The sequence below is a fragment of the Oryza glaberrima genome, chromosome 4 (assembly GCF_000147395.1).
Source record: "Oryza glaberrima chromosome 4, OglaRS2, whole genome shotgun sequence".
In the NCBI taxonomy this organism is placed as follows: Eukaryota; Viridiplantae; Streptophyta; class Magnoliopsida; order Poales; family Poaceae; genus Oryza; species Oryza glaberrima.
Genome location: NC_068329.1, coordinates 26,557,202 through 26,811,011, shown reverse-complemented (window position 1 = coordinate 26,811,011; position 253,810 = coordinate 26,557,202). Strand labels below are relative to the sequence as shown.

Genomic DNA, 253,810 nt, shown 5'->3' with positions numbered 1-253,810 from the left:
AAAAGCTTCTCTAACTTAGCTTTTGGCTTAATAGTGTTAGAGTGGCTTATGGCTTCAGAAAAGCCAAATAAAAAAGCCGCTTATTTGTTTAGGCTTAGACTTTTCGACTTATAAGTTGGCTTATAAGCCTAAACAAAGAGGGTCTTAGCCCATGTCACATCGGATGTTTGGACGCTAATTTAGAGTATTAAACATAGACTAATAAAAAAAACTAATTTCATAAATGAGAGCTAATCCGCGAGACGATTTTTTAAGCCTAATTAATCCATAATTATCAAAAGTTTACTGTAGCATCACATTGTCAAAATCATAGCGTAATTAGACTCGAAAAATTCGTCTCGCGAATTAGTCCAAGCTTATGGAATGGGTTTTGTAATTAGTACATATTTAATACTCCAAATTAGTATCTAAACATTCGATGTGACAGGGACTTAGAATAAGTCCTTGTAAACCAAACAACCCCTAAATCTATACTTTTTCTAAAAAGTTACTGAAAGTGAAAGTGCATACCCTTGCTGTTTGTTGTCCATCTTGCAGGTCAGATAGTTCAATCCCAGCTCAGACAATCCGATTTATGTAGGACTGTTCAATCAGGTATCAGACAATCCGATCTGGTATATTTTTAGCTTCCGTGTTTCGTTTTAAATTGCATATTCACCTCTTCTAGGCTTAAGTAATCCTTTCATTTACGACCCACTCAAAAACTAAAACTTAACTTGCAAGTGTAGTAACTATTAGTTAACATGCAAGCAATGCCACTTCAACCCACTAAACACCAAAAAAGATTATCATGCAAGTATGATAATTTTTAGTACATACTAAAACTTAAATGCAACTACACTACATCGTCTACGAACTATAACATGCGAGCATGTTAAATCATCGTTGCTTATATCATTTTCATTATATTTCAACATAAAATTCATCCACGTTTCCATCCATATATTACGCAACAAAACGCGAGTGTCATCTAGTTTAATTATAAAAGTTGGGTTTGGAGTGAAGTTGTGGAACAATATAAACTTCGCTTAACCTCCCTAGTTCATTGTGTAATATCACTTTAGTCCACTCCACTGCCTTTTTGATAAAGTTGAAACTACTTGATTGGACTCCAGTGAGGTATGGTTGAAGATTAGCTTGCGATTAATGATTTGGCTTTGGAGATTTTCTTTTACACGCACACGTAGGGGAAAACGAGGCGGGTATTTCCCGCCCGCCCGTCCGGTCACATTATTTCAGGATAAATTTGGGTCAAAAATGTGGGTGCTTGGGATTTCTCACGGATATCGGGTCCGAATACGGGTGTTTTTTGGCGGATATGAGATCGGGTTCGGAAACATAGTACCCGACAGATATGGATTATCCGGTAAAAAATCCGGGTATTATCTGGATAATTATATGGATATTACCCGTATTATGTTTTTGTGAGGTATTTTTTTTTACTATGTATTGGTTCTACTATAATGTATTGCACCCTATTTATTTCCTAAGGTCTTAATGGCCTAATATAATCATATTATGGATAATTGTTAAATGGTTTGTCTATGTGATATATAAGATTGTTGCGTCGACTTAATATCCGAATAAATATTTATAACAGATAGTGTACGTATCTATTTTGGTATATATTCATTCCGTATTTTTGCCTAACATTATCTGAGTTTGTATTTGTATTCAGCATTATTCGTGTACGACCCGATTCCGATTATAAAATGTAGGTTAGGATATGAGAAGGGTGATATCCGACCGAACCTGACCTGTTTTCACCCTTACTCACACGCCATTACGTACACATCCCTTACTCGTACCATGGTGAAGTTCCTTTTAACACGAGCTTTAAGAGATAAATGTATTAAGTTCTATTAAAAATGCATCAGCAGGTAAGTGATTATTGTGATTATTTATTTATTTATTTTCAGTATTTCCAATTATAAAAAAATCAATTTTATGATATGATCATTTTAGCTACGGCTATAATTAGTGAACAGGTAATGAATGAAGCAAGAAACCCCTTACAACTTCTCCCTCCGTCCCATAAAAAAGAATCGAATCTAGGTCACATCGGAGAATCTAGACATATATTATGTCACATCCGGTTGATTAGTTTTTTAATGAACGGAGGGAATATTAGTGTTTTCAAAAATGATGCATATGGACTGCTAACCGTACCCGAAACTACAAATTGTAAGTTTCGATTGTATTTTTTTGTTCCAAAAATCTATCCTAATATTTTGAAGGGGATAAACTCATTGCCAAGATTTGTAGTATTATGATATCATATACAATCAATTTTCGTTACATTTTGGGAAGGTTGGAGTATAAAAATCAACCAAGAGGCTAAGAGCAAGTTTAATAGCATAGTCAACTATTAGCTCAAAATCATATATAGTCGATTTAATAGTCAATTCATACCATAGTTATTTATAAACATATACTACACTATTAATATATGGTCTTACCTGTCATACATACATTGTGTCTCGGAGTCCGTACTGCAGCTAGCTATAAATTTATAGCCCGCTGCTATTATCTCTCATTTTTTATCTTCTCGATATGTATTTATAGTTGGTTTATAGTACTCCCTCCGTCCCATTTCAAGTGCAGCCATGAGTTTCCGTGCCCAACTTTGATCGTCCGTCTTATTTTAAAAATTCTTCAAAAATAATAAAAACATAAGTCACGCATAAAATACTATTCATATTTTATCATCTCATAACAACAAAAGTACTAATTACAACAAGTTTTCAAATAAGACAGGTGACTAAAGATAGGCGTGAAAACTTATGGTTGTACTTAATATAGGACGGAGGGAGTATGCCTGTATGTGCTCTGAACGACTGAAACCAACAAAGGAGGTGATTCTGTACCTACAGTCCTACACCGAGTTTAGGCCAGGGGCAAATACCGTGCTAATCATTTCTGCCAGTTTACACGACCGGGCACGTTCCTTCCATTCGTTCCGTTGACCTCATCAAACAGGCTAATAACACCATATAGCTACAGCTGTTAACTCGATAAATGAGAAACGTTCTACACGCAAGCCTGCAATAATATCTGCTGCGACACATTGCCTGTACGCCACCAGTTATGCATGTTGACGGAACACACTGTACAAAAATTTACATGATTTTCATAAGATTTTATTTAATCTCTCTTATAAATCTCTCCGTTCGTTTGGATTAAGTGAACAGAAAACAATTTGGGACGACGACGATTAAAATCGGCAATTAGTGAACGGCGGACGAACAATACAAAGTGGGGTACCCCTAGTAATCATCATTCTCAAGACATCTCCTCGTCATTTCGTGCGGATGCATCTCATCACCTGGACCGTTTCCTGGAACAAGTGCAAAGTGGGGAGGGACAGGCGCGCGCGCGAGAGAGAGCCGGAGTGGTGGGATTCCCCCAGCGGCGCAAGCCATTGACACGTGGGTTCCACGTAACGCCGCGTGGGGCATGGACGCCACGCATCCTCGGTCACGTGACCCCCACGCCCGGCGCATCCAGCCGTCCGCTCCCAACCACGCACGCGCTCCCGGCCGTCCGATCCCTTCGCCGCCCTGACAGCAGATTCTATGGGCCCACATGGAAGCCGGACACATGGGGTGCAGGTGCAGCAGAGCAACGGCGTAGTCAGCTGGGGAAAAAAAATATTTGTTTCGTATTATCACACCATTTATTATTCCATTAACAAGTAATTGAATCTAGAAGTATATCATTTCCTAGTAGTAGGAAAGAGAGGGGGAGGGAGAGAGAAAAGGGTGAGAAATATAGGCGGAGGAAAAACGGAGGAGGAAACGGCGGCGAGAAATCGAGGAAATCGGGGAGGGGATTGGGCTGGGATTTTGATTCGCGTCGCCTCCTTCGTCCCCCCCGAATCCCATCCCAAATCCCTAATTTCGGTGGCGCCACCGCGGAATTCGGAATCCGAGCACCGGAGTCCAAACCGCTCTGTGTTGGTGTTTATCCCCAAATTTTCTCGTTCGTGTAGGCAATAAAACCTATCTGGTCCAGCCATCCATCGGCTGGAATCTGTGCTCCAGTGCGGATTTAGCTGCCTCTCCACCCTCGCGGATTGACCATCGCCGTCGCGCTAAGCCGGGGGATCGGAGCGTCGGGGATGGCCGCCGCCGCCGCCGTATAGGATGGAGCTGGATTCCTCCGGCGGCTGCTCGGCTGCTCCCGCGGATGGTGTGATCGTTGCGACTGGGGTTGGGTTCGGAGTTGCTGGTGGGTGGTGGTCGGCGGGCGGTAGGAGATCTCCCCGAGCAACTGTAAGAGCTGCCGAATAGCTGGCGGACATGGAGGAGAAGGCGGCGGCGGCGCCGCCGTGGGAGCCTAGCGTGGGCACGGTGTTCCGACGTCTCGCTGGTGCTGGGGATTCGGGGCGGTCGCCGGAGGCGTCCCTCCCCTCCCCCTCGTCCTCGGGCAATGGGGTTGCGACCCGTATAAGCAATCTTCACGGCGTCAAGAGGAAACCGGTACGTCTCATTCTCCTCCTTCCTTGCTATGGTAATGATCCGTTCGGATAATGAGGCTACTCAGAAATGTAGGGAATTAGTGCACTGAAGTAGCTGGATACGGTTCTCTGCGCGGATGTCCAACTGAAAGCTCTAGATTCTTTATCGTTAGAATTCTAGTTAAGTCATATTAGTTGCTGTCACCACACATTTTTCCTGCCCTGCCTGTTCATACATCGAGGAGAGAATGCCATTACCGTACTGATCTTCAGTAGTTGTGTTAGTTTGTGTATACTAAGAATGTTCTGTATGACTCGGTATTCACCTTTTGTCTCTTCAGCTCTTCCCCTAACAAGTGTTTTGTTAAGCATACCAACCATTCCAACATTGAATAACACTAACACGTACCACCGTTCTTATTATTATTGATCTGATATTCCATTTAAGACTTATTCTATCATTCATTTGTTACATTTTCTTTTTCGTATGACTATGGTATGCACCTCAAACCCTGTATGTTTTGTCGTACCATGGTAAGCTGAATCCCCTTTGCTATGCAGTTTGTTGCAAGACTAACGGCAGACATCATTCAAACATTTGTACGATGCAACCCTGCGTTTAAGTACTCAGAGTCACTAAACCCAAAGATCTTTCTGACGAATCCTTCAACCCCAGCTCATAATGATGGACTTGATAATGCGAATTGGGACCTCATATTGTATGTCAACTTGGAATTGGTCAACAGGACATCAAATCGGAGGTTTAACTTTTCTCAGAATTGATGCTAATTCGGTTGTGTTTGATTTGCTTCATCTTTTTGTCCAGTTTTGGAGAGCACTATGCACCAGTAAATTATAGGTCGATTGGTCTAGATTATTAATTCAAGTATCAACAATACACAAATTCATGAGTTGAAAACTGTAATAATGATACTGAATAAAATTCCACACATTGAGAAGTCACTATATGAACTGGTAGTGGTTGAATATACCTTAAATGCTCTTCAAGCTTTCATGATATTTTATCCCATTGCCAATCATGCCAATATAGGAGTATCGTGCAGATAGCCATGGTATGCCAGAGTTTTTACTTCATACCACAAGGGAAGAAATCATCTAGGTTCCTAGTACCGAGTGATGAGGAATCTAAATTTTGTCTTTTGCACTTCCTTCAAGCCTCCAAATTTCTACTGTAACCCTTTAAACAAAATTAAAAGCGCTGATAACCTCTCTAGTCTCCACTGCCCTTCTCGTATGGGAGTTAATTCAGCATCATCAGGACTGTATAACAAACAATCAAATTTTGGAGTAGTTAAAGAATCCTGTCCTGTTTGTCTTTCCTTTGACATCCCCTGTTCTAAATCCCAGGAATGTTGAACATTGTTTAGCATCCCATTGAATTATATGTTCGTTTTTTCTTTATTGTGGTGCTCAGGTTCGTAGTCAAGGAAATGCTTGGCCAAGGAACGTTCGGTCAGGTTGTCAAATGCTTGGACACTGAAACCAATGATTATGTTGCTGTGAAGGTTATTAAAAACCAGCCTGCATTTTACCATCAAGCGCTCGTGGAGGTTTCATTATTGAGAGCGGTATGGTAGTACATCGGGAACTTTATTGTGCTTTCTATCTGCAATAAGTTCATTACTCACCGTTACAATTATGGGTGGTCTTGCAGTTGAATCAAACACATGATCCTGATGACCAGTATAACATTGTCCGTATGCTTGACTATCTCCTATTCCAAAATCACCTGTGTATAGCATTTGAAATGCTTGGTCAAAACCTGTAAGTTAACTTTAGAATTTCTTTTGCTACTATGTTCATCCATTATTTTCTCCCCCACCCCCTCAAACTGCATTATAAACTCCAATATTTTAGGTATGAGCTCTTGAAAAGGAACAGCTTCAGAGGACTGAAAATGAAATTTGTTCGCGCCTTCTCAAAACAGGTGAGATGTCTATCTGTATTATTTATTATATATATAATTAATACTTGTTGCCTGATATTTCTGTTTTATGTTTTCAGATATTGGATGCCATGGTTGTGATGAGAGGCGCTAGGATAATTCACTGTGACCTGAAGCCTGAAAATATCCTGTTAACTCCGAGGTAAATTGCATTGGATTCTGCATAAGTTTAGTTTATTTGGACGAAGCAAGCTGTAGCTTGACAGTTGCACCTTGAATTTTTACAGTGTTACAACAGATGCAGCCGTGAAAGTGATTGATTTTGGTTCAGCATGCTTGGAGGGTAAAACAGTATACTCATACATTCAGGTTTTCTTTCTGGAACTTAGCACACTTCATTTCTAAAATGCTTATTTAATAATATCAGTTAATTGAGAGTCTGACTTCAATTCTTTCCTTCCTTTTTGCTAGAGCCGCTATTACAGATCTCCAGAAGTTATCCTTGGCTATCCGTATCCTATATATCTATTCAATTTTGTTTCATTTCATTACCCATTAGCGTCTTAATCAGCATTTCCTGGTATGCTGTTTCATATCTATCGAATGAGTAATGAATTTTCCTTCAGTGAAGTACCATTGCTCTGGTCTTTCCGAGTGACTTGCTAGAACCTTAACTGTTTACAGTTATAATACTGCAATTGACATGTGGTCATTTGGCTGCATAGTTGCTGAACTATTTTTAGGCCTTCCCTTATTTCCCGGAGCATCAGAATATGATGTGCTCCAGCGCATGGTAAAAATTCTCGGGTAAGGGCTTTACCTGTAACTCTCTTCTAGCTCTGCTGTTTGGCATGCAGTCATTTATGCTTCGTAGAGCATATGCATTTTTCTTAGTGCAATGTTGTTGGTCCATGCATTTAGATCTCTTTCTAGAAATACTGTTATATTGGAGTTCATCATATTATAATGCTTTTACTAATGTAATTTTATTTTCCTTAATTCAATTTCTGTAGGGGTCAACCACCAGATTACATGCTAAGGGAAGCTAAGAACTCAGCAAAGTTTTTTAAACATGTTGGAAGTATTTATCGTGGTAACGAAGTGCATGATGGTATTGGCAGTTCTTACAGATTGTTAACTGAAGAGGAGATTGAAGTGGTAAGCTTGTAATTTCATTTATAGAATCATGATCATTTTTCTTAATTCCATCATAAGCACTATCTTACTATCTATGCCAAATACAGAGGGAGTCTGAAAAGCCAAAGGTAGTGAAATGGTACTTCCCACAACTCAGGCTTGACCAACTCATATGCAGTTACCCTTGGAAAAATTCAGAACTGACAGGTTTGTTTTCTTTGTTTTTTGTGATTTCTCTTTGATTTTTCTGACTTGCACCACTATCATGTGCACTCTTTATTTTGATTCTTGCACCTGTAATTACATTGTTTCAATTAGACCATATTATATTCCTGTGTACTTTTTTCTCTCTGAAAAATGATGTGCTGTTGTCTTGAGTTGTGCAATCAAGGATAACTATTACAATAAGGTATTCTCCTAGAAATGAAAAAGAAAGGAAAGTATGTGTTCCTACAGGAATCAAGGAAATAAAACTACTCACTCCAAACCGAGCTAAACCGGATGCCTTTTTGCACAGGTTTAATGATCGATATGGAATATGAAATTGGGCTTAATGTTTTATAAAATACTCATTAGTTATTATTGTATGGCTCTCCTGAATCTGCAAATTAGAGCTGTTAGAATAAAGCTTGGAAGTTTGATATATGTTCTCAGGTCTTGCATTTTGATTCAGAGACAGAAAAGGCAGAGCGGGTGATACTGGTTGATTTCCTAAAGGGGCTTCTGAAATTTGATCCCAATGAGCGATGGTCGCCATTGCAGGTATGTGCGACGTAGTATGGTTATATTGCATTCACATTTCTGTAAAAGTATAAGGAGCATTTTTTCATTTTCATATTTAACTATTTTTATGCTCAGGTTAAGCTGGTGAATCTTTCATCTAACAGTACCAATAAAATTGGATAGCTTGCACCTATGAACACAATTTATTCTGTATTCTTGCATATTTTTCATTCCAAGGAATCCATATGCATGCGGAAGGACTTGATTGTTATTAAATCTTATTTCAGGCTTCATGTCATCCATTTATAACAGGCGGTTCTTTCACTGGTCCATATGAACCCATACCTGAGACTCCCAAAATTGTGAGTATGGTCTCATCTCAAGCTTAGGTCTCATATTTGATCGAAAATATTGATATCTTTAATGATGATATTCTTCTATGTGGGAGTTAAATTATATCTTAGTTAGGAATAACATATGACTGGCATATTTGTTATCATAATCAAATAAGTTTGCATTGCTACTACTTGCTTTCTGTGGCATATTCCTAGTTTAGGATAAAGAGCCACAGACATTACTGTTATAAACTGATATAGAGTGCTGACTATCAACCTAACCAGTTGCTACACTTTCTGATTCGTCTTTACAATAAATATTTTAGATGATGACAGTTTCTTTCGTGCATGCATTTGATGTGGTGCATTACTTGGTGTGATTTACAAGAAAGCTTTCTAGGCTCTGATGAAAAATTGTTATATACTTATGTTAATTGGGGCATTAATTGTGTGTTCACGTGGCTCTTTTTTCTTAAATCTATTCTGTGTTGAATTTGTGGTGTAGCCAATTGGTCGTGCTGCCGCAGTTGAACACAATCCTGGAGGAGGACACTGGCTAGCCGCAGGCCTATCTCCTCAGGTGATAACTGATAACTACTCTCTCGGGCTGCTACTGAGTTATTTTCATGGCATTTTTTTATCCATACTCTAACGGACATGCCTATATTCTAAAATTTTGTAGGTTGGAAGTGTTAATAGGTCTCTACCACCCAATAATCCCTATCCTCCAAAAATACCTTATTCTTATGGGAGTAGTTATGGAAGCTTTGGTAGCCATGGTAGCTATGTTGGTAATGCTGGTCATGCCAGCAGCTATGGAAGCTTTGGTGATGGCAATGCTGTCAACATGTATTACTCACCATTAGGTCCTGGTTTTAAACAAATTGAGTCTAGTCCAGACGTAAGATTGCGACCCCGTTTCTCACATGATAGAGGGATTCGCTTGAGCCCTGGGAGTACGGGGCCTATGTCTCTTGGTGCCAGTCCATCACAATTTACCCCACCTAACTACCAAATGCAAATCCCATCTAATTCCACTGGGATGCATGGTTCTGGTTCACCTGCAAGTGGAGGCATTCATGGATCCCCATTGGGAAAAACTCCATCCAGTTACAGCAAGAGGAGGGGTTTGCCAATGCCACCTCATGAATATCCATCTCAGCATGGACAAGGACGTCATGGAGATGGTTTCGGTTTTAGTCATTCTGATGCCAATGTTCGAGGACATCCTGTCTACTCCCAGAATTCAATACCAAGTTCTGGTTATTCTAGTTGGAGACCGCAAATTGGTTCCGGTAGTTTTTCCTTGGAGGCTTCTTCTAGTCATGGGCCTTCTCAAACATTTCATTCACACTTTGCTCCTCGTCTGCAAACTCTTGATAATTTATCTGATTCATCAGCGGCATCCACACTTGACAATGCTTATTGGGACCCTTATTTTAGGTGAGGAAATGCATATTCAATTGCTTCTTGTAAAGGTAGTATGAAGATCAATGTTTATGCTGTTCTACCTTGCAGTGATGAGTCACTATTGCATGAAGACAATTCACTGTCAGCTGATTTAAGCAGCAGTCTTCACCTCGGGGATTCAGCTAATCCAACAAGTGGATCCGCCAGAACAGCAAATGTCCAAAGCCACATTTTCATGGGCTCGAACCCTTTACCAGCAGGCGAAAGGTATTCAATGTTCTACATCTGTTAAGGCTTAATTTTTTTTTTTCTCAAAGGCTGGAGCCTAACCATAAAATTTATCACCCTTATTTTATTCACAAGACATTATTTTGAGCTTTGCTCCTAAAGAGTCTTTCAAGTTTCAATTATAGTTGCTCCCTCTGTCCCAAAAAAAGTTAATTTTTCACCCATCCCACAGTATATCATTGCAAAACCAAAAAAAAAAAAAAACTAGAACACCCTCAATTTATCAAATCCCAAATCCCAATGCAATCACTCCCCACTTTATCTACCCCTAATACATTTATCCTTTACTTTCACAAATTCTGATGCAATGGTTACTTAAAAAATGAACTTATTTTGGGATAAATGGGAGGAGTCAAAAATTAACTCAGCCATATTCTTTATAAAGGTATTTTGTTTACTAATAAGTAATGACTACCAATTATCCCTTTTTCTTTTTTCAGTTACAGAGCAGACCATTTTTTTCATGCATCTTCTCGTGGGTCGCTTGGAGGGAATACTCATTCTGCTGTTCCTGTTAACTATGGTGGCTATAACCCTGTAAATCATCCCCAACAAAATCCCCAAATTCGGCATGGGCAACCATATATTCAGCATCGATACAACCAGGCAACTTCAACTCATAATCATCCTAGAGGGAGTCACCACAACAGGCAACCTGCATGGCCCATGGCCGATGGAACGCCCTGGGGTAAACGATCTGTTCCTTTTCTACTTATATCGACTAAATTTTGGAGAAGCAAGTTTCTTGACACCCTAACCTGCAGGAGGAACGAGTGGGCATCCATTTACCACAACTGGGCTACCTTCATCTCTTCCAAGAAAGGATTACGGGAGCATCTTCTAGCGGGGAATTGTGGAGCAGTGCGATTCATTGCTGGCGACATGAATTATTTGTAGTTTCAAACTGGGAGTTGCGTTGCGTTGCCTCAGCCCGTCTGAGTATTCTTTTGCAGTGTTGCTGCACTTGCATTCTTCCATTGGGGGTGGTCCTTTGTCGTACTCACAATTATATGAAGGCATAATGCGATCGATAATTACAGCATCTGTTGTGCCCGTTACCCATACTTCTCCAGAAATTTAGTACCCAGCAGTATCAGTTAGTTACCCAGCAGCTAGGACAGCCAGATCTATCCGTTCTTACGCTTCAGCCCCCCATTATCACGCATGCAGCTTATCTGTTCTTACGCTTCAGCCTCATTATCAAACGCCTGCAGCTGGCTGATTATAAAGTCATAATGCTTATTAGAAAAATAAATTTTATAGGGAAAACTTTTACATATGTGTTTTAGCGACTTGAAAAATAAACTATGATCTGGCTTGATCGTTCGCTCTTCAGTCTATAAGACGTAAACAAAATTTTAATTTTAAATCTGACCTTTAGATGTTTTATTATTATTATTTTTCTTCATCGTAACTTATTTTTCTAGGAATATGCAATTATGCAAATATAAGTCTGAACTTAAGTTTGAATATCTAGGATCTCAATGTGATCATGTGCATTTTAGCTATGGACGCCTGAAGAATAACAAAGTACCCCCCTCAAATTTAGTGGGCTGGGCCGGAAAAGACCTCGACAAAGGAGTAGTGGGCTTTTTTCCATGCGGCTCCCAGTCTGCCAACGTCCCCTCGACCTTAGTACCTTGCAACCTCCTTCGCCGGCGCCGCCGCTAATCCTCTCGCCTCACGCGGCCGCGCCAGAAGTCTCCTCCTCCGAATCTGATCGTTGATTTCCTCCTCCTCCGGTGATTCCCGCGCTCTCCGCCGTTCCTCTTGCTCAGTGTCTCCGGCCGCTGCGAGCGACTACGGCGAGCAGAGATGGCGGGCTCCGGGTACACCCGCCCGCCGCCGCCGCCGCCACTCGGCGAGGGCGCCGCTCCCGCTCCCAGCGCGGCCCTGTACGTGGCCAACTGCGGCCCGGCGGTGGGGCTGACCCACGACGACATCCGCGCGGCCTTCGCCGCCTTCGGGGAGGTCGCGGGGGTCCACGGCGCCGACGGCAGCGGCGTCCGCGTCATCGTCCGGTTCCGCGAGCCCGCCGCCGCGGAGGCCGCGATGTCCGCGCTCCATGGGCGCCCTTGCGCCGGCCTCGCTGGCCGCGTGCTGCACATACGATACTCCGTGCCCGCCAAGCCGAAGGCTCCGGTTGGGGGCTCGCTTCCGGTGGCCACCTCGGCGTCGGAGCTGGGCGTCCCGGGGATTTACTTGGTACCAGATTTCGTGACGGCCGCTGAGGAACAAGTGGGTGGTTTCAGATTTAGAAGTCCTCCGAGCTGCTTATCTTTGATCAAGCGAGATGATATGACCTTCTACATTCGTGTTGAGATTTGACAGTGGTGCATCTGTGCTTCTTCTGCAGGAACTTCTTGCCGCTGTGGATAATAGACCGTGGAAAAGTTTGGCGAAAAGACGAGTTCAGCATTACGGTTTCGAGTTTCTGTATGAAGTAAGTTTGATATTGTAAGTATCCCAGACTGCACAGATGCATAGGAATGGTTTGTGTGATCGTGATATAGACAAACTTTAGTACTTTGTAGCTTCTTCAGAACAAGTTTCATTTTATCATCATATCTTGCACTGAAAGATGTCTCTGCTTTCTATTGTAACGACTGCTCCGCAATAAAGGTTTGATTGGCTTGTGCAGACAAGGAATGTTGACTCAAAGCAGTTCTTAGGTGAATTGCCACCTTTTGTTTCAAAGATTATTGATAAGATCATGTCATTTTCTGGTGCAAATAAATGTACTAGCAAGCTGGTTGATCAATTGACAGTAAGTTTGTAAAAATTGTTTCTGTTTTGGTTTCCATTCAATGTGTTTCATGATCTTAGTTTGGTCCAAGGTCAATGATGGATCTGTGTTCTTAGCTGTCTGTTTGTAACAGCGTTATGTCTTAAAATCAATGTTAGAATTAACCTCTGTATGCTTACAGGTGAATGAATATCCCTGTGGGGTAGGTTTGTCACCACATATAGACACACATTCAGCATTCGAAGAAATGATTTTTAGTCTTTCTTTGGCTGGACCATGCATTATGGAGTTCAGAAAATACCCTAAAGGCAGTTGGCGTGCTCCAAGTATGGTCAGTGGAACTGATAAAGATAGCATTGAAGAGCCACAGTGCATTAGAAAAGCTGTTTTTCTACCTCCTCGATCCATGTTACTGATGTCTGGAGAAGGCCGATATGCTTGGCATCACTATATACCACACCATAAAGTATGCGATGTTTAAGTCAACATATTTTTCTTCTGCTCTGATTACAGAATTGCACACAATAGTTCAACTATTTAGTAATCTTCTTCCTATCACAGAAAGTAACTAATGCCTTTAGTTTTTTTGGGCAAATAGTCTTGGTAATACATTTTTTGCTATGCTTTCCTTAAATTTTATACCAAACAAACACAATTAAAATGTGATCTTTTCTCTTAGATTGATGATGTGGGTGGTCAAGTCATCAAGAGAAATACACGACGGGTTTCCTTTACTTTTCGAAAGGTTTGTCCTATTTTTGTCCACCTCCAACTTTCAAGGTGTTTTCAATTGAATATGGTGTCTTTGACTGATCATGCTAACATTTTTTAGTTGGGTTTGGAAACATCCTAGTTTTACTGAAGTGCCCCCTTGCCTTACCTACACCTTTATTTCTGGGTTGTGATTACAGGTGAGGATGGGTCTTTGCGACTGCGAATATGGCCAGTTTTGTGATTCTCAGAGTAAGTAAGGTCAAGCTGGGATCAAAAGCTAGAACCAGGAACTTTACCTGCTACACCACAACAAAGTGTCGTGCACCCACTAAGGGTCAGGTGAATCAATAGATATTTTAGCAAACCAATGGATCAAGTATCACAGTAGCTCATCATCAACCTGCAAATTCTATAGCTTGTAGCAGACTAATTTTGACTAAAATTCTCAAACGAAGCATGCAGCTTGTCATCCTGCTGCCTGATTTATTACACTGATGTTTTTTTTCCTTTTCCAATTTCATCTGTATGATATTGTTGATCCTCAGATTGGTGATGTTATGGAATTTAATGATAATCATACTTCACTGATGGATTACTTTGTTGGTTTTTTTTTTTCATTTCAATTGAAGTGTACTGGTGTACCTCTGAGCTTTCGGTGTTTGCCACTGGTTTTGTCTAGTGAATGTGCTATCCTTCACTCTCGAACTGTACATTCAGCAGTAACTACTACACATTCACATTGCATATCTTGATGTTAACCATTCCAACAAAGTATGGCTAAAGAAACTTTTGAAGAGAGGCGTACCTCGAGTTTAAAAATGTAGTACATGATTATTACAGAAAACCAATGCAAAATCCTCCTTTGCATTGGCCGTAATCATGTGAGAATAATCTTCATTTAAGATATTGTATGTACGTTCACAACCAAAAAAAATCCCGTTGCCTAATCACGTTGCTCGTTCTATGACAGTACTCACCTATTTCTAGACGATTATAAGCAAATGTAGCTGTACAATTCACCCAGAATCCCTAAGGACGGCGCTGTGCTTGTCAAGATAAGCGTACTAGTGAATACAAGTTACAACCTGGCCACCTGCAAGATTGCAGCTTGCTCTTCATCTGGCACATCATTGGTATCAACCTCATCCATAGATTGATGTCTCGCAGCACAAGTTCACCGTGTGGCCGCCGCATGAGGTTTGTGGGCTAGGTGTCTTTCCAAGTTTCCATCCAGTCAAGTATTACTATGAGGAGCATCAATTCTGATTTCTGAATGAAGATAAATCATGTTAAACTGCAGGTAAAACAGGAGCCTAGTCTGTCAGCGTGAGGTAATCACCACAATAGGATTAGGAATCTCATATCTGCAATCTTGCGTGCCAAAAGGTATTGAAACATGTTAAAGTCTATCCGTACTGTCGGCATCACCATCCAGAATCGAGAACATGTGCTCATTTTCGACATAATTTTGGTCTTTTTCGATAAACTTGTGTTCCAATGCTGCGTTCTGGACTTTAATCCAACTAGAACCTGCTTCTTTCTTCAATCCCCTTGCCCTCATCTCCTTTCTTAGACTATCAGCACTATTCCAGTTACTTTCAGCAGCAAGGACCTGTGACAACAAAACGCTGTAGCCTGCATGACCGTACTGCTTCTCGATGTCAAGCAGCTTCTTGGTCACCAACTTTGCCAACTCTTGCTTGCCCTGAGCTTTGCAGGATGCAAGCAGCGATCCCCAGATGGCAACAAAGTTGCCCTCCTCCCCCAGCCCCTCTATAAACTCGTATGCTTCCTCCACCCTTCCAGCTTTAGCTAACAAGTCTGCAACACAGCAGTGGTGCTGAGGAGTAGCCGAAATTCCAAATGAGTCCATCGACCTGTACAAAGCTAGTCCTTCGTCGACGAGTCCAGAGTAATTACATGCTGAAATCGCAGACAAGAAGGTCACTGCATCAGGCTTCAACCCCTTTTCTTGCATGGAGTTGAAAAGAGCAAGCGCTTTTTTGCCGAAACCATGCTGACCAAGACCAGATATCATTGTCGTATAGGTGACAGTGCTCTTCCCCGTCATGCCACCAAAGACATTTTCTGCTGTAGTGATCTCACCACACTTAGAGTACATGTCAATAAGAGCTGTACCTACGAAGACATTGGTATCCAAACAACGGCGCACAGCAAAACGGTGGATTTGCTTCCCAGAATAAACGCCCCCTCCAACAGGATCACATGCAGGTAGCACCGAAGCAAGTGTCACCGAAGTAGGTTCAAGACCTGCCTCAAGCATTGCCCGGAATACTAAGATTGCCTTTTCAGGCTGTCCACTCTGTGTGTATCCCGCTATCATGGCATTCCAAGTGACTTCATCCCTCTTGGCATTTTTAAAGCTATCAAACACTCTCTGAGCCATTTCTACACGGCCAGATTTTGCATACATGTCTATTAGGTAGCTCTCCAAGCCCTCACCCTCGATACCATGCCTGATAAGATAACCATGTGCTTGTTTACCGATCTGAAGGTCTCCAGTATTTGATGATGCTGACAGAACTGCAGTCAATGTCACAGAATCAGCAGCAAAACCTGATTTCTGCATCTCATAGACGAGCAGCAAGCCTTCCAAGTCAAAATCGTTCTGTATAAAAGCAGTCACCATGGTATTCCAAGTAACAATGTCCTTCTCTGGCAACCGGTCGAAGAGATCAAAGGCAGTTTGGACATTGCCACATCTTGAGTACATCACAACAAGTGCATTACCGAGTATTACAGGCAATGTCCTGTGCATTCCTTTAATCAAATAGCCATGCAGCTGCTGACCCAAGCTAACATCCTGTGACTGTGAGGCAGCTGTGAGGGCCGATAAGAAGGTCACAACATCCAATGGAACCTCTCGGGATCCCAAGATTTTGCTGAAGAGATCAATGGCTTCAGAAAACTGGCCATTCTGTACATACCCAGTGATCATGGTGTTCCAAACCTCGGTGTTCTTCTTGGCAGCATGATCAAACACCCTCCGAGCTGATTGCACATCCCCAAATTCGGAGAACATGTCGATTGCTGAGCTCACAACAAACAGATCGTTGATATACTCTACCCCATACTTCACAAGTAATCCGTAGAGCTGGAATGGCCAGCTTGGATCGTCAGCCACAGCAGCCGGAAATATATTCACGAAGCTGACCGGTGTGGGCCTGAAACCATCTTCTAGCATGCGCACAAACAGCTCCAGGGCTTCCTGGGGACGCCCGGTCTTGACGTACCAGCCGAACAGAGTGTTCCAAGAAACCACGTTCCTCTTAGGCATTGCGTCGAACAGCCTCCGGACGACGTCGACGCGTGCCTCCCGGTACCGCACGCTGGAGGCGTAGAGGTTGAGGAGGGAGTTGCGGAGGACGGCGGTGTCCGGGAGGGAGCGGGCGCGCCGGAGCATGTGCGCGTGGACGGACCTCCCGAGGCGGAGGCGGCGGGAGCGTGCGCAGGCGGTGAGCGCGGCGGAGTAGGTGTAGTGGTCGGAGCGGACCGGCGGGCGCGCGGCGTGGTTGAGGAGAGCGTAGAGGCGGAGCGCCTCCTCCGGGAGCGCGCGGGCGGCGTAGGCGATGAGGAGCGTGTTGCAGAGCAGCGTCGGTGGCGGCCGGGGAAGCGCCTCGAGGAGCAGCCGCCGCGCGTGGTCCAGCCGCCCCTGCTTGCACAGCTTCTTCACCTGCGACGCCGCCGTCGCCGCTGCCGGCTGCGCGTTCCTCCTCCCGCCGCCTCCGCCATTGGTGGCGGTGGTCGCCGCGGCGGTGGGTGGGAGCGAGACGGCGCAGCGAGGAGAGGACATGAGAGGTTGGCGCGGCGCCTCGCGGTGACGACGACGACGACGACTCGCTCCCTGCAGCTTCCGCTCATCCGAGTCATCTCCTCATCTCTTCCGTTGCTTCGCGGGCGCCACAGACGATTCGATGGCAGAAGCGTCTTTCCGCACTCCGCTTTCCATATTCGGCAGAACCGTTGCCTGCCTCCCTCCACCTGGATCTGGACCGTTCATATCGAATCTAACGGCCAATAGCCAATATGGGGGTGTTTAGATCAGAGGCGTAAAGTATTGGCGTGTCACATCGGTTATTTTGTAGGGTATCACACGGGGTATTCGGGCATTAATAAAAAAACTAATTACATAATCCTTCAGTAAACTGCGAGACGAATTTATTAAGCCTAATTAATCCGTCATTAGTAAATGTTTACTGTAGTACCACATTGTCAAATCATAGAGCAATTAGGCTTAAAAGATTTGTCTCATAAACTAGTCGCAATCTGTATAATTAGTTATTTTTTCATTCTATATTTAATACTTTATGCAGGTATTCAAGCGTTCGATGTGATAGGGTGAAAAATTTTGAGGTGGGATCTAAACATGGCCTATTATATGTGCCTTGGCCTTGGGTCAATTCCGCGCATCTATTACAGGCCTATTCCTTGGTTTCGGTTAGCATGTTTTTTAAACTACTAAACAATATATTTCGTATTAAAAATAATTTTTTAGAAGTTATTTTAAAATATTAAGATAAATATGGTTTTAACTTTGTAATAACTTAAAATCAATTAATCATGCACCAATGGTTTGGTTCGAACTTAATTTTCATCTAAAGTAGAATCCAACACCACTATGCGGTCCAATTTCTGCTAGGTGTGCCAACGGCAACACGTTTTACAGGCAAATCTGCAAGGTTACTGCATCTGTTCCTTTGTTGGGTTCTCATTAGAGATGAACAGAGAAATTTTGAGCTTACTGAACTATATGTTTATGATTCATCGTCGACAAAGGCATAGAAACAGAATGGAGAAGAATTGAAGAAATCGTGGGTAACAGTAACACCTCTCTATGGCTCTATCTATAGACTAATCCCTTATTGCTTCACTTGATATTTAACAACACAATACTAGAATTTAACAGAAGTTTTCAGGTCGAATTGCTTAATCATCATCACGGTTCTTGCAGGTTGGGTTGCAGGGATAAGGGCAATCAATCCTCCGGGACACTTCCCGATCGTGGAACCAGTCTCCTACTGCTTTACCAATTTGCTGCAAACACGTAGAAATAGTTCATATTATAGTCAGTAGCTAACTTGTGAGTTGGCTTTGCAAACTTTTTTTCTGCATCTATTCTGTTCTAGTTATGTTCTGAATTCGGATGAAACTGTTCAGCATTTGAGACAAACTTACCGTCTTCTCAACTACAGGAGAACCTTGAGCGAGCCATGTATCCTGGGACCCAGATTGGCAGTGGGCATAGCATGAGTCTATGAATATGCTCAAATTGGCTGGGGACTGCTCTGGTTTAGGAAGAGCTGCCAGAAAATCTGTCCTGAAATCTGTGCCGAAAATGAAGTGAATTAGATAAACAAAAAAAAAAGATTAACTCGTGTAGTGGAATGATGGTTGTAACTTGTACCCAAAAAAAAAAAACTCACTTTGCAAGGTTGTGAGCTGGCTTGAGGAGCAAGCTGTTATATCAAGCTTGCATTTGGCCCAAGTCTTCTTTTTGTCAGCGGCACTAGGTGCTAGGACGTTCTTGATCTGCAATTAAATTCAAATATATTAAGGTGCTGGTTTGTTACTTGTCTTCTCATAAATTCAGGGTCAGTTGGTGCTATCTATCTTAAATGAAGTGATTAAACTTCAAGACTCAAGCTTACATACTGCAGAGAAATACTACCCCTCCGTTTAAACTACTTGTTGTTTTAGCTGTCCTAAGACAACTATTTCTAACTTTGATAATCAATTTCTAAAAACGTATATAGTTTAATATCATAAGATTTATGTTTTTAGTTTCACCATGAGAAATACTATCGTAATATATACTCCTAATCATATGGTGTTTATGTATATGAGTTTCTACAAATTGATGGTCAAAATTAGAAATTTTAACTTAGGACAAAGCTAAAATGGTAAGTAATTTGAAACGGAGAGTACAATTTTACAGTACTGGTAGAAGCTGGGAAATTTACCTGCCATGCGTCATATGCTGCATTAAGTATGAACAACGGTGTGCGCAATGTTGGCACTACATTCTGCGGGAAGAAACACTGCAGTTGTTTCCGAAAATTAGCACAAATTCAACGAGGAATCAAGAGTGTTTATCCCAGTTAAGTGCCCAAAGGCCAAAACTGACCAGATCAGGGGACATCTTTGACGTACATGAAGATGGTAAATTTTTAGCCGATCCCTGCAAGAGAGTAAAGAAAGGTCATTAATCTGCAAAACTGCACTCAATTATATTATTGGATAAGTTCTGTTAATCTTCATGAAAAGACTGCCCCCAGACTTCTTTCCAGGACACTGAATTTAACTATACAGCTTGGTCGTTTGTAAATCCAAGCATTAGGTAATCTGGATTACAGACACTATAAGTTCACAAATCAACATACATGTAGATTTACGACATCCTTGTAGAATGTTCTGACAAAATCATTCCCGGTGATATCCTTTCTGCATTGACAATAACAATACTCATTCTATTAAGATAAAAATAAATCAGAGAATAATTTATGGATTAATGAAAGGACAAGTTCAGAACCAAATGACACTTACCCATCAACAAAAAAACCAGCATCAGAAAAGCACTTCACATTTGCAGTTGCTGGAAGCAGATCTCGGAATTGGTCACAGTGCAGTATGGCAGCCAGACCTCCAGCCGAGCAACCAGAAAGAAGAGCCTGGAATGGTTTGCAATATTTCATCCCTTATGATCATAAAGATTTAAGCTTTATGCAGGAAGATGGCGCAATGCAACGAGAGCAGTAGGAATTGTGCATGCAATTCTACATTAATTGTAGTCAAATTCCAAATTGATGTTACTAGTAACAATATATTAGCATGCTACTACTAGTAGTTGTCAGCAGTCAGCACTGAACATACATTTTGTGCTTTGCTCATCCCCTTTGCTAGTAGATCTTCAATGATGGCATTCCAAACTCTGGCCCCTCTGAAATGGAGGTTCGTCGACTATATTGCAAAAATGGGGTTAATCTCAATTCTACGACATAACTGAATGTACAATCCACAGGTCTAGGAATTTACAGTTTCTACTGTTTCAATGTCGCCAGTAAATGATGAGCCATCACAATATCTGACCTTTATCCTGTTCCAGTTATAGAAATCTGCGTAATGAGAAATAACACAATAAAGTTTAACTTCAGGTATGCAAAGGCATATGTGTTGAAAAATGTTAAGAGCACACTGTTATAGGCTTCTATCATGTCTTGATGTACTGCTATAGGCTTCACTGCATTTCTTCTTTTAATTGTCATAATTAAGTACGGTTATCGCGGATACAGAAATGCATCAACCTACTATCTAAATAACATTTGGATGGCCTTTCTTCCTCCGTCATCCCGGCAAAAGAAAAAGGAAAAAAGAAAAGATAGAAATGCTGAGTGGTACAAACTGCAAAGTGCACATGAGACATGGCATGTGACATACCAGGATTGTTTCTCTGGTTGCCACCTATTATCCCTGAAAACGATAGTGGCCTCATAAATTTGGAAGAGCCCCTGAAGTTACCCTGCCTGACAGAACACTCTTGGGCATTCCTGCACCAACCTCCTCCCTTCCAAAGCGAGTAGAAGAAAATGTTACCTCAATTATCCAAATGTACAATCTAAATAAATATAAGACGCATTTTGTTCTGTTAAGAAAATTTTTTAATAAAAATTACTCTATTAGGATATAATTCTTGTGACTTAATTTTTTTTTGGAACGTTCTTGTGACATAAAATTGATTCGTGTTTACAGAGGTAGTACCAATTTAGAGATTAGTTACCTCCATATGAACCAGCCAGTTGTTGGCACCAGAGCCAGAACCAGGAGAGAAGTGGTAAACCGGTGGGCTCCCATCCAGGCAAACTGCACCAATACAAACCAAGGACCAAAAAAGAAAAATAAAATAAAATCTAACCATGGCTCACAAAAAAAAAATCAAGAATGGAATTCTCATTTTGTTTTTCTGCATAGGCAATGCTGCGAGGTGGGAAGAATTAACAGAAGCTACATTTGCACCTGCTCCTGTGCTCACTGCACTCTTCAGGAACACCATGTCCACATCGCCCGCCTTAGCTGACGACGCCACCACGAGACCTAGCACCAACACCATAGCTGCCCGGCTCAGCCATTCGCCGGACGAAGCAGCCATTCTGCAAAGACAACGTTCTTCCCTTCCTATCAAACATCCCAAGAAGCAGAAAGAGACACACAGCAGAATAGATCAGCAGGATGCAGGGAAGAACACATACGCGAGCGTACTGGAGAAGAAGACGGAGAATATGACTGAGAGAAGGTGAGCCTCAGGTTGAGAATGAGACGCTCGTCCTGTCACCACAGCTGGGAGGGAGGGAGTGGCATAAATGGTGGCAGCGTGTTGTGCTGTGAAGAGGGAGGGAGGGAGGGAGGAAGCAATAAAGGGGAGGGAGGAGAGAGCAGGGTGCCGACAGTAACGGGGCATCAAGCAAAGTATATATGGATGGCTCTCAAAGCAAACTCCCTTAGCACCCTGGCTAGCAAATCTGAAATAGTAACTCTTTATCATGAGCTTTAATGCCTCCCAGCTGGAGTAGTATCTTATCTCAGCATCTGCATAGCAAGGACACATTCTTTGCCCGCTCCCTGAATCCACAAGCATCGCATCGTAACTAGCTCATCAGATGGTAAATCTTGGTTGGCTTCTTGCATGTACACACACAAAAAAAACACATCTACTGTGATGTCACAGATGAACTGAGGTATTGCAAGGTTGCCTCGTACTGTTCCATATTTGGAGCCATGGAGTGGCCGGAGAAAAAACTGAAACCGCGGTCGTGAGGTGTGGCGCTCACGTGAAGATCCAGCTGCTCGCTCGTGTCGTGTGGCGAGAGGAACCATCCAAAACGCCTTGTCCTGTCCATGAAACAGCCAACGTACGTCCTGGTTTGCCCCCAAGGAATTCCACACCGACATTCCGGATTAATTCCGGCGATGAACTGATGCGAAAGCACGCGTTTTCGGGTACTTGAGCCTGAGCCGTAGACGATGGTTTTGCGTTGCTGCGAGCGTAAACAGGAAGACACTGCTGCTGCTAGTAAAGCTAGAAGCAGTGTGGCAATGTGTGCCAATGTCTGCACTGCTCGTGGCTCGTCGGTGAAGAATAGTGGCAGTTCGACACCACGCGGGATCGTGGCATGGTTGGCCCATCAACCATGTGCGACCGCGCGCCCACCGCCCATGGATCGTCCGCGCCGCCGCACCCGCCGGCGGTGGGGGTGGCCGCCGCGATCAGCTGGGCAGACACGCCGCCAAATGAGTAACCCATCAGCCCACCACCTCGTGAATGGTCCGGTTGTGCATCGCCCCTGCCAGCATGGGCCGCACCAACACCGTTACACATTCACCAACGGAAAAGGTTCACTTGTCCCTCATCTTGGGGTCGAGTTCCGATCGCATCCCTCAACTTTCCTCTTCTCTTCTCTTTTGTAAGCTTTGTACTATTATTAGAATACTCTTCTTTATATATTTATGGTATTGAAATACTTTCCGAGTATACGAATGCCAGCTTTACATTATGTTCATGTTATACTGAATATATTGCTAGCTTATATGGGAGATGCATTGGTGCAGGTATAATGTTTGCTTATGCAATTACTCTATGTCATGACGATGATATTATAGTAGTATCTGGTAGTTTAGGCGTGGTGTCTAGATTATGGGATATCATTATTTGGGGTTATATGCTGCGGATGAGAGGTGGGCCGCTGATGGTGACAGCTCAGTACGGATATTCCTCCGCGCGTATATATAATCCTAAGTTAATTTCCTGGGGAGGGTATTCCTCCGTATTTAGCCCCGGTTGTATGGTCATGACGGGCTGTCGTAAGGAACTCGGTAGTCAGGGGTGGCTTCTTAATGTACTAGGAGGGTATCAGATAGAGGGTATCAACCCCAAAACAAGTTATAACACATCTTTCATCTCTCAAAACCAGTACAAATATGGTTCAAAATGCTTTGGACAACATTTTTGGCTGATATGGCACCATATGACATTGTTGATTTGGTTTTCACCTGATGTAGTATCTATATGACGATTACATGGCATAACAATCAATCAATAAATAAAGCTATTGGGTCCCCACATGTCATTCACTAGGAAAATAAGAAAAAAGACTTAGACCGACATGTCATCCATTCCTACTTTCTTTCCTCTTTATCCTCTGTATCCTCTCTTCGGTCGGCCCCCTCCCCCCTCCCTACCCCCCTGACAGCCTCACCCAGTCAGCCAAGACAGTGGCACCGATAATAGAGAGAAGCGGGTGCCCATATGGTGGCCATGGTCGGCCATCCCCGCTGCCGCCCCCTCGATATCCATTCGCGTCATCGTCAACACTATTAGCATCCAGCGTGATTGTCGCCCCTCCCGCCTCCTCCTTCTCCGTCCCGGTGTCGGCATCAACCTCCCTCTCCTCCTTTCTCTCTAGCGGCACGGCGGTACATGCAGGTCGAGGAAGTCGAGCAGGCGTCAGTTGATGGTGCCGACGCAACGGGTGCATCTGCGAGGTTGAGGGGAGCGGTGTTCTGGCAGAGGGTGAGGTGTTGGGGCTCAGGATTTTGTGCCAACCGGCTCCAACAGAGGCCCACGCGCATGGAGATGGAGTGGATCTGGCGACGCAATTGCTAGAGGAGTGGGCATGGTTGGGGGGGAACGGATCTAGCGGCGGTGGAGTCGCTAAGGGCTCAAGCTCCGGCCAACTGTCGATTGTAACAACCTATCCTCAAGAACCGCATAGCCCAGCTCACCCGACGGGTGAGCCCAATTACGCATACCAACCACTTACACCTTTTGTTCTCGTTTTGTGTAAAAGAGGTAACACTGGGGTGTACATACGGTTGCTAAGGTTGCAACCTACATCGTACATAGCTTCCTTTGACGCAATAGCATGGGGGTGGATGACCAAGATAGAGCCGTTGCTCTGGTAGCTTCGGCGACAGGACCCGAGGAAGGGCAAGTAGCGCGGCAGCTGATGGTGAATGACAGAAGCACGAGGCGGACGACCGGGATGGAGCCGTTGCTATCGTACCTCCGGTGGCAGGCCTTGAGGGAGGGCGAGCGGTGCGGCGGTCAGCATCAAGCTTCTCTACCTAGTTGAAAGAAGGCCTCTTTTCTGCTATTGCGCTCCTTCTCCGCGCGTACACAAGTCCACAAAGAGAGAGGAGAGGAGGGAGGGAGAATGGAGGAGTAGAGATAGGTCCCACCGACATACGGGCCCTACATTTTTTAATGCTGACTAGGGTTCCATGATAGCCAAAACCACTGAAAAACTGCTACGACCTTCATCCCAAAATAAGCGCAGCCATGAATTTCCGTGCTCAAGTTTGATCGTTCATCTTATTTGAATTTTTTTATAATTAGTATTTTTATTGTAATTAGATTATAAAATATGAATAGTACTTTATGCGTGAATTATATTTTTTAATTTTTTCAAAAAAAATTAAATAAGACGGACGATCAAATTTAGACATGGAAACTCGTGACTGTGCTTATTTTGGGACGGAGGGAGTAAGAGATCTAATTTACACTGGTTTTAATAGTTGATGGATGCGAAAACGGTCGGAAGTGGTCAAAAACGGTACATTATTTTATTATTTTTTTCGAAAACGAACGGAAACGGTGGGAAATTTCCATATTTATGAATTCATCTATTTAGTGTCAACTTCAATGCCACGCTGACAGAAATTAAAAAAAACTAAATTTTAAAAACGGTAACCATCGGTAAAATTATTATTATTATATTAGTTTTGCGGAAATGGTATCGGTACGGTTAGAAAATTTCCGTACCGTTTTCACCCCTATCTATAACCGGTTTTGTGGTTGGATGAAGAAAACTCATCCAATACTTGCGGGACGAAAAGTGGACTTTTTCCTTCACCAACGAGAAATCCGACCCGCCCAACGAGGCAGCGCACGCCCAAATGCCCAATCCAGAAACCGATGAGAAAACAACGAGGGAGGGAGAGAGAAGAAGCAGCAACTGGCGCAGTGGAGACTGGAGAGGCACAGCAACGGCAGCGCGGGGGTCGCGCGGGTCCATCGGATCGGGAGCGCGCGGCGAGGCAGGCGGGGTCGCCACCACCTGTCGCGACGCGACCGCGGGGGGCGCGCGTCTCCTTCCTTCCTCCCCTCACCTCACGCTGCCTCCCTCCCATCCCCTTCGCCCTCCTGTCCGCCTCGCTCCCCGCTCCCTCTCGCTCTCGCTCTCGCTCTCGCCCTCTCGCCACCGATCCATCCGCCCCCGTGGCGCGCCGCCCATGTCGTCGTCGGTGTCCTCCGTGCGCCTCCCGCTGCGGGCGGCTCCTCCCCTCTACGGCCGCCGCGAGTGGAGGGCCGATGGGGCCCGGGCGCCGTCTCCCGCGCTCGTCGCCGTGAAGCCGCTGTCGTGCAGGGCGCCCGCGTCGTACCGCTCCGCGCTGCTCCTCCACCGCCGCCGCCGGTACGCGCTGCCCCCGGTTGCCGCCACCGCCACCTCCAAGCCCGTCCTCAAGGTACGCGCGCGTGTGCTCGTCCTGGCTGGCGTCTCTTCGCTCTCGGCATTGGCGGGGCAAATCGTGAGTAGTGTGGGTTGGCACGCGCGTAGGACCCGAAGAAGTATCAGGAATGGGACTCTCTGACGGCCAAGTTCGCCGGCGCCGCCAATGTCCCCTTCCTCCTCCTGCAGCTTCCCCAGATCATCCTCAACGCCCGTAACCTCCTCGCCGGCAACAAAACCGCGCTCTTCGCCGTCCCATGGCTCGTACGTGTCACCTCACCTTCAATCCCCTCCACATTTTCCCCCATTTGTTGATCTGTTTGTTGATTTTGTGCCTCAGGGGATGCTCACCGGGCTGCTCGGGAACCTGTCGCTGCTGTCCTATTTCGCTAAGAAGAAGGAGACGGGGGCGGTCATCGTGCAGACCTTGGGCGTCATCTCCACCTATGTAGTCATTGCCCAGCTCGCCATGGCAGAGTCCATGCCATTGCCACAGTTCGTGGCCACTTCAGCCGTTGTGGCCGCTGGGCTGCTCCTGAACTTCCTCAATTACTTTGGGTGGCTCCCGGGAACACTCTGGCTGCTGTGGGAGGATTTCATCACAATAGGTGGCCTTGCAGTGCTTCCTCAGGTGAGAATGGCCGTCCTGCTGTGTCACGTTACAGATTCAGCTTCTGCTTCTGCTGCTGCTGCTGCTATGCGTAACAGTGTTAATTTTTAAGAGCATTTTCGAACTGTAAAAGCCACTCCAATTTTAAGTGTGGCTCTGCCTCCCTCTTTGATTATGAAATGATTATGCAGGTTATGTGGTCAACATTTGTCCCCTTCATCCCCAATAGCTTACTGCCTGGCATAATCTCTGGTTCTTTGGCTGCCACAGCTGTCATAATGGTACGAGACACTCTTACCTTAAGGATTGTTTTGATCAAAGCTTTTTTTAACGAAATCTTGTTCAAAGTTTCATGTGTGTTTGCTCTACTACCATCTCCATGCCTTGAGAAAGAAAAATAGAGTTTTAAGTAATTTAGCTGTCCAAGGTAAATTTGGGGAGGAAATAACTATAGAATAAGCCCTCCACTTCATCTCCACATTTTCTTTAGGTAATTGTTGAAAAAACTTGCACATATAACACCGAGGTGGATTAGATATTTACTATTAGGTATAAAAGGTGTGAGTATATAAGGAAATCTTTGTGTAAAAGTGGTTGCATAACCAATAGTTATTTAGAGAAAAGGCCGACAGCCCTGCTTTTTTATAGCAAGCAATGTGGTTGCATGACCAATAGTGAAGTTCAGTTCCATATTAGGATGCAATTTACCTAAAGTTTTTTTTAGTATACTATCTGTTAGCTTTATGTCTATTGTTAGCAGGGCACTAATATCGCTTCCATGATTTATGTAGTACTTGTTTTTTTTTTAATTTGCCTTTTATTTGTGCAAATCTAAAGATGCCAATTGCTTCATAAGGAAAAACTTTGGTCAATAAGATTGGTAGAGCACCATAACACTCTACCTAGAAGAATGCAAGTGTATATTTTGCTCTGCATATGTCTGTATTTCTCGATGATTAACGAAAATTAAGACTAAGTATGTTGTACTCTCATGACGTAATGCCCCTATTTAACCATATTTGCTCCAATCTTGTGTTATCTCTTGATTTCTTTTGGTACACTAAATTCAGGCAAGAATGGGAAAGCTTTCTAAGGGAGGGATTAACTTTGTTGGATCATTATCTGGCTGGACGGCCACACTTCTCTTCATGTGGATGCCAGTTGCGCAGATGGTATTCAAACTTTCACACTTGTAGCACTTAGAATCACCTAACGCCAAGACACTAAAAATATGTTTCGTGGGTTTGTGCAGTGGACAAATTACCTCAACCCAAGTAACATCAAAGGGTTGTCAGCTTTCACTATGTTGCTTGCAATGATTGGAAATGGACTTATGATTCCTCGTGCTGTATTTATCAGAGATCTCATGTGGTATGCTGTTTATCTTCAACCTTGGATACTCCTTTTTTAAAAACTAGTATGGTGGCCCGCGCAGATTGCGCGGCTAGCATCATTATATTTTCTCTCATATAATAGCATATATGTTTTCTCAATGTATTATTCAAATATATTAAAATGACAACACAATTTTAAATTTTGTACTAACTTTACGAAACTACTAATGTGTAATATTCATATTGTATTTTATATACGTGTTAGTTATTAATTATTTTTAATATCAAATTTTAGTTATTTATAAATTATATTCCTATATGGACTCTAGACTCGTCTTTTAATATTTCTTTTTTTTTATTCTGAATTTTCGTTATCTGTAAATTGTATTTCTATATAGACTCTAGGCTCTTCTTCCAATATTATTTATTTTTAATTCTGAATTTTTATTATTTCTAATGTATTTCTATGTGGACTCTAAACTTATCTTTCAATATTCTTTAATTTTTAATTTCGAATTTCAGTTACTTCTAAATTGTATTCCTATATTGACTTTAGACTCTTGTTCCCATGTTTTTTTAATTTCGAATTTTAGTTATTTGTAAATTGTATTTTTATACGAACTCTAAACTCTACTTTTAATTTTATTATGTTTATTCCAAATTTTAGTTAGTTTTAGATTCCTATATGGACTCTATACTCTACTTCTAATATTCCTTATTTTCAATTCCGAATTTCTATTATTTCTTAATTGTATTCCTATATGTACTCTATACTCTACTTCTAATATTCGTTATTTTTAATTCCGAATTTCTATTATTTCCTTAATTGTATTTCTATATGGACTCTAGTCTCCTCTTCCAATATTACTTATTTTTTAATTCCGAATTTCAACTATTTCTAAATTGTATTTCTATATGAACTATGTTTTCTTTTTCTCCATTTAATATGAGAATTTCTAGGCCGTGAGAGCGAACATGGAGGCTCCTTTTTCTACTCCTTTAATAAGTTAATAGATTCATGCACTGCTCTTGGGAAAAGTATGAAATAAAATCAATTTCTATTGTAAAAAAATCACATGGAACCTGCTTTCTATTTGATCAACAAATATAATCAAGATGTTCCTAATCACATCCTTACCGGTCCAAGAGTTGTTGCCCGGTGAAGAGACTTACAGCCTATAGTTTTATCACATATGGGATTGTTGAGCCTGCTTTATGACATTGTATCTGAACCAGGAGCTCTTAGTGAATGAAACACTAGTCTGTAGGACCTTCTAACTTATATAGGAAACTTCTGCTGTACATGAGATGAAGTCATAGGGCAAGACCAATAATGGCTAACCAGGCAATCAAGTGTTTTCCATGTACAAAGCTTTGTAAAAATCCTCCCACAGTGTCCTGTTCATTAAAATCTTCAGAGTGCATCAGACATGATAACTTGGATGTTTATTTCCTGAAACTGGGACTGGAAAAACTATCAACAATTACATTCATAAGTTCGAGTGCGATCTCATTTTATGATAAACTATGTATTTCTTTCTGATGTTCTCTTGCTGTTCACCCTTGTTCCTTCTTTTTTTTTCTTTTTCTGTTGTACTGCATTCTTACATGGCCCTTGATCATTGATACCTTCGATGAATTTAGGTTCACTGGTTCTGCCTGGGCATCTTTCCTACAGGGTTGGGGTAACTTGGCCTGCATGTACTGGTATGTTTTTCACAGCTATGACAGACCTGATTTACCATATGAGTTTTTTGACTGTAACTCCAACAAGAATGTCTAACCCCTGAACTTTATATTCTACTTTCAGCTTCGATAGCATCAGCAGAGAATCTTTCTTGGCAACAACATTTGGACTTCTTCTGTGGCTAGGTTTCCTTTCTTCTCAACTCAAGTTTATTTCTTCATAAAGAAAAGATTCAGTCAAAATCCAAATATCTCCACCTCAAACATTTCAGCATTTCTTTGACGAGCAATCGTAGTTAAATGCACAACTGAATTGTTTGATGAGCTACTAATCTGCAGGGTTGGACTTCTAATCATATGCACATTTGCTTTTGTTGTTTTCCCAGGATTTACTCTCTGGAGAGATACCATTGCCCATGGCAACAGCTCACCCGTGACTTCTTTGAAGGAACTTCTTTTCGGAAAGTGAATAGAACTCCATTATGTCCATATTCAGCAGCAAACTGCTGCCAGGCAGGAAGCTCTCCTACAATAATTAATGGTGACCGGCAAGAACCTGTTCGACATTGGCATTATTGAGGTGAAGCACTCTGGTCGACAACCTATTGTCGTGGTGAAACTGGAACCTCCCAGCTTGCTGCTTGCAGAAAGTGGCATGTGCTCCTACAGAAATTACCAGGTGGCCAGCTTGTGCATCTGGCAGAGAAGGGTACAGTGTGTAGCTTTTCTTCTTTTTTTTTTTTGTAAGAAAGAACTTTATGTTTCTCCTCTTGAATAAGACTGTCAGGTCATGCTGGTATGGGAAAATGCAAACCACTGGCCATTGGGTCATTGGTGATGTCCAGCAGCTTCAGCCGATTCGATTCCTGGTGATTTATGCTTTCTTGATTATTTTTTATGGTGCAATGTTGAACTGTTGGTCTTTGTATCATTGAATTATTATTGCTTTGATGCAGAATATTTTTTTGGGTTTCTTTGAAAAAAATATATTCTTTTGGTAAACCGAAGAATGCCCTGCTCACGGGAGGCAAGTGGATGGACGGCTACGAGATAGGGCCCGGTCCAATCCAGCTTAAAGCCCATGAGTACTAACTAATTACTTAATACTCTCTCCGTTTGAAAATAAGATATTCTTGTTTTCCACAAAGTCAAACATTTATTTTTTTTACTGATAATTAAACTCAACATTAACTCTCTCCGTTTTATATTGTAAAGTCGCTTTGACTTTTTTCTAAAGTGAGCTTATAGAAAAATATAACAACTCTTACTATCTTACTCTCTCTGTTCTATAATATAAGAGATTTTGGATGAATATGACATTCTAGTACTACAAATCCGGACAAGCAGTCTGTTCAGATTTATAGTACTAGAATATATCACATCCCTCTAAAATCCCTTATATTATGAGACAGAGAGAGTACAACACTAGATTAGTTCCACTAAATCTGACATTAAATATATTTCGATAGTACACATGTTTAGTGTTATACATGTAGTATCGCTAAATTCTTATTTGGCAATCTTTTTACATATGTCAATTTTGTAGTTATTGGTAATATATTATAAAAAGAATTAATAATAAAAAAAATGTAATATTGGATCTTGTGGAGGAACATAATACGAGTATTTTCAAAAGAGGGAGTGGTACTTTTTAATTGCTAGTAGTACAAAAATTTCTACTCATTGAAATAAAATAGGAAAAGTAAATGTGGAAATGAGACGAAGGTAAAGACAGCTAGTGTGAACGGCGGAGGTCCCCTTCCCCCTCTGAACCGAGGGTGTGTGAATGGGCGGAAAAGTAATGGCAGGCAGCCAGCGGCGAGAAGCGAGAAGAAAAGCGAGGCGAGGAGGAGGTCGCGTCGCAGCGCACGCAAGCAAACCGCCAGAGCCAGCAAGCAAGCGCGGCCGCGCCGAGGCCGACCAAGCCCTACAGGCGCCGCCGCCGCCGCGCCGGGCTCGCTAGGGATTCGTGCCCCGTCGTCGGGCGCGGGCGCGGCCGCGCGGCGGCGGGAGGAGCGGCGGCGAGACGATGGAGCCCGGGTGCGGGGAAGGAGGAGGAGGAGGAGGAGGGAGGGATGAGCGGGTGCCGCAGTGGGGCGCGCAGGAGACGCGGGAGCTGATCGCGGCGCGCGGGGAGATGGAGCGGGAGTCCGCCGCCGCGGCCGCCGCGCGCCGCAGCGCCAAGACGCTGTGGGAGGCGGTGTCCGCGCGCCTCCGTGAGCGCGGCTACCGCCGCACTGCCGAGCAATGCAAGTGCAAGTGGAAGAACCTCGTCAACCGATACAAGGTGCCCCCCCTTCTGCTGCTGCTCCCTCCCCTCCTCTGCTTTGCTTCTCGAATGGTCTCTAGCTAAGTCAAGTCAAGTCACCCCGTGCTGCTACGCTGTGGCCAGCAAGCATTCAGCAATCAGTTCTGAACTCTACGAGCAACGGATTCTCCTGTAGAATTGATACATTATAGCGACCTGAAATGAATTGATGGTTACAAGCATCTTTAAACTTTAGGCTCTGGGTCCCTCCAATTGTCTCTTCTATCTGGAGAGCTCCTTTTCGAGGGGGTTGTTAGGATCTAGGAATATGTTCCGTTTGCAGTTGTTTTAATGTCAGTAGCATCTCAATCATGGAGATGATTGAGATTTTGAGGTATCTTTGGTCTTCTTGAAGACTTGAACAGCTGTTCAACATCTTTTGAGAGGATTCCCGTGTGATTTTATAGAGAAGTTGAGTAGATGTTAACACCAGGCTTCCCTTCACGTTTTGATGGAGTATCTTGATGGCATGATGTGTAGTTTTGTGCTGTAGATTGATAGCATGATGTGGAAAATGATGTGCCCAGTTGCACATTTTTGAAGTGTTGCAGATATTCAATGAACTGTTGAACCTCAAATAGAAATGCTGGTGTGATGCTATTCCCATTAATGCTAATCTACTAAGCAGGGTTGCTTTTAATCCTTTCTCAGACAAAACACACTTTTCTTGCTCCCCCACAATGATTGTCTAGTAGTGAGGGTAGCTGCTTCTAAATGGCAAGCATGAAGATGCCTTCCGCTTTGCTTTGTTCTGATGTAAAAGCTATCTGTTTGAAGCTACAATAAGATTACTAGAAATGTTTCAACAAGAACGGATAGTCAATTGTGATAGAATGGAGGAACAAATGTGGCTTTCCATTAATACATTTGGTCAGTTTTCATGTGAATGTGGTAGCATTTGTATCGATAATGAACTCTAGAAGTTAAGGGAGAATATGTCTGTTTTAGGGAAAAAATTCGAGTAGAAAATATTGCAGAATTGAAGGTCCAGAAGAAAGTTTTTAGTCTTGTGATCACTGAACAGTTTTTGTCAAAAAATGGATACTAATATTTTATTTCTTTTCACATTGGTGTTCTCTCTGCGAAATTGCATGGAAACTTGCTAAAAATATGACATTTTCTTTGATTTACCATGAGCATTAATAAAACTGAGTGCTGTCAAAAAGGGGTGAATTGCTGAAAGGTTGGGCATTTCAGAGTAGGGATGGTTTAATTGAATTTATCAGAAAAGTACATGGGAAATAATTGGTATATCTTTTTGTGAAATCAATACAGACCACTATCTTGTTTGAACACCTTTGTAAATTTGCTTTGAGATTACCACAATGAAAGCTTGGATTTCATTATCTCTTCGTTAGCTAGGTTAATAAATCATTTCCAATTCATCCTTTTCATCAGGGAAAAGAAACATCTGATCCAGAAAATGGTAGACAGTGTCCTTTCTTTGATGAGTTGCATGCAGTCTTCACTGAACGAGCTAGAACTATGCAACAACAACTCCTTGAGTCTGAATCTGGACCATCTGTTAAAAAGAAACTAAAGCGACCAAGTGGTGACCTGTCATCGGAGGACTCTGATGATGAGGAAGATGGCGGTGGAGATAGTGGCGATGAGAAACCCATAAGAAGCAGAAAGAGGAAAACTGCTGACAAGAGGCAACAATCGCAACGAATGGCAGAAAAGTCGAGGACTAGCATTTCAAGCATCCATGAATTGTTGCAGGATTTCCTGGTGCAGCAGCAGCGCATGGATATTCAGTGGCATGAGATGATGGAGAGGCGTTCCCAGGAGCGGATTGTTTTTGAACAAGAATGGCGTCAGTCAATGCAAAAGCTAGAGCAGGAGAGACTGATGCTGGAGCACACATGGATGGAGCGAGAGGAGCAACGAAGGATGAGAGAAGAAGCACGAGCTGAGAAAAGGGATGCCCTCCTGACCACACTCTTGAACAAAGTCTTACAGGAAGATTTATAGACACTGATGCTTCGCCTACAACTGATAGATACTTTAGTTGATATTTCTGGCATGTTCCATTCAATTCTTTGTAGCTCCTGCAGATGTTGTTCTTGGAGAGAATATTTCTTGTAGCATTTCTATTAGATTCCTAGGATTCTTTACCTGTTTTTTAGTGTACTAATTTTGATGCAATATTTTATTGTGGATGTAAGTATCAGACCACCATCTTGATACAGTGACCCATTTATGTTTGATGATAACAACATTTCAGCAAGCTTTCAACCTTGTACAAAATTTATGTAAGCAATAAGGTATGTTTGGTTGGATGGATGAACCTGTATGGAAGATGGCCATCCAAGTTTTAGTGGTGATTGGTTGGAGAGTAGGGTGGATGGGGTGGTAAAAAAATGAATATTCTCTCTATATGGTGGATTGAGGGATGTGGTCTTTTTTTTTTTTTTTTGCTAGATGAAGCCTTCCCCCTTGTTTAGAATATTGATTAGTGCGTAATTAGTGAGTTGATTAAAGTAGGATATCTTCTTATGGCTTCAGGCATGTTGAGCTTGTGGTTGTAACTTTATAGAAAGTAAGGATTGGATTTGATACAGGACTCTTATAATTCTATTTATATAAATACAAATATGATTTCTAGATGAAACTGAAAACATAATTGCATATAATTTAAAAAGTAGAGTTGAATTCGATATACAGCTGTGTCTTACTCCGTAATAGATATAGAAACAATTATATTTTTATACAATTATGTCGATCTAATTTGGACTCAATTACAATCTAACAGTTATTATCATTCTTTTTTAATTAATATAAAAATTTCTAACCTCTAGAGTGAACGTGGTGGCTCATTTTCAATCTATTTTTATAATATAGCTATATAGATAGATATGCCATATCGATTGTTCTTATCACATCCCTCCATTCTACCATAAACAAAAAGCTGACTCATTCCATCCATCACCAAACAGATACTCCCTCTGTCCCAAAATAAGTGCAGTTTTGCACTATTCACGTTCAACATTTGACCGTTCGTCTTATTTGAAAAATTTTTATGATTAGTATTTTTATTGCTATTAGATGATAAAACATGGGTAGTACTTTATGTGTGACTAAATATTTTCAATTTTTTCATAAATTTTTCAAATAAGACGGACGGTTAAATGTTGGGCACGAATATCCACGGCTACACTTATTTTGGGACGGAGGTAATACTAGTAATTTGGATGGCTCCATGCATCCGTCCTTAAGCATGATTGGCTATATTCCCGGCACGTAAAACGAAGCTCGAATTATTGCAGGATTAATTAAGTATTAACTTTTTTTTTTTTGAAAAATGGATTAATATGATTTTGAGTAAAATGCACCATCGTTCCTTAAATTTGTCAGAAGGTTTCACTTAGGTCCATGAACTTGCAAAGCGCACATCGAGATTCCTAAACTTTTATTATATCATTCCGGTCAAAAGCCGCATTTGACCGTTGGTGCATCTTACTCATATATAAAGTTTTTGCATAAATCACAACGTTTAGCAGTTTGAAATATGTGCGCATGGAAAACGAGAGAGGTGGGTTGGGAAAATAGGGGAAGAACACATTACTATGGCTGTGTTCTTTCAGTGAGTTCCCAACTCCCAACCTGAGTCTTCTCTGAACCAGAGGCAGTTGAGACCTCAGAGGATGTATTCCCAAAACTAAACTGGGCCTCTTAAACTATGGCATTCCAGCCCAGCGCTGCGGCCCAGCCTTCTTCACCTCTCCTTCTTCAAGCTTAATACGAACTAGCATAGTGGCCCGCGCAGATTGCACGGCTAGCATCATTATATTTTCTCTCATATAATAGCATATATGTTTTCTTATTATATTATTCAAATATATTAAAATGACAACATTATTTTAAATTTTGCAATAACTTTACAAAACTACTAATGTGTAATATTCATATTGTATTTTATATACTGTTAGTTATTAATTATTTTTAATATCAAATTTTAGTTATTTGTAAATTATATATATATTCCTATATGGACTCTAGACTCGTCTTTTAATATTTCTTTTTTTAATTCCGAATTTTCTGTAAATTGTATTTTTATATAGACTCTATACTCTTCTTCCAATATTATTTATTTTATTTCTGAATTTTTATTATTTTTAATTGTATTTCTATGTGGACTCTAAACACATCTTTCAATATTCTTTAATTTTTAATTTCGAATTTCAGTTACTTCTAAATTGTATTGTTTTATTGACTTTAAACTCTTCTTCCTATGTTTTTCTTAATTTCGAATTTTAGTTATTTGTAAATTGTATTTTTATACGGATTCTAAATTCTACTTTTAATTTTATTGTGTTTATTCCAAATTTTAGTTAGTTTTAAATTTCTATATGGACTCTGTACTCTACTTCTAATATTCCTTATTTTTTAATTCCGAATTTCTATTTTTTTTCTTCATTGTATTTCTATATGGACTTTATACTCTACTTCTAATATTGCTTATTTTTAGTTCCGAATTTCAGTTATTTCCTAATTATATTTCTATATGGACTCTATACTCTACTTCTAATATTCCTTATTTTTAATTCCAAATTCAGTTATTTCCTAATTGTATTTCTATATGGACTCTAGTCTCCTCTTCTAATATTCCTTATTTTTTAATTCCGAATTTCAGCTATTTCTAAATTGTATGTCTATATGGACTCTATTTTTTCTTTTTCTCCGATTAATGTGAAATTTTTAGGTTATAAGAGCGAACGTAGAGGTTTCTTTTTCTATTTCTTTAATAATATAATAGATACTACTAATATTGGGATAAGACGGATCGATCGATCGACCACCAGTGGAGGAAGACTGGCAATGGAGGGGAAGCCCCTCCTCTTCCCCCACCCTCGCATCCCCGTCGCGGCCCTCGTCCCCAACCACCTTCCCCGCCGCCCTCGCGCTTCCGGCATCCTCCTCCTCCTCGGCGACCGGAGACCGAGGCAGCTCGGCGTCGCCCTGCGGCGTCGGCCAAGACGCCACCAGGCCGAGACCGCGCCGCCCAGCCGCCGCGGCGGCGGAGGCTGCTGGGGGCGGTGGGCGGCACGCGCCGCGGCGGGGCTGGTGCTCCATCTGGCGGTATGCTCCGTCGCCTTGCTCTTCCCCACCTATGCGCGCGCCTGCGTGGGCGGCGCTCTCCCCCCGCCACCTCCTGCGGCGGCGATGGCGGCGGAGGAGGACGACGACGACGAGGAGTGGAAGGTCGCGCTGCAGCAGTGGAAGTCCAAGACGTATTCCCTCTCTGTTCCCCTGCGGGTCGTCGCGCTCCGTGGCTCCTTCCCTCCTGCGTGGATCAAGGTCTCGCTCAAACACTTTGCAAAAAAACATATCCTTTCTTGCCACACTACTAAGCCAGTAGTATTAAGCTATTATTAGGATCCAAGCGCCAGAAAAGCATGATTATATCGGTTAATGGAGGTAATTGTTTGTTGGTATCTCTAGGATTTTGTTGAAGCTCAGGGGAAGAGACTGAAATTCAGTCCTGAGTTCAGGACAAACCTTGATGTGCTCTACTCCGAGATGTCACAATGTTTGGACAAGGGTCAACTTCAGCAAAAATCCGCAATGGCGGCTGATGTTGTTTCAATTGGGGACTCTTGGCTCGGGTATGCCATTCGTAAGGGATTGGTAGAACCTGTCAAGAACGCTGAAGAACAGGATTGGTTTCAGAGCCTAAGTAACAGATGGAAGGTTAGAGTCAAAAGTTGAAGCCATTTTTCTCTAAATTCTGATAGCCTTGGATGTTACGAAGGCTAATGCTTAGGTGTGGAGAACTTAATGCAGAGGGCTCTAAGCTCTGATATCTATTTTTCATTATAGTCTACCAGATTCATCTGTGCAGGAACCGCAATGGTGAGGTAGATCCTAATGGCTCAATATGGGCGGTTCCATACAGATGGGGCACCGTGGTCATTGCTTACAAGAAAAACAAGTTCAAAAGGCATAATCTGAAACCGATACAGGTAAACAATTTTCTAAACAATATTTGCAATAACGACCTTTTCTATGGCACTGTTTATAAATACATATTATCTGGTAGGTGTTTCAATATTGTGTAATATGTAGGACTGGGGGGATTTGTGGAGGCCTGAACTTGCCGGAAAAATTTCAATGGTGGATTCTCCAAGAGAAGTCATTGGTGCAGTCTTGAAGCATCTGGGATCCTCATACAACACTAATGACATGGAATCAGAAATCACTGGTGGTAGGGAAACAGTCTTAGAAAGCTTGACACAACTACAGAACCAGGTTTGCACCAAATAACTTGCCTTCTCATCTCTATATCGTTTGTGCTGTATACCCTGAATTTTGGGTGAACAGACACTACAGGTTTTGATATTAGGAATGAGCAAATTTTGAAATTATTGTGCGTGACCCAATATTTATTGCCGCCTGCATTTTGTAGGTTCAATTGTTTGACAGCACGAACTATCTGAAATCATTTGGAGTAGGAGATGTATGGGTTGCAGTGGGTTGGAGCAGTGATGTTATTCCTGCTGCGAAGCGAATGTCTGACGTTGCAGTGGTGGTTCCCAAGTCAGGCAGTAGTCTATGGGCTGATCTATGGGTATGTTATGATTTTCCCATGCATAACCGCGAATGCCCTATGGCCATTGTTGTTTTGTCTTGATGTCTTGAGCTCAGTCTCTTACTGGTTTATCTGGTCTTATGCATTCCAGGCGATACCATCTGCAACCAAATTTCAGACTGATCGAATTGGCGGCAGAACTAGAGGCCCATCTCCACTTATCAACCAGTGGTTTGACTTCTGCCTGCAGAGTGCTAGAAGCTTACCCTTTCGGCAAGATGTCATCCCAGGAGCATCGCCACTATTCCTTGAGAAACCGGTGCCTGAAGTTCCTCAAGAACGAAACAAGAGAAAGCCAAAGCTGGAGACGAATCTTGTCAGAGGAGCACCTCCCCTTGAAATCCTGGAAAAATGTGAGTTTCTAGAGCCTCTATCAGAAAAGGCGCTGGACGATTACCAATGGCTGATAACGAGAATGCAGAGACCAAATCGTGGTCTGTTTGGAAATTTGTTGCAAAATATATCGAGTGTACTGAATTTCAAATCAAGAGTTTAAGAATTTCTGTGCATGACGAAGTTTTTCTTCGGCTCTGTACTTCTGCAAGCCATCATCTCCGTGTGTTTCTCTCGCACGTCGGTGATCTTGTGATTTTGGCTGGCTACATACCGCATAGCGATATGGTGGTATATTGGAGAACTGTTGAAGAAACAGTATTGTCTATTACTCCACTTGGCTGCTATTGCCTCTTCACATTATACAAGAGAATTTACAGAACACTACTCATGGAAATCATCATGTCTGATTCTTGAAGTTCAGAAAAGAGCGAAGGGAACAGTGAATCTAAACCATCTATACATGCCGTACTTATTGCCGTGTAAAAATGTCGGAATGTCACTGCCAAATCAAATCACTCTTCTTAGGCAAACAAATGAAGCTCTTCGTTACTGTATCAGCATCACCGAGACTGAAAGATGATCAGCAAACTATCCATCACAATTTCAATTTACCCAAGTCAATCTTTTGCTTAGGGTACGTGTAGGCCTCGTAGTTTATCTTCTGCCCAAGGGAGCTCAGCTTTGTGAGCGTGGTTATCAGGTCAACCTGACATACAAAACACATGTCAGCATCAACACTACAAGAGTTCTGAGTTACCCTGCAGCACGAATGGTTACAATCTCCATCTTGAATATAGCAACTTTTAGCAATATATCCGGATGTTTTGGGACGGAGGTAGATGATCTTACCTCGTAGTCAGTTCGAGAGACCGTCTCGCGACTGCGTTGATACTTCTCGACCCATGGGCGGCAATCCTTGTCGGCTATCAACCGTTCCTCCGTGGCAGCTTGGTCAGGCCCCAGGAAGACTGACATCACAGCAAGCTGAAATGCAAAATCATCTCATATTTAAAGACAAGTTTGCTGGATCACAGTTTCTTATAGATTAAATGATTGATCAGTAACACAATTTGCTAAGCGATGTAAGACAGTAGCTAGTGACCTGACGAGGACCCAAACCAACTGCGACGAACTTATCCTTCATTTCCTGCACAGAAGCTTTGCTCCAGTCAGGTACCCTTCCTTCAGGATCAGGTTCCTGTGTATCTTGTCGCCCGAACAGTTTGTCGAATAAACCCCACTGCAGCGGTAAATGCAAACAAAGCATCAACATAAAAATATATGGCACCTTGAATTAGTAAGCTAAGCCCATACAGACAGACAGAAGAAACTTAACATATAGTGTAGTGTTATTTGACACACGGAGTGACATGGTATAGGGAATACCTGGCCATTTGAACCATAAGCTGAGTATAGTGTTCTTCCTTTTTCTTCGTTCCCGCCACATTTGGCAATGGCCGCATCAACGAATGTTAGCTTGAGTGCTGATTGTGCTGTTGCAATTGAAAGCAAATTTTGAGGTGTTTATTACTATGTCCATTACTTCTTGGTACCTTTCCAACTATTGTAAAAGAGGTCTTGACAATAACAAAGGTAAAATAGAGCCAGTTTGGTAATATTACACAAGTGCTAGTAAAATTATGTCCAAAGTATGTCACACCTGCAAATTGGATCAGATCTGCAAATGCAATGGGTCCTCCCTTGGAGTAGGAATCTATCTCCTTTTTCGCTTCAACTAGCAGATCCACAGCAGCAGAAAGTCCACTGTTTTCAGGTCTGCTTATTTCTGCACTTTATTATTTAATGGTGAAAAGGAAGGAATGACGAGGCCGAGCAACTTGTTAGATTTTCATCTGAAGAGCATATTTGCAACGTCAACACAAATATGTACCAACAGAAGCTACTACCTTAGCCTGACCGATCCATTTGGACCTCCTGACTTCGTGGCCTAAAAAAGAGTGTTGGATAGCCGTTTTTCACAGGTTATTTCCAAGCGTGCCATGTATGGACAGAGGGTTCAGCCGGTAAATTCAGGAAGCCAGACCATACCTTATCATATGTCATGGCATCATTCAGTGCTAACGTCAACAAAGATGGAATGAGCTCTTTTTTAGCCTTCAAAGGGTTATCAAATTTCAGCCGGAAAAATCGATAGATAGGTCAAAGTAAAAATGACTTAAGGAAGTGCAAAAAATATGCAATCTCACCGTTATGGCTGTGGCGAGGGTGCTTTTGATGCTTGCTGAAGAAAGAAACGGAAGCAAGAATTACTATCATGGAAAGAAGCACATAGCATTCAAAGGAAAAGGAACGGCCAGAGGTGACCTACATTGGAATTCAGAGCGTTGTCGACGCTCAATCAGATCAGCTGCAGTAGCCACTCCTGTGAATCCTGTAGAGCCCTCGACTAATTCCTAATCAAAAGACATGAAGTAGTTAAGCCTATCGCCTCTGAAAACAACACTAAACATGGAAAAGGAAAAGCACTAACTGCAGGTTAATATTCTTTACCCCCACCATACTACATTTCATTCACTTTCTTACTCCAATAAAGTATAAGAAGACTACACTACACTGATCACGCAAACAAAAGGGACGAAGAATAGTGGTACGCACCAAGCCAATGGCAGTAGTCAAGCAGCCGCCGATTAAATCCCTTCTACGGAATCGCACAGGCTCTTCCTGCGCGGTAGCATGGCAGCACACCAGAATCTACACGGAAAAAAAAATCCCAAGGATTACACAAATCACACGGCATTTTTAGCCCAAACCAAAACAACACCCGCGAGTTCCAGGGCACATACGTGGGCGTGCCGTCGCGCGGGAGACGAGACGGAGGAAGCGGAGCCGCGTGGGGCGAGCAGCGGCGGCGGCGGCGCGGGAGGCTGCCGCACGGTCGAGAGGAAGCTCGCGCCCGCCATTTCTCGCCGCCGCTTCGCGCAACCAACCGCACGATCCCCTCGAGCTGAGCCTGAACTGAGCAGCGGCCGCGGCCTCGTCGGCAGGCGGGGGGCGGCTGGCGTGGCGAAGACACGGGGGCAAGGCAAAAGCAGGATAAGGCGGCGAATCGCGTGCGTTGGTGTTTCCCGCCTCCACCACACGTTGCGCTCGCGGCATATCACGACGATTCACGGGTGATGGCCACCGTGGCGTCCGCCGATTGCTTCCACCGTTCCACGTTGATACAGGGCCAGAGAACGCGAAATTGACTTGGCGTCCCAGATTGCATTTGCACGGTAGGCGATTCTCGTCGCCGTTGGCATTGGCAACATAGGTTATGCAAGAACAAACTGAAGCTTTCTTTACTACTTCCTCATCCATCCCAAAATAAGTTAATCACCCTAATACCATTAATTTACCTAGATACATATCCACCAAAATAAGTTTATCATCCTAATACCATTAATTTACATAGAATCATAGATACTTATCCAGATCTACAGTATTAGGATATCCACATCTAGTAATAGGTTAACTTAGTCTAGAATGAAAGAATATAATTTTAAATCTAAGAGTTTCTTATAGTTCAGTATTTATAGCTTCATAAATTCATCGATCTGAATTTACGATTACATCGATAACATTTGAATAAATCATTTTATTTCTATTTAAATAAAATATAAAATTTTAAACCACTTTAATTTAACATGCAAACTTTAAATCCAGCGTGAACCTGAAATCTGGAGATGTGACAAATATGGCAAAAAAAGTGGGGCTTCAAATTCATATGCCACAGTTCAATAGATTAGTCGATTGAAGTAGACAAGACATACATGCCCAGATGCATAAAACATTGCCAGATTACACAGCGGCAGCATACAAAAAATCTAAGCCATTTCTCGTGCGGGAGCTGCTGTTCTAAACGCAGGAGTCGATGCATCTAGCCGGTTGCAGGTATGGTGAGTCTTCACCGCTGGTACGCCTGATTCTCCCTCCGCTTCACATAGCGAGTTCGGTCACTGTACCGGGGTCTATCTTGTGCTCTCTGAGGAACTGGCTCCACCCTTCTCCGCCTTTCTGGTGATCTTTGAACAATTTCTCCGTTTACAAACAACTCAGCTGCAAAGAACGACAATGACATGAGAACCCAGACAAAGTTGTGCATATTGGAGGAATAATTCCTGAAGACAATCAACTATGCAGAATGTCAGTGTATATTTCAGGTCTGGATAGATCAACTATGGTAGTACAAGTAAGCACAAACAGTTAAAGATGAATGGATTCTGGGTGCAATAAACCTGGAACAGAAAGCGGACAAGACCAAGATAAAAACAACCAGCTTTCCATGAAGGATATTCCTTAACATGGCAGCTAGGGTAAAATCAACTGCATTTTACACAAGAAAAAAAATGATATAGAGAGGTAGGTAACAAAAAGCTTACCACCATAGTCCTTGTTCTCGGCATCAACATAGGAATCAGGAAGCACAAATAGAACACCTGGGAGCCCTGTCAAATGCAAACATCTTACAAACCGTCACAGCAATATTCAACAACAAATTATCTATTTAGAGTAGTTATGGGCATTCAACATATGCACTCATGCACATATGCAAATGCCTATGACTACATACACCAAAGATCAGCTGTAAGGGGTAAATTATTCAGACAAGTTATTGATTCTTTAGCATTCAACGGAGCACTATACTGTTCCTAGATATCAAACATCATTTTCGTGATGCCAAAAAAGATAAACTCACATGTACCGCAATACATAAGATTTTTAGTAAAGTACGGTTCTCAAAATTTCCCTTGTCCTTTACTATCTACATATTATTTCTTATTTATGCGATAGCTGAAATTTACATACTAGGATTGTTAGCTTTGATGATTAAGCTGTACCCCTTCGTCTAGTAATGATAATGAATTTCTTTTAGGTTCCCACGCTGTGAGAATGGACTAACTTTAACCCCTGGATTGAGAGAGGAATATTTGCTTCTAATGAAAATATATTGCATTGTTTCTTATAGAGCAATAAGCTGTGAAACAAATTACAAATAAGCTACTCCATTCGTCTTAAATTATAGCAAACTTCTACAATTTAAAATTTGTTTCAAAATAGTAGAGACACAGATTCTACCAGTACCATGTTACCGCAATGCCTTTCCATGTCCTGAACGGCGCCGTGGCCTCACCCGCTGCCACCAGTGCAGCTTCTTGGCCTTCCACCGGCTTCCCGTACCCCACATTCCAGCGCTTGCGGTCGCCCGCCGTTTCCCCCACATGTGGAACAGCGCGCGCCCGACGCCGCCGTCGCTGCCACGCCGCTTCGCCGTCGTCGCCCGCCGTTTGACCCACATTTGGAACAGCGCATGCCCGACGCCGCCGCTTCGCCGTCGCCCGCCGTTTGACCCACATTTGGAACAGCGCGCGCCCGACGCCGCCGCCACGCCGCTTGGCCGCCGCCCGCCGTTTGCCCCACATTTGGAACAGTGCGCGCCCGACGCCGCCGCCGCCGCCGTCGCCACGCTGCTTCGCCATCGCCCGCCGTTTGTCCCACATGTGTAACAGCATGTGCTCGACGCCGCCACGCCGATCTGCCGGCACGCTCCTGATCTTCTTCTCCCCACGGCGTGTCGCGCGGTGGAGGACACCGCCGAGAACCTTCCACGGCGACGGGCGGTGATGGCCGTTGTCGTGGACGTCACGACTGAGCAGCGGGGGCGCCCCCTCGTTGCTGCCCGAGGGACCGAAGTGGTGGTGGTGGTGGAGGTGGTGGAACACCGTGCCGAGCTTCTCCTTGAACCTCCTCATCCGCTCCACTCTCCTCTCCAGGCGAAGGTGGCAGCTGATCCTCGACACGCCTGACACTTGAAACCCGTACTTCGGCGGTGCAATGCCCCGCGATTGCGGTGGTGGTGGCACCCACGACGGCGCATTGCCCCGCGGTTGCGGTGGCGGTGGCACCCAAGACGGCGCATTGCCCCGCGGTGGCGGTGGCACCCATGACGGCACTTTGTCTCGCGGTGGCACCCACGAGGAGGTGTAACCTGAAGTGCTCGAAGTCGGTTCTGGTGGGCTGCTGCTGCTGTACGTGCTGCCGGAGTTGATCCGGTTCAGAGCTCGCCGCGGCGGCCGGCTTGGCCGGCCCATGCTGACGCTGGCAGCATCGTCATCGGCCTTCTCCTTCTCCTTCCCCTTCCCCCGGCGCTGTCGCGGGCTCTCGTCTTCATCAGCTTGACTAGCTCGGCGTAGGGAGCGCTCCGTGAGGTCACTGTTCGGCCTGATGCGGCTGCATGTCGTAGCAGCCGCGTCGGTCGACGAGGACAGCTTCGGCGTTGCCGCGCCGCGTTCGCCTCGCGGAGTGCCACGACGCGACACCATGCTCGCGGACAACCTGGAGTCCAGCCTCTTGATGCGGCGCGTCGAGGAGCCCTCCGCTCCGACGCGCATTGCGGCCGGCGGCGAGGCGCCGCGATGCGGCCCGTGTCCACGCTCCTGAACAGCTGACGACGGTTCGCGGGAGAGTGATCGGCGACTGCTGCTTCCGCGCTCCATCGACGAGAGTTCACCACGGCTTGGCCGGGCAGCATCGGCAACTTCCTTCCTATCGTTTTCAGCTTCGCCAGCTCGACGGGGGGACCGCTCCATGAATTCCCGGGAGCTCGGCCTGATGCTGCTGCGTATCGTGACAGCCGCGTCCGTCGATGAGGACAGCTTCGTCGTTGCTGCCGCGCCGCGTCCGCCTCGCTGAGAGCCATGTCGCGGCGCCAGTGGCGGCGGCACCAAGTTCACAGACCACCCGGAGTCCATCCTCCCGAGACGGCGCGTCGAGGAGCCGTCCTCCGCTCCCACGCGCGGTGCCGCCGGCGGCGAGGCGCCGCGATGCAGCCCCCGTCCCCGCTCCTGCACAGCTGACGACGGTTCGCGGGAGAGGGAGCGGCGCCTGCTGCTGCTGCAGCCGCCGCCGCGCTCCATTGACGAGTGATCGCCACGGCGCAGCCACCTCATGTCGGAGCGCGGATTCCCAGCAGCCACCGTGCAGCGCCGCGGCGTCACGGCTCTGGACGAACGGTGCGAGGCGAGGTGGTCAAGGCGTCGCTCCAGACTCTGACGGTGGCTCGGCGCCGGCGGCGGCACTGCAGTTCTTGCCGCGCGGTTCGAGGCGACGCGAGCAAGGAGACGGCCTTGGCGACTGTCTCGTCTTCTCACCGCGCCTTGTGTCCTCAACCGGCTTGTTCTCTCACAGGCATGGAGGCTGGGGCTGAACGAGGCTATCGGCTTCACGACCGGCACCGGCACCGGCACGGCGTCGCCGCGCGTCGCGGCGATGATCGGACTGGATTGATAGCTTCCTCTCCAGCGCAGGAGACAGCATCTGCAAACGTGGATAGCTTCCTCTCCAGCGCAGGAGACAGCATCTGCAAACGTGCGATGTTTCTTTTGGATCAGCATTTGCCGGGAAAATTTAAAACCGAGATGAAGGTGGAGTGGTGCAATCTTGCAAACAATGTCTGAATGAAATGACCAAATGGTCCGAAAATGTATCACCTTTGCCTGCCTGAGAAGTGTCTGACGAGTAATGTCATCTAACATCTTCGTCATGAAGGCTCTTGATGTTTCATCCAACTGTAAAACGTCGAGATAATATGAGCATGAAGTGATAGTAGCAACTCGACACATGCATTTTCTTTCTTCCGAATTTCCCCAAGGAGAATATGAACTAAACACGAGCATCTAGCAGGTACTGAAAAATAAATCGCTGCTCTGCTATTCAGAAACGCCTGACCAAAGCGGTTTAGAAAAATGGAAACAGATTTATGCTTTCTCCTATTCTTGTTCACTTCAGAAAAATAATAATACGACATGTTCAATCTGGTTCTTAGAAAAACTCAAGTTTCATCCGTCGGACCCCTGTGAAGCAGCCCATATAGAGTCTTCAATGACTTTAGATCAGACGAAACTTGCTCCACCTCATCCATTTTCTCTGGCTCTCCCATTTTATCCGAGGGAGATGCTGAAGAAGAGATGATAGAGGATTAGAGGTTATACTCATCCTTAGATAATCAGATTGCCATGAAAGAAAAGATGCCGTTTTCCACAATTGAACCAAGAACGAAAAGGGGAAACTGTGCCATAGAAAGTATCATACAGGAGATCGAATTCGACGCCGATGGATCCATCTTCTTCTTCAGCGGCATCATCGCCGATTCGTGCTCTGGGCGCTCGCCTCGGCGGAAACAGAAATGAGTTTGTAACTTGGAACTAGGATTGAGCGAATGAGAGAATGAGATGCAATAGATGGTTAAATAGTGATTTATGGTGTGAATTGAATGAGGATTTGTCCCCTGATGAGCGGGTGCCAGGCAGTTAACTGGCGTCCTCGGCAGGCGGGGGCGGCTGGCGTACGCGGCGAATCGCGTGCGTTGGTGTTTCCCGCCTCCACCACACGTTGCGCTCGCGGCATATCACGACAATTCACGAGCGATGGCCACCGTGGCCGTCCGCCGATTGCTTCCCACCGTTCCACGTTGATACAGGGCCAGAGAACGCGAAATTGACATGGCGTCCCAGATTGCATTTGCACGATAGGCGATTCTCGTCGCCGTTGGCATTGGCAACATGGGTCACGCAACAAGAAACTGAAACTTTCTTTAATCTTTACTACTTCGTCCGATCAAAAATAAGTTAATCTAGTAGTAATGAATATACACCCCTATTACCACTAATTTAGATCCGTTCAAAAATAAGTTAAGTTAATCTAGTAGCAACGAATATACACCCATATTACCACTAATTTAGATAGATACATGTCTAAATTCATAGTATTAGGATATGTCACATCTAATACTGATTAACTTATTCTGGAACGAAGAAAGTATGTCACATCCAATACTAAATTAATTTATTTTGGAACGAAAGAATTATGCCGCATCCAATACTGGATTAACTTATTTTGTAACGAAAGAAGTATGCCAAGTTTCTAAAATGAGATAAATGCCTTGTTTAACATAATTCTGGATCTAAGAGTTTCTTAGAGTTAAGTATTTATAGCTCCATAAATTCATGGATCTAAATATGTGATTATGTTGATAACATTTGAATAAATCATTTTATTTTTATTTAAATGAAATATAAAATTTTAAAACACTGTAATTTAACATACAAACGTTAAATCCAGCGTGAACCTGAAATCTGGAGCTATGCTAAAAATGGCCAAAAAGTGGGGCTTCAAATTCATATGCCATAGTTCAATAGATTAGTCGATTGAAGTAGACAAAACATACATGCCCAGATGCATAAACATTACCAGATTACACAGCAGCAGCATACAAAAAATCTAAGGCATTTCTCGTGCAGGAGCTGCTGTTCTAAACGCAGGAGTCGATGCATCTAGCCAGTTGCAGGTAAGGTGAGTCTTCACCGCTGGTACGCCTGATTCTCCCTCCGCTTCACATAGCGAGTTCGGTCACTGTACCGGGGTCTATCTTGTGCTCTCTGAGGAACTGGCTCCACCCTTCTCTGCCTTTCTGGTGATCTTTGAACAATTTCTCCGTTTACAAACAACTCAGCTGCAAAGAACGACAATGACATGAGAACCCAGACAAAGTTGTGCATATTGGAGGAATAATTCTTGAAGACAATCAACTGTGCAGAATGTCTGTATATTTCAGGTCTGGATAGATCAACTATGGTTGTACAAGTAAGCACAAAGAGTCAAAGACTAATGGATTCTGGGTGCAATCAACCTGGAACCAAAAGAAGACAAGACCAAGATAATACTTCCTCCGTTTCATATTATAAAACTTTCTAGCATTGTCCACATTCATATATATGTTAATGAATCTAGAGTTCTAGACATATGTGTGCCTAGATTCATTAATATCTATATAAATGTGGGTAATGCTAGAAAGTCTTATAACCTGAAACGGAGATAGTAACAACCAGCTTTCCATTGAGCATATACATTAACAAGACAGCTAGCGTAAAATTAACTGCATTTTACACAAGAAAAAAAGGATATAGAGAGGCAGGTAACAAAAAGCTTACCGCCATAGTCCTTGTTCTCGGCATCAACATAGGAATCAGGAAGCACAAATAGAACACCTGGTAGCCCTGTCAAATGCAAACATACTCCACACTTACAAATCATCACAGCAATATTCAACAACAAATGATCTATTTAGAGTAGTTACGGGCATTCAACATATGCACTCATGCACATATGCAAATGCCTATGACTACAGAACACCAAAGGTCAGCTGTAAGGGGTTAATTATCTTTAGACGAGTTATTGATTTTTTTAGCGTTCAACAAATGTATTATGTATATATATATGCAAATGCTTACAACAGAGCACTATACTGTTCCTAGATATCAACACATCATTTCCCTGATGCCAACAAAGATAAACTCACATGTACCACAATACATAAGAGTTTTAGTAAAGTACGGTACATGAAGCCATTACCAAAGGACCACTGGTTGCAACATTTTAACACTGTACAGACTCTCTACAGAGCATACAACAAACATAACTAGTTAACCACGTAAGCCTTCAATCACCTATTCCCCACAAGGCTTCAGGTACATGAAAATTCAATGTACTGAATCCTCAGTGCTCATGTAAATCTTTCTGACTCGGGTAAATGAAAATTCAAAGTCAACAATATACTTGCAAATTCATGACTTAGAAGTGTTAATAAACTAGCCATCCATCAATATGAATACATAAACAAAGTCGGTACATGAATGGAAACCTAAATTGGCACCCATTTATATCCATGAGGCATATCACAAAGTATACCAAGGCTCTTAAGTATGGAAATATATAAAGATTCATCACGGTGTACCTTCCAGCTTGTTGGATGTTTCCTCGTCAATCTCGCAACCGAACCCAAAGTACCGTTCGCATGACACGTTGTATATCTTCTTCTTCGCCTCCTCCTCACTACATGCCACCACCCACCAGTCATCCAAAATTAGCATCGTTCTATGATGCACAAATGCATTGGGTGGTTCAATTGAGTTACACGGTGTTGCAATTACCTTCCCACGACCTTGGCGAGGGTCTGGATGTAGCAGTCGATCATCTGCTGCTTGGTGGCGCCCTCGCCGCCGGGCTTGTCCATGACGATGAGCCAGTGCTCGTAGTCGCACCCGGGGAAGAGCGGCGCCATCTCCGTGGGCGCGCGGTCCCCTCCCTGCCCCGACCGCAGCGGCGAGTACGACGACTCCGGCCGCCGCGCCATGCAGCGGACGGACCCGGCAGCGCGGCCGCCGCGAGGCCGCAGCGGGCGAGCGGAGGAGGACGACGCCGTCGTGAGGCGCCGCGACAACGGAACCCCCTGCGCCGGGCGCCCGGCGGCCGCGACGGCGGCGCGCGCTGCTGCTGCGGCGGTGGCCATGGCTGCCGGCGAAGAGAAGGGGAGGAGAGGAGGCGGAGGTGGTGGTGGTGGTGGTGGTGAAATGGAGAGGAATCGGATGGGGTTTTGATTGGGTTTGGAGAAGAGATGAGATGAGAGAGATATTTGCTGTCGTGTTGGGCTTGGGCTTTGATACTAGCGGGCTTCCTAATCCGATTACACTTGGGCTTCCCATTACGGCCCGCCAACGATATGACGAAACGGGATTAATTAGTCATCGTCATGAATAAATAAGCTTGGAACCCATGGGCGAGCAGCACGAAGGAAGATAGATTTTCCCCATCGAAATCTCGTCGCTTCCCCCGGGTTCGATTCGAGTCTTCTCTCTCGCAGGTATGGTGAACTCGATCCCTCTCCCCGCGATCTCTCTCTCTCGATTTGTGTTCGTGTTGCTATCAATTTGACCGGATCTGGTAGGAATCGACTGCGTTCGGTGCTGACCCTAATACGTTTTCTCGATTTTGATCCTGCTCGTTTGATCCGATTGGGTGATAGTAGGCAGATTGAGTAAATTTGTTGATTCGCTAGCCTCTGTTGCTGGATCTTGCTCGATCCTTGCTCCCTGGTCGATTTCACCGTTCCCGGCCATAGCTTAATTGGCCTCCGACTCCTTGTTCCCTAGTCGATCTGGCTGTTCCATCGGCCTCGATTTCCTCATCGTAGAGAGTTCGCCCGCCGCCTCCGGCTAGCAGCGGCGCCGGCGTCTTTCTGCTTCCACCGCATCCTCGCCGGTGAGCACCCGTACTGACATTCTCATTCTCTTCTCCACCGACGCCTTATCTCTTCGCCTTAGCCTTCAGCTTGTCTTCTAGATCTGGAAGCTTTTCTCTTTCCCTTAACCTTAACCTTAGTACTTATAGCAATTTGATTCCAAGAAAAGATCGGTAGCAATTCCCCACGTTAGTTCCGCCCCTGGTTGATATAATCCAAATCTTTATCTCTATGCGTGTAATAGTATGATCTATCCAGCTTGTTGTACATTTTTTTAATGTGCAGTAGGGTGCTAATAGCAGTTTGTATTTTGGGGTTTAACTTGACCTCTATGCCCCAGCTTGTGATCGCCCCTGCTAACTTCTGTTGGTGGATCTTTACATGATATTATTGTTTTTTATAAGATAGCTGGGTAGGTCTATTCATACTATACACGAGAGTCCATAGTTAATTCATTAATCCAAAGTAATTAGAACTGAGGAACAGGCAATACGCACTATTACTGTTGTAGTTCAGCAGGTTGAAACAGAACATATATGAACAAAGGTTAGGTCCATGGTAGATTTCCAGCTTTATGTGTGGACCATTATATTTTTGTGTTGTAAACAACAGTAGCATCAGATCTTTCTTGTTGAATGTAGTATGATCATATTTGCTTCCTGTTTGTTTACTGTTAGTATTGAGATGTGCCATATATTTTTGGACTTTTGATGGTTTTACCTGGCCTTCTGATCAAGTTCTTTTTTTCTGAGTTCTTTTTAATTGATTCTGATTCTTCCTTCAGCAGCACAAAGATGGACGCAAACAGACGCCAAAGTGGAATCCAGCAATTGTTGGCTGCAGAGCAAGAGGCTCAGCAAATAGTAAATGCTGCTAGGGCTGGTAACTCTCTGTCCCTCTCCGTAAATGTTATGAATAAGCATAACATTAGAGAGAGAGTAGTATGTAGATGTACTAGGTGAACATGTCTGCTCTATTGAATGCAATGATAATTTTTTTTCATATACACATCAATTTTAGTAGGAAGAATCTTAATCTACTCTGAACTCTTTGCACTTGAATATTAATTTTGAATATCGTATGAAATTGCAGATATCAGGCTTAGCCACAAAATGATAAGGGTGAAAGTGCTTTTTTTTTTTAGTTAGCAAAACATGTTTTATCCCATAGCAAAAATTGGATATAAAACCATAGAAATATGACCTTGAGCTTCTATAGATTTTTGATACTATCTTGATCTAAAAAAAAAAAGAGTAAACTTTCTCCCTTTCAATATAACCTGCGATGTAAGAGATTTTTTATTTGTTTGGCAGCAAAATCGGCAAGGCTTAGGCAAGCAAAAGAGGAGGCTGAGAGGGAAATAGCTGAATACCGTGCCCAGATGGAGGCTGAATTTCAGAGGAAGGTTGCAGAGGTATGTTCATCGGGAACATATTTGTGTAGAAGGCTTGTGTGTATAGGATACATTCCCAATTCCCATATTCATCTAATGGTCCTATTTGTTATTTCCAGAGTAGCGGTGACTCTGGTGCAAATGTCAAGCGTCTTGAGCAGGAGACAGCGGAAAAAATCGCACAACTCAAGCAGCAGGCTGCAAGTATCTCCCCTGAAGTGATTCAGATGCTTCTGAGGCATGTCACCACTGTGAAGAACTAAGGGTTGATGGCTTGCTGCTAGGCGATTTGCCATACATCTGATGGCAAACTTGTACTGTTTATTTTTTGAGAGGGTGGTAAGAATAACTTCGTCTCTTCTAGCTGTAATTCCGTGTTCCGAATAACGGAATAAACTGCTTCTGTTCATCAGCAGCCATGTTTCGTACTTTGAAAACCTCGGTTCCTGTCTGGTAAATATTATCCTTTCATGTATCATTTGAACAAAATAATGGGAGATTCTTTTTGTTTATTCTCAAAATCTCCCTTGTCTTTAAATTTTGCCTTTACTATCGGCAATTTTTTTTCTTATTTATGCGGCAGCTGAAATTTCCATACTAGGATGGTTAGCTTTGATGATTAAGCTGTACCCCTTCGTCTAGTGATGATAATGAATTTCTTTTAGGTTCCACACGATGAGAATGGACTAACTTTGCACCCTCTATTGAGAGAGGAATATTTGCTTCTAATGAAAAGATAATGCATTGTTACTTAGAGCAATAAGCTGTGAAACAAATTACAAATAAGCTACTCCATTCGTCTTAAATTATAGCAACTTCTACAATTCAAAATTTGTTTCAAAATAGTATAGCCACATCTCCACACAAAGAAGCTACTAGTAGTAATAGAGACACAGATAAGCTGCTACCAGTTACCGCAATGCCTTTCCATGTCCAGAACGGTGCCGCGGCCTCACCCGCTGCCACCAGTGCAACTTCTTGGCCTTCCACCGGCTTCCCGTACCGCACATCCCAGCGCTTGCGGTAGCCCGCCGTTTCCCCCACATGTGGAACAGCGCGTGCGCGACGCCGCCGCCACCACGCCGCTTCGCCGTCGTCGCCCGCCGTTGGACCCACATTTGGAAAAGCGCGCGCCTGACGCCGCCGCCACGCTGCTTCGCCGCCGCCCGCCGCTTGCCCCACATTTGGAACAGCGCGCGCCCGACGCCGCCACGTTGCTTCGCCATCGCCCGCCGTTTGTTCCACATGTGTAACAGCGCGTGCCCGACGCCACCGCCGCCGCCGACGCCGCCACGATGATCTGCCGGCACGCTCCTGGTCTTCTTCTCCCCACGGCGTGTCGCACGATGGAGGACACCGCCGAGAGCCTTCCACGGCGACGGGCGGTGATGTCCGTTGCCGTGGACGTCACGGCTGAACAGCGGGGGCGCCCCCTCGTTGTTCTTCTCCCCACGGCGTGTCGTGCGGTGGAGGACACCGCCGAGAACCTTCCACGGCGACGGGCGGTGATAACCGTTGTCGTGGACGTCACGGCTGAACAGCGGGGGCGCCCCCTCGTTGCTGCCCGAGGGACCGAAGTGGTGGTGGTGGAACACCGTGCCGAGCTTCTCCTTGAACCTCCTCATCCGCTCCACTCTCCTCTCCAGGCGCTCCTGCCGGCGAAGGTGGCGGCTGACCCTCGACGCGCCTGACACTTGAAACCCGTACTCCGGCGGCGCAATGCCCCGCGGTTGCGGTGGCGGTGGCACCCACGACGGCGCATTGCCCCCCGGTGGCGGTGGCGGTGGCACCCAAGACGGCGGATTGCCTCGCGGTGGCGGTGGCGCCCACGACGGTGCATTGTCTCGCGGTGGCACCCACGACGAGGTGGAACCTGAAGTGCTCGAAGTCGGCTCTGGTGGGCAGCTGCTGCTACTGTACGTGCTACTGGAGTTGATCCGGTTCAGAGCTCGCCGCGGCGGCCGGCTTGGCCGGCCCATGCTGACGCTGGCAGCATCATCATCGCCCTTCTCCTTCCCCTTCCCCTTCCCCCGGCACCGCCGCAGGCTCTCGTCTTCATCAGCTTCACCAGCTCGGCGTAGCGAGCGCTCCGTGAGGTCACGGTTCGGCCTGATGCGGCTGCGTGTCATGGCAGCCGCGTCGGTCGACGAGGACAGCTTCGGCGTTGACGCGCCGCGTCCGGCTCGCGGAGTGCCACGGCGCGACACCATGCTCGCAGACAACCCGGAGTCCAGCCTCTCGAGGCGGCGCGTCGAGGAGCCCTCCGCTCCCACGCGCACTGCGGCCGGCGGCGAGGCGCCGCGATGCAGCCCCCGTCCACGCTCCTGCACAGCTGACGACGGTTCGCGGGAGAGTGATCGGCCACTGCTGCTTCCGCGCTCCATCGATGAGAGTTCGCCACGGCTTGGCCGGCCCTTGCTGACGCTGGCAGCATCGGCACCTTCCTTCCTATCGTTTTCAGCTTCACCAGCTCGACGCGGGGAGCGCTCCATGAATTCTCGGGAGCTCGGCCTGATGCTGCTGCGTATCGTGGCAGCCACGTCCGTCGACGAGGACAGCTTCGTCGTTGTTGCCGCGCCGCGCCCGCCTCGCTGAGAGCCATGTCGCGGCGCCAGTGGCGGCGGCACCAAGTTTACGGACAATCCGGAGTCCAGCCTCCCGAGACGGCGCGTCGAGGAGCCGCCCTCCGCTCCCACGCGCGGTGCCGCCGCCGGCGAGGCGCCGCGATGCAGCCCCCGTCCCCGCTCCTGCACAGCTGACGACGGTTCGCGGGAGAGGGAGCGGCTGCTGCTGCTGCTGCCGCCGCCGCGCTCCATCGACGAGTCGTCGCCACGACGCGGACACCTCATGTCGGAGAGCGGATTCCCACCGTCCACCATGCCGCGCCGCGGCGTCACGGCTCTGGACGAACGGCGCGAGGCGAGGCGGTCAAGGCGTCGCTCCGGACTCTGACGGTGGCGCGGCGCCGGCGGCGGCACTGTGGTTCTTGCCGAGCGGTTCGAGGCGACGCGAGCAAGGAGACGGTAGTTGTCCTGGCCATGGCGACCGTCTCGCCTTCTCGTCGCGCCTTGCGTCCTCAGCCGGCTTGATTTCTCACTGGCATGGAGGCTGGGGCTGAACGAGGCTATCGGCTTCACGACCGGCACCGGCACGGCGTCGTCGCGCGTCCGGCGATGATCGGACTGGATAGATAGCTTCCTCTCCAGCGCAGGAGACAGCATCTGCAAACGTGCGGTGTTTCTTTTGGATCAGCATTTGCCGGGAAAATTTAAAACGGAGATGAAGGTGGAGTGATGCAATCTTGCAAACAATGTCTAAATGAAATATGACCAGATGGTCCGAAAATGTATCACCTTTGCCTGCCTGAGGAGTGTCTGACGAGTAATGTCATCTAACATCTTCGTCATGAAGGCTCTTGATGTTTCATCCAACTGTAAAACGTCGAGATAATATGAGCATGAATTGATACTAGCAACTCTAAACGTGCATTTTCTTTCTTCAGATTTTCCCCAAGGAGAATAAGAATATGCACTAAACACGAGCATCTAGCAGGTACTGAAAAATAAATCCCTGCTCTGCTATTCAGAAACGCCTGACCAAAACGGTTTAGAAAAATGGAAACATATTTATGCTTTCTCCTATTCTTGTTCACTTAAGAAAAACTAGCATGGTGGCCCGCGCATATTGCGCGGCTAGCATCATTATATTTTCTCTCATATAATAGCATATGTGTTTTCTCATTATCTCTACTATTATAAAAAATGAAAACGTTTCCACGGTCCATCATCCGTGTTTGAGTCGGTTTTAATTTTATGATTTGATTTTAATCTATATCTCTTCTCTAATATTATAAAAATTGTAGATGTTTCCGTGGTCGGTCATCTGTGTTTGAGTCGGTTATAAAAATTGAAGATGTTTCCGCGGTCGGTCATCCGTGTTTTTGCCAGTATTTTGGTACGTCATCTATGCATGAGTCGGTTTTTAAGTTCCTTTGCTTTTGGAAATACATATTCGTATTTGAGTCGGTTTTTAAGATCGTTCACTTTTGGTAATATAGAAGGAATCATATAAGAAATCTGTTTAAAAAAACTTGCATGCTAACTTGAAACGATCGAACTCCTAACTGCAGCTCATGATTTTCTAAAAAAATTATATATGCAAGCAAACTCCCACAGTGAATTTCATCTTATCTAAAGCATATAATAATAATAAGATTAAAATAGACTTTACCCGTCGCAACGCACTGGCATTTTTTCTAGTATTATTAAAATATATTACAATGACAACATAATTTTAAATTTTGCAATAACTTTACGAAACTACTAATGTGTAATATTCATATTGTATTTTATATACGTGTTAGTTATTAATTATTTTTAATATCAAATTTTAGTTATTTGTAAATTATATATATTCCTATATGGACTCTAGTCTCGTCTTTTAATATTTCTTTTTTTTAATTCTGAATTTTTATTATTTCTAATTGTATTTCTATGTGGACTCTAAATTCATCTTTCAATATTCTTAAATTTTTAATTTCAAATTTCAGTTACTTCTAAATTGTATTCCTATATTGACTTTAAACTCTTCTTCCCATGTTTTTATTAATTTTGAATTTTAGTTATTTGTAAATTGTGTCTTTATACGGACTCTAAACTCTACTTTTAATTTTATTATGTTTATTCCGAATTTTAGTTAGTTTTAAATTCCTATATGGACTCTATACTCTACTTTTAATATTCCTTATTTTTTAATTCTGGATTTCTATTTTTTTTCTTAATTATGTTTCTATATGGACTCTATACTCTACTTCTAATATTCCTTATTTTTAATTCTGAATTTCTATTTTTCCTAATTGTATTTCTATACGGACTCTATACTCTACTTCTAATATTCCTTATTTTTTAATTCCAAATTTCAGTTATTTCCTAATTGTATTTCTATATGGACTCTAGTCTCCTCTTCTAATATTCCTTATTTTTTAATTCCGAATTTCAACTATTTCTAAATTATATTTCTATATGGACTCTAGTCTCCTCTTCTAATATTCCTTATTTTTTTTAATTCCGAATTTTAGCTATTTCTAAATTGTATTTCTATATGGGCTCTGTTTTTTCCTTTTCTCCGATTAATGTGAGAATTTCTAGGCCATGAGAGCGAACGCGGAGGCTCCTTTTTCTATTACTTTAATAATATAACAAGGAAAAGTGCCCTTTCGTTGCACCTGATGATTACGAAGTGTGTACAGTACCAAAAAAGTTGCTGAGGGACCTAAAACAAACTTTTTCCCGGCCTGGCCAGTCGGCCCACGGCCTTTTATGTACACGTGCGAGCGCTTCCCACCTCCCCAGGCTGCAACCTGGGCCTGGGCCGGGGAAGCAGCCCCACGCGCGCCTCCACTTGGGCTGGATTCAGTCCAGCCAATGCCGCCCGTCCGATCTTAGGGTTTCGATCGGACGATCGGGCGGTGAAAACCCTAGCCTCCTCACCCCCTCGCCACCTCACCGGAAAAGCGGAAACCGATGACGCCGACGCATGCCCTCTCGCCGGTGTGCATACTCGTCCGTGGGTGAGTGCTGCGCCGTCAAGTGGCCTTGCCTCGGCGCCCCTCCCCATCGTCTCCCCCTCGTGACCTCGTCTTCCGCATGGCGTCGGAGACGGTGGCGGCGGTGGACTACCCCTGCCTGTCAGCAACGACCGGCGGCGGGAGGTGGCATGCAGGGGCGATGCCCTCCCCTCCACCGGATCTAGTGGGAGAGGAGGGGAGGCGGTGGCGGCCTAGCGGCCCAGCGGCGGCGGCGCCCTCCCCTCTGCCAGATCCAGTGGGAGGGAAGGGGGCGGCGACCTAGCGGGAGGGGAGGGAGGCGATGGCTGCATGGCCTCCCCTCCGCCGGATCCAGCGGGAGGGGAGCCGGCGGCGGACCGGCGTCCCTGCGACGGCAGCGACGACGACACCCTCTCTCCGATAGCAAAAGTAACAAAACAGTGTGAAAATAACTTGGTTGAAAACAAATATTTTTAGTTTTGATACACCGTAGCGAAGCACGGGCATTTTGCTAGAAATAAACTTATTTTCTTCGCCCCCCCCCCCCCCGAGGGATCTAAACTGGACTTCCTTCGGCCGGCCCACAGCCTCTAAGCGCGCGCGGGCGCACCACCTCCCCCTTTCCCACGCCTCAACTTGGGCCTGGGCCGGGAAAGTGGGTGCCGCACGCCACCCTCTTGGGCCGAATTCGGCCCGGCCAACACCGGTGGTCCGATCTCTAGGGCTTCGATCGGACGGCCGGACATCAAGATCGGAGGGACAACCCCCCCCCCCCCCCTCGCCCCCACCCCGGCCGCTGACGAAAACCCTAGGGGTGTGTGTTTGGATAATTGGAAATGGGGATTGCGATTGGGAAATGAATGAAGGGTTAGGATTAAATGAAAGTGGGAGAATGAATGGTTAGGATTTAAAGATGTCTTTTGGTGGGTGGAAAATCATTTCCATTTCCAATTAGCCAAACATTGCATAGGTTTTCTCCTCCCTTCCCTCTCTCACGGCGGAGCTGTGGCGCTCATCGGCGGCGCCGGCGCATGCCCCCTTGCCGGTGCGCGCACTCACCCGAGGGGGAGTGCGCCGCCGTCGAGTGGCCTTGCCCCGGCGCCCCTCCCCCGTTGTCTCCCCGCAGCGGCAGCGGCTACGGCCGGCGGCGGCAGAGTACTGCCCACTCGCGTCGGCAGCGGCGGTAGATATTCCCGCGCGCGTCGGCGACGGCCGGCGGCGGCGGTGGACTCCCGCGCTCGTCGGCGACGGCGGTGGACTCCCGCGTGCGTCGGCGGGTGCCTGCGGCGGCGGTAGATCTTCCCGCGCGCGTCGGCGACGGCCGGCAGCGGCGGCGGACTCCCGCGCGGTGTCTGCGACAACCGGCTGTGGGGAGGTTAGGAATTTTCACCCCTTTTTTTGTTTCATTCTCTGTGAAGCGTAAAATTTTCTTTTTTTCCTTTTTTCCCCTTCTATTTGGGTTCTCTAAGTAGGATTATCCGATTGGATTTTGTATCGGTTTCGATTTTAATCTCAAATCACGCGGACGGACGAACGGACGGAAGAAACGGATTGTGATGAAAGGAAAAATACTAATCTTTTAATTAGTTAAGAGTTAAGATTAAGATTAAGATAGATAATAATACGACATGTTCAGTCTGGTTCTTAGAAAAACTCACAGTTTCATCCGTCGGACCCCTGTGAAGCAGCCCATATAGCGTCTTCAACGACTTTATATCAGACGAAACTTGCTCCATCTCATCCATTTTCTCTGGCTCTCCCATTTCTTCAGAGGGAGGTGCTGAAGAAGAGATGATAGAGGTTACACTCATCCTCAGATTATCAGATTGCCATGAAGAAAAGATGCTGTTTTCCACAATTGAATCAATAAGGAAAATTGGAAAATGTGCCATAAAAAGGAACATACCGGAGATCGAATTCGACGCCGATGGATCCATCTTCTTCTTCAGCGGCATCATCGCCGGTTCGTGCTCTGGGCGCTCGCCTCGGCGGAGCAACTGGCGGCGTTTGGAAAGTGGAAACAGAAATGAGTTGTGACTTGGAACTAGGATTGAGCGAATGCGATAATGAGATGCAGTAGATGGTTAAATAGTGATTTATGGTGTGATGAATGAGGATTTGTCCCCTGATGAGCGGTTGCCAGGCAGTTAACTGGCGTCTATTCATCATTACGGCTGTAAATTGATGTGTCAGTTTTTGCTAATCCGACACGAGTAGAGTGGACACTGGGCCACTTGGGCCGCCAATCCGGAGGCCCACACAACGAAGACTTTTCTTACTTCTTTTTTTTTCCCTTTTCAGATTGCTGTAGGGGCAAGGAAAGAAGTGCCTTCCCTGCAAGCGACTCTGGGGCATCTATCCAGAACCAAAAACAGATTTCCTCGCATAAATATGCCATCCTAGATGTAGACTCCACTTTACGAGTTCTTGAGTTCATCTCCGACGAAGAGAGGAGGATGATGGCTCAGTTCTTCTGCCGTATGTGGGACAGAGCACAAGGTAATCGATCTCGTTCTTCTTTTTCTTCTTGTCCATGCATGCAGTGGTTACAACTAGTAACAAATGTTAATGTTTTGTTTCGTGTTACCTACTTGTCTTTGATTATAGGCAAGCTGTATGTGGTGAGGATTTGCGACAAGGTGTTCACCGAGCTGTCCAACAAGAACACGCAGCTCCTGGACATCAGCTCCCTCCATGTTGCCACCCTCATGGTTTACAAGTGAGATCGATCAAATCACTCGTAGGTATCGATCACTCTGTCATTCCTGAAATGTTCTCTAATTGTTCTCCATTTTCGTCGAAAATTTCTTACAGCTCGATTAACAAGCAGTTAGCTGGTCCACATAAGGATCCTCCATGCATGAATGTTGTCGCCAAGCAGATGGAGGTACGGATCGAACTTACTTTACCTCCTCTTTTCTGAAAAGAAAAATGGAAGAGGCTCCTCAATGTTCAAAGTACCAGCAACCTCAATTTCTTGCTGTTTAAATAATGTTGTAACGGTGACATCTTTTCAGCTACATTATTTGCTCTCTAGCTTGCTACGTAACCATAATTTGAATTTTAGAACTTAATTTGATTTTACTGTTTTTTCATCATTTGATTTTTAAGTCGCTAAGAATATACATATAAAAATTATATATACAGATTTTTTTTATCACTAATAAATGTTACGGCTTATATAACTTTTCGTTTTGGCTCTGCAACACGTTGTAGCAATACAAGAAGGAAACTCCCGAGGGGATAACACTGGAAGAGTTCCGGAGGCTGATCATGGAGTGGGTCCGCAAGGACCTGCGGCTCGTCCTGGCGAACAAGGCGGCGGTGGCGATCATGGCGGCGCCGCTGCTCGCCGTCACGACCAAGAGCGCCGGCAGGCAGGTGCCGAGGGTCGGGCCCGCCGTGGAGAAGGTGCCCACGCCGCTGCTCTTCACCGTCTTCTCCGTCGGCCTCATTTTCCTGCAGGACATCCGGGCGGGCAAGCAGTGACTGAGTGAAAACACACACCAGCTTAATCCATCATTTGGGTTGCAGACTTGCATCAGTTAACGCTCTATAATACTCACGTTAACTGATGTAGTACATATGACAGTGTATTATCAAGTTAGAGAGGCCTTTGAATTTCAGGCATGAAAAATGCTAAATCAGAAGGAACTATTTGTAAAGTAACGCAAGAGAGTAGTTTCGCAGGCCTGATCTGCAATTGAAATGCTGGCATTATAGCGAGAAAATTGAATCAGTAGCGTTACCAAGTTAACTGGCGATCAATAACTTAACTCTACTAAAAACTTTCTTTGGGCTCTCAGGATATTTCGTTGCATGATACACAAGAAATTCACTCACGGCTGACGAGAGAGAAAAATTGGTCTGATGCCACAACAAGAAGAAACAGCATACACCATGATCTGCCTATCCTACGCTACTTTTTAAGGATGCAACTGTGTCGGGCTTGCATGCTTGGAGGACCGCTAAGTAATATGTTTACAATAGTAGTATATGTTTTGCATATATTTTGTGGGAACATATCTCTCCAGGATAAACTCCAAGGTAACTATGTACACCAAATAACAAATTTCACCTTAAAAATCTAAAAAAAAAAGGTATAAGTACTTCCAATAATATTACACTTATGTGTAAAATCTTAACATCAAATTCATTATATTTTAGTCTTAAAAAAGTATAATTTTTTTTGACAATTTAAGAATATAAATTCCCTGAATTTTATCTATTTTGTTGCTCCCTATATACAATGAATTTGAAAATGAGACTTTGCTCATAGATATAATACTACTAAAAGTACCTGTACAATTCTGTATAGAATATTTTATGATATGTTTTTAAGTTGGTACGTACGGTGTGCACACAGAAAGACTTGTGTATATAGATTAATTTCCCGATGCATATGCTTATGCAAACGTGCATGTACTTACTGATATAAAAGCATGCACGTACATTCTTCCAACACATTTTTAAGATTGACAAAGTCACTATTTTTAATATACATTAACTACTACCGAAACAATAATTCGATGTAAATACGAGTATCTGTGTAAGTGTATAACTTAAATATGGATGGCAAGTTCCATCAGAAGGAAGCTAACTAGAGGATGGAAAAGAAATTAGTGTGCATCACTAGCTTTTCATACAAATGAATATCACTATAGATTTGTTTTTTTAAAAAAAAATCATTATAGATCGATTTTTTGCATTTCTACCCGTGTTGTGAGGAGAGGGCTATCTCTGGGTACACTTCACGAGTACCCCTAGCATAGGCCTCCAACAAACCCCAAAATCAACGGTGGAGAGAGAGAGAGAGAGAGATTGTTCACATGATTAGATTAGGCTAAAGTAAACCAGAATCACAAACCACAGAGGGAGATACTTCCATCTCCTATCTTCTTCCCTTCCAAACCCCCCATCTCATCCCACTCCGGCGTCTCCTCCGCCGACGTCGCCATGGGGCAAGCCTGGGCGTCTCTCCAGGATAAACTCCAAGGTAAAACCTTGCCTCCCATCACCAATCGACTCGCGTCCTCCTGTCCTGCATCGCTCGATCCGAAAGTAGCGGGTTTGTGCGGTGAATGAAATATGGATCGAATTGGTTGGTGCAGGGAGGCAATGGAAGGAGAAGCAGGTGAGGAAGATCACGGACAAGGTGTTCGACCGCCTCACCGAGGACACCAAGAAGCGCGAGCAGGAGGCCCTCACCTTCGAGGAGGTCTACATCGCCGTCCTCTGCGTCTACAAGTAGGAGCAACCAAATCCATTCCAAATTCGTGATGAGTTCTTGTTATCCGTATCTGTTTTCCCTGATTGATTCTTGGTGGCTGTTGTGGCAGCGACATCAACAAGTACTTACCAGGGCCGCACTATGATCCGCCCTCCAAGGAGAAGCTCAAGGCCATGATGAATGTAAACCACTAGTACCTCACATCCCATTCGTTTAATTTTTTTTAATCAGTTTGGTCAATTAGATAGGAGTAGTTCCCTTTGGCGTTCTTCCATATTGCAGCTTTTCCTTGTACGAAAAGCAAAGTAATCTCGGTTTCTGCTCTCTGTTTCTCGGTAGGTGTGAATGATTCTATTTCACCTTATTTACAGTGGAATCACTTTGTCTATAAACTCTGAAGTTGGAGATAGCATATACTAGAATTAGTTCATTTTTAACTTTTTCCCATTTATTCTAAAATAAGTTTATTTAATTATCTTAAAGTTTGTAAAATTAGAGAATAAATACATTAGGTATAGATAAAAAGAAATAATTACATTAGGATCTGAGAAATGAGAGTATTATGATAATTTGATATTTTTTTCATTTGTATTTCTGGAACTTATTTTTAAGACGAAGGTTACACTCTAAAAGTAGTACTAACATAATTCTCCTGCTCAGTGAGGTAAAGGAGTACAATCAAATCAGACTTTTTTCCTCGTTGCGTTCCTCGTTTCTTTGGGACTCTAATTCTGATAGTGGTAGGTTGGTAGCCTTTGTCCGATTGTCCCAAGGATTTGTCACGGCTGATGATACAGTGATGCAACAGGAGTACGACATCAACCTGGACGGGCTCCTGGACCGGGAGGAGTTCGCGGAGTTCATCCGGAAGCTGACGGCGGAGTCGCTGTGCGCGATCAGCTTCAAGCTGCTGGTGACGCTGGTGGCGGCGCCGGCGCTGGCGCTGGCGACCAAGAGGGCGACGGAGGGCGTGCCCGGCGTCGGCAGGGTGGTGCGCAAGGTGCCCAACTCCATCTACGCCTCCGTCATCACCCTCGGCGTCGTCATGGCCCAGAAATCCACCGAGGGCGTCGAGTAGACGGCCATCCGATCCGAGCCTGCGAGATTCAGAGCTCGCGAGCTCGATCGAACCGACGACGTCGTATGATCGTAACGTGTAAATGCTGCACTAGGCAGCAGGGATAGATGCTGCTGCTGCTTTGATTTGTTACTATTTTGTTTGACGCTGTAATGGGAGTTGTTTTAAAATTGTTTTTAAATTTTCGCATGTAATCTCTCGCTTTTTTTTTGGCAGTAATCTCTCTGGTCGTTCTTGGTGCTACTAGCCTGTGCTTTGCATTCGTGCTGCCATCAATAGCAAATCGGGGGCCAATAAAGTCGTCGCGTCCTCGTTGCTTTCTTGCAATTCGAAGTTTTCAAAAGGAGAAAAAAGATGGATGATCAGACCTTCTCTTATCATCACTTCGCTTTCTTCCCGAAAGTTCTTTATTTGGGCCGTTGATATGATTCCTCTTCTTGATCGAGCTTCCCCTTAACACATTTTCTTCATGCCGGCTTCCCCTTAACACATTTTCTTCATGCCGGCCCATGTAGGCTGAAAAGATTAAAAAGTCTGTCTTACCTGTATGAAGCCCATTACAATACAGTAAAGTCTACCATGACAAATAGAATGTTCCCAACCATTGCAGTTGAGAGAACAGCATTATCAATGTTGGTATAGGGAGCTCCTGTATATTTACCATGCCGATGTTTTCCGAAACATAGATTTATTTTCTTTCTTTCAACAGAGCCAGTAATAGAGGGATGCACTTAGTGCAGTAGTAAAGGGTGTGTGGTTTCAATTGTGATGTCTCGTGTTCAATCCCCAACACGCTTATAATTTTTTCCTTTTGGAGGGACATCTCATCCTCCAAATCTCGTATTTTAGAGCCGGTAATAGAAAAGTAGCTAGTGTATATTCTTGTGACATAACAAGTGATGGAAAAACTTGTTCTTGCAACATAATTGTTTGGGCTAAACCAAATCTACTTCAATGTGCAAGCAACAATTCACCAACTAGTAAATATATCTCGCACAAGCGAGTGATTTTTTAAGGATAGTTAACTAGCAAATCAGCAGTGAAATAACAATAAACGCATACACACAAAAGACGGTGATTTACGTAAAAAAAACTTCTCGGTGTGAGGAGTAAAAAACCCTGGGACGAACGGTCCACTCCAAACTTCCATTACAATAAAAATAGGTACAAACAGAGTCTTCTCTAGAACATTTAAAGACACATTACAAACAACAGCTATATCATCAAGTTACATACTTGGCATTATCGGTATCAACCGTAACAACTAACAAGAGTTATAACAACAACAATATAACAAATAGCGGATTATGTCCCCTTCGGTTCTCGGCTGAGATATCCCAAACTACATAAGCAAATTGCACAAAACTTGGCAGAAGTGATGGTCTATGAGCAAGCTGTCCAAAAAAACAGCCTAATTAGACATTGTGTGACCCCTCAAACCAACATTCTACCAAATATTGCACAAGCTGAAATTACAGTCACTCGAGCTGACAAACCACTGCTCAAATCCGGTGCTCCACTCAACCAATCCTCACACAAACTGACCATATTGAAGTGCTCTAAGTGAGGAATGAACTCACCAAGTTTGATGCCAATCCAACCATGTTTGAACCTCTAATCACTAATTTAATGAAAATCGGTAAGAGCCACCAAACTGAACAAACTGCAACTATTATTTTCCACTCTCCTCTCCCTCTTATGTTTCGCCTGTTGCTTATTCTCTCCAATGGCTGATGATACTCACTCTCTCTCCTTCTTAATGAAGGCTAGGCTTTTCTTCCCAACACAAAAGGATGATGCAATCTGCACCATTGATCGTGATTAAATAAAGAGTAGATTGTAATGGGTTGAGAATAAAGGTCTATGAGGAGGGAATTTAGCCCACCAATAATTTCTATTATTGATCAAGAGTATAAGAGTAGATTTTGCTCAAAAGTAGCTAGTGTCCCAAAGTAAAGAAGAGCTAGCGGCAATCCAATAGCTAGGCGGTGGGTGATATATGGGGGTTGCACCATTGTGTCGGCTCTCTGCTACGTCATTGAGTTCAAGCTCCACACCCATTGCCAATGCTACTCCAGCTCAAGCTCCACGACGTACTACATGGGATAGGAGAAATGGAGCTCACCAATTGCACGCAATGAGGCTGGTGGTTACCACCCACTGAGCACTAGTTAACAGAATGGTGGAGAAAGATATGGGAAAGTTAGGAGGAAGAAGAAAAAGAGATAGAATGACATGTCAGCTCACCCGGGCTCCATAATTATTTTTTTTTTAAGTTGTTTCGCCGATTAGATGCCAATAAGTGTTACGTTAGATTAAACCCAGTGAACCTTTCTAAGGGTGTGTTTGAGAGGTGGAAAGTAAAAATTGAGAAGATGTGCACAAAATGAGGTGAGTCATTAGTATATGATTAATTAAGTATTGATTATTTTAAACTTGAAAAATGAATTAATATGATTTTCGAAACAACTTTTCTATAATTTTTTTAAAAAAAGTACCATTAATAGTTCAAGAAATATGCGCGCGGAAAATATGTGAGTTTTCCTCTCTTCGCGTTGCTGCCTAATGCGGTCTTAAGTGAGTAAAAGAAATGGTAGCAAGTACGTTACCCCGATACGTCGCTGAGCTCGCGTATCCGTATCGGATAGGCCGACGGATACAGATACGCTCCGACACGTATCCCATATGTATCTGACATTTTCTCGATTTTCAAACAAATGAAAGAATTACGGATACTTTGCTGATACGTATTGATACGCCCATACTTTCCCACGACTCACTCCCGATCTCCCCACATCGTCTTTGCCGTCACCATCGTCGGGCGCAGCACCGCCGTCTGCGCAGCCGCAGCGCCTCCTTCGCCGGCGGGCATTGCGCCTCCAGCCCCACCGTCCCGCGGTGCAGCCGGCGCATATCCTCCTCCACCGCCGACGTCAGGGGCTGGGGGCTGCTGGCCGCCGTCCCCAGAACAACGACTCCGCGCGCAGCCGTCTATGCGGTCCGCGGCCAGCAACAGAGTAGCGCCTCCACCTCCGAGGAGCAGGCACAAGACCACCAACTCACCAAGCAGAGCAGCAGGCGCAAGACCACTAAGCAGTTTTTCCTTTGTTACCCTGTGAGGCTGTGAGTAAATCACTGCATGTTTGTGTTTGGGTGTCGGTTGAACTACCATAAGTGAAATCCGGTGGTTGGTTGGTGGCTTAGTGCTGGCGTGCTGCTACTTGTGTAGTTGATTTATCAGTTTATAACCAACATGATAATAAACTTGTATGTGGTGATTTTTCTCTAAACTACTGGCCTGGCAGTAGGCAAGCTTAATTGCTTCGCCAGCTTGAATTATCTAGGAGAGAGAATAAGAGAACTTGAAAACATTGATATATGGTAATGGAATCGACTTACTATTTCTTACTACAAAAGTTCTTTAATTTCTATATTTTTATTTTATATATACATATATTAACGTATCCCTGTATCCTTAGTTTTCAAAAAATGACGTATCCCCGTATCCACATATCGCGTATCCGTATCCGTATCCGTATCCGTATCCGTATCCCCATATCTAGGTAACATACTTACTAGCAACAGTTGATAAAAGGTGCCATGTTGGGGTTGAGGTGTATAATTTAGACTCAGGTTATAGTTGGAGACTTGGAGGTATAAGGGCTTAGATGATATAGACTTTTCATTAGTTGTTTTACTTCTATCTAGCCTAGCTAGCCAAGGCCTGCTAACTTAATCAAGAGAGACCCAAATGGGGCCTGGGGAAAAGCCCATTTTATATGTTTGCAGTTGGAGGAACAAATAGAACATGACCAACTGATGAAAACAGAAAATACGCGATGGACATACCGTATACGCGTATGGGACTGTGGGGTACACGTAAATGCGACACAGTGTACGAAACTGTTCGTCCACATCATTTTGTCTTGCACATCTCAAACAAGAGTAATCTCCGCAGTCCACACGAATTAGTGGTCCGTCAAATAAGATCTGCTAGCTGTACTATACAGCAGCTTTCCACGTTCTGAAGCATTTTCCACAAGATAAATCACTAATGTACGTTCTTACAGAGATTGGCCCTTAATTTATAAGGCGCCATTTACATTCGGAGCTATATATTCGTAACATGACACTGTTTACGGTGCCAAATCCTACTAAATATAGTACCATGTTAATTGGAGTACGTAAATATGGTGCCATATTTTAGTGAAAATATTTCATTAGCTCTCCATGCATAAAACTTTTTTTTTCCTTTTCAAAACACGGAATGTAAAAGGCACGCTACATTGGATCATGACGCGTGAGGCGTGGCACATTACTCGATCCAGAACCTCTGTGGATGTACATGGATGATGCGTGGACCATTTACACCAATCAACAGTTTCAGCAGGAGTATCTTAATTCCTAAGCATGTAGACCTAGCTAACACCCGGCCGGGCCTGGTGGGTACATACAGATAGTACAGCTCAATAGTTCATCAAAAACCGATCGATCGGGAGCCAAGTGCAAACAGGCCAAGCCTGTCGGCGCATCGGCGGCACGCGTACCTGCCGCTCCGAGCCGAGGAGGCGAGCGAGCGATTCCAACTAACTTTTGCCTCCTTTTCGCGCTCGCGTCGCGTACGCCTCCCCGGGCATTGCAGTGTGTGCTCGCTTTGCACCACGTGGGTGGCCCCCGTTGGAGCGCCCAGCCCATGTTGCCGTAGCTTGATGATTTGATTGGACTTGCCATTAGTCTCCAACCTGTCATTGTGTGTGCTGTGCCACTTCGTTTATTGCCCAAGTAGGGTATCATGTTGCTTTAGTTCTTGTCCAAGTTCTTGATGTGAAAAAAGGGAAAGAAAGGTTGTTGATAATACTACCAGCCACTAGTAATGTACTACTACTAGAAGATGTGTTAATAGCTTTATCAACGAGGTTCAGGTGCTGTGGCAGCTGATGGAACGGAAGCATGGGCCAAGCGGCATAGGGTGTGATAGGTGTCGATACATGCCTTGCCACCGAGAGGGGAGATCTGGAGGGAACTTGCTAGCTGTAGCTGGGCGCGCGTAAGAAAGGGATAACAATAAGTCGTTGGGAACCATTACTGTTGCCTGTTGGTGCTGCGATGCTGATGGATGGTTTCCCAAGTCGCATCAAGAGAATAATAATGCACCATGTGACAAAGGACTGTACGCCTTTGAGTAGCACTGATGAGCAAAGCTTATGCAGGTAGAGGCTGATCGATCAGTTACTACCACTACGACTCTACTCTACTTTAAACACGTACTGTAGTACTGTGTCATTTGTATGTTTACATCTCTATTGTACGCACAGTGGCACTAGCAGCATTGATGCTGTATTTGTGGGTGCAAGTCTCTCTGTGCCCGGCAGGCGGACAAACCTATGTGTGAACTACTACTACTCAGTTTTTCTTCCTCAGGATCTGTTTAGTTAAAAAAAAACTTTTCCCAAAAACATAACATTAAATCGTTGGACACATATATAGAGTATTAAATATAGATAAAAAGAAAAACTAATTGTACAGTTTACATGTAAATTAAGATATGAATCTTTTGAGCATAATTAAGCTATAATTAGCCATAAATGTTACAGTAACCTACATGTACTAATGATGGATTAATTAGGTTCAAAAGATTCATCTCGCTTTTTCCAGACGAATTATGAAATTAGTTTTTTTATTCGTGTCCGAAAACCTCTTTCGACATCCGGTCAAACGTAAACAGCTCCTCAGTATGGGGGTGCAGATCTCTCTGACTTGTTTGGGTCCGTTTTCAGCTGGCCATCTTGGGTCGCCGCCTTCTTTGAGTCCTCTCGAACTGCTTCCCCTAGTCCCTACATGTACATCTCTAGGAAACTGAATCTCAAATAAGTGAGGAAAATAGAGGAGAAGTTCACCAAAATCACCAACTGATGTGCTGCTACAGCTAGATTCTTCATGGGCACGCCCACTGACAGGTGGGTCCCGGGGGGTCAGTGCAAGAGGTGACGAGCAAGGCTGGTCCTCCGGCCAGAGCGGCCGTGAAGCGCTTGCCTCCTCCGTGCCGTCACGTGCATGTGCTGTCTGGTAAAGCCGGGGCGCGTGGGCCTCCCGGACTGGGCCGAGCTGGTCAGTCAGCTCGTTGGGGCCTGGGCTTCTCGCAGCGCTATCTCCTCGGCGTTTTTTGCCTCGGGACTGTCTAGACATCTGTCGTGTGATTTTTAAGAAAAAATCATCCAAATTTTTTCTCCCCTCATATCTGCATCCAACGGTAAAAAAAAAAAACAGTACAGATAAACCGTCCAGGTAGCCTGTGATTGTGCTTGTTAGTACAGTAGTATTCAGTAAAGAATAACACAAATGTTACATTTATAACTAAAATTACAGTGTTTTATAACTAAAATTACATTTGTAAAAACAGTAGATATGATATGTAAGTACACTGTAATTTTAGTACAAGTGCACTGTAAATTTTGTTAACTAGAATATTTGTTGTTTTAGTACAAATACATTGCTTGAGAAACCATGCAGATATCTGAAGTGTTAAATGTTGCATTTATAACTAAATTATAGTGCTTTATAACTAAAATTACATTTGTAAAAGTAGTGATATGGCATGTAAGTGCACTGTATTTTCAGTACAAGTGTATTGTAATTTTAGTACAAAGTGCATTGTAAATTTTGGTAACTAGAAAAAGAAAGAAAGAAATAGAGCGAAGAAATAAATGGCTACTGATATGCGTGATGTGCAGAAATCCATCAATACAAAGTCAGGTTGACTCGGTCATGGACTCAACTGACCCTGCTTTTGCGCAAATCTTGGAAAACATCGTGCGGCTAGAAAAACGTCAAATCCTATGAAAAAAATCACCTGATAAATATTTAGCAAAATCGTTTTGGGTCTCATCACTGCCCGGGTCCCCGTGAACACGTAGCGGCTATTACCACTCGAGATCTTTGGACACACCTCCATAAAAATGGGTCAGTGTCCACTGTGAAAACTTTGGACGCTCCTCGCTTGTCCTGAGCTCAAAATTTCAGATTGATCGATCTCCTCCACCACGAACTCTGCATGTGACCGGCGTTTGAGTGTGCGTACTACGGCGCAAAGGGGGCGCTTGCTTGGACGCTACATTACTTAACACGTATGTACGGGAGTACAGAGATTGAGAGAGTACTAGTATCATTGCCTGCCCTTCTACGTACGCCTCCATGGGCAGTGGTGGCTCCGCTTTGGTAGTTGACTCGGGAAAGAAAACCAATCGATTCATTCATGTCATCAGTTGGCCGCAGGGAGGCAGGCATGCAGAGTGTCGCAGCGCTGATTGCATGGGCGGTGCTGGACTGCTGGTGCATGCATGCCGCAGACCGCGCCCGGATGTGTAGTGGGATTTTTCAGGTGTTTCCGCTGCACGCGCAGTCGCGCGAACCAGATAAATCACAGGCGTGTACCGGCGTGGTACTACAGTTGTACGTGCGTGCGTTCGTACATATGGCCGGGTGACGTTTTGCGCGTGCAGCCTTTGTGCTTTTGGCTAGACTCGTGCACGAGTTTGACGAGATCTCTGCGCGCGTAGGCGTCGTACTGTTCGTCAGTTTGGTCTGGGGAGTTCGCAGTCGGCTCGACTCGCGCTCGTGTGCCATGGGACATTGGGGCGCCTGCCGTGCCAACGAGACGTTGTCCTGCACTTGGAGCCTGGACCATTGCAGAGATCTGCAGCGTGGGGCGTCCGGTCAAGACTGGAGTTGCGACTCGAGACGGACAGCTTTCTCACCACGCGACGCAAACGCATGAGGTAACTGGGTCTTTACCATCCAAAGAGCTGATCCCTATCCCCTCCCGCTGCTGGCCTCCTCTTTATTTAGATCTTAGACGTACATGCTTGTGTTGGTTTTTTTATTGGAAACCTTACCTCTTGACACGCACAACAGAGCGATAAAATTATCACATAATAATTAATTAGATATTAACTAAAAACTTTAAAATATATTTATATAATTACTTAAATAAATTTTTCTACAGATATTCTAAAAACATACATTTAGTATTTTGAGAAACATGTGCGTGAAAAATAAGGAGGTGTACAAACTGGAAATGTGTAGTATAGAACGCACCCTCTTTTTTTTTTTTGCTGATTCACTTTTTTTCCCCTGAGAAACTCTCCCATTTCTTAATGAAATGAAAAGGTTAATGTTCTCCAAAATAGAAGTCTTCTATCGAATTGTTTAGTGCACTTGTTTCGAACTATTTATTAATCTTAGTTTTAAAAAATATTTAATTTATAATTTATCCATATAATTAAGTAGTAATTCATGACAACAATTCAATCATCAATAATCTAAATCGAATAAGGCTTTAAGGCCCCTTTGATTTATAGGATTGGCAAAGGATTTTTATAGGATTCAAAATCCTATTGATTGTATTCCTATGTTTCACATTTCATAGGAAAAATAGCAAGGGATATGATCTCTTTGTGAATTTCCTTTGTTTTTCTCATAGCATTATTAAAGGACTTCTATTGTCTTTTCTGTGTTTGCTTATTCCTGTAGACAAACATACTACTTCAATTCTAGCGTTTTTCCTACCTATGAATCAAAGGGGCAGCGAATCGTCCTTCCCTCTCTATGCCTTTTCCGTATACTTTTCTCGGGTGCTACCTTCACTCGGACGTTAGAATTAAGAGGGGCCCGGGGATCCAAGTGAAAACACTCCTAACACGACACGCATAACATCAGCTGGAAAATCAGCTGACCCGCCGAGACCGTGGAGTCGTGGAGACAACTCTTCGTCGGCGCATGGGCAACTCATCACGGTACGACGCGGGCCGGCCGGCGGGGACAAGCACACCCGCCTCCATCCGATAGCCAGCCTCGTCCCCTCCCATACCAAACGAGGTAAACCTCGCACCAACAGGCACAACGCCGAGGCCCCCGGGGTGCCCCATCCAACCAACCCCAAACACACACTCGAATCGCTATCCGCGTCACGTGACGCGGTGGCCCCGCGCCCGCTAGCACCCACCGGCATGCAGCGTCGCGCGCGCGCGGCCGGGTTGGGTAAGGTTTGGTTTACCCCCTCTGCATTATTGACGATTTTGGATGGGGGGCCGGGCACCACGACGCACTGATGCAGCACTACAGCGTCCTCCCCCTTGCCTCGCCGCAAACAACCGCCACTGCTATGCAACAGCAGCAACGCCGCCGCCGCCGCTGGCGTGCGTGCCGTATTATGTGTAGACGTACAGTGCACCATCGCTGGCCCGGCACAGTTTCGCGGACGCTGACTGGGCGAGCGAACGATGTGCGGCACGTGACGCACGGCATTGACGGCGGCCGCGCGGCGTTCACCGGCTGCTCGCCCACTGCCAGCCGAGAGCTACCCCTAGCTACTAGATGCCGAGGAAAAGGTCGAAGAAGACGTGCATATGCCACTAACCATTCCATGCGCCGGTGCTCGTGGAGTCGACGTGTGCACTGGCCACCGAGGCACCGATCGGTTGAACCAAGTGCAGCCTAGAAGAGATCGAAGACGCGTCTCAAGAAGGCATACCACAAGATGGGTCCCATGGACTATATTGACTACAGTGCGCAAGGTGTGGGCATCGGTCCCACGTTGGAGGAGAACAGCTGGACATCAAGCAAGAGCCCTCAATTGCTAAAGGCCAGATTATTCCGGCTACACTCCAACAGTGCCGGATTTAACGAGCCAACTGTCCGTGGAAACTTGTGCCTCTGCGTAATTTCTCGTGTCCCCTACAAGTCCACAAAATGAGAGCGCGCGGCTCAAATTCCACAAACTATCTACTTTCGCTTTTCGAGCTCATGTACTAGTGATGCAAATATAGTTGCGAGAAAGCAACACCGCGGCGCGCGTCGACGGAATCAGGGAAAAATGGTGCGGTAGGTGTACGAGAGACGGGGAGGTGTTTGAGCACTGTACAAGGACCTGTGACTTGTTAGACCTGGGATCGAGTCCTCCTCACACATGGCAAGATGCAACGTGTCCATATATACACCTATAGTCGCACACCGAGACGTATCATGCTTGGCGTGGAAAACAAATTATACGGCAAACTCGATCCTTTATGTCGTGAAAAATGAAGAAAAAGATGATGGATGATACGAGTAACGCTTTTCTTTTTCCATTCTTATTTTTTTGAGAGACAAAGGAATGTCTACAGCTATAGCTATGGGGTGACGGACTGATGGGGAGGAGGCATGCCCCCTCCCGGGCCATCACGTGCACCAGCTGTCCAGCAAAGACCAACCGTAGCCGGACACCTACGCGCGGGCAGCCGAGACGTACGCGCGACACGGTGCATGCACGGGCACGTAGCGTACAGGTGCCCTGATCCCGTGCATGATGTGCTACTAGTATTATCTAGAGATGGCAACGGCCCCGCGACCCGAAACCCGTTGGGTTTTTACTCTTTTAGGGTGTATAAACGTTCCAAACATCATACCCATGGGTACGTTAACGGGCAAAACCTTCACACATCGGGTACACGGGTGTGGGTACGTTCTCCTGTCACCCGAACCCATTAACCCGTGGGTTGAAAATACCCGTAGGCCTAGCCCAATATGCAGATGGCCCAAGGCTCACAACCATCAAAACCCTAGGTATAAATCCTCTTTTCCTCACTCCTCTAAACCCTATTCCCCTTCTCCTCCTATCCTCTCCCTCATGTCTCCGTTTCTCCGCCGCCCCCTATCCCCCAAGCGCCCAAGCCACGGCCGCACCGCACGAGCGCACGCCACACGCCGGCATGCCACCGCGCAGGCGCGCACGGCCGTAGCACCAGCCGCCAGCCGGTCTCGGTCGCGCCGATGGAGTAGGGCGCCGCTATGCGGGCAGCCACCAGCGTGGGGGCGGACATCCATCGCGTCAGTCGCTGCCTGGGGCAAGGTCCAGGGAGCCAGGGGCGCCGCTTCCTGGGGGCGGGATAGCCACCGCGTCGGTCGCTACTTGGGGGCAGGGACGCCGCGCGCCGGTCAGCTGTTGGCAGGAGCGCCGCCGCAGGTGCAATGAGGTAGGTCGCTGGATCCAGCTGGGGCCGTGACCATGAGTAGAGATGGCTTGCTGTTGATTTTGCAATGTGGCAGGCTGTATGTATCATGTATGGTTTGTTTGAGCCTTAGTTTTTTAATCTTGTTGTGTACATATCACTGCAGCCTATAACCTTATTGAGTTATTGTTGTGCACAATTGAAATTGTTGCAACAGGTGTGGGTACCCAATGGGTACCCATCACCCGTGCGGGTGCGGGTGCGGGTAGGGGGGAATTTCTCACCCGCGAGCGGGTGTGGGTTTTTAGTAGGCAGATTTAGTTTTAACGAGTGTGGGTACGGGGAGTGGAAACCTGTTGGGTCCATACCCGTTGCCATCTCTAGTATTATCCTTTCCTTCCCGCGGCAAGGTGGCCGTGGACCTCCACTGGACCATCCTCCTCATCCCAACCCAAAGCTGGCTACCAAGCCATTTGCCGGAGTCCAGTTCTCTTATCCACTTGCATTGCAGATATTTCTTCGCAATTTCTGCGGAAAAAGAAAGAAAGAGCCCATCGGTGCCATGCGTGCAGGGCAGGCAGTTCGTTCCCGGCTTTATTCCTCTTTTTTTCTTCGTCCCCTTCGGCTGCACCGCCTCAGCTGAGCTCCGCGAATCGAGTCTGGTCAATCTGGTCGGGTGTACTTCAGGTCTGGTTGATGCTGCGATGAACAGTGCTTTACATACTGGACTATAGACACAGCTACCCACTTGTTGTACATCAAACAACGGGAGAAAATCCTGTGTATTTCAACCAACGGCGCCGTGTGTTCTAATGTGATCAAACAGGGCAGGACAGAACTTGGCGTATCGATCGGTGAGCATCCTGTTCTTGCACATGTTCATTCCCAGCATGCAAAGCATGGAACCACCAAAAAGCAAGGGCTTAGCTTTAGCCGTTGCATAAGCCGTAAGGCAACGGAAAGTTACAATGCATGCTCGCCTGCCTGCCTCTGCTTGGTCGATCTCTCGCATGCCTTCGCCTGCGGGTGTTTTGTCGCTGGGATGACCTGACCGTCCGCCTGCGTTGCCTGCGCGCACAAGCGCAGCAGCAGCAGCAGCTTGTGTGTGAAAGAAACAACGGTAGGAGTCGTGCGCTTGTGATCACTGCCGGATTGACGGTGAGTGGGCTGCCGCTGCACGTGAAGCCCGTACGCGCGCCGATTTGGCTTTCTCGACAGGTCTGTAAAATTAAAGACCGAGCGGTGAATAGATAAAATAATAGGAGGAGTTCCGCCCAACCGTTGATGAAAACATCGACAACGTCCTTTTACAGGTGAAGAATAGGCGTGCGCCATGCATGTTCAGGTAACGTAACGTCAAGCCTTCTTGAACCCAACACAGCTAGCCACGAGCCCACGACACAGGAGTTTAAAAAAAGAACGACACAGTTTACTCTGATGTGTTAATATGACGCTCACTAACGGGACCTTTTTTATTTATAGAAAAAATAGAAATATTTAGAGAATTTCAATAAAGATTTAAAATGATAGAATTATATCCTATCATTTAAAGTTCTTACATAACGAACAATCATATATGGATTTTGAATAAATTTAGTAAGAGTTTCAACCTCTTAAAATTTTTTAGTTTATCTCTCTCATCTAATTTATTTGTTTTTTTCCTATGTTCCAAAGAAACGGTTATTTCTATGTTATTTATGTATTTTGTAATCATCTATTTTGCACTTGCATTCCGTCAGAGTTATTAGTTTGTTCATGTTTCTTCGTTTTTTCACTCCAACGATTAAGTGGGGGCCCTGAAAACGAAAACACAACACCGACTCACGTGGTAATGCCCTTGGTCCTATTTATCATCCTCACAGATCCTTTTCTAATTTCAATAAGTTTGTTGGTGGTTAGGGTTTTGCGTGGACATCGGCGAGCTAAGTGTGTGGAACTTAGGCCATTTAAGTCTCCACCCCAATACAGACATGCACTATCACCTACTAATAAACATGAAGCCGAGGGAGTAGAGATTTTCATGATTTTATTTCAAGATTGGTGACCAATAAAAGAACAACTTGTTAAAAGCATTTCACACGCTCATCAAAGAATATTGTGTTAAACATGACCTCCACCCTAGTTTCATGTACATGTATGGTCAAATCTTTAACTCCATATCTGATCCAAATATGTCCCATAAATATCATAAACCGTGGCATAGCGATCGGCACGGTAGGTTCTATCTTAAGATAACATAGAGTTTGAAATCATCAATCTACATAATGCTTATGTCCCCGTTGAAAATCGGCCTTATCTGAATCGTTGGATGATTCATTGACTCACCTTATATCAATCCTTGCAGGGAATCCTATGCTAATGAAATATGACACCAATGGGTTGTATGTTGATGGTGACAAGAAACAAACTTAGGGTGTGTTTGAGGAGAAGGAGATTGGAGAGATTGGGAAGATACGTAAAACGAGGTGAGCCATTAGCGCATGATTAATTGAGTATTAAATATTTTAAATTTCAAAAATGGATTAATATGACTTTTTAAAGCAACTTTCTTATAGAAATTTTTTGCAAAAAACACACCGTTTAGTAGTTTGGGAAGCGTGCGCGCGAAAAACGAGGTGCTTTCTCACCCTATATCACACAAACGAACGCAGCCTTGGCTCTATATCGTCGACTTAGGGGATGATGCTAAGTGCACCATCGAAAACTTATACATAGGTGTACATTATGCGATGTGTCTTTGATTCAGTAATTTTTTTGTTTGATTTTCTTCTCAATTTTTTTTTAATAAAATCTTAAACCGCCGGCTGTTAAAAAGCTAACAAGACATGTAACGTATCACTCCGCAATGATCAATACAATTCTCTATGTTGTAAGAAAAAAAAAACAAATATGTGGTGTATATTAATATATGCATAGTAATCAAAGTTTAATTTATCTTTTTGCGACAACATGTAGAAGTCATATTTAGACTTCTATCTTTCTAGAGTACTTTATCTTATTAAAAATATTAAAATTTTTAACAACTATTCAGATGAGATATAAGATACTAGAGGACATTCTTAAGTGTTTATAATCCACTCCCACAAAACCGAATACTGAAAGCGAGCAGCACGCGAACCCAAAGGTAAGAAACCGATCAAGACGCAGGTGCTTGTCCCTTAGCTGGAACCCTCCCGTGTCGGCCTCCTCGCCCACCCCCGCGCACCGCTCCTAGCTACCCGGCCGGCTATATAGCCCCATCGTCCCCGTCTCCCCCCCTCCTCCCTCCCTTCATCAGGCAGAGCCGCCCTGCAGCCTCGCTCGCATCAGCTTGCACACAGCCCACGGCGCCACCACCAGCGAGGCGGGACAGAGGGAAACAGACACAGACCAGCCAAGTAAAAGGCAAAAGCACAGCACATTAAAAGAGAGAGGGCGCAAGCAAGCGGCAGAGAGGAGAGAGAGAGAGAGAGGCGCACAGAGAGTGTGTGTGTGTGTGAGGGAGAGAGAGATAGCGGCAGCATATATGGCGATGCCCTTTGCCTCCCTGTCGCCGGCAGCCGACCACCGGCCCTCCTCCATCTTCCCCTTCTGCCGCTCCTCCCCTCTCTCCGCGTAAGCCTTCGCTCTCGCCTTCGCTCTCTCTTCGTTCTTGCTGCCGTGGTGGTGGACTAATGTGGGTGGTGGCGTCATGCGGTTGCAGGGTCGGGGAGGAGGCGCAGCAGCACATGATGGGCGCGAGGTGGGCGGCGGCGGCGGCGGCGGCGGCGGTGGCCAGGCCGCCGCCCTTCACGGCGGCGCAGTACGAGGAGCTGGAGCAGCAGGCGCTCATATACAAGTACCTCGTCGCCGGCGTGCCCGTCCCGGCGGATCTCCTCCTCCCCATCCGCCGTGGCCTCGACTCACTCGCCTCGCGCTTCTACCACCACCCTGTCCGTACGTGCCCCGCCGCCCTTCGCCTCCGTCTCACTCTCCTCTAGTAGTAGTACTACTCATGCATCCACATGATTGTCTCGCTTGTTTATTCGGATCGAGGGATTCAGGTGTACTTGGCCCCGGTTTGTTAATTTGGTCTGGTCATTTGTTAATCCTCTGCTGGATTAGCCCCCTAAAAGCTTGCGTTTTTATATTCCAGATTAGCTAACTTGTGCTCAAGTTCAAGATTTGCTCCTAGGAATAGAGATAGCTTAGCCTCCTGTGTTAGTGCAGTTTTTTTTATTCGAGTCCGGTTGATTGGATGCACACAGGACTTGACCCCAGGCAAAAGAGGTGGTTAGTTTATTGGTCCTTTTCGTAGGGGTTATTCCTGTCTGGTTGTTGGGAGCCTTACCCACGCATTCATTACTGCTGCGATTAAGCAAGCTGTACTGCATCAAATGGACCCCAAGATTAAACAACCAAAAGAAACGAGTACTAAGTCCCAATCTTTTCCTAGTTTTTTTTAATCGCAGTGTACATTGTTGCGGGCGTGAATGATTGAGTAGAGTAGATCTACGGAGCACGGCGGCGGCCGCCATCCGGTCCGGCCGCCGCGCCGCCAGATTGATTTCAATGAACAGACGCCTAGCATCGCATCGCCATTCGATTCTTGCATCTGGCTGTAAAGCGTTCCATTCCAGGATTGCTCCCTCCAATCCAAATGCGCACCGACACATGCGTTCGTTGGTGGATTTGGATGCCTTCGAGATGCGCACGTCACATCATTGACTTGTGATTTTTTTTTCTTCTTCTTTTTTGCGTGCTTGGTTGGTCTGCAGTTGGATACGGTTCCTACTTCGGCAAGAAGCTGGACCCGGAGCCCGGACGGTGCCGGCGTACGGACGGCAAGAAGTGGCGGTGCTCCAAGGAGGCCGCGCCGGACTCCAAGTACTGTGAGCGACACATGCACCGCGGCCGCAACCGTTCAAGAAAGCCTGTGGAAGCGCAGCTCGTCGCCCCCCACTCGCAGCCCCCCGCCACGGCGCCGGCCGCCGCCGTCACCTCCACCGCCTTCCAGAACCACTCGCTGTACCCGGCGATTGCTAATGGCGGCGGCGCCAACGGAGGCGGTGGCGGTGGTGGCGGTGGCGGCAGCGCGCCTGGCTCGTTCGCCTTGGGGTCTAATACTCAGCTGCACATGGACAATGCTGCGTCTTACTCGACTGTTGCTGGTGCCGGAAACAAAGATTTCAGGTACAGGGTGCAATTAAAATTTCTGCAAACTTTCTTTACTGTTTATTGTTGTCTACTGCATGATGGATGTCAGATGGATGGATGCAGCAGAGCTGGATGCCTCCTAATAGTGTTTGAAGTTTTCTCATTATTGTGCTTGATTGCATCTGCAGACACTAGTGGTAAATCTGAATACTACTAGTGCAGCATCACTACTAGCACTTCAAGTGCTCGTCTGAAAATGTGCATGGGGCGCTGTTTACTTCAAATGTTTGTCGTCAGCTCTGGCACAAGAACTGCTGTTAACTGTGTTTAGGCTCCTCCTTTTCTCTGGGCTCTGGCGATGCTTTCTGGGACCAGATTTTTGCCTGATAAAAATCTGAACGTAGCATTAGTTCCTGGAAATGGCGTTGGTGCTCTGGTGGAATCATACAAGGGTAGAGCAGGAGAGCAGGCTGTGTTCTTGTGTGATTGCAAACATAGGAGTACAACTAAAAGTTGCAACTTGTCTGGGTTCTATGCTCAGAGCTAGTGTCTGGTGCTCTCTGCACCTGCTCGATCTCAGACCTGGCATTTATTCTGCTTCTTTTATTCTTCTGCTGACTGCTGTTGGTCTTCTTGTGCTTCTCGTTTCAGGCTGAATTGCTGAACTAGAAACACGGGTAGTTCTGCACCTGTAAAACTTCTCCTGACTTTCTGACCAAAAACGCTTCGTCCCTATGCCTGAAACCATCTGAAAAAGGCTAACATGATACTGGAAGCCCATCTCCTTTTGCCCACCTAATCTGAATCTTTTTCCCTCAGTACTCCTACTACTTTGCGAGTTTGCAATTCCACTTTAGTGAAGCTCTGTCACTGTAGGGTTACCTGCGGGGCAGTTGGCACATGATTGGTGCTGCTGCCAATCATGTTTGCTTAGATGGTTAGTTTCCCATTTTGTTTTGTTTTTCACTTTTGTCACGAAGCAATGTGATGCAACAATTTTCGTCTCCCTTGACTTGTTATTCTCAGTCAAAGAGTCGCGTGTCATGCTTTAAGTAAAGGCATGAGGCCTAATGCATGCCCTATGTGATTATTCACAAGTAGGGGTTATTACAATTATATTATCATGTATTGATGAGGAACCGATCTGTTGTTTCTCTGAGTTTGACAAAGAAACGTTTGCAATTGATTTTTTTTTTATCCTTTTTCAGTTGTTACTTGTGAACTATGTTCCCGGACTGCTCATGTGTATATATAGGTTGCACTCAGAACTTGTTTTAAGTTCTTGCTAATTTGCTTATACATTTTTGCACCTCATATTTTGCACAAACTGTTCTTCTACATTGCTGTTTTAGCATCTTCAAATGACAGTTGTAAATGCTTGGTTGTTGGTGGAACATATTGGTCTGTGGATTACTGATATACTGATTTCTGCCTTTCCAATATTCAGGTATTCTGCTTATGGAGTGAGACCATTGGCAGATGAGCACAGCCCACTCATCACTGGAGCTATGGATACCTCTATTGACAATTCGTGGCGCTTGCTGCCTTCTCAGACCTCCACATTTTCAGTTTCGAGCTACCCTATGCTTGGAAATCTGAGTGAGCTGGACCAGAACACCATCTGCTCGCTGCCGAAGGCGGAGAGGGAGCCATTGTCATTCTTCGGGAGCGACTATGTGACCGTCGACTCCGGGAAGCAGGAGAACCAGACGCTGCGCCCCTTTTTCGACGAGTGGCCAAAGGCAAGGGACTCCTGGCCTGATCTAGCTGATGACAACAGCCTTGCCACCTTCTCTGCCACTCAGCTCTCGATCTCCATTCCAATGGCAACCTCTGACTTCTCGACCACCAGCTCACGATCACACAACGGTATATACTCCCGGTAAATGCGCGTGAAAATTTTCCATTTTGATTCATCAATTCTGAAGAACAGTTTTATTCTGAACATCTTCAAATCGTTGCAGATGAGTGAATATCATCTGGATCCCTACGTGTCAATGAAGCGCTGACCACCGTTTGCTGAATTGTACGGAGTCCTGGACTGCGCCTAGTTTTCCCAAAGCAAGAACAATACCGCATTAATATGTTTATGTAATTTTCGAGCAATGCTCTTCTATGTTTTTGTTATGTTTTATCCTATTGGGGAATTGTATGAAGTCCAAGTCGATCAGAATCCCCTGTACTTGATGTCGAAACCTCATTTTGAGTATCAAATCAATCCGTGTCTCGCTCATTTTCACTGTTAACCCAAGTTGACAAAGATTCAAAGAACCACCTGTACTTGATTTTCGGACTTCTACATTTTCCCTATCAATCGTACAATTGATTGCCTTACGACGACACGCAAATGCGATGTTCATCACATGGCTGGAACAGTATTACAGTAGTGATCCCTTGCTTTGTCGAGGCGGCAAAGCCCCCCTGAACCGCGAGCTAACTCGCAAAACAGCTTCCCGTGCAATCCTTCGAACTACTAACAAATTCACAAACGCGGCATGGCGAAATTGGCATCTTTTGCCCCGCGCGCGCGCTCACCATTTCTCCATGTCCGGTCTCCATGCCTCTTTATGATTTGCTTTGGCGTGTTGAGACCGAAGGGGACACGATAGGAAGCCTCACGGGCGAGCACTGATGATGAGATCGAACACGAAGAAGACGGGAGAGGTTTTGTTTAGACTTTTGGAGGGAGAGGGAGAGGGAGAGGGAGGAAGGAAAAGCGCGCAATAATGCTGCGATGGATCTGCCGCAAAGCCTCCGGAGTTGGTGGAGCAACAGGCTGTAACTCTGTGTACGTGGGGCCGTAGCAAAGTGCGTATGCACTCGCTGGCTTTGGCTTTGTTGCCCGTCTCGGAAGCAGGCGTAGTCGGGGGTACGCTTTGCACGGAGCACACACGGCAGCATCTCGTCTTTGTGTGTGCCCCGTGCTGTGCTATGCTATGCTATTCCGTTAGCGTTAGGCTTTTGGAGATGGCTCGCGTGGTCTCGCATCTCCCGGCAGAAGCAAGCGGGGCATGTGCGGCCGTCCGGCCGGGATCGCGCCGCGCGGGCAAAGCAAGTTTAGCGTCGCGCGCGCTCGTGACGAGTCGTGGACCAGTTGTTAGGTCGTCGGACGTACGGGGGTTCGGTTGGTGGTGAATAGATAGATAGTGCGCGCTTCGGCCGGTCCCCGACTCCCCCCGAGTGAGGCGTGTTATAGCTATCCATGTACTGTATATGTGCCTATCTAGAATGCTTCTAGCTGGCGCGTCGTGCTGCGTGCGTTCCTGCCGACCCCCGGATCGGAAGAAGGGAAGCTACAGGAGAAAGGCATGTTGCGTTTCGTGGCACCGGCACAGATTGTAACTCTCCATCCGTTTGTGCGTTCTGGACTTTGCGTGTGGTCTGGTGGCTGGTCCCGATGAACCAGGCGATTAGTCGTGCACGTGAAACGCGATAGCCCCAGACCTGACGGAGAGCGACTCTGCAGATAGGCCGAACCACAACGCCGCAGCCCGCACGTTCGCCGCAATCCAGTTCCTGGCCCAACTAAAACGGCCCACACATAAACCACAATCCCGTGACGGCCCGAATAAAACGGGCCGCACGTCCGCCCTAACAACCATTTGAGCCCAACTGTAATGGGCTGCACGACGAGGCTATCCAGCCCGGCCTACGAGGCTTGCGCGTCACCGCGGCAGAGTCGTCGGCGGTGCGGGGGAGACGGCACGGCAGATTCACGCGAAGGGGCGACCTCCTCGCGTACGGTTTTTCCCCTTGCGAGATCCATCTCCGGCTCCGGCGCCGGCGCGCGCGCGAGGCGTGGAGGTGGGGTGGAGGAGGGGGGAATGGGTTGGGGCGCGGTGGTGTACGAGGGCGGCGTGGTGGGGGCGTCGCTGGTGGGGCTCGGCTGGGCGGGGCTGTGGTTCCTCAACCGGCGGCTGTACAAGGAGTACGAGGAGCGGCGGGCGCTGGTGCAGATCCTCTTCGGCCTCGTCTTCGCCTTCTCCTGCAACCTCTTCCAGCTCGTCCTCTTCGAGATCCTCCCCGTCCTCTCCAAGCACGCCCGCTTCCTCAACTGGCACCTCGACCTCTTCTGCCTCATCCTCCTCCTCGTCTTCGTCCTCCCCTACTACCACTGCTACCTGCTGCTGCGCAACTCAGGTGCCCGCCTGCCCATCCCGAATCTCCCTGTCTCCTCAATTGGCTCATCGGTTTTTTTTTTGCGTTCCGTGGTTGGTCTGATCGGCTGATCGTTTTGGGGGGCTTCGCAGGGGTGCGGAGGGAGCGGGCTCTGCTCGTCGCGGCGCTGTTCCTGCTGGTCTTCCTCTATGGCTTCTGGCGCATGGGGATTCATTTCCCCATGCCTTCTCCGGAAAAAGGTATGGTGTTGCAATCATGGCGACGGTTGCTACTCTCAATACTAGCGGATTGAGCTTAGCCGCAGTAACTTACGATATTGGCCTCAGAGGCCCTCATTGACTTCACGACTGGACTACCTTGTGATTGGGTTCGATTGGCTTGCGCATTTTGTAGGGTTTTTCACGATGCCCCAGTTGGTTAGTAGGATTGGCGTGATTGGAGTAAGTGTCATGGCTGTTCTTTCTGGTTTTGGTGCCGTCAATCTGCCTTACAGCTATCTGTCACTGTTTATCAGGTTTGAACTTTGATATACCTATAAGCTGATCTCTCTCAAAAGTTGTATTTCCACACAGTGTGCTTTGATTTCAGTTTAATTCTATGCTATGCGTGCCAATCCTGGCTTACAGGGAAATTGATGAAATGGACATCAAAACATTGGAAAGGCAGCTCATGCAATCCATGGAGACATGCATCGCTAAGAAAAAGAAAATTGTTCTGTCCAAAATGGAGATGGAGAGGATTCAAGGATCAGAAGAGGTGTTCTTACTATTCAAATGGATGTGAATTAAAATAACTGTTGGATTGCAAGCATGGAAGTTTGCTCTCATTGCAAAATGTACAGATATTTAGCTATGCAGCCATATTTTGTTGCCTGTACTTGCATCTAGTAGGATTGAATAGATAAGACACTGTTCAATTAATAAGAAGTACTAAATGCATATGATTGTACTATGCAGAATTGACTGCATGTGGCGAGATTGATGGGATAGGGATCTGTTCTATCAATAAGCAATGCAAAATATACTATCACATTAACTCAACAAAATGTCATCTTGGAAGTAGAATGGTCTATTATTATGTTGATGTTTACCCTTTGTGGCTTGACTGAATACAAAATTTAATACTTGCAGAAGCTAAAAGCCAGATCATTTCTAAAGCGTATCGTTGGGACAGTTGTTCGATCTGTGCAAGAAGATCAAACTGAGCAGGGTATGTTGTATTTATTTTCTTTCTGTTTTTGTTTGGTACACCATTTCACTTGTCAGTCATATGCATGAAGCCCTATTTGTTTCTTGGAAGATATCAAAAGCTTGGATGCAGAGGTCCAGGCACTAGAAGAACTTTCCAAACAACTATTTCTTGAGATATATGAACTCCGTCAAGCAAAGGTATACTTTTTGCACCTTTCATCACAATGTTAAGATTGAAAACGAAAACGATTGGCAGGACATACCCCTCTACCTTCTTAACCTTGTGCTGTTTAGTTCTATGATTGTGATGGGGTTGCCATCATTGCTTTATTGTGGTGTTGGCTACTTAACATTGATTTGGTTAGATAGTAAGAGAACTGTTACTCTATCCCAACAAATCGGATCAGCCGCATAAATGTTACACCACTTGCTAAAGTTCATTGGTTATTGTACCTTACAATTGAATATTGTGAATATTTCTCCCTATAGATTAGCATAACTTCCTTCCATTATGGTGATTTCTGATGTATTGGCTGATGTTTTCATTTCATTTTCGCATTAAGGCACTGACATATATCTGAGAACTTATAATTTCTGGGAGAATCATTCAATAAGATTGCATTTCTTTTTGGTTACATACATTTTAATTATGCGGACTCTTATATCCTGTACATCATTTTACTGCAGTAATGGGTCTCCTTTTTTTCTTTCTTTAGAGTTTTCTGTATGCACAATTTCTCGATGCTTCTTTGAATATATGAGCTAAACTTTTCTACACCGTTCTTTTCATTTTTCCAGATAGCTGCTGCGTTTTCTCGAACTTGGAGAGGCCATGCTCAGAATCTACTAGGATATGCTTTGTCAGTGTATTGTGTTTATAAGATGCTCAAGGTATTACTAAATGTGGCATATTTTTTTGGTCCATGCATTTCACCAATTCCACATACCTATATGTAACCCTGACAAGACCACAAAGCTAGAACTACAGAAATAGTTGATTAATCAATTCATTCGTCATGTCATTAAAAAGATTGTGTGGCTTCCATATGCTGGTTGCCAAGTGTTACAGTTTTGTTTTGTGAGATTGTGTTCTATTCTTTACTCAATTGTAATCAACCTTGTAGACAGTATCTTACATTTCTTTTTCTTGATTTTGCTTCAGTCCTTGCAGAGTGTTGTCTTTAAAGAGGTAAAATCACTTCTTTCCTTCGTCAAACTCAAACCAATTGCTTGTTTCTTTTTTCCTAATTCTGGAAATTTCCATTGTTAACCTACATACTATTTCCCCCCTTTCCAGGCAGGTTCTGTTGATCCAGTAACCATGACAATTACCATCTTCTTGAGGCATTTTGACATTGGTATTGATGTCACTCTTTTATCACAGGTACACATGCTAAAATTAAAAGGTGAATAATTCCAGAATCGAGAATAAATTCATTATTACTCTGAACTGCAGTTCTCTGTACATTTGATGTTAATTGGAACCGCTATGTAAGTTGTAAGCAATTTTCAAAATTCCCATAAAATAGGTATACAGATATTTTTTGGCATGTCCTTTGCGTTTTGGCTCTTTCCATAAAGTACAATATGTAGATTAAACATTAATTTTGAGGTGCTTTGAATTGGCTTGGTTTGACTTTCATGCAACCTGGTTACCTCCTTTTCTTTTTGCTTCTTTGTTCATGTTCTATAGCTTACATGTGTCCTGCCTGTTCACTTTTTGTTGCAGTATATATCTCTCATATTTATCGGGATGTTGGTTGTCATATCTGTTCGAGGTTTCTTGGCAAATGTTATGAAGGTGAGTTATTTCTTTCAGTTATCTATACATACAGCTGTTAGTTGTTACTGTACCCTTGTTAATAGAGCATTAGAACATAATTCTATGGTGTCTCACTTTCTATGCAGTTCTTCTTTGCTGTTTCTAGAGTTGGGAGTGGTTCAACAACCAATGTTGTCCTTTTTCTATCTGAGATCATGGGAATGTACTTCATATCATCTATTCTTCTCATAAGGAAAAGCCTGGCAAATGAGTATAGGTATATCTCTATTGCTTGAGGGTGTCTTTCCCTATATCCAAACTGATGTTCGTTCATATAAATGGTTTTTATTCTCCATTTGCGTTTATATGATCCTAAAGTTGCTGAGGTATACACAAAGTTATGGAACATAACTCCTTTGTTTAGAATCTGCCTCTGTTGGGAATTGGAAAACACAAATATTTATGTGAAGGTTTTGAAGATAACAATGAATAGTGACTATTGACTGAAAATGGAGCTATGCAACTTAATCTTCTGTGCATTGTGTTTGGTAGTACTTGTAATTTATATCACAAAAGCATTCTATTGTCGACATTGATGTTTTAAATGCCTGTTTGCACAGGGTGATCATTACAGATGTTTTGGGTGGTGATATCCAGTTTGACTTTTACCACCGCTGGTTTGATGCTATATTTGTGGCTAGTGCATTTCTGTCCTTGCTTCTGATTTCTGCCCAATACACCTCCCGGCAAACAGACAAGCACCCAATTGATTGATGCTTTTGTACCATTTGTGCATGGTGTTCTTTTAACCACTTTGTCCAAGGTATGTGCCTCTCCTTTTTCCTGCACTAATTGAATGATCCGACTTTGGCTGATATATTTGTGTTTGTTTGTTCAGGTTGACCCATTCATTCTACCAGTTTCCAAAGGTTCTCGTTTCTCCATGGACTTCCATATACAGTTACAGAACATAATACATCAGTTAACTTGAAGGTGTCTCCTTGTTTTGGAGTATGTTTCCTGACGTTGAATCGTGGTGAAACAGTTTCTCCATATGCAAGTCATTAGGAATGCTTTGCATCGTGATGATGCAGAACTGCAAATGGGGCCGGTTGTAATGTTGTGTCCACATGATAATTGTTTTTTGAAGACAAGAGGATGTCCTTTCTTAGGAATGAAGTATTGACTATGTAAAATAGCTTGAGAATAGCGTTGCTAGCATGATATGAAGTCGGTGTATCTCCCACAATTCTTTTTTGGCTATTACTACTACATGTGTAGTGTAACATTTGCCCAACTTCAAAAGGTAGATATTATTCATGTGACAGCAATCTCTTCGTTAGTACTCTCTCCATCCAAAAAAAAAAAAAGTACTCTCTCTATTCTAAAAAAAAAACTAGTACAATGAATCTGGATAATCTTTTGTCCAAATCGTTATACTAGGAGGGGTCACATGTTAGTTTTTTTTGGACAGTTTGTTTCTTCTGCAGTACTTTGAAGTGATTTCTTGGATAATTTTGTTATACTGATGATGTCTTATTCATCATAATCCCTTGCCTCAATAATCATACTTCTAGACTGAAATGCAGATGGAACTGTCGTTTGTGGGAGTTTGTCCCTGCTTGCTACCACTGGAGTCCTCCTGCTTCCTGCTGCTAGCCAAAAGTCACGAAAACAAAGACCGGTTCTCCCAATGCATACAAGTGCTATCGATTGGTTGTTTCTTATTGTGAAAAATACCGCCCAAAAAGACGGGAGCACTTGAATTTGTTCTCTTACGGCCATCTCTTTTGCACGTAATGGATTCTGCCACGATTCAAAGATGGGGCGTCTCCAGTTTCCACTTATAGACCCGTCAAACCGCGGCGAGACGATCAAGCAAGTACCAGTGTACGGTGTACCAGAGGCGCATGACAACCGAAGCATTCCATCGCTGCGCACCAACTGCGGCATGCCTGGCAGAGCGTACGTACAAACACGCCGCCAAAGCCCGTGCCGGGCACCGCGCGCGTAGCACAGGACTCGGACTCAGGACGGAGTACGTGGTGGCTCTGGACCGCACTAGCGCCTGTCTCCCCGCGCTGCGCCGCTGCCCGTGCCGCGGCAGTGCCGACCGGCCGATGCGCTCAGCTTTGCCACACATGAGACACGCCCGGGGCCGCCGGCATCGCGAGCCGCAGAGACAAACCTGAACATTGCTCCCATCGATCGCGAGTACCTCCGTACACGCCCAAGCTGCGCACGCAGCATGCTGCGGGCTGTGTGGCTGCTGCACGGTCGCGTGCGTGCATGCATGCATGCAACGCGTACGTGTCCTTTGGTACGTGCGACGGTGTGAGTCTTTGGCCGCTCGCTTTGACGCACGCGTGTGTGTACGCACGTACTTCGCTTTGCCAGCGAGATGGCAAAAGCACGCAGCGCAGGCGATGGAGTGATGAGAGACGCAGGGTGCGCACAACGCCTTTGGTTGCTGCTGCTGCAGCGCTGCTGGGGCCGTGCGCCTCGCTTGCCTGACACGGTCAATGCTGCGCAAATCGCTCTCGCTATCTCTATCTCGATATCGATCGATTGATCGTCCCTTCATGCCGGAGCCCCTCAAAATGGCGCGACACCGATGTGACGCGCACTGGCGCCGCGAGCTCGCGTACGGCGAAGCTAGAGAGAAAGGAGGGTATAGACACGAAACGTTCGAGGAGGGCGCGACGACGAGACGTCGGCGAATCGCGATCCCTTTCACGCGCCCGCGTGTCGTGCGTCGAGGAGTTCATGTGGCTCCGACGGGGCGGGCCGTGCCACGGGGAGTACCAGGTCGCGCGCTCGGTGGACTCGAATCAGTCACTCTCGTCGTCGCATGGGTTTTGGGTGGACTCGAGTGGCCTTTTCCGAAAGGCTGCTCGTTCGGCAACGCGAAACCACATGACCCGTCCCTCCTCCAGGCCAGGCTTGGTGCGTTGCTGCTGGCTGGCTCCTCGCCTTTACCTCCTTTCCTGATCAAAGATTTGCTCGCTCGCTTGCTAGCCAGCTGCTAGCTTTACCCACCCCAAAAAACCTCGATTTGTCCGCTCCACAAACACGCTTCTCTATCGGTCGTCTAGTCATTTTCCACCCCTTCCGCCTCTCTTTGGCCAAGCATCCAGCGCGAAAACAGAGAACAAAAACCAGTGGCCTAGCTAGTACGACACCACAGTACCCGTCCTGTACAACGGCAAACTCTACACGTGTGGACGCTGGATAACTATCTGGTTTAGGCTTTTGTCTCGAGCTCGAACGCGTGGCTTCCACAGTAATGATCTCTAGGTTTCTCGCAAACTGCCACAAAAAACTCCCAGTTAGTACTAAAAAATTTGAATTAACGTTTGGGGCCGAGGGGGACAAACAAGCCACAGTCGCGGGCACAGTGAGCTAGCGATAGGCCCCTAAGCCATGAAAAGTTGCGACCTTGCGCATGCACGCATGCAGCGGCGCAGCAGGTGGATCACTGGCTCGATCCCGACTGGATCATCGTCGTAGTCTTACTCCTATGCGTTCTGCGAACCTGGCCGGGCGGCCGGCTGGCTGGCTGGCTTCGCTCGCCCGACACGATCCATGCCAAATTGCCAAAGTCGCCTTGCCCGTCGTCGTCGTCGTCGCAGGCGAGATCGATCGAGAAAACGCGAAAGAATCAGAGAACTCGACGGGAACAAAAAAAAGGCCTCCCCGATCCGCCCGAGGCTGGCTGGCCGGGCTGATCAGTCTAAGGCTGCGCGCCCCGTACCGGCACTGACGTGCCTGATTTGCCACTTTGACCGCGACGCCACCGCGCTGACGCCGGGACGCGCGCCGCTGGTGGGTGGCCGGCCGGCAAGCCAGCAATGCGCGCGGCATCAAAATGCGGGACGGGCAAATGCGCGTTGCTTCCGTTCCGTCTCGCGGCGCGGGGAGAACGAGAGAGTTGCACTCGTCCTCGTCGACGACGTTCTGGCGGGGGAATCTGCTTTCGCCTGCGCCGCTGCGCGATGTGATGCTCATTGGGATCACAAAACCACATTGCCAGATGTGCGTGGTTGGGGCTTTTGGGGGGGCTCTCGCCCTCGCCATCGATCTTGCACTCCGCACGGTTTCCGTCGCGACGCTTGGCGAACCGAAAGAGAGGGCAACTTCAGATGAGTTGTACTACGAGTCTCAAAATCAATCCACACACTAATGTAAACTCCTTTAATTTAGTTCGTTTGCCATCGATCTCAAGAGATTAAGTACCGATCGATCACTCGATCACGTTGCCGCTTTTTCCTCTTTCGCTTTCGCTCTGTCATAACGTTAGCAACTATGCTGCTAGCTAGCTTTCCGTATTCATGCTTTCTCAAGAAACTATGCAGATCGTCAGATCGACATAAGATTAGAATCAGAACGAGCCGCAAATCAATCGGTAGAAACGCCACCGTTTTCTCCCCGTCTCCTGTTTGAACTTTGAACGGGAAAAAGGCAGAAACGCCATTTTTGGAGTATTTTATGATTTCATTTCGATATCCTTTGATCTCTCTTTTGGTTCGGTCAAGCACACTAGCCGGTGCGCTTGGCTGCTGTGCACAGCCATGTATGATTGCAGGGTGGTCTGTGCCGCCGTACGTACAGAAGCTGAGAAAAGAAGCATCCAAATACTATAGTATTTGCCTCGTGAAGCAGTGAACAGCGGAGGCTGGTTTAAAAATTGTTCAGAAGAAGCGCATGTGTAGGTACAGGACGGTAGATAGATGGAATAGGCTCATGCATTTAACCGGGAATCTGAGTAACTGTTTTCATCAGATGCACAATGGTTTCGAACGGAGATAGGACTAGTCGGCTGCGCATAGCTCGGATGCGTGCCAGTGCTAGTACTCCTACTAAAAGATTACAGAACCTGATCGTATAGTACTCGTATGATATACTACTATACTGTTTTTTAATATAGAAATTCTCATATCCTTTTCACGTCACCATGTTTTTGTACAACTATAGTCTATGAATCTGCATAATAAATATTTGCAAATGATATTTACAGGAGCTAATAAAATTCAACCTGAACTAATCTAAAAATGTACAAGTCTGAATCTCAAAATTTATCCACACATGACACATGTCCGTGACTGTCTCCAGCAAAAATTGACTGCTCCAACCTCCCACCTACCTATACATTTCGTGATGTTGATTTGTATATTTCCTCTCGGACGGCGATGTTTTTGCTCTCCTATTAATCGTCGTTGGCTTTCCACCACCGCAATTAATCGAAGAATCCGTCATTTGAGAGGTTCATTTTAGACGCTCGTGATCTTAATCCCTATAGTAAGTAATTTGTACGGTTTATTAATTGATGTGAACCTAATACTAATAGCCTATGGCATTGTCTACTTGTCGCTCTGATTGTCTCTCTCATCGTCGCTATGGGCTACTCGCCTATTGGGCTTGCAAGCACACGCTGACGTACTTTGCGCCATCAAGATCGGACGGTCCTCGATCATGACAAAGCCCCGTCAGCATATGCATCACATCGCACGGTCCTGATCGCGCCACCGCAGCACGTTCGTCATCGCCACGGTCCGTGCCTGGGCCCGGGCCTTCGCGGGCCCTGCAGCGAATCACCGTAGGTGGGGCCCAGCCCAGGACCAGGGAGATGACCACACGCCGCGCAGGATCGGACGGCCGCGATCTCGCGGGGACCGCCGCGTGTCCCGTGGGGGAGGGACTATATATGGGCCGGAAACGAGACGGCTTGCACTGCCTGTGCACTCGGCGCCCTCTCGTCGTATATCGGGGAAGGATCCGACGGCCCAGCGCGACGCCCGCGGTGTTCTCTCCCTCCCCACCTCGATCTCTCTCTCTCGCTTCGTGGCTCTTCTCTCCTGCGACTGCGAGAGGAATCTCCCACTCAGTCCCAGATTGTTTCTGTGCGGCGACAGCGTCGCTGCGTAGCTTCTGATATCTTTGCCGCCGCTGTGTTTGGCGCCATTGACGCAGCCGCATCCACTCCTCGACCAGACAAGGGAGGCCTTTCTCTCTGTGCTATCTCCAAAGGCTTCCGAGTCGATTCAGAGGCAGAGCTCGAAACCGAAAGGGCGGCGAAGGTGAAGCCGACCGGCGGGCTGCAAATTGCGCTCGTTCGCTCACCGGCGACGTGGAGGAGAAGGTAATGGTGGTGACGGCGACGCACGCAACCAGCTTGCTTGATGCTTCGTCTTATCTTTGCTTTGCTTTTTTTTTTTTTGTGTGTGTGTGTTGAGTTACACTTTTTCTATGTTTTGTTTTCTCGTCTTGCATGCCGTTTCTTACCCTGTTCTGTTCACCAGAAAGTCAAAGTCCGTTTATCTTGGTGTCAAAAATAAAAGGCCGTTTCTCCTTGCATCCCGCTCTCGCTTCTAGGCGTATACATATTTATTTTGGCACATTTTTGTCCGCATCATTTCAGGCGCCGGAGAGAGAGGAAGAGGAGGCGGAGCAACCCGGTCAGCGCGCGCGTAGGTGGTTTGGGTACGCACACTGTTTACACGGCGAGCAAACTCGGAGGAGAGAGAGAGCTACTCGGAGGAGAGAGAGAGCTGTGGCTAACGTAGCTATCTGGGGGCCGTCAGTTACCTGTAAGCATCATCTCATCACTCTCACTGTGCCTCTCATTTCTCTCTCCCTCTACAGCAACATTAATTAATTACTAGCTGATACTACTACTGTACAAAAGAAATTACTACCACCGGCCAAAAGAAAACACACACAATACCGTGTTTAAGGTTATCACGTCGTGTTTCTATTAAAAAAGCGCAAAAGATAATCAGCAAAAACCCTACCGGGCTCCACAATGCAGTCACTCGATAGCCGGTCGCTTTAGCCGGGGCCCATATTTTTCTCGGTAGGGATGGAGCAGGAGGAAAAAAAAATAAAGTCCAGGCAGTACGTTGATCTGGGGGAGGGCGTGGGGCCCCAGCTCCAGTGACTGTAGCTGATACACATCTGAGCGGCTCCCTGCCTCGTCCACCGAGCTGCTGCTGTTGGTGTCGTTTGGAGTCTTCCCCATACGCCCCTGCCTACCTCGCGTGGGTAGCTGCGCCTCATCTGCATGAACACTGTGCACAACACATACACAAACGGGCGGAGCTAGCTAGCCATAGCACACTGGTGGTTAATAAATTTCCATGTGCGCGTAAACATCAGAAGCTTCCCTGCCGCAATGTAGCTGACCGTATTTTACTACTACAACCTGCTTTTCAGTTTTGATTTACTAGTAGTATATGTGTGTGTGTCATGTGGCATGGCGATTAAAGAATCTCTGTGCCTGTGCCCGTCGATCGATCTGCTTTGCCCCGCGTAGCGTTTCTTCCACTGTGTTAGAGCAGCCTGCGAATGCATGCCATGCATGCAGGAGTAGCTGTGAACGACTGTGATGCTGCCATTGGCATGGGTCTTGCTTGCTTTGTTATGCTGGTGCTATACTTTTTTGTCGCTGCAGGCTCCAGTGCTCCACTGCACCAGCTAGCCAGCCAGCTTGCCCCGTTTTGACGCCGGTGGCGAATTGAAGCTCCAGAGTCCCTAGCTATAGCTATCTCTCGTACATACGCATGCTTGCATTGCTCTCTGTTGCTCAACGAGCCGGAAGGACAGCTCCTCCGACGCACACGCATGCGCACGTGTGCGTGGTCACGGACCGGCCGGATAGCTCTGTGCTCGCATAGTGTACCGGATGTTGTGTTCGCGTGCTTACATGTGAGATGCAAGGATGGCATGGCACGTCTGGTCCAAATGGTGTGTGGTACTAGAATGGCGTCACACACCGGCTTGGAAACCGCTTTACGTTATTACAGTACATTGTAGATTGTGGCTATGGCTAGAGGATACTAGAGTGATAGTGTCACTGTTGATACTTGATAGGAGTACGTACTTTCGGCGTGTATTTATTTTGGTCGTACATACGTGTGCGTGGATACACGAAATCTCGCACTCATTTAATTATCATGGAAATGTGTACTATACATGTACTAAGTGTACTATTGCCATGCGAACAACGACAAAGTTTGACCATCTCATGGATAGACATTCTATCACATGCATGCATGCAACTGTAGCCGTGGGCTGTAGTGTCTACATGACAGCATGTCTGATCAAACTTGATCTTTCGTTACAGCGGCTTCAATTCTGATAGATAGCCGTACTGTGGTAGTACTATATATGTAACGCTAATGCACACACTTTTGCAGTTCGATACACAAGGTGAGATTGTGGGGGGAGCGATTGACTACTGATTGATCCGTCTCGTCGTCGTCGATCGAGGAGAGGGAGGCAGATAGGGAGAGGGGGTCAGAGAAGATGCTGGCATGCATCGCGTGCTCCTCCAAGGAAGGCGGGGAGGACGGGTCCCGTGGCGCGGCCACGCCTCACGGCAGAGATGCCGTCAAGTCCCTCACCTCACAGGTACCCGTCTGTCCCTTCTTCTTCGTCTTGATCTAAACTTCTTCTCGTACATGCTACTCCTGGATCGAATTTACACCTGCTACTTTGCCATCAGTACTGCAGTATATAGAGTGTACTACTACATGCTACTAGCTCTGTCTGTATGAGGAAGAGATAGTAGTAGCAGCAGTTAATAGACGAGGGGGAGACCAGGGGTGGCAGCCAAGATGGACGACCACTGAGACTGTACAGTAGTATACCACTAGTGCTCTGTCTCTGCTTACCCATGTCACAAAAAAGAGAGAGAGAGAGAACAGTACTCTACTTACCAGCAATGCCCAGGAATTGCCCAAGCATGGCCGATCTGGGACGTATGCGCTGTGTTGCAACCTTGCAACTGAATTGAATTCGTTCGTCCGATTGGTTAGGTCACCCGCAGATCGATCAGCCGGTGTACGTTGGCAAAGAGTCCAAAGTCACGGTGGTTGAAAACTGACGAAGTAATGTGCGTGTGATAGAGACAAACTACTAGCAAAGCGTCCGTCGCCATTTCCTGGTACGGTGGCCGTGTACGTACTAGGTACTATTAAACGAGCAAGTTTCTGTAGCCATGACTGCCATTTATTTTGGCCCTTAGCCCCTTTACGGAATCATAGGATTACTAGTTCCGCCGCCCCACGCAATGCAGACACAGACGCAATCAATTGAGTACCTATACTCAGGTCATCTAACTCTCGATCGTCCTATGCAAACATACTCCAAAATGCTTTTAATTTCTAGCCGTACCTTCTCACAAGTTACAATGGATTGATATTGTTCATTTCTGCATATACAAGTATGCAACTTTATGACATTTTACGTTTTAAGAAAAGCCATTTTTAGTACTGATCATAGGCAATTAAACTAGTTTGGTATGTTGTCAGAGGTAGTACAAATCAACGAGCAGTGATCAGCATGATGTCCCTAGCTAAGACTATGTGTTTTCTCTGAAAAACCTATACCTACGTCGTCCAACTTTACAACAGTGATACAACTGCTGACTACAGTAGCTAGGAAATGTTGATGTTGAGCCATGCCCAAAAGTACGATGTGAATGACAGTGGTTCAATCGCCTCCCTTTAGCACTCAACGTCGATAAATTCTGGCGACATTCCTCGACAAAGCTGGTCAAGGGAGGATGAGTAGATGTGGTGGGAGAAAGAATTAAGGCCACTTTAATGTCTTTGCTGCTTGGATCCCCATCCCAGCCGGCCGGCCGGGCGCCACCACTCCTAAACTTTGGACAGTTTGCCACTTTGCCAACCACATCGTGGCTTGATTTTGTTCCCATGCTATGCACACACATTCCCCTTCTTTTCTCATTCGTTCATTCCCTTTGCCCTAAAGAGATGCCCATAAGGTAGATACAAGGTGCCCCTGTGGCTGCCTGCCTGATGGCTGGCTGGTGTCCACCCTTTTTCCCTTGTAGAAAGGCATGCTTTGGTGGTGTTTCTAAGGGGGTGTTTGGTTGAATACATGTCTTAGGTTGGCACGTCTCAAGGCCTATTCAGATTGTAATCAAAGTAAATCTTACTACCTCCGTTTTTTAATAGATGATGCCGTTGATTTTTTCTTACATGTTTGACCATTCGTCTTATTCAAAAATTTTATACAAATGTATAAGATATAAATCACACTTAAAGTAATATGAGTGATAAAACAACTCATAACAAAATAAATTATAATTACGTAATTTTTTTAATAAGACGAATGGTCAAACATGTAAGAAAAAATCAATGGCGTCATCTATTAAAAAACGGAGGAGTACTAAATTTTAGCATCGCTAAAATTTTAGCAAGTTGACAATATTGCCTTTAGCAAGATTTCTTATTTATTTATCAGAGTTTAGTAAGAAACTAAATAGATGTATATATTTGATAACTTTATAGAAAAAAAATACGATTTGAAATGGCATCAATATGAAACAAGCCCTTAAGCATGCCGTTGTTTCTTACAGAGAAGGAGCCAAGAATTTTAACCAATATAATTGTTCGATCTTCAAAATTCTCATGATATTTGAATGGATTTACAAAGGATTAATAAGGAGAGAAAAACCAAAGGTTCAGGCCGTAATTGTCCTAGATTTATCTCCGCCCTAGTTTCTTAGGTGGTCTTTGGTTCGTTCGTTGTGTCAGATTATATTTCCAGCCGCATAGTCCAACATCAAAACATTTGATTCCTTATCTACCTTGGTCATTGGTGTCGTCAGTATTCTGTTGACCATATGCCTTACCTAAGGTTAGGAATATGCCAAAGTTAGCCACGAACAAAACACAAAGTCTAAAACTAGGATCTGCCTTGCTTGCTGCAATGGAGATGGAATAAAGCCGGATACGAAGCGGGCCACGGTGCATTGGCACGCGACGCGAGCTATACACTCACGGATTAATTAGGCCCAGCCTGGGCCCCTGCACCTGCCGGCCGCCGGCCGCGGGCCACGCAAACGCGCGCAGCTCGTCTCGCGTATGGCTCGCGTCTTGCATCTGCGGGCTCGCGTCTCGTGTCTTTTTAAGCGAGCGCGCACGGCGCACGCAACGCATCATGCGTGCATGCATGCCATCCATGCGGTGGAGGGGTCATGCTGCATGTGCTGCGATCGAGCGAGCCAGCGAGCGGCCGGGCCGCGCGCGCCTTTGCGCGCGACGAGCTGTCATTATCGCCCGCACCGGTTACTATGTTGCTTTGAGCTTAGGCTGCGATAGATATGCAGCCATGAGGCATGCATGCCACGGTTCCTTGATTCAGACAAAAGGGTAAAGATTTCCCTCCTGTGTCGTGTGCAGTGTCACTAGCCAGTTAGTGTGGTCCTTAATTTGTACCAAGTATATTTGTGTGTTACTACTAGTTTTTTTTTTTTGTGACCTAGCTAGCAGCCAGTGGCCACTTTTGATTTAAACCTGTTTGTCATATGAGGTCATCGGTCAGCAGGCATCATTCTCGGTCTTCCCTAATTTAAAGGTCACACATATGGATACACATGTTTATGGATGTTCATGATTAAAAAACTATTTACTTTTGATCCAAGCAAGCTAAGTATTGACACATGTAAATGTATCACAGATATTATACGATGTGATAGCTACTTATGCCAGTAATTCCAGTGAGAGCTGATGCACATAACACTCGCGAAGTGATTCTCGCGTGACTGAGTGGTAGCTAACTAGGCTCCTACGATGCAATGTGTTGTCTCCAGCTCAAGGACATGGTGCTCAAGTTCTCCGGCTCCAACAAGCATCAGCACTACAAGGCGGCGACGGCCGGTAGCCCTTCGTTCAGGAGCAGGAGCTACCGCCGTCCGTACCCGGGCTTCATCGATGACTCCGCGTTCATGACGACGACCAGGCCTGGAGGTGAGGCCTACATGTACACGAGAGCGGCGCCGCCGCCGCCCGTCCGGGCCGCGTCGACGTCGATGGCGACATGGGACATGACCAGGAGCAAGTGCAACCGAGGTTGGCAGCAGGATGCCGGCAGGAGCCCCGGCGGCACGACGTGGATACAGAGCATCGAGGAGGAGGCCGGCGCCGACGACGTCACCGTCGTGGAGGATGCCGTGCCGAGGGAGTGGACGGCGCAGGTGGAGCCCGGCGTCCAGATCACCTTCGTCACGCTCCCCGGCGGTGGCAACGACCTCAAGCGCATCCGGTTCAGGTTCTGACACTGATCATATCTGCTCCATTTCCACGGTTGATTGTATTCTCTGCACGTATTGTGTGCGAGCGATTTGTCCAGAGTTAACTCTCACGCACGTGCGTGTTGGTGTGTGTAGCCGAGAGATTTTTAACAAGTGGGAGGCGCAGCGTTGGTGGGGCGAGAACTACGACCGCATCGTCGAGCTGTACAACGTGCAGACGTTCAGCGGCCGGCAGCAAGGCGTGTCCACTCCCACGTCCTCCGTCGACGACTCTGTTCTGGTCGGTACTACGCCCTTCAAAGATTTCACGGGCATTCTATGCTACCTCGAAATCATCACGTTGTTTTCATCTGCATGATCAATAATGCAACTCACTGAAAAATCTGGACCGTGCATGAATGCAGAGAGAATCATCGTTCTGCTCCAGGGGCGGATCGACCCGGGAGAGTCCGGTCGTGACGCCGGCGACGTCGTCGTCGCTGGCCAAAGAGCCGATCGCAAGGAGCATGTCGTGCAAGGCGATGGCGGCTTCGGCGTCTAATTACGCCGCGGCGGCGGCTTCCACAAGAGCGGCGTGCTACCCATCGGCGGCAGTGCCCGACCCGTCCGACCACGTGTGGGCGCACCACTTCAACATGCTCAACTCCGCTGCGGCCGGCCCGTCCGCGGCGGGCGGCGGCGTCCCATCGTTGTACGACCCGTCGCGGGGGACCACCTCGTCCCGCGACGAGGCCTCCGTGTCCATCAGCAACGCGAGCGACATGGAGGCGACCGAGTGGATCGAGCAGGACGAGCCGGGCGTCTGCCTCACTATCCGCGAGCTCGGCGACGGCACCCGCGAGCTCCGCCGCATCCGGTTCAGGTATACACTAATCACGCACGGATAGCCAAAACATCTTAGGTTTACCATGTCACCAACACAAATCTTTCAAATCTAACCAGAATTTCATGTATATACTCGCCTAGGGACTACTTTCTGATTGATCCATGCTTAATCGTACTTAATTGATTCTCTGCTTCTGCAGCCGCGAGAGGTTTGGTGAGGACAGGGCGAAGGTTTGGTGGGAGCACAACAGAGACAGAATACAAGCACAGTATCTGTAACAAGGCATACATCTATGCATGAGTCGAGCAGATCAAGAGAAAAAGGGAGATAGATTAGGGAGAGGTGATACCGCTGTTAGTTGCTGATCGGTTATCCTTGTTACAGTGCAAGGTAAAACAAAATAGTGAAAGTTGGTAGGGATAGGAGTGAAATGTATCTTTGATGCTGTGTCCCTCTTTGTGTAGACAACATATATAACGTGGTGATGTGTTCTCACCTGGTTGCTGCTTAAATTTTTCTTGTAACGCAAATCTTCATATTCGTTGGTTCAATTTATTCGTAAGCTTGTCAAATCCTTTACCGGATTTCTCCCTCCGTTCCTTTATACTCAGCTATGAAATCTGAGAGGAATTCTCTTTTACGTTGTGTAAACAAATGTCATAATGTCAGTCATTCGTTTTCATTTAAATCTGATCTTCATTTGGACTCCTTATCATTTTCCACTACATCTACCAACAAAATAGCGGGATTAAAAATCAAATTTTCATATTAAATCTCACTAACAATTCTCTCCTATAACCTCCCGATCTCCTTAGTCCAAGTTGCCAAACAAGCTGTACAATCCTCCACAAAAATAAATTCCTGTGGGCCGTACATGGGCCACACTAATAAACGCCACGTCGGTAAAATTTGTACTAGTTTACTGCGCTGAAGGTCTCTACACGGCCACACGAGCGGCCCAAATTATCTTAGCCCAAGAAAAACCACAACCGCTTGCGCCCAATTCCACCCACCCACCCTCCGAGTCCGACCCGACTCCACGTGCACTACCTTCCCCATCGCCGGAGTCCGGCGACCCCGCCGCTTGCCGGCCCCTCGACCGATGGATCGGCCGTCCACGTGATGGATCCCTCGCAGGAAGAGCCCGCGCCACAGGTCGCCGCGGCCGAAGGGGCGGAGCCGAGACGGCGGCGGCCGGGGGCCGCGGTCCGCGGCGCCCTCGGGGTGGCCGCCCCCTTCGCGGCGTCATTCCTCTTCTCCTTCGTCGTCGGGCTCGCGGGTCTCGTCCTTGGTAGTCTCTCCTCCACCGCGTCCGTCTCCATGCCTTCCACCTGCCGGATCCTTTCCACCGGTCAGTGGCCGTTCCTGTCTCTTCAGTCCTTTCCTGATTTAGTTCTATCGTTACAGTTCTAGAGCTAACTGATTTGTGCACGGACAGCACAGTTCTTGAATTATGACGAGGATAAACTATCTAGGCTGTATGAGAGAAGAGTTTAATGCGAATCTAAGCTCCATTCCGTTCTGTGATGTACATTTTAGCAAGCTTCTTACAAATGTAATAGTTATTTGTGACATGTTGCTGACTTACTATTCTAGAAACTTAGTTGTACTATTGTAGAGTGTTCATTGGCTATTGGTTTCTAGTATACTGGAGTTAGTGTTCTTGAATACTAATGTTTATGGATTATCTTTTTTTCTGTCTAGACCAACTTGAGTTGAATATGTGTGGACTGATCTAGCTTTGATGTGATTGTCGGCACATTTCAGGTGTTGATCTTAGGTCATCAAAAGTTTGTGAGCTCGGACTGTTGAACTATAGAGCTAAGCATGTATTTTACCCCTCGAGTAATAGAAAATTTCGATGCCATGATGACTACTATTGGGCTTCAGTCTTTGAGGTGAGAAATTGTGGTGTTATTTTTTTTAAAAAAAATATAATTTACTTTGTCATTGGCATATCTATAAGCACTTGATTGATGAAATGTTTCATTTGCCTGCTGCTTTTCTGCCACTCTGCTTGCACAACAATGCTTTAGAGTCTAACGTTAACTGTTACTAGTATGACTAATGAGGCTGATATCATGTTCAATGCCTCTAGATTTAACTTTATATGTTTTTAACTGATGCTTACAAATTATAGGTAATAGCTCAACTCCCAGTTATTGACAAACAGTTATAGCTTTTTTCTAGTTCTTAGTAGTTTATGCATAAATTAATTTGCAAAGACAACTTCCTTAGATTTGCATCGACTTGCAGCGTTGCACAGCCTGCTTATTACTGTCTGTCCATCGTTTAGCTTAGTATCAATATTTTTTTATCACCTTTTCAATTATTTATTACATATTTTAATAGATATTTTTATTTATTCAATTTGTTCTGCTTTTATGTTGCTGTAGGTTGAATACACAGAATATTTTTCTGGTCAGACATCTTATGCGGTGGCAGAGGCCCCAAAGGAGGCTCTTCCGCTGAATTGCCGGCCTGACTTTGGTGTTGCATGGTCAACAACATTGAAGTTCAAGGTAGTGTACTACTTAGCATCTTGTTCTCTGCTAGATGTAATATTTACCGATGCTTTTGTAGTTAAAATTTCCTCGTGGTTTTGGGGATCTTTAGGAATATTCATGCCTTTTACTCATTTCATGTTTAGTTGGAGGCACTAGTTCCTTTTCGACATTTCCTTTTCATCACCATTTTTTCATGTAGGTAAATGAATCGTATAGTTGCAGATACACATTGGGAAGTAGCAAGGCTGATATTTATTCAGATAGGCTGTTCAATTGCACCAGCGAAGAACCTTCAACAATTGAGATGCTCAAGAGGATATTTGTATTGTACGTATATTCGCTTCTAAAACATTCCCATATATGGACTGCATCAACATTGCATGTTGTTTTATCAACATTAGCTCCATCAGATGATGATAACCCAGATCTGCTTAATCTGCAGACTGCAGAATGGTGAATACTTGGAAGTTGGAACTAAATATCTTCCTTTTCAGACACATAATTTGCTTGCATATCTGCATTATTTATTTACAATGTTTTTGTTCTTCTGATGCTCATTGTATCTCCAATATGTCGGATTATGAAGGTTATCGAAGTCCTATATGTTGGAGGATTTCAATTCCATTGGAATGCTTGGATACGTAATGGCAGGGGTTGTGGCTGGTATTTTGAGTGCCTTACTCATCACTATCTTACTCAGAAGTCTCCGAGGACTAGTCCTTGCAGTTGTTGGGTCCAGTGTAAGCAAGCATAGCATCAGAGTGTTTGCCTGTCGGCTTAAGCGTGCCTGCCTTCTTGTAGCATATGTATCCGTTGTTGGCTGGATTACTTTGCAGTACAGCAAAATGATTGGATTGAAAGAACTTCTGTTAGATTATGAAATCATGGAGAGATTCTTGTAAACTATAGACGCTTGCGGCACTGTATATGATATCAGCCGATTCTGGTCCTTGAGGGAAGAAAATTTTCTTTATTTACATGTGTGCAGCCAGAAATGCTGCTGCCTTAACCATGCCGCGTGTTGCGGAGTATGAGGTCCCTTTTTGGGCTTAAAACTTAAAAGTCCTTTGAGCCGTCGAATCCTTTTTGTGGAGAAGCAATGGCTAGTAAGTTGTAACCTCTATCCAGTTCATATACTGGTAGTTTACAAGCGGGATTGATTGTTCCACTTAGATATTTTTTTCAGCTAATATTCTAAAAACTTTCCACACTTTACTGGGTTAATCATCATCATGTAATCCTGAGTTTAAATGGAACAATTATCTGCATTGAAATTAGTTAGAGCAGGTACAATAGCAGGCTATAAGCCAGCTGTAAACATATTTTAAGCAGATAAATAAGGAGAGAAGAGCAGCGGGCTATATATTTGTAGTCAGCTGTAGCACGGACTTCAAGACACAATGTGTATATGACAGGTGGGACCAGGTATTAATAGTGTAGTATGTAACTATTGTATAAATAAGCTATTAGATTGGCTATAGATGAATTGGAGCTAGTAGTTGGTTATACTATTAATCTTGCTCTTATCGATGCATAGGTAATAGTTGAACTAACTGCACCTATAATACCTTGTTCTTCTAGACTTGCTCGAAATTTAGGACTATCTTCAATTAAAAGTATGGTGTAACACCTTTTATGCAATAGTACTCCGTCGACCGAAAAAATATGGAAGAATACAATTTTTAGCTAAAATTTATCATAGTTTAATACGCCGAATTGACGGCCTAGTAAATCTATATCCCTTTAAAAGAAAAGAAATTAGAAATAAAGTAGTGATGGTAATAGTGAATTTGCTACTTCACCTACCGCATTGAAATTTTTGCAAGTTAACTCCTGAACTTTTTAATATTAAAAAGATCGAATCTAAATGGGTAGCTCCTAAAAAAATAAAAGTAGGATGAATATTCTCTATAGCAAAAGGTGAAAGTACATTAATACATTATTTTATCTGTAGCGAGCATGGACATTTAGATGGTTTCTAAAAATTATATAAAGTATTTTGTGTTTATCATGATTTTTTCTTAGGAAAACAACGCTTACTACACGTACTATTTTCAGAATGGGCTTTCTTTATAGAAGAAAAATAATCCATCCTTTCGGAGGATCGGTTGTGGTCGTTAGCGGGCATTGCTTTCTTTAGGGATTTGTTGGAAGTGTAGCGTGGCTTTGCCCTCTCCCGCTGATTGGAGTAGCGTTACCTGTCGTATGAGTTTTATTTTTCTTCCTTGGTTGTTTTTTTTCTCTCCTTGGTATAAGTTGGTCTAGCTAATTACATTGAGTAATATATTGACGTATAATCTTTTTCGAAAAAATTATAGAAAAATAATTTTGGAGCGGAAACTAGTCTCCGCAGGAACTCTTTGATTTCTGACGGACTCAACGCCTGCGGGCTGCAGCTTCTCCCTGCTATCCTCCTTCCCTTTTGATATCGGGTCGAACTTTCCAGGACCGGTGCTGCGCATGCAAGTGATCTTCTGGTTTACTAGATGTTCACATTTTCTCCTTTCCAGCCACGGCGAAATGTCAGTCCATCTTCGCCGGTTGACTAGCACCGGTCGCCAAACTTCAAGGAAACCGACGTGCAGGATTCTTTCGTTGCCATGTTGCCACTCACCCGTGCCACCATCGCGCAGCAGAATCCTTCAGCGGCAAACCAAGAAACGACATCCCGTTGAAAGGTCAGGTCAACCGTAATCCTCATCACGGCATCAGTGCATCACCTGAGGGCTGAGGCCGACCTGCTCTCCCGATCCCTCGCGAACTCCCCGGGAAGACGACGAAGACCAGTTACTTCTACAACGCAAATCGAACTATAGCCGCCCTGCTCTGTCCAGGAAGCAACGCGCCGGCGCGGGATGCTCCACTATAAAACGCACCCGCTAATCACATCGACCCGCCACACCACCTATCACAGCAACACAAGCCAACCACAAAGAATTCTCATTTCCCGTAACTTTTCTCAAGCCTTTTTGGCGCTCTGAGAATCATCACACGGAAGTCAAGCCTTTGTTGTTGTCGTGATTAGTTTAGTTTAGTCACCGAGATGAGCTCCCGAATGGCCGGAGCGACGCTGCTGCGCCACCTGGGCCCCCGCCTGTTCGCCGCCGAGCCTGTGTACTCCGGGCTCGCCGCGAGCGCCAGGGGCGTCATGCCCGCCGCCGCGAGGATTTTCCCCGCGCGGATGGCCAGCACCAGCAGCGCCGGCGCGGACGTCAAAGAAGGCGCAGCCGAGAAGCTGCCGGAGACGGCGGCAACGGCGGCGGCGGCGGCGACCGACCCGCAGAACAAGAAGGCCGTCGTGAGCTACTGGGGCATCCAGCCGCCGAAGCTCGTGAAGGAGGACGGCACGGAATGGAAGTGGCTCAGTTTTAGGGTAAGCGCTCATCAACCATTGATGTGTGCGCTTCTTTTTTGCACGGTGAATTCTCGATTTGATCGTGTTCATGATGTGTGTTTCTTTTGCATTGTGACACAGCCATGGGACACGTACACGTCGGACACGTCGATCGACGTGACGAAGCACCACGAGCCGAAGGGCCTCCCGGACAAGCTGGCGTACTGGACGGTGAGGTCGCTGGCGGTGCCCAGGGACCTCTTCTTCCAGCGGCGGCACGCGAGCCACGCGCTGCTGCTGGAGACGGTGGCCGGGGTGCCCGGGATGGTGGGCGGCATGCTGCTCCACCTGCGCTCCCTCCGTCGCTTCGAGCAGAGCGGCGGCTGGATCCGCGCGCTGCTGGAGGAGGCCGAGAACGAGCGGATGCACCTGATGACGTTCCTGGAGGTGATGCAGCCCCGGTGGTGGGAGCGCGCCCTCGTGCTCGCCGCGCAGGGCGTCTTCTTCAACGCCTACTTCGTCGGCTACCTCGTCTCCCCCAAGTTCGCGCACCGCTTCGTCGGCTACCTCGAGGAGGAGGCCGTGAGCTCGTACACCGAGTACCTCAAGGACCTCGAGGCCGGCAAGATCGAGAACACGCCGGCGCCGGCCATCGCCATCGACTACTGGCGCCTCCCCGCCGACGCCACGCTCAAGGACGTCGTCACCGTCATCCGCGCCGACGAGGCGCACCACCGCGACCTCAACCATTTCGCATCGGTACGCATATGCCAGCCTGAAAACAACCAATCTCGCCTGCTTATTTTTTGTCAACGGGTTTGAGCTAGCTAACCGATCGTGTTTCTCGTGTTGGTACATCACTCGTGCAGGACATCCAGCAACAGGGGATGAAGCTGAAGGATACGCCTGCGCCTATCGGGTATCACTGATCATCATTCATCAACGGGCGATGCCTGCTCAGTTCATCACCATTATTGCTACTACATGCGTATTTTACATCCTATCTGGGATAAACTTGTTCTGTGTATGTATGTAAATAAGCTAATGTTGTTTAATGCTATTGTCACTCCGTTTTATGCCTGTACCTTAGTACCTATATGCATGCTGAGATTATGCAAATTGTGAATAACAATATAGCAAGATTTTTTTTTTGGAGTAGAAGTATGTACGTGTTCATAATTACAGCAAGCAACACTTGTCAAGATGCTCTGCTGCTAACAAAGGAAGCATGGCCGTTGGCTGATCAAGTACGTTTTGCTGTTTTGGCATAACCATACGAGGCCCGTGCACACAACCAAGACCAAACATCCAGTCCAAATGTGTAAAGGCAAATGGAATCTCTTTTAGACAAGTTCAAATACTATTCACACTAAGCTTTTTTCTTTTTTTGGACTCTTGATTTCAATATGCCCTCAGAAAAAAATCACCAAAGAAGCACAAACACAATGGCTCACCTGCAATTCTATTCTATTGCCCACGTAATCCATCTGTCTTAGAAAAATCAACTCCTAACTTGAAAAATCAGTCAGGAGTTTTTTTTGAAGGAAGTAAGTGTAGAAAAATAATTTCTTTAAGCCCCTTTACATTTCTTAATTAAGGAGGTGCCATAAGTTAATATAATTTTAAATGTCAATTATTTTTTATTCCTCCCAATATTCCCTCTCCACTTCAGTAATAAAAAAGTTGGTGTGTTATCTTTAATCCTTTTTCTTTTAGCATTCATTATTATTGGCAGACGAAGACTGGACCGGCATATACCATATAGGCACCTCGCTGTGAAATGTTATCACCTATGGCTGAAAAATAATTAGCAGTAAATTTGAGCACCTGTGTTAAGCTTAGAACTTAAACGTGAGCACTTGGGTATGTAGGTTTTAGCATAGAGAATTTAACCAGCTATGCTAGTTCGCTATTTTTAATTTTCATACGCACTAAAAACATTTGCACATAGCTCAAAAGTCATTTACAGGCACACACGAAAGGTAGTCCAACTGAAGCAAAATTATTTGGCGACACTGGGAATATTTGCAAGATAACTTATAGGGGCAATTAAGTAAACGAAAATATGATACCTGCCGGGAACAAAAATAAATCAACAGTTACGCTTGATATTTCCTTTTGTGTCCATTATGCGCATACAAGCACTGGATTGTTATTTCCCTTGTGTGCGTTATATATTACGGGCGTATAAACACTTACTGAGCTGTCATGAGCGATAACACCAATGACACGTTTGCTTATTCAGATTGTGGTTCATGTGGCAAGCACGTACACCGCCATGGAGGCACTTTCCAAAAGCAACATCCCAGATGTTTCTAGCTGCGTATACTATGAGTGCGAGTACTTAATTAGCAATTAGCAATAGAGCTGTTTAGTCACGTTCTGGAATTGTCAGTGGTTAGATTAAGGATCTAATAATAGCAGTTGCCTAATTTGACTGCCATCCTGGATGGTTGGAGTCTTTCTTGGTCCACAAGACAAGCAACAGAATCAGGATTCGTTTCCAGTTTGGCTTTGGCTTTGGCTTTGTTGTACGTTCCGTTTTCCTTGTACTACCGGGCACTTGCAAATTGCTTGCGCATAAATATCCTTGGTGTGAAATGGTTCTAAACGGAATATTCTACTTGTACTACGTACACTTGTACTCCACCTGTACAAGTGACGCATTGTTTTCAAATTGACTTTGTGCACTTTGTTACATTAGCCTCTTAAAACTCAATCAACATGTGATGCGTGTACCAACGACACATCACATACTTTGGCAATGAAAACATGTGAACTTTTATTATTAGTCACAGGCAGTTTGAAAAAAAAATCACAATTAGTAGTACTACTACAGCACTACTAACCGATCAACTTGGAGAAGAAGAAAAGCCCGAGGAAAGCCCACCTCCCCCGTCACTGACGGCGTGGCCCCACCACCGGTTCCTCTCCTTTCGCTCTCTCTCCCTATATAAAATCCTGCCAAAAAAACCCTCTCCATTTGCAAATCGCAACCATCTCGTCAACAAAAAGGCGCCTCTAAGAATTCCTCCCAAACTTTTTGGTGTTGTCAAGCCGTTTCGGGGGACATCAACGGCGGCGATGAGCTCCCGGATGGCCGGATCGGCGATCCTCCGCCACGTCGGCGGCGTCCGCCTCTTCACCGCGTCGGCGACCTCTCCGGCGGCAGCGGCGGCGGCGAGGCCGTTCCTTGCAGGCGGAGAAGCCGTCCCCGGGGTGTGGGGGTTGCGGCTGATGTCCACGTCGTCCGTGGCGTCGACGGAGGCGGCGGCCAAGGCGGAGGCCAAGAAGGCGGACGCGGAGAAGAAGGAGGTGGTGGTCAACAGCTACTGGGGGATCGAGCAGTCGAAGAAGCTGGTGCGGGAGGACGGCACGGAGTGGAAGTGGTCTTGCTTTAGGGTACGTGCGCTTGCGCTTCGCTTTGCTCCTGATCGGTTTCATGTTTCGATCCTCTTCGTCCCGTAGATTGATCGCCAGATCGATGCATCCATACGTACTCCGAGATAGGCTCCGTACTTAACTTGTCGCGCCGCCGTGTGTAACTTTGGTTCGATTTTCCGCAGCCATGGGAGACCTACACCGCGGACACTTCGATCGATCTGACGAAGCACCACGTGCCCAAGACGCTGCTCGACAAGATCGCCTACTGGACCGTCAAGTCGCTGCGCTTCCCCACTGATATCTTCTTCCAGGTAATTGTGCTTACTCGATCACCATGCACCGCCCGACCGCCGTTTGATTCTCCGGGTGATTAATTATCGCTGTGTGTGTTTAGTTCAACTTTTTTTCGAAGCGAAAAACTGAGAGGCCGCGTGACTCTTGGCGTGTCATAAGAGGCAAAGTAGCATTGCAACCAGGGCACTTGAGAATTTCGGTTTCCTTGCTTCCGGGAAGATGCCATTTGTGTTTAGGGCGCGTGGGTTCTACCTGATCCACCTGTATGATTGATTTTATTTTCGGAAAGTATTTTCTACACGTAGATAACATAGCACCTAGGTGTATGCATACAATTTAAACAGTTATATAAAAATTTTACAAAAATTAATAAGATAGATTATAATAATACTAAGACACTATACAAACATGTAAGTCTAAATTCGACCAACATATAAAAAAACAAAAATAACAAATTTTATATGTGCTCTACGGGTACTATTCACTGTCTGATTTTATTATTTTTTGTTTCTCTAGTTGTAGATCAAATTTAGTCATGCATGTTTGTGTATAGACTTATATCATCACAATCGATGTTACTAATTTTTTTTAATTTTTTCTATAACTATTTGAGTCGCATGCAAATGATGGATGTTATGGCACCTATGTGTAGAAAATCTTTGTCCATTTATTTTCCGCTATACTATCTGATAACAACGGCTAAGAAAAGGACACGCATTGTGAGAAGGACTCAACTTTGATTTGTTAATCTCTTGCCCATTAAATCAATCATAGGCTTATTACTGTTTGCATTACAATGATTGATGATCCAATTGTTTTCTAGTTTAAATTAATATGTATATGATTCTAATGTCTTCTGGCTAATTTGGAAGATCAATTATATTACATGATCCGTTTCTATGTGGAAATGATCTCTGGTCGATAGCTAATCGCTGTAACTGTCAATGATTAACACTGCAAATTGGGTTGGGTGCAGAGGAGGTATGGCTGCCGCGCGATGATGCTGGAGACGGTGGCGGCGGTGCCGGGGATGGTGGGTGGCATGCTGCTCCACCTCCGGTCCCTCCGGCGCTTCGAGCAGAGCGGCGGCTGGATCCGCACGCTGCTGGAGGAGGCCGAGAACGAGCGCATGCACCTGATGACCTTCATGGAGGTGGCGAACCCAAAGTGGTACGAGCGCGCCCTTGTCATCACCGTCCAGGGCGTCTTCTTCAACGCCTACTTCCTGGGCTACCTTGTCTCCCCCAAGTTCGCGCACCGCGTCGTCGGCTACCTCGAGGAGGAGGCCATCCACTCGTACACCGAGTTCCTCAAGGACCTCGAGGCCGGCAAGATCGACAACGTCCCTGCCCCGGCCATCGCCATCGACTACTGGCGCCTTCCCGCCAACGCCACGCTCAAGGACGTCGTCACCGTCGTGCGCGCCGACGAGGCTCACCACCGCGACGTCAATCACTTCGCATCGGTACGCATGATCAGCAGCTATCTTGCTCTTTTAACGAGGGCTGTATGCTGTTGAATTGGTTCTGACGTGTGATTTGATCTTGGGTTGTGGCGTGCAGGACATCCATTACCAGGGCATGGAGCTGAAGCAGACCCCTGCGCCGATCGGATATCACTGAGGATGTTTATCTACTGCCGAGGATTTGCATCACTAATAATCAAATCAAATGAGTATACTTCGTTTTTCAGGGAAAGCAAAATGAGTTCTTTTAGCTGTATCGGATTTGATAATTGCTACTAGTAACTACTGAGTACTGAAGAATAAGGAGTCTCCTTGTTTGAAGTACAAATCTAGGAGATTTTTTTTTGAACCATCTCGCTCTGAATTGAGCCTGTTTTTCGTACGCCGCACCGTCTTCATGTACATATATTCCATCCCCTGTCTTATGTGTGGCGTTGTCTTTCTAAATTCTTGGATGTAATGGCACCTGAATTTCTTTCGTTACACTATTGTCAGCTGAATTATATATACTACACCATTCTTTTGTTAAGGCAGGTCTGAGCATAATTTTGTCCATTTGATGTCTGTCACAATTCTGGTGGTAATGTTCCCATTTCAGCTTGCCTAGACGCTGGATGCACTCTCTTGTTTACGTTATCTTGTTTGTCTTCATCCAAATTGCCTGTTGTGACGCGGACGGCGTACAGAGATGGAGTCGATCTCACCGGTCAGCCCTGCACCCTCAGTCCCAATCCGCCGCGCGCCGTCTCCTTCGCTGACATGTACACCCTACACCTGCAGCGTCCCGCGGTCACCCTCTACCCGCTCGGTCTCCACGCCGGCCTCGCGCCGCCAAACCCAGCGACGCCGCCGCCGCCGCGCAGTTGGTGCCGCTCACCACTGTGCCCGCTCCCCGTGACCGCCACCGCAGGGAGCAGGCTCGCTTATCTCCCCCGCGCCTCCGCCGCCGCAAACCCACATCCCGATCCTCAGGTGTCTCTCACCGTCTTATCACTTACCCAACCACACCTGAACTGAGGTTCTGAATGACTGGGAGTCTGGGATCCCATCCTTACTTAAGCTCTCGCCAAATTTCTGCTCGATTTGCAGGATGAGCCGGAGCCGCAGCCGAAGGGCGGGTTCTGGGCCAGGTGGATGGTGAGTTTGTACCCGTCGAATCAATGGGATTGAGCGTTATTTGGTTGATTTTGATGAACTCCTTTTTTGGCTGCGTGGATGCTTGTAGGCGGAGAGCGCGGAGATGAGGGCCAAGGTGGCCAAGCTCGGCCTGGCGGCCGTGCTGGCCTACGGGCTGTTCGACGCCGTCACCTACACGACGTTCTTCGTGCTCGCCTTCCTCGGCTACGAGAAGAGCACCGGCAAGAACCCTGCGGCTAATCTCAAGGCCTTGCTGGGGGTATGGACTCCATGGCTTTGCTTTAAATTTATCATTTGATTGCTCATTGAATCCAATTTATGTACGGCGATGCGAGGAATATCAGATGAGATTTATACTTCTTTACATAGCAACGCTTGGTAGTGCTGATGCTCTTCTAATGATAACCTCTTCTAGATGGCAGTGTAACTTTGTCTGCTTTTTGTGCAATGCAAAACTGCCAGGCTCCTAGGTCTGACCTTCATCTGTTTTTCTGATGTGCCAGATAGTTATCCTGATGTGGACCGGTAACAATGTTACTAGGCCATTCCGAGTTGCTGGTGCAGCTGCTTTGGCACCAGCGATCGATAAAGGATTGAAGGGTATTCAAGAGAAACTTAACCTTCCAAGCCAGATGTATGCTTTTGCACTCGTGGTTGGCTCAGTGGCTGCGGTATGCTTCACAATTTTTGGATGCTTGATCCTCTCGAAATGGGGAAAGTGATTTGTTGGAATCCTGGCCATCAAGCATGATTGGCATGAATATTGGATCCAACTAGGTTAGTCTAGTTTTATTAGAACCTTCTGTTTCCCATGCTCTTTAAGATGATGTTAGTTTTCTAAACATTATTCAGTTGGTTAATTGACAAGATATAAAAGTTACTTGTCCCATTTATGCAGTTGGGTAACAATAGTTTTGTTTTGTTTCTCAGTTAGTTTTGCGAAAGCAGCTTATCAGTATTTTTTTGTGATGTTGCTAAGGCTGAATATAAAAGTTCTGGTCAAGCTACATGAGGGATATGCTAAGGATCTGATTTGTGTTCTGAACTAAAAAAAAAATAGCGTTAGTATGGTAACACGGTACTGCACATATTGCAATAATTAATAGTTGAATAGATAAGGTATGGCCAAAGGTTTGATCACAGAAAAAAAAAAGAAGGTCAAAGTTCAATAAGTCAATACACCTATGGATGGCATGTTTGACCAGTTAATAATGCTTGCTTTGATAAGAACAAAAACAAAACATCAGTTTATAGGATAATAAGAACAAAAGTAAAACATCAATTTATAGGATACTTGGATAGAATATACACATCTGTGTTGGATGTTCCCTCATTTTGCACACTTCACTCGTATATGCAATTGAAGCTTCAAATAACTAAATAATTCCATATTTATTCAGAAGTTCCTTTCAGGAAATTTAACATTAGCAGACAGAAAAACAAACTTGTGAACACAAGCATGCTCAACACTGGCACATGGAAAAAGAATAAACTAATAGCGAACGGTCAACTTTCCAAAACTGTTAGGTTTGTGAAACAACTCTCTATCTTCTCTGCTGGTTGATCTTCAGATCCAACTCACACCCTTGCATTCCTCTAGAAGAGAGTTCATATCCTCCTTGAATATTCAAGTCTAGTAGAAGCAACTCTTCAGTTTTTGGAGTGCACTTAACATCCTTACTCTCCTGACTTCCTAAATGGTAGAGCTGAAAGCCCAAATTATTAACTTTTAGGTTGTCATCAGATATAGGTTTCATCAGTTCATTGTTTTCCTCCTGAACTTGTGTTGCATTGTCCATGAAACCTGAAAGAGCTAGGTTGATGTCTGTAATCTGTGATCTGGTTGATGAGAGGTTAGCAGACCCATTTGCATCCGGGGGAATGTTTTTCTGAGCTTTCTCTAGTATTTCCTTTAAATACCTCCCTTGGGCTTCTATTCGCATCTGCAGCTTCTTTTGAACCTGAGTGTAGACATAAGCACTTTTAGCAATCGTGGAAGAAATCATTGGCAAGTAGAAGCTCATGGATTGATGCAAAAGCTGTCGAACGGTTTAACCTCAAGTTGTTCTTGCAGTTTTCTGTGGACTTCAACTTGATACTTTAGCGCATCTGCAAGCGGTATTTCTCTGCTTCACAAAATGTTCTAAAGATGGTTAGTTAAATCAGATACTCATAGAACTTCCACTGAAGGAAATTAAAAATCCCCAAAGATAACATAACAGAAAGCATTTAGTAGGATTTACATCCCATTACAAATATACCATTGTAGCTGTAATAGACTATGATGATTCTATTGTAGTGCATTATGAGGACAAGCAGAAGGACAATTGCTAGTTACCCGGTGTTGTTTCCTCCGGCAGGATTCCTTGGAGGCGCTCCGATAGAAAAACTGATGCCTTCCGCTGTAAATTCTGATAAAATAAAGGTAGGAAGTGTGGACAAATCTTAGCTTTAATGCATGATCCTTTTGATTCTGCTCATGAGTCATGACAGTAATATTTCAAGGTAGGTACATACCACCACTGTCTGCTACTGCTAGCTCCAGGCCTGCTGATTTCTTGCTTTGCCTTCCCAGTCTATATTTCTAGTCACAATACAAGTAGCACTGTGTTAATATAACTGAGCGAAAAAAAAAACAGAAAAGAAAAGAGCAGCTATATGGAATGTTTTATCAATGAAATGAGTTCAAACCTGGAGGTGGCTTTTTAGATGGTACAGAGTGAGGCCTTTCATGCCCATTAATCTGAGCACCGACTTGGGTGTTGCTTCTGTTGCAGGAAGCACGATCAGAATGGAGACAACCAATTATTCTATGCTAAAGGAAGCAGGTTCAAACTGGATTATGCGTGATATTTTTATTTAGCATGACAAATGATGTTTTTGTACTATTCTTCGAATGAAATTCTTGACACTGAAATTGAAAACTAGTTTGCATGCCCAAAATTAACCATGCAGTTCTACATAGTTATGTGCCAGCTGCAGAGTCAGGCAGAGGAAAAATAATTGGATAAACAATGCAATGAACACTGCAGTTTAGAGAAATCAGCAGACGATTTGCCTTTGCCAAGTGCCAACCGAAACAGAGAGGACTATCGTCACCGTGCCGCGAAGAGAAATTCTAAGCAGGAAACGAACTGACTAATGAGCAAAGAGGACTCACTGTCCGGGCCGCCGAGCCTGGTGACGGCGTCGACGAAGCGCTCGTGGAGGTCCGGCGTCCACCGCAGCCTCGGCTTCGGGTCCCGCGTCGCCGCCGCCGACCCGACTCCGCCGTAGCACCCCTCAAACATCTCCGTCGATCGCCTCGCCGGCAAAAACGCAAACACGCTAGCTACTAGCTCCCTCCCTCCTCCTCCCACCCCACTGGCCGGTCAAAGATCGAGCAACACGAAGCAGCTCTCGGCGACGGATTACCACTAGTAATATACAACAACCAGCTTGGTGGCCAGAGAAAGAGATAAAAGAGCAGTGCAAGTCTACTCTCTGCGTGAGGACAAGAGGACGCGAGGGATGCGGAGACGGTGGCGCGGAGGAAGGAGAAAGCATCCATGTGTGCGCGCGCGGAATCTAGGGAGGCTTGAGCTGGGGTGCAATGCAACGGCGCAAGAAACAAAAAAAAGGAAAAGAACCCAACAAACCAACCAGAGAGCATCTCTCGGCTAAACGCCCGCGCCAACCGCGCGGGGCCACGTACGTGCGTGGCCGCCGCGCGCTCGCCACCAACACGGCGGCGCCGGCACGTACACGAGATGGATAAAAATGCTCCCCCAATTGGCACGAGCACGGCGCACAAACCGTGTTGATTTCTACGTGCATTGTTTAGACGACTAGACTAGATACTTTTACTACAGCTTACTGATGCGTAGCACGAGCGCTGCGTTGCAATTGGCACGAGCATCGTTAGTCCAACTATGCCGACAAAAAAAAGGTACAGTAGCTCAAAGTGAAAAGATCGGTTGCGATGATCCAAACCGGAAAGAAAATTCGAATCTTTGTGGAAGAAGATAAAGTGCTAAATCTAATGACGCGGAGCGATGTGGGGCCATGTAAACGCAACAGTTCGGGCGGAAGGAATATTCGGGTGCCAGGTGGCAGGGCGGAGAGGGTAGCGGTGGAGCCGATGGGTAGCGAGAGAGACGGGGAAGATGTTGGCGTTGATGTCGCGCGAATATTCGCGCCAGCTTTGCTTCTTGACTTCTCGCTCCTGTGACTGGCAGCTGGCCGATTTCGCCTGCTCCGTATTTCACTAATCTTTATCTGCCCATTTTCCTTTCCTTAGGCTATTTTCCACGCTCCAGACTAGAGAGTGGTCTCACCGCTCCCGAGGGGAATATTCACGCCACGTCGACCGGGACCGCACCCTCACCTAGCGTTGCGACCCTCTGCAGAGCGTCGAGTGGTTTCGGTAGCTTTTCGGCGAGGAACAGGCGAGGAGCCGCGTTGGGGGAGAGACGTTGCCCCCACACCGTTGCTGCTCCCGCGCCGGGAAGAAGATGGAGAGGGGGTGGACAGGAGAGAAGGGAAGAAGATGCGTCGATCCCGGTCGCCGCTGCGTCGATCCGCGGCCGCGGCGTCGATCCGTGCCGCCCCGCCTCAATCCGCCCCCGCCGCCGCTCGATCTGCCGCCTCCGCCTCCATCCGGCGCCTCCGCGCCTTGATCCACCACCACCGCGGCTTCATCCGCACTAGGGATGGAAATCGGGCGCGACGGGCACGGGTAGTGCCTACCCATACCCATGCCCGTGAGATTATTTGTGCCCGTGGGTATACCCATTACTACATGACGGGTAAGGATGGTTGCCCATGCCCATTGCCCGCGGGCGTGCCCGTTTACCCGCCACAACAAAAGCAGTGGAACAAAAAGTCTACAAGCTACTAAGTTCGAATCGAACTTAAAACATCAAATATTCTCCGCCTCGGTATCGTGTCTCTCCTCTGGCAGCGATAGAGTAAGAGGAGAGAAATAATAAGGGAAATAAAAGGGAAACCGTAGAAAACAAAGAACGTGGCTTATGTATTCTAGTGGATTTTGCTCCTAACCTACATGTAAGTTAGATTTCGCGGGTAAACGGGCAAAGCGGGCATGGGTAGTGATTACCCATACCCATGCCCATTTACCCATCGGGCATAGCTTTTGACCCAATAAGATACCCATGGGTATAAAATGGAGAACAAACCCAACCCTAATTGGGTTTTTACCCGCGGGTAAACGGGCATACGGGCACAATTGCCATCCCTAATCCGCACCCGTTGCCGCTCGATCCGCCGCCTCTGCCTCCATCCGTTGCCGCCGCGCCTCTATCCGGCGCCACCGCCGCTCGATCCGCCTCCTCCGCCGCTCGATCCGCCACCTCCGCCTCGATCCAGCGGCGGGGAGAGAGGCGGCGGCGCTGGGGAGGGGAGCACCGGGGAGAGAGGGCCGGGGAGGGGAGAGGCGGCGCTGGCGAAGGGAGAGTCGGAGAGGGAGGAGACGCGGGGAGAGATTGGGAGGGGAGATGGTGATGAGAGGATTGAGGAGGGGTTGATGTATATATATCTTTGTGATTTTTAGGGGGTATACTGCAAATATTGGATGTATATGCAAATAATAATAATCCAAGGGTTTAAATGCAAAATGTGACAGACTGACAGGTGCTGAAACATAAAAATTCCATAGGAGTATGGCTTGCACTGCGTGAGGCATATCTCTAGCTAGGTGCTTGGTCACTTTTGCTCGTGTGGATAGTGGGGTGCATCCTGCATTAGGCATGCCCTTAGTAGTCACTATATAAGAAAAGGACTTTTAGTTATAAGCTTGGATGTAGCATATGTCTAAATTCGTAGCTAAAAACTTTTTTACATCAAAAGAGAGTAATTAGTAAAATCAGGATCGTACAGTGGCATGTGCAAAGTGTACAATTGTTTAGGGCCCCTAAAGTTAGGGGACTCAAATTTTAATTATATGAAGTACTAAGTATACTTAGTTAGCGATATAATAACTAGAATGATAAAGCCAGAACCAGAATGTCAGAACTAAGATCTAAGATTCAGAACTAAAAGTAAAAGGCCACAACATGCCTAATACCTAAAGTTAAATCGACTAGAACTAGATATAATCACGTTCTACAAGTCATATCACATTGATTATGATAACAGGATCATGGGATTTGGCTATCAAATTTTAGGGTCCAAATACATTTCGCACCAGGGTCTCTAATTTTTAGATACAATCCTGGGTAATATATGGACTTGTTTATCATAATGCTACAATATTTATCAATGTTACGGATAAGACATACCTAATATTTTTGTGTTAGGCTTGATAGAGCCCATCATGTTCCAAGTCTTATACAAAATAAAATATTGTATACAGAAGGTGTTCTAGATAAGGAAAGTGAAGCAGAGCCTACTTGGGCACGATAAGGATTACTCATACTTGGCTCCCCGCTGGCGGACTCTGACACATTCCCGACACCTTGGGCTCCAGGGACGCCGACCAAAGAGGAGAGGAGGGATTTGGGGATCTAGCCTCCTCCACCGCCGCCGCTAGATCTGGCCGCCCTAGTGGTTATCGTGATCCATGCTGTTGGATCTGATGGAGGAGGTGATCAAGGCCGTGATGGATGGTGGAGGAGGAGGAAAAGGAGGTGGGCATGGTCAGGAAGGAGCTTGGCGAGGGGTGGAGGTTGGAGTTGAGCTGAGAGAGAGAGAGGGAGGGAGAGAGAGATGACAAAGGGGAGGAGATAAGGATGGAGAGGCGTAACTGTCGAGAGAAAGGATGGGTAGGCGTGGGTGCGTAGGTGGGTGGATAAGGACACCGGCTCGGCTCTTATTTTATGGGTACTGGCTCATTATAAAACTAGCACCTATAATATATTATAGGTATCGGTTCTCTTAAAAAAACACTAATGATATTAGTATCGATTTCTATTAAAGACCAGCACATATGTCGCCGCATAGGTGTCAGTTCTCAAAGATGGCGCTCGCCGGGTGTGCGCTCGGGCGGGAAAAACGTTATAAGTATCGGTTCTTGCATTTCTGACAACTTTAGTGCCGCCCCTTTTGTGTTGTTTTCTAGTAGTGATTTTACGTCATGCCTCTAAAGATGACACGGTTATTACCTACATCATTGGTTCTAAAATATAGTAAGCTTATCTATAAATTTGAATAAACACATATTTAGATCCGCAGCTAAAAGCTATTACATTTTAGAATAAATGTAGTACCATTTTCACTATATCGGCCCCAAGAAAGTATTTCACACAAATACTAATGGGCCGGCCCCCAAGAAAGGCTCTTGCGAACAACCAGTTTGGCTTCTCCCGTAAGTGCATTCCTGAATGGGAAAAGTACACCAAAGGTCCCTCAACTTGTCATCGAGTTACAAAATCGTCCCCCACCGCAAAACCACATATCGGAGGTCCATCAACTAACAAAACCGTTCGCTTGAGATACTCTGGTGGTTTTGGACCTGGTTTTATCTGACGTGGTGGGTGAGTCAGCATGGGCCCCACGTGGGTCCCACGTGTCAGGCTGCCACATCATCACTCTCCCTTCCTCCTCTCTCTCTCTCACTCCTCTTCTCTTCTCTTCTCTTCTCTGCGCGAGTGTGATGGTCGCGGCCTCCTCCTCCGTTGACGCCGACGCCGGTGACCGGTTGAAGGGGTCGGCCACGAGCGGCGTGACGGGGCTGAGGGCGGCGGCCGACGAGGCAGCGACGGCAGCTGTGACGCGTGAGCAGGCCGCCGCGCCGGGGTCGCAGCCAATCCCGCGCCATCTCCACGCCGCCCTCGCCGTTCTCGAGCTGTCTCGGCAAGCCGGCTGGCGGGGCGAGGCGGGAGAGGAGGAGGTCGGGCGGCCGGCGATGGGCGACGGGCGACGCAGCGGCAGCGACGACGTGGGAGTAGGAGGGCCGCCCCCCACGCCGCTACCGCAGCCGCCGACGGCGCGGGCGACAGATGTGTAGCCATGGCGGCGGCCTCCTCGCTCTCCCGTCACGCTCCCTATCGGCGCCGTCCGCCTCCGCCTCGTCCTCCTGCGCCCGCCCGCCCTCCCACTCCGCCGGTCTCCGTCGCCTCTCCACCCGCTGCCGTGGATGACGACGGCGGCCTCCTCGCTCTCCCCATCGCAGCTCCTGTTCCTCCGTGCTCTACGAGGACAGCGCCTCGGGCGCCAGCGACGAGGCCCCCGCCCCGCGTTGCTCGCTGCTGCCGTTCGATCTGAACCTGCCGGCCTCGTCCCCGAAGGAGCCGCCGCCGCACCAGAAGGGCGGCCAGAGCAAGCGGAGCGGCGGCGTCGGCGGGCAAGCGCGGTGGCCGAGAGGCGGCGGCGGATAGGGAGCGGCGGCGCCGACGACTCCACGCCACTCGCCCTCATCGTCGGCGGCGGCTCCGGGCGCGGGCGGAGCAGAGAGGCGTCCTCTCAGCTGTGCTCCTCCCTCGTCGGCCGCCGACCGTCGCGCCGGCCCTCCTCTCTGCCGCGCTCCCTCCTGTCGGCCGCCGACCGCGCCCGCCACGCCGGCCCTCCTCCCCTGATGGCCGCCGGACGCGCCCGCGGCGCCGGCCCTCCTCTCCTCGCCGTTGCCCCTCCGCCGCGGCGGGTCGAGAGGAGTCCGGGTCGAGGCGGGCGGCGCGGCGCAGAGGTAGCCGGCGTCGAGGTCGGCCTCGGCCAGGGAGAGGAGGCGCGAGAGTTCGTCGTCGTCGTCCGCAACGGCGGCGCGCGAGGGACTGCCGGGCATCGGCGGCGCGTGCTGGGTGGTTGCGGGTGTGGGGGCCGCCGACGCCCTTCTCTCCTCGCCGTCGCCCCTTCGCCGCCTCGCCGCCGACGAGGTCTTCCCCACCGCCCTTGACTCGCTCCCCTCCCCTTCCCCCGCCGTTCTCATCCCCACCCCCGTCGCCGCCACCGCCCACCTCGCCGGCGCCCCCCGGTGGCCGCGCCCGCCCTGCAGCGAGTGAGAGGAGAGGAGTGAGAGAGAGATGTGGCAGAGAGAGAAGAGAGAGAAGGGGAGGGAGATGACGTGGCAGCCTGACACGTGGGGCCACGCTGACTCACCCGTCACGTCATACAAAACCGGGTCCAAAACAACTGACCTCAAGCGAACGGTTTTGCTAGTTAAAAGAGACCTCTAATATAATATCTGGTTTTGCGGTTGGAGGACGATTTTGTAACTCGATGACAAGTTGAGGGACCTTTGGTGTACTTTTCCCTTCCTGAATGTCCGTAAAGTTGTACTGTAGTACTGAAACCTGAAAGTTGCAGGTAAGGTTGGACCTCTCTCCATCCCCCACTCTGACCCAAACATGCACAAGCATCGATTCATTTCAATGAGTTCAAGGAAGCGGCAGAAGAAGGAACGATCCCATGTTGCTGTACCGAATCATAAATCGCAATATAGAGGTGAGCCATAGGATTAACACGATTGTGAAATAACAGTACAGTTAAATTGAATCAGGGTGTGATATAGGTAGGAGTCTCTCATCCGCAAATCCAATAAATACAATACAAGCGCGACAAGACGAACCAAGATCACGATCCTTGGAAGCGATTGTAAAGGAATGTAAGCATCAAAAGAGGGGAGAATAGAATCAACAAAAAATAAATAAGGCACAAGCCGACATTCCGACAATAACCGGCATATACTAGAAAGCCTCACATGAAAGCTCATTTAAAGCCAAACTGGTACTTGTTGTAGTTAGCTAAGCTCTCAATGCCACCACTTTGTGTAGATGAAGGAATTCCGGACATTCCTAGGCTGGAACCTCCTGCACCCATGGTCCATGAGGGCAGAGCTTTATCATCAGACCCGTCATCGAGGCCACCGACAATCCCAACGTCGGCTAAGTTCACCTTCTTTGCTGTAATTTGCGAAGAACAATGAGAAATCATTAATAATTCTGCCATCAAGATATGGCAAGGTGATATCCTTGTCAAAAGGGCAAGGAGAAAAGGAAGAACTTACGTCCAGTTATGTTCAGATCAATCAGTCCACGGCTCAATGAGTCAGCCCATATGCCAGACTTGACCTGAAAATTTTCTTTCTTGGTATCTGACTTGGGAGCCGCCAGAGGTGCTTGGTTTGTCCTTCCAGAGCTGGTACTCAAAGAAAGATCAAAAGGATCCTTGGCTACTTCCTCACTGTGCGATACAAAGGCACCAAAATCGGATGCATCAGCCTTTGGATCTGCCAAAGGTGTTTTCCCAAGATTGCTACTTGAAAAATCAAAGGGGTCCTTAGCTGCTGTTTCTACAGTGCTCGACACAAAGCCACCAAAGTCAGATGCTGCTTGAGGGTTCTGACTTGGTGTGCTGATATTTCCAACAGAACTCTGCGTGGGTGGTGGTATACTAGATGATCCAACATTGGAGTTGAAGGCACCAAATGGATCAGATCCATCAAAGCTGTTTATAGGAATAGCACCAAAAGGATCAAAAGGTTCAGGAGTTGTGTTCTTAGACGTGGAAGTATTTGCTTCAGATGTCCCAGAACTTGGTGGTGGAATAAACCCTGTCTGTGGTGGAAAGGCTGCTGTGAAGGCTGGCTGTTCCGCAAAAAGGTCTACATTGCCCTGCAGTATCATTTTGATATAACACCCTGTGTCATGATCAATGGATTGAAGAACTATATGATTTCTAAGATTAATGAAGCACAACTAAATATTTAAGGAGAAACACCCTCAATTGTTTTCAGCACATTTCATATCCCAGATTGGAGGACTAGGATAAACATTTTTCTCTATATTCATCAGGCCTGCAAATAAAATATATCAAGTATTCAAGTAGTCTCATGGTTAAACAAACCTGGACATCTGAACCCGCAGCTGTTTCTGTACTTGGTATTGCTGATTGGAAATCAGCATCAGCAAACAGATCAACCTGAGCGTCTGCAGAGTCGTTTGTTTCATGAGTTGCTGCTGCAGGCACATCGATGAAATCATCCAATAAGTTTGGGGCAAAAAGATCCACGCCACTGGTGTTTGTATTAGCTGCACCTGTAGATAGAGATTGAAAGAATTAAGGATCACAACTACATATACAATTGTATTATCTTGATGTTTGGAAAATGTATCATATAACACTGACTACTTTTCACGATAAAAGGAAAAAAAAAACTTGCATACTTGTTCACTTCAGCCAAATAGTTATAATAATCAGGATATATTTGTTTGATATTTCCAGCAAGAGGTCATTCACCTGGTGACCTTCCAATTATAGTTGGGCAGAAGATAATAATATAAGCGCAACATTTGCAAGATGTAAATGCAGAATTGAAGGGGTGAAATGCTTGAAAAAGTGACAGTTTTGAAATATTTTCATGCCAAGACTGGAACATGCATTCAGTAGTACAGTTAAAAACAAATATCCTGGCAAAGAAATAGCATAATAAAATACTTTACCATTTGAAGAAGATCCACGAGGATCAAAATCATCAAAATCGTCCTCATTGCCTTTTGCATTAGACTTCAAGGAGCTCGGTGAATCCTCATTCCTGGTAATTCAAACAGATACAACCTCAGGTGGGATGGAGAATAGGAAGAGTAATACAAAGTAAGCCTGATGCTAGGAGTCCAGGAATGTTACTGTTCATTCATCATCCTCCAAAAGGGCTCACAGTTCAGCACTACTACATAAATTGTAATATTGTAGTACCACAAAACCTTATTTTATTTCCACATTTGGGATAAAAGTGATGCAGCTATTATACCACCCACCAACATATTTACCAGCTACCATACAACCATCGTACTGGTTAGCCAATTTAATTTTTTAATGAGAGGCTAAACTATAAATATCAGCAGCTGCTATTATATGTATGGAAAATGTAAAGGAATCTTGAAGCACCTTCTATTCACATCCTTTTTTATCCTGCTGCCAGATTTCTGGCCGCCAGTATAACTTGGAGAGGATTTAACAGGTTCTTTATCCCTATAACTGTCACCGTATGAATCACCTTCCCTTGTACCACTAAAACTCCCATAACGTTCACCAGAACTATAGTTGCTACCAAATGAAGCAGAGCTTGACTTATATGTTATCCCTGTCGATGATAGCCCAACATACCTTCATCCACAACAAACATATGTTAATAATTGGAGTTGTACAGGATGAATAAACAGCCAGAAAAAAGATAGTATAACACAACTTATTCTTTTCCTTAAGAACTCACTTGTCACGATTACTGGCGGCTTTCTCTCTTACAGACTTTATTTTCTCCTTGTCATTTATGAGTCCCAATATAGTTTCGACTTTCTTTCTCACATTTATTCCAGCATCTTTTCCATTAGGTTCCACATATTCAAAACTTGAAAGAACCTTGACAAATATAGCACAGAGAACAAAGTTTTCAATGACATAAACTTCAAAAAAGAGAAAAGAAATACTATATATCAGAAACAAAAGCATAAACAAGACATACCGAGATCTTTGAATAGTGATCAAGAATGTCATCAACTGCCCGCTCAGAACCATTGGCTATTAAGTACTCAATAATTGTCAAAGCCTGGACATTAATAGTTATATGCCTTAGTTACATTGCTGATACAAAACCATGCATATACCAAGGTTTGCTGTTCACTTTGACCATTGGTATTGGCATAGTGACCAATGTAGAACTCATAGTACAAAGCCCCAGTACTTGACAAAGAAAATACAAAATGGTCAAGAGTTAAACCTTATACACGTGACGCCATTTCGAGCCTCGCTCAGACAGCCTAGTCCAGAGGACACTCATTACCATCTGACATTCAGCGCTACAAAATTTGAAAGCACCATTTCAGCATAAAAAACAAGGGGAAAATACATATCCTATCCTATCTTACTATAAAGTTACAACCCACTAAATCCTAAAGCTCAACATACAAAGATGTCACATCATCATCCACTAACAATTATTACATATTAAACATCATGCAAGCATGCTATATTATCTATAATTCTATAATTTATTAATTTTTTGACTTTTAAAATGCAAACATGTTAAATCATCATCTCACATAATTCACATAATATTTAAATATACCTCTCCATCATTTTAAATACTATTTAAATTATCATAAACCATATCAAATTATGTAAGCTTATGTCGTCTAGCTATCTTACACATTATTTCTACTTATTGCTATCATACTAAAATCCCGCAGCAACGCGCGGGGTTTCACCTAGTTAATAAGAGATTGTAACTTACAACTTCTTGGTGGCATGTGATAGCTCTGAAAGAGTAGTACCATGAGGGCCCCAAGGTTCATCGCTTGTTGCATCAAGTACCTGAAATTTTAAAGGAAAGAAATATTGTTTACTACATAAGAAAAAGAATCGAAGGTAAAATTCAAAGCTAAGAACAAAAATATACATCTACATTTTTTTGCTGTGGAAGTTAATAAGAAATATACATATCTGTAACATGCACCATAAGGGTGAATGTACTATTACAGATGAAAACCCTTACAACCATGATCTACACCACGGACAAGATACATGATTGTCAAAGCAACATGACTATCAACTATCAAGGCGTGCTACAAAATGTACAATGAACTCAATATATCCACACATCAGCTCCAGACAGTAGCCTTCAACGGCACAAATTTGGCAATACAGATACTTCAATTGAAAGCACTTGAGATCTCTGGTTTACCTCAAGTCCTAAATAGTAAACACATTGCAGACTTAATTTTGGTACTCCTGAAATTCATTTCCTTAAAGTACTACTATGACATGATTACATGAATTCTAACAGCGTGTAATGGGGTCAGACAACAAATATATCAAAAGCACATGATTATGCAAAACCCAAGCTCCCACACCCATCATACGAACCAATCCAGCTGTTACAACTCTATTGCAAAAATCACAGAGTTAAGATAAAGGTGATATCGCAATCGCACCTTCTGTTCGAGCTCTGGAACCTTGAGCACCTTCAAATTGACCTCCCTCTTTCTGCAAAGCAACATACACACAGAAAACGGATCAGGATCTCACGGATCCAACTCAGAATACGCCACATCCTCGAGAAATCGGAACAGCAATGGCGAGATCTCGGGCTCGGCCCACAACTTACATCTCCCGCACGGCCTGATCGAAAACCTTCACGAAATCCATCGCCGGAGAGGATCCTCCGGAACCAAGATCTGGGCTCCGGAGCGCCGAGTCGGGCGGTGGCAACTGACGAGAGCAGCTCACACTGTGGTGGGAGCGGAAAGCACCAGATGCCGGCGGTGACGCGGCCGAGGGAGGCTTCCCGGGATCCCTGCGAGCGCTAGAGGTTGAGCGGCCACCAGCTCGACGGCGAGCTCGTCGTCGGTCCGGCGGGGCGCTCGCCGCCCGCCGGAGCAAGCAGAGGATGGGGAGGCGGCTTAGGTGGGCAAAAGGCCACTCGCGGAGCAGAGAGGAGAGATGGTGCTCGTGGGCCGGTGGGCGATGGCCGGTTGGTGGAGGAGGCTAGGCTAGTATACCATGTACTACTAGTATGACATCGTTGGACGGCCAGGATCAAGTTGGCAGGATCTGATGGACAGTGTTGCGCCGAAAGACGGAAGCACTATCATGGGTTGGGACGTTGGGTTAATGCACTAAAGATAAAGACTACAAAAGTACAAATGACCATGATCAATCCATCAACCTTTAAAACACAACAGCAAAATGAATGGTAGGTAACCCGAAACTATCATCTAATTTTTGTGTGTGTGTGTGTGTAAATCTGGTTGCTTAGGTGAATATTATAAATAGTTTATGTAAACTGTAAAGGCATGCTATAATTAAAATGGGGGCAATTAAAATATACTGAATGGACTTGTTAAAACAGCCCAACAGCACCACAAATTTGCTGTTCCCCAGAAGCACAAAAGTCATGCTGAAAAAGAAGCTTGTTAAACTAATAATGACATTAAGTAAAATATCATAGCAATCCAATGGAGTAAGAGGAAGACTCATCTCAGCAATTTCCTGGTTACCAGACATCTCAATTGGCTCGAGAGTAAAATCAATCAAATTACAAGTTACTACACAACGAGAGGAACTTACTACAAGAAAAGCCTGGCAAGTATATAAAAATGTATATTACTGGCAGAAAAGCAATATTTTTACATTTTTTCTACGCCAATCAATACATCAAACCGGTCTTGATGTACATAAAATTGTTATCAACATAGCACAAAACCTTATATACAACATGTCAAAATCTAACTCTTCTGCTAATAATGTAAGATGATCTCTCCTGCAAATGACCCTTCACACCAAGTCTGCTTCTTTGTAAGTTATGACTGGATCACAGAACCAAGGGTATCTGCAAAGATGCATAGAGCAAAACAGCACAATGAGCTACTTGTAGTTAATAGATATGCATGCAGCTTTTGGACATCACATTGATACTGTGTAATGTGTAGAAGCGCTAGGGAAATACAGATGCAGGTAGTACTTACTGTGTTCCTCAACGGATGTGAATGTGGTTGGAATTGTTGAACATCCCAGTGTGGGAACCCTTGGTTGCAGTCTTGGGTGCTTCAGGAGCCCCAAATACGTTCCAGAATCTCAGGGTCTCATCTGCTGCAGCAGATGCTACTGTGAGACCATCAGGGCTCTGCAAGATTACCACAAGACAAGTAATCAGCAATCTGTTCAGAGCAATATTTGTCAATTTAAACGGCAGGTACAAGGAGCAAAAGATAACCTGAGCCGTGAAAAGGACACGAGAGGTATGGCCAGTGAGTTCAGCCATCTTAACCATTGACGGGTACTTCCACAAAGTGAGCTGATTCTGAGCGAATCCATGTGAGCTTAGCAGCTCTCTCTCATTCTTGTTCCAGACCAGCGAGCACACTTGTGACCCAGTGTCGATCGAGTTGAGGCATGCGCCGGTATGTGTGTTCCAGAACTTGATGCACCGGTCACTCCCACCACCACCAGATGCCAGCAGGTTGCTCTGGAATGGGCACCACGCGAGAGCCTTCACAGCAGCCAAGTGATCCTCAAGCCTATGTAACCACTGGGTGCGGCCAGCAGACGGCATAGAGGATGCCATGGACACATCCCATATGTGCAGGAGGTTGTCATTGCCACCACTGGCAAGCTGCTGCCCTGATCCTGACCACTTGAGGCCACACACCTCCTGCTGATGCCCCTGGTATGTCTGCACAACATGATTCCTGATCCTCACATCATTGTTCACAATCTTGCCATCCATTCCACCAGTTGTGAGGATGTTGTTGTTCCATGCCAGCGAACCGACCCTCGAATCGTGCACGCCTCGCATCGTCCTCAGCTGCAGAATCAATCACAATCAGGAACTAAGCACAACTGCACATGCAATGCTAATGAAAACATTCAAACACAGACCAAGAGGTACTAAGTACTAACCAGTCGGTTTGAGCTGGTGTCCCAGAGCTGGACATCGGAGGAGTTGAGACCAACGGCGATGTGCCGGCCATCAGGAGCCCAGCTTACGCTGGTGACAGGGCCATTGTCCTCATCGACGGTAACAAGCTCAGAAGTTGAACTGTTCGTGGCATCCCAGAGGTACACCGAGTTGCCCAGCGCAATGGATAGCACATTGCTGCTTCCCCAGTCCAGTAGGTTGAGGTAGTAATCATCAACAAGCTCTGGAGCATCCAGAGTCCTCTCGGCAGACTGCACAAGATTTTCAACCAGCGCACATCCAATCAGGCAATCAGCAACCAACCATAATCCAAAGGCACTAGACAGTTACAGCTAAATGGCAGCAATGAAAACTAGACTAGAACCAGGTGTGCATACCTGAGGAATGTATCGGCGCTGCTTCGCCGGCTTGGCTTGGATGGAAGCCGCATCAGCACGGAGCTCCGTGAGGATGCTCTCGGGCTCTGGCGGCTTGTTGCGGAAGGAGAGAATCCTGGTGCGGTTGTTGAGGATCTTCTCGGCCAGCAGCTTCCGGTACGCCTCCTTGGCCGGGGACGCCGCCGCGTTCTCCTTGTCCTTCCTCGGCTCCGTCAGCAGGTAGTGCGCCATGTCCATGTCCATCGCCGACCTGTCCGGAATAAACCTGTCACCCTGCCAAACAAGGAGAATACCCGTTCAGTCATTTCGTCGAACAGCTTGTGTGCGTTCCTTGGCGACGCTTAGAGCAGAGAACTCACGTAGCACTTGGCTGACGGGTTGCGGGACGCCGTGCTCAGCGATGGCATGTACGGTCTGGATCCGGCCTCCTGGAGTGGCGGTCGCGGCGCCACGTACCGGCTGCTCTTCTCCGATGAGATCGAGTGCGAACCTGCATCCATGGGTCAGAAGCAACAAGCAGAAACAAATAAACAGGGCACAGCGCAGCAACAAGAAGAGATACTGCTACCACGAATAAGATGGATCGTAGACGAAAAATTCGATCCCCAATCAACAAGCAACGATGAATCAGGAAAAAAAAATTCACGCCGACGAACAACTCCAATCGGAATCGATAAGAAATCAAAAGGCGATGATATTTCAACACCAAAGAAATTTCACCAAAAATCAAGAAATCTCAGGGGAAAAAAAGAATCCTTTTCACGCCAACGAACAACTCAAATCGGGAATCGACAAGAAACCAACAGGGGTGGAGACAATCCAACGCAAAGAAATTCCACCGAAGATCAAGAAACCACAACGAAATCAACGACGCGGACAAGCAATTCAAGCCAACAAACAGGTGATTCGACGCAGAGATTTCAGATCAGTAAACCGAAGAGGAGCGCGGGGATCTTGGAGAGCCTGGGTCGCGCGCCGGATTCGCTCGCGAGATCGCACGAAACTCACAGAGAGAGAGAAATAGGTGCCTCGCGGAGTAGTATCCTTGTGGGGTTTACTGGTAGATCCGTCAAAATATTTATACGGAACGGCGGCCGCAACGGCTAGCCGTGTGTCCGAGAAAAAAAATAGCCGTTGGGATGTGGCAGCTGCAACTTAGGGTTAGCAACTTTAGCACTAGTTCACACACAATCGCACTAGTATTAGCAGTAGCAAAATTAGCTGGGATCATCATCATCTAGTGCTACTAGATCAAAATTGTGATTGGGCTAATAGCAGATCATGAAACCGATTATCAATTTTAACCCTTATCTTATTGGGTAAGGTGATGTTCTTTCACTATTCAACCGTAAGCTCACTGTTTGCATCGGATCCGATGTTCATCGAAGCAAATCGATCTTCCGGCCAGAGCAATCTCGATAAGATAAACTTATGCTCGAGATTCAATCAAGAGGCAGAACCACGCATTCAGAAATTCAGACCATTGGGACATGAACTCTTGGTTTTCCCTTAAAAAATTTTACTCTGTTGTCTGATTGTCCATGATACACAGGTATGATCCTAGCACAGATGAGGATACCACAAATAAACGTAAACCATGACCCACCACCCACGTATGACATGCAACACATTTAGATTGGCCTAATACGTTGGTGACAAACAGTAAGCATTTTATCAGCGAGCACAAGGCAAACATCTTGTACAGTTTGATATATGCATGGCTTCCCAGGACTCAATACGTGATCAGAGTGTTCACAGTAAGCAGCCTTTGAAGGCTTTTCGCAGTGCAGCTTCATCCAAATTCCTTCCAATAAATACTAATTTGTTGACTCTTTTCTCATCCGGCTCCCATGGTTTAGCTGGGCATCCCTCCAACATAGAGTGCACACCCTGTAAGTTTTAGATTTTAAGAAAGGGTTAGTAATGGAAGAAGACAGAATTAGAGTAGATTGAATTGCAAAAGCATTAAAACAAGAGCTCTCTGTACCAACAATGGATAAACAAAGGTAGTGATAGATCACACCAATGTTGGAATACAAAAGCTATTAGATCAGCTAACCTGGAATACGAAACGTCCAGTTGACTCATTTACGGAGATTACACCCTTCAATCTATAAAGATCCTCCCCTTTCTCTTCAACGAGTCTCTCAAGCCAGTCATTCACCTGATAAAGACAGTAGTGATAGATCAGTTGATTTGCTGAGTATACTTCTAGCAGCAAAGAACAAAAATCCCTGCTGAATAATCATATTTTAAACAGATGTTCCAAGTGCTTTGGTTTACCTCATCAAGATCAAGTACTCCCTCCGAAACAATGCTAACACTTGAGACAGCTGAATCATGGACATGTCCATGATGGTGCTGATGCCCTACAAATCAGTAGAGTACAAACTAAATAGTAATCTGACTGAATTGACAGTAGAAGCAGGTAAAAGAAAACATGGACACAGACTATCTGTGGTAAGGATCTGGCTGCTATCTCATTTTTTCAGGTATTACCGTCATTTCTTAATAAGAATGTTTTATTGCCATTAACTCTTGCATGGTGTCCTAGACTCCTAGGTATAATTCACATGATTCTAATATGATTGGGAACCATGGCATGGTGATCAAGGATATGAAAGCAAACTTTACCATGTTCTTCTCCAGCATGGCAATGACCTGTCTCTTTTCTTTCATGCAACTGGACTTCAGACTCAATCCTGTACATTACCTATCTCAAATTAGAGAAGCAAGATATATATCTAACTCAGGGTCAAAACCAATTTTTTTCTTCAATACCCTCCAAAAAATGTTCCCATGCATAACCAACCTATCAAGATCATAGCCCCCAATTCCTAGCACAAAATCCATGTCAACATCACCAAACTTTGTTTTTCTCATCTGTGCCATCCCATTTATGAGCTGCACAAAAAGGAATCAGCTTGTACAAAAATCCATCAGCTTATATTTTTGTTTCTTAAGGAATCCGCTCTATCAATTTACCTTAATTTTGTTAATTAACACCTCCAGTTCTGCATTATCAACCAAATCAGTCTGCAGAAATGTATGTTACGGAACATTAGTAAAACAAGAAACTTTTTGAGAAGTTGTTTTTTTTTTAAGCCGGAAGAATGCAGAAAAGATAAAATTGTATTCCTTTTTTTAAGAACTTATAGTACTGACTACTGAGTCATGTATTAGTAGGCAGTAAATACCTTGTTCAATATAATCCTGTCTGCATAAGCAACTTGCTCTACAGCCTCATTTACAACCCACCTAGCCTTTACTTCATTCAAATGTTTCATGGCATGCTTACAATCAACCATAGTAACCACACCATCAAGCTTCACATATCTAGAGACCAGTTCATCAGAACAGAATGTCTCAATGACAGGACCAGGCTTTGCAAGACCTGGGTTAATGGCATTGACTCTGTCAGGCATTGAAAAATCATGGACCTTCAAGAAAAGGAGGCATTTCCAATTCCATACTTTAGCAATACAATCCAGTGAGGCCCACCTGTTGTTTCAATAACAATATGATCAAACTTGTCCCCCTTTTGCTTAACCAACTTCAGAAGCATCTTTACAAGATCCCCTCGGACAGTACAACACAAGCAACCATTGTTCACCATTACAATGTCCTCGGCAACTGATGAATGACTTGCAACGAGTGAGCTATCAATGTCCACCTCACCAAACTAAGAAATAACTGAGTCAGTATGTGGTCACTAGTCACCAAGCTAATTGAATGTAAATATGGATATATTGGAAAACAGAATATCAAGTAAACAATGGTCAGCCTGATCTGAAGATTCTGTTGCACATAACTGAACAATGCAATTTTGACAAGTCCGCAAGATATATGGCTGCTTAGAATTACCTCGTTCTCAATTACAGCGATTCTCTTCCCATGCTGTGAAGTTAAAATGTGATTCAGGAGGGTTGTCTGTAAAAGGTAAATTCGAAACAATTAGCCAACTATACCACACAAGCATAAGTTTCCTATAAACTGTATCATCATGTATGTTACTATTTAACACTCCGGAACCATGGAAGCAAGCCCCATATAGTGCAAAAATCCAGACTGGTTTTAATTTGATTTTTACAGATATATCATCAAGTTCTTGGATTCTAGTTCAAATTACCCCGTCAAGTTTGGATCGCCGCAAGCGCCTCTCAAGTACACTGTCTATATGGCTCCAGCGCTTTTTGGCTGTGTGCATTTTATGCAAAGGCCGAGGGTGACTCAGTTTGATTATATCATCTTGATGTAATTAACTGAGTCTAAATAAAGCTTCCATTATCTAAAAAAAAGCTAGCAAGACTGCACAAGGGGAAGGACAGCAGCGGTCACCTTGCCGGAGCCGAGGAAGCCGGTGATGACGGTGGCGGGTACGCGGGTGTCCAGCGCCTGCGCGTCGAAGGCCGTGTCGGAGAGGCCCCGGGGGAAGACGGTCGACGGCGCCGGAGCCGGCCGTAGGAGGGGCGACCGGAAGCTTGGGAAGCGTCCGGAGAAAGAATCCAGAGGACTGCGGAGAAGAGCGGAGGAGCAGGATGCTGCGGTTCTCGTCGCCCTCTCCAACAGCCGCGCCGCCGCAGCCGCCATCTCGGGCGGTTTCGGGGGAGAATTTACGGGGAGCCCACCGCGGGGGAGCAGCAGGGTCAGGGTGAGGGTTTTCGTGGGGTTTACTGGAGTATCTCACCGTCACCGGCCAGGCGGAGCCGCCTGCTTAGTAGTACAGCGGTACAGCCTCTTTAACTACTGGAGTAGTACAATGCTTCTTTTCAATTTTTTTATAAGTCAACCTCCTTTAACTTCTTTTCAAACTTTGATCAAGTTTGTATGAAAATATATCAATACTTTTAACATAAAACGAAAACTATCAAAACACATTCAATGATCGGTTTAATAAAACTAATTTAGTATTATAAATGTTGTTACACTTTTCTATAAACTTTATCAAACTTTTAACAAGTTCTAACTTTGAAAAAGAGACATAATAGGAAACGGAGCAGTTTCGAATTTCATAACTTGAATTAAGGATGAATTTTAGTTTGAAATCAAACACAAAGACTGGGGGTGAGAAAGCATTCCCTTTTTTTCCACTAATGCACGGACAGTCACTGTATAAGCAAACAATTCTTATCAAGTACTCCCTCCGTACTCGTAAAGGAGATCGTTTAGGATACGGTTAAGTCAAAACTTAGAAATATAAATTATAAATATCTCTCAAGTTGTTGAGTTTGAAAATATAAAAATTATATAAATAGATTTGTCATGAAAAATATTTTTATAAAAGTATACATATATCACTTTTCAATAAATATTTTTATAGAAACAGGAAGTTAAAGTTGTGTTTTAGAGACCGTGTCGCTGTCAAAAACGATTTCAGTATGGAGGGAGTACATCCAGTTAAGCAAAGCTGGCCTTGCTGCTGGACTTACAACGGTGTAAGCAAAAAAGGCCATCCGACGTCTGGTCAGGCAGAAGAGCAAAACAAAACAGAGACTACTTCCTGCCGCTACGCTTGGACTTCTTAGATTTCTTCTTTTTCTGCGGCTTGTTTTTGGAGCTGGGGCCGGAGCTGGCAGCGGCTGGTGCTTCTTTGGTCGACTCCACCACATTACTTCCTCCCGTCTCTTGCTCGTCATCTGAGCATCCACTCCATTCGCTAGCTCTGTCAGGGTTAGATTGGCTTCCTTGCACGTCGACGATCTTCCCAATATTTTTTTCACCATCACCATGTTCCCGGTTTGAATGGAGATCCTTCACGGACAAAGCTCTCTTCTCCCTGTGATGGCAGAAAAATGGAGATGAAGTTTAAAGAACACACGAAATTAACCGACAAGAAAAGTACTGTGTTAAGCTGCTAGAACATGATGTGCTCAGGTGATCGTTTCAACATTTTATACACGTTGGCAAGCAGCACAAGGATGGTACGAGGTCACACAACTCAACCATATTTGCTTACCTAACATGCTGTTCTTCGACTTGCTTGCAAATGTGTCTCAACTCTAACATTTGCACAGGAGGAGCTCTTTGCTCTATCCAGGAAAGGGGACTTCTAAGAATTTGAGAAATTAAGCTTCCATTTTTCTGCAGAAAAACGCTGTCCGTAGTTAAACAATTGAACAAAAGGGAAGATGACCAAACGAATTTACCAAATTATCAACTCACCTTTTGAGGCATATTGACTTGAAACGCCTCAAACTTCTCCAACAAAGGATGATCCACATCACTCAAATTAAAATTACTTGTGCTCTTCTGGCTACCTCCTACACTTGTCAAAGGGAAGTGACCAGAAGTAGCGTTGCAAATTTTGTTACAAACAGATTTGATCTCTGGCAGCTGAGGTTCCTGCTTTAAACTACTTGACTTCTCTGTTGAAAGAAGTGCCATTACCTTCTTAGCATCACTCAAATCCACACTGCTAATCATATCAGCATTCAAGTCTGGCTGGCATTTATGTGCCATTGCCTTCTTAATATCACCCATAACTACCATGCGAGTTCCTATTGCTGCAAGGGCATCAGCAAATACCCTCATGAAGTTCTTCACTGTGCGAGACTTCATCCTCAAAGCATTTCTAATCTTTTCAGAGAACTCAGGAGGTAAATCCGTAAAAACATGATTTTTCTCGAGGAAAGCTGTAACCTCATACAAATCTCCAACGTCTTGGTTTACAGTCACAAGATAAAGTGTGATAACTAATCTCAGAAGGATTGGAACATAAGAACTAGTTGGAGTAGAGGTGTTCTGAACCCACTCTACAATCATACGCTTGCTTCCCAAAAGATCCTTAACTGACAGGTATATGAAACACCGTGCTGAATGACCTGCATAGCCCAGATCGATATCTGTGCTAGGAGCCATACATGTCTCAAAGTAACCCTTGGTAGTGCGACACTTCATCATTTTGGCCAACAGAGATTTTGTGCAGAACATATAGTCATTCAGTACAAGATGCATTGTAGCCAAAAAGCCAAGGCACTCAATGAGATCTACATAGCATATCGGGGATATGTAGTGTTCAGCCCTCCAGTTTGCCTTATAAGTGCAATCAAGAGCAAATTTGAAGTCCAAGAGTAAGATGTCTCTGCTAACACCATTGTCAAGATACTTCTTCAACGATAGAAAAAAAGTTGCCCACTCAGAACCTCTGTCCAGATATTGCACAAGCTGTGAAATCAACGAATCATCCAACCTTGCTGCATGGAGAAGAAGCATAGTTATTCTCCCAACTTGACTATGAGTCATTTTATTGTTTCTTGAACCAAGATATGAACAGATGGAATCAGAGAGCAGGTTATATGTAGTCGCTGAGTCAAGTATACACAAGAGGCTCTTTGGTGTTTCATCCCTCCAGACAAGGAAAACCAACTCGAAGAAGCGACGTTCACAAAGAATAGAGTAGTACTTTATGGTATTTTTTGGCATGCCAAACTCTGATTCCTTTAGAAACTTTGCAACTTCGTATATAACGAGTATAGTTCTACCCAGGGAGCATGATGATGTTGGCAAAATTTGGACAATAGATTCCAACTTCTTGAGTACACTCAAACCAACAGAATAAAGTTCATTGATCCAAAAATCCTTAGCACAAGAATGACAATGGAGAGTATCCAGCCAACATCTCCTGCCAACTTGCTGCAAATAATTTCTTCCTGTGTTAGACAGCCAGCTAGAGTCTGTGTTAAGTACCACATACCAGTCATAATCACCATCTTTTCTCCATCCAAAGTATTTAGCACAAAGATCTTCACAGATTGCTGCCAAATCATTTGATTCTGCGTCCTTAGGGTGATCAAGATGCCTGAGCACTTTGACTATAATTGAACTCCAGTAATTCCAATCGTATACTAGAGTTTCAAGTGATATCTGATTAAGAACTAGCATATCTTTGCAATGCCGTCCATCATGAGACCCTGGCTCTGATTCAAAACAGTATCCAGAGGCTTCAGCCTGAAGATGAACATCAAGAATCAAGCGAGAAGCTATAAGTTCGACTAACAAGTTTCCACATTTATTGCCCTCAATCAAGTTATAAGTTATGCTGGCAAGAGACTTATGTTCATCTGAAAGGGCATCTGCTTCTGAGCAAACAAGGCAGTAGAATGACTCCGATACATTCCTTGACATTTCTTTGGCTTTTGCAAGCAATTGCTCCTTCTCCGCAAACCTTTTTGGAGGCCATCCTGTACTGTGCGAAGCCCAGAGAGAATTCACAAATAATTGAAGGAGGATAAGTTGTGTAGCATTTTCAAGAAAACCTGCCTTTTCAAGCAGATCGGCCTCCAATAAGACGTTTCCTGTATGCTTTGCTATCCCAGCAGCTTCAACAAAATTACCCATATCCATCTCTACACTCAGCAGTTCATCCACAAGATTCTTAGAATTTAAGAATACACGAATGTGATCCATAGAGCTGAAAGACTTAACAAATGGCATCATGTGCTTTATGTCTCCACACTCAAAATAGTGTAGCGCACAATCTTCTAGAAATGTGTTTCTAATAGCAGCCACCTTGACGAGGCTGGAATTTTCAAGCAAATGTTCCTCCAACTGTTGCAAGAGAAGTAGGCCCTTTTGGAACAGTTTTCCTTTAGAACACATGGACAAACACTTGGCGTAACATTTAGCTCTAAAGTATGCGTCAGCTGCCAGTGACCAGCAGGCACTCAGTTCAAAACAGTCCCCAGCATCCTTTAGCCTGGAATTACCACATTTTTCCATATAAACCATTCCTGATAGAAGTTAAAGCCACATTAGATGTTTTGAAAATGTTATGAAAGTTATGTGGTAATACTTGTGTGAAAACCCAATATAGGCAAATACTCCCTCCATTCCAAATTGATCTACATATAGTTTTTTTGAGGTTATTCCTAAATGATCATCATATTTGTGTTCATTTATTAAGTCTATTCGTTATTTGTGCATTGGAGTAAATGGACATTGATGCATGCATCCATGCACACAAGTATTTATAACCCACATGCAATATCTTGATTTGCTATTAGCTAGGAAATAGTGGGGATGGAACATGCATCGAGTTTGTTGCTATAGTAAATATAGTATGAGAGAGTTATTAGCTTTTCTTGGTCTTGGTGTACCTATGAAATATGTAGATCAATTTGGAATGGAGGGAGTATGATACTACCAGGAAAAAAAATGTTACAAAAAATATCTGGAAGCAGAAATTCGCTGAGGAAGAATCATTTACTTTTGGGGAGAACCTTCCTGAGAAACTTGCCATTTGTTAAAACAAGATGGAAAGGTGAAGACATAAAAAATGTAATACACAACCATATAACAATTTAAGACAGTCATCATACCTGCTTTTTTGTAGTCACCTAATTTCATATAGCAAGTAGCAGCTTTCTCATGCTTGCCAATAGACTCAAAGATTTCTGAAGCTTTTTGCAATGAAGACTGACCCATCTCAAAGTTTGTAGAGATGACACGGTCAGCAGTTGCTAGAAGTCCAGCAGCTCTTGCTAACTTTTCTCTGTAAGCATCACCTGCCTTTTCAAAGCACATCGTAGCCATTTCATATTGCCCCTCAGCGAATAGCTACAAGGAAAGAATGTGCATGTGTTATAAGTAGCTCAACAACGGTGCTGGAAAGAAGAGCTAAAACTGAAAAAACATAAGTCCACATATCAATTGTCTAAAAGAAAGGGCCAAACAATCAACATGACTAAAACCTTGACGAAACAGATAGCATGATGAATGGACTAATGTACTGTATTCAACATGACCAAACATGATGGAAACGAGTATTAGACAAAAGTTGTAAATGTCAACGTTTTGAAATACATGCATGCCTTGAATTTTTGGACGGAGAGTATAACACTAACCTTGGTACCCCGTTGCCTCCAATCTTCTTCTGTGCTGCTTCCTGTCTGCATTGCTTCAATGAGTGAAGAATCAAGTACTCTAACTTCAACAAGGCACAACTTCTTCCAGTAGTCAAACATCGGTCGGCAGTTATCATCTGCATTCTCACATATCCACAGCCTTTGCCTAGTTCGTGTAATTGCAACATAGAGCTGCTTCAACTCTGAACAGAGAAGATAATGCTTGTTTTTGTCGAAAAAAGAGTGGGACATCTCTTCAGATGATTCTATAACATTTTTGCCTTTCATGTAGTCATACACAACTCTCCATTTATTTCTTAAAGGTGATGAGCTAAAGAAATTGTACAGCAGCACGTCCTACACAAAATGATATTTTAAAAATAAATAAGTATCCTAGAAATTTATTTAATACAACATAATTCAGTCCTAAAAGGCTTCTTACAGTAAACAGGAAAAATGCTTATCAACAACCACAATTGAAATTTAAGTGGTAAGGCTCATACCTGGAACTCAAGGCCCTTACATTCAACAATTGTCAAAACAAGAGCTTGTTTACCAACAAGGTCAACAACCTGTTTCTTGGTTGCATCATCACGAACTAATATAACTTGTTCGGCACCAAACCCTTGCAAGTTACCAGGGTCACTCTTGCTTTCTCCAAAGATAGTCATAATTGCGTTCTCATCATTACCAGATTCAAGCAGCACAGGTGCTTCTCCATATACAAGCCCAATCTCTGGGTTAAGTTTGTCAACACATGACGGGAAAAAGTAGTACAGAAGACTCATGATACTGTGAGCCAAACGAAGGATTCCACAGTGTGTGCGAAAATTTTGGGTAAGCTGGAACATATCCGTGATACGAAGTTGTTTTCCATGATTAATCCCTTGACCACATGGCTCCATTTCTGGAAGGAAATAGGTATAGAAGAGTGAGCGAATATCTTCAAACCTAAAATCAATGCCTCTTGCTATCGTCTGTGCTGTGTCACCAGCAAAAACAAAGCCCTCCTCGAAGTTCCTGCAGACATACTTGAGCAGTGCTATCTGTGTCATTGTAAGATCCTGCACCTCATCTATGTAAATACAATCCACAATATCACCATTGTAGCCCTCAGAAAGAAGGTTTCTGTGAAGACTGTTAACAAAATCTGACAAATCAAATTCCCTGGCTGTGCATTTCATACTTTCGTAATCAAGAAAAATATCATATACCCTTTCTCTCATCTGACTGTTCAGAGACGAAAATCTCTTCTCAGAAAGCTTTAAATAATCAAGCCTTTCAAGTTTGCCACCAAAAGGTTTGTTCGCCTGATATCCACCCTTTATATGAGAAATTATTTCAGTGAAGACAGTGGACGCATCAAGTTTCTTTGTCAGTTCAGAGTTAAAATGCGGCCAATAGGAAGCAGAAAATTTTTCATATGTTACTTCCTTCATTTCAATAAAAGCTTGCAGGGCTCGAGATTTTGAATACCCTCTCTCTGTGGAAGACCTTAGTTCACCACAAAAGGTACCAAAGAATGAAGTTTTGCATGTTCCATCAAGCATCATCAGAAACTTCCAAAACGTGATAGTAAGAGGATAGTGCTCACAAGGAAGACCAATAAAACTATCGGGTATGTCAGTGAAGTCTTCAAGATCATCAACCATGTCAGGCATTTCAAGAATGCTAGCCTGATCAGAGACGTCACCAGAACCATATCTACAGATGGTTGAAATAACATAACCTTAGTGAAGGAGCACGGTTTACATAACTAACAAGCTAAAAAAAGCACTTTTTTTTTAATTAGTGGAGACAGTAAAAAAAATACTCCCTCCATTCCAAAATATAAGACACAACCACCCTTAACCCAAAGACCAAGAAATAATTATTATCCCCTCATAGTTTGGATTATCCTAATAAATAGAATACATGCATCCAATAAAATTAGAGATCTTAATGGTAGAGGATTTAAATAATAATATTTAGTGGAAAAGATGTGCTAGTTAATGACATGCATGCATGCACGCCTTATATTATGAAACAACTTTAAAAAGTAGTTGTGCCTTATATTATGGAATGGAGGGAGTACAATGCACTCTAAATAAACAGAAGAAAAGGGAATTTGCAGAAGTATACCTTTAAAAGAAAATTTTATAGGTTCTAAAGCAGACAAATTTTATAGGTTTTAATTAATTCAGAGAATTTTTTTAGTGATCCAATATATTCTGTTCTCAAATTTTGGAAGCGGTCTAGATTCTTACTCTTTTGACATCCTTCCTAAAATCCTGATGGGGGTGCACATCACAAAAAAATGGTTAGAATTTTTGACCATCTGAAGTTCAAGTCTAGCACTAATAGCTTGTTGCATTTTTTTTCCTTACGGAAGAAAACGCATTCACAGATCTACCCATGATCGCTTGCTCCACAGTGGTTAGGCTAGATGCAAGAAAACCGATCAAGATTGCAGGACAAAAATAAAAAAGTTATATGGCTTCTATGCTTTCACTGGTATTTCCTTTCAATATCTTAACTAAAGGGAGCACCTTCATTTCTTTTGGAGAATACAGTATAACCTATCATTTGTAGATGTAATTTGCTATAAAAATATCACTTTTACTTTAAAAGAGTACTTAAAAGGAGGGAATCATTTAGAAGGACCATAACCAAAAATTCAGAAGGATAAATAACAGAAGCAAAGCAGTGGTCTGCTGCTGGCGCAAGAATGCATCGGCTAGTAGTCTGACAGCATAGTTAGAGCTAAAGCTGGAACATGAAATAGTTATAACCCAAGTGTTCTGCTAGATGCCCTTTTGTGTGTGCAGTAAATCTGTTGTTTGTGGTGAATTTCCCTTTTTCTCTTATGTACAATTCTTGTGTATTCCCAAAAAGAAAAAAAGAACAGAGTAAATTCAAAGAGTGCACATTAAGAAAGATTTTGAAGTGGCTTGCAATCTGTTAAGCATAGTTTTGGTTTAGCTTATAAGTTTGTTTCTACTCATCCCATTGCGTATAGCTTTATAAAACGAGCACACTGGTAATCAATAGTACATGTTATTACAGGTTTGGAAAAAGGGGAAAAAAAACTTTGAAGCATACCCCAAAAAAAAATTATCCCATGAGACTCCAGTTCAAAGATACTTACCTTGTAAGCTTGCAAATCTGATTCCTTATAGCTGAACATAGCTTTGGGCTTACAGTGATAAAGACTTGTTTAACAAAAGTTTCTACTTCACTCAAATCCTTCTGTGCTGTACTATTTCTTTCATCCAAATTTAGCCCACGTGATGCAATCAAAGACTGTTGCCATATTTGAATCAGCTTCATTGTGAGCACAGTTGTTTTACCAGTGCCTGACCTTCCAAGTATAAAACTAGTGAGTGGGAATCGAATAATCGCCTGCTCTTCATCAGTCAGTTCAAAGGGAATATCAATTTCTGATCCATCAGTAGCTGTTAGCAAATGTTTTGCCACACCAGATGATAGAGAGTAGAACTTCATTAGCAAGAAGCTTTCACTGACTTTTGAATTCTCCATAGCATATGATATGTCCACATGATCATGGTCTTCCTGAGCATCAACTTCCAGAACCTTCCGATAGCGAATAATATCATGCTCGGCATCCCAAATAACAGGCACTTCCAGTTTCCTAGTATCCACAATAAAAATGAAGCACAAAATAAGACACATTATATTTAGTTCATTTGCAAGCATCAAGAATCCTTGACATGTACAGGCACATTTCATTCATTAAATATATTAAGTCAATAAGATTAGTGATTTTTTTCTGAGGATACCAGATTACACTGTTTATAGAGCATCAAAAGGAAAAGATATCCACAGAGCCTGAATATAAACACTGGCAGAACAAAAAAGCACATACCCCTCAGTCTTTACTCTTCTGCACTTATCGAGGTACTCATCCGTGTACATGGAAAACAGATTTTCAAGACGTTGAACAGTTCTTGCAACATTCTGGTGAGACAACAGGTCCCAAATTCTTATAATCTGAACATACCTTTCGCTTTTCTCTATATCGGTACTCCAAACAAGATAAAGGTCCCTGACTTTGTATACTTTTGCAAGCTGGAAAGGATCAATTACATTGAAATTCAAATTCTTCATTGTTGTCCTCCAGCCAACACCAAGTTTGATAAGCTTTTGAAGTACTTCCCTCCTAAGCTGTGGGTATTTTAATTTTGCAAAGGACTTCTTAAATTCGTCACTGAAAACGACCTGATCAACAAATACACAAAATAAAATTGAGTGAAAATGTAATTGAATAACTATGTTCTTCAAACACATTAGGGAAAAATATGTTTATGCAAACTATGTCAGTGGTGGTCATAATTTGTTCTACACCCATCCCTCCCCTCCAACACCCCCACACATATGAAATATTCCACACTAATGTGTGGGCACAGGGCACATATCGTGACCAGACACCAGTCAGTCCTGATTAAACTTGTAAATATAGTGGTACCACTTGATATCACCATTCAATTCTTTTGGCCAAAACAAAGTTTAGGCTGAGTTCGACAATGAGAGTTCCCAACTCCTCTCCATCGTTTTCCATGTGCACGCTTTTCAAACGGCTAAACAGTGTACTTTTTGCAAAAAAAAATTCTATAGGAAAGTTGCTTTGAAAATCATATCAATCCATTTTTCAAGTTTTTTTTGACTAATACTTAATTAATCATGTGCTAATGAACTGCTCCATTTTCCGTGCTAGAGGGCAACGTTCCCAGCTCTAAGGAACACAGCCTTAAGACTTAAAAATATGCGGGGTCATTCTACACTATATAGCCTTCAATAATTTACATAAATATATTAAAGACCAAGCTACAGTATAGTGCACTTACTTTCCATCTAGTATTGCTGAAAACGGCTGAATCCGCATTAAGTAGATCGTCAAGTTCATCAAGTTCATTCTTGACTTTCAAAACCAACTTACATATGGCTGCGTCATTAGTAGCATCAATGATACATTTACGTCTTTGTGCATCAGCTATAAGGTCTTTCCATACTGTCCCACTACTATACAGTGTATTAGCATTACCTAGAATCCAAAGGCAGTGCCTACATCAAATAAACCAGCATATTAATCAGTATTATCACAGTTAATATTCCAATTATAGTCAAACAACATATTGATGCGAACCTTGCTCTTGTAAGAGCAACATTTGTTCTTTGTTCATCAGCAAGAAATCCAACAATGCCTTTCACATTAGACCTAACTGTCGATAGTATGATAATATCATCTTCTTCTCCTTGGAAACCATCAACAGACTTTACGCGCACATGAAAGCCATCACACGTGTCATACAATTTGCCAAGTCTGCTTTCTATTGCATCAACTTGAGAACTGTACGGAGAGATCACACCAATGCTGAGCATTTGTCCTTTCCTTTTCCAAGCTGCAGGAGAAAACAAGGTAACAAAGTTATATGATTATTAATCTCCTCAGAATTCAATTGTTTGAACATGACCAAGGAAAGAAAATTCATAGGAACAACTATCAGTGTACAATTGTTTAAAGAAATGTAAAGAATTTAACACTCTCTAAGATGAAATATTCCTTTGTTGAAATGGGAAATGTTAGTATTGCTCACATACACGAACATTTACAAAGTGATACATCAAACAATAACCCAGATTAAAGCAGTTTACAACGCACACTCAACATTGGATATCAAAATCACAAATTGTTGCAGCTGACAGCTAATAAGTCAGTAAAGTTATATTTCTCTACAATACAATAAATACTGAAGGACCATGTGCTGAAGAAATTCTGAGCCAACTGTACAACGTAGGCAAAGAACACTCTAATTTGTAGGGCAATATCTCATGTAAGCAAGAAATAAAGATATAATGTTATATTATCCAAGTAGTTTCATATAGACATTAGAAATACCATGATGAGAAAAAGAAATATACTTTTAAAAATTGTTTGGATCAGGTGCAAAACAACAGCAACTTCAACCAGGTTTCGCCAACTGTTTCCAGTGCCCTCTTTTTCTTCCCTTCCATCACTGATGTTTATAAAAGCATAGGTACCAAAAGGGAGGTTTGTGTAATCTTTGTTATAGACAGAGGACATGACATTTGGACCATCTAAAATCTTCCTCCCATAAAATTGAACATTAGGAAACAAGCTGATACGAGGATCCATGCGATATTGTATATTCAGCAAATGTTTTTCAAAATCCAGTACAACCAATCTCTCAAAAAGACTAATTCCAAATCCAGCTTCTTTGCATACCTAAAGATGAACAATGAAAGAAAATTATTGTGAGGTTATGATGACCATCAAACGATCAAAAAGAACTATTGAACAAATAAGACACAGTGAGGAAGAAAACTACTTGGCTTTTAACCATTGGTCTCAGCTGGCAGTCATCTCCTACTAAAACAACATGTTTCAGCCAATGCAGACGTAGTGGAATAATCAATTCACATTCCCTCACTTGAGCCGCCTCATCCACAATTAACACATCAAGCGGTGCAATTTCCATGTGATGCAATCGATACGAGCTAGAGGAGGTACAAAAAATAAGTGTTGCATTACGCATGCAGTAGTTCTGAATCCAATTTCTGTCTCTACCAGTAGGTAGATCCAGTGATCTCTCAAGATCTTCAAGCAATTGAAGGCATGATAACTTTGCTCTATTCAGTTCCTTCTCAATAATGAATGCAGACTTTGCACAAGAAATGTCTTGAATAGACAGAAAACCAAAGCCCCTTTTTGCACCATCATCAGTTAAATTTTCATGATGTAAAAGGGCTTCAACTTTTTCCAGTGAATCAAAGAGCATTGATATATTACTGATGCTATCATGTGAAAAGCACTTCCTAGGAAGGTGAATCAATAAGTTCATTATGCATTTCTTTAAAGCTGTGGCTGTCACATCAAATTGTGTCTTTATAAAGTCCAGGAAACAAATAGGATCGCTTCTTCCATCATCCTCAAGAAGCATATCATACTGAGAACCACAATCCTCAAAAAAGGAAGCCATAGAAGCTATTCTGTATCTCCACCCAGACAACGATGAAAAGCATTCAACAAGTTCATCAGCACGACAATCTAAGAAAACATCTTGAAGGTCCTCAGTGATGTCCATATTATACTTGTTTCCAAATAACAAGACATCACCAAGAGAAAAGGGTAGAAAGTTTTCATTGGCATTCTTGTTGAAATCCCTCAAAATATGAAGGAACCGAGTACAAACTCCAACAATAGCAACATTTGTGGGTGCACATGTAAGAGTTCTGCATTTCAAACATGCCAAAGCCCAAAGCAAAGCACTAACTGTCTTGGTCTTTCCAGTACCTGGTGGACCCCATATAAGTTTCATGAGATTCAAATGCCTACACTGCACTGCTGAGATAACAGACTCAATAGCATCCACTTGCGATTGATTAAGATTAATTGACAGTAATTGCTCAGTACATAAAGCCAAACAGTGCTCATCCTGTTTAACACAGATATCACAAACGTCATCACCCTACAACAGAGTCAGCCAACAAAGAGGAGGTTAGCTACAATGCTACCAGATGCCCAAAAACATTTGTACCATGGACTATTAAGAAATATTGAAGGCCAAATAATCAACGCATTACCATATATGTGGGGGCAAAGAGTGACTTGATTACTGTGAAATTGTTGTTCATGCCCATGTCAAAGCAAATTGCTTTCCATATCCGTAAGTTTGTCATAATATTATTAAGAAATATCGCATGTCTAAGTCTGTTGAAGCCTTCTTGTAGAGTTACATCCTTTGCAACTTTCACTCGGAAACCCTTCTGGAATTCATCATCCATAGAAACTTCAGTAACCATAGCCAGGCAGTATGTCACACCATAGCGGTTCAAGTCATCTGCAGATTCAGGTTTCATACTAGACAATATAAATATATCTCCATTCCTAGCAGTATAAGCCTCGGAAGAAAAACCAGCCCCGTTATCCCAGAAGTCCACATCCATAAAATACAATCCTGATTTTCCTGCTTCTTCCATAGACAGTATCTTAGAAATGGGTGCTTCTGATATGAGCTCAAGACATGAGCACAGATCGGATCTTGTTTCCTCAATCAGAGGTGCAGCATATGTTTTGAAATAGTGATCAAGGGACATGAAACTGAGAGGAATTTCCTCAACCTACAAAAAGAGCACATAATCAGAGATGTGATAAAGGCTATACGGAAAACAATGTGAGGCAACAAGTAGAATACAATGGTTGGAACTAATGCTAACAGAACTATCGTCCAGACTATTTCATAGACAAAAACAAAAAAAAAAAAAGCAAGAATCAATATAAGGCATTAAGACTTGAGTTGCTCACATCAAGAGGTGACCTAACCACCAATGGCATTGCAGCATACGCAGATATGCCTGTCATTACACAACATGTGTACACACCAAACATCTATCTCTCTCTCTCTCAACAGCATTTGGAAGTTTCTCAGTTCTCACGTGTATGAACCTTATGTTAGATCATGCAGCAGAACGTTGTAAAACCCTCACGGATGATCATGGACCGCACTCATAGAGAAATTACTAGTACCTCGCGCTTTTCGACGACAATGGGCAACTCCATTAAAATTAATACAGCTTGCTTAGTTGGCCCAGATCATTCGCATGTACGGTAGCACTCTCAGCTAGCAAACGTATGATTTCCTGATCCCCATGCATAATCAAAGTAGCAAACCATTTATTGATCGCGTTGCACGTACACAGCAATCAGAACATATACTACCTCTATATTTTAATGTATGACGCTGTAGACCTTTTGTCTAATGTTTGATAAATCGTTTTATTCAAAAAAATTTATGTAATTACCATTTATTTTATTGTGACTTGGTTCATTATCAAATGTTCTTTAAACATGATATAAATATTTTTCATATTTGCAAAAAAAATTGAATAAAACGAATGGTCAAACATTGGTTAAAAGTCAACGGCGTCATGCATTAAAATATGGAGGGAGTATCAACTGCATTTCCGAACACTCCAAACTACAGAGGTTACAGGACGTACGGACTACTGACTAGTGAGCTTCTATAACAGAACAAGGCATTAAGCAACAGGACACTACAAGCGACTCACAAAACATCTACAATATACAACAGCTTGCTCCCAGGTAAACATAGAAGAACAAATCATACGAGAAACGCTTAGGGGTCTTCTGGTTAGCTAAACAAGGCTGTGGCCTAAACGACCTAGATTCGAAGCCTCACCCTTTTTAATTATTTGATGTTAAGTCACTCCCTAATATTTGCGTTTTTTTAGAAAAAAAAATCGTACACAGAAAACCCCATGCATCCATCTCGCAGTTCACACCCCGAATTTTTTAATAAAAAAATAACGAAACAAATTGCTCAGGTCAGCAACACTGCCTCGCGCAAAATCATTAGCAGCCATGAGGATCGATCAATCACCTTTCCTCTGTAGAGGTCGTCGTCCATGACCTCACCGAGCGACCAGGAGAGCACGATGTCGCCCAAATCCCTCTCCCCCATGTTGCCGCCGCGGCAGGGGCCCTTCTCTCTCATCGACCAAACTGGGTGGTGGAGAGGCTAGTAGCAGCAAGCCGCGACCAGCATTCGCGAGGAAGAGCGAGGAGGAGGAGTAGTAGTTCGCCGGAGTCGCGGTCGCGTCGAGTCTAATGGCGGTCGCTTCGCTGCTCGCGGAGAAACCGGAGTGATCAGTGGGATGAGGGAGGAGGAGAGGGGTTTGATGGCGGAGGAGTCTCTTCAGCTTCTGTGAGAAGTAAAAGGAAGAAAGAACCGAGACGCTGCGGTTCGGGCCTTTTTGGATCATCGGGGACTGGACCCGTTGTATGGGGAAGGCAAAGAGGCAGCCGCGGTGGTGTGTGACCGTGTCGAGTGTATTGGCCGCGTTGATATGATTTTACTGCTACCAGTTTTTATCAAAAAGGAATCCACACAAGGCATGCCAGCAAAAACAAAAAATTTCACTGTTGCAAATGTTCACTCGTTTACATCTACTACTCTCGAAAGAAAAATAAATAAATCCTAACTATAAATCTGACAACGCATATATCCAGATTCGCCGTTAGGATTATATTTATTTGAGACGGAGGGTAGACTACAGTATATATTAACATCATGACTAAATTTTAAAAGTTGCAACTTTTTATCAAAACTATCTTCTTCTTTTTTTTGCTCACGTGTTGATTACAGATCAATCCGTAATTTGCAGATCGGCGATTAGGAGTGCGCCTTCTTGCCGAGTGAAGCTGTCTCGCCGTCGCCGCCAGAGCGCACTTCCAAGCAGGGTGCAATGAAGGCCTGAAGGCGGCGGCGGGGTATCGCACAGGTGCGCGCTGAGCAGCGAATACTGTTGGATGAGTTCGTCAACGGCGGCGGCTGGACGGGGCAACGAGCGTGTCATGCTCGGGTCAAGTGAAGAGGTAAACACCACCTTTCATAAACACTGTCATCATCGCCAACCTCCATTGTGGCTACTAGGGAACAAGATGGGGAAGTTGCACATCGCCGGCAAGTGCGACTTCCACCGTTCGCTTGGAGTCGGCGAGGGCTTGGGCATCGTAGCGGCATGCGTGCCTAAGAAGATTCTCTAGTTCGCCGGCATCGAGGACATCTTCACCTTGTCGCAATTGAAGGGGGCGGACAACGCCGACTATCTTCTTATCCAATGGTTAGCGGCTACTTCTCGTAATGATGTTTTCTTCATCATAAGGCGGTGACGTTCAGATCTACCATAGATCATCGTCAGCTTGGCTTCGATTCAAGGTATCGCTTACATCTAAGTCACATCCTTTAGATCCACCCTATGGATTTTGGGCATGCACCTTTTCGGCTTCTCGCGACATTATCTTTGTAGGGGTATCTATAGAAATATGTAGGTATGATGTTCTTTTGTGATTGTGTTAAGTTTGGAAGGTATGGAGGTTCTGTCTCGGAATGATGGGGCAACCAATGCTAGTGGACTTCGTTAAGGTGGTACTCCTGCTTGCTACTAATTCTTTGACTCCGGGGTTAAATCCCTAAGTTTGGCCTTAATTGGTTGTACCTGGCAATGGACGTTCTTCCCTTCTTGAAGGCATTGTTTGGAGTTCACGGAATTTTCCTAGGTGAAAACCAATGGTCTGATCCTAGTTGATTGGAACATGACAATGATGGCGCGTGCACGCCTCGTTTCCTCGTTGAAGGCGATGTTTTAAGGAGGGTCCTTATGATAGTCTAAGTGTTGTTTTAGTGGAGTTAAGAGATGAAGTTTACTTGTGGTTGTAGTTTGCCGCGACATGATTGTAGCAGTTGTGTCGCTATTTTTCTATTTGGCTCAATAACCTTCGAATTACAACTATTACTGCTAGCAAGGATTCGAGTAGGCTTGAGTTTTTGAAATGAAAAAGGAAAGGCAAAAAAAAAAACAACAACGGCTGTGTTTAGTTTGCTCCCTATTCCCAACTTTCCATCACATCATATCATATAAAAACTTTCCTACATACATAAACTTTTAACTTTTTTTTTTCAAACTCTCAACTTTCTTCTAACTTCTAACTTTTTTCAGGAACACACCCAACGTTGTAGTAACATCACTCGGTGCCTACACCTTCCAGAGTAAAAGCTCGCACCAACTGCTGTTCTTCTGGAAATAACAACTACTGGCACGCCGATGCCCCCCACGCTTCCCGACGAGAACAATTCGGTGAAAGTAGTAGCTGTACAAGTTACTACAGCTGACGCCTCTCGTAGGCAGCACTAGCATTTTTTCATTTTTTTTTCGTAGGAAGACGAGAGGATCAGGAGAGGGACGAAGCCGGTGTAGGCGAAGAGATGGCAAAGGAGAACGAGAGCATGAGACCCTACCACAATGAAAAGCCCAATTCTTTCGCCTTTCGGCCTGCAAGGCTTTGCCTTATGGACAGTGAGAACGTCGGATTGTACGAAAAGCCCACGCGATCCGTGTCATCTCTCCCCGGTCCGGACGGCTTTCCTTCCCTGTCACCTCCATCTAACCATCTTTCCACGCACGAAGGCACATCATCACTCCAATTACCTCGCGTGTTAAGAGTTCGATTCCGTCTCCCCTAAGGAAAAGATACGATATTTTGTTTTTTTTCCCTGTAGAAAGTACTGTATCTGTATTGGATTATGAGAGTTGTAGCTAGGATGCCAGATACTAGATTCTGAGTTCTGACGACGGTACAATGTTACTAGAGTTACGGTACTACCGCTAGAGTCGCATGGCAATAGTAATTTATCACTCGCAGCGGTATAGCACCACAGAGACCTGCAGTAAAATCGAGACTTCAATGCACGTCTCCATCATACATGGGGTTTGCTTCGTATCCACAGGGCATAAGGATGAAACAGGTTGCAGCCTGAAAGCTGAAAGATCCATCTAATGAAGAGCTACTGCATTGCTGCAAGTTGTACTGTAGCAAAACGGAATCGGGTTGGATGTTAAGCTCAAACTTCTTCGGGTGACATCTGCTTTCGAAATTCACACGTACTAGAAGACAGGTGAAGTGAGCAGAGCACATGCAGTGACACAAAAAACCGTTTCGTGCTTCGGTAACGATCTCAATCGCGCAAAATAGTCGACCCATTAAGTTTCTTCACTAATCAACAATGTGAAGGTCATCGGTTTTCCTCTTGTGCTGAAAATGGTAGTAGGTCATATGCGTCTACTCTGTGGCAATAAGAAAAGGAAGTCCCCTGAAAGAAAAAGGGCATTTCAATCAGTTTCACAACAGTAGGTAGGCATTCAATCAGTTTCCCAACAACAGTGGTTAAACCAAAATTTACAGAGGAACCGTCTACACAGGTTAAGTTCACACGGCACTTACCAGCCACCTCTCTTAGAAAAATAATCACAATCCAGAGACACAGCAAGAGCAAGTGCAACAGCCCTTTCAGGTAAACTCAGCTGGCGAACAACATGCAGTTCATCGATCTGTGACCATAATTTGTGACATGGATCTCGATCAGGTAAATAGCAGTTAACTAGGCAAGGTAGGCAACAAAAAAATATTCACTCAATGCGTGGCTTGTGAAGTACTAAAATGAGAACAGCACTTACATCTGAAGCGAGACCAAATTTACGGTTTAGTCCTGCATCACCAAATCGAATTGCATACTGGCCAGCATCTGTGAAGAGCTGCAGTGAACCAGAGATACATTCAGTCCTTAAAAGTTCAGTCCCATTTTTTATGCAGGCTAGAAGTAGCAGTGCGCAACAAATGAAACAATGCACTCTGAAAAGATGTGGGGTGTGGCATCTGCCATCAGCTTGCATCAAACTGCACAATATGTGGAGTCACCACAAAGCAAATTCAAAATACTGCACAATGAGCATGTCCTGTATAATTGATGAGTTCTCTAAAAAAAAAACTTCAAGCAATGTAAAAAAGCAACACCATCATATAAATTTGGAAGGGCAGTTCTTACTATCAATCTGTAAATAATGAATCTATATGTATCTGGTTTTTCTTGTCAGATAAGCATGGAATGCCCACCAACATAAAAGAAAAAGCATATTATTTGACAATTCTCTACTAGAAAAGATATTTACCTCAAAACCGATTCCCCTCCAATTACGATCAATCTGGGCTAGTACATTGTCATCCTCATCAGTGAGAGTAAAGGTCCAGTTCCAAAATCCAGGATTCTCGACCACAGCAAATTGCCTATTCCTAAAGAACCCAAAAGGTGGCAGACCAAGCTGTCAGGCAGTAAAGCAATACTAAAAGGTACACAAAGAATTGAGTAATTTGAGTTTAGTCTATGAAACAAGGGAACATAGAGATCAGAAGATTAAATTACCCTAAGTACAGGTCATAAATTCTACGCCAGAGATGCCAACGTCTGTGGACTACGCCTACCTCCTAACCAAATTGAAACCGTGAAACAATGTCAGTACATTCCGTGAAACAATCTGATGGCAACATTCCCATCTAAATAAATTTGTAGAAGCAAGTAAAGAATTTTTGCATACCTTGCCATTCACTTCTGCATAAATGGAACTGTTGATAAGCCAAAATGGCCGTCGAACCTGAATTAAATGGTGTAAGAACATATTTGCAAAGGAGTGCAGTAATAGCTTTATGAAATAGTACCGTAAAGATCTCATTGCCCATAGCATCAGTAATTTCTGCAACAAATGGCCTTCTTGAGCGAAATAGCTGAAACATTAGCAAAATGTTTCTTGTACATCAAAGATAAGGAATGGGTAAATAAACACAAGACCTTTTTGCACAACAGTTACACAAACTTGATACATATTTAGTTTTTATCATCACAATGAAAAGTTATACAACAACCAAGATAATAAGCAACAAATTTTGAAACGATGTAATCAACAAGTCCAGATCAAATAAACAAGCCGAACATGTACAATAGAGAACACTTCTTTTTAAACTACTGCTATTAATAGCTAGTTAAGGTTCTCTAATGAACCTTTATGCTATACCTCAAATCTACCAGATCGATAAAACAAATTATACATAAAGCATTCTGCATGATAACTGGAGGAGTTGATATTTCTCTGAAAGAAGATGTAAAGTATGTTTCCATTAAGTTGAATCAGAACAAAAGCACAGATATAGCCCATCCCCTGCATCCCAGTAATCACTTAACATGGTAACATATTGACATGCTAGATCATTAAAAATGGGAGGGTAAATAGTTTTTGAAAAAAAATTCAAACACCCACAAGTTACAGCCTTGCGCTCCTCTCCAAAGCATTCCCTTCCATATCTCTATTTTCCCAGTCTCTATAGCTAGATACTACTACTCCATGAGTGGAGCATGCCTGACGGCGGACAACCTCCAGCGGCGAGGATGGCACTTGGCCCCATACTGTCACCTTTGTGGGAAGGATGCTGAATCATGTGCCCATATTTTCCATGCTTGCGAGTACACGAGGGCAGTTTGGACGAGGGTCAGGAATCGCCTGGGACTCTCCTGTGTTTCCCCCACGGATGACCTGTTGGATTGGTGGTGTGAAGCGCGCAAATCAGTTCACAAGATGGATCGGAGGACCTTTGATGCCAGGTTATCTTGGTAACATGGATAGTCTGGAAGGAAAGGAATGCGTGTGTGTTTGATGGACGAGCTACTCCAGCGGTTCACCTTTGTGCCACAATTGTCGACAAGTGGGAAACATGGAACGCTGCTGGGTTACTGAGTGCAATCGCTGGCAGCTAATTTGCTGAGGTTTTAGCAGCTGTGCTTGTTTGTTGTCTAAATTAATGTGAAATTTTTCTGTAGCCTAAGCCGTTTCTGGTTTAGGGTCTGTTGTAAAACTTTCTCTCCTTCTTAATACAAAACTTGGCCGGTTTTCTTTTGCCAGCCCGGCGAAAAATTCTACATAACATTGCATGAGTCCCACCACATTATACACATTGTGAAATTTTACATACCACATCACAGCCACCCTAACTGAAAGTTTGTAGCATCGATCATTACAGGAAAACGTGGCAAGAGACTCCTTGCCCAGCAAAGAGAGCAACCAAAAAATCATTCAACACAAAAGAAAAGGAGTCATTACTGGTTCTATAGCTAAAAGAAAGGGATCTGTCTAACCTACTAAAAATCAACAGCTGTTCTTTAGCACTAGGAAGAGAAATGCATAACTCAATAGGACATCATGCATGATATGAGATCATGATAATGTTTTATAAAGAAATAAAATAAAGTCGATGCTGACTAAGGGTGAGTTTGAGGAGAAGAGGGTTGAGAAGATTGGGAAGATACGCAAAACGAGGTGAGTCATTAGCGCATGATTAATTACATATTAACTATTTTAAATTTCAAAAATGGATTAATATGATTTTTTAAAGCAACTTTCCTATAGAAATTTTTTACAAAAAAACACATCGTTTAGTAGTTTGGGATGCGTGCGTGCGGAATACGATATCCTTTCTCACCCTATGTCACCAGAACGAACGCTCCCTAAGCACACTAGTATAAATATCACACTATACATTAGAGCATACAATAATAGTTAATTTGAAAAGTTCAACATATTATGAGATTATGACACTAGTTTAATATTTAGAACATGAAATCATATATGTTCGAACTCAAGTACTGCTACGCAGAGAATTTAAAGAATCAAAATCCTGTCTCTTTTCCACTAAGTTACTTTGAAGTAAAGAACAAGGCCATGAGACATGAGCTACTACGATATTAACTTATTTAGGATAAATTAATCACGAGACATACCTGCCTAAATATGACATTGCTTTTCTCTCGAATGAAACCAACAGGCTGGAAATTCGAGAAAAAATACAAGTCAATAATGAAGCTAAGACAATAAAATAATACAACAATAGAGTAATACAGCAACGGAACCAATGAAAATCTGAGTACACATACTGATTGAGGAAAGAGTGGATCCATTATGATATATCTACTCTCCTGCAGTACGAGTAATAACAGTAAGTGATAACAGGCTGAAAGTCTGAAACAATCAAAAGACATAATTCGAAAACTGGGAGAAAATATCAATGTCCCAAATAAATGTGCATATATTCAGGGAGCGCAGAATGAATTATGTAATTTTGTTGCTGGTAAAATGAATTATGTCACTTCTTTCAGTTTTTTACCCAAGAAATGAAGCACTTATTCAAGTATGAGCTATCCTTCTTGAATCACATGAAAACTGCCGGTTGCTTTATACAGTAACAAAAACAATATAGCAAGGACAATTGAACACATTGAACACAAGTTACTATTTCATTTCCAAACATAGCAAGAGAAGCATCCTAGAGTCGCAACTTCAGTACATGTAAATGACTCACAGATACATTACCTGCTCAAAAGCCAACATGATATTTGCCCATTCTATGTCCCTAGCGATAAGGAGGTTGGCCCTTGAGAGGAGAGGCTTCAGTTTGGCCTACAAACCCACAGGAAAGTACTCTCAGTTAATCAAGTAGCTCTAGATAATGATTACACAAAATTTTAACATGACAAAACAGCTCATGTAGGATAACCATCGATCATTAAATAGAACTGTAAAGAGGTAAATAAACAAATATAGACAATTAACTGATTGGTCAATATCCTCCCATCCCACCTGCCCAAAAAAGTATTCATCTTGTTCGTTAAAAAAAAAGTGTCCATTTTCATCCTATATCATGTACCCTTCAAACCTATCCAGCTATTCTGCAAGACAAATTTACCAGCAATTCCAAAATTGGGGTATAGTAATTCATCATTCACTCTTTCAATCTGACATGCCATAGTTGCAGAACGTATATGGATTCAACGATAGCATCAGCAATCAGACTATGTTGAATGATAGTGCAAAATAACAGTTGAACAGACTATAAACAGATAAATAAACCCCGCTTGCCTCTACGGGCGTGAGGTCCCGGTCGTCGTGCTGGTAGCTCCTCGACGGTGCCTTGGCGAAATCGCCGAACGAATCCGCACCGCTGCCGCCATCGGTGGTCGCGACCGCGCGCCTCCCCCACCGCCGCGCAGCATCCCTCTGCTTCCTCAGCTCCTCGGTCCACAGCTTCCGTAGCCACTCCCGAGGCACCACCGTACCATCGCCGCCCCCGCGGCCGCTCGCGAACCCATTGGATCCCCCGACATGGCTGCCGGTGGTCCTCGCCGTGGCCTTCCCAGCCGCTGCGGCGTGGGAGAGCAGCCGGGGCAGCCACCTCATCAGAGGGAACTGCAGAGGCGGCCAGGCGGGGGAGGTCAAGAGGTTCTAGAGGATTCTAGAAGAGAAGGTTTCGGTGCGGTCGCGGAAATGGGGTTACAGGGCGGTTCCAGTGGGTACTCCAGGTGGTCCTTGGACCACCCTGTAATTTGGCCCAGAACCCCCCCCTCGGCCCAACAAAAAAAAGCCCACTCACTACAGTCAGGCAGAGTGAGACGCACGGCCGCAGTCGTGCCGCTCCTGACTCTCTTCTGTTCACTCCACTTCTGCCGTTCCGCGCCTCCGGCCTCCGCATCCCGACTCTCGTCTCCGGTCCCGTCTCCTCGCTCCTCTCGCTCTGCCGTCCTGTCGCCCGGTGCCAGCGGCCATCGCCTGCAGCCATCGGCCGCCCGGGCCCGGCGGCCAGCAACCACCATTCTGCCCCTGCCATGCCGCGCGGCGGCGGCGGCGGTGCGCCGACGTCAGGTCCCTCCCGTCGACGGCTCTGCTCCAGTGCCCCTTGCTGCCCCTCCGTGACCACCAAGACAGCGAGACCGACGACTACGAGCGCTGTCAAGCGGCACGACCGCACGAGCCCTCGAGCCCCTGCCCCCGGCCAGCCCCTGCCTAGTGCAAAGGTGATTTACATTTACTCATTTCTCATTTCTTGCTTAATGTGAGTAGTCTTTAGTATTTACTTTGAATAGATCGGTCATCTATGAATGAAAAATATGGATGAAAAAATATGAATGAAAACTGAAACTTAGTTTTTTTTTAAGCAATATGTTAGTGAGTACTGAGTAGTCAATACAGTAGTGCTAGTGAAAATTTTTGTTTCTCATTAGTTTGTAGTGAAAATTGCAGTGTGACATGAAAAGGAATGGAGACATTGCATCGCTTTTTCGAAACATGAAGCAAAGGCGAAGAAGTGGGCAGATATAGTGCAAATTGCAGTGAGACATTGAATCTTCTATCTATCTATTGTAAAATATTTGAATTATTGATGTTGTAACTTTCGTAACTTCGAACTTAAAATGTTGGTTTCAATCATTTTGTGATGTTCTAAGATATATTGCTATATTTCAGTTATATTTTCACTGTATTTGACTTGATTTTGTAACATGGTGACAATTTGGAACGCCAAGTAGAACTACCCAACAATAGTTCCTGCAGTCGCCACTTTCCCCGCTCCACGACATTAAGAATGCACTTTTGCCGCAAGTACGGCTTCCGGAGGATTAAGGTGGGCTCATTTTTGACTGGGCTATGTTGGGCCAACTGGGCTGTGGGCCGAACTGCCGTCTTAATGTTTTTTTCCATTTTGCAAAATTGGCCTTTACGGAATGTGCCATACTAATGTCAGTGGCATCGTACCAGACCATCAACATGTCCAAATAAAATAGAGAATTGCACCTATACATATCATTGGAGCAGAACAAAAGTAGAGTCTTTTCACACAAAAATGCATTAGAGTATTAAAAAAAATGTGACTCTCAAAGAGAAAAGAGGTCAAAAATGGAAGAAGGATAAAAGGTATTGAGAGGAGTATGTTGCTATGGGAAGTCGGTGATTTGGAGGATTCGTACTCTGTTGAACAGAAGAATGCGGCTATTTGACCGTGCAAATGCGTTCTGCGTGTCTCAACCCACCGCGAATCCAGCTGAAGCAAGGAGAGCGTGAGACGTCTCCCTTTCCCCTCCAAAACACCTCACGCCTCCTCTTCATCTTGGGTCCAAGCAGGAGGTTGCACGTCTGCGCACAATGTCACAAGGCGAGAGAGCCGTGGAGGTTAACAGTATACGCACCTTGTCAGGAGTGGAATTCTTGGCAACACCATTGTGCTTGTGCATGCAAGCTCCCAGAAGTTATGGAGAGAAACCTAATGGATTCCAGACCCCTCATGATAACTGTCAGATGTGCATAATCCGTAAACTCCACCTGATCAACAGAATATAACAGGTATTGGTTAACTATGTTAAGAAGGTAATATAACTGTACTGGCAATCCATAATTCATGCAAGATTGAATTCACATTGCATCCAATGATGACGGCAAGCACACCACGAGGAATCCATCAAACGAAACAGAAAAGGAGGTTGCACCATTAATAGAAGCACTTAGAACGGCGCTGTTCACATAGCTGCATCATTCTAAGAAATGATTCCATAACCAGATAGGACTCCAGTACCAAAAGATTAATTTAACATAGATGGATAAAAATAATGCAGATTATCTCAGCAGGTGTCATATTGCAAGCAATGCAACCTAAAGCATAAAACAATTGCCTGCTGTGAAAGAATGTTATATAATATCAGTTACTCTATATGGTTCAAATCCCTTGATCCAGAGCTAGATATGAGTCCATCACCTATTAGTAATAATTATTTAGGCAATCTCAGTTTAAACTTCAGAAAATTCTTTGCAGACGAAATATATGCATATTATTAATTCACAATGAAAAAAAAAAGCAAAGTAGTAGTTACCTATAACATCATTAACAGCTACAGCAAAATCTGAAGGTGTGATCGATGCTACATTATTGACATGCAGCCTGCATGCATATCGTGGTCATCTGTCTATTTTACATGCACTTGTAGCTGGATAAACTTACAGTGTCTGATGCTTCACAATTTAAGTCTGAGGGAAGGTGCTGAAACTCAAGGATCAGTACCTTGATGGGTAAAACTGGAAAGATCTAGAACATCTGGAATTAAGCAGACCAAGAAGAGTGCACACTGCACAGCTATATACAAATACAATCAAGTTCAAATTACAGATACTGATATCTACACTACATAATGCAAGATTATGTGCTCTTTGAATACTTGAAGCCTTGTAGGTAGTTGTATGTTTAGTTTCTCAAAGCATAACTGCAGCAGTACAAATCATATAATATGGTAAGAGGCAGAAAGCATGACTTGCATTTCTCAACTTCCTATGGGTGAATAACATCAAAGATGCCAAATTCAAAGGGTGTGAGCTTTCCGTCTTTCTCGGCTATGTCTCTTATAATAACAATAACAATCATATGATAGAACTTCACTTTGACCTTTATTATATGGCCATAAAGACCCTTCAGCAAAATGATTGTTACTGCTATCGGCATTTTCTGTTGTTTTTCTTTTGGAATCAATCTTGTGTGACACCATTGTATTGTTTCATGTCTTGCCACTATAATAGTCTTGGCATAGCACTGGAACTCATGAGTCTTTGAGCCGCAACTTCATGAACATAAGTTCTTTCCATTCAACCGTTGGCTGAGCAAAGATACAGGTATGTTTTTTCCAGTGCTTGCTACTACTGTTTGCAGGATGCGAATCCTAATTAGCATTGGTTTATGTTTCTGTAAATTAGTTGTTAAGTTCTATAGAACTTTCAATCATACTGAATTTACAGTTCTTACTTTTAGTGATCAGCTTATAATAAATGTAAGTATATTTGGCATTGGCAATGATTTCAAGCTACTCAGCATTTTACTGATTAATTAGTAAACTTGGGGTGGTTGAAGCACATTTTATCAAACATCAATATGAATATGATTAGAGGCAAAGAAAGATGGTAAGGAGTTTGTTAGGTCTGCAACAAGCAAAGTTGCTTCATGTCTCATAAATCATGCTATATGCAACTTCTCTACACGGAATAAACAGACAGACAGATTGCGTAGCTTAAACTCCACGGCTCCATCTTCCCTTGAAACAACCAAAACAGCTAAGCCAACTGAAAATTTTCATGTCCGATTGAATTATATCCACTGCTTCATTCATGTTGAGTAGCCCTGTTTCTCTTAATATGTGCATTGCAAGTAATTTCTATTTTAGGACTAGATTAGCACCCATCTAAGATGCTATTTGTCCTTCATTTTCATCCTGTCCTTGATTCTTCTGCTCATATGTTTTTTTACTTGTGTTGGTTTTAGATTTGGAGCGAAGGTGCCTAGCACTGTTTTGCCAAAATGATTGTTGGGGCTGGTTACTTTGAGGATTCCCACGATCAAAGTCTCATGGCAGGATCTTTGATCCATGACTCAAATCAAGCTCCTGCAAGCAGTGAAAACACAAGCATTGATTTGCAGAAATTCAAAGTGCACCCGTACTCAACAGAAGCACTCTCGAATACGGCCAATCTAGCTGAAGCTGCAAGAGCAATTAACCACCTTCAACATCAACTGGAAATTGATTTGGAGCAAGAGGTTCCCCCAGTAGAAACTGCAAACTGGGATCCAGCTATCTGCACTATACCAGATCATATCATCAACCATCAGTTTAGCGAAGATCCACAAAACATATTGGTGGAGCAACAGATCCAGCAGTATGATTCTGCACTTTATCCAAATGGTGTCTACACACCTGCACCAGATCTCCTTAATCTTATGCAGTGCACAATGGCTCCAGCATTCCCGGCAACGACATCCGTATTCGGTGACACAACACTGAATGGTACTAACTATTTGGATCTTAACGGTGAACTTACAGGAGTAGCAGCGGTTCCAGACAGTGGGAGTGGGTTGATGTTTGCTAGTGATTCAGCTCTCCAGTTAGGGTACCATGGTACTCAATCTCATCTAATAAAGGATATCTGCCATTCGTTGCCCCAAAATTATGGGTTGTTTCCCAGTGAGGACGAACGAGATGTGATTATTGGTGTTGGAAGTGGAGATCTTTTTCAGGAGATAGATGACAGGCAGTTTGATAGTGTACTTGAATGCAGGAGAGGGAAGGGTGAGTTCGGAAAGGGCAAGGGAAAAGCTAATTTTGCAACTGAGAGAGAGAGGCGGGAGCAGCTAAATGTGAAGTTCAGGACCCTAAGAATGCTCTTCCCAAATCCTACCAAGGTTAGTCTTATTCATCATCTTGCAAGTTATTAGTTGTTTAGGCTGTAAATAACTTGGTGATTCTCACATGAACAGACAACCACTCAGATTTTCAATAATATTTCCATTTGTTGCTCATGCTCTGAAGATAATCAAAATTTTAAATATCCTCATCCATTTATTCTCAGAGAACTAATGATTCAAAAACTGCCAACACCAATATAGCTCCGGTTTAGCAAATCTCTGTTTTTTTACAGATCACAAATACCTAACAGTAAATTTATAAGTCTGTGTATTCATCTAACTGGTATAAATTTTGAAATTATCTGTCCAATATTTCTTCAAGTTGCGTTACCACATTTTGATGCATATGTGTATGGAATATGCTGTTTGATATATCACTCAACATGATTGTTTTTTGAAAAATAGTTCATCAGTATGATGTTCTTTACTGATAACAGTGCCATGTTATTAAGGGTTGTTTTGGTTTTAAGCCAAATTATGCCCTACCAAATTGTTGGCATTCTGAAAAGTTATTTGGCAAAGTTTGGCTTGCCACCAAAGTTGGTCTAAGTTTTGGCACTACCAATATATTGGCATGGTAGCGAACCAAAACACCCCTAATTGTGTTCATCCTAACCAAGTGAGTTAGCCCTTCTAGTTAGCTAGGAGAAAGCAATAGAAGCATTCAGTTCGATATTTCCTATGTTCCTTGCCTTTTTTGTGTTAGCACATTCCACAATGTTATCATCCTCATGATGTTACCCTTCAACAAGATTGTAGCACTTAAATATCTTGGTTGTGGCACTAATGTGTTACAAACTGTGCTCTAGAATGACAGGGCCTCAATAGTAGGTGATGCCATTGAGTATATAGATGAGCTCAATCGAACAGTGAAGGAGCTGAAGATCCTGGTGGAACAGAAGAGACATGGAAATAACAGGAGAAAGGTGTTAAAGTTGGATCAAGAGGCAGCCGCTGATGGCGAGAGCTCATCGATGAGGCCAGTGAGGGATGATCAAGACAATCAGCTCCATGGAGCCATAAGGAGCTCATGGGTTCAGAGGAGGTCAAAGGAATGCCACGTTGATGTCCGCATAGTGGATGATGAAGTAAACATCAAGCTCACTGAAAAGAAGAAGGCCAACTCTCTGCTTCATGCAGCAAAGGTTCTAGATGAGTTCCAGCTCGAGCTTATCCATGTAGTGGGTGGGATTATAGGTGATCACCATATATTCATGTTCAACACTAAGGTAAGTAACAATTCAGTTTACTTAAAGTAGAATCAAAGATTCTTTTTGTCCCATTACACATGTTAGCATCGATAGTAACGATTCATCATCCATGGCAACTCAGGTATCAGAAGGTTCGGCCGTTTATGCATGTGCAGTGGCAAAGAGGCTCCTTCAAGCAGTGGACGTGCAACACCAGGCCCTCGACATATTCAACTAATCTTTAGCAACAGTACTGATTATCTGAACAATGTCCTAGATTTTCAGTTACCTTGCTGAGCAAACTTATTTGACCAGGATTGGAGAGAATTTTATCTTTAGCACTAGCTACCTAGCAAAACTTCTTAACAATTTGGCCATGTAACGGCTTGCTGCTGTCCGGTTGTACACCTTAACTAGCCTGACTAGGAAAGCTTTGATGCTTGTCTTGTGTATTTGATCGTGTTATCTCAATCTGGTCACTGCATTTGGATTTATTTCATATGTTAGCTGTGCCAGTTAAAAAAAAGAGTAAATTTCACTTTGGGCCACCTTTTGTTACCTATGTTTCACTTTGGACCACCCTTTAAGCAATATTTTCATTTTGGACTGGGTAAACTTACATTTGTTTCACTTTGGACCACCCAACTCTCTTCTCAAGCATATGAACGATCTCGATTACGCCGTCTCCTACTCGTCAATGAATTGCCACAGCTATATGTAAGACTATTTCTTCGACATATTACAAGTTGGATGTAGATGGATAAAAGAGTGAGGGTGGTCCAATGTGAAACAAAGGTAAAAATACCCGGTCCAAAGTGAAAACATTGGTCCTAAGGTGGTCCAAAGCGAAACATCAGTAATAAAAGGTGGGCCAAAGTAAAATTAACTCTAAAAAAAACGTAGCTGCACAAGTTGATTTATGCATGTTTTGTTGAGTAGCTTAGGTGGTAGTATCACACTCAAAAGGTACGACACGAATAAGCATAAAATGGGTAAATCCTAATGAGTGCAGTTTTTTGGCTCAATCAGTTGATGAATAGTTTACCGGCCCACTGCACTATCACAATGATGGTGGGCAGAAAATAGAAATGTGTCCTAACAGGATCATGTCTAAAAGTTGCATAATAATCAGGATCCATATTTTCCAAATGCAAAAGGCGTATGACAAGATTGCAGGTTTGCACAGTGAGCAAGATGGGAAGCATTTAGGTTTTTATCATATCCTTACCTTCATAGCTCACGAAATGCCCATCTCCTTCATCTCTGTGATAAACTGCTAACGGTATTGTAGACCCACTCTATGTTCTGCTCGAGTCGCGCAATTCCACGAACACCTCGCAGGCACCACAACCCCAGCTCTCGTAACAGCCTACGAACAGATCGTGGACACGCATAATGGAATCAGCACGAGATGCCATGCCATTGCGACCCGCAAGAAGTCGCCTGGACTGGACTAGACATTCCCAACCACCTGCTCAGAAATCACAAAAAAAAACAAGAGTTAATTGCACTTTGGACTAGGAAAATTTACCAAAGTTTTACTTTGGACAAGGGGTGAAGTTATATTTTCACTTTGGACTAGATAAATTTACAAAAGTTTTAAATTGGACCACCCTTCTTCTCCATCTCCTTTCTTTCCCTTCTTTTCTCTATTAAGCAGCTGCGCCATGGATCTGAGGGATGATCAAGCAAAGCACCAGGATTCCTTCTCTATGTGCTCTGTTCCCCAGCTTGAAGAACCATCAAAATCAAGACTGGTTTTAGCTGGTTGCTGTACCTGTCTCCCGCAAGCTCGATGCAATGATTTGTTCTAAGCTCACATGAACTTTTACGGGGAAAAAAGGTTGAAGTCAAGCAGCTAAATCAATGAGTAAATAAATCAAGATCAGATGGAATATTAATTGGTTTGTTGTGTTGCGGGTAAGCCCGCCAATGAAATCAAGAAGTGGCAAACAAAATAGTGGCCCAATGTGCAGTAGAAGGTAAGAAAACCTGAACCAAAGTGAAAATGTTAGATATAACCTAGTCCAAAATGAAACACAGGCAATAATAATCGGCCCAAAGTGCAATTCACTCAAAAAAACAGTTACCAGTGATATCTGCGGCAGTCAAGGCTGCTGCCGTCGCTCTGACAGCTCCTCCCGCATCACCCGGGTTGGGCGAGAAGCCGCTGCTCGCTTGCTCGAGAGCAGACTGGAGTGGGGCTCGGTAGGACGAGAACAGCCATGGAATCAGGGAAGCGCGCGTGCTCGCGAGCGGTGCGGGTACTTGGTTACTGACAACGCCGTGGGAAGCCAAGCGGAGGAAGAACTGACTTACGTCGCCCGTAGCAGTCGAGTAGTTCCTCCATCCAAAATGTAAAGATTTACCCTGTGTTCTTATCCCCTCTTTCCCAACTCATTTCCCTCGTTTTCCGCGCGTACACTTTTCAAACGGCTAAACGGTATATTTTTTTAAAAAATATATATATAAAAGTTGCTTTTAAAATTCATATTAATCATTTTTAAGTTATTTTGGGCTAATACTTAATTAATCTCACTATAATTGTGCTTTGTTTTCCGTGTCGGGATGAACGCAGCCTTAGGGTGGATGACATGTAATGTGAAACAATTTTAATACATAATAGATTTTAGGTGGGTGTAGGACATTTCAATCTTGGGTAAATTATGGCGCTGCTAATTTGTAAGAGAGAATTGTATCAATTCAAATAGATACACTATTAAAATCACCAAATAATTGGTTGGGTAAAATTTGGCACCACACCAAACAATTCCCTTACATTGACACATTTATTTTAGCGCATGAGCTTGTGTGTGGTGTGTGCAAATAAGTTAAAACATATTGCTTGTCGTATTAAAGTAGTAACAAAACCTCTGCATTGCAACAGTCTAGGGCCATATGTGGGATGAGCTAGGTTGGGATGCAATGTGAGAAGAAGCGGATGAGCGGATGGGTGTGTGGAACGAAGATCCACTAATATAATGTCACTATCATTACATGCATTGATATGTGGGTTGTACCTTTCTATTACCCCACACGTCAGTGTCTATAGTGGTAGTACCATTATGAGTGTGGTGTGGGGAGGGGCAAATTGTTCGGTTCCTCAGTTTCTCGAGCGCTACGCTCAAGCGATGGAAGGAGATGACGGAAGAATGACAAATCTGTTTTTACAGTAGTAGAGATACTAATGGTAGGAGTACACCTAACATTCTACCATGATGTGCAATTTACCTTGAAAAATGTGAGGAAAAACTAGGAAAAACACAAACATAGCATATGTGCTTTGTGTCTTGAGTTACATTTTGAGCAATTCCATGAGTTTGTTAATGTTATTATTACACTTGGACTCTCTAAAACCCCATAACAAGATATAACATGTATATACTTTTAAAAACATATTTGACTGTGTGTCTTTTTCAAAAAATTTTAAGTAATTATTAATTTTTTCTATCATTTGATTCATTGCTAATTATACTACTACTACTCAAATTTTTAAACAACATTCACAAAAAGTTTTCAAATAAGATAGATAGTCAAACATGTTTAAAAAAGTCAATGGTGTCAAATATTTAGGGACGGAGGGAGTATAATGTAAAACCGACTTGAAAATATTTTACCACGTAAGAGAAAACGAAAACCAGAACGAAACAAGGAACCATTACCTTCTTTTAAGATCAATAATATCATGTGGGAATATTGCTTTTCCATGTACTGCTAAACTTTTCTTTGAGAGGTGAACTGCTAAACTTGATATACGCAATCATCTAATGGTGTGGGTACATGTACCATGTATGCTACTACTTTTTCATACCCGTAGAAAAGTACTCCTTTCTCATTTTCTTTTATTTTCTTTTTGTCTTCAGAAGAGAGAGACAAGAACTACCCCCGGTAATGGAATCCGTGTCTCCGCCGGCCCATGTATTCTTTTGGGCCCGAGCCTGCAGTTATTTCGCTCGCCCCACGCGTTGGACCACCAAAACCACCCGCACAAACCAACCCGGAAAAAGAAAACGCCCCCGTCTATTTCCCTTCGGTTTTATACTTTTTCGCCCTAATTTCTTCTGCGCTTTGCTCGGGCGAAAAAAAAAAGAGAGAAAAAGGTGGGAAAAATATAATTCGGGAGGCGCCGGAACACGTCCACTTCGTCGGCGGCGACCGCCTCGGAGCATACCGGCGGCGAGGGGGGGGGGGGGGGGAGGAGAAAGCTCCCCGAGGAGGAAGAAGGCCGAAGCTGCGTCAGGTCGCCGGAACCCTAGGATTCCCCGGCGGAGGTGGAGGCGCGGAGAGGGGGCGTCCTCCAGATGCGGCCGTCCGGGATTTGAATGGGGGGCAGATCTCCGGGGCGAAGGAGGCTTCTAGAAGCGGGCTGAGTTGAAAACCTAGGGTTAGGTTTGGAGCTTTCGTGCTTGGTAACCGGGATGGGTCGGAGCTCGGGAGGTGGAGGAGGAGGAGGAGGAGGAGAAGGGGAGGGGTGTGGGGAGGCGGAAACCGGCATCACCGATTGCTCGCCGGGGATCATCGTGTGGGTGCGGCGACGGAACGGGTCATGGTGGCCAGGGAGGATACTCGGGCCCGACGAGCTCCCGGCGTCTCAGGTAATGTCGCCGAAGACAGGAACTCCGGTCAAGCTCCTCGGCCGTGAGGACGCAAGCGTGTGAGTTTCTCCCTTTTCCCTCAAATTTAATTATGTACTCTGTTACTTAGTTCTATAATTCATCTGCTCGGTTAGTGTCCCTTCACAATCGCTTGGTCAGGATTGAATGTTCTGTAGATTGGATTGGGAGTTGTTTGCTCAAGGAGCAATTAGGGAATATATTTAGTTGGTTGCGGCTGCAAATACCATCAGAACAACAATGGAGTATTTAACAAGAGCCATCAACCTTTTGTTTCATATGAATTCCCTCTGTTCTTGTTAAATAAGTCACCCGTCAATTGCCTATACACTTGGAAAGCTAAACTATGTTAGACAATCTACCATCTAGAGGAGATCATTCCTGAACCCAATATGGTGCTATTGATAAGCTGCCTCTATTGATGTACTCATTGTTACTTGTTCTGAGGTGTACATCTTGCTTGTTATATTGGAAGAATGAATTTAATTCACAGGGATATAATATTTTGCAATTTTTGAATATGAAATTATATGCACGTTCTTGTGATGTGAGAAGGTTAAATTCCTTTGTGGGATGCACATTTAATTTCTGGTTGCTAATTTTACTGAAGAATGAGAGTAGGTTGTGATGTCTTGGGTTTTCATAAGCAGGGTGTAAATTTTTATAGTACAATAAACATGCGTGCTGCTCATTCGGTCATGTGGGATTGAAACAAGTGATGCTGGCAATTCAGGTGCAGACCAGCTTTTGGTTCTGTAGATTATTTTCTCAACTTAAATAGATCATGTATTGTGATGATGTTTTTTATGGTGTTTTGTGGAGACATGTGAATACAATATTATGATGTTATCATGTGTTCAACAGAGCTTAAAAAATACTCACAAACTGGATTCTCGTGGTTATACAGTTTAAATAAGTTATAAGCATGTTTCAGATTTGCTATGATGTTTTTGCGTTACCATTTCTATTAAATGTACTGAGAAAGCCAATTTTGTAGGTGTTTGTTTTGTATTATGGAAGTTATAACAGAATGATATGAATAGCTTACGACATACGGATATCTACTTATGTTTCCTTAAGTTTATTACTGAGTTAGTGTTTTGTCTTTTAGCTGCCACAATGGAATGAAATGTTGCTGAAAGAGAATCTCGAATATATTCAATGGAAATTAAAGTCTAAAGAAAAAAGTAGTTCATGCCCTGATTGGATTCTCCCATACCAGTCTGTGGAAATTGAAATGTTAACATGCATAAAATAAATTTGGCATTATTTAAGAATTCCAAGTTTGATTTTTAATGGGTATATTGGGTGCTGTGCTCTGATTGGATTTGCTAACTTTTGTGCTGACTAACTTTCTATATAAGTTACATTATTCAATATTGTCCTTAAGGATTTATTTTTTCTAGCTTGCCTGTGACTGTTGAAATGGAAGGGAGTCTTAACGTTATACTATATTTACCGCCCCAAATATCTAATCAGTTCTCCACCCACAAGACCACAACTAAACAGTAATGCCCATTGTCCATCATGTTGGAGAATGATGTTTTCTTTTATTTGAACACCCATTAACTTTCACTCGCCCATCATGTCAGTTGCACTATTTGAACACCCATTAAAATTTCATATCTTGATCTCAAGCTACATTTTATTTCATTCATGGTGATAGCAAGAAATACCCAAGTATCTGGTGAATTGTCTGGCATTGATTTGGGTTTCTACAACACTTACAGCTTGAACTTTGTTTATTTGCATTTAAATGTCTTGTGTAGTGATCCATTTCTTCATTTGTTTCCCTTCTTTTGCAGCGATTGGTATAACCTTGAGAAATCAAAGCGTGTCAAGGCATTCAGGTGTGGAGAGTTTGATGCTTGTATTGAGAAGGCATTGACTTCTCGAGGTACTCCTGTAAAGAGAAGAGAAAAATATGCTCGCAGAGAAGATGCTATTCTTCATGCTCTTGAATTGGAGAGAAAGCAGCTTGCATCAAAATACCAGAATCAAGGCTTCAGGAGTGATGACATCTCTAGTGTCCATTTTGCTGATATGAGGAGAGAGTTTGATAACTCTTCTACAGAATATTACTCAAGGAACAATACACAAAAACCTCAGTTTCCTTTAGGAAACTCAGCAAGTCAACATTGCAAAGATCTCAGCAGTACTCGTTACAAAAGCAAAAAGAGTAAAAAAAGAAAAGGAGATAGCTCAAATCTCCCTGGGAAGACAAAAGGGCTTGAGCAGAACTTTCCGTATGCTGATTCAAAAAGAGACTTTTCAGAATCTCTTGCTTTGGAAGGTGCAGAAAATACTCTCAGTAATCGGAACAACGGATCTCATTTAGGACATATGCAAGCAGGACCAAATCTAGGAAGTGATGGAAAAAATACACCCCTCAGAAAGAAAATATCAGAGGAAAGTGTTTTTGAAGAGTCTCTTGTCAAAAAACATGACAGATGTCGACCACTTGCTCAAGTTGTGCAGAGTAGTTTGAAATTGCCTCATTCCTTTCAGCGTGATGATGATCCTGGCCCTGTTTTAATTGAAGAAGGGAATGACCCTCTGACTACTATATATCAGGCCCAACAGGGCTGGTCGACATACGTGCCTAATGATTCTGGAGAAACTAATAACCATGGAGATATACCTCCTACACAAATCACTTCAACGGGAGCACATTTTGAGACCGAAGGCTACCTCAAGCAGCCTGATTCGTTTTCTGCAGAGCAAAAAATTTCGGAGTTTGCTGAGAAGCAAAGATCTGATTCTTGTGAGAGGGAATGTTCAGAAACTGAGACAGAAGATGATGCTGAACTTTTGCAAAGTAGGTGCCTCCATTTATCCCTGCCTTTCCTTTAAATGTTTTATCTGCAGACACAAATATAACAACAGTTATGTGTTGAATATTGATTCCTAATTTTTTTAGAGGATAGATCAATTTGCATTGACTGGTTCTGTAAGAAAGCCAACATAATTGATTCCTAATCATACCATATAATTTCCTTATAGAATCAATTACTTTGTGGGTCATGTTCTATGCATGATGATAGAACTTCATTGTTGAAAGAAGAGTAAATTTCAGAAAACTGCAACTTTAGTGACAAATGTATCAGTTTGCTGCAACTTTAGCAACATGTTTCAGTTTGCTGCAACAATAGCACGGGGAATTATCACAAAACTGCAACTTTTATGTTATATGCTGCTACAGTTGTCACATATATGTACTGTAGCAGCATATAACGTAAAAGTTGCAGTTTTGTGATAATTTTCCACGCTATTGTTGCAGCAAACTGAAACATGTCGCTAATGTTGCAGCAAGCTGATAGTTTTGTCACTAAAGTTGCAGTTTTCTGAAATTTACTCTTGAAAGAATTGTGTACAATAATGCTTTCTATCTTGCTGCACAGTTTCGTGTACTTTTTTCATGTTTTACTCCAATCAGAAAAAATGAATTTGAGTGACACAGTTCTGAAAATACATGTTGGCCTTTAATTTCTATCTATAGAATATTTATGAATTCAAAATCACCTGGACAAATTTACATGTATTATTTTTCAATGCTCATTCTATACAAAGGTATCAAAAGCTAAAGTTTAACATGTTTGACTGCATGTCTCTCAAAACATGGCTCTTTGTTGACTGGAAACATGATATTCGATTCCAATGCTTTGCTTTTGTTGATACCTTGTGATAATATCATTGACAGGATATGCTAAGAGGCAATCCCCGGGGTCAGATGCATGCGATCCTTACTCCATTCAGGCTTCTAAAAAGTCAAGGCATGTGGATGGTGATGTTGCAGATGATATGGTGGCCTTCTCTACTGGTATTCCTCAACAAAATGTCTTAAAGGATGAGGATGGTTCATCTGAGCTAGGTGTATCCCAGTGGCATATGAAAGGTAAACGCAACCAACGTAGTGCATTGAAGAGGCCTATGGGTAAGACAGATGGAAATATATCGTTAGACAGATCTAATAGTTCACTGAAAGGGTCATTGTATAGGGTCAACGAAAGTAATCCGAATATGGAGAGTACTGGTGCATCCAGCCATCAGTATTTTGGTCGAAGTTTTTATCAGACCCAAGAGTTGGATTATGATTACGATGATGCAGATCTAACCAATAAAGCTAGGGGCCATGCAGAAGTTAGATATTATGGTAAAGACTACCCCCCATCTTTGACACCTACAAGGGATCTTGAACAGAGTTACACTTCTTTCAACAACACTGAAACTTATTGCAAGACTTCTCCACCAAATAAGAATGGAGATCAGATGTCTTCTCTTGGTAGGAAAGCATGCTTGGAAGGAGCTTCATTGTACCGACAAAATTATTCCTCCCAACTTGGTTACATGGGCCCAATGCTATTTAATGTTGACCTGAATGTACAGGCTGGCTACCAAGGGGAGCATGTTCCATTGGTTTCTTTGATGAGCAGACTGAATGGCAAAGCAATAGTTGGGCATCCTATCCAAATTGAAATACTTGAAGATGGTTCAACTGACCACCTTGTTTTGGCCAGTGATGATTTTCTGGAACATAGCACCTCTGCATCACCTGCTTGGCGTACAGGCAGAAGGACTGCTATGCCAAGAATTCCACGCTCTAATTCAACACGGGTGACCTTGGATGATGGTGACGATGAGGGCCTGTGGGATATGAATCCGCCCTTTAGTAGATCCTCCACCCCCTTCAATCAGCAGTTTAGGCTTTCAAAACGAAGCAACACCAGTTTTAGGAGCCCATTGTCACATAGATCTCACAAGAAGCCCTCTAATTCCAAAAAAGGAAGCTCATCAAGTCAGAAAGTCAGAGCCCTTTCTTCCATTTCAATTGGAAAAAGGTATCACAGAGAAGGTCGTCAAGCAAAGCTGCACAATATTTTGGGTGATTTGATCAAACCAGAGGGAGCAATTCCACTTGTCACGTGTGTTCCTGCAAAGGTCGTCTTCAGTAGGATAATGGAAGCTGTTGGGAGGCCATCTCTTTCTATCGCTCACCGTGCCAGAGTGGCTAGTCCTGCCATACGGGATGCACAGCGTTAGCTTGCTATGGTTGGCATTGTTTGATCTGGTTCAGACTTTGCAACTTTTATATGTACATTCTCTGGCGTTGCTGTGGCATACTGTTCATACATCAAACGTGCTCATCTCTGACTGCAGTGGATGACGTAAAGATTGAGAACCATTAGTTGTATTCCATTCCAAATGCCATATCTTGATTAGGCAATCTGATGGATACCTTCTCCGGAGAATAGCCAACCACCTCCCTGAAGTAGCTTGTTCGCAGAGCAATAAGAATGGTGACCACTACTTGGATTGGCTGTCTCCTGTACTGTAAAGTACTAACTTCAGCATTTTATACCATGTCTGTTTAGTTGAACTTTTACATACATAGCCAACAATCAATAGGTTGTCATGTATATTGCTACACCTATATTCAGATGTACTAGTTATTTACTGTTTAGAGGAACCTGTTTCACCTTTATGTTCAGAAGCACATATGTAGGTAGTTGATGTAACATATCAGAACAGGTACACCAAATGATGTAAACAGTCTATCTTCGCTGTTAACCGTCGTATCACAGTATATGTCAATAACCAGATTTGGTAGTTCTGAAAACTTCTACAGTGTGTTATATATGGCATTCTTTGTGTCAAGAACAGATCTAGGATTGTGATATACTTCGCATACATCTTCATACATTTACATTACCAAAGTTATTATTTGACTGCTTGTTCTACTGCAGCGCATAATCAGCTCTCCATTTCGTGGATACTTTTTAGAGAGCCAATTTATGTCCTGTATTTTAGCATTGAATGTTGATCACATATATGAGAAAACTGAATCACTTTTTTGCTACTCACTGAACCATATTTGCTCTCCTTCCATGTCCTGTGTTGGCGTTGATCTGTATTTTAGCATTCATCAGATAAACAAGAAGACGAGCACACACGAGCATGCCCTGTGGCCCTGTCTATAAGCATTGAATCATTTCAATTGATCACATGTAAATGAGCAAATTACTCTGCTAATTAACTATTCAGCAATCAGCTGGAACCTGTCAGAAGAACACCATCACAGATTCACAGTTTTCAGGATTATTACTAAAAAAATTATCATATGTGCCAATATTGATAAAGTTTAAGATCCAGCAACTTAATTTCATTGGAGATATATAAAATTGATAAATAACTTGAGAAAATGATATAGTGCTTTTTCACAGCTATCCCCCTCTCTCCTCCTCCGGCCCACACACCATTGCCGCATCATCCACCGCCGCCGCCTCAGCCGCAGGTGAAAGCGGCCGCCGTCCCAGCACCCCTCCCCCCCCCCCTCTCTCTCTCTCTCGCCGGATGGGGGAGCGCCGGGCGCCGGCCAGGCGGGCGGGGTCGGAGGCGACGAGGGAGCGGGCGATCAATCTCCCTACGGCCCTGAACTGCAGGAGGTCGGCGGGCTCCGCCTCCCGCGAGTTGAGGCCGATGAGGTGACGTGCAGAAGCTGTGGCCGTGCTGGAGTTGCTGTGTCTGACGCTGACGGCAAGGTAAGGATCCAAGACTTTGTGCAGTTCAGTCTATACAAAAAGACAATTAGCCCGCGTATAAGATGGGAAATTTAGCGCTCGATGCTTCGATTGGTAGGCAGCCTTGAGATTGTAAACAAATGGCCATTGTCTGTGTGTCAGCTAGTAAAATTTAGTTAAGACTTAAGGTTATTCATGTTTTTATCAGTCTGAAACCAAACATTTCTGTTTAACGTCAACCCGGCTGTTTTCGCCCGGTCAAAAAATATGATATATTCATATTCATTGTGAGCCCATGCACCTGACCACGGGGAAGGGAGTGCTTGCGATCATATGTCTCCATCTTAGCTGAAAGATGCTTGCAGCAAGTCTACCGTTGAGTCAAGGGCAATATGACAACAACAGTCACCGACGTCAATAAAAGGGATAAGCCAGAAAAGCTCAATTGGACCTCTGCTATTCTTACCTTGCCTGTGTGTTATCTCACAAAAATCAGTAATTCATGCAGGCAAATACTAGGAAAGGGCATGCAATTGTTTTTTTCTTTTAAAATGAGATCTACCAATGGTTTCACCATGGAAAATCCACTTCTAGTTTGTATCCTGTTTGCAGTGGAGGACACTACCCGTTAGAATAGATTGCAATTTGATTGAATATATGGTCGGTTTCTTACTATCCCCACTGGATTCTGATAAATTGTCCTTGCACCAATGACCAATCCAGCCGAGACCAACAAACGAGCCAGTTCAATTATTTGATGTAGTCTACTGTACCTTCTTTTTGTTAAAACACAGTCAAAATTGCTTGTTAGCTTTTCTCTCCTGCCATACCTTGCTCCTTCCCCTTGAATATTTTGAGTAGCGTGCCCAAGTGGTACCTCAGGTTGTGAGCCTGTGACCTATTTAACCTCCGATTTCCAGTCCATTCTCCTCCATGATCCAAACTTTCCATCCTAGTTGATAGCAGTATTGCCATGGTCTATTTTTTCTTGTTAAAGACTAATGGCAAAGATGATGCTTTACCTTCTTCTCCTGCCATTGCTCCTCCTCACATGCATCTTTGCATCCTATGTTCATTCGATGGAATCAAGCACCTCCAAGTGCTCCAATATTCCCATCCCTTATCCCTTTGGTATTCTTGGTGGGAACCCTGCCCCAGCCCAAGGGTTTGAGATCACATGTGCCTCATCTGGCCCGATGGTACGCATTAACAATATCATGTTTGGGATTCTTAACATCTCGTTGCTGGATGGTTTTGTAAGCATCTTGGCCAGTGCCACTTCTCAGCAGTGCAAAAGGAATTCTAGCTTCAGCCTTGAGGGGACCAATTTCACGTTCTCAGATACAAGAAACAAATTTACAGCTCTGGGTTGTGATATGGTAGCCATGCTATTGAACGGTAGCAGCGGGTATAGCGGTGGCTGTGCTTCTTTTTGCTCCACCAAAAGCAATATAATTGATGGTATGTGCTCTGGCGTGGCTTGCTGCCAAGCACCAGTACCGAAGGGGTTAAAGAAGCTTGAGTTGGAGTTCACTAACATAACTGGGCAGCTCAGCAGGCCCAAGGAGGTCAATAATACTCCAACATGTGGCGAGGCTTTCATCGTGGAGCAGAACTCCTATGTTTTCTCTAGTGTTGATCTGAGCAACACTAACAGGAACAATCCTCAATACCGCCCTGTTGTTCTTGAGTGGTCCATTGATGGTGGCTACTGTGAGGAGGCGAACCGCTCCATGTCATATGCCTGCAAGGAGAACTCCTATTGCTATAACTCATCAAATGGAATTGGATACCGCTGCAATTGCTCCCTTGGGTTTCAGGGGAACCCTTACTTGCAAGGGCCCGATGGATGCCAAGGTAACGAATACATTCATGCTAGTTACCTCAGCTTATGTTTCTTGAATTTAGTAATCGGCAAGAATAGCTCATGCCTGATTTCGTTTGGTTTCATGTGATTTTTTTATAAGATATTGATGAATGCACCATTAAGAGGCCATGCACGCATAAGTGCATCAACACGAAAGGGAGTTTCTACTGCATGTGCCCAGCAGGGATGAGAGGTGATGGCTTGAAGGAGGGCAGTGGCTGCAATGGAATTGGCACACTGTTGATTGGAATAGGCAAGTTTCTGAAGCCCTGTATCACTGCCTTGCCATGTGAATGATGTAATCATTCAATTTGAAGGCTTGAGTTGATTAATGCTGCATCCAATAGAGATCCCTGAATTTTCTGTGTCTGTGCAGTTACTGGACTAGCTCTGCTACTGCTTCTCCTTGTTCTCATATTCTGGACCCATTGGCTTGTTAAGAAGAGAAAACTTGCGAAGATAAGACAGAGATACTTTATGCAGAATGGTGGAATGTTGCTGAAGCAGAAGATGTTTTCTCAAGGTGCACCACTGCGGATATTTACTTCTAGTGAACTTGAGAAAGCAACCAACAGCTTCAGTGATGACAATATCATTGGTCGAGGTGGATTTGGGATCGTGTACAAAGGTATATTATCCAATCAAATGGTTGTGGCAATCAAGAAGGCGCAGCGAGTTGATCAGAACCAAATGGAACAATTCATAAACGAGCTGGTCATTCTTTCACAAGTGAACCACAAGAATGTGGTCCAGCTATTAGGCTGTTGTCTTGAGACAGAACTTCCCTTGTTAGTTTATGAATTCATCACCAATGGGGCCCTTTTTTCTCATCTTCAAAATACATCTGTCCTGATTTCATGGGAGGACCGCCTAAGGATTGCAGTTGAAACTGCATCAGCACTTGCATACTTACACTTAGCTACAAAGGAACCAATTATTCACAGGGATGTCAAGTCATCAAACATACTCCTTGACGAGAACTTCACTGCAAAGGTGTCTGATTTTGGTGCCTCGAGGCCAATACCACACAACCAGACCCATGTGACAACTTTAGTGCAGGGGACATTGGGGTACATGGACCCTGAATATTTCCAAACAAGCCAGCTAACTGAGAAGAGTGATGTATACAGTTTTGGGGTGGTTCTTATCGAGCTATTGACAAGACAGAAACCTATATCTGATGGTAGGACAGATGATGTGAGAAATCTAGCATGTCATTTTAGTATGTTATTCTATCAGAACCAGTTGTTGGAAATTGTAGATTCTCAAGTAGCTGAGGAAGCTGGCACGAAACATGTTAAAACCGTTGCACAATTGGCTTTACGATGCTTAAGGTCGAGAGGTGAAGAGAGGCCAAGGATGATAGAGGTGGCAATTGAACTTGAAGCTCTGAGAAGGCTGATGAAACAACACTTGGTCCTGCAGACCGAAGAAGACCCTCTGCTCTGCGAATCAGGTCAGCATGCAGATGTAAACATCGAAGCATCCTCCGAGTTTGAGCCTTGATAACATTACCAAGGAGGAGGAAAGCATGGACACCATTCTACTCCCATTCAGGGCCCTCTCATGTTAGTCCTCCCAGCACAAATGGTTTTCCCTTAGTTATTATAACTCAGTCCCCAGTTTCATGACAATGATTTTCTGTGTTGCTCTGAGCTGCCAATCATGTAGAAACCCAGAGACGGGTATACTAGGAATAATTGGAGAGTGTTGTCGAACTCCAATGTCTGTTCAACTATTTCTCAGAAAGAAATATCTGATCCTTTCAGAAGTCAATTTGGTCTTAACATGGTGGTTAAAGTAATTCATTTGGAATGTACCAAACTTTATAAAGAAATGATAGGTTAGTTTCCCAATGTGCACTCCACTAGTTGTACCTGTTCCAAGGTAGCACGAGGTAAATCGATTTTGCTTGCCTTTGGATTCCATTAGCCGATGGGCAAACCGCAAACCAGATAATGACAACCGATTTTTCTTTCCTTTGATTCTATTAGCTGATGAGCAAACTCCAAACCGGATAATGACAACCTAACCCTATGGGGTTTCCGGTTGACAAAATGGCATTTGCAATTTGGCTCATGGGCACTAACCTGCTATTTCCACAAGCATGATGACTAGCAGGCTAGGTGAGAGATTGAAGTTGGTAAGGCTTGGCTCAAAACAAATTAAGGTTCACTTTATTAATTATTGAATTAAATATATTTTTTTAAAAAATCCATTGTATTGCAGGATGTGGTAAAATGTCAACTGATGCATCTGATTATAACATTATAATAAGAAAATTACTAAAGAAAAAAAAGCGAAGAACATCATCATATTTCCATATGAGAAGAAGTTAGCATTTCACAGGATTGGGATCAGATGTAGTCCCAACTACAACTGCACGTTAGGGACTGCACAAGATCTTGTCCATTCAATTTCTCAATGGAAGGTCTAGATTAAATGCTACAGTAGGCTTCCTATAATATTTTTTTTGCTGTATTTTCTGCATGAACAGTGTCTTATCAAATTTGGGCTTTTGAATTTGCATTCTACAGCTATAGTATGACTGCTTAAGTTGTAATCATACTAAGGACTGCACAGGAACCAAATCCCATTTCACCCTGCACGCTGTAATGTGTACTTTCTTCTGAAGAATGAAGGCCGGAAGTTCGGCCTTTTGCATCACTTTGTACACTCTCTTGCTCTTTCTGATAGTTTGCTCCTTGGCAAATGACTCTTGCTCATAGCTGGCCGCTTTTCTCCCTTCAGATTTAAGTATTATATTACATTGTTGACGCGTGTTGCATGGTCCTTCCAAAGGCCTTGTTTGCGCCATTTCTTTCAATTTGTAGTCGTTGTCGTCTCTGTTGTAGAATACGTCCAGGCAATTCCGTTTAGTGAACGAAAGCAGTGCCTGATGTTGATGAAGCAACCACCGCTAGCGCTAGAATAGATGCCTAGACGTCCAAATTGGCCAATTTGCTGGGTGTAAATACCGAGGTTGCGTGCCCTTCGCACTGTGTTGTCCTGTTAAGAGCACCCGCAATGATAAAGTAAGGTGAACATGTACATCTCAACAATAGACTAGATTAATAGTAAACCACCTCAATAGTATGTCTACATGAGTATCTACAGCTCTCTAATACATCGTCTCGTTTTTCTTTATAGACTATCTCCAGATTAGTAGATAGCTTTGCTCTCTCTTCATTTAATCTCTTTCAAGTAGGAAGTTTTTTTTATAGACTATCTTCAGATTAGTAGACAACTTTGCTCTATCTTTATTTAATCTTTTCTAAGTAGAAAAATATGCTGACATGTATATAGCATCTAGATAACTGTCCGGAGTTGGTAGCGAATGGAATTCCCGGCCCCTGGACTTCTTTCTGCCCACCTATTGCTTTCTCGTCATTTGATCGATGGGCGCATTACAGCTTGCGCACGGCGAGCTGGCTGCGACCAGCGCGCAGCTGCATCCTCTGCTACGCATGTACGCGCGTGTGCTCTTCAGGGCTTTTCGCTCGGAAGAAAGGCTTGATTTCGTCGTGGGAGCGTGGGTGGGTCTGTTAGTTAGGACATCGCGCGCGCGCAGGCGCATTTATGGTACTTCAACACCCGTGTGACGTGATCTGATCACACGCGACAGTCAGCACCGAGCGCATGACACAACGAGTGTTGCGACGGACACGTCGTACGTACATCTCGGCTCGCGCGCACCTCACGACTCGATCGGTTCGGGCCTCGGCCTGTTCGGTGTGGATTTTAAACCGTGCGGCGCCGTGCGCCCGCGCGCGCGCGTGCCGCGAGCAGAGGCTGCCGTTGCTGGGTTGACGGACCCGGAAGAGCGCGAAAACCATGCGCTGTTACTGCCACGAGTTACTGTCGGCAGAGGCCGCCGTGGACGGTGCGTCGGTGCCTCTCTTCCATAGAATGTAAACCGTGTGTGAGATGCACAAGGTCGCTGGTTGACGGGGAAAGGAATCGGGTCAAGTGTGGCTTGCGGCCTGCAATCGGTTTTACTACACGACGCCGACGGTGCTTACAAGTTATAGGCATGGATATCGCAATATCATATACTTTATCCGTTGCATATTAATAAGTCGTTTTGATTTTTTTAAGTTTAATTAAGTTTATAAAGAAAAATATAGCAATATTTTTAATACAAAATAAATATATTATTAAAATAAATTCGATGTTACATTTGATCGAACATAGAGAATTTAAAAAAAAAATCAAAGCGGGAGTAGATACCAGCTTGCTACTGCTAGGGAAAAGTTTCTAAAATAACTAATCACTCTCTCATATGTTTCCTTTGAATAACAATTCGACTCAACCACAAGTTATATCACGCCCTCCCATTAGGAACAAATCAGTCCACGTTTATTCCGTATAACATACGGCAAAATGGTGTTGACTAAAGGAAGAAAATCGCGCTGTGCTCCTCCGATAGGGGTATATGAAGACGCTCAGTCGCATGACTTGATCCTTGTAACTTTGCAGCAGGTTTAGTTCCTCGTTCTGACAAACAAGCACACATGGTTTCCTCCATGGTCCTTGCACAGTTGCTTCTCCTCTGCTTGTTATCGCTTTCCTCGAGCAGTTCTTCCCAGATCAGCCCATTCAAGTGCCCCAATAGCTCCGTTGATATCCCATTTCCTTTCCACATTGCCACCAACTCAAGCTTAACGTCAACTCCAGGCTTTGCGATATCATGTCGTCAAACAGGCCCAATGATTTTGCTCGGTGGTAACTACAGCGTCCTCAACATCTCCCTGCTCGAGGGATACGTACGTGTGACTGGCCAGACTGTATACTCCTCCCAGTGCCATAACAATAGCCAGGGAATCATCGACCTCACTGCCACAAACTACATGTTCTCCCACACGCAAAACAAGTTCACCGCCGTTGGCTGTGATGCCATGGCAATGATAAGAAACAGCAGCGATGTTGTCGGTAGCACCAACAGCACGGTGATGAGCAGATACAGCGGGGGGTGCGTGTCGTTTTGCGCATCAAATGGAAGCATCATCAGCGGCGAATGCTCCGGTGTGGGCTGCTGCCAGTCGTCAGTGCCCAAGGGGCTCAACAAGCTGGACTTGGAGTTCACCAGCATACGGGGCCAGCTGATGCCACCCACGAGTGTCGTCGGCAGCGGCAGCACACGGTGCAGCAAGGCGTTCATCGCGGAGCAGGACTCGTATGTGTTCTCTAGGCATGACCTATACAAGGACTTGGGGAATCTGCCGATGGTGCTCGACTGGTATATACAGGGTGGCAAATGCAAGGAGGCAAACCGCAGTCGTCAAACCTACATGTGCAAGGAGAACAGTTATTGCTATGAGGTGGAAGATGGAGCTGGATATCGCTGCAACTGCTCTGGAGGTTACACTGGCAACCCGTACATTGGATGTGTTGGTGAGAAATCCTCAATTCATGTGTTTGGTTGCCAATAGTATTACGAGCTAGCATGCCCTATTCTAATATCCTTTTTTGCTTCGTTTCCTACTTTTGACTACAAGATATCGACGAATGCAACGACGGGAATTTCTATCCATGCACCCACAAGTGCATCAACATAGCTGGTGGTTACAATTGTACATGCCCAATGGGCATGACAGGAGATGGCAAGAAGCAAGGCACTGGGTGTAAAAGAGATACAACAATGTTGTCTACTGTAGGCAAGTCTCTTGCAATCTTTAATACTAATTCTCTCTTTTTCGAAATTTTATCAACCAGAACAAACAATTGATTACTACATGAAGTAGTAGTAACTTCAAGATTCAAATACCCATGTCAGGTGGAAGCCTTGGTTTGATGGCTGTTCTCATTGTTCTTGGCTTTTGGACTTACTGGATAGTGAAGAAGAGGAGGCTTGCAAAGCAGAAACAACGATACTTCTTGCAAAATGGTGGTTTGTTATTGCAGCAGCAGATTTTCACCCACCAAGCACCTGCAAGGATATTCACCACCAGTGAGCTCGAAGATGCAACAAACAACTTCAGCGATGACCGTATTGTTGGTCGAGGTGGATATGGTACAGTGTATAAAGGGATATTATCTGATCAAACCATTGTGGCTATCAAGAAGTCAAAGCTTGTGGATCAGAGCCAAATGGAGCAATTTATCAACGAGTTGATAGTTCTTTCACAGATTGATCACAAAAATGTGGTCAAGATATTGGGTTGTTGTCTTGAAACTGAAGTGCCCTTACTGGTTTATGAATTTATATCGAATGGAGCTCTGTTCCACCATCTTCATAATACAAATTTGGTACCAATTTCATGGGAGCATCGTCTTAGGATAGCAACTGAAACTGCATCAGCTCTTGCAAATCTTCACTTGGCAAGAAAGGTGCCGATCATCCATCGTGATGTCAAGTCTGCCAATATACTGATTGATGAGAACTATACTGCGAAGGTATCAGACTTTGGCGCTTCAAGGCTAGTCCCTTCCAATCAGACGCATGTAACAACCTTAGTCCAAGGAACATTAGGATACTTGGACCCTGAGTACTTTTACACAAGCCAGCTAACTGACAAGAGCGATGTATATAGCTTCGGTGTGGTTCTTGTTGAACTATTAACTAGACAAAAACCGATATCTTATCATAGGCAAGAGGAAGGGATAAATCTAGCTTCACATTTCACGGCGCTTGCCCAGCAGAACCGACTACAGGAGATTGTGGACTGCGTCGTGGTGAAGGAAGCTGGAATGAGGCATGTTAATGTGGTGTCGCATTTGATTCTGAAGTGTTTGAAGCTTAAAGGGGAAGAGAGGCCAAGGATGGTAGAAGTAGCAATTGAACTTGAAGCGCTCAGAAGGTTAATGAAACAACACCTGTCCCTGAAAAGTGAAAAGGCTTTGAGAGAGCTTATGGAGCAGCAATCTGCTGAAGATTGCCAAGAGATGCAGTTGCTTCAAGAGGAGAGCGGCCAGGAAAAAATGAGTAACATTGAGCCGCTGAAGTTGTACCACAGGGACAGTGCCTCGGATAAATGCATGGAGAGCAGTCCACTTCTATCAATGGACCTCCCATGGTAGTGTAGTACAATATACCAACTGATTCTTGAGCCAATGGGAGTAAAGACTTTTCAATGCCTTCCATTACTCTTTGTTGTCTCTGTATACCATGGTTCTCTACATCGGCATGCCGAAATTCGCTCAAAATTTTTAGTTGAAATTCTATTGCCTTTTTCTCTTTAGTCTTTATCATGATCGTGCGTGCGGGGTCGGAAATGGTCGTGAAAATTCCCGAATGACCAAGTGTCATTTTCGTATAAAGGGTACTGTTAAAGGGTACTGTTTCTGACTGTTACCCTTTCGGTTATATATAAATTTTGTTTTTCAATTTCTTTCTGTATCATATTGATATCGACACTAAGTAGTTTAAATGATAAATATAATCAATTATTGGTCGATCGAGCGTCTTTTTCAAAAGATGCTACCTACTTCGATCACCCCTGCTTCCGAGATTAGTTGGGCCACTCCGTGTTCCTCGCAATCCCATCAGACCATCACAGGCCGGGCGTTTGCTGCAATCCCATTACGGCCCAACAATAAAACTATGGGCTGCACGTTCCTCGCGCTCCAGTGTCGGCCCAACTAGTAAATCGCGCAGACAATCCATCGAACGGCTGTGAATATAGCGTGACGCCTCCTGTCCTGTCCGACCTTTCTTCCTCCTTGTCCCTGGCGCCGCCGCCGTAGCACCAAAACGCACCAGAACGCGAGTGGAAGTGCTGGATTCGACCATTACGGCTTACGGGGCCCGAGGACACTTCGCCTCTGGTTACCAGAGCGGAGCAGCCGAGCAGTCCAAGCAAGCCGTGCTCATCGGGGTAAGTTAAAGCATGAGGTATATAACACTTTGGCCCTCCTTTAAATTCCATGGGAAATACAGGTAAACCTAGACCTGTAGCTCTACTGGTTGACGAGCAGTTAGCACTTGCCATTTGGCGCATGCCTCCATGGTCTCATGGGCAGTTGACTCAACTAATTCCACATTCATGATGGTTAGGGGAGAGACGATGAAGGAATTGAAAATCCCTCTAAATAGCAGTATGTTGTACTAGTAAGTTGGTAGCTGAAGCATCTGATTTTAATATTACAACGAGAACATCATCTTGCCAAATGAGAAGAAGATAGTATTTCAGATGGCAAGCTGTACTGGGTAGTACTAGTTTCGTCTGAAGACTGCAGGCTGGAAATTGGCCTTGCCTCACTATGTGCACTCTCTTGTTCATTGATTATCTGTATTGACTCATCGCTTCTGATGATTTGCTCCTCGTCAAACGACTCTCTTAGCCCATGTAGAACTGAAGCCACTTCCCTCATAACTGGTCGTTCTTCTCCCTTAACATTTAAGCATCTGGCTGAGAGCTGTGCAACAGCGTAAATCTGCTCTTCACCTGCTTCTACCAAAATCTGTGGCTCTATCTCCTGTAGTAGACGCCTTTCATTAAGCAAGATCACAATATACATAGCTAAGTTACAGGACTCCTCCGGCCTACCCACAGAAATAGGCTTTTGTCTTGTCAACAGCTCTGCAAGAACTACTCCAAAGCTATAGACGTCACTCTTCTCTGTGAGCTGGCTAGTTTGGAAATATTCAGGATCAAGGTAGCCAATTGTTCCTTGAATTAGAGTTGTGACATGAGTATGATTAGATGGGACTGATCTTGATGCACCGAAGTCTGCTATTTTAGCCACGAAGTTCTCATCCAACAATATATTGCTTGATTTAATGTCTCTGTGAATGATTGGTGTAGAAGATGTAGAGTGGAGATAGGCAAGTGCTCCTGCTGTTTCTTCAGCTATCCTTAAGCAATCTTCCCATGTTAAAGTCCTCTTGTTGTGGATGTGTTGGAAGAGTGTTCCATTAGGAATGAACTCATAAACCAACAAAGGAACTTTTGTCTCTAAACAGCATCCCAAAAGCTTGACAACATTTGGGTGATCAATCTGTGATAAGATGGTTATCTCATTGACAAATTGCTCCACATGGCTTTCATCAAACAAGATGGACTTCTTTATGGCAATCGTAGTCCTATTTGGAAGGATTCCTTTGTAAACAGTGCCATTTGCACCTCGGCCAAGGATTCGGCTATCGCTATAATTGTCAGTGGCATTCTTAAGTTCTTCTGCACTAAATATCTTTGCTGATGACTCCTCACCTTGAGAAGTGATCATCAAAAATCTTTGCTGCAGTAGCAACCCTCCATTTTTCCTGAATAACTCAGCTCTCTTTCTTGCCACCTTTCTTTTCTTCATTGTCCAGTAGTAGCACAGCAATGTTGTAGCCAGCGTGACCGTCAGTGCAAGACCTACACCTGCAGACATTGTATGAGAATATCCACAACTTGTGTTAATTTTCTTCCTTAACCGATCTCTTGTGGAAGTAAAAGAAAATGTAAAAGTTTTCCTTTAAAAAAAAAAGAAAATGTAAAAGTGCGAGCCATATTAGGATTCTATGACCGATTGTGCATGGTGCCGGTTTATTTATGAGTTCCGACTTCAATTCTTTCGTGCAAAAACAATACTATTGAGGTATTTTTTACAGCCCTAACACATTATTTCATGTTTATCGTCATTAGCTATGTCTAATCTAGTTTTACTAGCTCAATCGTATCATTAATCATGAATGCAGTCAATACACTGGTCATATCTATACGATGTTTCATCATTCATGTTAATAATGATGTAATCATTAACGGCTATATATTATGGATCAGCAGTTCTGCAATGGAGATATTTTTTATATATCAATTGCATTAATAGCAGAGGAATGAGAAATAAAAATAAAAGAGAGAAAATGAATTATCTGATGAAGAATGCTGGGTGTTGAGTATGTTACCCAAAGCAGTATCTAAAGGAAAGTGCCTTTTGCAGCCACTTCCCTTCTTCCTGCCATCGCCATTTCTGCCTTCCGGGCAAGCACACGAAGTTACTCCTTGTTCATCCTTGCAGTACTCTGGGTACATGCAAGGGTTCCTTTCTGGGTGAGCACACACATCTAGACCTAATAATAAGTAAATATAATAGTAAATTGCATGCAATTAAGTTTTTCCAAATGAAAGATGATGTAGTCTGCTGGTGGTTTAGAGGGTGTTTAGATTTAGGGGTGTAAAGTTTTGGCGTGTCACATCAGGTATTATATAGGGTGTCGCATGAGGTGTTTGGGCACTAATAAAAAAACTAATTATAGTATCCGTCAGTAAACCGCGAGACGAATTTATTAGACCTAATTAATCCGTTATTAGTACATATTTACTGTAGCACCACATTATCAAATCATGGAGCAATTAGGTTTAAAAGATTCGTCTCGCAAAGTAGTTGCAATCTTTGCAATTAGTTATTTTTAGCCTATATTTATTACGGGATTGCCTATACATTTGTCGACAAATTTTTTCCCAAAAATTTAACAGATGTAATTATAGTACAATTGTAGTGTAATTATACTGTAACTTATATATAATTACACTGTAACTTGCATGTAAAGTGTAATTACACTACGATTGTACTGTAATTACATCTGTTAAATTTTTAGGGGAAAATTTGTCGACAAATATATAGCAAAATCGATTTAGTACTTCATATAGGTGTTCAAACGTTCGATGTGATAGGATGTAAAATTTTAGGGTGGGATTTAAACAGACCCTTAATTTTCATTGTTGAAAAGGATATCTCGAAGCCGTTCCGATTAATGTTTCATTTAACGAATAGATTGTTTCCATTCGTTAAACTAAACAGAAATTTGAACAGTGGAAACTTTGTTCTTTCCTTATTAGAAAGACTGCACTTAAATTACTCTTCTGTGCTGTGAAGAAACTGCACTCTGCTTTATCGTACCTTGCGGTTGGTTTGAGGGAGAATTGCTCTACTGTTATTGGTCAGATTCTTCGCATTACTAGGAGTAGAACATACTCCCTCCGTCCCAAATATTACGTACAGCCATATTGAAGTACTTAAATAGTACAGCTAAGAACTTACTATATTCCAGCCATAGAAGATGCACACAATGTCTTTGTAGCGTGTCAAGAGGAAGAAATATATCCTTTTATATTGACATTTTTAGGTAAAAGGGGAGCAAAAGAACCGAACAGTTTTCAAAACTAATCTTATATACTCCTAATACCTTTAACTTCTGGCACAAGGGGACTGAATCAATTATTTCCTCCGTTTTCATCCCTGACTCTTTTTTTTTTATGTTACAAGATGATCTGACTTTTTTTCTTGATCAATTTTTCTTAAGTTTAATCAAATTTATAAAATAATTAGCAACATTCACGACACCAAATTAGTTTTAATAAATCTAACATTGAATGCACTTTTGATAGTACTATGTATGTTTGTTTTGTGTTAAAAATGTTGGTATATCAAAACTAAAAAAAAGCGGAGGGAGTAGTACCTATGCTATATGCGAATGAGAATTGTGATGGGTGATGCAACGGTGATTAATAGGATTTTGTTCGGTCCAAAAATACGTGACATGTTACCAGATGGTGGAAGGGAGTCAATACTGCAGCCTGTCCCAGCCCTGTAACCATCGCCAACCGTGTTCTTGGGGCAAGAGCAAGTAAAGCCTCCATCAGTGTTTTTACAGGCATCTCTGCTGCAGTTGTTGTTATTCATATCCCGGCATTCGTTGATATCTTCATAAATAGTGCGAAGCTTCATTCAGAAAGCAAAAAAAACATAGTTCTATAGCCAGCAGGTAATCGAGTGAGCTCCCAAATTATCTGTTTTTTCACAGGCTAAATCACAAGTTCTTGAAGTGAAAATGAGCAGCAGTGAGCTCCCTAATTATCCGTCTTTAAAATGTGGAGTACTAGATCTGTGTGTTGTCGATGAAAGTACTTACCTGAGCACCCGTTTGGCTCGTACGGGTTCCCCTCGTACCCTTGATTGCATCTGCAGGTGTAGCCCGTTCCGTTGTACACGTCGTTGCACGTGCTCATGCTGCCACACTGGTACTGTGGCGCGAGGATCTGTTCGCAGTTGCCCGGAATCGCCCAATCCAAGACCATCCTGCGGTAACCGGGCGGCACCAGCGCGTCTTTCAGTGACATCTTCCGGCCATCACCGGCGCTAGTGAAGACTTGCTCGTTTTGGTCGAGGAAGAAGACGGCACTGCAGGTGTTGGCCTCCTCGCCGGAGACATTCCCCGACGGCCATGGCTTGTCGAACGTCAGGTTGAATTGCTGCGCGCCATCCATCTGCATCCTGGCCGTGCAGCAGGCACTGATCTCGGCGCATGACCCGTTGAAGATGGTACCGGAGCTTACGCCGCACCTGGCAGTTCCGCAGCTCGTGGTCGTGGGTGTCCCGTCACCACCACCCGACGAGCTCGTGAAGTTAGCGATGAACCTGTAGTTGCAGCCGGTGGCGACGAGTATGTTGCGCTTGGAGAAGGTGAAGGGCGTGGCCTCCAAGCTCGTCGGACCCGGAACGACTCCGGTGATCTGCGGCTTCGGCCTCCCGCTGCGGTCGTAGCACACCTGTTTGATGGGCCCTGCTCGTATGGTGATGGAGGATTCCGGCACCGACACCTTGTCGATTTCGTAGATATGCTCGCCGATCCGGAGCATGGTCTCGTTGTTTGGCCCGCATGTTACCATGAACCCGGGGACATAGGCTGCGCTGCTCCTTTCGCCGAAGGGAAAGGGGACATTCTTGCACGTCAGGTTCATCTGCGGCGATGGTAGGGGCGGCAGCGTCAGGCTCTGGGAGAGCGCGACGTGGGGCATCGCCGAGAGGATGGCGAGCGCGAGCGCGAGCGCCAGTGGGCCGAGAGGCCATGAAGCCACAGCAGCCGCCTCTGTGGCGGCTGGAATGCTTGCTCGCCTGCACACCATGTCGCCTATGCTCAACTGTACTTCTCTGTGGTGCATGCACGGGAGCGAGAGGTGATAGGGCCCGAGAGGACCCGGGTGGAGTGGGTCAATCCGTCAATGGGTCGTCTTTATCGTAGGAGTCGTGCTAATTTTCTTGTAGATTGTTTTGGAGATTAATAACCTGGAATTTTTATGTAAAAAGACTTGGGCCTTACGAGCCTCTAACAAGAAAGGTAGGGGAAAAAAACTTGACGCTTATGAGTTGCTTTAGCTCGATCGGCCTTAATTACAAAGAGCTCTAGACAAGCTCAAGCCTAAAACAATCTCACAAGCCTAGCCATTGAGCTGAAGTTCAAAGTAGTTAGGGGCTATCTATTTGTAATGGCACTGAATTTTTTTCTTCTGCGTACATTTTTTTCTTTGTCTAGCCGAGTTCAAAGTTATACAAGGTCTCATATATACGTATTATGATATTAATGATTTTGCTATATATATTTATCAACAAATTTTCTTATAAAAATTTAACAGATGTAAATTTAGTATAATTATAATGTAATTATATTGTAACTTGTATGTAACTACAATATAACTTTCACGCAATTTTGAACAGCCAAATTTTCTTGAAAATTCGTGCAAGCCAGGAAGAAAAGAATCATAATGTAAAGAAAAGAATCATAATGTGTGCCCATGTGAGTAGATTCAGTCCCACGACCTCCGTTTCACGGAAATACCATTTTATTGAGGGATTTTTTGAGTTAAGTTATGTTGTATTTACATGCACATAAGTTGTAATGTAATTACATCATGAAAAATATGTAGTGAAAACCGCATATGCAGTGGAAACCTAAAAATTACCGTTGGATAAAAATAGACGTCTAAGACTTGTCCATTTCATCAATAGTAAAATTTTTACTCATGATTGAATCTGTGAGTAAAATTTTTACTCTTATTGGCGTGGACAAATCTCATACGTTTATTTTTGGATCCAACGATTGTTTTCATATTTCCACTATATATTTTCCCCTTACATTATGGTTGTACTATAATTACATTTGTTAAATTTTTGTGTTAAAATTTGACGACAAATGCGTAGATAGTCCTGATATGAATTCCTTGTGACGGTTCTTTTTAAAGGAACCTACCAACCGAAATTAAGACTTAGACTTAACAATGATACTTGTATTTATGGCTATTTTTTTAGTAGTAGATACCAATCAACATCTAGACGCGTATGGTGATTTCGTCAATCTCAAAATATATCGTCCTAGTTTTTCGAATGTGCTAATTAATAGAAGTAGGCTATGCACCGTTTAATAATAATAATAATAATAATAATAAGTATTATTATTATTATTATTATTATTATTATTATTATTATTATTATTATTATTATTATTACATACACATATAAATATGGGTCAGTGTGCGCGTTGAATTACAACTTACCAAGCACGTTTGTGACTTCGTGCAATTTTGCAACTTTAACGGAACATAAAAGGTACTAGCATCATTGGCAGTTTATTTGGCACTCGGAAGGAACGTACGAAATACCATAAAGTATATCACAAATCGGTCATGAAGATAAGGCCCTCCACTCGAAAAAAAGTAAGATGAAGATAGGTGCTGGTCAATTGCTGGTCGAAGTCGATGATAACCCCAGCTGGACTTATTATGCAAACCACTAAAAGATGGCATTTGCCATTGGAACATTCGATGTCGTTGATAGGCTCACTGCGGTTGAAATCGCCACGGAAATCGTTGATACGTATGCCCTCGATACGACGGCTGCCGTTCGGAGAAGGTCTGCTTGACGGGACTCCCAAAATGTGAAGATATTGCACGGTCCTTTCGGAAGCTATGATTCCCCCTTCTTTCAATTTCCGGTCGTTGTGATCCTCTCGTAAAAATTGCGAGGCTTGAGCAGTTGCATCCTATTGGCATGTATCTACGAAATTACAAAACACCGGTATCCCGTCGCCACGGTATCCAAGCGACCAAGCCGTCCGCCTCATCCCTGTCTAATCTGCGAGTCTTTTACCCCTATGCCATTAAGAAAGTTGGAGATTACGTGTGTGTCACAAAAAAGTTTTGAGTTACCTGTATGCCATGAGACAAACTTTTTTTTTTACCTGTGCGCCACTTTGGATGGAATCAGCACTAACGGAGACAAACAGAGGTTTGAAAGATCTATTTTGCCCTTGCTAATGGATGGAATCAGTGGCGGAGGCGGCGTGCCGGCGACGGCGACGACCGGCGGCGGCGACGGCGTGCCGGCGATGACCGGCGGCTGCGGCTAGAGGCGCGCCGCCGGATAGACGAGGCGAGGCGGCGGTGGCGGCGTGCCGACGACGACGACGACCGGTGGCGGCGGCGGCTAGACGAGGCGAGGCGGCTACAGAGGCGGCAGCGGAGGCGGCGTGCCGGCAACGGCGACGACCAGCGACGGCGGCGGATAGACGAGGCGCGCCGCCGGATAGACGAGGCGAGGCGGCGGCGGCGGCAGCGGCGTGCCGGCGACGGCAACGACCGGCGGCGGCAACGACCGTCGGCGGCTAGGCTAGGGCACGGGAGAGGAGTAGTAGAGATGAAAATGCTTCAGGGACAATTTAGTCATTTTTCATACGTGGGTCCTACATGTCAGATCTCATTCTCTAACAGAAGGTGGATGGAATGGCACACGAGTAAACGAAAGTTTGTGTCATGGCATACAGGTGACTCAAAACTTTTTCGTGGCACACGCATAACCTCCAACTTTCTTAATGGCATAGGGGTAAAAGATTCCCAATCTGCTCTCCGTCCAACTCACTTACTTGCTAGTCTTTGAAATGATAAGGCATCAGCAATGTAGAAATATAGAATCTTAAGTCCCATAAGGAGTTCATATACATTGTGGGAATAGTTTTTATAGGAGCCACTTGAATGAGCTACCATTATATCTAAGGACCAGGCGACCAGCCATAAGCAATAAAAAATTTGCTCATCTCTTTTCCTACTGTGGGAGTCGGTTGCTTGTCGCCATGGGGAGGGAAGAGGCTCCTCTGACGTACTGCCCTCTGACGTGAGTGGCTGACATGTGGGTCCACCAGCTGTGGGCCCCACATGTCATTCTCTTAAGTTAGAGGGCAGTACGTTAGAGGATCACGTTCCCATGGGGCGGGGAAGAAGGTGATGAACCCACCATATGAATGGGGAATAACACAAGGAGCAGGCTCGAAGCACCCGGATGGAGTTGTTGTTACCGGAGATCCAGCTGCGAGGGCCGTCGCCGGATTCGCCGTGAGCACCGCCGCCACCGGATTCGGCCGCGCCCGCAAGCGCCGACACCGCCGCCACCAGATCCGGTCATGCTCGCGAGGACCGACGCCGCTGCCGCCAGATCCGCTCGTGTTGTGCCTGCGAGCGCCACCTTCGCCACCCCGGAATCCGGTGCTTGAGCATGCTGCCTCCATCGTCTGCGCCGCAAGCGCCACCTCCTTCGCCATGCTCACCATGCCGCCTCTACCATTCGCAAGAGAAGAAGAAGGGGATCGGATGAGGAGGAAGAAAAAGGAGGTAGTTGAAGACTTGTACGATTGAGAAGCAATCCGAAGGAAGCCAGAAGTCATGATCGGACATGAGATCGAGTTACAAGTCCTGATTCATGAAGGGGAATCGAGTTACAAGTGGTAGCTAAAGACACATTGAGAAGCAATCCAGAAGTTATAGTCGTCGAATATATCTCGTCGGGCTATTCTTGACGGCTTCTAGTCGGCAGATTATTCTAGTCGCTCTATTCCCTATTGTAATATTTGTGACATCCCATCCATAAATCCATATAAACTGAACTAGAGTTATTACTCTCCTTGAGAGCCCAAACCAATATAAATATTTGTCCTTGTCTGCTGGATATGATCTCGCGTATAACATGGTTCTAACGATACCCATACTCTATAAATCCCGTCTACGGGTATAGCCCGTTGACAATATGCATAGGTTGTGTAGATCTATCAGTTAAATAGGTTTTTCTTATTCTCTTCAATTTTGTACTGTCTCAGTTAGGTTTGATATATTAGATTGCTAATTATAAGTTTAATTCTAGTAAGCCTAATAAGTTTTTATGCGACATCCATCGGAGTTTCTAGCCGACGAGTTATCATTATTCTAAGGTTCAGTTATAAGATGTATCGGTTAGTTAGCCGATATATATTTTAATCTACTTGCACCAGGCCTCTATCCAATGTATGCTTAAACCATCGAATCTGCATCAACTACACTATTAGCTGATTGGTTCATTGGTTCGATTATTTCTATCATTGCAAGATCAAAATAACTGCCACGTCCAAATCTTATCAAGATTTAGAATCTGCATTAGAGCCTTCATGTACAACGAATTTCACATCAACAGACAGATAGAGGGAGAGAAAAACTAGATAAACAAAAAACCGCAGCTGTAGTCGTGAGAAATTTTTATCACCACGTGGTAAATAAAATGAAGCTGGATTTATTCTTTACTCATAGTAGGTTGGATTTCATCAAATTTGCATCTTCTCCATTCAAGAACTAGAAATAACTAAAATAGCATAGCTTTAGAAAAGATATAAATGATCGAACTAAATTTGAAAATATAATATTCATTTAGTTTTTTTTCAAAAATATTCGAGACACAATTTTTTTTTTCAGAAATATACCGTTAATCGCGCAAAACCGATGCGCGGAAATAACTTGATGACCCGGGCGGTCTCGCGTAGCAACGCAGCCAAAAACAGCGCCAGCTCCAAACAATCTCAACTAATGATCATGATTAGTGATTAATTAATCTAATTAGACACTAATTAATCACTAAGAATTGACCCTACTGTTTCGGTCTCGCGTGGCATGTTGGTTGTGCGAGACCATTCGTTCTTACAATCTCACCACGCGACACCTCCCGCAATGTCACGCACACATCATTTTTGTGTAACTGTTATGCAGCATCGACGATATATCTTTGAAAAAATTATATCCTGAATATTTCTGAAAAAAATCAATAAATAGTATATTTTTCAAATTTAATTCATAAATGATGTGGCTTAATGCTCCATCATTATGGCTTTATTAGACAAGGAAAGAACCACATGAACTATCTTTAGTGGGATACATATATAATGTGGTTTGGGATACATACTCTCACGCCTTCCATATTATAACTCGCCTTTTGATATGCTATTTAATTAGGTCCACCATTCGTTAGAAGTAATTCGAGGTCGCTCTCTCAGCTCACGGGTTGCTTTGACCCTTCGTTTGACGGGGCTTGATTCAGATGTGCGACTCTATATTATCACGTAGTAGTACATTGTTGACGCATGTTGCATAGTCCTTCCAAAGGCCGTGTTTGCGCCATTTCTTTTGTTGTGATCGTTGTCGTCTGTTGTAAAAGTGACGTCCTGGAAATTCTGTTTAGTGAACGAAAGCAGTTCGTGCGTGATGTTGATGACGGAACCACCGCTAGATGCCTAGACGCCCAAATTGGCCAATTTGCTGGGTGTAACTACCGAGGCTGCGTGCCCCTTCATACTGTGTTGTCCTGTTTACCAGCCGAAGCTTTGGTAGCGAATGGAGCTCTTGTTCGACTTGTTTCGTGGTGCACACGCGCGCAGCGGCGTGTCTGGGTCGTGCGCGCGGCGGATGGGTGGTTCAAAACCCGGGGGGAATCTGGCCATTTAGAAAATTCCCTCCTCTTTTTTTTTTGTCTCAAAAATTATAAAATATTGTCTCCGATGTTTTACAATCAATTACACAAATTTTTTTAATGTCTATGGGCATTATTACGTTTTTACGGTATCTTTCAGCCAATTACATTTTTACGTGTTCCGTAACAAAATTTGCCATAGGTAAAGGATGGTAACTTATCATTGAACTATTTGATTCCATTTTGATTCTCATCTCAACACACGAGTCGTTTGTCACTATGCACTCGCCCTTCGGAGAAGGGCAACTTGACGTGACTCCCATCATGCAAAGATATTGCACACTATGCACTCGATATAATGGCTGCCCTTGGAAGAAGGCAGCTTGATGGACGCACGGTACTTTTGGAAGCTATGACATAATTTTTTTTTTTACATTTTAGACCATTGTGAAACGGTCGTTATCGATTAGTTTTCACCGTCAATATTACCAAAATAAAAAAGAACTAGTAATGTTTACAATACATATATATGTTAGAATAATAAACTTTCACTAGTATTAGGTATACTAACCTTTTGCAGAGAATGACAATAAAGTGGAGGAGAATCGACATCAACTCAGACGATAAATCAATCGGACGATGTCGAGAACCAGATTTGTGTATGAAAAGGGCCAAGAACTCAGAATTGACATGATGAAATGGGCCAAAATTTACAAGTCTGCGGAGAAGAGAAGTCCAGGAGGCCACCAACCAAATTATGGGCTGGTTGGGCCGGCCTCAGGTTCGGCCGAACCTTTCTCCACCGTTGGATGTGGGGTTTGTCAGGGACACTTCAGATCTTCTCCAGATGGCGGTTGCAGGGTACTTCGGACAATTCCTCTTCCACAACCGTCATAACTACCTCTATATAAGGAGCTCACTCTCTTCACTTCAACACACACCTCAAGCAATAGCTCTCTCATTTCTCTCAAGTTTAGTTTAGTAGTATCTAGCTGGTGGAATAGGAATAGAGTAGAAATCAGGAGTCCGGAAGCCTTCAGAAGAGTTCGGGTATGGCTCTAGCAGCTTTCCTTTCATCTTTTGTAAGCTTTGTACTTTTATTAGAATACTCTTCTAAATACATTTATGGTATTGAAATACTTTCCGAGTATATGAATACCTACTTTACATTATGTTCAAGTTATACTGAATATATGGCTAGCTTATCTGGGAGATGCTTTAGTGCGGGTATAATGTTTGCTTATGCAATTACTCTATGTCATGATGATGATATTAGAGTAGCATCTGGTAGTTTAGACGTGGTGTCTAGATTACGGGATATCATTATTTGGGGTTATATATTGCGGATGAGAGGTGGGCCGCTGATGGTGACAGCTCAGTACGAGTATTTCTCCGCGCCGGTATATAATCCTAAGTTAATTCCCTGGGGAGGGTATTCCTCCGTATTTAGCCCCGGTTGTATGGTCATGACGGGCTGTCGTAAGGAACTCGGCAGTCAGGAATGGCTTCTCGAAGTACCAGGAAGGCATCGGATAGAGGGTATTAGTTAGTATATCAGTTAACTAGAATGTATGTATACTATATATATTAAAAGTATAGGAATAGATTTTCTTTCTCTTTTCTTTCCACTTAGCTTAGAAGATTTATTATGAGAATGAGTAGTAATGCTTGTGTGTCACTCTACCCTTGGATTATGTTTAACTCCTGCTTAGAATATGATTATTACAAGTAATATATAAATTATTAGTCAATGTTCTCTCTACATGATCTTCCCACGGGATAAAATAAATACGATACCCTTGAAATACTCTCGGGTGAAATACTACAATGGTATATCCGTGCGCTTGTGGATGAACTCTGTAACCATAATATACTAGGAGTATTTCTGCGCCATTGCTGGGAATTATATTTCTAGTAATGTCATTAAGAAATACCAACAAGCATCTAAAAATTTGTTTTATAAATAAATCATTGGAAAAACCTACTTAAGAAATAGACCCTTTTCGCGGCGCTAGCGTCGGTGTTATGGTCAAATATGACAGCGCTAATAATATTAGTGTCACCCCCTCGCCCCTCGCGAAAGCTAAGCTGCTATGTGAAGGGGTTGACTCCAATGACAATGGTGCTGTGGAGCAATTTGTAAAAAAAAATAAAAATGACTAAAATGTTAATATTTTTATTACAAATTACAAATAGGTTTTCTATTCCAATGACACTTACGTCAAGGACCTATTTATTAATATTTTTATTATGAGGTCATTTTTTTTTCAAATAAATCCTTGGCGTCGGTGTCGGTGACGCTGAACCCCTTCATACAATTACTTAGCTTCCAGGGGGAGAGGACAACAACATCAATGTTATTGATGCTGTCATGTTGAACCATGACGCCAATAATACCGGCACCGTGAATAGGGTATATTTTTAGAATAATCTTTTTTATAAATCTATTTGTAAAATAACAAATAAGTTTTCAAAAGGACAAAAGGTAAAAAATCTCGAAAGCTATGATTCGCCTTTGTTTCAGTTTGCAATCGTTGTTCCCTCGTAAAAGTCCCAAAATATAAATGATATGTTTCAAAATATAAGGGATTTTAGATAAACCAGATTCATAGTACTGAGATGTGTTTCTTACATTTTAGGAAGATGAAAGTATTTGGTAGCGCCCCTGTTACACTGGTCATTGCTCTTTTGCTTTCACGTCACTTGGATCGAACAGATGGTAGCGCTCTTGTATGTGGTGGCCAATGCTAAGGCTTGAGCTTTATTTTTTAAAAAGGCTACTGCGAGCAGATAGCAACTTAGCATAAAACGCTGTCAACATTAAAAGGTGCGTGCGTGCCGCTGTCAACATTAAGGCTAATCTGGTTCCCCTCGTCTCCCCATCTCGAGTGCGTCCCTCCACGGTTTCCTCCGTGTAAATTTACTCGTGAAGCCTCTGTGTTGCGTTGCATGTGCCGTACCTGAATTGATGATGGCCATATGAGCTTGAGAATCTAAGGCCATATATACAAGAAGGAAACTTTGCGGAAAAAATGCACCGAAGGTCTCTGAACTTGTCACCGAGATACGAAAACATCCTCAAACCGCAAAACCAGATATACAGGGTCCCTTAACTATACAAAACCGGTCACCCAAGGTCCTTCGGTGGTTTTAACCCCGGTTTTAGTCTATGTGGCGGCTGAGTCAGCGTGGGACCTACGTGGGCCCCACCTGTCAGCATGCCACATCAACGCTATCTCTCTCCCTCTCTTCTCTCCCACTCGTCGTTTCCCAAACCTCATCGCCGCCACCGACAGAGGCATGGGTCGGCGGCCTAGATCCACCTCGGTGAATCAGTCGCGCGCGTCGCCGGTGAGGCCGACACGGACCCTTGTCGCGTGCTGCCGCCCATGACGAGCTCGCCGAGATGCCGCCCAATCCGCCGCCTGTCGCGCTCGTCAACGGCGCCGAGCGGATCTGGAGGAAGAGGGAGGGGAGAGAGGAGGATGTGACCTCGCTGCCGCCCCTCTCTTATCCTTCTCTCTCCGCCGTCGGCTGCTGCTCCAGCCGCATCTCGGAGGCGGAGGCTGTGACCTCGGAGGCGGCTTCTTGAGCACGGCGCATGCGGGAGGCCAGCGCCGCGGCGGGGAGGCCGGCGTCGGTGTCGGCTTGTCGGTGCCGGCGAGGTGCGGGGAGGCTGGCGTTGGCGTCGCCCTATCGAAGACGGAGGCGGCGGGTCCTTGAGCATGGCGCGCGCGGCGACCAGCATCTCCTCGAACCGCGTCACCGTTGGACGCGGTCCCGCTCCTCGAATGGCACGTGCAGCATCTCCTCGAATCGCGCTGTCCTCCTCTCCACGTCCCCCGCCGCCGCAGCCTTTCGGCTAGGGGTGAAAACGGTACAGAATTTTTCTGGATTCCGGTCATGTTTTCGGAAACGGAATCGGCCGGTCGGAATTTTTTCGGAATTTCTCGGAATCGGAATCGAAAACGGAAATATTTTCTCGGAAACGGAATCGAATATGATAATAGCAGTTTTCGTCGGAACCCGGAAACGATCGGAAATATTCCAGAAAAAATGTTAGAATTTCCGAAGTTAAAAAAGCCCATAGATTCAATAGTCCATAATTCATCCCTAACTTCCCAGCCCAACCCAAATCGTGGCGGTATCTACCCTAACTGGCTAACCCTAGAGGAGAGAGACAGTGAGACGCGACTTGCGAGTTGGAGGCGGAGCGCCGGAGCGGCGGCTGTGGCGTCCAGATCGCGGCATCGCGGCGCGCCCCCCGCGCCCACCGCCCGCGCCACCGCCTACCGCTGGTCGCCTGGCCCCCGCCGTCCTCGCCCTCGCTCTTCGCCGTTTCGCCGCCGACCGCCGCCACCATCTCGCACCTCTGCCGGCTGGCTCGGTCCCCGCCATCTCACGGCGCCGTCCCGCCGCGTCTCGCCGTTTCACCGCCGCCACCACCACCGACGACGACCCGACGACACCTCAAGCCCCATTGCAGTCTCTTCCTCACCGCCACCAACGCCGACGACTCCTCACCTCGCAGTAGCCAGCAGCCCAGCGGCAGCATCTGAGCAACCAGTAGCAGCAGGTGTTATTCCTCATTCCTTAACCTCCACCTCTGTCACTCTGTGTTAGTGTTACTGTGTAGGCTCTATATATTTGAGTGAATGTTGAATGATTGATGTCTTTTATTTTCTTTGTACTAAGGAGCTTGGTAATATTACGTTCTATGTAGGGAGCTTGGATACTGTGTAGGTTTTCTTTTCTTTATATGTTTATGCCTTCTTGCTTCTGGATTTTATTTTTGTTCTATAATTTAGTAGAAGTTATTAATATGCTCTATTGCCATTTGCCAAGCACTCCAATTATAGAAATACTGCTTAGTTTGTGGGGAATAATACAAGTGCAGCTGAAAAATTTTACTTGCTACTATGTCCAGCTAAGGACAGACTGTGGTCTTGAGCCTAAACCATTGATTTGATTTCTTTTATGCTGCAGATTTGTGATGGAATCATCACATGCAAGTAGCAGCAGTGCAAGTATATGCAATGCGGGCATTGTAGCTTTGCGAGCATCACAACCAACTCTTGCAAATGTAGGAGATCCTACCACAAATGTGGTTGCAGCAGCAAGAGTAGAAGTTGATTTGACACAGGAAACTACTGAGGATGCAAATGTCCCTCCAGCAAAGAAAGCAAAGAAGTGTAGTTCAGAATCTGCATTCAGTGCCGGCGGCCATGTTATTGATCCATTCCGTAGTAGCCTAGACCCTGAAATTGTGCAAGCTCTGATTTACACCAAAGATTGGACTGCAGCATCAAGAAAAGGTAATATTCAGCTGTTTGTACACATTTTTTAATGCTTTTACTGGTCCATATTCAAATTTTTGAGTTAATATGTGATTATGAACATTTAGGTGGAAATGTGGTTGGGTCTATCTTAACTGAGAAGGACATGGAGAACCTGGAGCGGAACTTCTGACTTGTTGACCTTGGTTTGTGCTTGTATCACTAACATATGTCTATATAGTGACTGACTTTGTACCTTTACTAATGCTCTATCATTTTTTTTGAAGGCTAATGGAACAGAACAAGAGACAGAGACAGTAGAAGCGGAATGTTCTAATGAGGATGGCATTGCGCCAATGGATGTTTGAAGAAAATGTTGGAGTGATAGGCTGATAGCAGTATAGCACCTGAATTGTGTATACCTTATAGGCTTATACCATCTGTTTTGCTTTATTCTTTTAGAATATTTGTTATGCAAATTATATTAAGTTATAGAAGAATATATTTTTGCTGCTGAGACTAAACAATTAGACTTGATATATTTGTGTTTTATGATGAATTGTTGACTGTTGAGACTTGCGAATTGGACTTGACAAAAGTTTGAAGCTCAGTTTGAGGGGTTTTTGTATTCCGATAAATTTTCGTTACCGTATCCGCGCCGGTTCGTTTTCGCTTCGTTTTCGGTTTCGATACTATTCGTTTCCGTTTTCGTTTCCGGTGTTTCCGATTTCGATTCTGATTCCGAAAAAAATATGAAAACGAAAGCGATAAAGGTCGTTTCCGTCCGTTTCCGTACCGTTTTCACCCCTACTTTCGGCCGGTGCAAGTATCTGACCCGGCGCGGCGGCCTGCTCCCGCGTCGCAGCCGCCGCCACCACCTCGTCGCCCCGGCCATCGCTCGAGCTCGCTCGCACCTTTGCCACCCCCACCCTCGATCGAGAGACGCACGCGCTACCCTTCTCTCAACCGTTAATTTCCTCTCTCCACGTCTCTCGACGCCGCACGACAAACTAGCGGAGGCCGCAGGCGCTTGCCTTCTCCTCGCCCTCCATTTGAACAACCCCTTCAATTAACTCCTCCTCGATCGCTAGCTCTCTCTCGTTGCCCCCTCGATATCCTTGAATCGATCAGCAACCAGCCTGATCATTGTTAATTTGCTAGTTAATTTCCGTCGCCGATGCCAACGACGCCTCGTCGCCAGGAGCCATGAACTGCTGCGCCAACGACGTCGAGATCAGGAACGCGCTGCGCCTCCTCGCGCCCAAGCCCACCGAGGACGACATGTCCCGCCTCCACCAGGCCTACGACCTAGCTACTGGCGTACATAATCATTCTGTGTTCCATCGAGTTCTTGAACAAGAAAAGGAGTTTAGTTTGTGTCAGCCATTAATTAGTTTATGCATAGTTTGCTACGCGCGGCGAAGACGACGGTGCCGGTCGCTGGGGCACCGGATGACGAGGCGCCCCGCGGCCGCTGGTGGCGGCTACGGCGGCGGCGGCGCGGTGCCGGCGGGGTTCTTCGCGGTGCTGGAGAAAAGTGAAGAGAGAGAGGATAAAGGGAGAGGAGGGGAAAGAGAGAGAGGGAGTGATGACGTGGCATGCTGACAGGTGGGTCCTACGCTGACTCAGCCGCCACGTAGATTAAAACCGGGGTCAAAACCACCAAAGGACCTCGGGTGACCGGTTTTATATAGTTAAGGGACCCGGTACATCTGGTTTTGCGATTTGAGGACGTTTTCGTATCTAGGTGACAAGTTCAGGGACTTCCGGTGCACTTTTTCCAAACTTTGCCGACTCTGTGTGAAGTTGCCACCAGCCCAAGGCCGAGGGATCGCACTGAGTAGTAAGGCCGAACCATCACGGCCTGCAGTTCGCAGCAATCACCTTATGGGCTTCTGGCCCAACCTTAAGTCTATAACGGCCCACACCTTCCTCGATAGATCGCTTCGCAGCAACCCATCAAACGCATATTCTCACAAGGGCCCACCTGTCCGACCTTTCTTCCTCCTCGTGAGTTCCGGCTACACATCACCGCCGCCGCCGCCGCCGCCGCCGTAGCAACAAAACGCAATAGAACGCGAGCGGAGAAGATGGATTCGACCTCTACAAGCCCGAGGGGGTTGCCACTAATCACCAACACCGCAGCGGCCAAGCAGTCCAATCGCGCCACGCTCATTGAGGTAAGTCAAAGCATGAGGTACATAGACTATACTCTCCTAATCCTAACCATCAACCATGTAGGTTTACTTCTCGACAAGAAGTTGGTTCATACTCACCTATTTCTAGTACATGATGGTTAGGTCAAAGGTTGAGGATTGGAAGTTGGAAGGCTTGGCCTCAACCAATTTTTTTAGGGACAAACACCCTTCATAGGTCTAGGGCTGCAGTTTGCCGATCCCCTAACACAGACGTGCGCACTAATATCTTTTGCCTAAAAAAAATTAGGAAGTGAACATTTACAAAATTCCTTTACAGTATCGTAATAAGAGCATCATCTTGCCAAGTAAGAAGAAGGCAGTATTTCAGCTGGCAAGCTGTACTCAGTGGTAATTTCTCCTGAAGACTGCAAGCTGGGAATTGGTCTGGCCTCACTATGTACACTGTCTTGTCCATTAGTTATCTGTATTGATTCATTGCTTCTTCTGATGATTTGCTCCTCGTCAAACGACTCTCTTAGCCCATGTAGAACTGAAGCCACTTCCCTCATAACTGGTCGTTCTTCTCCCTTCAAATTTAAGCATCTGACTGAGAGCTGCGCAACAGCATGTATCTGCTCTTCACCTGCTTCTGCCAAAATGTGTGGCTCTATCTCCTGTAGTAGACGCCTTTCATTAAATAAATTCACAATATACATGGCTAAGTTACAGGATTCCTCCGGCCTGCTTGCAGAAATAGGTTTCTGCCTTGTCAATAGCTCTGCAAGAACTACTCCAAAGCTGTAAACGTCACTCTTCTCTGTCAGCTTGCTGCTTTGGAAATATTCAGGATCGAGATACCCAATTGTTCCTTGAATTAGAGTTGTTACATGAGTTTGATCGAATGGGACTGATCTTGATGCACCAAAGTCTGATATTTTAGCCATCAAGTTCTCATCCAAAAGTATGTTGCTTGATTTGATGTCTCTGTGAATGATTGGTGTAGAAGATGTAGAGTGCAGATAGTCAAGTGCTTCGGCTGTTTCTTCAGCTATCCTTAAGCAATCTTCCCATCTTAAAGAACTCCTGTTGTGGATGTGCTGGAAGAGTGTTCCATTAGGTATGAACTCGTAAACCAACAACGGAACTTTTGTCTCTAGACAGCAACCCAAAAGCTTGACAACATTTGGGTGATCAATCTGCGATAAGATGGTAATCTCATTGGCAAATTGCTCCACCTGACTTTCATCAAACAAGATGGACTTCTTTATGGCAACCATGGTATTATTCGGAAGGATACCCTTGTAAACCATCCCACTTCCACCTCGACCAAGGATCCGACTCTCACTATAGTTGTCAGTGGCATCCTTGAGTTCTTCCGCACTAAATATCTTTGCTGATGAATCCTCACCTTGAGATGTCATCATCGAAAATCTTTGCTGCAGTAGCAATCCTCCATTCTTCCTGAATAACTCAGCTCTGTTTCTTGCCACCTTTCTTTTCTTCATTGTCCAGTAATAGCACATCAACACTGTAGCTAACGTGGCCATAAGTAAAAGACCTACACCTGCGGACACTGGATGAGAATATTCACAACTTGTGTTAGTCTTATTTCTTAATGATATCTTGTGGAAGTAAAAAGAAGTACTCCTATAAAATTGCAATTAATATTAGGAGGCTTTGACCGAACGACTATTTGTCTGCAGATTGTAAATTGTGATTTGTGCATGGTGCCGGTTTATTTATGAGTTCCGACTTCAATTCTTTCGTCCAGAAACAATATTGAGGTATTTTTTACAGCCTTAACACATTTTTAATGTTTATCGTCATTAGCTATGTCTAATCTAGTTTTGCTAGCTCAACTGAATCATTAATCATGAATACAGTCAATACACTGGTCATATCTATATGTTGTTCAATCATTCATGTTAGTAATGAGGTAATCATTAGCGGCTATATACTGTAGATTAGCAGTTCTGTATGGGAGATATTTTTATCAACTGTATTAATAGCAGAGGAATTAAAAATAAAAGAGAGAAAATGAATGATCTGATGTGGAATGCCGGGTGTTGAGCATATTTACCCAAAGCGGTATATAAAGGAAACTGCTTTTTGCAGCCACTCCCGTTCTTCTGGCCATCGCCGATCATGCCTTTCGGGCAAACACACGAAATAACTCCTTGCTCATCCTTGCAGGATTTTGAGTACGTGCAAGGGTTCTTTTCTCTGCACACATCTAGGCCTAATAATAGTAAACTGCATGCAATTAGTAGATGTTTTCCAAATGAAAAATGATTAGGCCGCTACTGGTTCATTATTAGATGTTGTAAACAAGATTTCTTGGACGTCCTCCCGGTACATTGAACGAATAATAATTTCCTGATTAGAAAGACTGCACTTAAAATGCTCTTGTGTGTGGTGAACAAACTGCACTTTGTTTTATGATACCTTGCGGTTGGTTGTGGGTAGGGTCGCCTGCATGAGAGAGAGAATATATGCTCTTGGTCAGATCATCGCGCATTATTACGACTAACTATTGCAGAATTTTTTTAGAGAAGAAATATTACAGCGTAATCCAGCCATACGAGATGCATACAATATCTTTTTAGCGTTTCAACCGGAAGAAATATATCAATTCATATTGACATTTCTTTAAGTAAAAAGGGAACAAAGCTCCAATCACCCAGGCAATCCCTAAGTTCATGCATAGTCACGTTAAAAGGAACAAAATTCTTACTGTGGTATTTATTGGTAGTAGAATCAATTTAGACCTTTCATCTTTTCTCATCCAATCAAACATAAAAGCACCCAGGAAAACCCTTTAAAAGCTTCTTTTTTTTTTTTGAGTTTTCCAACTTATCTCGAAATTGGTCTAGAAATAACACATGGTGATTAATATGGTGATTGAACAGAATTTCTAGAATAAGTAGGATTTTATGCAATTAAAAAATATTCCATTATCTAATAAAAGCAGTCGAAAAAAATATATGGCATGTATTTTACCGGATGGCAGAGGGGAGTCAATGCACCCTGTCCCTGTCCTGTAGCCATCGCCAGTCATATTATTGGGGCAAGAGCAAGTATATCCTCCGGGAGTGTTATGACAGAATTTCAGTACGCTACAGTTGTTGTAAATGAGAGACCGGCATTCGTCGATATCTTCATAAATAGTGTGAGCCACATTGAGAAAGCAGAAAAATACAGTTCTATTCATAGCAGTTAGTTAAGTTCTATGGTAATTGAATTCTGCCATGATACAAACAGAAAGAAACTTTAACAAACTGTTTTCACTAGCTAGTGCATATTATTTAGTACTAGATCACTGTGTTTTTTGAAGTAACTATTTACCTTGGCAGCCGCCTGCCTCATATGGATTCCCTTCGTGTTGGTCGTACCCTGCTTTGCATCTGCACACGTAGCCCGCTCCCCTGAACTTGTCCATGCATGAGCTCACGTTGTTGCAGTAATAGTGTTTCTTGAAGCTGTTGTTCCGGGCTTGTTCACAGGTGGCGCGCTCAATCACCCAGTCCAAGACCATCCTTCGCTCACCCAAAGGCACCAGAACGTCTTCCAGATGCATTGGCTTGCTGTCACCGTTGACTCTGAAGATCTGCTCTTCTTGGTAGAGGATGAAGGCTGCGCTGCAGGTGCCGGCCACGCTCGCCGATGTCTTGTTGAACTCGAAGGTGAGCTCCTGCGAGCTGTCCGTCGGCATGTCGACGGCCTCGCAGCAGGTCGTCCCGGGGCACGAGCCATCAGAGTTTCCGCTGCAGTTGGTTTCGCAGTGGCCGCTAGCAGAGAAGCTTAGATTGTGTAGCGAGCTGGTGAAGGTAGCAGTAAAGTTGGAGTAGCAGCCGGTGGCGACGAGCGTGTTGCGCTCGGAGAAGAAGAACGGCGTGTCCGTCAAATTCGTCGGCCCGATTCCGGTGCTCCCCACGGCCGGCCGGCCGTTGCGATCGTAGCACAACCGGTAGATGGGGCCTGCAAATATGACGACGAAACCTTCCTGCGAAGACACCTGATCGATTCGAAATTTTTGATGGCCAATGCGGAGCATGGCAGCACTGTCGTTTTTCCGGCATGTTACCCGGAAGCCAGGGGCAGATTTGCCTTTTAAGCCGAAGGGATAAGGGACTTCGTCGCACGACAGGTTCTTCGTCTTCAGCTGCGAGTTTACCTCTAGAGGCGGCCACCGATTCTCCCGTCCCCGGGAGAGCGTGACGTGAGGCATCGCCGAGAAGACGGCGAGCGCCAGCACCAGTGGGGTGAGAGGCCATGCAGCCACAGCAGGACCAGCTGCAGCTGAAGCGGCTGGTGTGCTTGCTCTTCTGCACGGCATGTCGTCGCGCCTTTGCTTGCTGTTCTCCTTCTCGGTGGTGCATACAGCATAGACGAGCGCCGAGAGAAACTATGTCGGGAGTGTGAACTGTGAAGGGGTCATTGTCGCCGAAAGCGTGCTAATTCTCTTGCGGCTACTGGCTACATGTTGGTTTTAAATTTTTAATTGTTTCTCAGATTAACCTGGAACTTTTATGTATTCTCATGAGACTGAAAAAACTTTTACTCCCCCCAATTAATTTTTTTCCAGATGTTCCATAATACAATGTATACATGCAATTAACTAGCATCCTTAAAATTACTTATTATTATTATTATTTAAATTCTTCACTCTTAGAATCTCTAATTCTATTGGATACATGCATTGTATTTATTAGGATGATTCAAACAATAAGATGATAATGCGAAAGAGCCTGTATTAGTGGTTACAAGAGCCTCCCTATTAGGGTATACTCCCTCTGTCGAACAAAAACTTTAATTTTTTTGTTTCTGTGTATAATGTTTGGCCATTTGTCTTATTTGAAAATTTTATGAAATTTTTTTTTATGTACAATGTTTGGCCATTCGTCTTATTTGAAAAATTTATGAAAATTTTTTTAAAAAAAGTTAGCCACACATAAAGTACTAGTTCCTCCGTACCAAAAATATAATAATTTCTAGATTACTGTCAAGTCAAACATTTTTAATTTTGACTATTGATTGCTAATAGAATTATCATTAAACAACTATCATAATATGCAACTTTTTTTTATTTAGAACTTTTTTCTTTTATAGATATTATTGATCAAGTAGCATCTCGAAGACTTTGTCAAAATCTAAAAATGCTTGTATTTTGTGACAGAGGGCATATTCATGTTTTATCTAGTAACGAGAAAACTACTAAACATATATTTTTTTAAAAAAAAGACGATGAGTCAAATGTTGTATCCAAAAACTAAAAAATGGAGTCTTCGTGGGATGGAGGGAGTTATTAGTTGAGTTTTAATTATTCGAAACTTGAAAACGAATTTATCTAACAGAAAGTTTTCGTGTAAAATACATCGTTTAGCAGTTTAAAAACGTGATATAAAAAATCGAGGTAAAATCGGTGTCTTGATCTAAATAAAATGGGGCCTACATCCGTTCCAAAGTCATAACAACTTCTGACAAAAATATATAGCTAAAAGTTGCTACATTTCGAGACATAAGTAGTATATCTCTGTCTCAAAATATAATTATTTTAGCAAGGTACTTTGTTTCAAAATGAAGCTATTTCTTCACTTACATCTTTCTATCAACCAATCACAACCATCCCACTCAATAACAGGAGGGTGTGAAGAATCTAGACAAAGCTATAGCCCCCTTCCCATCTACTTAAAACATAAAATTTTAGTGGGGGCTTCGTGAGGCTCCTATGTTAGTAGTGGAGGCTCGAGACCCCGCCGCCCTTTCACTTACATCTTTCTATCAACCAATCACAACCATCCCACTCAATAACAGGAGGGTTTGAAGAATCTAGACAAAGCTATAGCCCCCTTCCCATCTACTTAAAACATAAAATTTTAGTGGGGGCTTCGTGAGGCTCCTATGTTAGTAGTGGAGGCTCGAGACCCCGCCGCCCTTGCACTCAGTGGCGGATTTAGACCATTTCTGTTGGGTCGGCTGACCCCATAGCTTTTTGAAAAACACCCTATAAACCTTAATTTTCATGTATAAATCCAAAAAAAATAGAGAAATGACCCCACTTAAATATAAACCACTAGTAATTGACCCCACAGGTATAAAATCCTGGCTCCGCCACTGCCTGCACTCACTTCGTCCAATCATTTTCACCTATTTTCTTAATACTTTTATCAATATTAAAAATGTTTAACATCCTGGGACAGAAGAAGTAGCATCATCACTAGTTTAGCAAAAAGAAAAAAAAAGGAACATATGAAATGCCATATTGGTACACAGCCTGTTAAGATAAAGACCCCCATTGTCTTTAAAAAAATACGGTGGAAGAACCTCGTTGGTGGCTTGGTGCAGATCAATTGCTCAATGCGCAAGGATGAATGCACGAGAACACCACTACCCAGACTAACAGGCAAAAACTGATAAACAATATGGCACTTAAAGTTGGAAACAATTTGAGGTCGCTCTCTTCATTATACGCGGGTCGTTTTCCACTAGAGCTCCATACGACGACCGCTATCTCTTAGCTTAGTGACCATGCGACGACCCGAGGACACTGTATTGTAGCGTATAGGAGTAAATATTGCACGATCCTTTCGAAAGGCCATGCCGCCGTGATGCGCCACTTCTTTCACTTTGTAGTCGTCGTCGTCGTCTCGTTAAAGTGCCTTTTTTTTCTCCGGGGGATCATTAACTGTTTAGTGAAACATGAACAGACTGTGATGTGAATGTGATGAGGGCATGAAGCAACCATGCACCAGCACTGCACAGATCCATTCGCTGCTGCTTTTTGGCAGGTTTCCACGGTGCACTATCTTCTTCCAGTTTTGGGAAGCTGGACAGTTTGATCAATCTCCCGAGAAGGTGATAAGGCCGACCATGACGGCCCGCACATTAGTCGCGCTCCCGTTTCAGCCCAACTATAACGGGCCGCACATCCCTCGCGCACCTGTTTCCGGCCCAGGTGAAATAGATCGCGCCGTCAACCCATCGAACGGCTGGAAATCGCGCATTTTTCCCGTGTCTGTCCGACCTTTCTTCCTCGTGAGAACGTTTGCCCCCCAGCACGCCACCGCCGCTGCCGCCGTAGCATAAGGATGAGTTCGTCGCAAGGTTTGTAGAACCGATGGAATTTCACAAAAATCGATCTATTTTGGTGAAGCCGTTAGGTCTCGATTTATGAAAACCGATAGATAGGAGCCGCTTTTGTACGGAGTTGATCAAATTCATCGGTTTTTGTCGTATTTCAATAAACCGATAAGAAACTTTTTTTACTTCGAAATCGAGAACTTAAACCCTGGTCTTCGTCGTCTCTAGCGGAGGAAAAGATGGATTTGAACTGGAATTTGTGGCTTCTATTAAGGCATGTTTAGTTCGCCAGAAAAAATAGGTGTCAAATCGAATGTTGGAAGAGATTTTCGGACACGAATAAAAAAACTAATTTTATAACTCGTCTGAAAACCGCAAGATGAATTTTTGAGCCTAATTAATCCATCTTTAGTATATGCGTATTATTGTAACTTATGGATAATCATGAACTAATTAGGCTCAAAAGATTCGTCTCGTGATTTCCCCTTAACTGTGTAATTAATTTTTTAATCTATATTTAATGATTTATATGTATGTGTCCAAATATTCGATGCGATGTTTTTGAAAAAAAAATTTAGGTAATTAAACCAGGCCTAAGCTGTCATTGGAATACTACTCGTGGAGCTCTGTTGTGGAACTATTGCGACGATGCTTCTGCGGTTTCCTGGCTTTCCTGTCTCTGAGCGTATTGCTGAGAATATTACTGAGTCTGTGCGAATTGCACGTGGTCAAAGATTCGCTATGAGGCACCCAGCTTTAGCTTTCATGAGACATCGACATGGCCGAGTTTGGTGGAAGCGATTTCACGTGGCACCTCGCCTGCAGGTTCGCACATATCGTCTCAGAATTCTCAGTATATGATTGCGTGCACACAGTCACCGATCGCCGTTTCAAATTAAAACGAGCAAACTGTTGAGCCTTCTGCGATTTTCTACTGAAGCCCACACACGCATGATATGCTCACACACTTGCACAATTGCACTTGCACGTTCAAGTTCATGAATTCATCTGCACATCTTCCGGCTAGCTATAGCTGCTATGCACATGGGAGTGCAAGAAGCAGTGAGAGCTCTCTGATGAACGATTCAATTGGGAGGAATAATACCAGTCCAGTGCTCGTCAGTTCATCACGTGCCCCCATTGAGTACGTACGCGGCCGCGATGCCGGTGCGTATATGTGCCTTGAGAGGTGTGCATGCATGCACGCACAGACGACGACGGCCGGCGTGGTGGTGCTGGTGGTCTGGGGGAGCAGCAGTTTACAGATAGACATGATACGCTCGAGACGGCATCTCAGTGGAGATGCTGCGAAGTGGCGAGCAATGCATGCAACCGGACAAACATGTCTCACGCATGCACATCGACTGTGTGTGCCTGCGTGCGAGAGAGAGCATCCCATTCGGTGAATTAAGAAGGGAGAGCACACTGCACTGTGCACTGCAGTTTGAACAAAGTTAAAGAGCAGCGGTGTGGTAGGCGTCAGTCAAATTGCACTGTCGTCTCGGCATCATAAGTGGCACTGCGCTGCTATCCGGGGATCATCAGTTGCAAAAACATTACGCTTGCATGTTCTCGCGCAGGGAGGCAGGGCCAGCAGGGGGGAGCCAGGAGAGGCAGAAAAGCCTGTGTCAGTTAATTTTAGCGTGGTTGCACTTGTATGCGGATCTGGTCTGGACGATAGATGCCGTTCACGTATTTTTCTCTACCACCAATGATTCAGCTCGTTACTTCCACCTCTACTACTGAAGTACATAGAGCTGAATTCCCTTTTTAGCCCCTTGTTTCATGAATTAAGCCTCCTTCATGATAGGAAAAACATAGCTTTACGAAAAACATAGAAATAGATCAATAGGTGCGTACAAAACTGTAGGACTATAAACACAAAAAATCAATAGGACAAGCTGTTTGGAACACGGGCATATGAGGAATTCTAGAGTGGATATTAATTTGTATGCATTTTATAACATGCTAAGCTATTGTTAATGGATCTATTATCAATGGATCCACATAACAATACTCCACTAGCACCGTAGTTGAGAAAGCGGGTGTTCGGTGCCCTCAGCGATGGCACACCACAGCGCAGCAACAGGCCTAGCATAGATTTGCTATACTAGTTATTGTTGGTGTTGCTGTAGCGATAGCCACATCAACTTATATCAATCTCAATCAAACACGCCCAAAATCTACTTGCGAAACTTTACGCCGATCTGACACGAGAGGAAAAAGGAAGAGAAGAGGTCCATACTCCCCAAATGATGATGGGAGTAGGAAATCTCTTCCTCTAGATTTCCTCTTCTTGTGTTACAAAGATGTCATGACCTTATGTCACGGACAAGTTCGAGGATAGACGGAAAAGTTTATTTTCCCCGCTTATCATAATAAATGAGCTCGAACACAAAATGCACAACTTTAGTGATTGATATTTCTCTATTAAATTATGTTTTGTCTTGCTATAGGATTTTGGACGGCTTACAACTTTGCCCTTATGGGTATATGAGTTTACCATAATGCCCTTACTAGGTCAGCAACCTTAATGATATTTTGATATATTTTAGAGGTCATTATGGTCTTTTGGCGGCAACTGACAGAAGTAGTTGGGAGTGTCCCCCACGGAATCTTCTTATGGTATCTTCATTGCTCGAGTAGTGTTTTCCCTCAAGTTCATTGGCCAAACACATTTTCCATCTTGAGAGTTCATACATTCCTTCTCACTTGCTAGGCCCTTGAAATTTACCAGTCACAAGTAGAAAACCCACTCAAGCGGGACAAGTTGCTCAAATAGCAGAAGTTACTCGGATGGAACTTTGCCACTCAAGTGAGACTTTACTACTCGAATAGTATTTTACCAATCGAATGGGAATTTATCAATCGGATGGTACTCTACCACTCGAATGGTATTTTACTAGTCGGGTGGGAATTTACCAATCAGATGTTACTCTACCACTCGAATGGTATTTTACCACTAGGATAGTATTTTACCACTTTAATGGTACTTTACCACTTGGATGGTAATTTCCGAGTCACAAGCCTTTTCCGAGTTGGACACTTAGAATTCTTAAGACCTCTTTTCCTTTGGTGTTTTGACCGGACTGGGAGGATGGTGTTTACCCCCTGATACAATAAAAGACATTAATAGTACCTAATCCTTTGAAAATGTATGGTTCATTAAAAATACACCAATCCAAAGGAGGAGGGGGGAAAGCAATACAGACTTTACTAATTTTTGTTAATGCACGGTTATTTGACTTGTCAAAATTTTAAAACTACCTACAGATTTGTTTGCTTTGGTTCGCTTACAACATTTTTGTGACAAACAAATATAAATAGACAATTCCAATGGCACTATACATAGACAAGAAATCAAACATTCCTTAGGTTTTGATTGCTCGAACAAATTAAAGGTATAAAGCAAATGCATTGTCTATTTGGTATTCATATCTTTTTCTAACACAGTTACTTTTGGATTGTTTCAATTGCTTCAAGATTTGCTCAACCAGGTAACCCTAGTACCTCTTTTCTCTCCACGTTCAACCCATTGGTAAAAAATGCATGACCAAAATTTAGGAGTTGCTAATAAAACAAAACAACCGGAAAGCTTGTTTATTAACAAAATTTATTTCTATACATCTTGTCGGGTCATCTCATGTTGTTGTTTCAAATGTGTTTCACGTTGTGGTGTTCCTAATGGAAATGATGGGTATTGAATCAGTTAGTTGTCATTGGTTGCTGAATGTAGTATTCAACATAACATGCACATAAAAGGCCATCTGAGGCCCACTAGCCCAATCAAAACAAACCGTGATGATGTAATGATGCACTGGGGAGTAATACTTACGTGTGGGGTAGTCGCTGTCGTAGCCATTGTGTGTGCCCCCATCATCTTTTGTTTTGGCTAGCCATTCTCTTACTATTGATCAATTACCCTTTCACCGCCCTCACTTCACGTTGTTAATATAAACCATACACTTGCCGTTGCTACTATATCATACAATTATCTCATGATTAAAAAAAACGCGGTAATTTTGCTATATATTAAAGTCCCCTGCTACCTTCATTTCTCCTTTTTACCGTCAACTATAAGATAGAGGCTAAAGATAAGCGTTTCTTTGAGCTAATAGATAACTAATTCTCTCTTAACTAGAAAATCTCGATTGAATTATAGAAGCAACGTACAAGCAAAATTGGAGTAGTCTAAAATCGTAAACACGAAATTGTGAGAGAGCAATACGAGCGTTATGCCGTTAGACGGAGTGTGGTTGAATGTCGTTCACCCCCAAAATATACTGTACTACCAATAGGTAGAGTTCCTTGCCTATGGTAGCTTTTAAATTCAAATATAAAAAACACTCGATGCACTAGGCTCATTTCGTTAATTAATGCTTTCGGACTCGACCGTGAACTATTCCTAGTGTTCTCTCGAGCTAATTAATGACTAAGCAAACCAACCTTTGACACAATAGGAGGAACATCGGTAACTAACTACTCCCTCCATCCAAAAGTTTAAAACCTATTCTATTTTTTGGTTTTTCAAAAGTCTAAGTCATATTTATATAGTCATTACTATGTGTTATATTAAATTTTTGAACGGACCCTAAGAAACCATTAATGTACTCTAGTACTTATTGGTTGCATGTTCATTGATTTTATCACATAATGAATGAATTAATTACCTATTGGCCTTGGTGAAAAAAGAAAATAGATCTTAGACTTTTGGATGGAGGGAGTAAAACCAAGGAATCCCCCGTCATTAATATGGTGATTAGGAGTAACTTTGTCATTTATGTTTTTCCCCGTCTAGATTGATCTGTGGTCATCCGTTGCACCGGCATCGATGATATTCCATCGAAAAATCCAAAAAGAGAAATAGATGTTTAATCGTTGCTAAATAACGATTATACACTGCGCTCCCTGCGGGTAATAGCAAGAGAGTGAAGAACGAACGATCCTATCCTCAGTCAGCAGTGAATGAGTCCGACTCAAGTTCGTGAGTCAGGCGTGGCAAGAGAGCGATTTTTTACAATAAATATCCCTTTATGTTTCTACTACCATTAATTAAAATAATAATAAAAATTATTTAAACCCTCCAACCAAATGAGATCAATAGCTCATATTACTTTCTACTACCAATAGTGAGACTATAAAAGGAGAGAAATTTTACACTACAATTTTTTTTATCTAAAATACACAGTATCTAAAAGTATTAAATTTTATATTAAAAATATGGTGTCTCTTGATACATTAAATATCCAGAATGGTAAAATAATTCTTAAAAAATATTTTCGCCCTCGGAATCAAAAACATTTGAGTTGCCCTAGCGTGGGGAAAATCTGCAGAATGACACGCTAATCTTCTGCCCCCACCGCTCACACGACTACATGGACAACCGCCACGTACGATAATTAAGGGCACAAGGCTACGGCCTCACCCGTGTTCACCGTGTACGCAACAACAGTACGCATGCAGGAGTATCTTTTTTCTTCGGAAGAGGAACAGTGACGCCGTTGCTATCTCAAAGGAGAGACGGGACGAAAAGATCGAAGGACACTTGAGACGTGCGCCACGTACGCCGTGACAGGACAACACAATGTGTGGGTGTATTACTCCTATAAGGCTTACTGTGCCTACTTTTTATGTACCGGCACGTAATAGGGCTTACTAGAATCTAGACTATCAAATCGTGTGTGCTCTAGCGACGCATGCAGCTTTCTACAGGACAAGTCGTTTTCACGTAGTATCGATCGGTAGCTCGCTCCCTTCCTCCAAGTATTGGACAAAAACCAAAAGCTAGCGCGAATGCATGCAGTACTACGGCCGTGTTTGGTTGGTGAGCCAAAAAAATTTTTAAAGCATATGAACATACATTTAAAATATTATTATTTTAAATGTAAACTAATAATAAAATAAATCACGGATTTCGTATGTAAACTGCGAGATAATTTATTAAGCCTAATTAATCCGGTATTAGTAAATGTTTATTGTAGCATCACGTTGTTAAATTATAGCGCAATTAGGTTTAAAATATTCGTCTCATAATTTACATGCAAAATGTGCAATTGATTTTTTTCGTTCATATTTAATGCTTCGTGTATATGTTTAAATGTTTGATGTAAGGGAATTTTTGAAAGATTAAGAGTAACTAAACGCTGCCTACATCGATCCGGACCAATGCAACGAGCTATGGAGATTTGTCAAGTCAACCGCGTGCAGCAACTATAGCCCAACACTACAGTGGCCGCTATATAACGGGCCCAACGCGACGCACAGAGGTGTGTGCGAAACACAAGAAACAACCGGAGAAACCGAGCCCGGCCGACCGCAAGGACAGCAAGCTAGTAGCCATCCTCGCATGGATCCCAACGATGCCTTCTCGGCCGCGCACCCGTTCCGGTGGGACCTCGGCCCGCCGGCGCCGGCGCCCGTGCCCCCGCCGCCACCGCCACCGCCACCGCCGCCGCCGGCTAACGTGCCCAGGGAGCTGGAGGAGCTGGTGGCAGGGTACGGCGTGCGGATGTCGACGGTGGCGCGGATCTCGGAGCTCGGGTTCACGGCGAGCACGCTCCTGGCCATGACGGAGCGCGAGCTCGACGACATGATGGCCGCGCTCGCCGGGCTGTTCCGCTGGGACCTGCTCCTCGGCGAGCGGTTCGGCCTCCGCGCCGCGCTGCGAGCCGAGCGCGGCCGCCTGATGTCTCTCGGCGGCCGCCACCATGGGCACCAGTCCGGGAGCACCGTGGACGGCGCCTCCCAGGAAGGTATCTTCCGACGCATCGATCATACCACTATCTTTCTCGTCTTGTTTCATGTGATTACCGAGCATTCTCGTGCGTACTGTGTGCGTACTGTGTGTTCTTGCGTGTGAATTGCGACGATGTCATCGTGCATGCATGCAAAAGCTGATCGGTTAAATTCTTAACCATGTTCCTGTGCTTGTTCTGTACACGATGCTGTGATGCATGCATGCACGCGAACAGTGTTGTCCGAGGAGCATGACATGGCGGGGAGCGGCGGCATGGGCGACGACGACAACGGCAGGAGGATGGTGACCGGCAAGAAGCAGGCAAAGAAGGGATCCGCGGCGAGGAAGGGCAAGAAGGCGAGGAGGAAGAAGGTGGACGACCTAAGGCTGGACATGCAGGAGGACGAGATGGATTGCTGCGACGAGGACGGCGGCGGCGGGTCGGAGTCGACGGAGTCGTCGGCCGGCGGCGGCGGCGGGGAGCGGCAGAGGGAGCATCCGTTCGTTGTGACGGAGCCCGGCGAGGTGGCGAGGGCCAAGAAGAACGGGCTGGACTACCTGTTCCATCTGTACGAGCAGTGCCGCCTCTTCCTGCTGCAGGTGCAATCCATGGCTAAGCTGCATGGACACAAGTCCCCAACCAAGGTACGCGTGATTTACGAGCATTACATATCTTACGTACTCCTACTCTACGACTATGCTCGCGTTCTTGCATAAGCATGCAGACGTAATCACGTAAGAGGATCTGAATAAGAGTACTGTCATCCCAACGGCTCGACTTGTTTAGGAGTATTGTTTACTCATTCACAGTTACTACTCCTATAGTAAGTACTACTACTTCGTAGTACTAATAGGAGCAAATACACCGTTTTGCCTTCAGATATATTCTGTTGATCAGTCTGAGTTAAAAAGGTGCGAAAGATTCATTATCATTGGTAACAAACAGTTGATTGCTAAAGCAGCTAGTAGTAATAACTTGAGTATTTTCAATGCTTAAGTTTTACGCCTATTTAAAACTTTTAGCATCGGCTCTTTGACTTAAAAGGGCGACAGTGTTTAAAATTTCTAGAAAATCAACTGTACAACGGGCAAAACCTTTTGAAAAACATTCGTAAAACAGCAGGAATGCTCACTCTCCTTCTGTAAGACTTGCTAGGGTGTTAATCTGTTCTACAATTCATGCACACAGACGAGGAACACACATCACATGGTAACAGGATGCTCCCTGTTTCTGTCATACCGGTATTTCTGCCATGCACTCGTGCTCTCCCTGTTTCATTAGTCCCATGCATAGCCGTCCGTTCGCTTTGTTACACGCAAACAGTGATTACGTAGTGGATGCTTCACGTACGCGGGTAGTAGAAGAATTCAGGAAGAGCTGGACACGCGCGCGTACGCCGATGCGCAGTAGTACCAAGTACCAACCTGAAAAAGAGTGCCGACGTGTCAGTTGCAGGTAGGCTGGCAAAGCCTGCGTTCCATGTGTTGTCTTGTCGGGCCCTAGCCATCAGCGTAGGCATGCATGGCAATGGAGCCACACCCCACAGCCATGGAGCCATATGGAGGTAGGGGGAGGAGGACGGCCACTTCCTCGGATGCCGTGGCGGCAATCCCTCGCACGTACGGCCATGTGAGCTCACCTGCCGCCGTGGATCAGGGCGCTCAGCTCGGAGACGGTGCAATGAAATGAATGCACGCACGGCCTGGTCGGGGTTCCAGGGTGATTGGATGGCTTTGCATCCCGTCCACTCACAGCCCGGACGGACCGGCTGCTGCATCGATGCGCTCCTGCGCCCCCAAGCAGCCGATCAGATCCGTGATCTCACTGTGCGACGCATGAGTCATGTGCACGAGCTAGCTGCACGCACACGCGAACGTCTCGGTGGTGAAACGCAATGAAATGGCCTTCATGCATCATGCATGTATTGGTGGATGCAGGTGACGAACCAGGTGTTCCGGTACGCGAAGAAGGTCGGGGCGAGCTACATCAATAAGCCCAAGATGCGGCACTACGTGCACTGCTACGCGCTGCACTGCCTGGACGAGGAGGCGTCGGACGCGCTGCGGCGCGCCTACAAGGCCCGCGGCGAGAACGTGGGGGCGTGGAGGCAGGCCTGCTACGCGCCGCTCGTCGACATCTCCGCGCGCCACGGATTCGACATCGACGCCGTCTTCGCCGCGCACCCGCGCCTCGCCATCTGGTACGTGCCCACCAGACTCCGCCAGCTCTGCCACCAGGCGCGGAGCAGCCACGCCGCCGCCGCCGCCGCGCTCCCGCCGCCCTTGTTCTAAGCTCGCCGGAGACTCTGCTGCTGTTCCCGCGCCGCCACGGCGCGTGGGAGTTTCCTGTGGTGTTGGGCCGTGTTTTCGTTGTAAGGCAGTTAGGTCGTTCTAAGCTATTCGATGGGCCGATCGAGGATGCGTCGTCGTGTAGGAACTCGTCGTGTACCCATGTTTGCGATCTGGATGGCCCATTTCTTTAGCTGTTACCTTGTTAAATTCGTTTCCTTTATTTATGAAATGCTAAATCCTAAATGTCGTGAATTTTGCATCGTCTGACGAAATGTTATGACATCCTTGGTTCAAGCAGCTCGAATATGTGATAATCGTGACATATCCTCATGGCCAAATAGATATTGGGGTTAAATTTGAAGAGGACTCGACGGGTAAATGGCCAAATAGAACAACCCTCATGGCCACATATCGTTTAATTCCATGCTAAACAACTACTACTACCTCATAAAAAATCCCATTGATTGATTTAATGCTGGTAAACAGCAGCACCTACTCCTATCTCTAAAAGAAATCCACTGAAACAATAGAATGGGCAGAATTGGCGACTGTCAATAGAGAAAAAATCCCATTGCTAAATAGCAAGTTCGTGAGTAATCAGAATTGGCTAGATGTGTTTTTATCATGGTAAAAGAACTGAGAAAATCATACAGGTTCATAATGTCCCATTTGCAGAAACTGGTGCAAGCAAGAGTGACAGATTCCTGAAAATATTACTAGTAGGCATTTTGATCAGATCAAGCACACAGAAAATAAAACTGAATCAGACATCTCATCAGACAGGACTATAGATTAAATTATGCAAGTACTTGAAACTCCATTGCAGAGGACCAAATGGTACCAAGTTGCAATAGTAACATTGAGGTCTCAACAAGATCACTACTAAAGCATGACAAAAATAGGTCGAATCACATCGTCTCGTAAGGTACATAAGCAGCATTTTGGAACAAATGATCACTTCAGTAGCACGAGATGGTAATGTCCTCAAATATCAAGCCTGAAAAGGTAATAAAACATAAAGATGGTTATACATACATGATTTCAGGACAGGCTACAGTGAATAGTTTATTTTCATCAATTACATTTAGATACCCATTAAAACATTTAATCAGATATAAATTCAATTACAGACATACTCCGCACTAAGCTATTTGAGCTTACTATATAATCATAAACCGATTCAATCAAATGGCAATCCCATCCTAATAACTCCTATCTCACCCTATGATTTTCCGTCGCCATACAGGAATCAAAAGTCTCAAAAAATATCGGGCAAAGTACCTTGCCAATAAACATCAGGAAGGTTAACTAAAGCTTAACATAAATGCAGTATGTTGCATAGAGAAACAATGCGAGTAGTACACTGAAAATAACCTAGACAACCAAAACAGCAAAGTTACACAATAAATTGCACGGTTTGGCAGAACAAGTGAAAAACAGGATGGTAAGTGTAAACAGAAACGGTCACTTAATATCACGAGTATAACGCATGACAAGTGATGATCAACTCTTGTTAAAGTTACAAAACAAGTAATTCCATTCATATTATTCAACGTTGCAAACAAAGAGTACAGTGCGTGGACTTGGTTAACAAAAGTTATATATGCTTTCATACTAAGAATTATAGGGTTACACAGCTACAAAAGCAATGAGGCCAAATGCATTTCATTTTCAACCAATACCATGTTGGTACATATAAACCTACATATGGAAAAATAAACATTACAGCAGAACAGTACGGCACTAACAGACTTGTGTCATGAAAATTTTATGAATTTAACAATTGCATTGCAAGTTAGCTACAGAAAAGGGTAACAAGAAAGACGCATTTGTATACCTTTTAAGCCGAAGGGATCTCGACCTCGCCATCGGAGATCTCCTGCTGCAGATCCTTGGGGTCCTTGCCGTCGACGGTGCACCCAACGCTGACGCAGGTCCCAAGGATCTCCTTGACGGTCCCGGCCATCTCCTTGGCCATGGACCTGTTCCTCATGATCCTGGCGATCTCGATGACGTCGTCGAGGCTGATGTTACCACTGTGCTTGATGTTCTTGACCTTCTTCCTGTCCCGCTCGGGCTCCTTGAGGGCCTTGATGACGAGCGCCGCGGCGGAGGGGACGACGGACACCTTCGCCTGACGATTCTGGACGGTGAGCTTGACGGTGACGCGGAGGCCCTTCCAGTCCTTGGCCGTCTCCTTGGCGATGTCCTCACCGATCTTCTTGGGGGAGAGACCGAGAGGGCCGATCTTGGGGGCAAGGGACGACGCCGCGCCCACCTCGCCTCCGGTCACGCGGACGAACACATCCACCACCTGCGTCGGGTCGAGCTTCGGCGGCATGGCGAGCCCTCGGTTGCAGGTGGCGGCGGCGGCGGCCGGGAGTGGGTTCGCGGGGAGGCGCTACGGGTGGGAGTGGAGGCGCAGTAGGGTTTCGACTCGAACGGGTTACTCGCATTTATATAGCGGCCTAGTTGTGCTTACTTTCTGATTGGGTTGGGCCTTCGTGAAAACACTTGAAAGGCCCATTAATAAGCCTATTTGGAGCAATAAGCTTTTAGTACGTGACTTTGAAGCCCAAAACTCTTTCGACTTCCAAAAGGAATAAGTCCACTTTGGCTCCTCAATTATATGTACAATCTGATTTGTACTCTTCAACCCCAATACTAGATATGAATGCTAACAAAATGGCTCCCTCGGTGATTTTGAGGGTGGTTCTCGCTAACATGGCTTGTTGACCTAATCTAACCTGTCGAGTCGGCATACAGGACTCACATGTCAGTGACTCTACCTCTTCGCCTCCAAACCTTACCGCGTCGCAAACCATGTTGCCTTGCATGGTTGGCGGGGAAACCGACGCTGCATCATCAAGCTAAGGAGGTTGATCGACACTAAGCTCAAGGAATCCTCAGCGTCGCAAAGAGATTGTGGAGGTGCATGATGGTATGGGCTCCACCTCGGGCCACCATCTTTGAGTGAAGCTGACCTGCACTCTATCTGGATCGAGGTCAGCCTCCACGCCATGCTCGAGTACGACTATGATGCCACCTCCTGATCGAGGACCTGCTAACCGAGGCGGGCGAACGCAAAGAGGAGATCCATGGTCCATTTCTCTGTCCTCAGCGATGTATCATCCAACCATCGTACCTGATGTCATTAAGACGGACAACAGCGTCATTGAGACAAATGGGGATCAAGAGACCGAAAGGTCAAGAGGATAGATGATATAAGACAAACAATCCCTAACATTTAGGCCCCATATGCTAACTCAACTGGTTGGATTAGGTCAACGAACCACGTCAGTAAAAACCACCCTCAAAACCAAATAAAAAAAATCATTTTTCCACCGATTTTTAATAGTAGGGGATTAAAATATCGGATGTTACAGTTAAAGGATGTGAATCAAATTGGACCAATATTAAAGGACTTTAGTGGATTTAGTCCTATCCAAAATAGAGTCCGTTCTAGTGTTTAGTCCACAAACCCGTGGAAGTTTGGGCTACCTCTTACCAAATGTGGGCCAAAGTTTTGGACGCTAATCGTGTGTCGTGGAAACACAGAAATATCCGGCACGTCTGTTTCATCATGAACAATTTTGCTATATCTCACTCAAAAGATTTTTTCTTATCTCTCACTCGATTTTCTCACTCAAATTTACAGTGCATTTTCTTGTAAGTTACAGTGTAATTTATGAAACTTACACTGCAACTTTTGTAAGTTACAATGTAATTTTTGAATCTTCGCATGTAAATTTTAAATTTTGTATTGGATTTGGTCTTTTTCTTGAGGATATGGTAATTTAGTGTCCATTATGGTGTTTCTTAACTGCTTTTTGCTTTTTATTATATCTATCAGATTTTAATCCAAAAATTAAAAATCTGTGTGATACGATCATAAAATTCTTTCGAAAGATGTATAGGTACTCCCCATTGTGAAATAAAACGTGGAGCAAACCGACAATTTTAGTTATAAAAAAACCCGACAATTTTCCCTTTTCCTTTTGAAAAGGATAATGTTTGTGCAGGATTAGTCAGGGCCAGCGCTAGTCTGATAGGAGTGTCTCTTCAGCACTTCAAGCGCGGTGGCAGCCGAGACGAGTACGACCGTCCAAAGCTCTTAGGCCGGTGTGGTCATTTTTCTTCGTGCGAATTCAAGCCGCCGATAAAAGTGTCTCCACCGATCACGACGTGACTAGTCAGGATCTTATCTCATTCCGGGTTCGCTCGCGCACTACGCCAACACACCGCGCTGGAAGCATCATCGACGACGATGAACTCATGAAAGGGACGCCGTTCCGGCTCCGAGCGGTGCGTTGTACGGCACGGCACGGCACGGCTGGTGTGCCCCGGAATGAGCCATCGTTGTTGGGGTTAGCTACTAGATAGGCGCCATCTCATCGCGTTTCCACTTTTGCAGCGATTGGCGAAACGAGCGGGTGTTTCCATTTTCCAGCCGGGGATCTGATTCTAGCTAACGACAGTTGCTGTACCCCTATACCCACGCACGTACGTCGGGAGAGATCGAGGGGGGGAAACCGTGGCGGGCCACACGGGCACATGCATGAACTTAAAACGAGAACAAATTTTTACTCCATGTTGGCCCTATGGTTTTCGCTTTGGCGAGATGCCGTATTAATTGTCGTAAGCTGGCTCTTCAATCACATGGCATGTTTGTTTGTTCAGTGGCGCTTCCACCATCGTACCGGAACTACTGTAGCGTCGCGATCAGCAACTGTGCCGGGATAAATTACTGTACACTCTAGTGGTTGCGAGATTCCGTTTGGGAATACTACGGTACTATACTGCTAGCTACGAGTAGTCACCGATAAATCGCGCAGGAGCACGACGTGTGGCCGGGCGGGCCATAACCCGTACACGCCGCATCTGGTTCCGGCTCCCACATCGCGTCGCACGCGTTGGCGGCCGGTGGCAACCGAGCACGGCGCGGCGCTACCAATGCCGTGGGACACGTCGCACGCTTTCGTGACCAGGTGACCCCAACCGCGCCCAAATCGATCGCTTTTCTGGCTCCCCATGGACAAACCTGAAACCTGGCACGGAGAAGGCGTCAGCTATGACACATGTAAGTAGCAACCGAATCGGGTCTATCTTTAGGCTGCCGAGACGCATCACCGTCTGCGTCTGGTGCCGTGCCTATGTGCATCATCTTCAAGGCTTCAACCGTGCGCGGCGCACACGCACGCAAAGGTAGCTACTGCCCGTGCCGATCGATGTCCCACTGTCCCGTGCTTATCCTAATCCTGGGGTGCCATCATGTATTCAGGTACCAGTAACGCTCCGCCAGTGCGAATTCCCAACGGCCAATCGGTTGCGGCAGATAGCCTGACGCCACCTATCGGGAGAAACTTGCACTGGCAAGCCAACGCCTTTGCTCTTTTCGGCCTCTTCCTCGTAGTCGTAGACATGGGAAGGGACAAATTTGAGAGATGTTTGAAAATTCTGGAATTCTGGAAACTCCGGTCCATGAATATCTGGACGATATCAGAGCAGTACTGCCTGTTGAATGATCAATGATCGCTAAGTCAAAACGATGACAGTTAATTTACCAGCACAGATCATGCGTTCGTGGCTCCATTATCAACTTATCACGGCGTCCTGACTTCCGTACACGCACACAAGGGCAGGCACGTGTAGCGAGTACTAATTGACCAGAAACGCACTCGGACTCGGTGCTTAATAATCCGGATCTCGCATGGCATATTCCGATGTGGGCTACACAGTACACTTGATAGGAGAAACTGTACCAGGTACGAGCTAATCAGCTAATTAACGGCGGCCGGTGGAAGACGAGACCTAAGACAGGCTGCACGTACTTATTCTGCTCTGGGTAAGTCCATTCCCAACCCAATGACTAGGATGGTGTCCATACCATTGAATAAATTGTCAACTAGAACAAAAAAAAAAATAATGTGGCAAGTGAATAAATGAGGAAAGAGAAGGAAACCATATCTTGCATGAGACATGGTTTCTATACAACACACAAGACATCATGTGAGATAAGTAGCATTAAATTGAAGTATGGAATAGTGCTATTTGCATTGGAAGAGTAGTGTATAATACTAGTTTCTTGATGATGTGGAGTTTATGGAAACCATGTCTAGTGTTTTGGGTTGGGTCTACCCTAAGCAAAGTTATGCTTATTTTTTAATTATGTAGCCCTCAATCTCCAGTGCATGCACTGCTGGTCAATTCGCAAGTATTACCCCTTCCATTTCAAATTGATCTACATATTTTATAAGTACACCAAGACCAAAAAAAACTAATAACTCTCTCATACTATATTTATTCTAGCAACAAACTCGATGCATACACCATCCCCACTATTTCTTAGCCAATAGCAAATCAAGATATTGCATGTGGATTATAAATACTTGTGTGTATGGATGCATGCATCAATGTCTATTTACTCCAATGCACAAATAACGAATAGACTTAATGAATGAACACAAATATGAAGATCATTTATGAATAACCTCAAAAAAAAATAGGGTGAATAGCTAATTTAGTCCCTCAAGTTTCAGCGAAGGCTCAATTTGGTCATTTACATTTCATTTTGTCCAAGTAGGTCCTTCAAATATTTGTTTTGGCTTGAAATCATCCTTGGGTCCACTTAATATGCCATATGGCTATTTCTAGTCAATATTTCTATTAGAAAATGTCCTTTTGCCCTTAATTTATATACATCTATATACTAGAAAAGAGAAAGCCAACATGAATAAACAACATTACAGATGTACTTCCCATTATTTCAACATATGCACATGAAACTTAAGCAATTGCTATCGTATACACTTGTTAGTACATATTTTTTTTTTCGTTTTACATAATATATACTATGTATTATCTATAAAAAATTCAAGCATGCAATTTTTCTCTTGTATATGTGAATGATGAGTGGTATAAGTGTTATTTATGAAGAGAATTTTTGGTTCAAGGATAAGTTTGAACTAAAATGAAAACTTGAAGGACTAATATGTATAGATTGAAATATCAAGGACTAAACTGAGCCTCAGATAAAACTTGGAGGACCACTTTGGTTATTAAAAAAAAATATGTAGATCAATTTGGAATGGATGGAGCAGTATATCTGTTGTCATCGACGTTCCTACTCCATTAGTAACAGCATACTCCATCCGTCCGAAAATAAAAACCGATCTAGACACAATGTATAGATTGGTTTTTTTTAACGTAGCTCATAGTATTATGTACCATATGTGCATATGTATACTCCTCAAATTTGAAACCTTTTGTTTCCGTAAGGTTTGGGTGATGGAAAGTTGGTGGGTTTTTTTTATGATTTTATTTACACGGGGAAGGAAACGAAGTTTTCCAAGCATATATTAACCATCAGCAGACGAAGACTCGCCTAGTTGCTTAGTATGAATGTTACTACTATATAGCATATACGCTGTACTGTATCACTACATAAACACATTGATGTCGACGTCTACCAATACAAGTTGATTGTTAACGATATCTGAATGCTTCAACAATGCTATTTTCTCAGCACATTCGAATCAACGCTACTCAAAAAGTCTTTGATCCCCTTTAATTCCTTGTTCCATGTACTACTAGTGATAAAAAAACAGATTCGATCGTCCACCATTTTTCATTTGCAGGAAAAAGAATGCCATTTTGAATGAGAAATTTATTGCACAAAAGGGGCTGGAGTGGTAAACGAGTACGTTACTCATGCAGTCCCCCTCAACCCTTCTCTCTCTCTTATCCCTTGATGTTTATAGTGCCAACCATTTGAAATTCTAGATCAAGGTTTTAAAACTCCTTTAACAGTTTTGTGAAAACAAAAGGTGTTTAATTGTGTTTTATATAACTATAAAACATCAAACAAACATTCCCAAGGACCAGTTTTCTCCGAAGTACTATAACCATGCAGTACAAATTGTTGAAATTCGCGTTGGAATTCAGCTGTTAACTTCTTTGTACCTACAAGTCACACCACACATGTTTGAAATGCGTGGCTCTGTCAAAAAGAAAAGGAAAGAAAGGGAAAAAAAAGAAAAGAAAAGGATCAAAGGAAAAAGAAAGAAAGAAAAAAGAAATAAAAGAAGGCGTGATCTTAGTCATATAATCGGACGGCATAGCGCGGACGGAGTGTCCAAGAAGGCCAAGATCGATGCAGTCGCTTGAGGGACAGCATGCCTCGGCCGTTGGTTAGTTGGCTGCGGCCATCGCAATTAGCCAAATGGTCGTCACTACTGCGGCTTCCCAATCGCCGTAATATACCACCATTCTCTTTTTCCGTCCGGGTCACGGTGACTGTACGCTGGTGTACCGGCATCATCCTCCTCGGGGGCGCTATAAGTAGCCGGAGTGGTAGCTGAGCAGTCCACAGGATTGAAAACCCACTCTTCCGCTTCTCCTCCCAATCTCGCCGCCCAAGAAAAGCACTGAACCTTCGCCTTCCTCTCTCGTCCGATCGACCTTTGCATGGCAGCAGTAGCTAGCTCCAAGGGGCGGGTGATCGCTGGAAGCTTCGTCGCCCGCGTCCTGGCCGGCAAGGCCGCCTCCCCGAGGTACGGTATCACTTCTGCTCGTCTTCCTTCCGTAGCTGTTCATGCTTGGTCTGAAGTTTCAGGCTCTGAACACGCGCAAAAGTTTTTTTTTTTTTTGTGTCTTCCGTGGTTATATAGCCTGGTTTTTATGTTTCAGACTGATTTTTATGGACTATGGAGCTTTACATGTTGTTCTTGCCGTAAGGAGTTTGATGGTAGTTCTAGTTAGTATGCTTAAAACTAGTAAAGATCTCCCATGCTTGATGCTTCCACATGATTTATGACTCTTGATATGGGCATCCTCAGTAACACTTCAGAAAAATAACCAAGACTTGTTTAATCTCCTGACTCAAACAATCGATCTGCGGTACCTGTAGAAACTAGAAACTAGAAAGTCTAGCGGAGTACTAGGATTTACCAAAAGAACTCTACTGGGCCAGATCCAGGGAGATATTTTTTTTTACTGCCTGCCTCCTTATCGGAGGGAGGAGAGAACTGGGGGCAAAAGAGAGGGAGGCATGCGTCACCGATGACCACCACCGGCCACCCACACAAAAGAAGATGAAGAGAGAGTAGTGGAAGCGTGCGACGTGTACACCGATGGGAGCGGAGCGACCCCGACTCGTCCGTCGTCGCTTTCCAAAAGTTCTTCGCTGAATTGGTTGATGGGTTGGTTTGCCGCGCGGTGGCTGTCGCTACTCGCTCCTGCAGTGTCCATCAAACCCTTTTTTTTAACTTGGTTTTTACTCAAAGGGAGATTGGCAAGCGGTGCAGAAGTGGGACCGACGTGGCGGGCCCCGTGGGTCGCCGTCTGGGCCCACCAGCCGTCCTTTCCCATCCGGCCCCGTACGATTCGTGTCACGCTCTCTCGATCTCGCCTGTTTCCTCCTGGAGCGGAGACCGATCCGGGCCGTCCATCAGCACCGCCCAGCCAATCGCACGGTGGGTATGTTACTGTACTGCCCAGATCGGTGACCGTACAAGCCAGAGCGGGTCGGATGGCATCGGTCTTATCCGCAAACCAACCAACCGACTCCCCCCTGCGTCGTTTGGCTGGTGTGCCGCTCACGTTCTCGCTTGTCCTCTTTCGCTGCTGCTGACCCCAGCAGCCACGACCGCAGGGAGCATGGGATCTTCAGTGCCGTCCCATGTGTACAATGAATATGCCTGGCCTAAATAAAGCCTGAAAATCACATTGCAAAGCAAGTCAAATTAACACAGTAGTAAGCAGGTGCGGTGAGAGATTGTCTTGGACTGATTTTGTGTGGTGTCTTGTGGGTTGCAGGAGATTTGTGAGCGCTTCAGCCTACGACAAGAACGTGGAAGAGCAGGTGCGCCCGGCGGTGGTGCCGGACGATGTGATCGGCAGCGTCGGGAGCCCTGACAAGTACTGGGGCCCTCACCCGACCACCGGCGTGTTCGGGCCAGCGGCGGTGGACGCCAAGGCGGCGGCGGCCGGCGGCGCGGCGAAGGCCGGCGCGAATGGTGGCGCCTCCGTGCTGGACCAGAAGGTTTGGTTCCGCCCCCTCGAGGACGTTGAGAAGCCTCCCGTCGCCTGATCGACAGGCCTAATACGAGCCTTGGCTCTGTGCCACCTACCATTCTCTTCAGCTGGGGCTCCTTGATTATAATTACTGTACTAGTAGTGTGGTTCTGCCAATATAGTATCAGCAGATCGACATGGCGTGCATCGGTAGTTACAGTGAGGCGATGCTGATGCCTAAAATAAGAACAAGCAAAAGACGTGTGCTCATGTTGCTTGTGGCTGTAATGTACTTCTGTCCTAATCCGTACTATAAGTATTTGGTTACCGGTGAATCTTTTCTGAGCGTGATGGTGCATAAATATTCTAGCTGTGTCCCCGTCGTTGGATGGTTTGGTTTGCAATCAGTGTCACGTGAGGGCACACGGTATTGATAAGAGCTGAATACCATCTTGCTGAATAGGGTGGCTGATCAGGAGCAAAGGACAATAGCAAATGATCCGGACATTTTGACACAGAAGTTTTGGATGCCCAAGAGCTGAAGAGCACAAGGTAGTGTGACGTTCATCAGATTGATGTTCCGATTACTCTCAAATTTGCCGGCTATATTTCAGAGTACTAGTACACTCTTGGACAGTGAGTATATATGTTTGAAAGGACACTCAAGTCTCAACTAGTTTGCCATTAGAAATCTAACAGATTGAGCAACTGCAAATAACTTTGAAAATACACACTTACAAACAGGCACACACGCAGCTGATGAAGTGATGAGCTTACTACGATCAGACTTTAAAATACAGTCGAATCGTACATAAATAGAAGAAGAAACATAAATAAATTATTCGAGCGGAGGTTGCAGAAACCATGGTTTCACAACACACGCATCTCGTCGATTTACGTGGCCATTGCGTGACCAAAACCCACACCAAACTATCACCAACCTCACAAAACAAACAGCAACGCAAACCCCATGATATGTTCTTGCAACAAAGACGTTGATCACACTTTCTATCTTCCAGGGTGGTGGTTGGCTTGTTGCAGGATGCTGTCCAGTTGTGTTGAATCAACAAACATTCTCGTCCAACCTGCCCAAGGCCACCCTTTTTGCTTCCTTACGCTGCATTATAGAGCCGTCTTAGTACTCAGCATTATATGATAAATAGTCTACAGTGCATAAATAAGGTCAGGTGTCATTACCTTGTGCTTAGTCAGCTTCTCCTTGAGCTTGGCTCTAAGAGTCCTTAGGCTAAGTTTAACTAGTTCCACAGGATCCTCCTTCTGCTTCTCCACAACCTTCACTTCGTTGCCGTCTTCCATTGCAGCTAGTTCAGTACTCTTCTTATTACTGATACCCATGGTTTCAGACACCATTTCCTCGGCAGCTGTGACCACCGCATCAGTGACATTGTTGGGCGTTTCAGTAGATAGTGGCAAGGTACGAGCTCCCTCTTCCAAAAGAGAGGTATTGCGATCACCCAAGTCTCCAGGACCGTCGAACTTCAGTGTGAGGTCACCGGTGAACGCATTCTCCATACTGACATCCTCCCTCTCTGATGACACACTTTCTACATTGTCCCTTTCATTGTGTTCAACGGCATGACAAATATCCGAGTTGAATTCATCTTGCTCGGTCTCTGAAATCTGCAGCAGATCCTCACTGGCCACAACTCCCTCCTCTTGAGCATTTTCAGCAGCATTTGTCTCTGTATCATGTGGCTCGTCAACTGTCTCAACTCCCTTCTCCTCAACTGCACAACCGGCCTCATTTGCTGCTTCCAGTGCATCCTCCCCAAGCTGAATGGCACCGTCAGCATCATTTGACAGTGTTTCATGCGGCTCATCGCCTGTCCTAACTTCCTTCTCCTCAACCGCAAAACCGACCTCATTTTCTGCTTCCAGTGCATCCTCTTCCTCGTTGGCCTCGCTGTCTGCCACCATAGTCTTCACAGTCGCTGAGCTCTGCTGCAGATCATCGGTGGCAAATACTCCCGCCTCTTCATCAGCACAACTGAGCTCTGCTGAGAAATTAAGCTGAATGGCATTGTCAGCATGCTCTGTCAGTGTACCAATCAGCTCATCAACAGTCTCAGATCCGTCCACTTCAACCGCAAAACCAGCCTCATGCACAGCCTCCATTTCATCATCATCCTCTTCTTTGGCATTGCCAATATTGGTGGGCAATTCAGCATCCCTAGTTGCTTCGCCGCATGTCACCGTAACCAGCGGCACCTCATCAGCAGGCACGGCTTCCTTCTCTTCACTAACTGTGTCGGAACTCTCTTCAGTCGCCATGTTCTTGGGACACTCACTGTTGCACACAGGGGCTTCCTCACTCGCTCCAACAATTGTCCCATTCACGATGCCAAAAATGGGCGAATCATCCTGGCTGATAGTCTGTTCAGCTTCGACAGCTGCCTGCTCATCTTCTACAACTGCATCAGGTGAGCATTCCTGAGCTACTGCCTCGACAGTTTCTGCAGGTGCTTCCACCTCTATCCCTGAATTTACCAATCGAACAGGCACACTCAAGTCAGACCTCCCAACTAAAGAAGAATGAAATGGAGCTAGTGAAATCGTTAACAGAACGGAGATCTCACCTTCCTCTTCCTGCACCGGCTTCTCTTCAACTACTGCATCAGGGTCAGGCAAGCATTCCTGAGCTACTGCCTCGACAGTTTCTGCAGGCACCTCCACTTCAATTCCTGAATTTCCCCAATTGAACAACATGCACACTAAATTCAGACCTCAAAACTACATAATAATGAAATGGATCTATTACAAGTTTCGAGCGAAATGGTTGATAGAATTGAGATTTCACCTTGCTCTTCCTGCACTGGCTCCTCGTGTGCGCTATTTTGCTCAGGCGCAAGAGGTTCTCTGGTTTCTTCCTCCAGCATATCGGGCTTCTTCGCCGCTGCTCTCCTCGTCGTCCGTCTACCCCTCGGCACCTTCTCCTCTGCAGATGCTGCTACAGTACTCTGGGCCCTCCGGCGAGTGGTTGGTGCCGGTGCAGCCTCCGTACTAGTCTGCGGCCTCCGGCGAGTGGTCGGAGCCGGTGGCGCTTCCACAGCCACATCACCTGTCTCGATCTTACTAGTGGGAGCGGCCCTTCTCCTCGTAGTTGGAGCGACCACGGGCTCGGCCCGGGCGCGCCTGCTGGCACCGCGCCGCCCCTCGCCATGCACAGGCGCGTTCTCGCCCCGATTTTCGTCCTCCTTGCCCTCCTCCTCGCCGTCGTCCGGCCTGATGAGCTTCGACGACCTGACCGTGCCGCGGCGGCCACGGGGGAGAGGGGCGTCCTTACTCTGCCCCGGAGCCTCCTCGTCGCTGTCGTCCAGGTTGACCACCTCCGGCGAGCTGACCGTGACGCGGCGGCCGCGCGGGAGCGGGCTCCCCTTCTTCTCGCGCGGATCCTCCTCCGCCACCGCCTTAACCGCCGGCTTGGTCGCCGGCGCCGGTGGCAGGGCGACTGCCTGCTTGGCGAACTCCTCGATCCCATCAACCTGGAACGCGAAGGGCCCGGCGAGGTAGCACATGAGCATCCCGCACCAAACAAAATCCAGGACGGCAATGGGCGACTGAAGCGACGGCCGGTCGAACAGTTGACGGGGCTTACCGTGGCGAGCTTGGCGAGGGCATCGGCCATGGCGGCGTTGGTCATGTTGGCGCGGACGCCGTTGCGCTTGCACAGCGCCTGCAGGTCGCGGCGGGGGAGCGCGTGGAAGTCCATGCCTGCGTACTCGCCGTCGCGGACGCGCGCTTCTCTGGCTCTCCCTGTTTCGAGCTTCGATTTGAGCTGGTTCGTTTGCAGAATTGCAGTGGAACTTGTGGAAGGAGCTGGAGCGATGGGGAAAATGGGGGAAGGGAGCGTGGGAGTCGGATATAAAGGCGGAGCGGGGGTGGTTTTGAATTCGAGGAGGCATTTGACCGTTAGGCAGTCGAGGCTTTGCGGCCGATTTGTCTTCGCAATTCGAACGTTGCGGGGCCATGTGGTCCATATGGTAATGGGCCTCTCGATCTCGTGCCGGATTTTTCAAGGAATCTTTACATATTTTATTGGGGAATAAGTTCACTGTGACTCCCTCAAAATATACTACTATATCCAATCTAAATTGTTTCCCTCAAACCCAATTTAAGATATTTTAACCCTCTAGCTATTGAAACCGTTATAATTTGTCTCCTTCAACATTTGCACTGACATAGCTAGTTGATCTGGTCCAACTGGTTGAGTCAGCATGCGGGGCCCACATCGACGAGCTCGATTGGGGGTAGGGAGATGGTGGGCTAGGAGCAGAGCGGAGCGAAAGTGGAGGCATGGTAGGAGGAAGAGAAAAAAAACCCTAGCATGGCTTTCCGGCCATGTTGGGTTGCTATCGCGGTCATCGCCCTACTGTTGCCCTCCCCTCACAAGCCGGTACACCGTCTCCTTCTCCGGCATTGGTAGCACCAGGCGCATCCATGTCCACAACTTGCTGCCCTCCACGACAACGACGTAACCCCACGCTCGCAGAAGCCCAATCCCTTCTTCAATTGATTCAACAATCGAGTTCGCGAAGGGCGTCCTTTGCTCTGCTCCACGCTGCCGCTTTGCCTCCCCTTCGACAATGTTGGCATCGTCGCACTCCGCCAGGCCTCAGGTTACCGTCGCCACCCTCGCTCAATCCCATTCTTGCTCGTGGGCCTTGTCGCAAACCGCAATAGAGAGGGGAAGATGATGAAGAAAGCGACGTGGGTGGCTTCAGGGAGGAGGACGTTGGGCTATGGGTAGGTGCCGGCGGCAGAGACCCATGCAAAGCATGGTCGAACTGCCTCGGTCCCCATAGTTGGTGCCTCCTTGATCTAGGACGTGATGGATTTGGCCACCCTATGCACTTCTATCGGAAGGCTACTGCATGGGCTTGTCTGAGCTCTGGATGCGCGACTAGTCAGGAACTTTACCATCGAGTGCCATTCAGAGCCAGAGTAGCTTGGTTTATTTTGTTGCCGGATCCCAGAGCTTGAAGGGCCACGATGGGGACAAGGAGATGAGCTTGAGCTCAAAGAGACCTTCCGACCACCACCGCTGCTTCCTTTCTTTCCATGGATGGGCAGGTGAACTTCCCATGGACGGGGTTCAGCTATCGTTGTGACCATAATGATTATGGGCCAAGAGCGGTGTGGGCATATCAGGTGAGATTGGGCTGCCTGTTTCTTCAGCCGTCGCCTGTTCCCCATCCACCTCTCCGACACCTATGGCTACCAATGCTGGTGGTTACTGCCACCATCCTCGAGCACCTGCCATCGCTCCTGTCCTCTCTACTGCCGACGGGAAAGAGGGAGGAGAGAGAGATATGGGAGCAGAGAGGGAGGGAAATAAAAAGGGAAAGAATAGTGAGAATGACATGTCGACTCCATGTAATATTCCCAATTTTCTTACTAACTTGTGGTTTTGATTATGGTTAGCATGCCACATCAGCAAATACCATCCTTAATAGTATTATTGTAGGGGTTATTTTTAATCGATTTTAATAGTTGAGAGAGTCCTTATACCCGATTTTGGGTTTATACGTTACGAATCAAAGTGGACGTTTTCCTTTTATTGGAGTAGCCTTTTGGACCGATCAGCCCCGGTGGCAAGCACACGGCCCATAAAGGAAGCTGCTGGGCTGTCAGCCCATCAAACCTTGTTTTTTTCCTTGAACTTTACACATACTGTCGGCTGTCGCTATTGCTAGCTAGGAGTACAAGATTCTTCTGTAACACAATACGACCACGATTGCGTGTAACCTGATCATGGTAAGGGAGTAACGAACAATCACGACACGACCAGCTTCACCCTGTAGGTCCGGGCGAACGCGCTGTACACGACGAAGTTGAGCGTGCACAGCGCCGCCATGACCCAGAAGAAGTAGTCCAGGTGTCCTTCGTTGAGGTTGTCCGATATCCACCCGGGCCGCCCGTCCACGGCGGTGAACGCGTTCACGACGGCGTAGATGAATGAGCTCATGTAGCTTCCCAGCGCCACGGTGAGCAGCGCCAGGGACGTGCACATGCTCTTCATGGACTCCGGCGCCTCGCTGTAGAAGAACTCCAGCTGCGCGATGTAGCAGAACACCTCCGCGCCGGCCAGCGCGAAGTACTGCGGCATCTGCCACGCGATGCTCAGGGACTCGCCGCGCCCCGCCGCGTCCAGCCGCATCATCTCCACCAGCGCCGCCACGGCCATCGCGAACGCCATGAGCAGCCGCCCCGCGCCCATCCGCTGCAGCTGCGACGGCTCGCCGTTGGCCAGGGATAAGCTGTTGAGCATGGGCACGATCACGGAGCTGTACATGAGAACCCATGCCAGGACGCAGAGCACCTCGAAGGACACCATCGACGCGGGCGGGATGGTGAACGACATGATCTGCATGTTCATCGCGGCGCCCTGCTGCACGAACGTCGTGTTCAGCTGCGCGTACGCCGCCGAAAGCACGATACTCGTCGCCCATATCGGCAATAGCCGCAGCAGGATCTTGAGCTCCTCGACCTGCGTCACCGTGCAGATCCTCCACGAGGCATCCGCCGCGACGTCGTTCGATTCCTCTTCCAAGTCGGACTCCATGACCACCGCGGCCTTGTCAAGAAAGCCGAACTGGTCGGTGTGCGCTATCTTCGACTGGTTGATCTTGTCATGGACTTCGTAGAGAAGAGTAGTGTCCGCGGGGACACGGAGTCTTGCCTTCCGGCACGCGGCAACCACGACCTGCGCGAGGCTCTTGATCGGCGTGCCTGTGGGCATGCGGCGCTTGTACATGGGCGTGGCGAGCACGAAGCCGCCGAAGGCGAGCGCGATGCAGGCCGTGGCGATGCCGAAGCCAAGTCCCCAGCTAACGTTCTGCTGGATCCACACGATGAAAAGGCCCGACACGATCATCCCGAAGTCGACGCAGATGTAGAACCAGCTGAAGAAGGACATCTTGCGCTCGCGGTCGGCCGTGTTGTCATCGTCGAACTGGTCCGCGCCGAACGGCAGCAGCGCCGCGCGCACACCGCCGCTTCCGAACGCCACGAGGTAGAGCCCGAGGAAGGCGATGGTCTGCGCGCCAAGAAGTGGCTGCTGGCACGACGAGCCCACCACGGTGCACAGCGCGGTGGTCGGCAGGAACGCCGAGAAGGTGACCAGCATCATACCCTGCACACAGACGATGGATTGCAAAGTTAATTAAGCACATTGGACATATGGATTTCAACATACTATCTTGCAAAATGCATTGATGCTTACAAGGAGATAGAAGACGAGGGAGACGAGGATGGTGTTGTAGTTGCCCCAGAACGTGTCGGCGATGATGGCGCCGAACACCGGGGTGAGGTAGCTCGTCCCGAACCACGTCGTGACATTGGACGCGCTCGCGAGATTGCTGCCGTGCAGGAGAGTCTCCAGGTACACCACCAGGTTCGTGGCAATGCCGTTAAATGCTGTGCTCTCCAAGCACTCGAATCCTAGGACCACTGTTGGCGCTTTGCTCCTCGCTTTCTTGTCTAGTATAAATGGCGCCGTGAGGCTTTCGTCCTGGAACCTCGGGCTGCGAATCTGCGAACGAAGTCAGGGTGTGTCTAGTTTACGTTAAAATTAAAAGTTTGGTTAAAATTGAAACAATGTGATGGAAAAGTTAAAAATTTATGTGTGTAAAAAAGTTTTGATGTGATAGAAAAGTTAGAAGTTTGAAGAAAAAGTTTGCAACGAAATAAGGCCTCAAAAGATTGCACAATTTGAGGATTTGTTTACTTTTTTAAAAAAATTAAAAAATAAATTATCATTTTAAAATTTTACATATCGAAAAGTGGACTTATAAATCACCTTACAATAGGACAATCTATGTGGCATGGCACCCCGTGGGAGGTATACCGTGACAATTTGTAGGTGGCCCCCTTGAAAGATAAATCACTCTACAGGAGGGCGATTTCTCGTCGGGTGGGAGCCTTGTAAAATTGCCATAACGCACCCGATGCATCACTAAACTTTGCGTCATGACAATTTTATAGATGGCTCCTTCTCAAGAAAAAATCGTCCTAGGGGAGGGCGATTTATGCAAAATTGCCACGGCACCCCCTCTCTGGATTGCCATGTCACATATATCGCTCTACGGTAGGGCGGGAGGAGTAAATTTTTGCAAAACTTTAAAACTGTAATTTATTTTTTAATCTTTTAGAAATAATATGAAATAATATAAAAATTAAGAAAAATATCCAATTTGAGACCTTTGTTTCTGAATCTACGGGCTCCCAATGATTTTACATGTAAAACCAAATTAACAGATGTTTTGGGCTGGGTTTGAGCTGGGAGTCTTTTTTTTTTTCAACAGGGCGTACGGCTGCCTAAGGCCTATAAAAATAGCCCATAGGGCGACTATGCTGGGACAAATTGATTGGCCGGACGTTTTTCCCTAGTGAAAGAATCTTTTAATAAAAAAGAACACACATTTGCATCGAGATATTGATAATAACTTAATATAAAATAAATTACGCTTTTAGAACAAAAATCTGGCAGGTGGATACGGTCTAGTACAATAACTTGAAAAACCTAACAGTTGTGTACAGTTCTTGATACGGTCAATTAATTTCACTATTTTATGATAGTAGAAATTGCATGCTGGCCTCTTGAAATTGAGAATATCATTTTATTGTCACAACACAATTTGCAGGGTAATCAATTTGACCATTAAATCATATTTCTTGTTGTCTGCAGTGATGAATTCAAAAAAAACACTTGCGAAAATTATTACCATAGGACACCTGAAAAATGGAATTCGTAATAAACCAACAATATAGCATGTATACTATATTAAAGTACTAGCAAAAACAAGAAAACAATGTGTCGCTGCTTTTTTTACTAAAACGAATGCACAAATTGGTCGTATACATCCATTTATTAGAGTTTAGAAGACGAGTTATGTGATCCATTATCCAAAAATTTCTCAGTTCCTTTTTGACGCAAAAATTTCTCAGTTCTTGCAGCAGATCATCACACATCGCACCCTGCCCGCCAAGTTTTTCTATTACTACAGACTACAACTACGCAAGTTAATGACTAATTAACAACAGAGGACGAGTTCAAACGTGATCAAGAGGTGCTTACCTTCATCTCTTCATCCTGGGGAACGGTCCTTTCCTTCGTCGCGATCCTCCGGAAAGTCAAACTCTGCACAAAAGCAATCCAAACAATCAGATTATAAACTCCAAATGAAAGCCCTCAAATTAAGAAGCAAGCTAAACTAAACAACTAATCACGCACTTAATATCAATCCCTATATCTCCCTAAGCTTGGGTCGACGGCGAGCTCGCTCATGAAGTTTCACATACCTTATACAGCCGCGGCGATGGCTGGGCCACGATGATTTCGCCGGCGTCCATTGCCGCCGCCGGAGTATCACTGCGAGATTGACCCGCGAACCTTGGAAAGCTGGGGGAAATCCCGTTTTCCCGATAGCTCCTGACTGCGCCTGCGACTTCGGCTGTGAGAGGCAAGCAAGCAAGGTTATACACACGCGCAGCTGGCGGGCGTAGTCAAAGAGCTCCACGCGAGGGAGAACAGGTAAGCGCGCCCGCGCCCCGGCCACCAACAGACCAACTCACCAACCCCGGACAATCGGAACTCGGAAGATGAAGTGTTATTAGAGCGAGGCGAGATCGGTTCAAACGCTGCAGTTGTAGTACCTGTTAAGAGCAAGTTCAATAGTATAGCCAACTGGGCTCTAAATCATTTATAGCCAATCTAATAGCCCATTCATACAATAGTTATCTATAAAAATATAGTACATCATTAATATTCGGTCCTACCTCTCATATACTCATAACGTATTGGAGTCCGTGTTGCAGCCGGCTATAAATCTGTAGTCCGCTTTCTTCTCTCTTCTCTTTTCTTCTCGATATGTGGTTATAGATGGTTTATAGCCTGCTATTGTACATGTTCTAATTGATTCGTGGCTATCAAATGGTTATTAACGCGCACATGCGCGACACCGGTCCACTGCCCGAAATCATCACGCGATGAGATTCTCACGAGAGAACGCAAGAACTACTAGATAATTGGATAAAGTATTAGCAAGTGATGGTTATATTTAAGCTTGTGCGCGCGCTCAAGTTAGTTCGCGACGCGAGACGGGAAATTTCGGTGCACCCGCTCCGCGACCTGCAGAAATGCAAGAGGCCGCGAAGGCCTTTTTGTGGCTTTGTTTAATGACGTGGACAGAATAAGACAGTGGATAAATTAATGGGGGTGGGTGGTTCACCTTATATAGGAGCTGACAGTTCTACAGTATGTCGACGCAATTAACTACGTTTTCTTTCACTGTCAGCTAGTACTTAATTACGTGTTGATGCATGGCTGCGAGGGCTGTGAAATAAATTTATCATCGCCGTTTGCTCAAGCGGAAGGAGTAAAATTGACGCAATCAAAGTAGTACATCATGATCCTCCCAAGCAGGAGCGGATTATGCTTATACTTATCGGCTAAAATTTAAATTTAGACTTGATTTTGAGGTTTTTTTCATCGAAGTTTATTTTTCAACCTTTACTTTTAAATCGCTAAAAACACGTATATAAAAATTTTATTTACTAATTATTTTTTATTTATAAATAAGCCGTTTCGCTTATTCCCCAAATTAACGAAACAATGGGCTGTTCAATACTATAGTGAACTTGCTTATACATTTTGTACTTCAAAATATTCACTGTATCTTGTCAGAATCTAACAGAAATTTAGGAGATAACCCTAAATCTCAAGTAATTAATTAAGTTTTAGCTGTCAAAAGCTTGTCTCCGTGTCCCAAGCTCCTGCTCGTCAGAACTGAAAATCATAAGGTAGCTTCATAAGAAAGAAGTCCCGACGATGCAAATCACTATATGACATGTATATTTATTAGTTTGGCAAAATTTACTATAGTACATTTAAAGTTTGTGGTATTTGTTATTGGACATTCAAAAACACGTACTCACTCCGTCTCATAATATAAGGGATTTATAGTTTTTGCTTGCACTATTTGATCACTCGTCTTATTAAAAAATTTTAGAATTATTATTTATTTTTTTGACTTACTTTATTATCCAAAGTATTTTAAGCACAACTTTTCGTTTTTTATATTTGCACGATTTTTTAAATAAGACAATGCAAATAAAAACTCAAAATCACTTATATTATGGGACGGAGGGAGTATTTGTTAAAGGTCACAATGAAAACACGGATTTCATTACATCCGGTACAAACGGGGAGAGTAACAGCGTGGAAAGTAGTAAATTACTCATGTGTTGATCTGTTTGTAAGGTGATTGGGTCTGATTCAAATCAGACCAGACCATTCTGACTCTCCCAATCCAGTCCATTCTCACTCTCTTAGTATGGGTCCGGTTTGAACTAGATCTGCTCGGGTTAAAAATAAATAAGCCCTATGGACAAACTTATCATTTTAAAAAGTTTCTCTATCTCTACTTGCAACGGGTATAATAAAATAATCCGTTCGTGTCTAGTAACTAATTATCATATTTTTACGGTGTCCTATAGCAAGTAATGTGAACTTTGACTGTTTTGTTGTAAATTTTACCGTGTATATGACTCATATATTTGAGGGAGCCAAATGGGCTTTTTCCTGGCCGTAGATACACTTCGATGATGCCGGTCCAGATATGGCCCATTTATTCATCACTGCGGCCAAGGCTGGGCTCTGGACTCTCGACAGCGCATTCTGGGTCCTAGCGTTGGCAAGTTTACAAATGGCCCATAAATTTAAGAGTTTTGATTTATGGTCGAGATTTACAAACGGCCCATAGAGATTTGATCACCAACGGCCATAACTGTTGCAGAGTACTACCATGAAATGTGCGGTATCACTCACACGGTCACACCATGTTTCCACATTGCATTTCCTTCTGTTTTTTCTTTCAGGACCACAGCATAAATAAAGTTCATGGTTGTCCTGTTGCCCATCCGTATTTCCTTTCCAGTAAAACCGACAAAAAGAAAGAAACAATAAACAACAAGGAACACGATGGCGTCGATCAGCAGCAGCCAGAAGATATTGGTCGCTGCGATACAAAAACCGTTTCGCAGGTGCACCGGACGTGTCCCGTGTATTTCCTGGACGCACCCCGTTCCTAACGCTACCTTGTTTTGCCTATGTACGCGCGGACGTGTGGGCGAGCGATCATGACACGACCGTCTTCACCTTGTAGTTCCGCGCGAACGCGCTGTACACGACGAAGTTGAGCGTGCACAGCGCCGCCATGACCCAGAAGAAGTAGTCCAGGTGTCCCTCGTTGAGGTTGTCCGAAATCCACCCGGGCCGGCCGTCCACGGCGGTGAACGCGTTCACGACGGCGTAGATGAAGGAGCTCATGTAGCTTCCCAGCGCCACGGTGAGCAGCGCCAGCGACGTGCAGATGCTCTTCATGGACTCCGGCGCCTCGCTGTAGAAGAACTCCAGCTGCGCGATGTAGCAGAACACCTCACCGCCGGCCAGCATGAAGTACTGCGGCATCTGCCACGCGATGCTCAGGGACTCGCCGCGCGCCGCCGCGTCGAGGCGCACCATCTCCACCAGCGCGGCGATGGCCATGGCGACCGCGATGAGCAGACGGCCGGCGCCCATGCGCCGCAGCTGCGACGGCTCGCCGTTGGCCGGGGAGAAGCTCCTGAGGAGCGGCACGATCACCGAGCCGTAGACGAGCACCCATGCCAGGACGCAGAACACCTCGAAGGACACCATCGACGCGGCGGGGATGGTGAACGACATGATCCGCATGTTCATCGCGGCGCCCTGCTGCACGAACGTGGTGTTCAGCTGCGCGTACGCCGCCGACAGCACGATGCTCGTCGCCCATATCGGCAGCAGCCGCATCAGGATCTTGAGCTCCTCCACCTGCGTCACCGTGCATAGCCTCCACGAGCCCGCGGCCGCCGCCGAGGCGTCGTTCGAGTCCTCTTCCAGGTCGGACTGCACGATCACCGCCGCCTTGTCAAGAAAGCTGAACTCGTCGGTGTGCGTGATCTTGGGCTGATCGATCTTGTCATGGACCTCGTAGAGGAGGGCGGCGTCGGCGGGGACACGGAGGCTGACCTTCCGGCACGCGGCGACCACCACCTGGGCGAGGCTCTTGAGCGGCGTGCCGGTGGGCATGCTGCGCTTGTACATGGGCGTGGCGAGCACGAAGCCGCCGAACGCGATCGCGACGCAAACCGTGGCGATGCCGAAGCCGAGTCCCCAGCTCACGTTCTGCTGGATCCACACGATGAATAGGCCCGACACGATCATCCCGAAGTCGACGCACATGTAGAACCAGCTGAAGAAGGACATCTTCCGCTCCCGGTCCACCGCGTTGTCGTCGTCGAACTGCTCCGCGCCGAACGGCAGCAGCGCCGCGCGCACGCCGCCGCTGCCGAACGCCACGAGGTAGAGCCCCACGAAGGCGATGGTCTGCGCGCCAAACACAGGCTGCTGGCACGACGTCGAGCCCGCCACGGCGCACAGCGCGGTGGTCGGCAGGAACGCCGAGAAGGTGACCAGCACCATGCCCAGGAGGTAGAACACGAGGGAGACGAGGATGGTGTTGTAGTTGCCGAAGAACGTGTCGGCGATGATGGCGCCGAACACCGGCGTGAGGTAGCTCGTGCCGAACCACGTCGTGACATTGGACGCGCTCGCGAGGCTGCTGCCGTGCAGGACGGTCTCCAGGTACACCACCAGGTTCGTGGCAATGCCGTTGAACGCTGTGCTCTCCAAGCACTCGAATCCTAGCACCACCGCCGGCGCTTTGCTCCCGCTCTTCTTGTCCTGGATGAGTGGCACCGTCAGGCTGACGTCGTCCTGGAGTTTCGGGTTCCAGCTCTGCAGATCAAGTTCAAAGTTTGGGGAGAACATGTCAGTTTACATTTTTTTTTATTTCTTGTATATCTGAACAAGTCATCAAAGTTTTTGCGGCGTTGTTGTAGACGTCAGCGATTGTACTTGAAAATCGTGAAGGGATAAAGGAAGCAGCTTTGTACAGATGAATACGAAAGGTATACGGTGGTTGTGGTGCACTTGTGTGTATGTGTTCTGTTGCTTTAGTTTTCTGACCAACTTTTTTTTAAACTTATGCGTGAAAAGTCTGACAAAATTTATTAGTATTAAACACACACTATTAATTTTTTAAACTTCAGAATTTTTCACGCTCGTTTTAACCATGGAGACCTGACCAATGAGTGTGTTGCCACCAACTCACCCTCGTGGCAACGTGCCAATACGTCGTACGACTATAGTGTGTTTGGATACGGTTCGTCTTAGCCGTAACATTATTCTCTATCTTGCGTAGAAAAGGGTCAAATAGTGGTGCAACTGCACCACATAGATGTAGACCATGACTGTTTCCTTCGTTCACCTATTCACCTCTGTTCTGTCATTTTGGTGAACCTGATAACAACCCATTCTTCAATCTGAACTCTGAATTTAAAGAAGGTGAAACCAATAACAGCATGCCTGAAAATTACTATGCTATAGTTATGATCCATATGCGTGCATTCTCACTGCCATCGCTTGTTTCCAAGTTGCAAACTGGAGTACTAAGAAAGATCAATTCATGATGAGCGAAACCGGTGAGAGGAGGAGAACGAGATAATTGTGAAGTTGTGCATATGCTTACCTCTGGCAGCCGCTGCTGGCCTCTCTCCATGGCGTCGCCGGCGTCCATTGTCGCTATGCTGCTGCAACTCGTTCAGAAATCAGAATTCAACGTCACCTGCTTTTTCTGCAGCTAAGCTAGCTCCTGCCGTCGTGAGAGCGCCTTGGGGTTTTTGGCTGCGAGCTGAGCACGAGAGATGGAAATGAGCGGCAAGCAGGGCAGCTTATATACGCTTCCCGCGAGAGAGATGGAGAGAACAGGTAAGCGCCCTGGCCGCAGTCACCATCTACCCACCCCAGTGAGAAAAATAAAAAATATCAGCGCGAGATCAATTCAAATCTCTGCGTTTTTAGGTGAACGCAAATTGTATTATACTACCATTACGCATTTATGCTTTCCTTGCACGGTTTCATTGCTCTATTTTAGCGCGCACATGCGTAAAATACTAGTCCACTGCAGAATTAATTAAAGATCGAGAAGCAAGCAGTTGGTCGTAATGGTTTTTGGTCGCGAGACGTGCGGGAAATTTCCGAGCTGTGCTGGTCGCGGGCTGCGAAGGCTGGCTGTGGCAGGCTAGCAGCTGCTCCGATTAGTCTTGGCTCCTGAAGGAGACTACTACTGCACTTTTGTCCGGAGTGCGATCTGCGCCTTTTTGAGGACGGCGTGCCGCCGTGGCAACAACTATCTATCGAGAATTTGCTGCACCCAATCTTCTAGCTGGATTCTGAAACGTGCCGAATTTACCTCGGCGGCTATCTACGGAAAGATGCGTCTCGGCTTAATGTGGTGTTCCCTGCTTCACTGTCAGAAGAAGATTCAGTTCAGTGTCTTTGATCCGTGCTGGAGAAAACTGAAGAAACCGTATCAAGGTTATCTGTGGAAGATCCGTCAAAGATAATTCGGCATGTGGTGAGTACTTTTCCATTTTTCTTGTAAGTTTCAGGTTTCTTGTTCTTTGCGATCACGTTTAGGTACCACCACTGAACTTCAGAGTTCAGAACAAACACTGTAATTTGGTCAGGAAATGTGCTCAATCTTTAAGGTGGCTACCTGCAAGGTCGGAATTCCCTCCCTTTGTTAAAAAAAGAGAGAGGGAATTTCTGTACAAGCATGAACGGTCCAGCGGGATTAAAATGTGCACGCAGGGCACTTATCCACTACTACTTGAAATTACATCAGCTGCTCAGAATAACAGTCAAACTACAAGAAGACAGGTGAGACAGCGAGACCTCTTCGGAAAGAGTTTTTGTTCTTCACCTACATTCACTATCAGCAAGGAAAAACCAAGCAACTGCACGAGCAATCCTAAGTCGCTGTCACTGTTTACTGCTTCAATTTGCTCTTTTCATAGTAGCATGCACCGTAACTCTGCTGGTTCTTCGGACACGGTACTAGGTGTTCGACACAGTTGCTTCATCTTTGTCATAACTGACGCGTTCCATTCCTCCATTTCCTCTGACAATAAACAAACAATATAGTGTCTGGTTGGATAGTTCAGGTACGCGTTATAAACGTGAAGCGGTCTTTCTGAATTTTGTTACACCATTCTAACCTGATCTAATATGATTATCCAATATGCAAATAATGAAGTGTTTGTCTTGACAACACGCAATTCTAAATCCACGCGATTTTCTCATGTATTGCTTTGTTACCGTTGTTCTTTTGTTTGTGGACAATGCAAAGTTAACAGATTTATTGCTGATAATGAAAGCGGAGTGATAAGAGAGAATTTAGCTCAGTCAACATTCAACAATCGACCATATGCATGCATGCCTTAGCGGTTAGCGTGCATACAAACTAGACATGTTTTGCACTTTTGCGGTCTGCAACTGCTCACCGTAGAACTAAGATGGAAAAAAACACAGAAGGGAATAAAATGCTTAATTCTGTCTGAATCTTATCAATATTTGTTCCTACCTCTTCTAAGGCTGCGGTATATATATATATACTCCCCTTTTTCCAATTTCTACCCCCCCTATTTTCATTGTGCACAATATTCAAACTGCTAAACAGTGTATATTTTATAGAAAAAATAGAAAAGTTGCATTACAAAATTATATCAATCCATTTTCAAGCATTTTAGCTAATACTTAATTAATCATATACTAATAAGCCATTCCATTTTACGTGTAGAGAAGATTAGTTACCAGCATGTCCTGCCCAACACAGCCTAAAGCTGTCTTTGGAAGTACAAGCTCTCATATTCTATTCCCTCATTTTTTATATGCACGCTTCTCGAATTGCTGTAAAAAAAACCAACACATTGACGTCCCAGGGAAATGCAACTACGCTAGAGATCCTTCAGTTTGTTTGGTGCAAGACACCGTTATTATGTGGTTGTTGAGAGATTCAGTAAAATCGACAGGTTATTAGAGAACTTTCAGTAAGATGGACAAAAGACTTATATAGTGAGATCACATGAACACGTGATGCTTTGACTGAAGAAATGTTACGATCACCTACACCCTGCTCTCCCCGCCAACTCACACAACCGTCACCGATGGTATCACCCGTGGCGAAGTCCTATTGTACGGCTTCTGTTCTCTGCTTAATTTGAATCACGCTCGAGGCGCAAGTAGTAATCAATCTACCAAAATAAATAAAGCTTATGATCAACATCCCTTCTATATAATTTATCCAATGCGATGACTAATCAGTCTTGTTTTACCAAACAGTCTGGCCCCAAAACATCAACCAATACCTGAATCCAGGTCCTCCCAAAAATGTCCTCACGCATTCAGATTCAACTACACCCAAACAGTCAGGCCATGCTGATGACATGGACCCCCAAGATCTCATGTCTGAAATGGTAGGTGGATAAACGGACGAGTCAGAAGTGGAGAAGCAAATAATGGGTATTTAGTTCGTGAAAAAAAATGGGTATACGTTTGACCAGATGTCGGAAGGAGTTTTTAGACACGAAGGAAAAAACTAATTTCATAACTCGCTTGGAAACCGCGAGACGAATTTATTAAGCCTAATTAATCCGTTATTAGCATATACGGGTTACTGTAACACTAATGGCTAATCATGGACTAATTAGGCTCAAAAGATTTATCTCGTGATTTTTATGCAAACTGTGCAATTAATTTTTTTTATATATTTAATGCTATATGTATGTATCCAAATATTCGATGTAATATTTTTTTAAAAAAAAAATTTAAGAACTGAACAAGGCCTTAGTGTCCAGCTTATTCTCACCATTTCGATGAGATTTACTATCGTCTAATCGAGTTATCGCTTTCGGCCATACGTACGTGAAGGCCGGTCGAGATTGACCAGCGATCGATCGAGCTCAACAACCTCCGCTTGACGAAACTCGTAAAAGCGCGCCGTGGCCTCACGCCCTCACCAACCAGACGATGCCGCAACTCCCGCAAGCCTGAAATCTTCTTTGATCTTTGCTAGGAGGTAGTTGCCGCCGACCGTTGCGTTCAAATATCTGTGAAGACTGTTCCGCTGCTCGATTCTCCTTCGTTTTTGGAGATTGGGTAAGAGTTTAATAGTATAGCCCACTGTTAGCTCCAATTCATCTACAGCCAATTTAATAGCTATTTATATAATAGTTGATTACTATACTATTAATATATTGTCCCACATGTCATACACACATTACGTCTTATAATCCGTGCGGTAGCTTGCTACAGATATGTAGTCCGTTGCTCTTCTCTCTCGTCGTTTATCTCATTAAAATGTGTTAATTGTACTTGCTCTAAGCCGTTTGGCTTACGAGCATCTGGACCCATGCCACTAGGCTCCATGCCAGAGCGTCCAAAATTGGTAAAAAATACTAGCCAATATAAAGTATGTGCTCAAGAAAGGCCTTCGGACTCTAATTATTTTAATAGTTTGGAAGATCTGAAAGGAAAGAAATCAGTGGGTTTTCAAACACAAGGAGACTGTGGCCCCTAACCTTATGAAAAAATAAAAGAAGAGGCAAGAACTAGGACCATGGCGGGAGCAAGGAGGCTACGAGATTTTATATCAAATTGTGTATAGGCCTTCTCAGTTTTCTACATTTATTATTTTTTTATCCCTACGAGTTATACTTTGTTCCCTCTATTTTTAATGAATAGCACAATCTCGTGCTGATACCCTTAAAAAAGAAGAAGAGAGAATTGAACAGATAATAGCCCGATCTGCGTGCTTGATCAGATCGGCAGCATCACCTCCCCGTCAAAATTGATGGGCAGGTTTGCCGAATCTCCACGTAGTTCAGATCGTCCAGCCTGTAAAACTGCATGTCTGAAAAAGGGTAGGTGGGGGAAACACGACGGGAGCTCCGGCGAGCGGCGGTGAGGGCCGAGGAGAAAAGTAGGAGCCCGCGCGCTCTTCTTCTGCTATGGAGGAGGATTGCTGGTGACCGTCAGATCAAAATTTTACGGTCTAATAGATCAACGAAATGGGTACTTAGGTACGATGGGCAGTTCTAGCCCAACGATACGGAGAACGAAATTTCGCGATCGCTAATTCTCGGCGCGCGCGCCCCTCCGCCCACGCTTTTTTTTTCCCTTTTTTTACCCATTTTTTCGTCTTTTCCCACTTTTTTTTATTTTTAATCTTTAGCACGTTTTGTGTTTGAAAGTTTTAAAATTTTGAGTTGAAAATTTTTAAATCTGAACTTGAATATTTTCAAATATCGAGTTGAAAGTTTTAAAATCTCGATTTGAAAGTTTTCAAATTTTTCGAATCTGGAGTTGAAAGTTTTCAAATCTCAAATTGAAAGTTTTCAAAATTTTTAAATCTGGACTTGAAAGTTTTCAAATCTCGATTCTCAAGTTAAAAGTTTTCGAATATGAGTTGAAAGTTTTCAAATCTGACTTGAAAATTTTCAAATCTGAGTTGAAAGTTTTCAAAATTTGACTTTAAAATTTAAAACTTAAATTGAAAGTTTTCAAATCTAACTTAAAAAGTTTTCAATCTGTTAGTAAAAAATCTCCCAAAAAATCTCGAGAATATTTCCTAATTACTATTATTAGTGTTAAGTATATTAACTAATAGAGGTAGTTAATAAGACTTAAAAGAGGGGAGTGCTCGCTATCAGCGCGAACGCGCTAGCAAGGCGCCAGAGCTAATTCGCGTGTACACGTTGGCGGCACGCGTTTAGGCCCATAAGGCCCACGGCGCTGGCGCGTATGCGCGCGGACGGCGTCCACGTCCTTTTTTTTTTTCTGAAAAACCTAAAACTACGTACGCGTTTTTTAGTTTCTCTTTGCCTTTTTTTCGCAATTTTTTTATTTTAGAAGTTGAATATTTCATCTTTGATTTTAGTTGAAAGTTTTGAATTTGAGTAGAAAATTTTTAAGATTTGAGTTGAATTTTTGAATTTTTAGATAAAATTTTTCAAATTTAAGTTAAATGTTTTAAATTTTCGGATGAAAGTTTTTAAATCTGAATTGAAAATTTTCGAATCTTAAGTTAAAAGTTTTTAAATCCGAGTTGAAAGTTTTCAAATCTAGATTTGAAAGTTTTAAAATATAAGTTGAATTTTTTTAAAAAAGTTAGATTGAAAGTATTCAAATCTTGACTTCAAAATTTTTAAATCTGAGTTAAAAGTTTAAAAAAAATCTTGACTTGAAAGTTTTCAAATCCGAGTCGAAAGTTTTTAAATCTGAGTTAAAAGTTTTCAAATTTGGATCAAAATTTTCAAATCTGGGTCGAAAGTTTTTAAATCCGAATTGAAAGTTTCAAATCCGGGTTGAAAGTTTTCCACATCTGAGTTAAAAGTTCTATTTATGTATTATTTTTTGAAAAAAAAACTAATACTAACAATTATCATTAGCGCTAATTAAGGTCATCAATACTAATCAGCGTTATTAGCGCTGAGAAGTGAAATAGGGACGTGCGCGGCTGCGCCAGATAGGCAGCTAGCGCGCACGCGCCCATTAGGAAGCCCCCTAGCAAGGAGCCCCCGCAAAATTCAGCTTGTCTTGTTCGCCGGCGAAAGTTGCGTCGCATCTTGGCCCATCAAATCTGGATCGCTGCCAGTGATGTCGATCCATGCTGGCCCAACAAATTGAGGGTACAGCCCACAGATAGTCAATCTGTCCAAATCGGCCCATTAAAATTAGGCCCATGTTTTTGCCTATGTACTATGTTTCTTTACATATAAGGCCCTCCTATGGCTGTTTATTGCAAGACCATTCACTTGCCATTTCAGGTGCTCGACGCGGAGTGGCGGACGACGACGGCCGTCGAGCCCCTTCGCCGGCGCATGTTCTGCATCCCGTCGTCAAAGCATTTTTCTGTTGTTCTGACACAAGCGAATGTCAAGTATAATCCCTACCTAACCTTCTTTGGCGTGTAGTTCTTGGCGAGGGCGACGTAAACTGCGAAGTTCACCGCGGTGATGGCCACGATGAGCAGGAAGAAGTAATCCAGGTGACCGTCATCCAAGTCCAGTGGAAACCACCCTGCATTGCCCCATGCCGCGGTCACCTTCGCCACCAGAGTCACCAGCTGAGAGTTGAGCAGGTTCCCGAGCGATATGGCGAGGAAGTAGAACGCCGTCGACGCGCTCCGCATCGTCTCCGGCGACTGGTCGTAGAAGAACTCCAGCTGCCCGACGGTGAGCGACGCGTCGGAGGCGGCCATCACGAGGTACTGCGGCAGCAGCCACGCGATGCCCATGGCGGGCGCCCCGGCCCTGGCCGCGTGCAGCCGGCGCGCCTCGGTGCACGCGGCCACGCCCACCGCGACGACCGCCGTCGCGTGGCCGAACCCCATGAGCTGCAGCGGCGTGAACGCCACGGCGCGGCCGAGGCACCGGCGCGCCGCGGGCACCACGGCCCTGTTGTAGAGCGTGACGAAGACGGCGACGAACGCCATCTGGAAGGACGACAGCGACGCGGCCGGGACGGATAATGCGCCGCGCGCGATCCGGCCGTCCGTCTTGGTGCCCTGCTGCACGAACGTGGTCTGAGCCTGCGTGTTCGCGATGAAGTAGACCGCCGACGTGAGCCATATCGGGATCAACCGCAGCAGAATCTTGACCTCCTCCACCTGGGACACCGTGCACAGCCTCCACCGGTCGCCGTCTTCCAGATCCTCGTCGCTGACAATGGCAGCCTTGTCCAAACACCTAGTGCATTGCAAAGGGACGAGTCTCTGAGACCATGGTTGTTCACCTAGCTCCATGAGAATATATTAGATTACTACCTGAATTGGTTGGTGTGCTCTAATCGTTCGTGCACCGGATGCTGCAACGAGTTCTTGACGCCGTCGTCCTCGTACAGTTCAGTTGGATCGTCCGGCAAAGTCAATTTAGCCTTGTGAGAGAACGCCACAAGCACTTGGATCACACTCTTCAACGGGCTGCCCGCCGGGGGCAGGATTCGGTACATGGGCGCTGTCGCGGCGAGGACGACGACCGCGACCGCGACGAACGACGCGCACAGGCCGTACCCGAACCCCCAGCTCACGTTGTCCTCGAACCAAACCAGCATCGTCCCCGCCGTGAGCATGCCCACGTTGGCCACCGCGTAGTACCAGCTGAAGTAGGACGCCTTCCTCTCCCGCACCCGCTCGTTCTTGCCGCCGCCGTCGTCGTCGTCGAGCTGCTCCGGCCCGAACGCGATCAGCACGGCCTTCGCGCCGCCGATCCCGAGGGCGCAGAGGTATATGCCCGTGAAGAAGACCAGCTTCTGGCTGAGCGTCGCCGGGACGCAGTAGGCGCTCTGCCCGCACGACGGCGGCCTCAGAGACGGCAGCGTGGCCGACGCGGTGATGGTGACCATGCCCTGTGTTCGGATTGTGTCCGTCAGAGAAGCAGAGAGCGCCATTGTGCTTCTGCAGATCATGTGCATTACAGGGGAAGATCGCTTACGACGAGAGCTATGGAGAAGCCGGCCAACACCGTCGTGTACTTTCCCCAGCAAGAGTCGGCGACGGCGGCGCCGAGGATGGGCATGAGGTAGGCAGTTCCGACCCAAGAACTGACCGTCGCCACGTTCGAAGCACTGTCGCCATGAAGAACGTCCTGAAGATACACTATCAGGTTCAGGTAGACCCCGTAGAAGGCAGTGATTTCCAAGAATTGCAGGCCTGTTAGTTAGGATGGGTTGACTGGTGAGAATCTTACATAATTCAGTTCGAATTGGCAGTTCAAGAATCTAAACAGAGGTAGACAAAAAAAAGGAAAAAATATGAAAAAGACAGTAGTGTTGGCTGAAAAACATCACTCTGGAAAAAGTTGAAAGGTAATCCTAGGATATCCGCGCATGGTAATCTGACGTTTATTTGATCCAATCATGCATAAGACCAGGTCTCATATAGTCATATCATTATTTTCAATCAGTCTAATCTACGTTTCCCTTTTCTCGAGAATCAGTCTAATCCGATCGTTGTCTAACCTACTATAGCTGATGACTACTGCTACTGCACACATATTTATTTCAGACCTAGGTTTTTTTAGACAAATCAGTACTACAGTAACTCTTTTTTTTTTCTCAGCATTTTCATCTGACGATATTGCAATATTGCTGATTTGAACAAGTCGAGCAAGTATGGCTAGGCACTCACTCAAGATGATTATCAGTGCCTTGTTGGAGCAGCTCTCAACCTTCTGCACCTCAGCCACCTCTTGTCCCCGATCTTCCTGAGATACCAGGCTCTGATTTGAGGAAGATGCCTGCAAGCATTACAGCAAGCAAAACCTTAAAGCAGAGTCGCCGTATACTAGTACCAATCTCATTTTGACCAAAAAATAGAACAATAAAGCAGTTGCCACGTAAGTAAATAAGTTGGTGTTCTCATCGAAGCCCCATTTGGAATGCGAAGGTAACCAGCCTATCGTACCTCGCAATCTTCAGCAGAGCAGAAATCGATAAACGGAAAGACTCCTCTGCACTCTGCAGTGCGGTGGCCACAAGTCTACAACCATATAGTACAGTGGAGGAGCTGCTTCTGCTGTGGTCTGTGGACCATCCATCATGTGTTGTTCGACAACGAGGGGCGCCGCGGGCCGCGGGTGCACCGTGCACGGCCCAATTCGGGCGGCACACGCGAAAGCCGCGCGCGACGTACCGGCCGCGGTGGCCGGCTAGCGCGGGTGATGTGAACACGAGCCCTCCGCGATTCGAAGCAACGAGCAATCTCGCGCGCGGCGCCGGCAGCGAAGCTGTCGGTGGTAGTACATACTACTGCTGCTACGGGGGCGCGCGGGGAAGCAGAAGCACGCGTACCTCGTCGTCGGCTAAAAGCGGCGTCCTCAGAGCGCCCTGCTCGGGACGCCGGCGCTCGTGGTCAGCGTCCATGCCGGTGCACCGGTGCTATCCGCGCGCCCCCTCCTTGAAGCTGAAAGAAAACAAACGCCGCGAGTCCGAGTCTCCCAGATGTAGAGAAAGTAATATGATGGTTGGGGGGGTGGAGCAAATCATGTATTAATTGTTTTCTGAAGAAAAAGTGGGTGGAGCAAATCTTCACCGTACCGGCCACGGGGTGACGGCGACGGAATAAAACCATCGTTTTCACGAGTTTAATTAAACCCTTTAGGCCCCAGATATTTTGGCTGGGTCGTGACACACACTTCATCGGACAATGATTGGTTTTGGAGTATTGCCAGCTCCAACTTGTTTTTTTAAGAAACAGATCGATATATTGATCCGGCTTTGGGAGAGAAAGCCCGCAAGACGTGTAAGCTTTTACTTCATCCAACCCTTATTATCCCCTGTGCCTGAAAGCTCCGGTATCGTTTGGGGATCACTCTTCTAATTGAGACAAGTCAAGCGTCAATAGATCTCGTTCAACCGGACCATGAAGATCGAGGTGGTTCCTGTTCGCGAGTACGGCAACTACAGGGTAACAGGTAAAAATCTGTAAATGAGACACAGAAACGTATAGGTCAACCAGTGAATGGAGCTCGCCGGCCCAAACAGCGTTGACAGCTAATCGAGATGGATGCATGGCGCCAGATGTGCAGTGGTTAATCTTGCTGCTAGTGTTTTCCCTGGGGCAAGATTTCAGGAAACAGCTGAAAGCCTGAAGCAGCACATGACTGCAGGAGCCACTGAGCACAAAATAGTACTTATCGTAACTAAGATGCGTGCAGTAAAAAAAACCAAACTGATTCTCCCAGAAGCAAAAGACCAAACTTCACGTTTACGAGTACACTTTTACAGTGTACAGTACTACGGATCAATTCACTTCTGCTGCTCACATGAGTACAGGATACAGGGGGACGGACGCATGGTAGCCAGTTAATTTTGCTGAACATATGAACTGGGCCTTCTTTCTTCTTGGGCCCCCACTAAACAATGATAGCCTCTTTTGATCTTCTGAAAACGAGTCAGTCTGGAACGTCTGGTTGGTTTTGCTTTTACTCGACCTGCAGGCTGCAAACAAGGCACATTTTCGTGCTTGCAGAATATCTTATTCCCAAACCTAAAAAAATGGTGGAAATAAAAGAGAGCAAGAACAACTTTGGTCCCAGCGATTAACTGCGCTCACTGCAAAAGAGAGGCAGCAATAGTGCTCCAGCAGCATTAAAAGAAAATGTTCCAACAAAAGGAAAAAAAATTCCACTTGCCGTGTAGGTTCCCAGGCAAGCACGCCCAGGCCCAGCACCTGCTGCAAGCGTTAGCGTTTTCACTCCACATCTCTTAAATTTTGTTCTTGCCGAAGACAACTGCGAGCCCCTGCAAATGCCATCATCATGCAGGGCATGAGACACATACGCATGCATGCGTCTCCTCTGAAAGTCTGAAACATTCATACGTGCCGGCACAGGGGTTCCCTTAAAGTTTTCAGCCCAGTTCGGTTCTTGGCATGCATTAAGGTTGCTTGCCCCCTCCCAAACAGTGCGAGGCTGTGTGAGCAATGTGCATTGCATGCAAGCAAGCAGCAGCAGAAGCTATAGCACTGGTGCCTGCGTGCACGTACGCGCCATTGATCCACACACACCGGATCAAATGCGAGCTATAGTAGTAGTCCTATATCGGACGACGGACAGGTACGCCCCGGCGATTAAATGCCTAATTATTGGATCCATCACAACCCAATCACGTACAGTCACGGCCATTGCTGTTGTACAGGGGCGTCGTCGTCCGGAATTATCCTTACCCACACGGGGGTTTGATGCATTGTTTGCATGGCGGAAAAGCACTCGATATGCGTGTTTTGCTCGATCATTTTGCCCCGCGAGGAGGAGAGCGAGCGCGCACGAACTCCATGAACAGCGACGGCCGCGGCAGCTTTTGCGTCGCCGTCGTACTCGTACGAGCGGACTGTTGATCAACGCGGCGTGGAGAACGAGGGCGATGACTGATAAAACAAGATGCAGAGGGAGGGCCGCCTCTCCAAACATTTTCTTAAGAAATCTGTAAGTGTATTGGTAATTAAATACGGGACTTTTACCACTGTACTGTCAAAACAACAAGGGCGATGACTG

General features: G+C 44.8%; 37 protein-coding genes, 2 long non-coding RNA genes and 2 pseudogenes across 46 annotated transcripts; 22 read left to right on the top strand and 19 right to left on the bottom strand.

Annotated features, from left to right (window-relative positions):
- The first annotated feature begins 3,732 nt into the window (after positions 1–3,732).
- Positions 3,733–11,350, top strand: LOC127769468 (dual specificity protein kinase YAK1 homolog). Its single transcript, XM_052295054.1, has 18 exons — positions 3,733–4,481; positions 5,021–5,220; positions 5,895–6,048; positions 6,135–6,244; positions 6,338–6,407; positions 6,485–6,567; positions 6,653–6,734; positions 6,837–6,877; positions 7,050–7,172; positions 7,379–7,523; positions 7,610–7,709; positions 8,176–8,264; positions 8,513–8,587; positions 9,066–9,140; positions 9,243–10,003; positions 10,079–10,237; positions 10,699–10,946; positions 11,023–11,350. Exons 1-18 carry the CDS (start codon positions 4,302–4,304, stop codon positions 11,100–11,102), a joined length of 2,775 nt encoding a protein of 924 aa, XP_052151014.1. The 5' UTR covers positions 3,733–4,301; the 3' UTR covers positions 11,103–11,350.
- A 446-nt stretch (positions 11,351–11,796) lies between these two features.
- On the top strand, positions 11,797–14,295 carry LOC127769470 (alkylated DNA repair protein ALKBH8 homolog). Of its 2 annotated transcripts, XM_052295056.1 has the most exons (6): positions 11,818–12,496; positions 12,615–12,701; positions 12,900–13,025; positions 13,186–13,470; positions 13,684–13,749; positions 13,916–14,295. In XM_052295056.1, the coding sequence occupies exons 1-6, from the start codon at positions 12,074–12,076 to the stop codon at positions 13,973–13,975; spliced, it is 1,047 nt and encodes a 348-aa protein (XP_052151016.1). In that variant the 5' UTR covers positions 11,818–12,073; the 3' UTR covers positions 13,976–14,295. The 2 variants fall into 2 exon arrangements, with proteins under 2 accessions (XP_052151017.1, XP_052151016.1); XM_052295057.1 differs by lacking the exon at positions 13,186–13,470 and having other exon boundaries at positions 11,797–12,496; positions 13,916–14,151.
- Positions 14,296–14,614: 319 nt separating this feature from the next.
- Positions 14,615–17,684, bottom strand: LOC127769469 (pentatricopeptide repeat-containing protein At3g22150, chloroplastic). The gene has a single exon (XM_052295055.1). The coding sequence runs from the start codon at positions 17,530–17,532 to the stop codon at positions 15,118–15,120; it is 2,415 nt and encodes an 804-aa protein (XP_052151015.1). The 5' UTR covers positions 17,533–17,684; the 3' UTR covers positions 14,615–15,117.
- Positions 17,685–18,324: 640 nt separating this feature from the next.
- On the bottom strand, positions 18,325–22,206 carry LOC127769594 (pectin acetylesterase 7-like). Its single transcript, XM_052295187.1, has 13 exons — positions 21,983–22,206; positions 21,750–21,883; positions 21,514–21,596; positions 21,174–21,300; positions 20,772–20,851; positions 20,610–20,696; positions 20,283–20,407; positions 20,120–20,180; positions 19,864–19,917; positions 19,700–19,777; positions 19,163–19,268; positions 18,915–19,063; positions 18,325–18,773 (listed from the first exon to the last, which is right to left on the bottom strand). The coding sequence occupies exons 1-13, from the start codon at positions 22,189–22,191 to the stop codon at positions 18,666–18,668; spliced, it is 1,401 nt and encodes a 466-aa protein (XP_052151147.1). The 5' UTR covers positions 22,192–22,206; the 3' UTR covers positions 18,325–18,665.
- Positions 22,207–25,780: 3,574 nt separating this feature from the next.
- On the top strand, positions 25,781–30,805 carry LOC127769628 (maltose excess protein 1-like, chloroplastic). The gene is made up of 9 exons (XM_052295228.1): positions 25,781–26,255; positions 26,348–26,503; positions 26,580–26,870; positions 27,041–27,130; positions 27,920–28,021; positions 28,102–28,220; positions 29,828–29,890; positions 29,994–30,055; positions 30,256–30,805. The coding sequence occupies exons 1-9, from the start codon at positions 26,022–26,024 to the stop codon at positions 30,336–30,338; spliced, it is 1,200 nt and encodes a 399-aa protein (XP_052151188.1). The 5' UTR covers positions 25,781–26,021; the 3' UTR covers positions 30,339–30,805.
- A 713-nt stretch (positions 30,806–31,518) lies between these two features.
- LOC127769630 (uncharacterized) lies at positions 31,519–39,555 on the top strand. Its single transcript, XM_052295230.1, has 8 exons — positions 31,519–32,156; positions 33,576–34,144; positions 37,235–37,478; positions 37,623–37,871; positions 38,009–38,143; positions 38,247–38,429; positions 38,587–38,748; positions 38,861–39,555. The coding sequence occupies exons 1-8, from the start codon at positions 31,899–31,901 to the stop codon at positions 39,263–39,265; spliced, it is 2,205 nt and encodes a 734-aa protein (XP_052151190.1). The 5' UTR covers positions 31,519–31,898; the 3' UTR covers positions 39,266–39,555.
- Positions 39,410–42,158, bottom strand: LOC127769629 (thylakoid lumenal 29 kDa protein, chloroplastic). The gene is made up of 11 exons (XM_052295229.1): positions 41,910–42,158; positions 41,722–41,817; positions 41,435–41,519; positions 41,313–41,347; positions 41,155–41,220; positions 41,013–41,053; positions 40,766–40,896; positions 40,492–40,598; positions 40,208–40,345; positions 39,955–40,089; positions 39,410–39,811 (listed from the first exon to the last, which is right to left on the bottom strand). Exons 1-11 carry the CDS (start codon positions 42,024–42,026, stop codon positions 39,701–39,703), a joined length of 1,062 nt encoding a protein of 353 aa, XP_052151189.1. The 5' UTR covers positions 42,027–42,158; the 3' UTR covers positions 39,410–39,700.
- A 1,337-nt stretch (positions 42,159–43,495) lies between these two features.
- LOC127770384 (uncharacterized) lies at positions 43,496–47,307 on the bottom strand (annotated as a pseudogene).
- A 939-nt stretch (positions 47,308–48,246) lies between these two features.
- On the bottom strand, positions 48,247–50,518 carry LOC127770385 (multiple organellar RNA editing factor 2, chloroplastic-like). 2 transcript variants are annotated; one of them, XM_052296081.1, is made up of 5 exons: positions 50,446–50,516; positions 50,094–50,324; positions 49,898–49,995; positions 49,095–49,160; positions 48,247–48,616 (listed from the first exon to the last, which is right to left on the bottom strand). In XM_052296081.1, exons 2-5 carry the CDS (start codon positions 50,294–50,296, stop codon positions 48,465–48,467), a joined length of 519 nt encoding a protein of 172 aa, XP_052152041.1. In that variant the 5' UTR covers positions 50,297–50,324; positions 50,446–50,516; the 3' UTR covers positions 48,247–48,464. The 2 variants fall into 2 exon arrangements, with proteins under 2 accessions (XP_052152041.1, XP_052152040.1); XM_052296080.1 differs by having other exon boundaries at positions 50,094–50,518.
- Positions 50,519–50,666: 148 nt separating this feature from the next.
- Positions 50,667–53,086, top strand: LOC127770387 (V-type proton ATPase subunit G1-like). Of its 2 annotated transcripts, none has more exons than XM_052296083.1 (4): positions 50,667–50,803; positions 51,966–52,063; positions 52,495–52,595; positions 52,694–53,086. In XM_052296083.1, exons 2-4 carry the CDS (start codon positions 51,976–51,978, stop codon positions 52,835–52,837), a joined length of 333 nt encoding a protein of 110 aa, XP_052152043.1. In that variant the 5' UTR covers positions 50,667–50,803; positions 51,966–51,975; the 3' UTR covers positions 52,838–53,086. The 2 variants fall into 2 exon arrangements, with proteins under 2 accessions (XP_052152043.1, XP_052152044.1); XM_052296084.1 differs by having other exon boundaries at positions 50,684–50,803; positions 51,969–52,063.
- A 148-nt stretch (positions 53,087–53,234) lies between these two features.
- Positions 53,235–60,168, bottom strand: LOC127770383 (actin cytoskeleton-regulatory complex protein pan-1-like). 2 transcript variants are annotated; one of them, XM_052296079.1, is made up of 4 exons: positions 60,026–60,168; positions 59,778–59,899; positions 55,928–56,005; positions 53,235–55,795 (listed from the first exon to the last, which is right to left on the bottom strand). In XM_052296079.1, the coding sequence occupies exons 1-4, from the start codon at positions 60,075–60,077 to the stop codon at positions 53,486–53,488; spliced, it is 2,562 nt and encodes an 853-aa protein (XP_052152039.1). In that variant the 5' UTR covers positions 60,078–60,168; the 3' UTR covers positions 53,235–53,485. The 2 variants fall into 2 exon arrangements, with proteins under 2 accessions (XP_052152039.1, XP_052152038.1); XM_052296078.1 differs by having other exon boundaries at positions 59,778–60,042.
- Positions 58,959–61,850, top strand: LOC127770386 (uncharacterized). Its single transcript, XM_052296082.1, has 5 exons — positions 58,959–59,494; positions 60,421–60,618; positions 60,727–60,838; positions 60,934–61,006; positions 61,336–61,850. Exons 2-5 carry the CDS (start codon positions 60,576–60,578, stop codon positions 61,606–61,608), a joined length of 501 nt encoding a protein of 166 aa, XP_052152042.1. The 5' UTR covers positions 58,959–59,494; positions 60,421–60,575; the 3' UTR covers positions 61,609–61,850.
- A 1,110-nt stretch (positions 61,851–62,960) lies between these two features.
- Positions 62,961–64,621, top strand: LOC127769760 (uncharacterized). Its single transcript, XM_052295390.1, has 4 exons — positions 62,961–63,115; positions 63,231–63,366; positions 63,459–63,531; positions 64,158–64,621. The coding sequence occupies exons 1-4, from the start codon at positions 63,076–63,078 to the stop codon at positions 64,425–64,427; spliced, it is 519 nt and encodes a 172-aa protein (XP_052151350.1). The 5' UTR covers positions 62,961–63,075; the 3' UTR covers positions 64,428–64,621.
- A 14,036-nt stretch (positions 64,622–78,657) lies between these two features.
- On the top strand, positions 78,658–82,773 carry LOC127771807 (growth-regulating factor 3). Of its 2 annotated transcripts, none has more exons than XM_052297745.1 (5): positions 78,658–79,006; positions 79,095–79,327; positions 80,149–80,563; positions 81,975–82,396; positions 82,492–82,773. In XM_052297745.1, exons 1-5 carry the CDS (start codon positions 78,918–78,920, stop codon positions 82,497–82,499), a joined length of 1,167 nt encoding a protein of 388 aa, XP_052153705.1. In that variant the 5' UTR covers positions 78,658–78,917; the 3' UTR covers positions 82,500–82,773. The 2 variants fall into 2 exon arrangements, with proteins under 2 accessions (XP_052153705.1, XP_052153704.1); XM_052297744.1 differs by having other exon boundaries at positions 81,975–82,409.
- A 1,439-nt stretch (positions 82,774–84,212) lies between these two features.
- LOC127772018 (GPCR-type G protein COLD1) lies at positions 84,213–88,925 on the top strand. Its single transcript, XM_052297990.1, has 13 exons — positions 84,213–84,667; positions 84,778–84,885; positions 85,040–85,160; positions 85,273–85,402; positions 85,777–85,855; positions 85,946–86,034; positions 86,635–86,727; positions 86,999–87,025; positions 87,134–87,220; positions 87,566–87,637; positions 87,745–87,875; positions 88,219–88,421; positions 88,497–88,925. The coding sequence occupies exons 1-12, from the start codon at positions 84,352–84,354 to the stop codon at positions 88,370–88,372; spliced, it is 1,407 nt and encodes a 468-aa protein (XP_052153950.1). The 5' UTR covers positions 84,213–84,351; the 3' UTR covers positions 88,373–88,421; positions 88,497–88,925.
- Positions 88,926–93,345: 4,420 nt separating this feature from the next.
- Positions 93,346–101,091, top strand: LOC127769487 (putative protein Brevis radix-like 3). The gene is made up of 7 exons (XM_052295072.1): positions 93,346–93,737; positions 94,017–94,185; positions 95,794–96,007; positions 99,219–99,676; positions 99,795–99,939; positions 100,064–100,521; positions 100,685–101,091. The coding sequence occupies exons 3-7, from the start codon at positions 95,903–95,905 to the stop codon at positions 100,761–100,763; spliced, it is 1,245 nt and encodes a 414-aa protein (XP_052151032.1). The 5' UTR covers positions 93,346–93,737; positions 94,017–94,185; positions 95,794–95,902; the 3' UTR covers positions 100,764–101,091.
- Positions 101,092–101,478: 387 nt separating this feature from the next.
- On the top strand, positions 101,479–103,969 carry LOC127769353 (uncharacterized). Its single transcript, XM_052294903.1, has 5 exons — positions 101,479–101,836; positions 102,253–102,383; positions 102,882–103,007; positions 103,192–103,319; positions 103,579–103,969. The coding sequence occupies exons 1-5, from the start codon at positions 101,608–101,610 to the stop codon at positions 103,892–103,894; spliced, it is 930 nt and encodes a 309-aa protein (XP_052150863.1). The 5' UTR covers positions 101,479–101,607; the 3' UTR covers positions 103,895–103,969.
- Positions 103,970–105,909: 1,940 nt separating this feature from the next.
- LOC127769352 (ubiquinol oxidase 1b, mitochondrial) lies at positions 105,910–107,677 on the top strand. Its single transcript, XM_052294902.1, has 3 exons — positions 105,910–106,365; positions 106,468–107,085; positions 107,196–107,677. The coding sequence occupies exons 1-3, from the start codon at positions 106,036–106,038 to the stop codon at positions 107,253–107,255; spliced, it is 1,008 nt and encodes a 335-aa protein (XP_052150862.1). The 5' UTR covers positions 105,910–106,035; the 3' UTR covers positions 107,256–107,677.
- A 1,622-nt stretch (positions 107,678–109,299) lies between these two features.
- LOC127771366 (ubiquinol oxidase 1a, mitochondrial) lies at positions 109,300–111,998 on the top strand. Its single transcript, XM_052297266.1, has 4 exons — positions 109,300–109,728; positions 109,893–110,021; positions 110,981–111,469; positions 111,567–111,998. Exons 1-4 carry the CDS (start codon positions 109,411–109,413, stop codon positions 111,624–111,626), a joined length of 996 nt encoding a protein of 331 aa, XP_052153226.1. The 5' UTR covers positions 109,300–109,410; the 3' UTR covers positions 111,627–111,998.
- Positions 111,999–112,129: 131 nt separating this feature from the next.
- LOC127771368 (uncharacterized) lies at positions 112,130–113,495 on the top strand. The gene is made up of 5 exons (XM_052297268.1): positions 112,130–112,175; positions 112,250–112,441; positions 112,559–112,606; positions 112,695–112,865; positions 113,110–113,495. Exons 1-5 carry the CDS (start codon positions 112,158–112,160, stop codon positions 113,326–113,328), a joined length of 648 nt encoding a protein of 215 aa, XP_052153228.1. The 5' UTR covers positions 112,130–112,157; the 3' UTR covers positions 113,329–113,495.
- A 316-nt stretch (positions 113,496–113,811) lies between these two features.
- LOC127771367 (myb family transcription factor PHL11-like) lies at positions 113,812–116,211 on the bottom strand. Its single transcript, XM_052297267.1, has 6 exons — positions 115,767–116,211; positions 115,298–115,374; positions 115,124–115,190; positions 114,945–115,017; positions 114,663–114,732; positions 113,812–114,567 (listed from the first exon to the last, which is right to left on the bottom strand). Exons 1-6 carry the CDS (start codon positions 115,894–115,896, stop codon positions 114,151–114,153), a joined length of 834 nt encoding a protein of 277 aa, XP_052153227.1. The 5' UTR covers positions 115,897–116,211; the 3' UTR covers positions 113,812–114,150.
- A 5,811-nt stretch (positions 116,212–122,022) lies between these two features.
- LOC127769982 (clathrin interactor EPSIN 1-like) lies at positions 122,023–126,780 on the bottom strand. The gene is made up of 11 exons (XM_052295642.1): positions 126,639–126,780; positions 126,466–126,517; positions 125,766–125,845; positions 125,253–125,331; positions 124,998–125,081; positions 124,749–124,894; positions 124,424–124,642; positions 123,979–124,070; positions 123,383–123,573; positions 122,544–123,150; positions 122,023–122,439 (listed from the first exon to the last, which is right to left on the bottom strand). The coding sequence occupies exons 1-11, from the start codon at positions 126,677–126,679 to the stop codon at positions 122,246–122,248; spliced, it is 1,785 nt and encodes a 594-aa protein (XP_052151602.1). The 5' UTR covers positions 126,680–126,780; the 3' UTR covers positions 122,023–122,245.
- Positions 126,639–130,385, bottom strand: LOC127769983 (cell division cycle 20.2, cofactor of APC complex-like). 2 transcript variants are annotated; one of them, XM_052295645.1, is made up of 6 exons: positions 129,688–130,383; positions 129,329–129,601; positions 128,933–129,202; positions 128,247–128,837; positions 127,999–128,156; positions 126,639–127,862 (listed from the first exon to the last, which is right to left on the bottom strand). In XM_052295645.1, the coding sequence occupies exons 1-5, from the start codon at positions 129,826–129,828 to the stop codon at positions 128,007–128,009; spliced, it is 1,425 nt and encodes a 474-aa protein (XP_052151605.1). In that variant the 5' UTR covers positions 129,829–130,383; the 3' UTR covers positions 126,639–127,862; positions 127,999–128,006. The 2 variants fall into 2 exon arrangements, with proteins under 2 accessions (XP_052151605.1, XP_052151604.1); XM_052295644.1 differs by having other exon boundaries at positions 127,999–128,837; positions 129,688–130,385.
- Positions 130,386–130,724: 339 nt separating this feature from the next.
- Positions 130,725–134,022, bottom strand: LOC127769953 (uncharacterized). Its single transcript, XM_052295609.1, has 10 exons — positions 133,667–134,022; positions 133,193–133,258; positions 132,830–133,010; positions 132,526–132,722; positions 132,314–132,364; positions 132,141–132,232; positions 131,963–132,030; positions 131,612–131,697; positions 131,388–131,492; positions 130,725–131,218 (listed from the first exon to the last, which is right to left on the bottom strand). Exons 1-10 carry the CDS (start codon positions 133,916–133,918, stop codon positions 131,081–131,083), a joined length of 1,236 nt encoding a protein of 411 aa, XP_052151569.1. The 5' UTR covers positions 133,919–134,022; the 3' UTR covers positions 130,725–131,080.
- Positions 134,023–134,624: 602 nt separating this feature from the next.
- LOC127770520 (uncharacterized) lies at positions 134,625–148,980 on the bottom strand. Its single transcript, XM_052296270.1, has 14 exons — positions 148,590–148,980; positions 146,773–147,309; positions 145,518–146,657; positions 145,090–145,414; positions 144,314–144,569; positions 144,015–144,231; positions 143,036–143,388; positions 142,298–142,801; positions 139,674–140,874; positions 139,171–139,527; positions 138,646–138,883; positions 135,491–138,057; positions 135,285–135,409; positions 134,625–135,104 (listed from the first exon to the last, which is right to left on the bottom strand). The coding sequence occupies exons 1-14, from the start codon at positions 148,701–148,703 to the stop codon at positions 134,822–134,824; spliced, it is 8,217 nt and encodes a 2,738-aa protein (XP_052152230.1). The 5' UTR covers positions 148,704–148,980; the 3' UTR covers positions 134,625–134,821.
- Positions 148,981–151,467: 2,487 nt separating this feature from the next.
- On the bottom strand, positions 151,468–156,822 carry LOC127769490 (altered inheritance rate of mitochondria protein 25-like). The gene is made up of 11 exons (XM_052295078.1): positions 156,505–156,822; positions 155,959–156,045; positions 155,523–155,564; positions 155,370–155,414; positions 153,260–153,325; positions 153,139–153,195; positions 152,967–153,028; positions 152,716–152,836; positions 152,224–152,301; positions 151,991–152,097; positions 151,468–151,859 (listed from the first exon to the last, which is right to left on the bottom strand). Exons 1-11 carry the CDS (start codon positions 156,820–156,822, stop codon positions 151,829–151,831), a joined length of 1,014 nt encoding a protein of 337 aa, XP_052151038.1. The 3' UTR covers positions 151,468–151,828.
- A 3,892-nt stretch (positions 156,823–160,714) lies between these two features.
- On the top strand, positions 160,715–163,112 carry LOC127769489 (transcription factor EAT1). The gene is made up of 3 exons (XM_052295077.1): positions 160,715–161,629; positions 162,442–162,861; positions 162,965–163,112. Exons 1-3 carry the CDS (start codon positions 160,751–160,753, stop codon positions 163,058–163,060), a joined length of 1,395 nt encoding a protein of 464 aa, XP_052151037.1. The 5' UTR covers positions 160,715–160,750; the 3' UTR covers positions 163,061–163,112.
- A 3,764-nt stretch (positions 163,113–166,876) lies between these two features.
- LOC127769847 (uncharacterized protein At1g51745-like) lies at positions 166,877–173,054 on the top strand. The gene is made up of 3 exons (XM_052295507.1): positions 166,877–167,476; positions 169,241–170,253; positions 171,136–173,054. The coding sequence occupies exons 1-3, from the start codon at positions 167,241–167,243 to the stop codon at positions 172,473–172,475; spliced, it is 2,589 nt and encodes an 862-aa protein (XP_052151467.1). The 5' UTR covers positions 166,877–167,240; the 3' UTR covers positions 172,476–173,054.
- A 587-nt stretch (positions 173,055–173,641) lies between these two features.
- LOC127769848 (wall-associated receptor kinase 5-like) lies at positions 173,642–178,571 on the top strand (annotated as a pseudogene).
- A 1,737-nt stretch (positions 178,572–180,308) lies between these two features.
- LOC127769935 (wall-associated receptor kinase 2-like) lies at positions 180,309–183,169 on the top strand. The gene is made up of 3 exons (XM_052295596.1): positions 180,309–181,214; positions 181,319–181,477; positions 181,597–183,169. Exons 1-3 carry the CDS (start codon positions 180,335–180,337, stop codon positions 182,838–182,840), a joined length of 2,283 nt encoding a protein of 760 aa, XP_052151556.1. The 5' UTR covers positions 180,309–180,334; the 3' UTR covers positions 182,841–183,169.
- Positions 183,170–183,783: 614 nt separating this feature from the next.
- On the bottom strand, positions 183,784–188,712 carry LOC127771926 (wall-associated receptor kinase 5-like). Its single transcript, XM_052297872.1, has 4 exons — positions 187,660–188,712; positions 187,295–187,450; positions 185,653–185,817; positions 183,784–185,128 (listed from the first exon to the last, which is right to left on the bottom strand). Exons 1-4 carry the CDS (start codon positions 188,687–188,689, stop codon positions 183,918–183,920), a joined length of 2,562 nt encoding a protein of 853 aa, XP_052153832.1. The 5' UTR covers positions 188,690–188,712; the 3' UTR covers positions 183,784–183,917.
- Positions 188,713–198,439: 9,727 nt separating this feature from the next.
- LOC127769749 (uncharacterized) lies at positions 198,440–200,066 on the top strand. The gene is made up of 4 exons (XR_008016842.1): positions 198,440–198,855; positions 199,266–199,594; positions 199,684–199,761; positions 199,843–200,066. It is a non-coding gene; the product is annotated as an uncharacterized LOC127769749 (long non-coding RNA).
- Positions 200,067–201,526: 1,460 nt separating this feature from the next.
- Positions 201,527–205,308, top strand: LOC127769270 (uncharacterized). The gene is made up of 3 exons (XR_008016749.1): positions 201,527–201,735; positions 203,397–203,477; positions 205,197–205,308. It is a non-coding gene; the product is annotated as an uncharacterized LOC127769270 (long non-coding RNA).
- Positions 201,864–206,051, bottom strand: LOC127769269 (wall-associated receptor kinase 5-like). Its single transcript, XM_052294805.1, has 5 exons — positions 205,039–206,051; positions 204,694–204,849; positions 204,139–204,165; positions 203,774–203,932; positions 201,864–203,266 (listed from the first exon to the last, which is right to left on the bottom strand). Exons 1-5 carry the CDS (start codon positions 206,027–206,029, stop codon positions 202,047–202,049), a joined length of 2,553 nt encoding a protein of 850 aa, XP_052150765.1. The 5' UTR covers positions 206,030–206,051; the 3' UTR covers positions 201,864–202,046.
- Positions 206,052–215,022: 8,971 nt separating this feature from the next.
- LOC127771358 (probable transcription factor FL) lies at positions 215,023–218,053 on the top strand. Its single transcript, XM_052297249.1, has 3 exons — positions 215,023–215,525; positions 215,745–216,154; positions 217,448–218,053. Exons 1-3 carry the CDS (start codon positions 215,120–215,122, stop codon positions 217,799–217,801), a joined length of 1,170 nt encoding a protein of 389 aa, XP_052153209.1. The 5' UTR covers positions 215,023–215,119; the 3' UTR covers positions 217,802–218,053.
- A 545-nt stretch (positions 218,054–218,598) lies between these two features.
- On the bottom strand, positions 218,599–220,229 carry LOC127771359 (60S ribosomal protein L12). The gene is made up of 2 exons (XM_052297251.1): positions 219,639–220,229; positions 218,599–218,798 (listed from the first exon to the last, which is right to left on the bottom strand). The coding sequence occupies exon 1, from the start codon at positions 220,140–220,142 to the stop codon at positions 219,642–219,644; it is 501 nt and encodes a 166-aa protein (XP_052153211.1). The 5' UTR covers positions 220,143–220,229; the 3' UTR covers positions 218,599–218,798; positions 219,639–219,641.
- A 5,870-nt stretch (positions 220,230–226,099) lies between these two features.
- On the top strand, positions 226,100–228,150 carry LOC127770526 (late embryogenesis abundant protein At5g17165-like). Its single transcript, XM_052296277.1, has 2 exons — positions 226,100–226,353; positions 227,618–228,150. The coding sequence occupies exons 1-2, from the start codon at positions 226,268–226,270 to the stop codon at positions 227,889–227,891; spliced, it is 360 nt and encodes a 119-aa protein (XP_052152237.1). The 5' UTR covers positions 226,100–226,267; the 3' UTR covers positions 227,892–228,150.
- Positions 228,151–228,492: 342 nt separating this feature from the next.
- Positions 228,493–231,685, bottom strand: LOC127770525 (uncharacterized). Its single transcript, XM_052296276.1, has 5 exons — positions 231,432–231,685; positions 230,634–231,318; positions 230,413–230,517; positions 229,013–230,313; positions 228,493–228,932 (listed from the first exon to the last, which is right to left on the bottom strand). Exons 1-5 carry the CDS (start codon positions 231,543–231,545, stop codon positions 228,879–228,881), a joined length of 2,259 nt encoding a protein of 752 aa, XP_052152236.1. The 5' UTR covers positions 231,546–231,685; the 3' UTR covers positions 228,493–228,878.
- Positions 231,686–233,443: 1,758 nt separating this feature from the next.
- Positions 233,444–237,454, bottom strand: LOC127769948 (protein NRT1/ PTR FAMILY 8.3-like). The gene is made up of 4 exons (XM_052295605.1): positions 237,137–237,454; positions 236,913–236,975; positions 235,059–235,367; positions 233,444–234,968 (listed from the first exon to the last, which is right to left on the bottom strand). The coding sequence occupies exons 1-4, from the start codon at positions 237,185–237,187 to the stop codon at positions 233,610–233,612; spliced, it is 1,782 nt and encodes a 593-aa protein (XP_052151565.1). The 5' UTR covers positions 237,188–237,454; the 3' UTR covers positions 233,444–233,609.
- A 2,192-nt stretch (positions 237,455–239,646) lies between these two features.
- LOC127771677 (protein NRT1/ PTR FAMILY 8.3-like) lies at positions 239,647–242,597 on the bottom strand. Its single transcript, XM_052297603.1, has 2 exons — positions 242,446–242,597; positions 239,647–241,652 (listed from the first exon to the last, which is right to left on the bottom strand). Exons 1-2 carry the CDS (start codon positions 242,491–242,493, stop codon positions 239,973–239,975), a joined length of 1,728 nt encoding a protein of 575 aa, XP_052153563.1. The 5' UTR covers positions 242,494–242,597; the 3' UTR covers positions 239,647–239,972.
- A 5,584-nt stretch (positions 242,598–248,181) lies between these two features.
- On the bottom strand, positions 248,182–251,774 carry LOC127769914 (protein NRT1/ PTR FAMILY 8.3-like). Of its 2 annotated transcripts, none has more exons than XM_052295573.1 (5): positions 251,221–251,583; positions 250,945–251,053; positions 250,250–250,467; positions 249,583–250,163; positions 248,182–249,505 (listed from the first exon to the last, which is right to left on the bottom strand). In XM_052295573.1, the coding sequence occupies exons 3-5, from the start codon at positions 250,331–250,333 to the stop codon at positions 248,707–248,709; spliced, it is 1,464 nt and encodes a 487-aa protein (XP_052151533.1). In that variant the 5' UTR covers positions 250,334–250,467; positions 250,945–251,053; positions 251,221–251,583; the 3' UTR covers positions 248,182–248,706. The 2 variants fall into 2 exon arrangements, with proteins under 2 accessions (XP_052151533.1, XP_052151532.1); XM_052295572.1 differs by lacking the exon at positions 251,221–251,583 and adding an exon at positions 251,607–251,774 and having other exon boundaries at positions 248,188–249,505.
- Between the last annotated feature and the right edge of the window lie 2,036 nt (positions 251,775–253,810).

Coding starts and splice junctions, on each gene's coding strand:
- LOC127769468 (XM_052295054.1), top strand. CDS start 4,302: ATGGAGGAGAAGGCGGCGGCGGCGCCGCCGTGGGAGCCTAGCGTGGGC. Junction 6,245..6,337: donor GAAATGCTTGGTCAAAACCT/GTAAGTTAACTT, acceptor CCAATATTTTAG/GTATGAGCTCTTGAAAAGGA. Junction 7,524..7,609: donor CTGAAGAGGAGATTGAAGTG/GTAAGCTTGTAA, acceptor TGCCAAATACAG/AGGGAGTCTGAAAAGCCAAA.
- LOC127769470 (XM_052295056.1), top strand. CDS start 12,074: ATGGCGGGCTCCGGGTACACCCGCCCGCCGCCGCCGCCGCCACTCGGC. Junction 12,497..12,614: donor TGACGGCCGCTGAGGAACAA/GTGGGTGGTTTC, acceptor CTTCTTCTGCAG/GAACTTCTTGCCGCTGTGGA. Junction 13,750..13,915: donor TTTCCTTTACTTTTCGAAAG/GTTTGTCCTATT, acceptor TTGTGATTACAG/GTGAGGATGGGTCTTTGCGA.
- LOC127769469 (XM_052295055.1), bottom strand. CDS start 17,532: ATGTCCTCTCCTCGCTGCGCCGTCTCGCTCCCACCCACCGCCGCGGCG.
- LOC127769594 (XM_052295187.1), bottom strand. CDS start 22,191: ATGCCCCGTTACTGTCGGCACCCTGCTCTCTCCTCCCTCCCCTTTATT. Junction 20,181..20,282: donor GCTGGTTTTTTTGTTGATGG/GTAAGTGTCATT, acceptor TTGTCAATGCAG/AAAGGATATCACCGGGAATG. Junction 18,774..18,914: donor CTCCTGTAGTTGAGAAGACG/GTAAGTTTGTCT, acceptor ACGTGTTTGCAG/CAAATTGGTAAAGCAGTAGG.
- LOC127769628 (XM_052295228.1), top strand. CDS start 26,022: ATGTCGTCGTCGGTGTCCTCCGTGCGCCTCCCGCTGCGGGCGGCTCCT. Junction 26,256..26,347: donor CCTCCAAGCCCGTCCTCAAG/GTACGCGCGCGT, acceptor GCACGCGCGTAG/GACCCGAAGAAGTATCAGGA. Junction 30,056..30,255: donor TGGACTTCTTCTGTGGCTAG/GTTTCCTTTCTT, acceptor TTGTTTTCCCAG/GATTTACTCTCTGGAGAGAT.
- LOC127769630 (XM_052295230.1), top strand. CDS start 31,899: ATGGAGCCCGGGTGCGGGGAAGGAGGAGGAGGAGGAGGAGGGAGGGAT. Junction 37,872..38,008: donor GCCTAAGTAACAGATGGAAG/GTTAGAGTCAAA, acceptor ATAGTCTACCAG/ATTCATCTGTGCAGGAACCG. Junction 38,144..38,246: donor ATAATCTGAAACCGATACAG/GTAAACAATTTT, acceptor TGTAATATGTAG/GACTGGGGGGATTTGTGGAG.
- LOC127769629 (XM_052295229.1), bottom strand. CDS start 42,026: ATGGCGGGCGCGAGCTTCCTCTCGACCGTGCGGCAGCCTCCCGCGCCG. Junction 41,818..41,909: donor CCGCGCGACGGCACGCCCAC/GTATGTGCCCTG, acceptor TTTTCCGTGTAG/ATTCTGGTGTGCTGCCATGC. Junction 41,520..41,721: donor TGACTACTGCCATTGGCTTG/GTGCGTACCACT, acceptor TCTTTTGATTAG/GAATTAGTCGAGGGCTCTAC.
- LOC127770385 (XM_052296080.1), bottom strand. CDS start 50,452: ATGGCCACCGCCGCAGCAGCAGCGCGCGCCGCCGTCGCGGCCGCCGGG. Junction 49,161..49,897: donor AACATCCAACAAGCTGGAAG/GTACACCGTGAT, acceptor TGCATTTGACAG/GGCTACCAGGTGTTCTATTT. Junction 48,617..49,094: donor CGAGAACAAGGACTATGGCG/GTAAGCTTTTTG, acceptor CGTTCTTTGCAG/CTGAGTTGTTTGTAAACGGA.
- LOC127770387 (XM_052296083.1), top strand. CDS start 51,976: ATGGACGCAAACAGACGCCAAAGTGGAATCCAGCAATTGTTGGCTGCA. Junction 52,064..52,494: donor AGTAAATGCTGCTAGGGCTG/GTAACTCTCTGT, acceptor TTTGTTTGGCAG/CAAAATCGGCAAGGCTTAGG. Junction 52,596..52,693: donor TTCAGAGGAAGGTTGCAGAG/GTATGTTCATCG, acceptor TGTTATTTCCAG/AGTAGCGGTGACTCTGGTGC.
- LOC127770383 (XM_052296078.1), bottom strand. CDS start 60,023: ATGTTCCTTTTTATGGCACATTTTCCAATTTTCCTTATTGATTCAATT. Junction 56,006..59,777: donor GGGGTCCGACGGATGAAACT/GTGAGTTTTTCT, acceptor GACGTTTTACAG/TTGGATGAAACATCAAGAGC. Junction 55,796..55,927: donor CACTCCTCAGGCAGGCAAAG/GTGATACATTTT, acceptor GCACGTTTGCAG/ATGCTGTCTCCTGCGCTGGA.
- LOC127770386 (XM_052296082.1), top strand. CDS start 60,576: ATGATGGCTCAGTTCTTCTGCCGTATGTGGGACAGAGCACAAG. Junction 60,619..60,726: donor TATGTGGGACAGAGCACAAG/GTAATCGATCTC, acceptor CTTTGATTATAG/GCAAGCTGTATGTGGTGAGG. Junction 61,007..61,335: donor TTGTCGCCAAGCAGATGGAG/GTACGGATCGAA, acceptor AACACGTTGTAG/CAATACAAGAAGGAAACTCC.
- LOC127769760 (XM_052295390.1), top strand. CDS start 63,076: ATGGGGCAAGCCTGGGCGTCTCTCCAGGATAAACTCCAAG. Junction 63,116..63,230: donor TCTCCAGGATAAACTCCAAG/GTAAAACCTTGC, acceptor TGGTTGGTGCAG/GGAGGCAATGGAAGGAGAAG. Junction 63,367..63,458: donor GCCGTCCTCTGCGTCTACAA/GTAGGAGCAACC, acceptor CTGTTGTGGCAG/CGACATCAACAAGTACTTAC.
- LOC127771807 (XM_052297744.1), top strand. CDS start 78,918: ATGGCGATGCCCTTTGCCTCCCTGTCGCCGGCAGCCGACCACCGGCCC. Junction 79,007..79,094: donor CGCTCCTCCCCTCTCTCCGC/GTAAGCCTTCGC, acceptor ATGCGGTTGCAG/GGTCGGGGAGGAGGCGCAGC. Junction 80,564..81,974: donor GCCGGAAACAAAGATTTCAG/GTACAGGGTGCA, acceptor TCCAATATTCAG/GTATTCTGCTTATGGAGTGA.
- LOC127772018 (XM_052297990.1), top strand. CDS start 84,352: ATGGGTTGGGGCGCGGTGGTGTACGAGGGCGGCGTGGTGGGGGCGTCG. Junction 85,856..85,945: donor AGAAGATCAAACTGAGCAGG/GTATGTTGTATT, acceptor GTTTCTTGGAAG/ATATCAAAAGCTTGGATGCA. Junction 87,026..87,133: donor AGAGTGTTGTCTTTAAAGAG/GTAAAATCACTT, acceptor CCCCCTTTCCAG/GCAGGTTCTGTTGATCCAGT.
- LOC127769487 (XM_052295072.1), top strand. CDS start 95,903: ATGCTGGCATGCATCGCGTGCTCCTCCAAGGAAGGCGGGGAGGACGGG. Junction 99,677..99,794: donor CTCAAGCGCATCCGGTTCAG/GTTCTGACACTG, acceptor TGGTGTGTGTAG/CCGAGAGATTTTTAACAAGT. Junction 99,940..100,063: donor CCGTCGACGACTCTGTTCTG/GTCGGTACTACG, acceptor GCATGAATGCAG/AGAGAATCATCGTTCTGCTC.
- LOC127769353 (XM_052294903.1), top strand. CDS start 101,608: ATGGATCCCTCGCAGGAAGAGCCCGCGCCACAGGTCGCCGCGGCCGAA. Junction 103,008..103,191: donor CAACAACATTGAAGTTCAAG/GTAGTGTACTAC, acceptor TTTTTCATGTAG/GTAAATGAATCGTATAGTTG. Junction 103,320..103,578: donor CTCAAGAGGATATTTGTATT/GTACGTATATTC, acceptor CGGATTATGAAG/GTTATCGAAGTCCTATATGT.
- LOC127769352 (XM_052294902.1), top strand. CDS start 106,036: ATGAGCTCCCGAATGGCCGGAGCGACGCTGCTGCGCCACCTGGGCCCC. Junction 106,366..106,467: donor GGAAGTGGCTCAGTTTTAGG/GTAAGCGCTCAT, acceptor ATTGTGACACAG/CCATGGGACACGTACACGTC. Junction 107,086..107,195: donor ACCTCAACCATTTCGCATCG/GTACGCATATGC, acceptor TCACTCGTGCAG/GACATCCAGCAACAGGGGAT.
- LOC127771366 (XM_052297266.1), top strand. CDS start 109,411: ATGAGCTCCCGGATGGCCGGATCGGCGATCCTCCGCCACGTCGGCGGC. Junction 109,729..109,892: donor GGAAGTGGTCTTGCTTTAGG/GTACGTGCGCTT, acceptor GATTTTCCGCAG/CCATGGGAGACCTACACCGC. Junction 111,470..111,566: donor ACGTCAATCACTTCGCATCG/GTACGCATGATC, acceptor TGTGGCGTGCAG/GACATCCATTACCAGGGCAT.
- LOC127771368 (XM_052297268.1), top strand. Junction 112,607..112,694: donor GGTTCTGGGCCAGGTGGATG/GTGAGTTTGTAC, acceptor GGATGCTTGTAG/GCGGAGAGCGCGGAGATGAG. Junction 112,866..113,109: donor ATCTCAAGGCCTTGCTGGGG/GTATGGACTCCA, acceptor CTGATGTGCCAG/ATAGTTATCCTGATGTGGAC.
- LOC127771367 (XM_052297267.1), bottom strand. CDS start 115,896: ATGTTTGAGGGGTGCTACGGCGGAGTCGGGTCGGCGGCGGCGACGCGG. Junction 115,375..115,766: donor CAGGCTCGGCGGCCCGGACA/GTGAGTCCTCTT, acceptor TTCCTGCAACAG/AAGCAACACCCAAGTCGGTG. Junction 114,568..114,662: donor AACTGCAAGAACAACTTGAG/GTTAAACCGTTC, acceptor GTCTACACTCAG/GTTCAAAAGAAGCTGCAGAT.
- LOC127769982 (XM_052295642.1), bottom strand. CDS start 126,679: ATGGATTTCGTGAAGGTTTTCGATCAGGCCGTGCGGGAGAT. Junction 125,846..126,465: donor TTCCAGAGCTCGAACAGAAG/GTGCGATTGCGA, acceptor TTAAAATTTCAG/GTACTTGATGCAACAAGCGA. Junction 124,071..124,423: donor AAAAAGGATGTGAATAGAAG/GTGCTTCAAGAT, acceptor TTGAATTACCAG/GAATGAGGATTCACCGAGCT.
- LOC127769983 (XM_052295644.1), bottom strand. CDS start 129,828: ATGGATGCAGGTTCGCACTCGATCTCATCGGAGAAGAGCAGCCGGTAC. Junction 129,602..129,687: donor ACCCGTCAGCCAAGTGCTAC/GTGAGTTCTCTG, acceptor CTTGTTTGGCAG/GGTGACAGGTTTATTCCGGA. Junction 128,838..128,932: donor ACACCAGCTCAAACCGACTG/GTTAGTACTTAG, acceptor TTGATTCTGCAG/CTGAGGACGATGCGAGGCGT.
- LOC127769953 (XM_052295609.1), bottom strand. CDS start 133,918: ATGGCGGCTGCGGCGGCGCGGCTGTTGGAGAGGGCGACGAGAACCGCA. Junction 133,259..133,666: donor GCTTCCTCGGCTCCGGCAAG/GTGACCGCTGCT, acceptor TACCTTTTACAG/ACAACCCTCCTGAATCACAT. Junction 131,698..131,962: donor CCATGCTGGAGAAGAACATG/GTAAAGTTTGCT, acceptor ACTGATTTGTAG/GGCATCAGCACCATCATGGA.
- LOC127770520 (XM_052296270.1), bottom strand. CDS start 148,703: ATGAGAGAGAAGGGCCCCTGCCGCGGCGGCAACATGGGGGAGAGGGAT. Junction 142,802..143,035: donor AGAAGAGTAAAGACTGAGGG/GTATGTGCTTTT, acceptor TGTGGATACTAG/GAAACTGGAAGTGCCTGTTA. Junction 140,875..142,297: donor CAGATTTGCAAGCTTACAAG/GTAAGTATCTTT, acceptor AACCATCTGTAG/ATATGGTTCTGGTGACGTCT.
- LOC127769490 (XM_052295078.1), bottom strand. CDS start 156,822: ATGAGGTGGCTGCCCCGGCTGCTCTCCCACGCCGCAGCGGCTGGGAAG. Junction 155,415..155,522: donor ATCCACTCTTTCCTCAATCA/GTATGTGTACTC, acceptor TCGAATTTCCAG/CCTGTTGGTTTCATTCGAGA. Junction 151,860..151,990: donor TTTTCTAAGAGAGGTGGCTG/GTAAGTGCCGTG, acceptor TTTTTCTTTCAG/GGGACTTCCTTTTCTTATTG.
- LOC127769489 (XM_052295077.1), top strand. CDS start 160,751: ATGATTGTTGGGGCTGGTTACTTTGAGGATTCCCACGATCAAAGTCTC. Junction 161,630..162,441: donor TCTTCCCAAATCCTACCAAG/GTTAGTCTTATT, acceptor ACTGTGCTCTAG/AATGACAGGGCCTCAATAGT. Junction 162,862..162,964: donor TATTCATGTTCAACACTAAG/GTAAGTAACAAT, acceptor ATGGCAACTCAG/GTATCAGAAGGTTCGGCCGT.
- LOC127769847 (XM_052295507.1), top strand. CDS start 167,241: ATGGGTCGGAGCTCGGGAGGTGGAGGAGGAGGAGGAGGAGGAGAAGGG. Junction 167,477..169,240: donor GGCCGTGAGGACGCAAGCGT/GTGAGTTTCTCC, acceptor CTTCTTTTGCAG/CGATTGGTATAACCTTGAGA. Junction 170,254..171,135: donor TGATGCTGAACTTTTGCAAA/GTAGGTGCCTCC, acceptor TATCATTGACAG/GATATGCTAAGAGGCAATCC.
- LOC127769935 (XM_052295596.1), top strand. CDS start 180,335: ATGGTTTCCTCCATGGTCCTTGCACAGTTGCTTCTCCTCTGCTTGTTA. Junction 181,215..181,318: donor CCCGTACATTGGATGTGTTG/GTGAGAAATCCT, acceptor TTTGACTACAAG/ATATCGACGAATGCAACGAC. Junction 181,478..181,596: donor AACAATGTTGTCTACTGTAG/GCAAGTCTCTTG, acceptor TACCCATGTCAG/GTGGAAGCCTTGGTTTGATG.
- LOC127771926 (XM_052297872.1), bottom strand. CDS start 188,689: ATGCACCACAGAGAAGTACAGTTGAGCATAGGCGACATGGTGTGCAGG. Junction 185,818..187,294: donor TGACTCCCTTCCACCATCTG/GTAACATGTCAC, acceptor ACTTATTATTAG/GTCTAGATGTGTGTGCTCAC. Junction 185,129..185,652: donor TCCTTTAGATACTGCTTTGG/GTAACATACTCA, acceptor CAATGTCTGCAG/GTGTAGGTCTTGCACTGACG.
- LOC127769269 (XM_052294805.1), bottom strand. CDS start 206,029: ATGCCGTGCAGAAGAGCAAGCACACCAGCCGCTTCAGCTGCAGCTGGT. Junction 204,850..205,038: donor TGAGGCAGGCGGCTGCCAAG/GTAAATAGTTAC, acceptor CTATTTATGAAG/ATATCGACGAATGCCGGTCT. Junction 203,933..204,138: donor TACCCACAACCAACCGCAAG/GTATCATAAAAC, acceptor TACTATTATTAG/GCCTAGATGTGTGCAGAGAA.
- LOC127771358 (XM_052297249.1), top strand. CDS start 215,120: ATGGATCCCAACGATGCCTTCTCGGCCGCGCACCCGTTCCGGTGGGAC. Junction 215,526..215,744: donor GGACGGCGCCTCCCAGGAAG/GTATCTTCCGAC, acceptor GCACGCGAACAG/TGTTGTCCGAGGAGCATGAC. Junction 216,155..217,447: donor GACACAAGTCCCCAACCAAG/GTACGCGTGATT, acceptor TGGTGGATGCAG/GTGACGAACCAGGTGTTCCG.
- LOC127771359 (XM_052297251.1), bottom strand. CDS start 220,142: ATGCCGCCGAAGCTCGACCCGACGCAGGTGGTGGATGTGTTCGTCCGC.
- LOC127770526 (XM_052296277.1), top strand. CDS start 226,268: ATGGCAGCAGTAGCTAGCTCCAAGGGGCGGGTGATCGCTGGAAGCTTC. Junction 226,354..227,617: donor GGCAAGGCCGCCTCCCCGAG/GTACGGTATCAC, acceptor TGTGGGTTGCAG/GAGATTTGTGAGCGCTTCAG.
- LOC127770525 (XM_052296276.1), bottom strand. CDS start 231,545: ATGGACTTCCACGCGCTCCCCCGCCGCGACCTGCAGGCGCTGTGCAAG. Junction 230,518..230,633: donor GCCAGTGCAGGAAGAGCAAG/GTGAAATCTCAA, acceptor GGGGAAATTCAG/GAATTGAAGTGGAGGTGCCT. Junction 230,314..230,412: donor GCCGGTGCAGGAAGAGGAAG/GTGAGATCTCCG, acceptor TGGTAAATTCAG/GGATAGAGGTGGAAGCACCT.
- LOC127769948 (XM_052295605.1), bottom strand. CDS start 237,187: ATGGACGCCGGCGAAATCATCGTGGCCCAGCCATCGCCGCGGCTGTAT. Junction 236,976..237,136: donor CATCGCCGCGGCTGTATAAG/GTATGTGAAACT, acceptor GCTTTTGTGCAG/AGTTTGACTTTCCGGAGGAT. Junction 234,969..235,058: donor CCCTCGTCTTCTATCTCCTT/GTAAGCATCAAT, acceptor GTCTGTGTGCAG/GGTATGATGCTGGTCACCTT.
- LOC127771677 (XM_052297603.1), bottom strand. CDS start 242,493: ATGGACGCCGGCGACGCCATGGAGAGAGGCCAGCAGCGGCTGCCAGAG. Junction 241,653..242,445: donor GCCAGCAGCGGCTGCCAGAG/GTAAGCATATGC, acceptor CTTGATCTGCAG/AGCTGGAACCCGAAACTCCA.
- LOC127769914 (XM_052295572.1), bottom strand. CDS start 251,678: ATGGACGCTGACCACGAGCGCCGGCGTCCCGAGCAGGGCGCTCTGAGG. Junction 251,054..251,606: donor CGCTTTTAGCCGACGACGAG/GTACGCGTGCTT, acceptor TAATGCTTGCAG/GCATCTTCCTCAAATCAGAG. Junction 250,468..250,944: donor GGCACTGATAATCATCTTGA/GTGAGTGCCTAG, acceptor CCTAACTAACAG/GCCTGCAATTCTTGGAAATC.